This window comes from Schistocerca americana, chromosome 2 (assembly GCF_021461395.2).
Source record: "Schistocerca americana isolate TAMUIC-IGC-003095 chromosome 2, iqSchAmer2.1, whole genome shotgun sequence".
In the NCBI taxonomy this organism is placed as follows: domain Eukaryota; kingdom Metazoa; phylum Arthropoda; class Insecta; order Orthoptera; family Acrididae; genus Schistocerca; species Schistocerca americana.
The window spans coordinates 228643599-228931956 of record NC_060120.1 but is presented as its reverse complement, the minus strand read 5'-3'; the positions used below and the strand labels follow the sequence as shown (position 1 = coordinate 228931956).

The following is a 288358-nucleotide window of genomic DNA, read 5'->3' as shown; positions in this document are numbered from 1 at the left end:
TAATTAATTGGAAACATAAATTCAAATGATACAAACTAGAAAGGTCGAATGTAAGCAGATTACGCTGACTGTGGCTGTGATTTTATATTTTTAGCTGATAACATAGGGGACATCATAACTAGTCACTGTTACTGGGCATTATAGATTACAACATGTTTTCGGAATTTACTGCCATTATCTGTTGCTAAATTATTTGTAGCCGCCTCCTGGAACGTACTGCAAGCAAGAAAGTTCTGAAATTAACCGAAACAGGAAAGTCTCTCTGCATAATTAACTGGATTTACGGAGAAATGTCCACTCGAAATGGCCCCCTTCCGACTCACGGAAGCAGGCGATGAGGTGGATACGGTGTTCCTTCCTTTTTGAGAGGTGTTCAAAAATGCATCATATTGTAAAAAAAGTTGCATATCACACCAAGTATGTAATTCTGATACTTCTTATTCGTCTGACTCCAGTGCGTTATCAAGGACAAACAGGGTCGAGATATACAAATGTACTGCCTGGAGCTAGGGGAAACGTTAGATGACAAGTGAAATTTTTGAATAAATGTAGTCAATTACACACAACGATAAACATTTTTAGATTATTTGCTAGTTGTTCTGCTTATGAAGTAGTATTGTAGTTGGGCCTTGTACGTAAATATTGAATGATACAGTCACACTTTCACTTAGTTAAACTGTCACGCCCGACGACATGGTCAGGTACAGTAGATAAAATCTCTTAGTAGGGCGGTTCTTGAATGTATCTTGACGTAGTCACGTAACTGAATTAATGCAGTCAACAGTATGAGTAACATGGTACGAACACATAAATTTAATTAGAAGGATGACGATTTAAACACATTCAATGCAAAAGTATTGGGAACATATCGCGGGTGTAAGAAATTCGAACGGCCTGACCTGCAGTACTGTTCTAGGGAATATTATCATAGACACACCGCCGCGAAAGTAATAGAGGAGACTCAGAGTAATGTAAGTTTAAGCAATACCAAAGCATTTAGGAACTTAAAAGCATACGTTTTCAGAAAAAAATACTTTATAGAAAAGGCAACAAGGTCGATGGTTACACACAGACTATGTTACACATTCACTGTACAATGGTTTTACGCATATCAAAAAAAGTTTTTCATCACCCCGATTCCCAGAACTCCTGAGGATAGACGTTGACTGTGGATATTCTATCATAGCCTCAGTCCATTTGACTGTTCAGAGATGTCACTAAACCCGCCCACAGATGTAAACAACCATGCATAAGCAGCGCCTATTAGACGGAGGAGATCCGACAGCCGATCAGTACCAGTCATTCCGCCAGGAAGGAGGTACATGGATCGTGTTGCCTGTAGTTCAACAACGTCTAGACGGTCAATAGCGCGGTTCGATCGCGTCCGCATTGTTACTTCGTGCCAGGACGGGCCAGGGTGTGTCCAGGCGTCTCGGAGTGAACCAAAGCGATGTTGTTCTGTCGCGGAGGAGATACAGAGAAACAGGAACTGTCAATGACATGACTCACTTGGGCCACCCAAGGGCTACTACTGCAGTGGATGACTGCTACCTACGGATTATGACTCCGAGGAACCCTGACAGCAACGCCACCATGTTGAATAGTGCTATTCGTAAAGCCACACGACGTCTTGTTACAGCTCAAACTGTGCGCAATCGGCTGCATGATGCGCAACTTCACTCACGGCATCCATGGCGAGGTCCATCTTTGCAGGCATGACACTATGCAGCGCGGTAAAGATGGGTCCAACAACATGTGGAATGGACCGCTTAGGATTGGCATCACGTTCTCTTCGCCGAGGAGAGTCGCATATGCCTTCAACCAAACAATCGTCGGAGACGTGTTTGGAGGCAACCCTGTCAGGCTGAAAGTCTTAGACACTCTGTCCAGCGAGTGCAGCAAGGTGGAGGTTCCCTGGTGTTTTGGTGTGGCATTATGTGGGACCGATGTGCGCTGCTGATGGTCATGGAATGCGCCGTAACGGCTGTGCGATACTTGGATGCCATCCTTCGACCGATAGTGCAACCATATCGGGAGCATATTGGCGAGGCATTCGTCTTCATGGATGACAATTCGCGCCCCCATCGTGCACATCTTGTGAATGATTCCTTCAGGATAACGACATCGCTCGACTTGAGTGGCCAGCATGTTTTCCAGACATGAATCCTGTCAGACACGCGTGGGATAGATTGAAAGGGGCTGTTTATGGACGACGTGACCCACCAACCACTCTGAGGGATCTACGCCGAATCGCCGTTGAGGAGTGGGACAATCAGGACCAGCAGTGCCTTGATAAACTTGTGAATATTATGCCACGACGAATACAGGCATGCATCAATGCAAGAGGACGTGCTACTGGGTATTAGGAGTACCAGTGTGTACAGTAATCTGGACCACTACCTCTGTAGGTGTCGCTGTATGGTGTACAACATGCAATGCATGATTTTCATGAGCAATAAAAAGGGGAAGAACTGATGTTAATGTTGACTCTGTTCAAATTTTCTGTACAGGTTCCGGAACTCTCGGAAGCGGTGTGATGTAAAACTTTTTTTCATTGTGTATTTCCCTAACCACATATCTTACATAACGACAAGACTAGAGTGTAGGGAAACACACGTAAATGTCTACAAAACCGACTAAAAGAGATATAAATTATCCTTCGCCGACTACTGTACTATTTTGTTTCTTTTTTTGCGGAGAGTAAGTTGCTCTCTGGAACGTCATTTTAGTACGTAGAGAAAATCACATAAAATTGACTCGATTTGTCTCGGAAAGATGTAGATATGGTTATCCATTGTCATTACTAATCTGCAGTTGCGTTCTCCGATTTAGTAAGCACTTTGAGTGTTCCTCTTCAATTAAATATAGTGGGTTAATAAGTTCTTGTTCTGTTCAGTATTTCGTCTTCTCCTCCGCTGAGCAAAAAAGTACGCCTTCCAACCTAGACGATCTTTTAATAAGATGACGGAACCGGAGAACCCCAGCACGTTTCAAAAATTACTGAGCATTTACATTGATCACGAAAGAGAAAATTCGGCACCTAGAACTGTCTTTGCAAAATCGATATTGGAGCTTTCACACGAGGAAATCGTTTTACGAAAACCGCATTTAGAAGCTACATGTAAATATAGTAAATGCTAATGTTCCGACATGTTTCTGCTCCATAGTGGTGCCCTCCTTCAGGAATCTTTGAGGTTTGTGATGTTATAAAGAGTGAGTATGTTGTAGATTATCTTCCTGTGTATCACAACGAAGTAACGAATAAGAATTCCAAGTCTACTAACTGCTAAACAACCAGGCGGAAGCAAAAAACAAATATTAATAAGCAAACAGACTTTTCCGGCAGAAACCGTTAACTGGACCGTTCATATTGCCTTCAGTGGGAAGGAAAAATAATACCATATTAATAACAGATGGTCGCCAGACCAATCTAAATCACTAAACGGATAAACAGGTCCATTGCTCCCAGTGCTTCCAGGGGCCAAGAAAATTACATTTTTAGTATAATTACTTCCCGAATTTTAAAATTTGCAGTTCTTATGTTTTGAGAGCGTAAGTTGAGTGTTAAGAACTGTGTATACTTCTTGAGTCATACGTAGCTCATGGCGCTCAAATTACTCAAACCATATTCACTCAGTATTTGAGAATGTGAGTAAATAGCGACTCGTAATTTCAAATCCTTTCGAAACAGGTTATCGCTGACACCCTCCAAAAAATAATGAAAAGAATAAAGTTTATCGCTTACTAAATTTTTGTGTTCATGAAGTAAAACTTCCACATCAGGCTACGCGTTTAATTTTATTACTTAGTTACTACTAACTCCATACGTAACATATTTGTCACAAAGTATCTGCGTACACCACTGAATGCATTGTCAAAATTATATCATTGTGCGACACATAGTTCCGTAGATATGTCATAAACATTGAGATGCGTGAAAGACTAGCTTTTCTTAAAGTGGAGTGCAAAATTACCCTGGCCTTTCTCATCTAGTGTTTGATACTGTAAACACTTACCGACTTCCGATAAACTCTAAACTTTTTCTCGCTTACAGCTAACCGATAAATGATTACCAAACGTTCGTTGTTAATGGAGTTAAATATCCGCATCAAGTATGAAGTTTTAATTATATTGTTTATATACTATTAACTCTATCTGCTACCCGTTATGCAGAAATTATCCTCCCAAACCGCCTAAGATAGCTACAAAATTATATCATTATACAACACACAGTTTAGGACACTACACTGAAACTCACCTGTAAAGTAATCAGACGTCTGAAAATATTTTATACATGTGAGTTCGTTTCTTTGAAAAATCGATGTGAGGGGATTACTGGTTATGTCATAAGCTAATAGCGCGGAATTCTCTCTCTTTGTAAGAGCACGACTCAAATTAGCGCCAGAACCGTAATGAGAAATTTAATTTGAGGCAGATAGTAATATTACAGATATACAAACACACTAAAGCCATTTACACGGCACTCCCACCCTTCTGATTTGCCAACAGGTAGTGGAGGATATTCCAGAGACGCCTTCCACGTCCCTACGGGACCGAGCACGAACCGCAAATATAAATTCATGGGCGACCTTTGGCAGCGGAGAACCAAACGAGGAATTTAATTCCGCTCCAAGAGTTCCGGGGCGCTTCCATTCCATTTGGCGGACGTAATGGCATTTCACACGGTCCCGTGCGGACGAATCTGGAGTGGCCTGCCGCACGGAGTGGGACTGTTTTGAACACAATGAGCATGAAACACCGATTACTGTGTAATGCGCCGAGCGCGGAGTGAGCCCAGTCCTGCCAACCTGCTGGCGCCGCACAGCTCTCCATTGGTGGCAACAGAGGGCGTTCTGCAGCTCAGTGGCCATCCCAGTGGTGTGAGTCACTGCTTTAGTAAACCGTTACCAATATGGGTAACTGTACCGGTACGATTAAAACAATTATATCTTGTCCGTTCTGAAATGTAGTGGGTTACCATTTGTTTTCTTTTCCTTTTGGCATCACCTGTTTCGCCTCTTTAATGGCGCTTTTCGTGCGTTGTTTCAACGCTATTATAAAATTAGCTTGCAGCAAAAAGAAGGTATTACGGAGGTATTTGACATTATTGTCGCCTGTAGTACCAGGTATATAAGAAAATATTGACTTTTCACTATAGCGAAACAAATAAATTTCGATGTAGGTGCCTAATTAATTTAGTTTTCTTCTCAGTACCACGTTAATCTAGTTATTTGTTCATTACACTTCTTTCAGTCCACGATTTTTTGTGGCTTTTTTGGTTTATCCAGAGTCCATCATTCACGATCATAGCTTAAAATCCTCCAGATAAAAGTCTTGATGAAGTTCTCACTCGTTCCTTTTTTCTTTCTACGTTGTTTGCTAATAAATTACTCCTATATCTGAACGCATGCGTAGGGATTGCAGTTCTTTTGTTGTCCATATCCGCATCCAGTGGCGCCTATGCGCTGAGGATTACGTGGCGGTCATAAATTATTGTACTCCCAAAGTAGCAAAATTCATTTACTTGCTTTGTGATTTAATTTCCTGTTCAAAGATATTTGGCTTGCAGCTGGTCGTCGTAAACTTCATTACACGATATTTCTGTTGGACAACTGCCAGCCATCTTCAGGTGAGCCGAACGAGGATTGACGAATACGTTCTCCACTCCGTCTTCGTGCAGTCCTCGTTCGGCTCACCTGAGGATGGCTGGCAGTTGTCCAGCCGAATTATCCTGTAATGAAGTTTACGACGACCTGCTACAAACCCGAAATCTCTTTGAACAGTTGATTCGCCGGGAAAATTTTAAATTTTGCATTGAATTTCCTGTCTAAATGCTTGCTCTTACTTGGCTGTTCGATATATCTGTCACCATTACGTTAGTCTTCTAAATTCTGTCAGAACAGGCCTCGGCAGGCATAACTGAACCGTCCGACTGCCATGTCTTCCTCAGACAATAGGCGTCACTGGATGCAGATATGGATGGGAATGTGGTCAGCACACTGCTCTCCCGGCTGTTGGCAGTCTTCGAGACCGAAGCCGCTGCCTCTCAGACAAGTAGCTTGTAAAGTGGACTCACAAGGGCTGAGTGCATCATGTTTGCCAACAGCGCTCGGCAGCCCAGACGTTGACCCATCCAAGAGCTAGCCAAACCCCTCCCACGCTTAGCTACGGCGATGTGATGAGAACCGGTGTTACCACTGGGGCAAGGCTGTTGGCATTACGTTAGCCTTATCTATGTGTATTTTCAATCTGTGGTTGTCCAAAGCTTCAGGAAAATTTTTTGAGACAGTTCATGTTCTATTCAGAATTTGCTGAGACTTTTACACATTATCTCGTCAACAGTATCCGGACAAATATTAGACATAATATGAGGTATGTCCTCCCTTGAACTGATGTTGGAACCTGGGATCTGGAACGAAGTCGACGTTCTAGCTCGTCCTTCAGTTGTTCCAGTAGGTTCTAGCTCGTCCTTCAGTTGTTCAGTTCGGTTCAGGTCGGGATGCTGGGCAGGTCATTCCGTTTCTGGGATGTTATTGTCCACAACCCAATGCCCCAGAGATGGCTGCCTTAAGGTAGGCTGCATTGTCATGCTGATACAGTCAAGGTCTCCGAACTATTCCTCTACTGTACACTCTGTACACAGTGCTATAAAAAGCATTCATAACCTTTAGAGTTTAGCATTTTCTAAAGCATGGTAAGGGGACCATGTTCTAACCACACCCCCATACAGCAACACCTGCTGCTCCGTACTTCACTGCAGCACTAGACATGATAAAGGTAATGTTCTCCAGCCATTCGGAATATCTGAATCCTTCCATCGGAATGGTACAGTGTACATCGTGATTCATCACTCCAGATCACTCATTTCCAGCCATCCACAGTCCAGTAGCATCGCTCTTTACTCGACCTCTACGTCGTTTAGCGTTAACTACAGAAATTCTGGACGATTGTACCCCATTCCTTGTAACTCCCACCGCACATTGTGATGGCTGTAATGGTAGTAACTCACTAGTTGTTCTTTCCGATGCTGTTATGTTATTTTTACACCCATTTTTCGCAGTGGTCGACACCCCTTGTCCGTCAGTACATGAGGTCTGCTTAGCCATGGTTTAACAGTGGTTGTCATTTGTGTTTCCACTTCACAATCATATGGGCAGCATTAGAAGGATTAAAACGTCCCTGATGGATGTGTTATCTCAGGTGGCAAACAATAACTAATCCACGTTCGAAGTCAATGAGCCGGCCACAGTGGCCGAGCGGTTCTAGGCGCTTCAGTCCAGAATCACGCGGCTGCTACGGTCACAGGTTCGAATCCTGTCTCGGGCATGGATGTGTGTGATATCCTTAGGTTTGTTGGGTTTAAGTAGTTCTAAGTCTAGGGGACTGATAACATCAGATGTTAAGTCCGACAGTGCTTAGAGCCATTTGAACCATTTTTTAAGTCAATGAATGATCTCTCCTGACCGTCTCAATCTGCTATTACTGCTTCTCTACTGACAGCACAATACTATCCGCCTTCTTTCATACTGGCGGGTGCTACTGTAGTCAGTTGCGCATTAGAAAGGGCTGTTGGATTCTTTTGATGAGATAATAAATAAATGTCGTGTGACTAGGGCCTCCCGTCGGGTAGACCGTTCGCCTGGTGAATTTCGAGTTGACGCCACCTCTGCGACTTGCGCTCGATGGGGATGAAGTGATGATGATTAAGACAACACAACACCCAGTCCCTGAGCGGAGAAAATCTCCGACCCAGCCGAGAATCTAACCAGGGCCATTAGGATTGACATTCCGTCGTCCTGACCACTCATCTACCCGGGGCGGACTTTTGATCATCATCAAATAGAACGCGATCCAATTGTTTATCAATAATTCTGCCCTTCATTTTGCCTCTTTTCATGTTTTGCATTGTCACTTTCTATAAATAAATTGAATAAATGTGGAGAGAGAACAGCCTTGACGGACACCTCTTCTTGCCGTAGCCTTCCTTAATGCCGTTAATGTTTTTTATTCTGGTTTCTCGACAGATTGAGACTTATTCTTTTATCGCTCCAGTCCTATGTGTCCTGGCTACAGAGCTTAGGTTACAGTTTTTTAGTGCAGTGGTTTCTGCTTCCCACTCACATTATTTTGCCGTTGATCTCCACTGAAATTCATCCGCCTTTGGGGTAAATTTTTCTACCCACAGGAAAAGAGATCGCGGCAACTTCCTCACGGCGGTCTTCAGGAAAGAGACCGTTTATACTAGCAGTCATACGTCCACCGCTTACGTTGACCGCCTATGGCGTTCATGGCTTCACAACAATGAGACTGCATCACTTGACTGAAAACAGGACCTAGTGGCACTTCCGATTTCCTCCTTTCACTCAAACAACTGAAAAAAAAACTTGCAGTGTCCCTGTCTGTAGCGCGTGTCATCACTGAGGGATGAGCTAAGCCGACTGTGGTGAAGTGGTATTGCAACGGTAAAAGAGTTTCTGGTCTCAATTTTCTTTGCCCGATAAAATGTACCTTGCACCTCCCCTGGGTTCCCCGTTTATCCGACAGTGATTAGATGTTGACCTGATCCATCTCTAATTATAACATCGCTGGCGAAGTGATGTGCCAAGAGCGTCCGACCCCAGCGTTACATCTCTCGCAGCTGCATCGCAAAATATTTTGTGCGAGATAGAAAAAAAACACGATAAAAGTACTCTGCCGGTGACGTAAATTAATTTCTCTCGGCATTATCGGATAAAGCCCCGGAGAAGAGCGCCGATGAAGCGGACTTGCATCCTCCTCCTGCCGCTATTTTGTGAATCGCGAAATCCGATTAACTTGGCTATTCCTGTGGATATCTCACGTTAGCGCTGCGAGTTATTTTTCGCAAATTTCTGGCCAGAAACTGGAAATTTTATTTTACAGCTTTCTAGATTTGTCTCGTACATAGTGAGCGATGCAAAAAGCACTTTCAGAGATGACGGAGAAAGGCAAACGTATCAATATGAGAAGTGGATCGATGGTCTCCAACGACAGAGTACCATTATAAAGCGAGCACCATAACAAAAAGCGAAACGTAAGACGCACAAGCAAAAGAGTCCAGTACACACTGGCCGGATGTTCAGAACGAAATTTCAGAAACATATGATCACTGAGAAAGGCGCAATTAAAAATAATTCTTCGTTCGCTGAGCATTTAAAATTTAGCAGACACGCAGAACCTCTAATAGAATCGCTCCAAATTTTACATCTTGCACCCAAGAGCAAAAAAATGACTTTGCTGAAAGAATTGGAAATTGTGGAACATTCTCATGTGGCTAAAGCCGTAAGTCTTGTTGACCTACTGGTCACCCAGGATCAGACATTTTATGATTCAATGAAGACAACTTTTCGGAGACTATAGCTGAACACTGGCATAGCTCTCCTCCTAAAGATGTTAATTCATTTCTGTGTCCCATATTATTGACTTACGGGAATTTTATTTATATATTTCACGTCTGCTTTGTAAAGGAACTGTAATGCCCATGTATTTCTTAATGACTTCCTGTCTTTAGATTGACGCCAACACAATGTTTATTCTAAAATTCTTTTATTTTTGTATTCTAGATGTACAGCATAAGTATTGGCTACTTATGATTAATGCGTTAAGCGCAGTTCCGAGGCGTAAGTCTTCCTTCACTCTGCTGTTTTTGTAGTACCTTAAAAAAGTTTTTACCACCTTCACATGCTGGACAGGACCATACGCCTAATCGGTTTTTATATACTTTTCCTATGTAGATATTCTGAAAAGGCCTGGAAAACGAGAACGCGTAAATAAAGTCATTGCAGTCTAACCTGTTTGTTTTGTTTTTCCTGCTGAAAATATATCGCTGTTGCTGTACCATGGTCATAGAGTGGGAAGATTTATACAGCAAACGCTGGTTCGCAATCGCATGTGTGTTTACAAGCCGCCTTTGAGTTCAGTATGAAATGCTGTCCGATATAATAAAAATGTATTTGAAATGTAACCTTTTCGACTGAGTCTCCGTTTAATTGGGCTCAAATTTCACCCATAGCCATTGTTCAGGAATACGGTATTCCTATTAATATGGTATACCTGTACCTCGGGTTCAAAGTTCTATCGATCACAATTTTCTGACGGCTTACCTAAAAACTGATTAAACCAGTTAGTTGAAAAACTGCAGTAGCGAGTAGCAGAATGTTGCCAAAATTAACAAGTTGATCCAGCGGTGTTTGAAAGAATTCGTAACTCGCTGCTGTGACTAGTAAAGTACTGCTTCCAAATATGACACGTGACATATTTCCTCTAATTTTAAGTTGTAACGAGCTGAAATAGTATGTCAACTTACAGACATGACATGGCCGAAATTTCTTATCTTTTCTGAAATCTAGATATGGAATCTACTTTTGTCCTTCATCCATAGTTTAAGAAGGATAAATCACCCGAGCCGGCTGGTGTGGCCGAGCGGTTCTGGGCGCTACAGTCTGGAACCACGCGATCGCTCCGGTCGCAGGTTCGAATCCTGCCTCGGGCATGGATGTGTGTGATGTCCTTAGGTTAGTTAGGTTTAAGTAGTTCTATGTTCTAGGGGACTGATGACCTCAGCAGTTAAGTCCCATAATGCTCAGAGCCATTTGAACCATTTTGAACCGCATACATGGATCTCAGAAAACATCATTTCCTAAGTCGCAACGCGGACGAGAGTGAGTCGAAAAATAAGAGGACGACAGCTACAAAAGTCTGTGCCGAACAGAACACTGCACTAGCAAACCCAGTCAGCACCAAGACAACACGAAAGAGGCTCTTTACGAAGTGAATTCTAAAACTCCTCGTTACTGATGTAAAACGATATGTCGGAACAGTGACATCAAGACTACAGAGAAACGGAAGAATGTTATTTGGTCAGATGAGTTATTTCGTACTGTTACCAAATTTTGACTGAAGTCCCATAGTGCTCAGAGCCATTTGAACCATTTGAAATCACCCGACCGCAGAATTACAGACCAATATCCTTAACACTGATTTGCTCCAGAATTCTAGAACTTACTGTGAGTCAAATAAAATAATTTTCCTAGAGACCGAAAAGTTTATATCCACGAATCAACACTGTTTTAGAAAGCGTCGCTCGTGTGAAAATCAGCTTGTTCTTTTCTCACATGATGCACTGCGAACTGTGGTTGAAGGGCAACCGGCAGCTTCCATACTTCAAGATTTCCGAAAAGCATTTGACACGGTGCCCCAATGCAGACTGTTAACGAAGGTACGAGCATATCGAATAGGTTCCCCGATCTGTAAGTGGCTCGAAGAGCTCTTAAATAATAAAAAATGGTTCAAATGGCTCTAAACACTGCGGGACTTAACATCTGAGGTCATCAGTCCCCTAGACTTAGAACTACTTAAACCTAACTAACCGAAGGGCATCACACACCGCCATGCCCGAGGCAGTATTCGAATCTGCAACCGTAGCAGCACTGCGGTTCCAGACTGAAGCGCCTAGAACCGCTCGGTTACAGCGGTCGGCTTCTTAAGTAATAGAACCCCGTATGTTGTACTCGACGGGGTCTGTTCACTAGAGACTAGGATATTGTGAGAAGTGTCCCAGTACGATAGTACCGCTGTTATTTCCTATATACAGAAATGATCTATCGGACAGGCGGCAGCAATCTAAGGTTGTTTGCTGATCATAGTGTGGTGTACTGTAAGGTGTCGAAGTTGAGTGACAGTAGGAGGACACTTAGACAAAATTTTTACGTAGTGTGATAACTGGCAGCTATCTATAAATGTGGGAAAATGTAAGTTATTATGGATGAGCAGAAAAAACAAACCCGTAATGTACGGTTCAGCACTAGTAGCATCCTGCATGACACAGTGACACCGTTTTAATATTTAGTCGTCACTCTGCAAAGTGATATGAAGCGGAACGAGCGTGCGAGGATTGTGGTAGGGAAGGCGAATGGTCGATTTCGATTTATTGGGAGAATTTTGGGGAAGTGTGGTTCATCTGTAAAGGAAACCTCGTATAGGACGCTAGTGCGACCTATTTGTGAGTACTGCTCTAATGTGGGGATCCGCACCAGGTCAGGTTAAAGGAAGACATCGAAGCAATCCTGAGGTGGGCTACTAGACTTGTAATCTACAGGCTCGATCATCACACAAGTATTACGGAGATGCTTCCGGAACTCAAATGGGAATCTCTGGAAGGAAGGGACTACCGAGAAAATTTAGAAAACCGGGATTTGAAGCTTCTGCGGAAGATTCTGCTGCCGCCAACATAACTTTTGTGTAAGAACCACGAAGATATGAGAAATCAGGGCCCATACGGCGGCATATAGACAGTCAATTTTCCCTCGCTCTGTTTGCGAGTGGAACAGGAAAGGATATGACTAACAGTGGTACAGGGTACCCTCCGTCACACACGGTATGGTGGCTTGAAGATTATCTATGTAGATACAGATAAAGAGATTTGAACTAAATTACGAGGGTTGCCCAGAAAGTAATGCATCACATTTTTTTTCTTTAAGAATTCTTTACTGAACATAATGAGAATTACACAGACGAAAGAATGGTGTTTCATCTACACATTCTACTTTTCCACGTTATCTCCATCGCGTTCTATGGGCTCCCTCCAGCGCGAAACAAGCATATATGCCCTGTCTGTACTAATCCTTGTCCTGGTGGCGGAGCCAGTGCTTCACTGTGTGAATCACCTCCTCATCGTCCTCAAAATGTCTTCCACGAATGGCATCCTTTAATGGCCCAAACAAGTGAAAGTCCGAAGAGGCTAGGACAGGTGTCTCAGGTGTGACAACCGTGGATGGTCTCGCCGGCCGCTGCAAATCGTGGAGCTTCGCCGAACCGCCTTCTAAAGACCCCACCCTCCGTGCCAAGGGAGCTAACTTTACTTCTGTGGACAGCAGATGCTCCATAGACTTTGCACAAGCGTTTATGATTATTCCCAACAGATTCTTTCTCTGCAGTGAGAAATTTAATGATGGCACATTGCGTGTAACGTACGTCACCTACAGGCGCCATTTTGAAACTGTTCTGCAGCTACGCTGTCTGTCGGAAGTGACGGAAACTTGGCGGGCTCATTCAGGAGATTTCAAATACAACACACGTAACGTTTCGCATTCGTAGCATTTTCGTCTGAGAAAAAAAAAATTTGGTGCATTACTTTCAGGGCAACCCTCGTAGACATGGAACTGATTGATAAGTATATATTTACATTACACTGAAAATCTACAGCTCATGGTACAGCAGCCTCTTGAAATGTTCATAGATGGGTAGAGCGTCATCAGACATCTGCGGGAAAAACAAGTTCCCTCAGTACAAATTTATGAGCCAGGAATCAGATATACAGCTACATTGTCAGTTAAATAAAAAACCGGGAAACCATGATCCGAGTTGTGAAAAGAGCGTAACCAGAGACAAACGCAACGGTTGAAAACACTCGAGCCGGCCGAAGTGGCCGTGCGGTTACAGGCACTGTAGTCTGGAACCGCAAGACCGCTACGGTCGCCGGTTCGAATCCTGCCTCGGGCATGGATGTTTGTGATGTCCTTAGGTTAGTTAGGTTTAACTAGTTCTAAGTTCTAGGGGACTCATGACCCCAGCAGTTGAGTCCCATAGTGCTCAGAGCCATTTGAACTATTTTTGAAAACACTCGAGGACCACTGGCAGGTATACAGAAAGTCTCACAATCACTAAAAATGGCATGTCGTCCAATAAAATTTGCAGGACGCATCCACCGGGTAAAAACATTCGAGGACCACTGGCAAAACTACAGAACGTCCCGCAATCACCAAAAATGACACGTCATCCAATAGAATATACAGGACACGCCAATCTCCGAAAATAAATTAAGAATAAGTTTCAAGGCGAAGAGCGGTAATTCGAAGAAACATAAGGAACCATATATATATAAGAATGGAGATGAAGGAACAAATATTGAGGGCCAAGAGACGTTGGCTCACAGGACATGTGAGTAATGTAAGGAAACAAATCGTAGGAGAGTCACACGTTACCTGTGTTTACGTGTACTCTCTCGTGACACAACGCAGGGCATCTTTACAACACAGGCCGGTTGTTTAAAGCGTCCCTATGGCATACCTTTACAGCTCCTACTACTGAGCTACGTATCAAAGTGACCGATACCGCAATAGATGGCGCCGCCAGACGCAAAAACAGCCTAATAATAAGCATAGATAGCTTACATAAGACAAAAACAATGAAGCACAGCTAAACTATATCAATGTATAAACCAAAGTTACGTGTACAAGACATTTATTTAAAAAGTAACATCATAGCCTCGAAGTAATCCTGGTTAAGAAAGGTCAGTTGTTCGTTGAGCTGGCCTGCGCTCTTAAGAGGAGCTGGAACGCCCTATCCCGACAATGTTAAATTTAGTGACTTGACTTCCCTGTATTTCAGGAACCACTGAAGCCATTGACATTAAACTTTTACAGGATATTAAACTGTATGTTCTGAGTCTACTGAACTAAAATAATTGCATTTCAGCCACTGCTTTTGGAAATACAGTATTTTAATTATACAGTTAAAATTTTGTGGACTTTTTTATACGTTATCCTAAATAATTTTAATCATACATAACATTATGTTCTTCTTTTAGTTCAGTAGACTCAGGATATGTATGTTATTACTCTCTGAAATTTTAAACTCTACTTGAAGTGGTTTCTGAGATTTAGGGAAAAATGCAACAGAAAATGTAAATTTTTGGGAACGGATTCTAAAATCACTCAGAAACACCCTGAACCATACTGTATATCATCCTCTTGATTTTTTTCGAATTTTTCTCCTTTTCTTCTTTCTGGTCTCCTTAGTGGCGGACTGCGCTGCATGCTCTGGTTTATCAATGCGAACCTTGTCCTTCCGTTCAAGTTCTCCGAAGCAGTTTGCTCCAGCATTAATTCCCGTATGCTGTAGCATTTTCATCTACCAATGTCGCCATCATTAAAAGCAATAACAGCATCACTGACACCCTCACTTTAATGCCTTCATTCCAATAAAAGCATTTTTTGTAAGCGAGTCCATATCTGATTATTGAACGACTCATTGGGGTTTTGAGTCTGACTATGCAGACCCTTCTTCAGTAATTCAGAATTTGCCAGGTCTCTGTAAATAGGTTTTATGATATCCATGACTGCTGCTGGAATGGAATGTTTATGGCTGCATGAACTGTCTGAGTACTGGGCATTGAAGTAATTGCAGCGTGAATCAGGTCCAGGAGCGCAAAGGTGGTGTACTGGTTTTTCAGTGGAAGAAGGTAGCTCATACTGCCTCGTTCATTTTCAACAAATTCTCAGTATTATTTCTAATGGCCATCCCATAATACTGCTGTAGTTCATCAATCATTTTGTCTGTCAGCCTGTCTCTTATGGTTTTACCATCATCAGAAAGTTTCTTGTCTCTCAAACTTTTTTTCAATTTCCTCAACCTGGTGCCCATTCTCTTCTGGACATGACCTTTATAACACAGCAATCCACAGCCTTCTATACAAAAAAATTACCAAAAACTTTCAATGTGAATTTTTAAGTGATATATCTTCTTTATCTCCAGCTAGTAACACTATTGTGAGAAAATGAAAAGCCTACAGCAGTCATTATTTTATTTATTTTTTGTAGGCAGTTTCAGAGTTTCAATGGGCGATCTTCAGGTTGTAGTTGATGCGGAAGCGGTTAACACGATCCCTATATACACTACGTGATCAAAAGTATCCGCCCCCCCCCCACCCCAAAATACGTTTTTGACATTAGGTGCATTGTGTTGCCACCTACTGTCAGGTACTCCGTATCAGCGACCTCAGTAGTCACTGGACATCGTGAGAGAGCAGAATGGGGCGCTTCGCGGAACTCATGGACTTCGAACGTGGGCAGGTGATTGGGTGTCACTTGTGTCGTACGTCTGTACGCGAGATTTCCACACTCCTAAACATCCCTACTTCCACTGTTTCCGATGTGGTAGTAAAGTGGAAAGCTGAAGAGACACGTGCAGCACAAAAGCGTACAGGCCGTACTCATCTGTTGACTGACATAGACCGCCGACAGTTGAAGAGGGTCGTTACGTGTAATAGGCAGACATATATACAGACCACCACAGAGGAATTCCAGACTCCTTCAGTATTCACTGCAAGTACTACGACAGGCGGGAGGTGAGAAAGCTTGGATTTAATGATCGAGCGGCTGCTCATAAAATGTTCAAATGTGTGTGAAGTCTTATGGGACTTAACTGCTAAGGTCATCAGTCCCTAAGCTTACACACTACTTAACCTAAATTATCCTAAGGACAAACACACACACACCCATGCCCGGGGGAGGACTCGAACCTCCGCGGGGACCAGCCGCACCGTCGATGACTGCAGCGCCTAAGACCGCTCGGCTAATCCCGCGCGGCGGCTGCTCATAACGAATCCGGGAAAACATCAAATCTGTGACATCGCTGCGGCCGGAAAAAGATCCTGCAAGAATTGGACCAACGACGACTGAAGAGAGTCGTTCAGCGTGACAGAAGTGCAAACCTTCCGCAAATAGCTGCAGATTTCAATGCTGGGCCATCAACAAGTGTTAGCGTGCGAACCATTCTACGAAATATCATCGATATGGGCTTTCGGACCCGAAGGCCCACTCGTGTACCCTTTTATGACTGCGCGACACAAAGCTTGCGCCCCACCTGGGTCTGTCAGCACCGACATAGGACTGCTCATGACTCGAAACATGTTGCCTGGTCGTATGAGTCTCGTTTCAAATTGCATGGAGCTGAGGGACGTGTACGGGTATGGAGACAACCTCATGAATCTATGGACCCTGCATGTCAGCAGGGGACTGTTCAAGCCGATGGAGGCTCTGTAGATGTTATGGAGCGTGTGCAGTTCGAGTGATATGGGACCCTGATACGTCTAGATACGACTCTGACAGGTGACACGTAAGAATCCTGTTTGATCAACTGCATTCATTCATGTCCATTGTGCATTCCGACGGACTTGGGCAATTCGAGAAGGACAATGCAACACCCGACCCATCCAGAATTGCTACAGAGTGGCTCCAGGAACACTCTTATCAGTTTTAAACAATTCTGGTGGTCATCAAATTCGCAGACATGAACATTATTGAGGATGTCTGGGTTGCCTTGCGATGTGATGTTCAGAAGAGGTCTCCAACCCCTCGAACTCTTACAAATTTATGGACAGCCCTGTGTCATTTCACTCCAGAACTACTTCAGACATTAATCGAGTCGAAACCACGTCGTATTGCGGCACTTCTGCGTGCTCGCGGAGGTGGGGGTCCTACGCGATATTAGGCAGTTGTACCAGTTTCTTTGACTGTGCAGTGTATAACAGCGCCTCTTTCAGGCTTGACTAACACCTGAATTTATATTCAAGCAAGCATTTTCTGATGTTTTTTCATATTCTTGTCCAAAACGCTTATGATACACTGAATGCAGCCGTAAAATTATATCATTGTATGATGCATATTTCAGGAGATATGACGTCATAAATGTTGAGTTGCGTGGAAAACTACATTTTCTTAAAACGAATTTCTCTGCCTGGGGACTGGGTGTTTGTATTGTCCTCATCATTTCATCATCATCATCATCATCATCATCACCATCATTCGCGACAGTAGCTAGATTGGACTGAGTAAAAAATTGAGCTGTGTAAAAATTGGAACTTTCTACGGGCGCTGATGACCGCGCAGTCGAGCACCCTACAAACCGAACATCATCATCATCATCATCTTAAAACGAAGAGAAAATATTTAACACATGAACTCATCTGCAAAGTAATCTGACATTTGAGGCTGCTTGATACATGGGCGTTAGGTTCCTTAAAGGTCCTGGTTTGGGAGCGGAGTTGCTGACAAACTACTCTTTAGCGTCTTGTATGCCGTTCTTTTCACAGACGCAGTGCACTATCTCAGAACCCGTCCAACAAATCGAAGTTATTCCTTAGGCTTCCATAATACTGATTATAAATGGTAATAATATTTCAAGGAGCTTCTAAATTTATACGATGTGACGTGCTTAAGGCGTTCGCAAATAATCTTACATTCGGATGCCATACGGTTCTTTGGCGGGGCTCGCTAATGATACGCCATCAGTCATCCGGGACCTATCAGCTTTTTGCTTTTATTGTTTTATGTTTTGCATCCGGATCGCATCACAATCGTCAGTGACATCTTTGTCTTGTCAGTACATTTTCACTGTTTGCGTAGTTTCTAAGCCATGCATAAGGAACTTTTTTGGTGTTTTCCTGGTCTAGTATGTCAAAACCAGACAAACGGTTTTTAATCCGACGCATAGATTAGATCTGGGTGTGGCTGTAGCTCTGTGACATCTAAACGACAGATGGGATATCCAGCGACGTATTATGCCTTGCAGCTGTGTGAATCTGTGCGAGCAAGTCAATTTTTCTGTATAATTTCCAATGAAAATTCTAATTCTCTTTCTATAACCATGTACGTGTCAGTTTGTTTAAGTTAGTAGGCTGTTGTAGCCACGATCTGACAGCCTTAAGCCGTAATTTTAATAAAAATAAACTTTAATTATTTTAATTGAAATACTTAAATATTAGTCATAAAAAAGGAATGAAGTATAATTATAAAAGAGTAAAGTAGTAAGAATACTCCACGGTAGAACTCGTTTGCCGGCCGCTGTAGCCGAGTGGTTCTAGGCGCTTCACTCTGGAACTGCGCAACCGCTACGGTTGCAAGTTCGAATCCTGCCTCGGGCTTGGATGTGTGTGATGTCCTTAGGTTAGTTAGATTTAAGTAGTTCTAAGTTCTAGGGTACTGATGACCTCAGATGTTAAGTGCCATAGTGGTCAGAGCTATTTGAACCATATTAAAATTCGTTTGTTTGTATTAATCTACAAGTAATAGAGGCAATTTTATCTCGCTTTGTTCAGATCATTATCTTAGCTCATTTTGGTTCGAACACATTGTTTCCTTATCGAGTGTTAATTTTTGGTTCGATGTTACCTCGTGTGAGCGAAATGTATCTTGAGTTGTGAAAATATCTGAGCTCAAAGGGATAGACAAACTTTAATTTCTGAAAAATATAATAGAAATGTTATGAAGACATAATAAGAGGGAAAGCTAACAAAGAAAGAATTTCAGTTTTATTTAAAGTGCAATCCATGACCAGTTTTGTGAAAAATCACTTTGGTTAACCGTGAATAATAACAGTATTGAGAAAAGGTAACTGTTAAATCGGTTCGTAGTGTAGCGCAGCGATAGTCCATTGTTCAATAATCGGGTAATATGAATTATCAGCCTAACATTCTGTTTGCTGTAGAAAGAAAGAAGTAAAATCATTTTTGTTGCGAAAAATTAGTTTTAAAACGTAGCCAAACCACTTTTCAGTTTCCCACGACCAAGACTATACTACCAGATAATAAAAGACATTTTTTTTATTTTTGATTAATTTATATCACAGAAGCCAATCAACGACGTATAGTTCACGATAAAAATAAACTGTATTTAACCTGGATCCTGGATAGTTTTTGTCCTAATTCACGTCCATGAAATAAATCGATGTGTGCTTCATGATAAAATGTTCTGCTAGAACTTAACGAGAAGGAATCCACGTAAGCACATAGAAATTTTAATACTACTATCAATAAAAAATAGCCAGGAGAACACCAGGTTAAAGACATTTCTCAGTATTAGTCCCAACGACAGCACCGCCTTATCTCAGCACTTTTCGTTTACAAAGACTGTCAAAGAGCGTTGTCATCCATATAGCAACGGAATACTTACTCAACTACAGTTTTGTTTCAAAACGACTGAAGAAAGTGTCTCATCTACTCCAGTTTCTTTAGTTTTCTACTGAAATGCAGCAAATGGGTTTAGCGGGGAAAATGATTTCGTTAATACAAGACAGACAATTCCTTTTTCAACAGCAGGTACCATTTTGCTGGGTACCAAGGCGCGTGGCAATCTGGGGTAGCGAACAAGCAGACGAGGCACCCAAAGAACACACATGCACTGCGGGCTGTTGGGACAGAGAGCCATACAACAATGGGAGGAAGAGTGGCTGATCGTGAGGGATAGTGTTTACAGCGCGGAATCGCTGTAACAAATACGAGTGTTCATGACAATGCCGCTCACAGATCGCGGTTGTGGGAGTTTTGGTGCTCCGTTTCGGCAGTGACTTAACAAATGTCACTGGATAATGGGGCGCAGGTGACGCAGGTGTGCTATGTGCGCACCACACTCCCTCGGGACAGCTGCTGTTGAATAGGGGGAGAAGTGTCTGTGCAAGTGATTTGTGTAACATGCAACGTCGTCGTGAACTGATTCTGTTCGAACAGGGTATGGTGGTCGGTTTCCGACGGATGGGAATTACGATTTCGGCAGTGGTGCAGCAGTTTCGCTTCACACGCCCAAATGTTACGAGGGCGTGTCGTGGATGATTGAACGAGGGTGTCACAATCGACAACGGCGAACTACCGGCCGTCCAGCTCCAATACCTTGACCGGCGACATCTGAGACGGATCGTCAACAGTGGCAGAAGGGCACTATTGAAACAAGTCAAGGCTCAGTTCAACACAGGACGTGCTTAACAACGTCTGCCAGTGGACAATGCGTAGGAACATGGGGTACGTGAGGTATGGGGCCCAGCGCAGCATACGGGTGTCAAGGCTTGCTCTTGACGCCGATCAACAGGGATGGACGCTGGGACAATGGCGTAACGTAATATGATCGGACGAATCATGAACTGCTCAATGCCGATGGGAGGCATCGTGTGCGGCGCAGACCAAACGAAACGATGGATCCCTCCTGCAAAGAAGGTGATGATGCCTCTGTTATGGTCTGGAGCGCGTTTTCCTGGTGTAGAAAGAGCCCCCTAGTTATTCTGGTAGAGGCTTTGAATGCTGTGTGGTATGTTGAACTGCTCGGGACCATCTCCACCCATTTTTGGCCTTCCAAAACCCTGACGGTTCTGCGGTGTTTCAAGATAACTCGCCGCCACATTGCTCCCGGGAACGGTTCCAGGAACGTGAAGGCAGGTCCAAAGAATGAGATGGCCACATAACACCAAAGATTTCAAATCCATCGGACATATCTGGGATGTAATGGAACGCAGGCTCCGAGTCATAGATCCTGCAACCACGGACAGACCAGAACTGGCTGCAGCTCTGCAAACGAAAAGGTGTCAGCTGCTTCCAGATGAGTACCAGGGACTTGTAGACTCTATACCACGGCGTCCACAGGGCCAGAGGAGGCGGCACGCGATAGTATGTGCGTATCCTTTGACATTTGCAAAGTACTTGTATTTGAACTAGGAACATGGAGTAAAAAGTTTTTGGTTTAGTGTGGACCAGCGACCATTTATATAGCCACACGAAAATTTGTCTTACTGTAACTATATTACAGTATGTTAAGCAAGGTTTGCAAGACGAACCGGAGCTGGCACCCAAGCAAATTGTACGAATCCATTAAGTCCTTTTGCAGAAGATAATAATTGGGCTGAAATTAATGCTCAGCTAATAGCACCATTTCTATATGCAAAAATAGCCACCCGTACACAACTCCGGATTGGAAAGAGACTGATTGTTCAAATTTGGTCCACTGGACCTAGGTCTAAGATAAATTTTAATTGTTTGAAAAAATCTTGCTTCGTTTGAACTTTACGGAAAAAAAAACGTTTTTCTGGTTAGTCTTGAGGCGCGACGCTTCTGTACTATAAGCTTCCACGAACTGGTTCAAACTTTGCTCGAAAGTAGAGGAATGGATAAAGTCATATCGATTTTTTTATCCAGCAATCTTCAGCCATTGTCGAGATACGATGGTTTAAAGTCGAGCTAAATGTAGTATTTAAAATTCTTTCTTACTTGAAGTAACTACACGGGAATGGTGTAAAGTGAATCAAATAAATAAAAAATGCATTCTTACGATAAAATTGAAAACTCGCTTTCAAAAATCTAGTTTCATTTGGATTTTACGTGCAAAAATACACGTCTTATATGAGATTTTTACTCACAGCACCTCTATATTTCAGACTTGTGCACATTTTTCAAATTTTGTAAGAAGATAGATAAATACATGTAATTAATAGCCGCCCTGTTGTTTTGCTAAAGTTTTATCCATTGCCACGACACAAGCGACATGGTTCGAAAGACAATTAGGAAACCTATAAAGGATCTACATCGGTCACCAAGGTATGGCGCTCTTATGTCAAAACTACAGTACAATAAGAGTTGAGAGCCAGAATGAAAAATGCTCCTATAGTGGCACAAAAAAGCAGAATATATCCTTTGCAGAGCTAGGAATGTAAAAGAAGGGAACTAGTTTTTCGACTTATTTGGCAGCTTCAAAGACATTTAAATAAAAAAATCTAGTCGTATTTGCTCATTTTTACGAGTTACTCCCACTTCCCCATCGCAGTGAGCTCTCTTAGCTACAAGGTGTTGGCACACCTGCATCTTGCAATTTAGAGTGGTGATCCCTCCTAAACATTAATGACACTCTCTGTAATATTGCACGACATGACAAATGCCATGTTGGATGACATGTCTCACGTTAAACGACATGACATAATATATCATCTAATTTCAGTGGACACGATGCATTATTAGTATTAGTATTAGTATTAGTATACCTATCATGTAATAACATGATAGGTATACTAATACTAATATCTAGAAGACGGACTATTTTTTATGCAGCATTTTACCTAAACTTGACTTATCGTACAATCATACAAGCTCTGCTTTAAGATCTACCTTACCTTTCCAGCGCGGACGTAGCATTCACACATATAATTTGATTTATCTTTGACATCCATTTGATTTACCACTTAATGCTTATTCTAGTTTTTCTGTATCGGGGTGACGTTCTCTACGCTCTACTTTATCTTATATTGGGCTACCGAACTCTTTATGGTGAAACAGTTTCATCACAATGTGACAAAGAACGTTGAGTCATCATATACTGCGTATTGTTTGGAATAAATTATAAATGCATCTAATTTTTCTTATAGAGTTTCGGGTACAGTACAAATACAGATTAACCGGAACATGATCTTCATTCGTATTTACTCCTGTTTTCTTACAGCCGTGTGTCTGAAGATGTGGCTCTAGCGCCGCGAAACTATTGGATCAGAAATAAAAATTTATCATACAGCTGAAGCGGTATTATTCATCACGGTTCAGTTCCACAACTGTGGGTGACCACAATACAAAATTTGCTGATTTTTTGAAGCTGATAGTTTGACTCCAATCGTAAGTAGGGCAACGCGTAGCACCGTTCTGTATTGATATAGCGCGTATCGATTGCACGGTACCTCTCTCGGCGCATTCCTTCCGACGGCAGGTTATTAACAAAGTTTGAATTCGGTTTTGATTAACATCAGGAACGGCTCGAGGCCCCTACGGAGTAGCCGCCCCTCCACCCGCCCCCCTCCCAAAAGACGAGTTTTCCTGCATAACTGTTCACTGCCGCTGCAAGCAGAAGTCTTTCCGCGGTCAAAATTGTCTGATATGTAAACAGAACAGGGGGAATAGGAGAAACGATTTCTGCCTCGGCAAGCGAAATCTTCTCCATCCAGCTACGTTTCTCTGGAAATCTCAGACCGTGTAAGAGAAACGATTGGGCGAGCAGATCTCTACATAAGGAACAAAAGCCTGAACCATTAAAATCTGTATCACTAAGCGGCGTAAACGGGGACACGCGTGGACAAATCAGGTTGCCGGTTGCCTCTCTAAAGGTTTAGTACACTACGTCACGTGTTAAAATTAGATACAATGCGTATGTCTTTATGCAACGTAAATCAGAGCGATCTACGTATTTACCTAGTATGCATTCAGTATTGAGAATCAGAGCAATTAGTGACTTCCCCCAAACTTTACACATAATTTCAATCTTTTCCGGAACTTTTTCTCGGTGACCCCCCCTCGTCGTCCCCCCCCCCCCCCCCCCACCCATTAAGTAATGAAAGAAAAATTATTCACGTTTTAATTTACGCTTCTTTAATACTAACTCTACTAAAAAAATTATTGGCATACAGTATCCCCGAGCGGTTCTAGGCGCTACAGTCTGGAACCATGCGACCGCTACGGTCACAGGTTCGAATCCTGCCTCGGGCATGGATGTGTGTGATGTCCTTAGGTTAGTTAGGTTTAAGTAGTTCTAAGTTCTAGGGGACTTATGGCCTCAGAAGTTGAGTCCCATAGTGGTCAGAGCCATTTGAACCATACAGTATCCACTTACATCACTGAATGTACCAGTAAAATTATATTGTTATATGGCAAGAAATTCATGAGATATAACGTCGTCATAAACATTGAGATACATGGAAAACTAGCTTCTTTCAATGACATTGCCTTTACAACTTGCTTTTACTATGATCACACTTACAATAAAGGATCTGACACTTCGCACTCTTTGCCAAGAAAGGTTTTACTTTAATATATAACGGAATTAATACTTTTTTGGTTTACTAATATTGGTATTGACTTGAACGGGTGAATAATCCGAAATTAATAAAACGAACATAATTCGGTTCTTGCGTTTTCAACTATAAAGGTTTTTTACGTGCTTAACGTGAAGTATTTAATACATCAATTCATTGTAAAGTAGACGTCTGAAACTTTATGTACACGACAGTTCGCTTGCTTAGAGAATTAGAAAAGGTGCGTTACGGTTATTTTACTTACGCAGCTACAGCAAGGACCGAAATATTGTAAATGACCGTTCAAGATCCGTGTTCTTGTAATGAACAGATGATTGAAGAAATGTTGTTAAGTTTTAATAGCCTAATTTTTAGTGAGAGTTGTAATATTGAAACAATAGTGAATGTTTGGCACTGAAACGTACAGCTAGTTAGCTTTAGTTGCGATATAAAATCCCGTAAAAAGGTTGCCGACCATTATGTGGATACTGAGGACTATTTTTCACACCCTTTTGACCGCTAATAATAGTTAACACATCTAATTTATTCTCACGTTTCGGGTTTACGCTATCATCAAAACGTCAGATAAAGAAAATTAACACAAAGTAATCGTATCACATGATTTCAGTCTTAACGTTGGTGTTCAACTACTCTACGTGCTCAGCAGTTAGTCCAATGTTCCATAGATCGTATTCACAACAAAGGTTATAGTACGGAGTTTGTCAGGTAAACAAAATAGTCTACTAAAAACATTGAAAAATGTGCTTGTCATTAGCACGTTTGTAAAACACTGTCCAAAGTTATTGCAGAACTCCTCTACTGTATTGAAGGACCAGTCAGGCACAAATAACTTTAAACTTGACGCTGAATATGACAAAAGATTTGACTACCAACTATCTACAAGTAAGAACTATCTACATTTCAGAACAAAGAATGATCATTCAAAAGACAAACGATTTTGTTAAGTTTTAAGAATGGTTAGGGACTGTTGTAATGTTGAAACAGTTGCAACTCTTTGCAGTTCAGATGTGACGTTAAATAGTTCTATGGTCCTTACGTAATGTTCACCACATATGTTGTGACGTGGAACATTGTTGTTGTTGTTGTGGTCTTCAGTCCTGAGACTGGTTTGATGCAGCTCTCCATGCTACCCTATCCTGTGCAAGTTGCTTCATCTCCCAGTACCTACTGCAACCTACATCCTTCTGAATCTGCTTGGTGTATTCATCTCTTGGTCTCCCTTTACGATTTTTACCCTCCACGCTGCCCTCCAATGCTAAATTTGTGATCCCTTGATGCCTCAGAATATGTCCTACCAACCGGTTCCTTCTTCTCGTCAAGTTCTGCCACAAACTCCTCCCCAATTCTATTCAGTACCTCCTCATTAGTTATGTGATCTACCCATCTAATCTTCAGCATTCTTCTGTAGCACCACATTTCGAAAGCTTCTATTCTCGACGTGGAACATGTCAATTAACAAAAAATTAAAATTTTAAAATCAGACTGCAGTCACCTCAAGATAGGTAACCTGTAGTAACAGATGATAACATAAAATTGTTTCGACAATGAAAATGTGTTGTCATGGCTACCTGCTGATCATTAATAACTGCCGGCTGCGGTGGCCGAGCGGTTCTAGGCGCAACAGTCTGGAACCGCGCGACCGCTACGGTCGTAGGTTCGAATCCTGCCTCGGGCATGGATTTGTGTGATGTCCTTAGGTTAGTTAGGTTTAAGTAGTTCTAAGTTCTAGGGGACTGATGACCTCAGAAGTGCTCAGAGCCATCACTAATAACTTTGCAAATTAATAACCTATTTCTAACCTGTTCCATTACGATATGGAAGGAGTTGCTACGGAGAAACAGCTTTAAATTTTAAAACACTTTCGCCGTCAATCAGAAATTTTACTTCCAAGTACCGATCGGCAAAGAGTTTTACGCCTGTGTATTTCACCACTTTGTTTACCAAACTTAAATTTATATAGAGATGTGCAGTTTATTTTCCTACTTTTTGCGGTAACAAGTTAGCGACGTGTAACAACAATCTCCAGTGTAAAGCTCACTTCAAGGAATATCGTCTGGATGGTTGTCATGCGTGTAGTGTAAGGCATGCTGAATATTTGTAGAAGGTGAATGAATACTTCCTACACTTCACTGTAGAAAGTATCCTTTGCTTTTACGTGCGGGTAAAAGATATGGTACTGCAAAATCGGATGATTCTTTTGAGAATAGAAACATTGTATTCCTATGCGTAAGTAAAAATTTCTCGCAAGTCTGTATTTTCATTCCTGTAGAAGACACAGTACTTTGAAACAGCTTGAATCTTTCTGGAACACCCTGTGTCGTCATCATTCCCATCCACCCGCCCCTTCGCCTCTTCCCCTTCTCCCTTATTCCATTCGAAAATATTTCGTGAGAAGATCGACTGTGAATACGTTTGTGTGTAACTCGACTCTCTCGAATAACGCTATCACATTCCATGTGTGACGTACATGCAGGACGGAGTAATATCTTGTTTCACTCTTCTTCGAACATGTGCTTTGAAACCTTTCCGCACTGCGGAACGCTGCTCTCGTTGCGTTATTATTGCGTTATTACCGAAAATTTACACGCAATGCGCAAGATTTCTTTTCCCTGCAAATCAGTTGGCAGCCCCTGATCCAAGATTCGATGCTCTGTTTAATATTCATCAGTAGAGAGATTGATTACATAGTATCCGTTCACTTCGTGCGCTCTTACATGCTTCTGATAACAGTCAAAGCATTTTCTGACGCCAGCTATTGTCTTAAAGTGCAAATCTTACTGAATACATACTAATATCTTTTCTAGAATCCCTTCTTCGTCTGTTCTAACGATTCTTCACTTGACGTTTATTATGAAAATAATTTTGTGTACGTACCTTGCCTGCCTTTGCATCTGATGATCGAGTTAATACCCAGAGAGCACTCGGAGTGAAACTATGGTTCTTATCTGGAAACAAAGACGAATACATTCGATGATAATCGCATTTGCTCCATAGTAGTCTTCGATGTACCCTTCAAAACATTAATTACATGAAGAGAATCAGAGTGCCGTGCAATCCTTAGAGATGCTAGCCTGTTACATTTGCCGCAATAATTCAGACGCACTAAACTTCAGAAGTTGGGTAATAGTTTGCTTGACTTAGACGTCAAGGCCGTACGGAGGCCACAGTTAACAAATACATGCTGCGATCCGTCGTGGCACTTTCATGATCCCTAGGATACATCTTCGCCGAGGATTCCAAGAACACGTCGTTACCATCTATAAACATACCGCGCAAGAACTATGACAATAAATTTGAAGGAGATCTTACGACATGCTCAGAAACGTCCAGGCATCAGTTCTTTTGCCTAACCATCCACGACTGGTTCCACGAAGCTGCCATTTAACTGCATTACTGGTTATACTCCCATGTACAAACGTGGCTTGCGAAGTTTAAATATATTTGTAGATGGATGAAACTTGAACACTGTTCGATGAAGTTTTAATGGAAAAGCTTATATTTAAATAACATTTGTACCAACTAGGGCAATATTTCATACTTAAGTCGGTTACGGCGCAGATATACACATTCCCAGTTATCTCGCAAACTGTTCATATTTACTGGAACACTTCCGCTTTTCTTATCGTGTTTTTTCACCCGAGACAGTTACAACCGTTTTTATAGAAGACTCCATAAACTGACAGATATTACGACGGAGATAACTGCGGGAATGCACGTCGCCTACGTTGCATCTGAACGCGATTGTCCAGGAGCTCGGTGAAAGCACCGCGAATGTACCGCCGCACGGAGATGTCAGAATTTTCACACATTTACTGAAACGAAATGTTGTGTGGCTAGTGCCTCCTGTAAACCACGATCATTTGAGCAATACCTTCACACTGATGACACACTGGGCCATTGTTGGCAAACACACCTACCTCTGTGGAAGACGTCACGCTACACTTAAGAAAAGGACAGAGGCCAGTGCAGGAGCAACTGCAGCTGAATTCGGTGCACTACCGAATGTGTTGGGTGAACAGCAGCTTCATGTTTTTCGTCTTACCAGTGTGCTCGGCTAGATCATTATCCTCCTCGGCTGGAGTTAGTACACTGTTTTCTGTAAAAGGTTAACGAAGACGCTCAGAGATCCTGGAAGTCATATTGTTTACGGATGAGAATGGATTTCCTTGGCAAGGAATGTGCAGTTGTTCATAAATAACATGTATGGGGGGGGGGGGGGATGAGAACTCATTTACAACAGTTACACGAAGATTTCAGAGACAGTTTGCAGTAAAGACGCGGGCCACTGTCGTGGGCCCTACACGTTGCCTCCTCGATTCAGGTGACCAATACAAAGACTGTTGTTGCAAGAGCCTCCCCTGCAGACGTTCTTGAATGTGTCCCCCTTCGTAGCAGAGGGAGATCGTTTTGAAAATTTATTTTAATACTGATCAGCACAGTAAAGGACAGAAACATATTTAATATTGTTGCCTCAACCACACCCACCGACTCCCGAGATACTCCGTACTCATTTAATATGCATTTCCAACACCTGCTGTTTAGCGAAATACAGGCTAAAGAAGAGTATCTGTGACAAACAAATGATAATACATTCAGAAAAATAGGCTGATTTATTAAAAAGAGATTTTCGCAAATTGAGCAATCAATAATCCTTTGGCCCATCTCTGGGGCTTATGCAAGCATTTATTCGGTAGATCGTCAAAATTCCTAGCTGGTTGGAAGGCCCAACCAAATGTTCTCAGTTGGGGTAGGGATCCGGAAATCTTGCTGGCCAAGGTAGGGTCTAACGAGCACAGAGACCAGCATCCGAAACGTTCGCCATATGCGGGTGGTCACTATCTTAATCTTGCTGAAATGTGAGTCCAGAATCGCTTGCCATGAATGGCAAAAAAGGGGGCGCAGAATTTCGTCCAAACGCTGCCGTGCTGTAAGGGTACCGCGGATGACAATAAAAAGGGTCCACACTCTTCGGGGCTTCTCCAAAAACGTCTTCGCTTTGTCCTCGGATGGAAGCGGGGCTCATCACTGAAGACACTTTTACTATAGTCAGTGAGATTCCAGACCGAATGTTGCTGGCACCACTGCAGACGAACTTGTTGGTGGACGGAGGTCAATGGTAGTCGGCTCATGGGTCGACGAGAGCTCTATCCCCTTTCTGTGAACCACCTATTAATGGTCCTTGCGGTCATTGAAACACCAGCTGCACGTCGAATCGTCGATAATGATGAATTTGGAACTCCGAAAGCCTCTCTGATGATTTTTCGGTCCTCTCGTCCCTTTTTGACCCTGTGTTTTCACCCATTCATGTCGACATCATCGAATAGTGGCATCGCTCCTATTCAGATGTCGAGTGATTCGCCAATTACTCCAACAGCCCTTTTGAGCCGAGCTACAAGTCATCTCTCAAGGGTCGACATCTGCGTATATTGTTCACAAGCCTGTCTGCGAGGCATAGTTACTGTCCTATCGAGTATATGGAATGTAATTCGCAATGACTTTATGCTGGTATAGACATGTCCATTGTTTACTATACTCGCCAGCTGCGAGTTGAAATTGCTCTGCAGCGTTACACATTTATCTGTCGGCCCCCGAAGTTTAAATTCTGCATTTTACGTCGATACCTTTGTGAATGCCAATTTGCCACAGGTTTGCATTACTCCTTTGTGGTGGGACGTTTTTTTTTCTTAGTGTATATTTGTTGTTGTCCCCGTTATCTATTAGTTCGCGCATTGCATTTCTGAACACCCAGTAATATTAAAAAAATCTTCACGGTGTACTGACGCAATGCCGTATAGGACTGTCGTGCTTTTAGAAACTCGTTCCAAATTCACCTGCAGATCACTGTTTTTTCCTCTTGTGACTGTGATTATACTATGACTGCCAGATCTAATGTAACACGCTTACTGAAAGAAAATATTGTAGTATTGGCTAATACCTAAGTATCAAGAATGTGTGAGAGTGAAATTTTACGGCAGAAAACTAGAGTTTTCAAAGCCAAGGGTCCAACTTGTCAGGAGCAGAACATATTGCTCCGCGAGTAATGAAGAGATTGCAACCGTCCAGTTACATACATTGTTTTTACTCTCAACAAAACTTTTAATTTCAAACTTAAAGTAAGGATTATCACTATCCAACTGTTACTGAGTGATGAGAGGAGGGTAGTAAGTGGGAAAATAATTTTATTAACAGTTTTTAAAAACGTTTATGTTCACTCTTATGAATGTCCGAGCCACAAACTAGTTTCGCGTCCTGTTGATTGCAGTACTCGAGAGACACGTCAGTGTGGTGAATGTGAACAACAATGAAGTAAGACGCATGGATCCACGACTGGCGGTTTTTCGCAAAAAGCAAATTTGACTTCTTAATAGTCACTGTACTGTGTTCATTGTGGAATGACCGGTATTTAACTGCGCCACGGGTATTGCAGGCATCATCGATATTTTTCAGAGACTATTACGAAATTATTTCTACGAGGCGCAGTGCATGAAACAGTATGCGAAGAATATATGGTGTTTTTAATTCAGTGAACAATGGTTTAATTTACAGAGTGAATTTAAAAAAAAGCGTGCCCATTTATTTTTAGTAGTTTTGCGTAGTGTGCAGTTTTCCGCTCTGTGAAGCTGAGACAAATATTTACTTTTTGCATTAATATTTTCTGTTAATTTTTTTATGACAAGCACCCGTATCGGTGAAACTACTTTTAATTGTGTCTGACTCAAAACCAGGGCCCGATACGACTTTTGTACTGGTAACAAATTTTTCAGTTTTTTTTTAATTTTTGAGCCCTCATCGCAATGAGAACTAAATTATTACCGAAGTGAATAGGATTTAATAATATTTAATTACATTCAAAGCCATGTTAGTTGGAAAGGGATCCGCCATAATACACAACTGATATTGAGAACTATTTGTATTTTTCTGGGATAGCTGCTTTTACTCCCACACTGTGCATCTCCCAGTGATATAATTTTGTACATATCTTCAGTGGTATGGAGCTAGACGCATGGGACATGCCATTTAGGAAATCGTTAGGGAATTAAGTTATTCAGATATGCACAGTGTCAAGAGTGCGCCGAGACTGAGTTAAGTGACTTTATTCATGAGATCGCCTGCAGCGCCTCTCCTGGGCTCTTGTCCATATCGGTTGGCCCCTAGATGATTGGTAAACCATAGAGTGGTGAGATGAATCCCGATTTCGGTTGATTAGAGGCGATAGTAGGATTCGATTGTGGCGCAGACGGCACAATAGATCCATGCTGTCAATAAGGCTCTGTGCAACTTGTTGGTGGCTCCATAATGGTGTGATCTGTGTTTACATGGAATGGACTGTGTCGTCTGGTCCAACGGTGTGGCCGAGCGGTTCTAGGCGCTACAATCTGGAACCGCGCGACCGCTACGGTCGCAGGTTCGAATCCTGCCTCGGGCATGGATATGTGTGATGTCCTTAGGTTAGTTAGGTTTAAGTAGTTCTAAGTTCTAGGGGACTGATGACCTTAGAACTTAAGTCCCATAGAGCTCAGAGCCAATTGAACCATTTTTTTTCCAACTCAACCGATAGTTCACTGGAAATGGCTGTGGTCGGATACTTGGAGACCATTTGCAGCCATTCATGGACTTCACGTTCGCAAACAACAACGAAATTTTTATCAATGACAATGCGCCATATCACTGGACAACAACTGTTCGCTAATGGCTGGAAAAACATTCTGGACAATTCGAGCGCGCGACGTGAATACCATCGAACATTTATAAAACACAATCGAAAGCTCATTTATGCACGAAATCTTGCACCTGCAACACTTTCGCAATTATGTACGGCTTTAGTGGCAGTAGGTCTCAGTGTTTCTGCAGGGGATATCCAACGACTTGTTGAGCCCATGCCACGTCGAATTGCTGTGCTATACCGGCCAAAAGGAGGTCCGGCACTATAGAAGGAAATATCTTCTCTCACCTCAGTTTATATTGTCTCGACTGACATACATATAACATCGTTTGAAAATGTATTTTGAATATTTAAAGGACATCATGTTTATTTCAGTAGGGCAATTTCAGTTTGTGAGCCGTCAAGTGGTACTGCAAAAGATTTTGGTTTTTTAAGCACTGTCCGAGAACATCAATTTTTAACGAATTATGTGAAAGATGTTAACAATTTTGACCGTAGTTATGCACATGCGAAAGTTTGCGCCAAAGCGGTTCCGAAAAATCTCACAACTGAAAAGAATGTGTTTATCTATTTGAAAGGACTGCCAGTGGACACGAATGGTTCCAGTCATATGATCACAGGTGATGAATCTTGGATTTTTTAGTACGATCCAAAGACAAAGTAGCTGAAACAAGTGGAGACGGACATTGAGGACAAACGAAAGCTGCATCATGACAACGGCCTATGTCACACGACCAATTCCACCACGGAATTATTTACCTCAAGAGGCATTCCAGGTGTTCCACAGCCCCCCTGTTCACCTGAGTCCTTGCGGCATTTTTATCCCGAAATTGAAAAAAATGTCTTAAAAGGACGTCATTTGAGATTGTGGAGAACATTCTAAAGAATGTGACAAACATGTTAAAGGCCTTACTGGCTGAAACATTTCAGCTCTGCTACCGAGACCGGGAACAACAATTCCGTCGGTGTATAGCTGCTGACGGGAACAGTATGTTCTCTAAGAAATAAAAACCTTGGTAGTAAAAAGTAAGACTCATTACTGCTCTTACACACCTCGTATTATTTGATGGCTCGTATATCTGTGGTTGCTGTAAGTTTGTAGTAATTTGTATTTAAGGCCATCGTAGGCGCTATTAATAGAATGTGCCCAGTACCACAGCTGGAACGAAGTTGGTCGATTTGGTGATGTATCAACTCAGACCGTTGAACTTGTCTACAACGAAAGTGGTACCAAACACAGCCATGTAATGCGATTTAAGACCTTTACTCTTCAGAAGACCCAGCTGACGGGGTCTGATCATATTACGCCTTGCCAATGACAACCAGAAAGGCTGCTATTAGTTCCCGATTGAACATCGCTAAGAGAACTGCACACAATGGACAGTTCGACTAGGGTATATCGCAAAAAGACAGTGTTCATAATGGCACATGAAGCTCAAATAGGACACCAGGACACTAAGTGACTGGAGGCATGTAATGTGGTCAGACAATTTTGCCTTCTTTTAATTTATGTTAGGCGTAGAGTGTGCAAAGAATCGTATAACATGCAGTGTGTGGCAGGTGTGGGTCTGGTTGGACGTGGTTGTGTTATGGTTTGGAGGTGTTTTTCTTGCCGTGACTTGAGTCCACTCATTCAGGGTAAGGTGATCATGGGCCAACATGTTTAGGGCTGTAAAACTACCTTAAGCTACCGTACACTATCGTAAGTAAGACTACGGTGGTTTTTCTAGTAGCTTTGGAAATTAAGGTTGTCCCCATACGTTAGGCGTGTGGCTTACCTATCTGGCGTTACGTTATTTCGATCGCTTTGTTTGATTACGCAATTAGTGTCTTACTAGGTTCTCCTAGAAATCGCAAGTGGCGAACCGTCTGGAATCTGAGTGAGGAAACATATAGGGCCACGTAACCTACGGAATATTTTTGTTCTACACACATATTATCCAGTCCGATGCCCTCAAATAAACAGTATTCATAGCAAAATTGAGATTTTCATTGGTTAATTCAGGTTACTTTCGAAAATTGTTGATCTGTAACGTGAAACAGAGCGATACTGTAGTGAAATAGAAAAAATATATATATATTTATCATGTAGCGCTAGGAACTGCAATTTCCTCAGTAAAAAGTACAACTAAATAAAATTAAAAACAAAAAATATCAAACCTCGCTCCAATACCTCGTCCAGTTTACATAACGTATGTTTCTATTGTTGCTAAACAAATTGCTGTGATTACATAAGAGCATAGTAGGCACGCGAGCAGCTGAGTTTTTTATTTTGTTGGGATATAAAATACACATTGGACTAACACTGAACGGAGTGAGGTTCTAATTATGTGAAAAAGAAACAAAGAAACAAACAAACAAACAGAGAGAAGTCACCGGCTCCCTGTTCCTCCCTCACACAATTACTTATATTTGTTTCCCTAGGAATGCTATCAGAACAACCGGTTATCCTACCATTTACAATGTCATGTATGTACTGTAGCAAAACTACCGAACCGTAGTTTTGGTAGGGCACAATTCTAAAGATGTTCATTTCAGCATTCTCGGTGACGAAGTGCACTTTCCTTTTGATCATTTTCTTCTGCGTAGGCCCCAAAGCCTCAATAACTTTGAGAACGACATTTTTCCACCAGACCGCAAATATATATATATATATATATATATATATATATATATATATATATATATATATATATATATTATTTTTCACACTCTCGGTTTATGGGCACTGCCTATTCTCAAGTGTGTCGCTTGTAATGTATATGGCTACATTGTCGTCATTAATTTAAAAATCGTGTGACGTGCGCAGTTGTGTGTCATTGAGTAAATGTACACAGCGTGTTTCGTAGGAAATACAGCAACACAAGAGCGTTTGACGACTGTGATTTGCACCATTACCAACGACACGCGAGTTTTAAATTAATGACGACGATGTAGCCACATATTCTACTAGCGCCACATTTGAGAATGCGTAATGCCCGTAAACCAGCAGTGTGAGAAATCAGTCTGACGGAAAAAGTGTCGTTCTCGATATTTCTTCCGATCTTCGGGTTGACCATGCCGTGTATACTCCCGTGTTCCAAGATGGTAATAGTCGTATTAAAAGGGCTGCACGCCAAACGTTTCAGGTTTGACGAACACTCAGGTACCCTGTTACACTTTGAGTGGCACGCTAAATCACACGATATGAGCACCACAGAAAATGTCTGATGCTCTGTGGAACAGTGGGCGAAACGTAGCAAGCAACATACGATTGGCTTCAGCCAGAAACTTCTAGAAACTTGTTGACAGTTCCTCGCTGAACTAAGAGCATTGTCTAGTCTAGGTACGGCGTTACACAGTATAAGCGTGATGAACTTTGTGGGTACATATCCGTCCTCACACATCATACTGTGGATCATATATGAGGTGATTCCGTGATGATGTTGCAAACTATGAGGGATGATGAAGGGTAATAGTGCGAAATGAGGTAAAGAATCCTTGTCCGGAAACGATCTGGTCGAAAGTTGAAAATCATTCACACACCTCCGACAGGTTCTGTTGCTGCTAGGACTGAAGGGTAGACAAGTATCAGAAGTGGTAGTACAGACAGAAAGAAGAAAGGAATTGCCTAGTAAACATGGGCTCTAAAGTGCATACTTTAAGAGGTATGGTCATCTTCGGTACTGTGAAACACATCTCTTCTAATACTCCCGCCAGATTAAAACTGTGTGCCGGACCAGAAATCGAAGCTGGGACCATTGCCATTTGCTGGCACATTCACTGCCGATTTTGTTTTCATTTTGATCGTTATTGTTTTCGGGATTTTAGCTCGGTGGTCGTCACATGACACCTGTTCAAGTTGATCGTTGAATGCTTCACTCCGTTTATTATTATTATTATTATTATTATTATTAAAGAGGGCAGCCAGTCCTCTGACCGAACAAGCTGAGCTACCGAGTCTACTCCGACTGAGGCTTTAGAACGACTCCCTCATCACAGCATTACTTCCACCTGTATTTCATCTCCTAAACCGCAAACTTCGCCGTAGTTATCCTGCGTTACTTGCAAGACTAGCATTCCTGGAAGAAAGGACTCTGGTAAGACATGGCTTAGCCACAGCCTTGGGGCTGTTTACAGGACGAATTTTCACTCTACCGCGGAGTGTGCACTGATATGAAACTTCTTGTCCGATTAAACTTGTGTGCCAGACCAGGATTCGTACATGGGATCTTTCCCTGCGCTGCCAAGTATCTGCCGACTCAGCTACCCAATAAGACTCACGACTCGTCGTCAAAGCCTTATTTACGTCAGTACCTCATCTCATTTCTTCTAGGAGTGTTAGTCTTGCGAGTTTGGAAAGTTGGACTTGAGGTAATGGCGGAAGTAATACCAGGAGGACGGGTCATGAGTCGTGCTCGGGCAGATCAGTGGGTAGAGAAATTCACCGTGTAAGGCAAACTACAGGCTCGAATCCTGCTCCGTCACACAGATTTAATCCGCCAGGAAGTTTCATATCATCTACTACAAGTTCTTTGGCTTCCATACTTTCGGAGCAAGTAGTATGGACCAAAACAAGAAAAAAATGGGCTCTAAAATGCACAGCTTAAAATCTACACCTGCTCAGCAGAACGGATGATTCACAGACGTGAAGATGAACAAATACTCATAGCTCTTAAGGTACGACTTTTACAGCCCATGTTAACTAGATACTTTTTCACGTTTTGGCCCATACTGCCATCCCTTAAAGTTGCCTACATATCAGTATTAGCAACAGCAGTGGCAGTACATACCGGGTGATCAAAAAGTAAGTATAAATTTGAAAACTGGATAAATCACGGAATAATGTAGACAGAGAGGTACAAATTGACACACATGCTTGGAATGACATGGGGTTTTATTAGAACCAAAGAAATACAAAAGTTCAAAAAATGCCCGACAGATGGCGCTTCATCTGATGGAATAGCAATAATTAGCATAACAAAGTAAGACAAAGCAAAGATGATGTTCTTTACAGGAAATGCTCAATATGTCCACCATCATTCCTCAACAATAGCTGTAGTTGAGGAATAATGTTGTGAACAGCACTGCAAAGCATGTCCGGAGTTATGGTGAGGAATTGGCGTCGGATGTTGTCTTTCAGCATCCCTAGCGATGTCGGTCGATCACGACACAATTGCGACTTCAGGTAACCCCAAAGCCAATAATCGCACGGACTGAGGTCTTGGGACCTGGGAGGCCAAGCATGACGAAAGTGGCGGCTGAGCACACGATCATCACCAAACGACGCGCGCAAGAAATTTTTCACGCGTCTAGCAATATGCGGTGGAGCGCCATCCTGCATAAACATCGTACGTCCCAGCAGGTGTTTATCACCCCGGCTGGGGATGATGCGATTCTGTAACATATCGGCGTACCTCTCACCCGTCACGGTAGCAGTTACGAAACCAGAATCACGCATTTTCTCGAAGAAAAAAGGCTCGATAACGGTAGATTTGGTAAATCCAACCCATACCGTGACATTCTCGTCGTGCAATGGAGTTTCCACGACAGTTCTAGGATTTTCTGTAGCGCAAATTCTGCAATTGTGGGCGGTGACAGACCCTCGGAGCGTGAAATGAGCTTCGTCGGTCCACAACACGTTACTCAACCAATCGTCATCTTCCGCCATCTTTTGAAACGCCCACACCACAAATGCCCTCCGCTTCACTAAATCGCCAGGTAACAGTTCATGATGCCGATGGATTTTGTACGGATAGCATCGGAGGGTACGCCTCAGTGCCAACCAAACAGTAGTGTATGGAATGCCGGTGCGACGTGCGACTGCACGAGCGCTGACTTACCCGTGCATAGACGAACCCGCAACAGTCTCCATTTCTTCCTGAACTGTCTCAGCAGCATTACGCCTTGTGCTCGGTCGGCCACTACGGGGTCTATCGTCTAAACAACCCGTGGCTTCGAACTTCTAAATCATTCTCGCCACAGCTGCATTTGTCAACGGACCTTTACCCGTTCGAATCCCCCTTCCTATGGCGATAGGATCGTAACGCTGAACTAGCACATTCCCCATTCTGATAATACAGCTTCACTAAAAGCGCCTTTTCAGGTAACGTCAACATGCTGCGACTGCTGGCGCATCTGATTCTCCCTCTCATTACAGCTCCTTTTATACACGATTGTCATGCGCAGTCACTGACGTTTTGCTGTCCAGCGCCATCTGTCGGAAGTTTTGTGAACTTTGTTTTTTTTGTTCTAATAAAACCCCATGTCATTCCCAGCATGTGTGTCAATTTTTACCTCGCTATCTACATTATTCCGTGGTTTATTAAGTTTTCAAATTTATACTGACTTTTTGATCACCTGGCATATCCCGTGGTCAGAGGTATCAGAGTGACTTCCGCTTGTAACTTTCAACACGGTCGTTTCCAGGTCTGGTTCACTTGCTTCAAATTGATACATTTATCCTTGTCCACCATTCCTGAAAGTTTTTAGTATCGTCACAGTATCCCCCTATAGATAATCTCTTTCTTTCGATCACGGTAACGATTAGCAAATCTATGTGAAAAAGTGCCCTTTCTTACGAACAAATGTTAGCTTGTAGTATACCGGTATATGTAACGGATAATTCCGTTCTCCGTGAATAGTGCGAAATCACGACTGGGTCTGCGATATATGTACATCGATCTGCGAAGTAGTTTTCATGAAGACCCGCTTGAAAGTGGAATATAACATCCCCAGCATGCATACGCCCAATGTCATGAGTAATGGTCAGTACTGTGACGTCAGCATAACTGACAACAAGTCGGAGCCAACGAAAAAGAAAATTAGAAAAGCAACGGGGTCGATGCCGCCCATCGCGTCAGACTTGTTATTCCAAGTCGTAAACAGCGCGACCTGAGGTAATAAAGAACTTTAGACGAGACCGCTGGAGGCTAACATGGTTACAGAATAAATTTTGCACGGTGTCAGAAGGAAGTTATAAACAGAATGGCTCTCAGAAAATAACAGGGTAAATTTTGAAGGATAGAGACGTTGTAATTAACGAATATTAAAATGTTATGTTAACGAACAATGTAATACAGTGCGTAGCAAAAATATCTAAAGGTTTTAATTAGTAATACCTCGTTTATTACAAAATATTTTAACAAGTTCATTAATACAGTATACTGATGTAAGAGTCTATAAAACAGACTTAGCATATGCAAATGATTCGTCATAAAATCGTCCATTTTTCGCTATGCACTCTTCAACTCTCCCGCCTAAGTTTAAAACTTATTTTGGTGTAGCCGAGATTTCCTAGCGATTGCTTTGCCCTGCAGTGTGTGTCATTTTAACCTCACTGTTAGAGAAGCCCACATATTTTAGAATCCCTGTAATGTGTATTGCATTTTAAATATTCAACAACCTTGTCAGTATATTGTTTAATGAAAGTGGTAGCCCGTATTTGGACCATATCTTCCACATGTACAGTATCAGTTTATATAAGTGGAAAGGGCTGCGTACGAATGAAAATGTACAGGGCTGGCCAAAAGTCACGAAGGGGATATAACTTTGAATAACTTTTTTATTTATTCTTTTCGCCTTTCTCTTCATTAAGACTGGCCAATCCTGCATATGTATATCAGGCCACTGATGATGCTTTAATAAACTGAGACCAAACGTCTCTGGTAAAGCAAATATTGCCTTTAAACAGTTGCATACGGACAGTCCTAACCGAAAAATCATTAATGTAATATTTATAGCAACAGAGCATTGACAGATCAACAACATTAAAGAGTATTTGATCATTTTTATCAGTGATGTTGTACGATGTTTGTGGTGATGCAATGAATAATGAGATATATACCGCTGGAAATCCTTTCCAGTCACCTTTAGCTGATTGACTTGATCAAATATGAGAGTCCGGTTTTTAACCCCCTGTAGCCTAACCGCCATTTCTTTCCTCACATTCTCGCCCACAGTTCGTTACTCTGTTCCCATGAAATGTTTAGGTTTGATGTAGGGATACGTTCTGTGAAATGTAAAAACTCAGAGATGATAACATAAGAAACAAAACCAGATAGCCCAGTTGTTATAGGGGTTTCCAGGGGTCCACTGTCAAGCCCCATATCGAGCACGTTTTTTAATTGGTCTGGAAATTTCACAAGAGCTCGCATTCCGCTGCCAAGCAAAAGATTCGTCCTGATTCTTCCGATAATATTCAGCTGGCTCCAAATACGTTGCAGAATCTTTGATAATTCGGTAAAGCATTTTTTTTGCTAATGCGTGGCCTGGTCAACGTATCCTGCTCGTTAATTCTGGGAATTGGTGTGTAAGTATATATGAGTGTTGGGAGGAGAGGATGAACAAGGGACATGTTGGGTGGAGGGTGGGGGAAGTGAGATCGCCTACAAGTATTTTAATGTTCATCACTGGTACTACTGTCACACTCCAATATTCTGCAAAGCGATTTGAAAAAGAAAAAAAAATGAAAGAGCATTTTAACTTTTAAATTTTCGCACTTGTCAGCGGTTTCATTTCGTTTTGTAATTGCTCCGCGCGCATCACCGATAATGGTCGGTCCGCTTTTGTATCTGCATCGTTCTGTAAAAAATTGCACTGTATTTTCCTCGCCTGCTTCCCGTACGTCAATTTATATGGTACGAGGGGACGATTTCGGTCTGTGGCCCATATTCAGACAATACGTGAAATTTCTCCGCATTTTATTATCCCGTGAATGACTCACAACGATCGTCCATGGCTATCCTGGAACGTCATATCGACGAATGAAACCCAGTACGGGTAAAGTAGATCTCGTCTACTTATTAAGAACACATGGAGGCGGGCAAACGATTTTCTTGATGTCTGAGAACTCATCAAAATGGATATAGCTATCAAACTTAGAAAAACAAAACAAGAAAAGAAAAGAAAACCAATGCGACACGATCTTGAAACGGAAATGTCGTTACGTTGAAACATCCACTTTAAATAATACATATCCACTGAAACATTCGAAAAGACACAGCAGCAGTGTTAGGTCCAAAGCACAATAAGGAAACCACACTCCTAAAAATAATAAGGAAATTCAATAGTCTACACCATTTATTCGAATATGTAGAAGAAATGTTCTACGAGTATTTTAAAAGAGTGGAACGTATCATAAAAAGGAGACAAGTTGTGGAATTCTACAAAACACTCAGTAGAGCTAAAACTGGGACAGTTAAATGGATTGCAGGATAAAGTAGGAGTAAAGACTTGAAAGAGCAGGTGTAACACAATAGCCAATACATGTCTTAGGCAGAAAACGTACGACTCGAAAGTGGCTGGAAAATACCCCACCATCTCACTTGCATCTCTCTTCTGACCTGGTGGTAAGACAAAGCGACTCATCTCCGTTAGCGTGCCGTATTTGTGATTTTACTAAATCCACATGTTCATGAGTCTATGTGGTTCGAAAATTTTTAATTAAGAATTACTCCATTTTTTGTTATTCGGTTATACTGAAATTTTGTGTGCCTGTCGGAAATAAGTGATTGTGGACATCACATTCACCTACAACACAAACTGATGACAGTGCTTTCAAAATGATGGACAAACTCTAACAAGAAACGTACTCGCAGTTGCGAATATGAACAACCACCAGCTGTATAATGGAATGACGACATTGAAAATTTGTGCCGGACCGGGACTCGAAGCCGGATTTCCTGCTTATCGCGAGCGGTCGCCTTACCTTTAGGCAATCCGAGCACAAATGTGGAGCATTTCAACCTTCTCTTCGTTGGTGCACATAGGGCACATATTGTAAGCTGAAACATTAGGACTTTCCGGTATTTAAATAAGCGTTTCTCAGCCCGAATTAAGCCGTGGTTGTACATTTTGCTCACACAAATCGAATAACTGAGAGGATTTCTTCGCGAGATCAATTTAGAAAACGAGTTTGTGTGTGCCTACAACTAGCGCTGTATGTCACGGATATCTGAAATTCAGCACAGTTGCCGTCCGCATGTATCAGCATTACCGCACATTACCACTTTCTCTGTAATAGACGACACTCACGGAATATCGACTTTTAATCTGTTTCTTATCACCCCGTCACATACCTGATTTAGGGTTCACGAGAATAAGAAAAGTTAGGGAACATACAGTTGGGGAAATAGAATAGGAAAGAAAATCAGTAATATTTCGTGTGGGAGATGCTCAACAGCTTCTGAGAAGGTTAAAAAATATATTGCAGAATACACAGCGTTACGACTTTTTTTATTGAAGAGAATCGATTTCTGTTCAAAAGCAGTTAAATGGATTGCAGGATTGGGTCTCACAGCCAACTCAGCTATGCACTCTCACAGTAGAAGTACCAATTAAAAGTTACAGTTGGTATCGAAACAGCGAGCATGCACAGCCAAGGCGCTATTGAGACCCAGAGATGGTCTGACGTTGGACCTAAATCGATTGTCTCCAATTAAAAATAGTGGCAAAGTTGTGTATTTTGTAACGTAATTTTTAAAAACCGATAATACTAGTATAAAGCACCTCCGCCATACACTGTAAACAGGCTCAGGGAGATGTATGTGGGTGTGTTCTCAGCTCGTCTTGAATTAGGATTTATACAAAATACTTATTCAGTAAACAGCCACTTTGAGGCAATGTTAAGGAAGGAGATAAGACAGAGGTTTTCAAACTATCTGGGTCTACGTCTCCCTTATCAACAGAAAGATCTGCGGCTCCTTTCGGACATGCCACCCAAGTCGAGGTGTGAGGTAAGTAAACTTAAATTTCGAAAAAAAGAGTGAGATTATTTATTTCTTTGTTAACTCTTGGTAGATAACATTTCAACCAATTTTTAATGTTATTGTATCCTACACTCTCAATGAAATCGATGGGAAAAATGAGGTTGCTTCTTTATCATCGATTTCTCAAATCTCGGCACAAAATTGGAAATTGCGACTAGCACTCCTTTCCCGAAATTCATTTGCAATCTGTATTTCGTGTCGACGACTGCCAATGCAGGAAAATCTTGCCCACATAAGTAGCATGTTGCGGAAGGTATCAAAACTTGCAGCCAGTTAACGATTTGCGGATACTTCATCGAGATCCAAAACTCAAGCGGTGATGAAAAGAACTTCGATTTCAATGGAGAGTATGAAGAAATATCAAGAAATTGCTGTTAATGTTCAGTGGTAAGTTTTGACGGAAGTTTTGTACTGACAGGATCTTTGATCCAGTTGTGGTAAATGGCAGTAGAATATTATCACGTCAGTCACTTTTTTTGTCAATTACCGTTTTAAGGTTACATTTGTCGAATTCAGACCTCTTTTAGTTGTTATTTGTCTTCGGTGGTTTGTGTTCCTCTGCCAACGGACAAATTTCTAAATTTAATACGAAACGTGATATTTCAAATGTATCTTTCAGTTATAAAGACGTGAATAGATGAAAATACACGAACTGCTTTCACTGAGGAATGTCTTGAACAGAGTGGGTGAATTCAGGAACGAACTTCACTCTTACCTTGTTTAAGAGAAGCATTTGAGTTCCGAGAATTTCGAAAACTGTGACTCTGTTTTGAAGCTTGAGTTACCTTTGTGACATCTTTGATAGACCCAGTTTGTTGAATGTGTCCCTTCAAAGCAATAAGACCAACATTGTGCAACTTTAAGACAGAATTTCACTGTGGAGAAAGAAACTGCTATTTTGGAAGAAAGTACTGGTTGATGAAGATATATGAGGTGTGATTGGAAAGTTTTAAGAATGGGCCTGTAATTGTACAATAGTGGTACTTACATTCTGCTGTGATGCATTCAAAATAGTCCCCTTCTGACTGAACACACCGACTCTAACGGTGTTTCCACATTTGGAAATATTCCTGAAAATGTTTTTCCTGAAGTGTGTTAAGGATGCTCTCCGTATTTGCCTGGATGTGTCCAATCGAGTTAAATCCCTTCCCTTTCAGTGAAAATTTAGGTTTAGGAAAAAGGGAGAAGTACGCAGGGGCCAAACCAGGGGAATATGGCGGTTGTGGAAGCACAGGAATTTTCAATTTGGTCAAAAATTCAACGATGGAGAAGGCACGAGAAGTGGGAGCATTGTCATGGTGTAGCACCCAACTCCCGTCTTTCCACACTGCAGGCCTTTTCTTCCGCACCTTTTTGTGCAAACGATCAAGGACACATTTTTAATATTCCTGGTTAATTGTCTGTCCTCTAGGGGCAAAGTCATGATGCACAAGCCCGGTAGAATCGAAAAAAGTCACCAACATTGTCTTCACCTTTGACCGATTTTGCTGTGCTTTTATCGGTCGTGGTGAACCTGGAGTCTTCCACTGCGAAGACTGCACCTTGGTTTCAGGATCATATCCATATACTCTCGATTCGTCACTTGTAATTACCCTATTTAACAAATCTTGGTCATTTTTAGTCCGGGTAATCAGTTCTTGGCACACTTCGAGTCGTATTGTCTCTGGTCACTTGACAACACTTTTGTTCAGATCTTCAGCTGAAATTGACTGAACTGCATAGAAACTTAAATTAAGTTCATCAATACTCTCCCCAATCGTAAGTCTACGATCAGACCGCACTAAGTCGCGAACTTTCACATTTTCATTCGTTTTTGAGGTGGAAGGACGGCCGGGCCACGGTTCATCTTCAAATGATTAGCGGCCATTTTTAAATCTGTTCAACCAGACAAAGACATTTGACTGGCTCATACAATTATCCCCAAAAGGTGTTTTTAATAGTTTGTAAGTCTCAGGGGTTGATTTCCTGGTTTTAAAATAAAATTTCACGCAAACTCGTTGCTCTGTTTTTACGTCCGTTATCACGCAGACAGAATCCGGCAACAAGCCGGAACAGACTCAAACTCAACCAGCAGCCACAACGAACTGAATAAAGGAAACGCAGTTTCCTGTCAGATGGCGTTCAAGAACTAGGCAATGACTCACTCCCCACCCTCCGTGTACCTGCCCGCCAAGCCACTAAGCAGTAGCGGATCCATTCTTAAAACTTTCCAATAACACCTCGTAAATTCCGTTTTCCCTGCTCCTCGCGTAATTTTACAAGACAATTACTTTCAGCTCAATGAAGAAGCGAAGTCTGTTTCTGGATCAGTTAACTGAACTGTGTGATTAGTTGGTGAAGTTCAAAAGTGTTCAAATGTGTGTCAAATTTTATGGGACTTAACTGCTAAGGTGGTCAGTTCCTAAGCTTACACACTACTTAACCTAAATTATCCTAAGGACAAACACACACACCCATGCCCGAGGGAGGATTCGAACCTCCGCCGGGACCAGCCGCACAGTCCACGGCTGCAGCGCCTTAGACCGCTCGGCTAATACCGCGCGGCTGCTGGAGTTAATTCCAGAAGATGCTGATCAATACAATCACTACTAGTGCGTACATTGTTTCTTTACTCGGAAAGGAAGCAAATTAAATAATTAAAAAAGAAAAAACTACTGTAAGGCCGTGACGCTCCTGCTGGCCGCGATGCACAATGTGAAAACCCTGTGCGAGATAAAAAAAAGAGAAGCATACTCAAATTGTGGGAAGAGCGAGTGGCATTTTACGCTTTCCTGACGCTGAAGTGCTGCTACACTTTCGCCACCAGGCGGTGCGTTTTACAGCTTGAGTTGAACAACAAGCACGCAGCGAAGTGGCACCTGTTGAGCTCTTCACAGTAAAGCAGCCACATTCCTTAGCTCAGCTGTTCGCCTTAAAAGCGCGACGCAGGTGTCAGGTGTCCGCAAAGTTGCAGACGACGCAGGCTTGCGACACTGAACAATCTTTTTGTCGCTCCTTTCGAGACACTCCTCGCCAGACTGAGTGAGTTTGAGTGTCTGAAGAACTGACGCTAAACTTAAAGGAACTTTCGTCTTCTCTGACCCACTAGCCGACTAAGACGCTGCAAGGCCACGAATTCTCACCTCACACCAATAAAGCTTTTCATTTCGAAACCGTACCCGAATTCTAATCCCTTCCATAAAGTATGTCTCAACAGACGATAACTGTAGCACTATCGAATATGCATCCGTCCCAATTATACAAGGCCGACCCGAGTGGCCGAGCGATTCTAGGCACTACAGACTGGAACTGCGCGACCGCACGGTCGCAGATTCGAATCCTGCTTCGGGCATGGATGTGTGTGATGTCCTTAGGTTAGTTAGGTTTAAGTAGTTCTAAGTTCTAGGGGACTGATGACCTCAGCAGTTAAGTCCCATAGTGCTCAGAGCCATTTGAACCATTTGAACCAATTATACAAAATTTGCGCTGCCTGGTTCGACTTGAATCTAGCTCTTAATCTAAAGAAATGTAAAGATGTACAGACAATTTACGGGACTGTGTTCGGATTACATCTGCGACAACCACTGATATATTTGTAAAATCAGATGTGCTCTCTCTCTCTCTTGCCCTCTCTTCAGTGACGTTCCTACTGTTCGTAACCGTAAACTGAGGTTTGGTTTAGCGTTGAATTTACTAACCTATTTTCACATGTGTCGACTTTCATTTACTTTTCATTGAATGATCAGTTCTATAAACATAGAATAGAACATACACTGGTGTCCAAAATTAAAGCAACAAACCGCAGTTTCCTCGTCCTGTGTCTAATTCGCGATATAATCATATAAACTGTCAACAGATGTCAGTAATATTGTGTTCTGCACGGATAATGGCATTTCGGTCAACGGAAAACCACGCCAACGATGACGTCAGGGCACCTGTCAAACGGAGTGGTGTTTGCCGTGTAGTCTCACATCCGCAATCGCTGTGTACAATGGCACAGAGAAGACGCCTACCAGTCTCTCTGCGGTGGAGGGTCATAGAAAGAACGGCTGCTGGATAGTCGCAAAGTTATGTGGCCCGGTAGCTTAATGTGAATCGTTCTGTTGCTCCTCGGATGTGGCGACAGTTTGTAGAGACCGGAATTGTTTCTCGGAGACCAGGACAGGGCCGACCAGAAAGAGGGGACCGTCATTTGGCTGTAAGGGCACGATTACCCCGTCTTAGTACTGCACAGCAACTGGCATCTGACCTCGCAGCATGCTCTGGCCGAGTTGTATCGAGGTAAACGGTGTAGAGAAGGCTTCGACAGAGTGGCCTTTATTGTTGGAGACCTGCTATATGTGTGCATCTGACGCGTCTAGACAGAAGGGAACGTCTAGAATGGACAGTCGAACGGTGGGCCAATGTTCTTTTCACAGATGAGTCCCGATTTTGTCTGGAGAGTGATTTTTGACGGATTCACATCTGACGGGAATGCGGAACACAATTTCGAGACCCGAACATTCTGGATCTGAGGTCATCAGTCCCCTAGAACTTAGAACTACTTAAACCTAACTAACCTAAGGACATCACACACATCCATGCCCGAGGCAGGATTCGAACCTCCGACCGTAGCGGTCGCGCGGTTCCAGACTGTAGCGCCTTTAACCGCTCGGCCACTCCGACCGGCGAAAGAGATAAATATCAAGGAGGATCGCTATAGGAGGATCGCCAATGGTTTGGGCAGGGATTACGTTGACCACTTGAAAGCCTCTTCACGAAACTGTACGAGTGAATCGGAAACGTTTAACTGCTGTCAGGTATCATGACGATGAACTTTGTTGCGAAGTGCTGTGCGCCCAGACTTCGTATTGGTGGACGATTATGCTCGAACTCATAGACCACGAGTGGTTAATGTTTTCTTGGAAACGGAAGATACCGCGCGCGTAGAGTGATCTGATTGCTCCCGATTTGAATCCCACAGAGCATGTGTGGGATGCACTAGGGAGACGCGTTACATCACGTCAGCATCCACCACCCACTCTCCAAGACTTGCGAGCAGCTCCGCTGGAAGAATGAGGGTTATTGCTTCAACATGACAATGATGACGTTGTTTACAGCATGCTCCGTCGTTGTCAGGCCTGTATTGCTGCCAGAGGTGGTCACACCCGATAGTGAACACATTAACCAGTTGCCGGAATGTGTGTGCAAATCTGTTAAGTCGAAAAAAAACAAAGGACATACACTACTGGCCATTAAAATTGCTACACCACGAAGATGACGTGCTACAGACGCGAAATTTAACCGACAGGACGAAGATGCTGTGACATGCAGATGACTAGCTTTTCAGAGCATTCACACAAGGTTGTCGCCGGTGTCGACACCTATAACGTGCTGACATGAGGAAAGTTTCCAACCGATTTCTCATACACAAACAGGAGTTGAACGGCATTTCCTGGTGAAACGTTGTTGTGATGCCTCGTGTAAGGAGTAGAAATGCGTACCATAACGTTTCCGACTTTGATAAATGTCAGATTGTAGCATATCGCGATTGCGGTTTACCGTATCGTGACATTGCTGCTCGCATTGGTCGAGATTCAATGACTGTTAGATCCCAACGGCCTCGTATCACTAGCAGTCGAGATGACAGGCATCTTATCCGCAAGGCTGTAACGGATCGTGCAGCCACGTCTCGATTCCTGAGTCAACAGGTGAGGACGTTTACAAAACAGCAACCATCTGCACGAACAGTTCGACGACGTTTGCAGCAGCATGGTCTATCAGCTGGGAGACCATGGCTGCGTTTACCCTTGACGCTGCATCACAGACAGGAGCGCCTGCGATGGTGTACTCAACGACGAACGTGGGTGAACGAATGTCAAAACGTCATTTTTTCGGACGAATCCAGGTTCTGTTTACAGCATCATGATGGTCGCATCCGTGTTTGGCGACATCGCGGTGAACGCACATTGGAAGCGTGTATTCGTCATCGCCATACTGGCGTATCACCCAGCGTGATGGTATGGGGTGCCATTGGTTACACGTCTCGGTCACCTCTTGTTCACACTGACGGCACTTTGAACAGTGGACGTTACATTTCAGATGTGTTACGACCAGTGGCTCTACCCTCAATTCGATCCCTGCGAAACCCTACATTTCAGCAGGATAATGGACGATCGCATGTTGCAGGACCTGTACGGGCCTCTCTGGATACAGAAAATGTTCGACTGCTGCCCTGGCCCGCACATTCTCCAGATATCTCACCAATTGAGAACGTTTAGTCAATGGTGGCCGAGCAACTGGCTCGTCACAATACGCCAGTCACTACTCTTGATGAACTGTGGTATCGTGTTGAAGCTGCATGGGCAGCTGTACCTGTACACGCCATCCAAGCTCTGTTTGACTCAATGTCCAGGCGTATCAAGGAAGTTATTACGGCCAGAGGTGGTTGTTCTGGGTACTGATTTCTCAGGATCTATGCACTCAAATTGCGTGAAAATGTAATCACATGTTAGTTCTAGTACAATAAATTTATCCAATGAATACCCGTTTATCATCTACATTTCTACTTGGTATAGCAATTTTAATGGCCAGTAGTGTATTTGTCTACTGTTGTGCATGTTGCAGCTGTTTAGTTTCTATGTTCTTTACATTGTTTCTACTTTGCTATCACCTGTTTATACCGTTTTCTGGCAAAATAAAAGCAACCTTGCAAAATTTCCGTTTCTTGCTTTAGTTTTGGACACTAGTGCATAAATGAAGCTGCCGTGGGAAGCTCTTTGTCACCTATTATTGCCAGTTTCTTTATGGAAGATCTCGAGGAACGCTGCCTGGGCTCGGCCGCACTAAGACCAGCAAGCTTTTTAGGTATGTAGACGGTATTTTTGTTGTTTGGCCTCATGGCAGTGAGAACTTTAGCAGCCTTTTAGAACACCCATATTCAGTCCATCGGAATATTCGCTTTACTACGGAGGTAGAAAGAAATGGCCACCTCTCTCTTCCTTGGTATGTTAGTCAGGAGGAAGTTTGATGTTACGTTGCGAATTACTGATTATAGGAAGCCAACACGCACCAACTTGGAATATCAGGTCTACAGATGTAACCATCTGGCTCAGCATCTAGGGGTTGTTTGTAGCTTCTTTGAAAGAGCCCAGTTTGTTAGGTGAGTTAGCTCACCTCGAAGTCACTTCTCGCCAGAATGGTTGTGGTGAAAAACAGGTTAGACACGAGAGCGCTGTCGAGCAACCGTGCACCAGGTGAGTGATGATAATACCGAGGTGGCAGAAAAAGCTATGGCCTTTCTGCCGTATGCAAGTAACATTTGCAGCAGAAGTGGTCGTATTCTGCGGAAACACGATGTGTGATGTGATTCTGGACGACCACTCAAGTTTATAACCCATTTAAAGTCTATAAACGATGATCTTGGTTTTCGTGTGGAGTGTGTCTGCCATATTTCTTGTAGGTGTGGCATGTCGTATATTGGTCAGACATTCAGTACAGTGGAGGACCAGTGTACGGACCCCAAGTACGACATACGCTTTTGGCAGCTGAGCAGGTCTGCTATTGCAGCACAGTCCGTTGGTACCTGATTTCCTAAGGAATACGACAACACAGAGGATCTGGTTTGCATATCGAGCTGTTGGGATAATGTTATTAAGGAATCAGTTGACAATGAACCAGCAAATGACCTCGTAAATAATAAAATTGGCCAGGCGCCAATAGGGCTCGTGGACTGAGGATTTTGTACAAACTTAACAATGTATACAGACAGTTCATCCAGTCCGTCAGTCGAGAATCTTGACCATTTTTACCTGTTATAGACATTGTTACTAGTATGATATCGGTCCCAGGGATTCCCAAATTTTTTAAAATGTTTTAATTTCAAGCCTGAAGTCGGGTAACAAATTACAAAAGAAGTATTTTTTCGTGCGGTATAATTACAAATTAACGATCTTCTATTTTTTTCACTTTACTTGTAGTGTGAGTTTGCAAGTGCGAGTTTGCAAGTAGACGTAAATGGCCGTGTCATTAGACTGCACTAACTTAGAAGCTAACGTTTGTTACGCAGTTCTATGTTTGCGATAGTTGTTTAAGGTGTTTGTGTCGTCTTTCTGTACATGACGTATTATCGTTCTTGATCAGCGTAGACCCTCCTATCGAAGGTTTAAATTTTTCTGCATGGCGATCTCTCGACGCATTTGCGAGCTGCATATGACTGGGAGTGTGCTTGTCGAAATAACGGAGGTTGTCGAAGACGACACCCGGCTGCTTCTCCGTAAGTTGATTGAGCATTTTATAAGCCGAGAGAAACTAAAGCTTCACAAATGCAAATATATTCTCTTCGCAAAAAATGATTTTTGTACCGTTCGATGAATGAGTTAATGAGCCACAACAAAAGTACCAGTCTTCTGACTGGTTTGACGCGGCCCGCCACGAATTTATCTTGTTTGCCAACCTCTTCGCCTCAGAGTAGCACTTGCACTCAACGTGCTCAGACATTTGTCGGATGTATTCCAAACTTGTTCGTTGTAGATGTACGAATGCATGCTTTCGCGGCGATGTCCGTTAATAAAACATTCTCGCGTTTCAAGCCACGTCAAGTGGTTCGCTGCCCACGAGCTTTCGGCAGAGATCGCCTCTGCCATTGTCAAGTAGATGACTGTCGTGTGGTTGTCATTGCCGTGCTTACATAGCCGCGCCGTCACTCGTGATTTCACTGGTGCTCGGTCCCGCACCATATATGGTAATGATTTGGCCGCGCGACCGACGGGCCCGCCTCAACTCCCTCAACACCGGATCCCATGCTCTACTAAGCTGCAATCCACCGTCTCTATTGAAGGTAATAAATTATAATCTCTATGGCCTCGTTTATCACGCTATCCCAGAAGCCATTAGTCCGCTTAATAATAGGCATCTCATCGAATGCAATTCGGTGTCCATTTTCCTGAGCATGTTCTGCTACAGCTGACTTTTCAGGATAGCGCAGACGGTAACACCTTTCATGTTCTATGCGGCGCTGTTCAATAGTGCGAATAGTCTGGCCGACATAGAACTGCCCACATCCACACGGTATCTTGTAAATTACTGGCGTCCTGAGGCCTACATCGTCTTTCACAGATTTCATTAGTTGCCGGATCTTTGCGGAGGCCTGAGGGTTTTGTCTATTTTATGCCTCTTCAGGAGCCGACTAATCTTCCGTGTTGTCGAACCATGAAACGGTAAGAATGCAACCTGCTTGGTGTCTTCTTCATAGGTCTTCTACCTTTGAGGCTTGGATGACACTGCTTGTGAGATCTGTTGTTGTAACCGTTTTCCTTTAAAACTTTGCGTAAGTGGCTCAATTCTCCCGGCAAGTTTTCAGCGTCTGAGACGGTTTCAGCTCGATGTACTAAGGTCCTCAGAGCTGACTGTTTCTGTGCTGGGTGATGGAAGCTGTTGGCGTGCAGATACCGATCCGTGTGGGTGGGCTTGCGGTAAACGCTACGACCTAGAGACCCATGGGGTTTACGGCGGACAAGCACGTCCAAGAACGGCAGGGGACCCATAGTGAAGCTAATGTGGTCGTGGATGCTGTTGAGGTGCTCCAGGAACTCTTCTAACTTTTCTTGTCCATGTGGCCAAGTGACGAAGGTATCGTCGACGTGGCTGTAAAAACAGCTCGGCTTTGCAGGAGCCGTGTCCAAGGCGATGTCTTCGAAATGCTCCATAAAGAAGTTGGCTACTACTGGAGCTAATAGACTTCCCATCGCCACGCCGTCGGTTTGGTTAAAACGTTCTCCATCATGTAAGAAATATAATGACGTCAGAGTGGGCTTGGAGTTTTTACCCTCTGTGACTCCCGCTAGTACTATGGAAGTTATTCCCCGATGTCCTAACATATGTCCTATCGTCCTGTCCCTTTTGCTTGGCAGTGTTTTCCATATTTTCCTTTTTTCGCCGATTCTGCGGAGAACTTTCTTATTCCTTGCGTTATCAGTCTACCTAATTTGCAACATTCTTCTGTAGCATAACATGTCAAACGCTTCGATTCTCCTCTGTTCAGTTTTTCCTACAGTCCGTGATTCATTACCATACAGTGTTGTGCTCCAAACATACTTTCTCAGAAATTTCTTCGACAAATTAAGATCGGTGTTAGATATTACTAGTAAACGTTTGTTTACCAATCTCCTTTTAGTGTTCTCCTTGATTCGCCCGTCATCTGTTACTTCGTCTCCAAAGAAATTTCTTACACTGTTATAACCAGAAATAACACAATAACCTCGTCAGGCTGGTTTATTAAATCATAAATCACTTTTTAACAATTATGTTAGCCAAGCGTCAACCCAGGCTCACACTCAGAAGTAATGCATAATTAAAGTTTGGTTATACCAATGTCCAAATGTGCATAGTGGGGTGCACGTCCCGTAATTATTCCCAAGTCCAGTGTTCAGTCTATCCAAGCGAAGTCGCTAGATTTCCGCCGAGCAGCCAGGTAACCTCGAGTGGTGCGGCGAGTCATCCACAAGCAGATGGAACACGGCGTACTGCACTTCCCGATGAAAACTGTCGTTTGCGGCGGCGGCAGGGTTGCTAGTTAATGGAGTCGTCGGCTGGGGTCGCTGTTTTCCAGGGAAAACCAATCGCAATGTTTCCTGGCGTAGCCAATTGCTGTGTGCTGACAAACGCGCGCGCGCGAAGGCGGCCAACGATGGTAGCCGCGAGCCGCCCGGAGAAGTGCGGCCAGCGATGTATTTCTCGGCCGCGTACTGGAGCGCGTTGTTCGGTGTTTGTTAGAAGTGGTGTATACCACATACACTTCATCTACTTCGTAGTCCCTCATTTTGGTATTAAGTTTAGCACCAGACTCAATTCTACTACTCCCCATTACTTTCGCCTTTCTTCCATAGTGTGTGTTCATCTGCTCAGTCCATTCAGCAGATCCTGTAATTCATCTTCTCTTCCACTGTGGATAGCAATGTCATCAGCGAATCTTATCACCGTTATTCTTTGACCCTGAATTTTAATCACACTCTTGAACCTTTCTTTTATTTCCCTCACTGCTTCTTGAATAGCAGGAGCGAAAGACTACATCCCTCTTTCACACCCTTTCTAATCCTAGTGCTTCGTTCGTAGTCCTCTACATTTTTTACCCTTGGTTCTTGTAGGTATTATAGTTTAGGGCCCCCGTGAGCACGTAGAAGTGCCGCAACACGACGTGGCACGGACTCGATTAATGTATGAATACAATGTCTGTTGGTCCATCATGGACAGAGCACATCGGCGGATTAGGTAATTGTCAATGCCAATGAAATTCACCAACAACCATGTAACTTAAGATGTTACTTTATTTTATTTTGAAGGCTACCAGTTTCAGCATTTAATTATGCCGTCCTCAGGCCCCATATGCACGTCTCAATACAAACGAAAATGACATATAGAGCCATAAATCTCTGGATGTCGTGAATTCAGTCGTGACACTAGCGCTTCATTCGAAGGCCTGCTATCAACTCCAGTTGCTTGTATTTCACTGTAAACGGTTCACTTCCGTTTCACTGACTGCTGCCCCTATACCAGGCTTTGGTCTTAAAGAGACTTATCACGACAAAAAGACGCAAAGGTAGGTATGATTTGTAAAAATAAGACGTCATGGATGGATGACATGGTGAAAAGTTTGCCTACATCTGAAAACGCAAGGGGGTTGGGGAGTGTTTGATATTTGCACACAGGGTGGCAAAGTCCCTGGAACCCGCCCTATGTATAGCATTTACCATGTGTTTAACGAAAGAGAGAGAAAACTGAAAGTATGGTTGTTTTATGCAAATTATTATTAAGAACAAACAGACTGACGAGAGTGCCAGCACTATCAAGGGAATAAAGAGTTCAGAGATTTTGGCAACACACATACACACACACACACACACACACACACACACACACACACACACACACAGAGCCGCCTCGCAACAATACGGAGTGGACATTTGTGGCTAGAGACCGGAAAAATGATTACTTGAAGGAGACATTTATCTTGAGAATAAAGGTACAGACATTCTTCACGAAGAAACAAACAAGCAGTTTGTTTAAAGTCACAGAAGCCTGGAAGTAACTGGTAACAATGTCCCTGTAAAGAACTTAGGAAATATTGTGTTACGTGTCGCGTCGTATTTTAGATGGGAACGACATTCCCTGAAATGGACTGATTTTTCTGAGAGGACATGTTTTAGTTTATTTGTTTGTCAAAGATTTGTGATCTCTCTCTCAAGTGTTAGGGAGTAAAACAAAAAAATGACTCTCAGTTCATTACAAATTTTTATCTTATAGTAATTGAACTTTTCCCAGGTTACCTACGTACATTGAAGTGACGTTGTTAAATTTTAATCACGGAAACAGAATGCCAACTCTAATAAAGAGAAAGAATGAAACGTGCAGTCAGCTCAGTCAAAGGTTTTGCACCACACACTGTATGTTAAACTGTGTAGCATGCAGAGCTAACAACTGTACTTAACGCACTGAAATTAAAGTCTGGAGGGTTTCTAGAATTAACAACTGATGAACTTTAGAACTCAATTTTTGCTAAGTGTCATGCTAAACAGGATGCTGAATACAAATCACACTCTTGTCACTTGATGTTCTAGCTGCAAAACAATTACAAATTATTAACGTGGTACAGTCACAGAATCAACTTAGAGGTGGTTAAAGGAAAACAGTTAATGAATTCTCTATTTTATTCTGTATATGAATCGTTCAACTATTTCACTAATTAGACAAGTTCCCTTGCTTTCTCATTATAGTGTTAGATGTCTGTGATGTCAAAGGAACTGTTAATTAGAAAGACTGAAACCCATGTCCTGTAATGTACCTTTGATGGTGTGTAGTGGTAAATGTTGCATAGTATCAGTTGTTTTCCAGCAAAAGTAGATGATTATATTTTGCCTTCGAGACAGACTTGTGAAAGGAACTTATTAGGTCCAACATTACTGTTGAATGCGTAAGCTTAGTTAATATTTTCTATTGCTATTGTTCAATGGATGAATGTAACCCTCATACTAGTCACAATAGATCTACATACATAGTCCGCAAGCGACCGTATGGTACGTGGTGTAGTGTGCCTTGTACCATCACTAGCCATATCCTTCTCTGTTCCAGTCACAAAGAGAACGAAGGAAAAACGACTATCTATATGCCACCGTATGTCCTAATTTCTCGTGTCTTATACCGGTGGTCCTTCCGCGCGATGTACGTTACAGGCAACAGAAGCGTTCTGCAGTCAGTTTCAAATGCCGGTTCTATAAATTTTCTCAGTAGAGATCCTCGTAAATTATGTTGCCTTCCCATCTTCATTGATTCCCATTTGAGTTCCCGAAGCATCTCCGTAATACATGCGTGTTGTCCGAACGTTCTGGTAACAAATCTAGCAGCCTGCCTCAGAAATGCTTCGATGTCTTCCTTAAATCCGACCTGGTGCGGATCCCAAACACTCCAACAGCACTACAGGATGGGTTTCACTAGTGTCCTGTATGCGGTTTTCTTTGAAGATGAACCACACTCTGCTAAAATTCTCCCCATACACGGAAGTCGACCATTCACCTTCCCTGTTAGAATCCTTACATGATAGTTCAATCTCATACCGCTGTGGAACGTTACAGATAGATATTTAATCGACGTGACTGCGTCAGGCAGCACACTGCTAATACTGTATGCAAATATTATGGGTTTGTTTTTCCTGCTCATTCGCATTAAATTACATTTTTCTACATTTGGAGCTTGCTGCCATTCATCACACCAACTGGAAATCTTGTCACTCAACGACGTCACTCCTACAGTCACTCAACGATGTCAACTTCCCGTACGCCACAGTATCTTCAGCAAACAGTCGCAGATTGCAGCTTACCGTGCCCGCCAAACCATAGAAAATAACAGCGGTACCATCACACTTCCCCAGGGCACTCCTGACGATATACCTGTCTCTAGTGAACACTCTCCGTCTAGGACAACATGCTGCGTTCTGTTACTTAGGAAGTCTTCGAGCCACTCACATACCTGAGAACCTACTCCGTATGCTTGTACCTTCGTCAATATTCGGCAGAGTGGCGCCGTGTCAAACGCTTTACGGGAATCTAGAAATATGAAATCCGACAGTTGCCCTTTATCTATGGTTCACGTGATCTCATGCGAGAAAAGGGCAAGCTGAGTTTCGCACGAGCTACGGTGGAAGCGTTGCTGAATACAGAACACATTGTTTTCATTTGCTATTCTTACTGCAAACCGATTACTAATTCTTATTTTGTGATATAGTCATAGAATGTAGTTGGAATTGGTTAAAAGAGAATGCTTAATGAATTCCATGTTTTATTCAGTAAGTGAGTCGTTGAACTTTTCCACTAATTAGGCAAGTGTTTCGCTTTCTCACGATAGCGCTTAGATAGTTGTGATGTCAAAGGGCCTATAAGTTAGAAAGACTGAAACTTATAGCCTGTAATGTAACTTTGATGTTGTGTAGTGGTAAGTGTTGCTTACTACCAATTATATTGCCAATAAAAGTAGATAATTATATTTTGCTTTGGAGACACACTTGTCAGAGGAACTTCTTATGACCACGTATCACTGCTGAATGCTTAAGTTAGGTTAATATTTTCTGATGTTCTTGAAGTTAAGCAGATGAATATAGTTCTTATACCGCTCGCAATACTATAAGGTTTGCACGGTTCACCATTATTTCCAATTTTAAACGTTACTTCTAATCTGTAAACATCTGTGACATGTAAGAGGCCAAACTTTGCTTTGAATAAGCTAGATATGAGACCATATCAATCTGACTCTTTTTCATAGACATGGTATTTTTGTTGAACAAAGACTAAGTGGGGCATTACACGGTGTATCAGCCGACGATCGTTAATCCGCAGGACGTGCCCGATCTGGGTCTGGCTCACTCCTTGTCTCGTAATCTGGTGCTAGCGTACTTTCCCGATCCGGTGTAGAACGATATGCCGTGGGTGCCTACATTGCCCTCGAATAACACACAATAGAGAGTAGGTGCAGTTGCGTTGTCGGGGTACCAAGAGTGAGTCTGAGAACGATTTCCTGGTTTGGCATCTGCTGGCGAAGAAAGTTCTCCTCAATGAAAGACAGAAAAAATGATTGCACCCCCAGTTTAATGGGAACAGATTTGCAGATTTTTGAAATATACCAGTCTTTATGAAATTACTAAATAAATAAATTCAGTATGATTACATTCTTGGAGAACTGTGATGCCACCTACCGCAACCATTAACTGTCGAAGTAATTGTTGAAAATGATGCATCGAGGCGGAGGGCAAGAAGAGACCTATTATCTGCCTTCTGTACTAAGACTGCCAAGTGGCGTTTACAGGAAAGCGTGTAGGAATTGAAAGTGTCAAAGCAGAGAGAATAGTGAAATCTATCTATTTACTGTACAACTTAAATATTGACCGTGAAAGCGGCGTTTCTTCAGGTCCGCAAAATTACAAGATTCTTTAATCGAATCACCAACTTCAATGAAGAAGTTAAACTATAACGTTCGACACACTGTTACAGTAAGCTCTAATATTCAGAGGTTCTTTCATCTCATACACGAACGCCCTCACTAACAATAGTAATTATTGATGTTTAACAGTTAAATGCTAATTGTTACAATAATTTAATTGAATGCAGTTGTAATTTCTTGTAGTCTGTAATGATACAAAGTAATTTGAAATCCAGCATTAACGACATTGTAGTTTAAGTAATTATTTGTTCCCCAATGCAGAGAAAGTTCAGTGCCCCGGTATGGTAGTATTTGTTTCAGTGGTACTATAGGCGATGCTCATTCTCACAAGATCAATCAAAAATTTTTCATCAGTTTTCGCCGTCGTTACGTGCTGCCTGGTTGAAATACCGAACTGAAGACAAAGATGTTTGGTCCTTCAAAAATGTTCAGATGTGTGTGAAATCTTATGGGACTTAACTGCTAATGTCATCAGTCCCTAAGCTTACACATTATTTAACCTAAATTATCCTAAGAACAAACACACACACCCATGCCCGAGGGAGGACTCGAACCTCTGCCGGGATCAGTCGCACAGTCCATGACTGCAGCGCCGAAGAGCGCTCGGCTAATCCCGCTCGGCTTTGGTCCTTCATTTCGTCGGTCATTAATCGGGTGTCATCGGTTGTTGGCCTTCCACTCTTATCGTAGGTACTTAGAGATCCAATGTAGGTGTATCGTAGATCAAGCAATGGTCACCACCAATTCGAAGAAAGCGCGTTCCCCATTAGTTTCACATAATTGCTTCATAGCGCAGCACCCTGATTCCGGATAGCGAAGGTACTACGAGAGCTCGCTTCGTCGCGGTTCCGCTGTGGAGCCTGTTTCGACCGCCGCAGAGTCGGCATCCTCATGCGTATTCACGAGGACAGCAGAGCAGCGCGCGCTGTGTGCTGTGTCTGGAAACAGCCGCCGGCAAATGCAACAGTTGGCCGCTGCCGCTGCCGCCCCTTACCGCTTCTGACGCAGTGCCTCAGCCGATCACCATATTCGCGTCCCGATCCAGCGGAGTAATTCAGCACGACGAGCTGCTTTCCGAGAACGTGCAGCTCCGAGGAGCTGATGTGACATGGCGCTGGGCCGGTATGGAGGTGATATTCTGAGAAACTGGAGATTTAATCGTTTCGTAGTGTCTGTTGGATGTTGACAAGGTGTATCAGTTTCAAGCCTTCAAGCTAAGAATTTGTGTACCAAGGCCAATGTTTTGCAGTGGTTCAAAAAATGGTTCAAATGGCTCTGAGCATTATGGGACTACTTAAACCTAACTAACCTAAGGACATTACACACGTCCATGCCCGAGGCAGGATTCGAACCTGCGACCTTAGGGGTCGCGCTGTTCCAGACTGTAGCGCCTAGAACCTCTCGGCCACCTCGGCCGGCTCTTGCAGTGGAATCTTGCTTTTATTGGGCCGTATAAGTGCACTTCTGGCCATTAAAACGGCAACACCATGAAGATAGAGTGCAATTAACGTCAAACTGTTAAGAAGTGTATTACATAGCAGGGTACCAAGATGATCAGCAGTTCAGCGCAGCAGAGCAAAGCTGACAGGAGTAAGGCTTTCTACGTTCCGTATGTACGGAATGATCAGCACGATTTTCAGTCATAAATCGCATTTTACGGTGTTTCTGGGAAGATACTGTTAAGCGTTTTCTGAGGAGGGGAAACGAATACCTTCAGGTGGAACACTCGTAATCTGTCGAGGTAGTAATATATCGTTGCCGCGCGGAATTTGCCGAGCGATCTAAGGCGCTGCAGTCATGGACTGTGCGGCTGGTCCCGGCGGAGGTTCGAGTCCTCCCTCGGGCATGGGTGTGTGTGTTTGTCCTTAGGATAATTTAGGTTAAGTAGTGTGTAAGCTTAGGGACTGATGACCTTAGCAGTTAAGTCCCATAAGATTTCACACACATTTTTTGAACAATATATCGTTCCAAGGTACTGTCGCTCGCAATGGTCGTGATCCCAGAAATGTCAAGTGAATGAGAGCTCTCAAAACCATCAAATTTTGACAGTGTTTGACAAACACGTCGAACAATGCTGCGCGCTGCCGATTTATTTGACAAACTAGTGAAGTTTGACAAACAGTTTGATGATTTATAGAGGCCGTGACTACATGCAGGACCTCAGTGAACCAGCACGACTAGCACACGAATGGGTTAGACTTATTGTTCATTCGGACATGCATTTTCGTACCTCGTGTCAGGAAGTGGGATTGTTTACAGCACGGCAGGTAATCACACGAACAGAGGGACGATGTTTAGAGCACCACGGTCAGCTCGGTGACCATCGTTGCGGCGGCAATGCAGACAGCCAGCCTCTGTGGCCGAGCGGTTCTAGGAACTTCAGCCCGGAACCGCGCTGCTGCTACGGTTGCAGGTTCGAATCCTTCCTCGGGCATGGATGTGTGTGACGTCCTTAGGTTAGTTACGTTTAAGTAGTTCTAAGTCTAGGGGACAGATGACCACAGATGTTAAGTCCCATAGTGCTCAGAGCCATTTGAACCATTTCAGCAGTGGAGACAAAAATGGCACCACGGCAGTATTTCCGGTTGACTCCTGATTCTACGTACAGCATCAAATGAACGCATCCGTGTATGGAGTCTCCAAGGACAACGTAGCCACTCATTTGCATTCATCATCGTCATATGGGCCCACTACCGACCATAATGGTATCAGGTGCCATTAGGTACTCTACACGAACATCTCTCGCTCTCATTACTGGTAATTACAAAGGAGCTGTAACATGTACGATAAAAGACCAACTCATTATCTTCGACATCTTTCAACGAGTTACCGTACTTTACGGTCCATAAGACGCTACGGACTATATGGCGCACCTTAATTTTTAAGCATTTTAGAACAAATAACATTTTTACCATTTTATTATTAGATTGCAAAATCAAACTAAAAAAATTCTTAGTTTATCAAACCGAACTGACTTTGAAAATCTCTGAAAATCGTTATCTAAACTTTCTCCTTCTTCCTCTTAGTCGCCATTTTACCATTATGAAACTAGCTACTAACAAAAATATTGTGATGTTACCGATAACGCAAATCGGTTTCAAGTTCACTGACACCGTAGACTGCAGTGACGCTTCTTAGCTAGACAGTGTTCTAGGCTTGTGATAGCAGGGCGGTAGGGAGACAGTGTTAGCAAGCTTGTGAATCCCCGCAACTCAAAGTTTGTCGCATCGGTGGAGTACTGCTGCCAGTTGAATGTTGCCAGATAGAGACTGGTTTCCTTTGGCATCGAATATATGGCCATTTTTAAGACTTACGGGAACTTTAAATCAAACACTGGACATTTGTATATTAATATCGAATATAAGAAGTACCTGTATATTCTAGGCAATTTTTCGGTGGAAAATGTGCGTCTTATAGTTCGTATTCAATTTAATTGACGAAAGGAGAAAATATAAATATGCAGTAAATGAAGCAGGCAAAAAGGAATACAAACGTCTCAAAAATGAGATCGACAGGAAGTGCAAAATGGCTAAGGAGGCATGGCTAGAGGACAAATGTAAGGATGTAGAGGCTTATCTCACTAGGGGTAAGATAGATACTGCCTACAGGAAAATTAAAGAGACCTTTGGAGAAAAGAGAACCACTTGAATGAATATCAAGAGCTCAGATGGAAACCCAGTTCTAAGCAAAGAAGGGAAAGCAGAAAGGTGGAGGGAGTATATAGATGGTCTATACAAAGGCGACGTACTTGAGGACAATATCATGGAAATGGAAGAGGAAGTAGATGAAGATGAAATGGGAGATACGATACTGCGTGAAGAGTTTGACATAGCACTGAAAGACCTGAGTCGAAACAAGGCCCCGGGAGTGGACAACATTCCATTAGAACTACTGACGGCCTTCGGAGAGCCAGTCCCGACAAAACTCTACCATATGGTGAGCAAGATGTATAAGACAGACGAAATACCCTCAGACTTCAAGAAGAATATAGTAATTCCAATCCCAAAGAAAGCAGGTGCTGACAGATGTGAAAATTACCGAACAATCAGTTTAATAAGTCACGGATGCAAAATACTAATGCGAATTCTTTACAGACGAATGGAAAAACTGGTAGAAGCCGACCTCGGTGAAGATCAGTATGGTTTCCATAGAAATATCGGAACACGTGAGGCAATACTGACCCTACGACTTATCTTAGAAGCTAGATTAAGGAAAGGGAAACCTACGTTTCTAGCATTTGTAGACTTAGAGAAAGCTTTTGACAATGTTGACTGGAATACCCTCTTTCAAATTCTAAAGGTGGCAGGGGTAAAATACAATGAGCGAAAGGCTATTTACAATTTGTACAGAAACCAGATGGCAGTTCTAAGAGTTGAGGGACATGAAAGGTAAGCAGTGGTTGGGAAGGGAGTGAGACAGGGTTGTAGCCTATCCCCGATGTTATTCAATCTGTATATTGAGCAAGCAGTGAGGAAAACAAAAGAAAAATTCGGAGTTGGTATTAAAACCCATGGAGAAAAAATAAAAACTTAGAGGTTCGCCGTTGACATTGTAATTCTGTCAGCGACAGCAAAGGACTTGGAAGAGAATGGAGTGGACAGTGTATTGAAAGGAGGGTATAAGATGAACATCAACAAAAGCAAAACGAGCATAATGGAATGTACTCGAATTAAGTCGGGTGGTGTTGAGGGAATTAGATTAGGAAATAGGACACTTAAAGTAGTAAAGGAGTTTTGCTATTTGGGGAGCAAAATATCTGATGATGGTCGAAGTAGAGAGGATATAAAATGTAGACTGGCAATGGCAAGAAAAGCGTTTCTGAAGAAGAGAAATTTGTTAATATCGAGTATAGATTTAAGTGTCAGGAAGTCGTTTCTGAAAGTATTTGTATGGAGCGTAGCCATGTATGGAAGTGAAACATGGACGATAGTTTGGACAAGAAGAGAATAGAAGCTTTCGAAATGTGATGCTACAGAAGAATGCTGAAGATTAGATGGGTAGATCACATAACTAATGAGGAGGTATTGAATAGTATTGGGGAGAAGAGAAGTTCGTGGCACAACTTGACTAGAAGAAGGGATCAGTTGGTAGGACATGTTTTGAGGCATCAAGGGATCACAAATTTAGCATTGGAGGGCAGCGTGGAGGGTAAAAATCGTAGAGGGAGACCAAGAGGTGAATACACTAAGCAGATTCAGAAGGATGTAGGTTGCAGTAGGTACTGGGAGATGAAGAAGCTTGCACAGGATAGAGTAGCATGGAGAGCTGCATCAAACCAGTCTCAGGACTGAAGACCACAACAACAACGACATAGTTCGTAAAACACGTTGTCGGAAGGGCTTACGCTGCCCGTGCTGACCTGACGTACCTCGATCAAAGAGTGCCCGCCTGCCCTATTTTCCGGTCTTCTCAATACATAGATTGTTAATGCTTACATTACCGTTTCCTGGTTGGTTTTAGGTTTCCAAGTATTTTTTTAAAGCTCAACTTCGTTAAGTACAGAGAAATCAAGTGATACTGACATTATGCACGATTTTCAGATGACACCAAATAAAATAAATGGTAATGCAATGAACTAAGAGAAGATGCTAGTACGCTAAAGCTTACGAGGAGGAAGGGGGGTAAAACCTTAATGAACGGCGCTCACAGAGGCTTCTTTGAGGAATTCGCACGCGGTGGCATGAGGGATGCGCCACGGGCCCCCGGAGTGCACGTAACGCCCTTATGGGCCACGTACCACCGCCCTGATATGGGCAGGGCACGGCCCTCGGGGGCAGCTGACCCCAGCCGGCGACCGCAGCGCCGCGCCGCGGAGCGCTGCGAGATTAATTACCCGCACGCGGTGCTAGCTGCTGGCTCCCCCGGCGTTTAGCGATATTTCTCCGGTGTGGCGCCGCGGAACATTAGCGTCTCCAGGGACGTCGCTCCAGCACAGCTCCAGCTGACCTGGAGGGAGAGCGGGCGCCGCTCGTTTGCGCGTCCCCCAGGCATTCCGCAATTACCGAATGCTCTTTCCGCTGGCCCGCTCGTTCGTCACTCCCTCGGCGGCCGTTAGGTAGGCACCGCGTTCTGCGGTCGGACCTCCAGAATTCTCGACGTATGCTACTAGCATTTCCATCCACATCCACGTGCGTGCGGTGTAGCTTTGGTGTAGTTGTCCGGACCACAACTAGGTGGCTTGTGCGAACCGCATTTCGTGACGCTTCGGTCTACTATCCTCTCTCTCTCGTAACTGAGGTCATCCTTCATCCCTTCCTACAGAGCGATAATGCTTTCTATGAATACTAACAGGGGAACCTCCCCATCGCACCCCCCTCAGATTTAGTTAAAGTTGGCACAGTGGATAGACCTTGAAACAATGAACACAGATCAATCGAGAAAACAGGAAGACGTTGTGTGGAACTATGAAAAAAATAAGCAAAATATACAAACTGAGTAGTCCATAAGCAAGATAGGCAACATAAAGGACAATATGAGCTCCGGAGCGCCGTGGTCCCGTGCTTAGCATCAGCAGCTGCCGAGCTAGAGGTCCTTGGTTCGAGTCTTCCCTCGAGTGAAAAGTTTAATTTTTTTATTTTCAGACAATTATCAAAGTTTAGGCACTCACACATAATCAACTTCGGTCTCCAAAATTCCAGGACATGTTCAGATGTGCTTGGACATATGCAGGATTTGACGGTCTACACACGGAAAAATTTGAAAACGTTAATGTTTTGACAGAGCACAGGAAAACTGTGCGACTGTGAAACTGTTGCATTCATTTGTTGCAGTTTATGTGACAAACTCTTATGTTTTCATCACTTTTTTGGGAGTGATTATCACATCCACAAGAAAACCTAAATCTGGCAAGGTAGAAGAATCTTTTTACCCATTCGCCTAGTGTACAAGTTAGGTGGGTCGACAACATGTTCCTGTCATGTGAAGCACATGCCGTCACCAGTGTCGTATAGAATACATCAAACGTGTTTTCCTGTGGAGAAATCGGTTGACCTATGACCTTGCGATCAAATGTTTTCGGTTTCCATTGGAGAGGCACGTCCTTTCGTCTACTAATCGCACGGTTTTGCGGTGCGGTCGCAAAACACAGGCACTAAACTTATTACAGTGAACAGAGGCGTCAATGAACGAACGGACAGATCATAACTTTGCGAAAATAAAGAAAGTAAACTTTCCACTCGAGGGAAAACTTGAATTAAGGACCTCTCGTTCTGCAGCTGCTCACGCTAACCACAGGACCACGGCGCTCCTGAGCTCACACTGTCCTTGATGATGGGTATCTTGCGCATGGACTACTCAGTTTGCATATTTTGCTTATTTTTTTCATAGTTCCACACAATTTCTTCCTGTTTTCTCGATTGATCAGTGTTCAGGTTTTCAAGGCCTATCCACTGTGCCAACTAATAACTAACTCTGAGGGGGGTGCAATGGAGAGGTTCCCTTGTAAGTGAAGAAAGCTTCGCAAACCAAGATCGTTAAGAAAGCCTTTTACTGGATGACCGTTTCGAAAGAACTAGGTTGTCATAATGGGATCTTATGATTTGGAATTTTTACAATACATGAATTTATGAAAAATCAAAAGCATGGCGACAGCATAGCTGTGCCGAAACTGGTCATTCAATAAAATGTTTTTTTAGCTACCTTGGTTTGTGAAGTTTTCTTCAGTACACTGGAGATCGCCCTGTGCTTTCTGTGTCGTCTCGCTTCCACTGTTAAGTCGTGTACCATGGGAGGCAAGGAGAGGATGTTTTTGTTGGCCGGTATCCTCTTTGGTTCAAAAGGCTCTGAGCACTATGAGACCTAACATCTATGGTCATCAGTCCCCTAGAACTTAGAACTACTTAAACCTAACTAACCTAAGGACAGCACACGACACCCGCCGGGAAGGTATCTTCTTTCTATAACACAACTGCACACAAGTATTAACGGGGTTCTTTATTCATAAAAACAAGCAGCTACTTATGTTAAGCTAGTCGATGTGATGTGGTACAAGCTCTTTTGTAATACTCCATGTTATCCTCAATGCTGGTGAATTACAAGTCCCGCTATAAACTCTACTTTGGTCACTAGGTACTGATTGACTCTGAGCTAGAGACTTGGCTGACTGTCTGCGACTGACTGGGCTGCGACTGATGACTCGCCTCCTGATTGAATGTGACTGACTGGGCCTTCCGATCCGCGGCACCGATCTAAATACTGGCTTCCGAGAGGGCGTTGGCGGCACGTTTCTTTCGAGTCGGTCTTTGGCCTCCCTTCTGATAGGCGCGCTTGCTTTACCACCTACTATTGATCTCCTCGCAATCTCTCTGCCGACCGGTGTGCTGGCGACAGCTTACACCAGCACACTGGCCATGTCAAGAATACATAACTTTCGGTGAACTTTGATGAAGATATCGCCCACCTAAGAAACTCCACGCTAGCTCTGCATAAAATGGGGATTTACGGTAACCATTCAGAGTAGCGACTTTATGCAAAGTCTTCAGAAGTTACTTGGTAAACATATTCCCATCTTCATCGCCCTCTCCTTCTTCACCTTAGCGTTTCTCCAAATGAATCTCCATATCTGAGAAGGCCAATTTTTTCCGAGCTACTCTGTCTTCCAGATGGAGATAAAGGATAAACAATAGCATACAATTTATGATGATGTCATCCACGTGGTAGCTAGCCATTTACGAGAAAGCTGTAAGTCTCTCACCCCTGAATTTTCAAAGCATAACTCTCTTCTGACTCACGTTAATTAAAAAAAAATCGAAATCAGTTTTAAGGGAAGCTAGTTTCTTACGCATCTCCATGTTTATGACGTCTTATCTCCTGAACTAAGTGCCATACAATGATATAACTTTACAGGAACATACTGTTGTTGTTGTTGCGGTCTTCAGTCCAAACACTGGTTTTAGGCAGCTCTCAATGCTATTCTATCCTGTGGAATCCTCTTCATCTCAGAGTAACTACTGCAACTTCTGACCCTCTGAATGTGCTTACTGTATTCATCTCCTGGTCTCCCTCTGCAATTTTTACCCTCCACGCTTCCATCAATACTAAATTAGTGATACTTTGATGCCTCAGAATGTGTCCTGCCAACTGGTCCCTTCTTTTAGTCAGGTTGTACCACAAAGTTCTCTTCTCCCCAATTCCATCCAGTAACTTTTCATTAGTTACATGATCTGTCCTCCTGATCCTCAGCATTCTTCTGTAGAACGACATTTCAAAAGCTTCTATTCTCTTGTATGAACTACACTCCTGGAAATGGAAAAAAGAACACATTGACACCGGTGTGTCAGACCCACCATACTTGCTCCGGACACTGCGAGAGGGCTGTACAAGCAATGATCACACACACGGCACAGCGGACACAACAGGAACCGCGGTGTTGGCCGTCGAATGACGCTAGCTGCGCAGCACCGCCCCCGTCAGTGTCAGCCAGTTTGCCGTGGCATACGGAGCTCCATCGCAGTCTTTAACACTGGTAGCATGCCGCGACAGCGTGGACGTGAACCGTATGTGCAGTTGACGAACTTCGAGCGAGGGCGTATAGTGGGCATGCGGGAGGCCGGGTGAACGTGCCGCCGAATTGCTCAACACGTGGGGCGTGAGGTCTCCACAGTACATCGATGTTGTCGCCAGTGGTCGGCGGAAGGTGCACGTGCCCGTCGACCTGGGACCGGACCGCAGCGACGCACGGATGCACGCCAAGACCGTAGGATCCTACGCAGTGCCGTAGGGGACCGCACCGCCACTTCCCAGCAAATTGGGGACACTGTTGCTGCTGGGGTATCGGCGAGGACCATTCGCAACCGTCTCCATGAAGCTGGGCTACGGTCCCGCACACCGTTAGGCCGTCTTCCGCTCACGCCCCAACATCGTGCAGCCCGCCTCCAGTGGTGTCGCGACAGGCGTGAATGGAGGGACGAATGGAGACGTGTCGTCTTTAGCGATGAGAGTCGCTTCTGCCTTGGTGCCAATGATGGTCGTATGCGTGTTTGGCGCCGTGCAGGTGAGCGCCACAATCAGGATTGCATACGACCGAGGCACAGGGCCAACACCCGGCATCATGGTGTGGGGAGCGATCTCCTACACTGGCCGTACACCACTGGTGATCGTCGAGGGGACGCTGAATAGTGCACGGTACATCCAAACCGTCATCGAACCCATCGTTCTACCATTCCTAGACCGGCAAGGGAACTTGCTGTTCCAACAGGACAATGCACGTCCGCATGTATCCCGTGCCACCCAACGTGCTCTAGAAGGTGTAAGTCAACTACCCTGGCCAGCAAGATCTCCGGATCTGTCCCCCATTGAGCATGTTTGGGACTGGATGAAGCGTCGTCTCACGCGGTCTGCACGTCCAGCACGAACGCTGGTCCAACTGAGGCGCCAGGTGGAAATGGCATGGCAAGCCGTTCCACAGGACTACATCCAGCATCTCTACGATCGTCTCCATGGGAGAATAGCAGCCTGCATTGCTGCGAAAGGTGGATATACACTGTACTAGTGCCGACATTGTGCATGCTCTGTTGCCTGTGTCTATGTGCCTGTGGTTCTGTCAGTGTGATCATGTGATGTATCTGACCCCAGGAATGTGTCAATAAAGTTTCCCCTTCCTGGGACAATGAATTCACGGTGTTCTTATTTCAATTTCCAGGAGTGTATTTATCCTCCATCTTTCACTTCCTTACATGGCAACACTCTATACTCAGAAAGAATTTCCTAACACTTAAATCTATAATCTGTATTAAAAAATTACTCTTCTTCAGAAACGCTTTTCTTGCGATTGCCAGTCTACATGTTATATCCTCCCTACTTCGACCGTCATCAGTTATTTCTTCCCACATAGCAAAATTCATTTACTACTTTAAGTGTCTCATTTCCTAATGTAATTCCCTCAGCATCACCTGATTTAATTCGACTACATTCCATTCGTTTGCTTTCGTTTTTGCGGACAGAGTTAGTAATAAAGGCGTAATAAATGCGATCGTCGTCTCAATGCTGAAATTGTACTGCATGAACAGCAAAAATTTAGTAAACGATAAACTTAGTTAGTTTCGTGATTTTGTAGGGTTGGGGGTTGTGGAGGGGTGTCAGCGATAAAAAGTTTAGGAACGGTTTTTAATTACGTGCAGAGTTTGTTGGAAGCCGCTAAGTTTCCTCGTTCTCAAATACTGAATTAATATCGTGTGGGTAATTTGCGGACAGTGAGTGCTTCAAGACATTTACACAGCTCTTATGGTGTAAAAACCTTGGACGTAATGTAACATCTAATGACTGGACACTGACAGCATTTCTAAATTCTGTTAACAGTAATTGAATGAAGTCCTAAAAACCAAATTTTTGTTTCCCCTGGAGGCCATTTGGTTTGCAGACTTCAACGGGGGCTGGGTGACCATGTGTCTGTTTCGCCTGTACAACTATTGATATGGAAATTATACTGCTACAAATAGGTGGTTTGCATGGTATTTAACGAGAGGAGTGGAAATGGTGGTGCTGAACAATTTAAACGATACTGGAACGGAAGAAAGGTTTAGTGACCGGGGAGATATCACATACCGAGAGCTAAGGGTTCAATTTTACGTCTACTCCTATTCTTTATACATGTATATGACCATCCAATTAAGATAAGAGACAATCAAATGATAACTGAATACACGTCGCAGTGGGACTATGGAACGGCGCCATTCAAAAGTAATTACCATACACGTTAAGACATTCATCCCACTGGGAGACGAGGTGATCAGTTCCTGTTTCGTGGGACGCGGTCGGCCGCCGACAGACCTACTGTCGCAAACGCTCTTGTAATTCTTTGTCCGATTGAAACCGACTTCCACGCATGTCTTTCTTAAGGTCGCCAAGGGTGTTAATATCACAAGGTGAAAGATATGGGCTGCACTGAGGATACTGCAGTGTTTTCCAACCTTTGTCCGAATGGTCGACTGGGAGTGGGCGTTATCGCGCATCAGGATGATTCCGTCCGGCAGCTTTCTGATAGCCCGGGAGCGAACGACGAAGTCAGCAGCGTAAACGCCCCACATCTCCCCCACTAAAGTTTCACCCAAGTTTCGGTAAGGTCATGATGACCTTCTCCCAATGCAAGGGCCCTCTGTTCGTCGAGTTCCGCCGGCCGCTGTGGCCGAGCTGTTCTAGGCGCTTCAGTCTGGAACCGCGTGACCGCTACACGGTCGCAGGTTCCAATCTTGCCTCGGGCATGGATGTGTGTGATGTCCTTAGGTTAGTTAGGTTTAGGTAGTTCTAAGTCTAGGGGACTGATGACCTCAGATGTTAAGTCCCATAGTGCTCAGAGCCATTTTAACCATTTCGTCGAGTTCTTCGAGCGCAGAAGCACAGCCAGCGCCAATCGCTATGAAGACACTTTGTGGGAACGTTTGACGCGCCATAAAGTCAAAAAGTCCAGGAATGGTAGTGGACGTAATCATCCTGTTGTTCCCACATTACACAAAGGCTGCGCATCAGCGACTTGGTTGGGAAACACTGCAACATCCTTCATACAGCCCAGGTCGTTCACCGTGCGATTTTTACGTCCTTGGCGACCTGAAGAAAGATGTGTGCGGACGTCGGTTTCACTCGCACGAGGAAGTGCAAGAGTGGGTGCGGTTGCTGATCCGTCAGCAGCCAACCGTTTTCTGCGAAACAGAAATTGATCGTCTCGTCTTCCAGTGCGATAACGTATGTGGTGATTACTTTTGATTGTAACATTTCCAAGGTCCCTTGTGGCGGGTGTTCATTTGAGTGCCCCTAATCAATCAAGAAAACTTTATAGTTTCTGAAGACGTTACAAGAGCCAACAAGAGAAGAAACTGTTGCTAATATTCAAAGAGCGTACTCTCCATAAATTCAGTGAAACAGTATATGCAGTTATGTAAAACGAATGGAATAACGCAAATAATTAAGATAGCGCACGAATAGTAGCTATTGAGTAGCCTCTGAATTTTTCAGTGAACATAGTGATGAAAATTTTGAAGGAAAAAAATTTTATCAGGCTTAAGAAACAGTTGAGCTCAGCAACTTTTCATTCCTCTCTCAATAAGTGCGTTAGAAAAGAACCCACGAAAAATTATTGAAATGTTGGTAGTATGTGGAGGATAGTTGACAAAAAGAGATAGGCAGATATAGTCGTCTGACAGATCTTCAGTTTTCTCTCCCCTTCTTCTTTATATTATTCTTGTTGGCAACTTTGATGATGAGCTGTTGGGCAGATTGTGCGATAATTACCGTATTATCTGGAGTTTCTATGTTTGAAACTGCGTGAATGAAATTTTTTCTAAAGTCTGATGGAACGTCTCCAATCTCATAGATTTTACACAGAAACTTGAATAGTTGTTTCTTTCTAAATCACTCAGTCATTTGGGAAATTCAAATGGTTCAAATGACTCTGAGCACTATGGGACTCAACTGCTGAGGTCATTAGTCCCCTAGAACTTAGAACTAGTTGAACCTAACTAACCTAAGGACATCACAAACATCCATGCCCGAGGCAGGATTCGAACCTGCGACCGTAGCGGTCTTGCGGTTCCAGACTGCAGCGCCTTTAACCGCACGGCCACTTCGGCCGGCCAAGGGAAATTCCGAAGGACTGTTATCTATGTCTTCCGCCTTAATTGATCGCAACTCTTTCAAAGTTCTGTAAAAATCTGACCGTAATATCGGATTCCCTGTGTTTTCCATACAGACGTCCATTTCATCTTCTGTAATGTCGGACGGCAGTTCCCTTCCTTCGTAACGTCATTAAGTGTACTCTTCCCACTTATCCGCTTTCTCGTCTACGTTCGACAGCGGAATTCCTGCTGCACTCTCAATGTTGACACATTTGTTTTAATTTCGCCGAAAGTTGTTTTGACTTTCCTACAGGGTGTTATCAATTCATGTTACACACTTCCGGACGTTGTAGAGGCGACTTAGCAGAGCAAGCTTTACGCAGGAATCCATGTCCGGAAGCGTTATCCAACGATGTTAGAAAGCGTAAAAAGCGCCTGTCAATGCATGCAAATACAGGGTGATTCTGTGACAATATTGCAATCTTTCTTGGTTGATGGAGACAGATTAATGTATCAGTTCGAGGGAGGGTCCCTAGTTCGGAAACGAACGAGTCAGAAGTTACAAGCCAAAATCATTCTCGTACCTCTAAGATTGGAATACATCTACCGATACTGTGGTTGCTGAGAATGTAGGATATGAAACTTTTAGAGGTACTGAGACAATAAGAAACGTTCAAAAGTGTGATGAACATGGGCTCTAAAATGCATACCTGAGGGGCTCTGAGCACTAGTTCACCTTAGCTAGTGTTTTATACGCCTCCTATATTGAACAGGTGCTCATAGCTCTTAAGGTATGCATTTCAGAACCCATTTTTACGAGATATTTTTTCTTGTTTTGGTCCGTACTACCACCTCTGAAAAATACGTACCATAAATCTTAGTAACAACTGTACCGGTACATGTATTCCACTGTCAGAGCTATCAGAATTGTTTTCGATTATAACTTTCGCCTCGTTCGGTTCCAGTATGGGGACCCATACCTCAGACTGACACATTCACGCTTCTCTATCATCCGTGAAAGTTTGTAACATCATCACAGAATTACCCTGTACATGTACACACAAGTACAGGTGCAGGGGCCCGTAACTTTGACGCTCCATTGCGTCTTTGGATAACGTTTTCGGACATGGGCTCCTCTGTAAAACTTGATCAAATAAGTCCCCTCTGCAACTTTTAGAAGTGTGCATCATGAACTGTGAAACACCCATACAGGTTCCTTTTTATTTCTCATTTTTTCTGCAGCCGTTTTACCTTAACTCCTTTGCACTTTTGTTTCGTTCCAAAGTCACTGTCTTCTTCTGCGCACATTTCTACTTTCTTCTTTCGTTCATCAGTTGACGTATTTCTTTTGTTATTCCAGGTTACTTCGTACTTATCCACCTTGCACTTCCATTTGTTTGTCCAGCGTCTGTGATTGCCTTTTTACAGATCTCCACTCCTCTTAAACTATACTGCCTACTGTGGTATTCACTATCATAATACCTACAGAAAACTTCCAACACACATCATTCCTGAGTATTTTAGCATCCCACTTCTTATTAATGAGTTTCTTAAATTTCAGGTTACTCTCCGTTATTACTAAACTGTTGCTGCCATCTATAGCGATTCATGTGCACGTCATAGAGTCCAGTATTTGATTTCGGAATCTCTGTAGAGATAGTAAACTATCTCTTTCAAGTTGCGACACGCGTGGCTCGAGTAGCTAATGCGATTGCGAAAAAAATATGACTGACGTGAACAAGAGCGATGTGAAGATCATAAATAAGCACAACGTAAGTACCTCCGTCAAATTATTCTGACAGGTACAAGCGTTTGATTTTCCGATTATTACGGACACGCCTCACAGCAAGTCACAATAATCGCAGTTATTTCATGAAACGCGTTATCAGAAGCTGATCCATAATAGAACTGCGGACAGTGTTCGTCCAAAGGTTGCGCGATTAAAGCTGTCAGAATGATATCTTCTAAAAGCACTGTATGTGTAGGTCAGAGCAACAATGAAGCAGAAACACTTTTTCCATGAGAAATAGATGTCAGTGGAGAGGTACCATGTTCCGTAACTTCCGAAGAATATTCAATACAGTTTCTCACTGATTCGAGTGTATGGGGTATAGGACTTCAAGATAGGGTTCAGAACTGTCAGGCGGGTAAAACTCAACATGTCATTCTGAATAGGACACAATCGTCTCACGTTGAAATAACTTTGGGAATACCCCAAAGATTGACACATGGAAATTACTGCTGCCGGCTGGTGTGGCCGAGCTGTTCTAGGCGCTTCAGTCTGGAACCGCGCGACCGCTACGATCGCAGGGTCGAATCCTGCCTCGGGCATGGATGTGTGTGATGTCCTTAGGTTAGTTAGGTTTAAGTAGTTCTAAGTTCTAGGGAGCTGATGACCTCAGATGATAAGTCCCATAGTGCTCAGAGCCATTTGAATCATTTGAACATTACTGCTCATATTAAATGTAAACGATCTACTACTTCGGAAGCTCTAAATGAACATATATGCTCTCAACCCTACGATGTGCATGGCTGAGGTTACTTTCCATTGTTTGAAGTATTACCGTTTCTTCCCATTCCATTCGCGTAAGAATCGTGGAGAAAATGATTACTTACAAATCTGCATGAGCGCTATAATTAATCTATTTCGTCTTCGCAGTAGGAGCTTGTTGCATAATCCTATATATAATATTTATGCTTTTTTTTTTTTGGAACTTTATACATACGCTTTCGCGAGACAGTTCACCTCTCTCTTCAAGAGTCTAGGTTTCAAGTTTTTCAACGTGCCATTTGTCAAACAAACTTCCCACAGAACGTGCTGCCCTTCCTTTTATTCTTTCAGTATCCCCTGTTAATCCACACAATTGAGAAATAAACTGAGCTGACAAAAGTCGTAGGATAGCTCCTAATAACGTGTCAGGCCTTCTATTGTTCAGCGAGGTGCATGGACAACAAGTCGTTGGAAGACAGTGCACAAACATTAAACCATGTTGTCTCTACTGCCGTCGATAGTTGCGAAAGTGATGTCGGTGCAGGATTTTGTGCACGAACTGACCTCTCGAATATGTTCCATGAATGTTCGATGGGATTCGTGTCAGACGGTTTGGGTGGCCACATCACTCCCTCTAAATGTCCAGAATATTCTTCAAACCAATCACGAACAGTGGTGGCCCGGTGACTTGGCGCATTGTCATCCATAAAAATTCCATCGTCGTTTGGGAACATGAAGTCAATGAATGGCTGCAAATGGTCTCCAGGTAACCGAACGTAACCATTTCCAGTCAATGATGAGCTCAATTGGACCAGAAACCCAGTCCATTCCGTTTAGACAAGGCCCACACAATTATGCAGCCACCATCAGCTTACACAGTGCCTTGTTGACAACTTGGGTCCATGATCTCGTGGGGTCTGTGCTACATTCTAACCATAACATCAGCTCTTACCAACTGAAATCGGGACTCGTCTGACCAGGCAAGAGTTTCCCAGTCATTTAGGGTCCAACCGATATGGTCACGAGCCTAGGAGAGGCGATGTCGTGTTCTTAGCAAAGGCACTCGCTTCGGTCGTCTGCTGCCATAGCCCATTAACGTGCTGTCCTAATGGATACGTTCATCGTACGTCTCGCATTGATTTCGGAGGCAGTGTTGCTTGTCTGTTAGCACTGACAACTGTACGCAGACAACGCTGCTCTTGGACGTTAAGTAAAGGCCGCCGGCCACTGCGTGGTCCGTCCTGAGAGGTAATGCCTGAAATATGGTGTTCCCTGCATCCTCTTGACACTACGGAACTTGGAATATTGAATTCCCCAGGTATACTCGAAATGAAATATCGCATCGTGTACCTCCAGTTACGCGTCCAGAGTTTGTTAATTCCCGCCGTACAGCCACAATCACGATGAAAACTTTTTCACGTGAACCACTTGAGTGCAACTGATAGCTCCGTCATTGGACTGCCCTTTCATATCATGTATACCTGATACCAACGCCATCTATATGTGTGCATGTCCCTATTCCACGAACTTTGCCACCTCAGTGTAGTGTATTTCTGCCAGTGTGTACCAATATTTTGGGATGTGTGGAGCCAGTGTTCTGTACGCAATGTCCCAATGTCCCATGTAGAGCATAAAATGTTCTCGGTATCCTACCAATAAACAGAAGTCTGCCACCTGCTTTAGCTGCGATTGGGACTACCTGATCATTTCACTTCATACCCCTGAAAACTGTTAAATCCATATGTTTGTACGAGCTGACTGTTGCATTAGTGACTCATTGACGTTATGGGCATGGAAACGACGTATCTGACTCTTGCGAATAGCACAAATTTATATTTTTGAACATTTAAACAAAGTTACCAGCGTTTGTACGACTTTATAATCTTATAGAGATGTGTGCTATTATTTGTGCGCTACAGTATGGAACCGCGCGACCGCTACGGTCGCAGGTTCGAATCCTGCCTCGTGCATGGATGTGTGTGATGTCCTTAGGTTAGTTAGGTTTAAGTAGTTCTAAGTTCTAGCGGACTGATGACCTCAGAAGTTAAGCTCCATAGTGCTCAGAGCCATTTGAACATTTCCATACACGTTGCTTTATTATGCAGGGTGTAAACACTTACTGCTTACAACATTGCACAATTAATACTGATGAAGCCGAAACGAACAATTTGGTACGGAACAATTGTGACGTATCATATCAGGAAACTACCACATACTGCCCTACAGAAACCTCCGAAGTTACTGCGCAAACGCGTCGTGCGACATTTTAAATATCCACTCGCTCTCGTCGCGCAAACTGTTCATCCTAGAGTGAAAATGAACAGAACCTTTTTTGTAAGAAAAGTTTGTAGTTCAATTTGGCACTGCGATACGTTTTCGCCAGGGCCGCGGCTTTTTAGTTATTCAAGAAAAACATACAGACGCTAGCTTCAAACGTAATTCCAACCCAAAGTCACCCCCACTGGTCAGGATTTTTAGTATCCTCTTCGTAGTACTTCCTCCTACCGATTTACAAAAATTTGCGTCTACACGAATCAGTTGCCATATTCGGCCTTTCTGGTCTTCCTTGTGAATTGTTTGGACTGCAATCGGTGTGGATAATTGAGTTGCTGCGCCAGTTTGAACTTCCTCTGCCACAGCAGGACTGGAAGCTAACGCTAATTGAAACTTTATGGAAGGCCTCGGCAGAAAGGGGAATCCGTGACAGGGAAATGGATAGAGATACATCATACTGTTATCGGGTTAAGCAATTTCCTGCAATTGTCTGGTCATTAACGTATTACACGGCCTAATTGAAAATGGTGTAACACGACTCTGATCTTGTTTACTACGTTTTGCGGTCGGGCTCAAATGCAACCTGTCCTTTGTTAAGCAGTCGTAGCGCCGCACGGGCGCCAAATGCGTTTCACGCAGACAGCGCTAATTGCCATTAGCAAGATGTGTGGGAGTGTTACAAGAACAATGCCGATCGGAATGGAGTAGCGTTCTCGGCGTCCAATTACCAAAATGCATCTGCGTCACCTGTCGATACGCTGATCGACTTTGTGCGCCTGCGATGGCTGCCTCTGTCCGCCTTGCTCCTGCGCGAGTTCCAGCGGCAGAGTATTCAGTACTGGGCGGAGCTGACGACGTGATTGAGGCTAGATACGCACCGCGTTCGGACATCTGGTATCGATCCAGTGTTTCCTCTCTCGTCAAGTGCTGATGTTCCGGCGTAACAGGCCGAGGACTTCCAAATGCAAGTTCCGACCGCGGACCATCTATTCCGTTTAACCATTTATCACTATTCTAAGAATAACAGATTACGAACATCGTCACGCTCTTTGTCTCCTAGTTTTCTCCTCGCATTCGACGGACGTCGGTCCAAATCCTCCACCTGCCAGCTTGATTTATCTAAATCGCTCCATACTTATCAATCATACACAACTGCTCGCTCCACAAAAGATCTTTAACTAAGGATTGAAAAGTTGCACAGGCTACACTAACAATCAGGGAACAGGAGTAGTCTGATGAACCACTTGGCTATATCACTGACGCCGATTTGTGGTATGACTGTAGAACATGAACTCCGTTTGAACTTTATGAATTACCAGAATGAATTTCTACTTTACAGGGGAGAATGCGCTGATGTGAAACTTCCCAGCGGATCGAAACTGTGTGCCAGACCGAGACTCGATCTCGGGACCTTAGCCTTTGCAGGCATGTGCTCTGTCCGGCACAAAGTTCCGATTTGCCAGCAAGTTTCATAACAGTGCACACTCCGCTGCAGAGTGACCAATTCAGTCTGGAAACATCCCCCAGACTCTGGCTATCTCCGCAATATCCTTCCTTCTAGGAGTTCTAGTCGTTTAAGTTTCGCAAGAGAACATCTGTGAAGTTTGGAAACTAGAGGATGAGGTACTGGAGGATGAAAATCTGTGAGGACGAGTCGTGAGTCGTACATGGGTAGTTCACTTGGTCGTGAAAGCCAAAGGCCTCGAATTTGGGTATCGGTTCGGCACTTAGTTTTGATCTATCTACACTACTGGCCATTAAAATTGCTACACCAAGAAGAAATGAAGATGATAAACGGCTATTCATTGGACAAATATGTTATACTAGAACTGACATGTGATTATATTTTCGCGCAATTTGGGTGCATAGACGCTGAAAAAGCAGTACACAGAACAACCACCTCTGGCCGTAATAACGGCCTTGATACGCCTGGGCATTGAGTCAAACAGAGCTTGGATGGCGTGTACAGGTACAGCTGCCCATGAAGCTTCAACACGATACCACAATTCATCAAGAGTAGTGACTGGCGTATTGTGACGAGCCAGTTGCTCGGTCACCATTGACCAGACGTTTTCAGTTGGTGAGAGATCTGGAGAATGTGCTGACCAGGACAACAGTCGAACATTTTCTGTATCCAGAAAGGCCCGTACGGAACATGCAACATGCGCTCGTGCATTATCCTGCTAAATGTAGGGTTTCGCAGGTATCGAATGAAGGGTAGAGCCACGGGTCGTAACACATCTGAAATGTAACGTCCACTGTTCAAAGTGCCGTCAGTGTGAACAAGAGGTGACCGAGACGTGTAACCAATGGCACCCCATACCATCACGCCAGGTGATACCTCAGTATGGCGATGACGAATACCCACTCCCAATGTGCGTTCACCGCGATGTCGCCAAACACGGATGCCACCATCATGATGCTGTAAACAGAACCTGGATTCATCCGAAAAATGACGTTTTGCCATTCGTACACCCAGGTTCGTCGTTGAGTACACCATTGCAGGCGCTCCTGTCTGTGATGCAGTGTGAAGGGTAACGGCAGCCATGGTCTCCGAGCTGATAGTGCATGCTCCTGCAAACGTCGTCAAACTGTTCGTGCAGATGATTGTTGTCTTGCAAACGTCCCCATCTGTTGACTCAGGGATCGAGGCGTGTCTGCACGATCCGTTACAGCCATGCGGATAAGATGCCTGTCATCTCGACTGCTAGTGATACGAGGCCGTTGGGATCCAGCACGGCGTTCCGTATTACCCTCCTGAACCCACCGATTCCATTTTCTGCTAACAGTCATTGGATCTTGACCAACGCGAGCAGCAATGTCGCTCTACGATAAATCGCAATCGCGATAGGCTACAATCCGACCTTTATCAAAGTCGGAAACTGATGGTACGCATTTCTCCTCTTTACACGAGGCATCAAAACAAGGTTTCACCAGGCAAAGCCAGTCAACTGCTGTTTATATATGAGAAATCGGTTGGACTTTCCACATGTCAGCACGTTGTAGGTGTCGCCACCGGCTCCAACCTTGTGTGAATTCTCTGAAAAGCTAATCATTTGCATATCACAGCATCTTTTCACTGTCGGTTAAATTTCGCGTCTGTAGCTCGTCATCTTCGTGGTGTAGCAATTTTAATGGCCAGCAGTGTATACGGTGCGAGAAGTGGCAGTTGACTGTAAATAACGGAAAGTATGAGGTCATCCGTGTTATTATTAAAAGGAATCCATAAGTTTCCATTAAACGATAAATCGCACAGATCTAAAAGCTGTGAATTCGACTGAATATCTAGTGATTGTAATTCCAAGCAACTTAAGTTGAAGTGACCAGATGAGATAATGTTGTGGAAAAGGCGAATCAAAGACTGCGTTTTATTGGCAGAACGCTTAGAAGGCGCAAAATGTCTACTAAATGAACAGCCTACACTACGCCTGTGGCTACTCTTCTGGACTACTGCTGTGCGGTGGGATCCGCACGAAACGGGACTGACGGAGGACATCGTATAAATTCAGAGAAGGGGTGTTCTTTCTGTATTATCGTGAAATAGGAGAGAAAGTGTCACGGATATGATACACGAATTGGTAAGCAAATAATTGAAACAGACGTTTTAAGCCATGGTGTAATTACCTGTATTCTTTGTAACTTTTTATTCTGATGAAGTCTGCCCTAGTCCAACCGAAACTATGGTCAACTGACAGAATTCTGTGCAACCGAAGTGGTTGTATGTACGTTCTGTAATTAAATAGCGTACAGTTGCTGGATCACAGGCAATAAAATGTTTAAAAGTTCAAACAAAGGTGTTTTACGTTGCGGCTGGGTCTTTTCACAAAATTTCAATCACCAACTTATTCCTTCGAATTCTAAAATATAAGGCACGGTCAAAAAGTTTCCGTTCGAAGGCCACTCTGACCCCTTTCCTACGTGTCGGAGATTATATACCCACATCAGTGTCTTGCTGGGTTGCATATACGCTGCAGCAACCCACTCAAAAAAAATGGTTCAAATGGCTCTAAGCACTATGGAACTTAAAAACCGTGGTCATCAGCCCCCTAGAACTTAGAACTACTTAAACCTAACTAACCTAAGGAGATCACACACGTCCATGCCCGAGGCAGGATTCGAACCTGCGACCGTAGCGGTCACGCGGTTCCAGACTGAAGCGCCTAGAACCGCACGGCCACGCCGGCCGGCAACCCACTCAAAATAGTAGCTTTTTGGTCGTCCCTTTTGTACTATTGACGCCAACCTACACAGGGAGAAATAATAATTGTAATAAAATAAGAAAAATCAGAAACTCGAAGTGTGCGTTTTTCCAACGCGCTTTCCGAAATTAGAATGGTAGAGAAAAAGTCTCACGGTGTTCGATGAATACTCTGGCATCCACATAAGTGCAGTATGAAGGGTGTTTCCGAAAGAGCGTGGAAAAATGTAACAGGACATAAAGAATGCTCCACTGAACAATTTGAGGTAGGGTACCTGGATCGGAGAAGCCAGTTTAAGGAGATATGGAAGTAAACTTGTCTACCGCTTTGTCTAGCATCACTGTTTTCCAGCTTATTTACAACTAACACTCGTACAAGTTTACACGTTCCGTGCTGTTTATTTACATGTACGTTCTTTATTTCCTGTAAGGAGACAAGCCTGATTACCAGGAAGTTATGATGCAAGTTTTGTTTACTTTACTTCTCCATAAGATGGCTTTGTTATATCGTGTTTATATTGTCCCATGACAGAACGTCTTATGAATCAACGACAGACCTATTCATTACTCAGTGCAGCAGAATAAGATGGAGCAGTACCGGTACAGTATTTCCTTGTCACTGGATTGGAAGGGGGGGTTCTGTTCCACAGCCTGCGAAGTGACGTGGCCGAAATCCCCTTCATTATTTCCCATGGGGATATGTGAAGTCACTAGTGTATAAGACGCCACTGGCCATTGGAGTTAGTCGCCAAAATGTGGTTTGGAACACACCAAAGATATTTGTCAGGGTGCGTCAGAATCTTGTTCGTTTGCATTGAAGTTGATAGCCTTCAGTTTCAGCACATTTTGTAAGATTCGGTACAAATGGTACGTTCACAGCGTCAGTGATGGTATTTGAAGTTAACTGTAACTAATGTAAATCAAAACCTGTACAGTAATGTGATATTATTAGTATTATTATTATTATATTCTTAAGCTGGCTTCTCCAACCCCTTCCTCAAACTGTTCAGTCTAGCATCTTCTACGTCCTGTTAAATTTTTATACGCTCTTACGGAAACATCCTGTATGTATGCAGACTGAAACGAAGAATGAAAAATTTTACCAAATGGGTTCAAATCCCGGCCTTGAAATAAATTTTCATTGTTCGCATCAGTCTGCTTATACGCACCCCAGAGGTTTGAGACTTGGAAAGTCTCTGGAACAATATACACTCCTGGAAATGGAAAAAAGAACACATTGACACCGGTGTGTCAGACCCACCATACTTGCTCCGGACACTGCGAGAGGGCTGTACAAGCAATGATCACACGCACGGCACAGCGGACACACCAGGAACCGCGGTGTTAGCCGTCGAATGGCGCTAGCTGCGCTGCATTTGTGCACCGCCGCCGTCAGTGTCAGCCAGTTTGCCGTGGCATACGGAGCTCCATCGCAGTCTTTAACACTGGTAGCATGCCGCGACAGCGTGGACGTGAACCGTATCTGCAGTTGACGGACTTTGAGCGAGGGCGTATAGTGGGCATGCGGGAGGCCGGGTGGACGTACCGCCGAATTGCTCAACACGTGGGGCGTGAGGTCTCCACAATACATCGATGTTGTCGCCAGTGGTCGGCGGAAGGTGCACGTGCCCGTCGACCTGGGACCGGACCGCAGCTACGCACGGATGCACGCCAAGACCGTAGGATCCTACGCAGTGCCGTAGGGGACCGCACCGCCACTTCCCAGCAAATTAGGGACACTGTTGCTCCTGGGGTATCGGCGAGGACCATTCGCAACCGTCTCCATGAAGCTGGGCTACGGTCCCGCACACCGTTAGGCCGTCTTCCGCTCACGCCCCAACATCGTGCAGCCCGCCTCCAGTGGTGTCGCGACAGGCGTGAATGGAGGGACGAATGGAGACGTGTCGTCTTCAGCGATGAGAGTCGCTTCTGCCTTGGTGCCAATGATGGTCGTATGCGTGTTTGGCGCCGTGCAGGTGAGCGCCACAATCAGGACTGCATACGACCGAGGCACACAGGGCCAACACCCGGCATCATGGTGTGGGGAGCGATCTCCTACACTGGCCGTACACCACTGGTGATCGGCGAGGGGACACTGAATAGCGCACGGTACATCCAAACCGTCATCGAACCCATCGTTCTACCATTCCTAGACCGGCAAGGGAACTTGCTGTTCCAACAGGACAATGCACGTCCGCATGTATCCCGTGCCACCCAACGTGCTCTAGAAGGTGTAAGTCAACTACCCTGGCCAGCAAGATCTCCGGATCTGTCCCCCATTGAGCATGTTTGGGACAGGATGAAGCGTCGTCTCACGCGGTCTGCACGTCCAGCACGAACGCTGGTCCAACTGAGGCGCCAGGTGGAAATGGCATGGCAAGCCGTTCCACAGGACTACATCCAGCATCTCTACGATCGTCTCCATGGGAGAATAGCAGCCTGCATTGCTGCGAAAGGTGGATATACACTGTACTAGTGCCGACATTGTGCATGCTCTGTTGCCTGTGTCTATGTGCCTGTGGTTCAGTCAGTGTGATCATGTGATGTATCTGACCCCAGGAATGTGTCAATAAAGTTTCCCCTTCCTGGAACAATGAATTCACGGTGTTCTTATTTCAATTTCCAGGAGTGTAGTTTCGTTTGACTTAAGTGTGAACTGCAGAGCTCTGAAATGCTGAGTCACCAATGATGTGTCACTGTATAATGATGGAAATATGGTACGGGTAAGAGTGCTGATACCTGCCAACGTCACCCCTGCTGTCATTCTGTAATGCGGCTGCAACTTTTAGACAAATTAAGGGTTTCCAACTCACAGAGTGCAGCTGAGAATCTGCATCAAAGAAGCAAAGAAGAGAGGGACAGAAGCAAGAGGAACCTGACTGTGCTGTTGGGTGCTTCCGAGCTACCATTTAATAGTATAAGTGAGTTTTTATCTTTCTCAGGTTTAAACTCTATTTTCTCAAAGCGACAGTTAATGTTCCTATAGCTGAAAAAATACTTATATCAGCCACATGAAACTTCGTGAGTTGCTTTATTACAGCTTCCTGCATCTACTAAAGCACAGGTAAGGCACTGGTTTGAATTGGTATGAAGACAGATGTTTGCATGTACAAATATTTAATGTAAGAAATTGAATATTTTAATATCTTTGATTCTTTTGCGTTTCATTTATTAATTCTACGTCATTTATTTGTAGAAAATGCAGTATTTTCTTCATTGATTAAAAAGATAAAGCTACAAGAACTTGGTTTCTTTAACAGCATAGGCATTTATCTTGATGCAAATTCCGCGATTGTTCCATTGCAAGAGCACGGTCGATCACTTCCCCATCTTCCCAGTCCGAACTTGATCCCTGTCTCTAAGGACCTCGTCGTCGACAGCATATTAAACCAGGAATATCCTCCCGTCCTTCCTTCCTTTCCTGTATACTCGCCGCTCCATCCGCCACAGTACGAATATCTTGCTGAATCTAAAGGCAATTTGGAGCTCGTTCCATATTTTGTCCAAACAAAAATAGGAATCACAGTGTAGAAGGATTTTCAAAGTTCTTCAGTACTACTCGCGAACCCTATAAATTTGCTGGAAAGTGTGTCGCGCAATAGTACTTCAGGCGTGATAAATCGCTACCGGATGTGTGCATGCAGTATCACTCGAATGAACTAAAGTTTCCATCAAGGTAATTTAAAAGTTCAGTACCATTGCTGACAACCGCCATCTTGTCCTCCTTTGAAACAGGAGGAAAGTTAGTTCAAGCCAATAACGGTATGACATTCGTCAAGTGACGGATGTCGGGATACCGCACGCTCAAACGAAACCTCGAGTCGTCATGAATCGATAAAGGGCATAGTATTCCAAAGACTAACTCAGTCGGTGTGAACTGAGTGGTGTTTTAAAGACAGATCAGTAACACACAAGAGAGGTTAGCCAGTGAATTTGAAAATATGACGATTTTCTTATAACGATGCGATATATGAGGACAAAGTACAAGCATAATTACAAGAATGTGAGATGAACGTATAGAGTACTAAGTTCTGAAGAGACAGATACCGACGACAGATATCGAACTCACAACCACCATGCAGTACTGCCGCGAATATACGTCAGTATCGGAAGGTTAAGGTTTAGCGTCGAATATGACAACATTATTGGAAAGGTGGAATGACTATTCCAATTGGTTCATAGAATCTAAAAGTCTGGAGACATACATCTTCCAGAAAAATATAATTTACACAGTGCCGAAGATAGCCAGGGCGAATTTGTGCGAGAACTATTGGACAATCAGCTTAACATGCCAAGAATGTAAGTTGTCAACAAAATTTGTACACAGAAGAACCGAAAAGGAAATTCAGGAGCCACTATATGACGAAGACTTTAGTTACAGGGAAGGTGAAGAAAGACACAAGAGAGACTGTTTGATGTTGTTCTTGATGGTGCAACCAAGACGTAAGAAGAATAAAGATACGCTCGTAGGATTAGTCGACTCAGAAAAAGCGTTCAATGACGTAAAATTGTTCAAGGTGGTCGAATTTTCAGTAAAATACGTGTAAGCTATAGAGAAAGACGTGTAACACACGATATGTACAAGGATCAAGGGTGAAAAGTTAGAATGGAAGACCAAGAAAGAACTGCCGGCATTAGGAAAGGGATGTGGTTTTCCACCCCAAATGTTCAATCTGTACATCGACAAAAAATGACGGAAATCACGTAATGGTTCAGTAGTGGGATTAAAATTCAGAATATCAATTATTATTAAAATTTCTCCTTTACACTAAGAACTGTGTTTCATACTAAGAAGACATCTTGGTAAAAGGGCATTTTCACTGTTAGCGGCTGTTGTCTTCATGCCGATGTTGGTAACAACTCTCGTAGTAAGCGATGTGAACTGATTACGTCAAATCATGATTCGGCTGACGGTAGCCACTCAAATTGCTCCTAATTTGCTATGGTTTGTTAAGAGCTGTGAAGCAATTTTCGGGAAAATCGGAAATTACAGATACATGTAGGTTATTACAATGACGAACGATAAGCGTCAGTCTGTAATGGAAGTCGTAATTTCATGTTGAGATTCGTTTGATTCACCAATTTGTAATCAAACTAATAATCTAACCTGCGCCTCGGGCTACGCTTCATGTCAAGTAGCCAACACATCGAAGTTTTCTCCCACATCTCTATACTGAAAACAAATATTGCTATTTCGTATCTTCCACTGGAAGATATCATTAAATTCAGCGATTCTCAGTGGCTAGCGTGTATGATTACCCGATTGGCTACGAGCAACGTCAACGAATTGCTACATTATTACGCAATGTAAGAGCCGCGGACAATGCAAGCATAATCAACAGACTTCTTTCAGCGGCGAATGCTCTCTCCATCCATAAGTGTGCTTGTTGTATTCCCTGGGGATCGTCCATCATGCAGTAATTTTCTCCCAAGAAACAGGAGAAAAGTAAAGCTGTCATCTGATCGAAGGTTGGTTTAAACACCACGGTGCTTTACTATGCATGGTCTTCTGGAAACAGGAAGCTGTTGTTTTCCTCCGAACTTTTGAACTGGTTTCATGAGCAAGTGAGACCTACAGTTTAACGTGATTTCCATACGACTTTGCAGTTACACATTTTTTTACATTAACAAAGAAAAAAAAAATAATTCCAACAGGTTCAAATCGGGGAGGTCATCGTATTGGTCAGCCAACATCTATCCACTTTATGTTGAAATGCTATTCACCATTACAGCGGAATGGTGACGAAAACAAACGAGAACAGCTTATCACTTAGTAATTTACGCCTCACTTGTGGTGTTTCGAAATAAACGTATGCTTTGTCGTGAACAGCTGTGACATGACTGTCAAATATCACTTTGCGATTCTGTATGAGCGATGGTTAATTTTGTGAGCTTTGTATATTTTGCTGGGAGTGGCAAGTATTCGATTTCTCACCAGAAGGATGTGAATCCGGAGGACCTGGAAGTCTGGTGAAGTCGGCAGAAGGCTTTTGACGGTGTCTCAAGAGCAAAGAAACAGTGACTTCTGGGTGGCAGCAGTTCGTAGCGCTAATCCGCTTGCCACGAGCATAGATGCCACCGGTCGCCACAGCATTCTGCTGAGCATGGTTCAGTTGGAAATTAGCCTTTCTGCCTGCACATCAAGTGGGAGGCCACCTGCCAGCGCTTTCCTGGCGTGACAAAGTTTGTTGCTTCCCTCCAAAAATTATGGACTGTTCAACTAAAGTAACGCCCCCGTCACCAAATGCGGTGTGGTCAGTGATGACAAATGACGAGAGACTGTTCGAAAACAACCTCATCAATCATAATGATGCCTTTTGTGAAGTACTAATGGTAATCGTCTGTTGATTTCTCTTGTTTTTAGGCATAACAGGAAAAATATTCGTTTCTCAGACTGGCAACTGCGTTAAACATCCCCTCCAAGTATAGCTTGGGAATTGTGGGATTTCTGGAAAGAACTCGGAAGACGGATTCGCTTCCAGGCTCACATCTGGTGATGATGGGCGGCCTCTCGCTGTGCTTGAAGAATGTAAGTATCGATCGGGCAGTAACGTAGTACAGATTCTAAGCAGTTCTCATTGATCACATTTACTTATGTATATCGAATGCTCAGCCATCTATACTAAATACAAGAGGTGTTCAAAAAGTAAAACAACAATTTTTTTTCTGGAAACAAGTTGGTGTTATTCAGGATCCCAATATACTATACATTATTCCCCACTCTTTTGGTTACAAACTCCTATTTTTCAACATAATCGCCGTTCAATGCAACGGCCGTACGTCACCTTACTGGGAGGGCCTGTATGCCTGCATGGTACCGCTCTAGTGGCCGACGTCAGAGGCGGCGTCTTGCTGCATCGATAACCCTATCAGAGTCCCAGGAGACCGTCGCCAGATCTTTACTGGCTGATGGTGCGGCTTTGAGCTTTTTCTTTCGCGGAGAGGTGGTATGGCGCACTCCATGCATTGCCGTTTTTTCCGTTTCGGAGAGTAGAACGCGTGATGGTAATTGACAGGAAACTGTCACCATCATTCCCGTAACGCGCAAAAAATACCGCACAGATGGTCCATTATTGCTCTTTATGATCTTCCTTTAGACGGCAAGGAACCCAGCGGTAATACACCTTTAGTTCCGCAACTAATGGACGACTGTGTCAACACTACCAACAGAGACGTTTAGTTTTGCAGCGAGGTGTTTATGATGCGTCGATCATCTCGAATGGAGTGGCTCTAAGCACTATGGGACAACATCTGAGGTCATCAGTCCCCTAGACTTAGAACTACTTAAACCTAACTAACCTAAGGAATTCACACACATCCATACCCGAGGCAGGATTCGAACCTGCGACCGTAGCAGTCGTGCGGTTCCGGACTGAAGCGCCTAGAACCGCTCGGCCACCACGGCCGACTTCGAATGGAGTGTCCACATGTTCCAACAATGCATGAGTCACAGCTGTTTGTGGCCGGCCCGTACGTGGGAGGTCGGACGGGTTTGCGCGACCTTGTTGCGTTGATGACAGAGGCCTCACTCAACTACTCATCGAGCTTTTGTTCACTGCCAGGCCTCCATAGATATTCTACAAACGACTAGGAATGTCTGTGATGTTTTGAGTTTCCGCCAAAAGAAATGCATTGACAGCTCCGTGCCTAGAAGCCAACTCCGTTACAGACGACATTTTGAAAGCTAGCCATAGCGCCGCCACCCATCGGACATTCATTAAATAACAGGGGCTGAAGTCAGAATATTCCACGATCCACCACGACAAATTCGGTATTCTTTCGACAGAAACTGGCCGAGAAAAAAAGTGTTGCATTACTTATTGAACACCCCTCGTATTTGTCTCATTTATCTTTATTTTGAGAGCTGCCCGCATACGGAACGCTTATTCATTTTGCTTACTGAAGTCTTCCAATAAAATTGCGATCTCAAAGAGCTCAGTTATTTAATTTAGTTTTTTCAGGACATTTATTTGGACTCTACCTCCGCAGTTATTAACTTGATTAGATTAAATAAAAGTTTTGTATTCTCTACCAGAATTACATTTTAACATCCTCTGTGTCCTACAATTTCCCTGTTGTTAGGCAACCCTCGCAAAATGAATGTAATAAGCTGTATTTCTAGGAGATTTGCTTCATTGTGATGAGTTTTCGTTGTGTGCAACTGTCAAACACCATTTTTGAAGATATAAGAGAAGCAGAGGTGGTAACGAGTGTCAAACGCTCACAAGTTTTTCTAGCGGCAATAATTGGTGCACAAGGTATTGAGGCTTATTTTTCGGATCTGTTAATTGTGTCACTGTTTATGATAACTGCATGGTGCATCCCGTTTTTGCGTGCTTTGCATCTAATTTCCATAGGCATTAAATCAGCTAATTACACATACTCTTTATAACGAGGCGGCAGCTAATTTTCACAGTGTTGTAAAATTGGCGTAACTGTGCTTGCGCATACGTCGTGTCGAGAAAAACACTGGTTTCTTACCGCATATATATATATATATATATATATATATATATATATATATAATTATTTTCTTGTTTCATTCTCCTCTACTCGCCCCTTTCGTTTGTACATTTTGAGTGTAATGGGTGTAAATGCAGATATCGTTATTGATGACTGAGATCAGTGCACTGAACAACATTACATCAATATTTACTTCATTTGCAGATTCATAATTGAAGGTATTAGGAGTAGTAGGCTTTTAGGTTGGACAGAACCTCCAAATACATATGGCAAAAGCAGGCCATTAATAATTACCAAGTGTAGAATTATGAAATCGGAATTTCCCTGTAGATGGTTCTAGCCGTCAGTGTAGAGCCCGTGAGACCGCGTCTGCACCGCCATCTGCTACCTGTAACGGTTGACGACGGATGTCAACACACGGTAACCCAAGTTCCATACATCAGTATCTGTTTCAAACACGTAAACATGTCGTTTTGTGCCTACGAACTACGATTTGCGGACAGCATTAGTTTTCTGTTATCATTGGCAGAAAACTGCTGCAGAATCGCATCGAACGCTTATCGAAGCTTTCGGCGAACATGCTCTTGGGAGAACACAGTGTTTCCAGTGGTTCAAAAAATTCTAAAGTGGTGCTTTTGACGTGAGAAACGACGAGCGTGGAAAACCACCGAAGAAGTTATAAGACAACGAATTGCAGGCTTTATTGGATGAAGATGGTACTCAGACACAACAGGAACTCGCGGAATAATTGAATGTGTTTCTCTTAGATTGAAAGCTATGGGAAAGGTGCAGAAAATGTGAAAATTGGTTCCGCATGAACTGAATGAAAGGCAGCAAGCAAATCTAAAGACTACTTGTGAAATGCTGCTCGCCAGATGCAAAAGAAAGTCGTTTCTCCGTCGAATAGTGACAGATGATGAAAAATGGATTTATTTTGAGAATCTTAAGCGTCGTAAATCATGGGTGAATCCAGGCAAACCATCGACATCTACTGCAAGACCAAATCGCTTTGAAAAGACGACAATGCAATGTGCTTGATGGGATCAGAAGGATGTCTTCTATTATGTGCTGCTAAGACCTGGTGAAACCGTTAACGCTGAGCGCTACCAACAGTAAATGATCGACTTATATCGAGCATTACGTGAAAACACTCGGAATATGGAAAATGGCAACACTAAGTCATATTTCTCCATGACAACGCCTCATCACACACAGAAAATCGGTCAGGCCAACGATAGAGGCTTTCAGTTGGGAAGGAATTGCGGCTTATTCTCCAGTCTTGGCTCGTCCGATTATCATCTGTTTGCATCATTGGGACACGCTGTCGCTGAACAACGCTTCAATTCACATGAAAATGTAAGAAAATGGCTCGCTGACTGGTTCGCTTCAAAAGAAGACCAGTTCTTTGGCGTGGCATTCATAGGCTGCTGGATAGGTGGAAGAAATGCATAAATAGCAATGGAGATTATTTTGAATAAAGTATTGTTCATCAGTTTCTAACAACTGACATCTAATTATTGCAACCAAATTCCGATTTCTTAGTTCTACACCTGCTATTTTTCCCTGAGCAGGAAGTACTGAAGTGTGGACACGTGAGCTCAAAACGGTTAGCGTATGCTGACAGATGTAGCTCAGTTAGTAATGTAGTTACGACAGTGCAGAAAACGTTAGGTAGTAAATTATGTGATATGTTTGTTAGAAGCCGGCCGACGTGGCCGTGCGGTTCTAGGCGCTGCAGTCTGGAACCGCGAGACCGCTACGGTCGCAGGTTCGAATCCTGCCTCGGGCATGGATGTGTGTGTTGTCCTTAGGTTAGTTAGGTTTAACTAGTTCTAGGGGACTAATGACCTCAGAAGTTGAGTCCCATAGTGCTCAGAGCCATTTTTGTTTGTTAGAAGACTGTTCGACATCGAGAAGAAATAACCAACACATTGATGTATGTATAAATTAAGATACTACATACAGAAATATCTGCACTTGTACCTGTTGTATATATATATATATAACGGTCAGACTTTCTGAAGAGGCCGAAAGCTTGCTTCGCTGTAACAACAAGTAGACTTTTATAGTGTGTAGCCCCGGCCGCGGAAGCCAGTGACGTACAAGAGATCACGCCCTGTTCTGATCGCGCATTTTGTGAAACGTCCGACGCTTTAGCCGAGGTGGACCAAAGCCTGGCGTGCACTCGCTATACATTTGCATGGCCGCGTCGTTATGCGGCTGCAGCGGTCACGAGAGGGGCCTAATTTACGCCGCCGTGGCTGCACGTCGTCGCGATCCGCGGGCAGACCAAGCCACGCCAGGAAGGAGGGGCGGATCTCAGCACCCTAATTAATTGCGTCAAATTACCACGCCGCCTTCCGGCATGTTTGCATTTCTGGCCGCACCGGCTGCTCGCACTGAAATATAGCGGGGCTGAATTATGAATACTGTGAAAATAAAACACTCCTCCATAGCGGCTACCTATAATTAACGCTGTCTTTTACTGCATCCACCACCTGGGCGTTAGTGTTCAACCGTAAGTGGTTAGTCATTCGTTCGATTATTCCTGGGAATATATATAGAGGGGTTCTGAAAAATGTAGACGCTCTTTGCTAGTTAATATCTTTGAAACACAATGACATATTGTTGCAATTTTGGGCGGTAGTGTAGTCCATTGTTTCTCAACAGATCTTGGCGGGCGTTTTCCAGCGGATGACAGTGCAGCAATGAAATAAGATTGTTCGAGCATCGCAAGGCCGTATTGAAGTGGTATTGGAAGTACGAGAACATGATGGAGATACAGCGGCACTGGCGTAATGTGTACGGAACTCAGTCACCAACTCAGTCGTATTCGGGATAAAGTTGAAGCCGACGGTACTAATCAGGATGTGCATAGGGAAAGATCTGGCCCACAAAAAACATCAACAACTCCAGCGCTGTTGTGCTGCAACAGTTTACTATGTCACCTCAAAATTCTGTGGAGCAGGGTGCTCATGAAAGCGGGGTAAGCCTATCAAGCATACGACGAATTCTGAACGCTGCAAAGTGGAGAGTGTGCATTCCGAGATCGCTGCACGCTATGGACGAGGACGACCCGTATCGAAGGGTGGAGTACTGTGAGGATGAACGGTTTGCGGGGATGGTTTTTTAGTCTGACGAGGCGCAATTCAATCTAAACGCTACTGTAAACAGCCACAACTGCGTGTACTCGGATCCTGAAAATCCTGACGTTCACATGGGCAAACATGTTAATCAATTGGGTGTTAATGAATGGCGAGGTCTGTCATCGCGGGATTTGGTTGGCCCATTCGCCTTTGAAGATACCATAACTGGTGAGGTGTATCTTCATATGGTGCAAACCCCTATTTTACTCATCATCTGAGAGGAAATGAGAGATTTTACCTAAAACAAGATGGCGCTCCACCTCACCACCACAGATATGTCAGAACCCGCTTGGATAAAAATCTACCTGGACCATGGATACCAAAGAGGAGCTGTTAAGTACTCACCACTGTCTCCGACCTTACAACTCTTGACTTCTACCTATGGGGGACCTTGAAAAATGAAGCTCTATCAACAGAAGCGAGCTACACTGAACAACATACGAGAAACCATTGAGGCGTCCTTTGCGGCTATCACACCGGCGACACTGACAGCCGTAGTTCGGTCCACATTTCAACCACATCGACGTGGTTTGGCTGCTAGTGGGGGCCAGTTCGAACACTTAAGGGGCTCCGGAAAGGCTCAAAATCATGAAAAGTTCCATTTTTACTTTTTTGTGTTTTCTGAATCTGCAGACTATTACCTTTTAATAGATATATAATTTATTCAATTCCGAAGACTACAACTATTTTTAAATTTTTTTTGAAATGTGTTCTACATGGGCGTGACCCACTGTGGCGCTGTTAAACTGCTGTCAAATGGTGTTATTATTAACGTCCGTGTTCATTAGGTACATTTTAGTGATGTGAGATAATGTATGTGTTGTGGCTAACCTGTGATGGTTCAATATATATCGCTGGTGTGATTGTCGATTGTTTCATGTTTATTTACTCTGTCGTTATCTCGAAAATATTCGTAATTAATTCTGTTTCTTGAGTCTCTGTTTTGTTGAAGTATAATAATGAGTAAAAGTAAAGTTATCAGAAATCCTCTGAAGGCTTTTCAGAAAAGGAGAAATGTTGGAAAGCCAAAGGTATGTGTTATTACTGTAAACAACAAAGACGATAACCAAATGAGTGAACCTAACCTCTCAAGTACACCTGCCCATAGCAGTCAAAGTGGGAAAGAAAATACTTCTCAGAAGAAGCTTGGTTCAATGAGTGAAAACTATGAATGTTTTATGGGCGAATCGGATGTGAATGAAATATTTGATATGTCGGTTCTCAAAGGAACTTTTAAAACTGTGTAAAATGTATTCATTGTAGTGATGTTGGTCTGGAACTCTCCATAATAAAGCACGTAGGACTTGCTAGTGAAATACAACTGAAATGTGATAAGTGTTCATACATGACCACCTTTTGGAACAGTGTTGCAGTAACTGCAACTGAAGAAAATGGTAGCAAAATCTACGAACACAACAACGAGCTATGCTTGCTTTAGACAAGGAACGCCTTCGGGCTGCAGACAGGGCTGTAAAGAGTCTAGAAATACAAGCAAGAGTAAACAGGAGGAGGAACAAGAGGAAGCTGGAGGAGGAGTTTGCAGAGGATGTAGATAATCCATCCTATGGACCTGGAATGCACTAAAAAGTTAATCCAATCTTTGTCGCTCGATTCCCAAAACTTTTATTTTCTCATACTAATTACATGTTTTCTAAGGATCTTCCAAACATATTTGTTTCAAACTTTAAGTAAATGTTACACAGTACCTTCTGCATAATTTAACACAGCCTTTTTCCAAAAAACTGTATATTTTTGAATATATAAATAAAAAATTGCAAAAAAATGTTGTGAATTTTCATTACAATTGAAAAAAAATCATCTTTAATAACTGAACTAAAATTTTGTAAAATCCCTGTGTTATGTTGTAGCCCATATTCCAATAAATAATCTGTAAAAAGTTCAACTTCCTACCTCAAATACTTTGTGAGGAAAGATGTAATTTATAAGCGTTATTTTAACATTGCAAGTATAGGGCGTTCCGGAGCCCCTTAAAAAAAGCCCTTCCCCGCCGTGCAAGAATTGTAGAGGTATATCATTTTGTCCCATTAATATTTACTGTCAAAGAGTGCCTACAATTTTTGGACACCTCTGTATTTCCGCTTATGGAAACTGAACCCCTACCCTCTCCCCTATCCCGTTAGGGCATCCCACACCCAGGGTAGAAACGTGTGCCTATCATCATTCTTTGAGGTAACTCATGAATTCAAGCTATAGTTTTCCTGGAGAGTATAATGTGGATTATTTGTGGTGCCAACTCAAGAACGTCCCACAAAGAGCTGTTCATGGAATTAGGGTTACTAACTACTGCTTTCCCATATCATTCTCATTATATCCGTCACTATCACACATTTTTCTTTCAAACCAAAGGGTCAATTCATGTACTAAATCTAAATACTAGAAATGAAAATAATGTTCATAAATATTTAAAGTCACTTACTTTGGTCCGCAATGATGATCATTTTTCAGGGAGACACATTTTCAGAAATTTCCCAGCAGCCATGAAAAGTTTAATGATCAATACAGTTTATGAAGACTTGAAGATTTATAAGTGGCCAACTCATCCACTGGTGAGGTTTTTAAAGGAACCGATTGATTTGGATACATTGTCAACAATATCAAATGATATGTGTGTCACATCATCTGACTTTAGCACATATTCAGTGCGATAAATGTAAATACGGGTCGTAAATTGACTTTCTGTTTGATGATGTAGCTACAATAATTACAATAGCCCAATAATTATCATATGTAGATCACTGCATGTTATGAGTCAATTTTGTTTTTGTGATATCACATACCACCCTACCCCCGTGGAATTCCTAATTGCAAGTTTCCTTTGAATGCCGTTAGCGGTAGCGCAGGATCTGGTGGACTCAATGGTGCATGCCTGCTGAGCCACTCCTCGAGCATCTCTGGACTACAAGTGTCCCCTGCCACTCAGAGCCTCTTTGCTACGACACCATCATCTGTGCTTAATACAGAGACCCTCATCCTTGTTGACACTGTGACAGCTGAAATCTGTTTCTTCCTGCATTATTTGTAATGAGTCTTCGTTCACCTGCAGGAATATAAGTTAAGTAAACCTTCTGTTTACTGTGTTATCTTGTTTGCTAATCATTTCCGCTCCTATACAGCTTTCCTACGACGACAGTTGCCACACCATTCTATAGCTCACACATCTCCTTGCTGCTGAGTACGAAGTCGTCCAGAACAATTATTATCTCTTAAATAAGGAGCATTTCACTTAGGCTCTGTGGAAGGGAAATTAGCACAAGTCTTTTTAGTTGTTGTGAACATCTATTGTGTATTATAGTTTTCTTCAAAAATGGTTCAAATGGCTCTGAGCACTATGGGACGCAACTTCTGAAGTCATCAGTCCCCTAGAACTTAGAACTACTTATACCTAACCAACCTAAGGACATCACACACATCCATGCCCGAGGCAGGATTCGAACCTGCGACCGTGGCGGTCGCGCGGTTCCAGACTGTAGTGCCTAGAACCCCTCGGCTACCCCGGCCGGCAGTTTTCTTAATCCTTGAGAATCAACTCACTGAGTCGTGCTTCGGTAGCTCAGATGGTAGAGCACTTGCCCGCGAAAGGCAAAGGTCCCGAGTTCGAGTCTCGGTCGGGCACACAGTTTTAATCTGCCAGGAAGTTTCACATCAGCGCACACTCCGCTGCAGAGTGAAAATCTCATTCTGGAAACATCCCCCAGGCTGTGGCTAAGCCATGTCTCCGCAGTATCCTTTCTTTCAGGAGTGCTAGTTCTGCAAGGTTCGCAGAAGAGCTTCTGTAAAGTTTGGAAGGTAGGAGACGAGGTACTGGCAGAAGTGAAGCTGTGAGTACCGGGCGTGAGTCGTGCTTCGGTAGCTCAGATGGTAGAGCACTTGCCCGCGAAAGACAAAGGTCCCGAGTTCGAGTCTCGGTCGGGCACACAGTTTTAATCTGCCAGGAAGTTTCACATCAGCGCACACTCCGCTGCAGAGTGAAAATCTCATTCTGGAAACATCCCCCAGGCTGTGGCTAAGCCATGTCTCCGCAGTATCCTTTCTTTCAGGAGTGCTAGTTCTGCAAGGTTCGCAGAAGAGCTTCTGTAAAGTTTGGAAGGTAGGAGACGAGGTACTGGCAGAAGTGAAGCTGTGAGTACCGGGCGTGAGTCGTGCTTCGGTAGCTCAGATGGTAGAGCATTTGATTTAAGTAATTCTAAGTCTAGGGGACTAATGACCTCAGATGTTAAGTCCCATAGTGCTTAGAACCATTTGAACCTACACAACCCCGCAAGTTCCCAGTCATGCAGTTTTACATTCATTTGTGGATAAGACACTGCAAATACACTGATTTTTCATTTAATTCCTTTAGCTGTGAAGGTTTAAACGTTTGATAGGCAGTCACTGCTGATTACGTCTGATGTGAACCAGACAGGTATCGAATAGGTATCGATCTTGACCGAGGATTTCTTGGTAAGATGGAGGCAAAGTGTTATCTTAGATACGGAATCGTTGGAAGTAATTTCAGGTGTGCCCCAGAGAAGTCAGTTGGGACCCTTGTTATTCATGTTGTACATTAATAAGCTGGAAAACAGTATTAACAGCAGCCTTTGACTTTTAGCAGATGATGCAGTTACATATAATGAAACACGTCCTGAAAAGACCTGCACAAATATTCAATCCCCTCTCGATAAGGTTTCAAAGTAGCGCAATGACAGGCAACTTGCTTAGAATGTTCAGAAGTGTAAAACTCTGTACTTCGCAAAACGAAAAAGACCACAGTATTCTATGACTACAATATTAATTAGTCACAATTGGTATCAGCCGACTTATACAAATAACAGAATGCTTCAATATTAGTGATAGGAAACTGATCATATAGGCTCAGTCGCAAATAACAGAATGCATCAATATTAGAGATACGAAACTGATCACATAGGCTCAGTCGCATGTAAAACTGGCGCTAGAATTCGGTTAATTTGTAGGATAGTTTGACAATGCAATCAGTCTACACAGAAGATCACTAACAAAACATTCGTGTCACCGATCATAGAAAAATACTCGTGTGAGATCCCTACCAAACAGGACTAACACGGAATATTGAACGTTCACAATGAATGGCAGCATGAATGGCCACAGGTTTGTTTTATGCACGGGAGAGAGTCATGAAGATGCTGAATAAACTGAACCAGCAAACAGTTTGAACATAGAGGCAAACTATCCTGTGAATGTTTACTTACGAAATTTCAAGTGTCAAATGGTTCAAATGGCTCTGAGCACTATGGGACTTAACATCTGAGGCCATCAGTCCCCAAGAACTTAGAACTGCTTAAACCTAACTAACCTAAGGACATCACACACGTCCATGCCCGAGGCAGGATTCGAACCTGCGACCGTAGCACTCGCTCGGTTCCGGACTGAAGCGCCTAGAACCGCTCGGCCACACTGGCCAGCTTTCAATTATCGGTTTAGCTGAAGAATCGAATGTTCTACGACTCCTACTTATCGCCCCGGTAGCGATCACGAGGTAAGGTTAGACGGAATTGGACAGTGTCTACGGGGGCATTGTGCAATCATTTTTCCGCACTGCATGTGCAAATGGAACAGTATGAAGCCCTAATAACTACAAGGAGAAGAGCCCTGTGTCAGGTACTTTACAGTGTTTTGTAAATATGTATAAGATGCAATGTTTCGTTCACGTGCCTCTGACTGAGTTCAGTCTATCGTACACCAACAATTTTGATTTCGCCTCTCACATTTCTTGTTACCTGTCATTTTCATTACAAAGAACTTCTATGTCTATGTCGCTGCATTTCTCACCAACCTCAAAGAGAAATCGACGCAGCTCGAGACTCCTGTCCGTCGACAGTTAACCTCTTTACGTTAGCGCAACAACTGCATCTTCTACTATCGTATATATCCATATACAGAATGGAGAAAATAAAACGGGCACGGAAAATATTTAATGTGTGGTGTCACCGCCAGACACCACACATGCTAGGTGGTAGCCTTTAAATCGGCCGCGGTCCATTAGTATACGTCGTACCCGCGTGTCGCCACTATTAGTGATTGCAGACCGAGCGCCGCCACACAGCAGGTCTAGAGAGACACCCTAGACCTCGCCCCAGTTGTACAGCCGACTTTGCTAGCGATGGTTCACTGACTACTTACGCTCTCATTTGCAGAGACGACGGTTTAGCATAGCCTTCAGCTACGCCATTTGCTACGACCTAGCAAGGCGCCATATTCTTCAAGAATGTATTCTGAACGGATAATATTGTGAATCATGTACCGTCAATAGCGACGTTCATCATTAATGGATTAAAGTTAAGTATCAAACTAATTACGTCCGCTTTCTGAATTCTAAGTCCTTGCCATGTTCCACACCTCACGTCAGTATAGTTCTTCCCTCCTCACGCCAGCCTGCGTGAGCTAAAACGCGTGCATTTCGGCCTCCATTTGTTGCACCTTAAGATATGCAATCCACGTTACATCATCTGTTGCTGGGGCAGATGGTGTAAGTTTGGTTGCCTACCTTAAGGTGCATTAAGTAGTCTCTATGCCAGTTTTATTTCCTCCAATCTGTAGACCCTATAGGCCCACCCCTTTCTTCCACCATTCCTTCATCTCCAGTGTTCAGTAATGTCTCAGGTTGTAATATGTGCCTAATTATTCCCTCTCTTCTTTTCTCACTTTGGTTTCACGGCTTTTCACTTCTTACATAGTCAGTTCACTGACTAAAACGTTACAACGCTCCCTTGCGCCAGTTTGCACCCACACGAACGAAACACCCATACAGCAAGACTTCCACCATGTGTCGCCAGATGGCCAATACTCTTTATACCTGACCAACGGAGCACGGCATGAGACAGAACGATATGCAGCAACCGCAGAAAACCCTGGAAATTGAATGAGAGATGCGTGACAGTTCTCGATCAAAGTGTACAAGTGGTTGGGGTATACGATACCGCTAGAATTTGAAACAGCGTTCTGGAAAATTTATCGTTGCACTGAAAGCAACAAAACGGAATTTAGAAGGAAGGCTAAAGCAGGTGAACTACCATGGGATAAATCATTGTGGTGACAGACTGAAATTGACACTATCTTCTTTGACTGGAAATATCTCATTGTACCAATTTCCATCCCTAACTGGCGTCCCACTGGAGGCACAAGTGAATGATGTAGCCATTTTGATTACGTCTGTGGTTACTAGAAGGGCCAAAGGTCTTTACGCAAAGAGATTTTATCAGCTGTCACAGGGTCACAACGAATAGTACAGCGATTCAGTTTTTCCGAAAGCAGAGAATTACAACAGTATTCGATTATAATGTTTTTTTTAATACTTTAGTGAACGTGGCACTGCTTCGCAATGGCGAAAGAGTTACGGGAGTGGTTCACATTACCTGATCTCCTTTTCCTACATCTACCCATCTCCCCACCCCCCTCTCTCTCCCCATGTCCTCCCCTCTTTGTCTATCTGTCTCCTCATTCTCCCTGTCTTTGTCCATTTCCTCTCCCCCTGTGCGTCTACTACTCTCCCCCCCCCCCCCCCACTCTCTGACCATGAACTTTGCTTATTGTTATTACAAAAGAAACATTGATTTGGAATTGGGGTCGCTTAAAAGGAATGGTTAAATCGACTGGGGTCAATGGTATACGCGTATGAGGGAGACCTGTCCAGCTGCTGGATCTCTGAGGACAGAGGCTTCAGTGTCAGTAATTTGCAAACTTTTAATCTGCAAACGGGCGGGATTACTAAGTTTAGAACGTTTCAGATTCCGTAGCAGTATTCCAGTCATAAACTCATAAGCTATAAATACTGTTTTCCTGTTTCTGTTAAAACCAATTTTCTGAAAGCGAGAAAGGAAACGAAATAGCACATTACATTTTCACTACATAGAATTTTTTTTGGCACAGCCAGTTTTAACAAAAACCTGTAAATTTCTATCGAAACAATAACAGCCGATGTTCGTCCGAATGTTCAATAGAGAATCGTGTAAAATATCTGAAGTAAATCGTTCAAGAATGTTTCAGGATTTTTGGAAACAACGTTAAATAACTTTTCTTCTTTAAATACCTGTATCAGCTATGATCATGCTCAAATCGGTATGTATTAATAAAATTATACACTTCTGACATTGTCAGCGTGGGGGGGGGGGGGGGGGCGGTCTGTAGTATTATGAATCCGATACTCTGGAAACAATACTGATTTTCCGATACACTTTTTTACAGTTAAAACGTCACACAGAGAAGATGAAACCTGGTCGTATGGCACAAAAGCTTACGGACAACGTTTCGGGACTGAAAATTGAATATTGATTTGAGATGAGATACGTCAGTTGGAAAATTAGTTATTCTTCTAAACCAGATAGACAGGACACACAGCGCTGAGAAAATTACTGCCCTGATAACTTTACATAAATCGCAGGTATTAATATCACTGACTGTCCGCAGCTCGTGGTCATGCGGTAGCGTTCTCGCTTCCCACGCCCGGGTTCCCGGGTTCGATTCCCGGCGGGGTCAGGGATTTTCTCTGCCTCGTGATGACTGGGTGTTGTGTGCTGTTCTTAGGTTAGTTAGGATTAAGCAGTTCTAGGGGACTGATCACCATAGATGTTAAGTCCCATAGTGCTCAGAGCCATTTGAACCATTTTTTTTAATGTCACTGACTAAGCTTAAACACAGGGCTGAAAAAAAAAGACTGAATGAAAGACTCATTATTCCAGCTCCGCGGAAGCTGAACGTCTGTACCAAAAGCTGCCCCATTGCCGTTGTAATTATGTCATCCCCCCGTACGAGTTACCACAAAAAAAAAAAAAAAAAAAAAAAAAAAAAAAAAAAAAAAAAAAAAAAAAAGGAAAGTAAAATTGTTGGCACGGCGGAGCACTCTTCGCCATTTGTTATGCAAATGAAGAGGGCACCCGCAAAGGCAAACAGTGGGAAACGCCGGTCCAGCCGCACTACGTCAGCGGAACGCTGGGCACAGCACGGCGCAGACCCACAGGGCACAGTTGTAAGCCCATCCAAACTCGCGCAGGCGTTTCATCCGCCCAGCCACCTGTCCCTGGGTCCGCGCGGTCGTTGCTGAAGCGCCTGTAAAGCGTTTTGCATTTCCCAGCTGCCCAATTTTGCCTCTGCCGCAACTAACGTTTACATCCAGGTGCGTGACGCGTCCAATAATCCCTCTTCCACTTACATAGTACTATCTACATCTACACCTTTTTCACTACTTTCCAATTCACAATTAAGTGCATGGAAGAGGGTTCATCGAATCAACTTCAAGCTATTTCTCTACCCTTCCACTTTCTAAAAACAGCGCGCAGAAAAAACGAACGCTCAATTCTTTCAGTGCTAGCTCTCATTCCTATTATTTTATTACAATGATCATTTCTCCCTATGGAAGTGGGTGACAACAAAATAATTTCGATTTGGAGGAGAAAGATGGTGTTTGACATTTCGTGAGAACACCCTGCCGCCATGAAAAACATTTTTGTTTTAGTGCTTGCCATCCCAACTCGCGTATCATATGCGTGACACTCTCATCCCTGTTTCGCGATTAATTTTTCCCAAGTCCTCCGTCATATATGTCCGATGCGGATCCCACACCGCGCAGCAGTACATCAGAGGAAGGTCAAGCGTAGTGTTTGCAGCCTATTGAGTAGAACTGTTGCATCTTCTAACTGTTCTGCCAATAAAGCGCTGCCTTTTGTTAGCTTTCCCTGCAATATAAATTATGTGATCGTTCCGAATTAAGTTACTCGTAACTGTAATCCCTAAGTATTTAGCTGAATTCACAGATTTTAGGTTTGCGTGACTTACCGAGTAACCGAAATGAAGCGTATTCCTTTTAGTACTCAAGTGGATGAGTTCGCTCTTTTCATTATTTAGAATCGATTGCTACTTTTCGCACCACACGGATATCTTATCTAAACCATTTTTCAAATGGTTCAAATGGCTCTGAGCACTATGGGACTTAACTTCTGAGGTCATCAGTCCCATAGAACTTATAACTTCTTAAACCTAACTAACCTAAGAACATCACACACACCCATGCCCGCGGCAGGATTCGAACTTGCGACCGTAGTGGTCGCGCGGTTCCAGACTTTAGCGCCTAGAATCGCTCGGCCACCAAGGTCGGCTAAACCATTTTTCAATTGGTTTTATAAGCTACTGACTTTACCAAACGATAAATATGCAAAATATCTGAGATGGGCTGCCGAGATTGTCTCCTAAATCGGTTATATAGATTAGGAAGATCAGAAGGCCTAAAACACCTCCTTGACGAATGCCAAATAACACTACCTTTCTGACAAGAAATCAAGAATACAGTCGAACAGCTAAGGTACACCGTAAACACTCAATTTTATTAGACGTCGCTTGTGAGGAACGATCTCAAAAGCCTTCCAGAAATCTAGTAATATGGAATTAATTTGTGATCCCCTGTCTATAACAGCTAGTTGTGTTTCATAAGAACGATATTTTCTGAATCAGTTCTGACTATATCTCAATAAACTGTTTTCTTCGAGCCAAGTCATTACGTCCGAACGCAGTATACAGGGTGGTCCATTGATAGTGACCGGCCAAATATCTCACGAAATAAGCATCAAACGAAAAATCTACAAAGAACGAAACTTGTCTAGCTTGAAGGGGGAAACCAAATGGCGCTATGGTTGGCCCGCTAGATGGCGCTGCCATAGGTCAAACGGATATCAACTACGTTTTATTAAAGAGGAACACCCATTTTTATTACATATTCGTATAGTACGTAAAGAAATATGAATGTTTTAGTTGGACTACAATTTCCGCTTTGTGATGGATGGCGCTGTAATATTCACAAACGTATAACTACATTGTATCACGTAACACCAGCCAGTGCGGACGGTATTTGCTTCGTGATACATACCTGTGTTAAAATGGACCAATTGCGGAAAATGTCGATATCGTGTTGATGCATGGCTATTGTGATGAGAATGCCCAACGGGCGTGTGCTATGTTTGCTGCTCGGTATCCTGGACGATATAATCCAAGTGTCCGGGGGTGTTGGGGGGGGGGGGGGGATGTTGTTTGGGGAAGAAGACCAGACAGCGAGGTCATCGGTCTCGTCGAATTAGGGATGGACGGGGAAGGAAGTCGGCTGTGCCCTTTGAAAGGAACCATCCCGGCATTTTCCTGGAGCTATTTAGGGAAATCACGGAAAACCGAAATCAGGATGGCCGGGCGCGGGATTGAACCGTCGTCCTCCCGAATACGAGTCCAGTGTCTAACCACCAAGTGTCCAGACCGTTCGCCGGATAGTTACGTTATTTAAAGAAACAGGAAGTGTTCAGCCACATGTGAAACGTCGATCACGACCTGCAACAAATGAGGATGCCCAAGTAGGTGTCTTAGCTGCAGCCGCGGCTAATCCGCACATCAGTAGCACACAAATTGCGCGGAAATCCGGAATCTCAAAAACGTCGGTGTTGAGAATGCTACATCAACATCGATTGCACCCGTACCATATTTCTATGCACCAGGAACTGCATGGCTACGACTCTGAACGTCGTGTACAGTTCTGCCACTGGGCACAATAGAAATTACGGGACGATGACAGATTTTTTGCACTCGTTCTATTTAGCGACGAAGCGTCATTCACCAACAGCGGTAACGTAAACCGGCATAATATGCACTATTGGGCAACGGAAAATCCACGATGGCTGCGACAAGTGGAACATCAGCGACCTTGGCGGGTTAATGTATGGTGCGGCTTTATGGGAGGAAGGATAATTGGCCCCTATTTTATCGATGGCAATCCAAATGGTGCAATATATACTGATTTCCAACGTAATGTTCTACCGATGTTACTACAAGATGTTTCACTGCATAACAGAATGGCGAGGTACTTCCAACATGACGGATGTCCAGCACATAGCTCGCGTGCGGTTGAAGCGGTATTGAACAGCATATTTAATGACAGGTGGATTGGTCGTCGAAGCACCATACCATGGCCCGCACGTTCACCGGATCTGACGTCCCCGGATTTTATTCTGTGGGGAAGGTTGAAGGATATTTGCTATCCACCGACAACGCCTGTCTACATGCGTCAGCGCATCGTCAACGCATGTGCGGACATTAAGGAAGGCGATCTATTCGCTGTTGAGAGGAATGTCGCTCCACGTATTGCCGAATGCATTAATGTGGTATTTACAGGTAATCACGCTGTAACAGCATGCGTTCTCAGAAATGATGAGTTTACAAAGGTACAGTATCACATTGGAACAACCGAAATAAAATGTTCAATCGTACCTACGTTCTGTATTTTAATTTTTTTTAAAAACCTACCTTTTACCAACTGTTCGTGTAAAATTTTGAGCCATGTGTTTGTGACTATTACAGCGCCATCTATCACAAAGCGAAAAATGTGGTCCAACTAAAACAATTATATTTCTTTACGTACTACACGAATACGTAATAGAAAATGGGGGTTCCTATTTAAAAAAACGCAGTTGATATCCGTTTGACCTATGGCAGCGCCATCTAGCGGGTCACCATAGCGCCATCTGGTTTCCCCCTTCAAGCTAGACAAGTTTCGTCTTTGTAGTTTTTTCGTTTGATGCTTATTTCGTGAGATATTTGGCCCGGTCACGATCAATGACCCACCCTGTATATTCCGCACACCAAGTGGAATAATTCTTGTCATGGCTGGCCTTCGAAAGGACTCCAGTTATTGTGACGGAATGTCAATTCCTGCATGGATCTTGTTTCGCCTTAGGTCTTTCAATGTTCTGTCAAATTCTTCTCTTGCCTTGCTATGATATTGCCTTCGTGTCCCTTATAATAGCTGCATTATAGCTGTGTAGTGAACATTCCGCTTGATGGGTGGAGAAAGATACCCTTCTGATAGTGAATAACTATGGCAGTCATTTGAGAGCTCCAGCACAACAGCGATCAAGAAAAACTCACAACGGACTACGTCGTTAAAAAAATTGGTCATGCATGTCTTAGGAGACCGTCGTTACGAGTTCGACCGTGGAAGTCTCCGCCAGTCTTGTGATTAAGGGTTTGAAATGGACGTCGAAGTTTCTCAGAAGTGCTGGCTGGCTGCGAGACAGAGACGCAACAATAGCGGCACATAACAGCAGCGCAAGCAAATATTAAGAGTGTCCTACTCAAACAGTTTACAGTAGTCTGTACACAGGCGGATGTTTGTGCCACCTAAGGCGGCGGCTGAGCGCGTTGAGAGAGGACTCCAGGGAACGGATACTCGGGGCAGAACAAAGGACGGCGCACAGTGTGCCAATGACCAGAGGAAGCTGAACTCTGACCATTGGGAAACGTTAGGGGCAGAATATTTACAGAATATAAGAAAATTTCCGAGATACAAAATGGAAACACAGGAAATGTGTGATAGGGGCACGTGTGGAAATCCCGCATTGCTGTCCTGGGCAGAGGACTTATGACGCGGTTTGCCGTTGTATTTCTCCGTTCTGTTATGACGTGCATACGGGGACACACGGTGAAACACTGGAGGCACTTAAGTTTAGTCACATTCAGATATAAGAAAGTTGAAAGAAAATGAATCATGTTAAAAAAAAGCATAAGGTAAATTTCTGAAGATACTGTACAAAGGAAGATGGTATAAGGTATCATCACACCAGTATATAAGGAACAGGAGTGGAACCTAAACTGAGCCCTGTGGGTGTCTCTTCGTGATTTCGGCCCAGTCACAAAAATTTTCTCTCTTTCCAACATTGTTTGAATTATTCAGCACACGTCTTGTATTTTCTTTGTTAAGTATGATTCAAACCAATCGTTTCTAAGGTCACCAGTTCCAAAAATCGTTTTTTTCTAAGGGAATAGCATGAGCTACGCAATCAAACCCTTTAGAAAGATAGCAGAAATTGCCAACTGGACTCAGGACAAATACCTGGACGTCATACAGAGCTTGTTGTCACTAGCCCGTGAAGCAGGCTTGCGCCGTGGCAGATGATTCCACTGTACCGCCATCGTTACGCACGGCTTCATCATTGTGTTGACGCCGGCAGTTATTGCTGAATAGAGGACTCAGCGACTGCAAGTGGCGTACAATAAGCTGCGGTAGGTTGAAGTGGCGTCCTGACGGCAAGATACTCCACGCTCCCACGCTATCGACTTTTAAGACATGCGTGGCCTTCAGTACAACAGTTGTATGTGACAGCAGTCGATGAAATCCGCGTTTGAGAAGAACCGAGCTAGGTTTGAGCACAGTTTCAGGAAACTCTACTCTGGTTTGGAAGTGGTGGGGCTCAGTTCGTTGCCCGGAAATCCTGTCTTAGGTTTACCTTTGTTTCTGTAAACTGGTTACAGCGATTGCCATGATAGTTCTTTTGAAAACGGCGCGCCTAAATTCCACCATCATTTCCTTATCAGAACTTGTGCTTCGTCCTTAACTGTCTCCTTGTTAATAACGCGTTAAACCTCAGTCTTCCTTCTTTTTCTTTTGACAATAGAGCACACCCACTTAGTTTTGCTAGTGTCGATTTGTGCATGTCAATTCTGCCTCCTAGATTGACAGTGTGAACTTAGCAGCTACACTCTGACGTGGCATATAACTAAGAGAAAACCTTTCAATTGCATTCGGGGATCTGGTGCGGCAAGACGGTTTTCAGTCCACAAAATAGATAGTGCTGAAAAGTTTTTTTATAAACATATGCGAACTGATATTTATATTTACAATAATTTGTTCATTTTCCAGTTTTGTTGTGTAAACTATGGCTTACGTTCTTAATGTATCTCTTGCGAGCCACTGTAGAGATACATTAAGAACGTAAGCCATAGTTTACACAACAAAACTGGAAAATGAAGAAATTATTGTAAATATATATACATTGAATGGGCCAAAACGAGCCGCCCCATAACAGCGTAATTGCCTGCTAACTTCGAAAGAAGTTAGATGCGGTCCCTAGCGCAACTTGTAACATCGTCGAAAATCAGTGCGGACGGGACAGCTTTGGTACACCCTGTTAAACAAACGGAAAAATGGAGGCGGTACAATTGGAGGGCGATCCGCCTTCACCAACATGCATAAGCCCTCCAATTGTACCGCCTCCATTTTTCCGTTTGTTTAACAGGGTGTACCAAAGCTGTCCCGTCCGCACTGATTTTCGACGATGTTACAAGTTGCGCTAGGGACCGCATCTAACTTCTTTCGAAGTTAGCAGGCAATTACGCTGTTATGGGGCGGCTCGTTTTGGCCCATTCAACATCTGTCCTTCAAGTGTAACGAGCGAGTAACGGAGTTTATATTTCATACCTGCCACAGCAAGTTTGTGTTCGTGGGGTCTCTATTCTAATTCGAACGTTTGACTTACGCTATACGTATTCGTTTCTACGTCTTCCGTTAACTATACGTGGTTAACATTATGAAGACAATTAATAACATTTGTGAAATACAACTTTGTTTGCGGAAAACATAATCATGTTCGAAGTCGCCAGTTTTTCCACGACAATCGACTTTCAACAACTTATTATATGCATAATTGTTGCAACTGATTGCCGGGAATTATATATATATATACAAAAAACAAATACTAAAAAAAAAGTTGCATGGCGCGAGATTCGATCCGGCGACCTTCGGATTACGAACACGAGCGCTTACCGCTGTAGAAAATTACTAATCGTAGAGAGTATTTCACCGCAACGGTTTCTTTTAACTGTCGATTTTCTCGACAACGGCTGAGAAGTGCATCTTGGTGCTTTGCCACATTACACCTCTGGCCATGAGCTTTTATTATGCGCAGTATGAATCGAATCTGAATTTCACAATTGGCGGCCTCCCCTTGTAAGTGAAGGCGACCTGGAGGCTGTGGGGTGGCAACTTCGTACGCCGCTTTGTCGTGCAAAAGAAGAACACCGGAGAAATGCTCCTATCGGATCCCAAAAAATGCGAATATGTTTTGTACATTTAGAAGACTCTGACTGGAAAGTAGGTACCATCTGCTTCTTTCTACCTTCCGCAGCATCTTTAAAAATTTTCCCAAAAATTTTGGCATGCGTACATATTCGCGTTTTTTTCTTTTTTAATGTGCAACTCATTTTAAACTCGTCCAAGGTCGCGTAACTGTAAGTCTCTCATGCACACTGGAGTATCGCTCTATGTCGCTCACACCCATCCACTCTCTGCTGCCCTTCCTTACTCACTCATTCAGACCAGCTCATTCTCATTACAGCTTCGTGTCTATCACTGTCTCCTGTCTCACACCCACAGTCAGCTTTGTTCTGTCCTATTACTGAAGTCTCCTCTCAGTGTCACTGTCTCTCTCCTGCTCTGTCTTATTGCTAATACCTAATTCCTTCCTTCCTACTGCTACTGTCTGTGTTCAGTGTCACTATCTCTCTCTTCCTCGATGTCAGTGTCATATACTCTGTCTCTCAGTATCACTGGCTCTCATCCACTTACACTTACTCTTTCTCTTTCTTCCTCCCCCATTGGCACTGTCTCCTTCACTCTTTTCCTAGCACTGTTCTGTCATTGTCAACTGTGATCCACACCGCTGTGTCTTCCTTTCACAGTGCCATTGTCTCCTTCACCCTTCCTGTAACACAACCATGTCTACTATCTTCCAGTATATATTACTTTTCCGTCTCTTTCCCACTGCCACTTTCTTCTTCTCTCTCAGCGTAAAAAGGCATAAAGATATTTGCATACTGCAAGTTTTGACATTTTTAAAAGTGCTGAGAAAGATAGATTAGGCAGCTGGTATCCAACTTCTCAGTGAGAGTCTTTTAACTAAACAGGGACAGCTTTGCATTTTTTGTGCTCCTATAGTATCATTTTTCCGCTGGTCCCCTCCTTTTCCCTGCGGCAACAGGGCATGTAGCTCATATGAAAAGAAAGTTACTGGTCAGTAACATTTATATAATTTATTTACGTGATTCTGAAATAATGCATAACTAATTTTACACATCAGACCGGATTTTACGTAGGGGGAAAACAAGGTTGTGCTCCAGTACTACAACTTAGGATTCCCGGAACCCCTCTGACGATAACGAAGACACTTTACAGAATATTTCTTCGGGCGACGTCACTTTATAAAACACGTTTTCGCCTCGCACCGCATTTTACGCACGTTCTTTTACATGTACAAGTAGGGTAACTTAGACCGTCTGTATCTCAGAAACGCTCAGAAGCGGACAATGATTTGAAGAAAATTTTCAAGGCTATTTGAGATCGGGATCTTAGGAACACATTGTAAAAATTTCAGCTATTTGCTAGGCACAGCCTTCTTGGAACCCTCGGCTTGGTTTTTATCGGCTGTTGATGGAGAAAATGTGATAAACACTTTTTTGGTGGTTCCACAGGTCGCAGCGGATCCATCGTGGACCACGTCAAATGCAAAAAGAATAAACCGATTTGCTCCATTTGCCTAAGCAGGAGGAATTGTGTAGTACTCATAATTTGACCCTGTAGGATAATGACACTAAGACGATCGTTCTGTTGCGTATGCAGATAATCTTTAGCCTAAGGGCTATCCAAACCACATGATCCTACTTTTTAGAACCAGCAGAACTCGAGGTATGAGCATCATAAATTTTCTTTCTTATGTGCGGTGTTATAAAACGTATGCATACCGGTTACTAGTGTGTTAAACCAGAAGATTCTACAGAGGTTACGCTCATACTACCCGTACCCGGATACAAAGTCCCTAAATAGCAGATACCAAAGCAGAACGCTTGGTTTACATTGCGGCTTTTTTTCCCCATTACTCCTTCTGAATGGACGCTACACTTTTGTAACAGATGAACATCTTGCATATTCCGTCACACAAAAATTCTGGTCTTGTTTTGTCGCCTTTCTGCCAAGTCACTCCACTAGTAACGCTAACTGGAGGACACAAAGCAAACTTGGCGATTTTACAGCTCTATGCGTGTGTGAACGATACTTGTAATACTTTGGAAACCATAGAACTTTGAAAAGGAATGAATTATTGGATTTCCAGCGTGAGGTTTTCAGGCTATTAGAGAAAATAGTGTTTTATCTGTGTGGTATAAACTAATCAACCAAAACATTATGACTACTGCCCACCGAGACGTCGGATGCCGCCTGGTGGCCTGTTGGCTTTGCGGACATGTGACTTGTTAACAAAAGTATGTAAGCTTAGCAGAGACGGATGGGGGATCATCCTAGCGAAGATATGGGCTGAAAATGGGGAAATACATTGGCATAAGCGACTTTGACAAAGGGCAGATTATTCTTACGCAGAGCCTGTGAAAGAGTATCTCGAGAACGCCGAAGTTGGTCGAATGTTCACGTGCTACTCTCGTGAGCGTCTACGGAAAGAGATAGAACAGTGTAACTACCACTAGGCGCTAAGTGGTTGGACGTCCACGACTCTTCAGAGAACATGGGGTTCAGAGGCTAGTCTGTACTGTAAAATGAGGTAGATGTCACAGTTTTGGTGCACACCATTCATGGTACGTTGTTGAACAAGGAGTTTCACAGCAGATCACCCCTACGTGTTCACGTTTTGATCCAACGGCATCGTCAGATACTATTGCAGTGGCATGAGACCATCGAGATTGGACCGTCAACCAGTGGAAACGTGCAGGCTCTTCGGGTGAATCACAGTTTTGCTACACTGGATCGACGGTTGTCTCCATAACGCCATCATCGACGTGAACGGACATTCCAGACGCTCACGGATGCAGGCTGGTGGGGCGAATATTATGCTGTGGGAGACATTCTTCTGCGCTTGATTGGAACCTATGGCAGTAATCGAAGTCACGTTAACAGCTGCGAACCACCTACATCCATTCATGCTTGATAGCTTCCCCAATAGCTACGTCAGCATTCAGCGGTATCATTGTCCTTGTCTCAGAGTCCTGCTACTGTGGTTTGAGGGCCATTATAGCGAAGTTGATGTGTCGGCGACGGGATTCGACTGATGTAAATCCTACGAAACCGATTTCGGTCGCTGTCGGACGCCACCTCCGCGTACGCAGATCATCAGCGTGCTATTTACGCGAATGGCATGGCGTGTGCGTGTACATCTAAGATTAGATTAGATTCGATTCGATTTACATTCATTCCAATTGATCCGTAGCTAGGGGATCCTTCAGGATGTAGAAGAGTCAGAAGAACAATAATACATGACGCCGGCCGATGTGGCCGAGCGGTTCTAGGCGCTTCAGTCTGGAACCGCGCGACCGCTACGGTCGCAGGTTCGAATCCTGCCTGGGGCATGGATGTGTGTGGTGTCCTTAGGTTAGTTAGGTTTAAGTAGTTCTAAGTTCGAGGGGACTGATGACCTGAGATGTTAAGTCCCATAGTGCTCAGAGCCATTTGAACCAATAACACATGACAAATATTTACAACTAAAACAAATAAGCTAATGTACGTTCCACAGGCCCCAAGTGGAATGATCTAATGCTACATATCTCCCCAAACCTATCACATCTAATGCCAGAAACCTATCAACAAATTGTCGGATTCCTGATACGTAGAATGAGTGATGTATTTCGTCCCACAGACGGACAATCTAATGCTTTGTCTCGTCAGTGTTTATATCGTGGTACAATACGCTCTGTATCCTGTAATGTGCTCTAACTTTTTAACAGTTTGTAGTTTTAATTTTCCTTGTCTCAGGGTGGTTTGAAAATGGGTTCAGGTAACCCAAAAGATAGACATAAATAAAATAAAAAACTGATTCTAGCAACTTTGGCTGTTTCCACATCAAACTGAATGAATTATCTGCCTGTCTGTCGAGGAATTCGTAAGGAGTTTTGGGCACGGTACTCACCTGTCGGGGAAGTCGACCAGCTCGGCCATGGTGGGGTTGCGGCGCGCGCCGAACAGCTCCGCGGCGGCGGCGGAGAGGCGCGCCGCCGACGACTCGACGACGCCGACATCGCCGTTGTTGGCGACGTAGTCGACGAGGTCGCTGAACTCGTCGTGCGGGCCTTCGGTGGGGGCGCGGCCGACGCCGACGGCGACGGCGGCGGTGCGCGCGGCCGCCTCGGAGCTGTTGGAGGCCTCTCGCTCGGAGCCGTTGGCGGGCGCGCGCTGCAGCACGCGGTGCCGGAAGGTGTTGGCGTGCGGCGCGAGGCGGTGGCGGCCGTGGCTGGGCAGCAGGTGGCGGCCGGACACGCCCAGCTCCAGCTGCAGGTCCACCACGAGCAGCAGCGTCGCCAGCACCGTGGCCGCGCTCACGCCCAGCAGCACGCGTTCCTTCAGCTTCATGCCCGACCAGCGCGCCCGCCAGCTGCCATGCGCATGCTGCTGATGACCGCGCCGCTGCGTCAGCGTCTGCTGCTGCTGTAGATGCTGCGCGCTAGGGCTCGCTTTGCTCTGGTGCTGCAACATTGAAACCAAGGAACGCTCTCAGGTGGGGACAGTTTGCACCGAAACTGCAATTTTTCGTCATGTCAGTAGTCTTCTCAATTACACTATGGCCATCGTACGTTAGTGACGTTCTAAGTAGCCTGTTTGTATGTTGGCAAAACGGTTCAAATGGCTCTGAGCACTATGGGACTTAACATCCGAGGTCATCAGTCCCCTAGAACTTAGAACTACTTAAAGGCCGGCCAGAGTGGCCGTGCGGTTCTAGGCGCTACAGTCTGGAACCGCGCGACCGCTACGGTCGCAGGTTCGAATCCTGCCTCGGGCATGGGTGTGTGTGATGTCCTTAGGTTAGTTAGGTTTAAGTAGTTCTACGTTCTAGGGGACTTATGACCTCAGTAGTTGAGACCCATAGTACTCAGAGCCATTTGAACTACTTAAAGCTAACTAACCTAAGGACATCACTCACATCCATGCCCGAGGCAGGATTCGAACCTGCGACCGTAGCAAGCGCGCGGTTCCGGACTGAAGCGCCCAGAACCGCTCGGCCACATGTTGGCAGCGCTATAGACTGTGATAATATGGCATACAGCGTCTGCTCCGTCGCCAAGAGATTCTGTGGTGCAACGGAATAGCAGTTAGCGAGTGGATAGGGAAGTCTGGCTCAAATGGCTCTGAGCACTATGCGACTTAACTTCTGAGGTCATCAGTCGCCTAGAACTTAGAACTAATTAAACCTAACCAACCTAAGTACATCACACACATCCATGCCCGAGGCAGGATTCGAACCCGCGACCGTAGCGGTCGCTCGGTTACAGACTGTAGCGCCTAGAACCGCACGGTCATTCGGGCCGGCTAGGGAAGTCTATGAACATGATTTTCTTAGTGAAGATTCTGTGTTGGTAGGACATGCATGTGCTGAAATTATGTGTTTATAAGAGAATATGCATGGAAATGTATCAGGATGGATGTGTGGTTGATAAAGTTTGGGTAGTGGAATTTTTGAACTGGATGTCACATGAATAAGGTACAGTTTTCTAAATACATTGTTTGCTCTTCGACAAACTCTTTCTTTTCACTAAGCATATGCTTCCTAGTAGTTACAGTGTCTAGTAGTTAGAATCTTTTTATTTAGCTGCCGTTGTTTTTACTTGCTGTAGTTCGTGTTATGAAGATTTTCTGTGAGGTAAGTGACTTATAGAAAAGAATGGGGCTTGCACTATGGGGAATCGTGACTGAAATGAGTCTACGCAATTAACAGAATTATGGTTAGTTTCATTATTTTTTTGATTTCATATGTTTTGGATTTGTATTATTGTTGGGATCTCTCGCAATTCTGGGTCATTCTTTTGTGTTGATGATTGGAAGTCATGTTGTCAATGTATAGCAGTCAGATTCCGTTGCGCTTGCATATTGTTGGTAATAAATGAATAGGTTAAGTTTGAGTTGTCTTTGTCAGGGAAAATTCTGTTAGTCAGTGTTTAATGATTAAAAAAAAATTAAAGACTTAGTTTCAACGTGTAAGAATGGAATTGCTGAAAGAAGCATCGTTCGTATTAAATGAGGTACTATTTGATACTGTTACCCTATTTCCGCTCCCCCGTCATCAGGCAAAAACTAGCTTACCTGAAGACGATCTGCTCCTGACTGTCCGAAGCGTTGGAGAAGAAACCTACAGCAAGGGTTTCAGTAATATGACGTATGAGCTTGCCTGGGAGTGCGAATGAACAGGTAAGTCCGACTTCCTGTGGAAATCTCTAAGTAGCGAACAGGACTACTCGTATAATGGACAAGGGTAGGTGGTGCTCGGTGGGAGTGTGGGTCGGTCGTGAGGCTTACCGAGATAGTCGGTGCAGTTGCGTAACGCTGTGTCCCGGATGGCGCAGTAATTACCGCACCTGCCAAGTAAGCGGGAGATCCCGGTTTCGAATCCCAGTCCGGTACACATTCACAATCGTCGCCGCTGATTCCATTTAATGTGCCGCTGCAGCTGAGAGCAGTCATCTCCCTTTAGTTTACTTACTTCGTGAGTGCGACGGCTCACATTTATTAATTACAACTGTTAATTTGAAAGTTATTGATACAGTTTGATGAGCACCAGGCGCGCATTTCTCAAAAACTGCAGATATTATTCAAATTGTTTCGAAAAGATAAATTGTTACTGACAGATGGCTTAGTAAGCCTAGGTGTATATTTTCTTAAATCTAAAATTTCTTGAAATTCTTACGAGTATCTGTTTTAGGGAGTATTGTGATGTATTTTTCTTAACTACAAAATGTTTACTGTGTAATCAGCATTTCATTCGAGTACTGCATACACGAAGAAATTTGTTTAGTTTTGTCCATGCACTTACTGGTTAAACTTGTAAAAATAAATTGGCATAATGTAAACTGTGAATGATGTTGCTGTTGATGGCTAACCCTGCCACTACACAGCCTTGTGTGCTGATCCTTATGATCTGTACCTATGACCGTCATTTCACTCAACTGAAGCTGTCAACACCATCGAGTAGTACTAAAGAGCTATTGAAGTCTCAGGTAAAAATGTACTTTTGTAAATGTTGAACATTGTATTTCAAGAGAACAGTTTGTTAATTAGTGCATCAAGTGATGCTTTGATAGTCAATGACAGTTGTAAATTATCAAGCACTCCTGTGGCAAGCGATTGTATTTAGTTATGTAAATCTTTTTACCATTCATGTGATAAAGTGAATCATCGTTTTCATTCTATCGTAAATGACGCTATGGGGCTCTGTAAAACGTTGAGAGCCTTCTCTCTTTTTGCCAGTCACCATGTTATATGTTTTAATCGTGTATCTCTTACAGGTTCTTACACTTTTTTTTAAATATATCTCTCTTCCACAGATGCAGTTTTATACTTAATATGATAGTTACGCCGTCTTTCGGGACTGATTGTCTCATTTCGACCAAACATGTCTAGTTTCATTCAAAGTAATTAGTTTTTTGGTTACTACGTTAGCTATATTTTTATGAAAATATAGCTGTCTCCCAAGGATGTAAATAATTCTGAAGGATACCCAATTTTTTAAAAATTTTTGTGGTAAAAGCTCGTTTATTCTGCAATCAAGGTACGGCACGTTCCGTGATAATGAATCGTACCTTCCGATTAAATTTGGCTAGATAACGTTAATTCACAAAGCCAATACGGTCTCCAGACGTTCTATAAGGAACATATCCTTGGATCATCAAATGCAATGGGTGTTGAAAGATCCACCAACAATATTAGATAATTACTGGTCATCACTTTACAGACTTCCTTACTTGTACCCATGTGTGTGCTCCTGATAGTACTCGGAAAAACAGCTATCTTTCCTGCGATGAAGAAATGGTAACATAGTGTGCAGACGCAGCTAGTAAGTCATAGCAGAAACTGCATATATGAAGCTGCGGTTGCTCACGTAGCAAACTTATAAATTCCGAGGGAATGTCGTCTATTCTAAGGGCCTTATTTCCACTTCCGTCTTGTAGTGCTCTGTCAAATTCTTCACGCTGCATCATACATCCCATCTCATCTTCACCTGCTTGCTCTTCTCTGCCAGGATGATGGTCTACATCAACATCTACATCAACATCTACATCTACATCTAAGGGAGTACTCTGCAATTCACAATTAAGAGACTGGCAGAGGGTTTATCGAACCACGTCTAAACTACTTCCCTACAGTTCCTTCGCCGCGCGGGATTAGCCGAGCGGTCTACGGGCGCTGCAGTCTTGGACTGTGCGGCTGATCCCGGCGGAGGTTCGAGTCCTCCCTTGGGCATGGGTGTGTGTGTTTGCCTTAGGATACTTTAGGTTAAGTGGTGTGTAAGATTAGGCACTGATGACCTTAGCAGTTAAGTCCCATAAGATTTCACACATATTTGAACATTTTTTTTTACAGTTCCTTCCTCAAACTGCCCGCGGGAAAAACGAACACTTAAATCTTTCCGTGCGAGGTCTCATTTCTCTTATTTTAATACAATGGTCATTTCTCCCTATGTAGGTGGGCGCCAACAACAAACATTTTCATACTCCGAGGAGAAAATTTGTGACCGAAATTTCATGAGAAGGTCCTGCTACAGCGAAGAACGCCTTTGTTTTAATGACTGTCACCGCATTTCGTCTATCGTATCCGTGGCGCTCTCTCCCCTGTTTCGTCATAATACAGGCAGCCATTCTTTGAGCTTCTTCGATACCCGTCAATCCTCACTGATGCGAATCCCACACCACACAGCAGTACTCCAGAAGAGGTGAACAAGCGTAGTTGAGCGGTCTTTTTACTGGATCTGTTACATTTAGAAGTGTTCCGTCGACAAATCACTGTCTTTGGTTTAATTTTCCCATACTATTATCTATGTGATCGTTCCGATTTAAGATATTAATTATTGTAATCCCTAAGTATTTAGTTGACTTTACAGCCTTGCGTGATTTATCGTGTAACTGAAAGTTATCGAATTCCTTTTAGTGCTCATGTGGATGACTTCACATTTTTCATTATTTAGAATCAACTGCCACTTTCTGCACCATACAGGCATGTCTAAATCATTTTACAATTCCTTTTTGATCAGCTGATTACATTACATCACGGTACATGACAGCATCGTCTGCAAAAAGTCTAACAAGACTGCTCAGATTGTCTCATTATAAATCGTTTATGTAGATCAGGAACAACAGATGGCTGTGATACTTCCTTGCGGAATGCCAGATATTACTTCTGTTTTACTCGATCACTTTCCGTCATTTATTACGAACTGTGATCTTCCTGACAGGAAATCACGAATTCAGTCACCCAGCTGAGGCGATACTCCATAGACATGCAATTTAATTAGAAATCGCTTGTGAGGAACGGTGTCGAAAGCCTTCTGGAAACCTGAAAATATGGGTCAGTTTGGCGTTTCCTGTCGATATCACTCATTACTTTGTGAGAGTAAAGAGCTAGTTGTGTTTCACAAGAACGATATTTTCTGAATATATGCTATTTATTTGTCAAGAAATCGTAATCTTCTAGGTGATTCATAATGGTTGACCACAGTTCATGTTTCGAAATCTTACTACAAATCGACATTAATGACATAGGTCTGCAATTCAGCGGATGACTCCTATTTCCTTTCGTGGATGTAGGTGTGACTTGTGCAACTTTCTAGTCTCTAGGTACGAATCTTTCTACGAGCGAGCAGTTGTGTATGACTGCTACGTATGGAGCTATTGTATCAACATACTCTGGAAGGAACCTGCCTGGTATATGTTCTGGACCGGAAGGCTTGCCTTTACTAAGTGTTTCAAGATGCTTCGCTACACCAGGGATACGTACTTCTGTTACTCACGTTGCCAATTGTTCTTGATTCGAATTCTGGAATACTTTCTTCGTATTCTTTTATGAAGGAATTTCGGTAAACCGTGTATAGTAACTCTGCTTTAGTGGCGCTGGTATCAATAATATCACTATTGTTATTTCGCATAAAAGATATTGATTACGTCTTTCCGCTGGTGTACTTCACATAAGGCCATAACCTCTTTGGGATTTCTGCCAGATTTAGAGACAGATTTTCGTTGTGGAAAGTATTAAAGGCATCTCGTATTGAAGTTCGCGCTAAATTTCGAACTTCTGTAGAACTTTCTCAATCTTGAGGATTTTGCGTTCTAAAATTTTGCATGCTTTTGTTGTTGCGTGTGCAACACTGTTCTAACCTGTTTTGTATAGCATGGGGATCAATGCCATCTCTTATTAACGTATTTTATGTGCGACGGGGCCGTCCGGAGCCCTGTCTTCTTGCAACCGTACGTTCTCGCTACCGTCACTGCCAGCAATCATGTACAGTGGCTACATTCCTGTCAAGTCTTTCTGCAATATCGCTGAAGGAACAACCGCTTCTCGTAGCCCAACTACACGACTCCATTCAAACTCAGTGAGGTGTTGATAACGGCGTCTTTGTCGCCTTAAAGGCACTCTTGGCTAACATCAACTCACCGCATCCAGTCTCAAAGGTAACTAACGCTCGCAACTGTTACAGCGTGTATTTAAAGCAAACATAATTTGCATCCTTACAGCGGCGCTACTAGCGCCACTCTTATGCAACTGGCGCGAAATATATATTATATATATATACGAGTATATATATATATATATATTCTGTCAGGAACTTTCTGAGGCGTTTCATTCTTGTTTTTCGGAATGTTGTAATATTCCTACTTGGAATGACGAGCCTAATATTAACTAAAGAGAAGTTAAAGCTCCTGACAGAAATGCAGGTCTTCCTTGTAAATTTACGGTGTTCAAGGCCGTACCTAGCGACAATACTATTATCTAAAAGGCAAAAATTAATATCTTTTAAATCTGTAACTGGAGATGCAATGCCAAATTATTTGACATAATGACAAACAAGGAACACTATAATGTTTATCTCTACAGTTTTTTTCGCTTCTATCCAAATCATCCGTTATGATTTAGAGAATTATTTTTTGCAGCTATTTAAAACAAATCAAAAGTTGTCCAGTTCGGAATGGAGATACATTAGTGAAACTGTGAGTGGAGATTACAAAACCGACCTCACTCAATGGAATTAGAGCAAGACAGTAATTACGATATGAAGCCTAAAATGGGCGGACAAAATCTGTTGAACGGTGAATTAAAATCGAGTCGCTGTTTGTAATGTGATCATTGAGATGCGATTTTCTTTATACGTGACGAAGAAGACTGCTGAAGGGATGGGGTTGTGGCTGCAGAGTTACGGCTTGGATTTTAGAAAGAAGAGAAGGTGTCTGTAAATGTAAAGTCATAATTTGGTATTGACAAAACGGACTTCTTAGTTGAACCACTACTGGATATTTATGTGGTCGAGCAAATGGATTCTTAGTAATATTTTCACACTAGCGAGCCGCCATGGTTTCGCACAGGTAGCATCAACTGTCTACAGACGATCAATTTGTTTATCATAGTGGTAATACATTATCTTCACAAATCTTCCTGTAAGTGGAAATCGTATCAAAATCCCAACAATAGTTCCTGAGATTAGTCTTCACATACAGAGAGAAAAACACGACGGGGGCTTTGTAATATTTTGGGGAATTTACAATATTTTCCACATTGTGAAACTTGCAACTACCAACAGCTAGCTAGAAATAAGCGAGATACAAAGTTAAAGCAGGTAGCAGAAAATGGTCAAAAACGGCCTGCTACAATACACTTTTGATATTGCTATCACATTATGTGAGGCTAGTTTCCCCGTTTCGAATTTAGAGAAAGACCTTGCGTCGACAGGCGATGCAGCTCTTTCTTACAAGAGGAAACAGAAGGTGGAAGTAAGGCAATTGTATGTTAGTCGATAAGACAGTCTGAGTCATTAGCCAAAATTATGGACAATAAAGGAAAATGCAAGACATAAATGTTTACTACGTGGTCAAAAACCAGGCGTGAAAAGTAGAATGTTTACTTACGTTTGACAAAGCACTTTGCTTCATGACCATCAGTAATCACTAGCTGCAGTACCTGAACCGTGAACGAGATTAGATGAGATTAATTGTCTTGCTTTATCATCGTTATTGATAGAGACGTATTAATAAATATTTTCTGGAGAGGAAACATAGAGAAATACAAAACAAGATGAAATGGAAAGATCTGGTGGCATATTCGTCACGCCAAAACCGTGACTAGAATGGACTGATAGAAAAAAAAAATCAGAGAAAAGCTAAGATGATGGTCTTAAAACTTCAGGTGTCCTACGTAGTCTCAATCCGCTAGAGTACATCGCAGAGAACGTTCATACAACCATGCGAAACTGTAAGAATAGTTCTTCGTTCGGATGTTGTTCAACTCGAGCGTCACACTGGTTTGAATGTCGGTTATGTCGTTAAACGTTAATCCTTCTCGTCAATTTCTGCACTTCGTCGTTTTGTGATAGCGTGGTATTGGCAACATCAAGTCTCGTCACATGTGATGACTTTTTTCCAGAATAGGATCGTCTGTGTTTGACGTTTCATTCAACCCGCTGAAGGCGTCTACGCGTCGTTGTTTTTGTTCGTGAGTGAGGGTGTACGGGATAAACTTTGCACACACTTTTCTCTTCTTAAGAACGTTTTTGAGAACATCTTGAACACTTTACAGTTGCTGCTACATTGCGAATTGTAACACAACAGCGTCCACACACTACGTACGGTTGCATGTCTACCACTTAATTTTACGAATTTACTTTGTCTACAGTTCTTCGTTCAAGTTGCCAACGTAGTTACTGCGCTGACGTCGCTTATAAACCAGGAATAAAATCAGTCTCGGAACTTTTTGGACGGACAGCGTCTACAGAGTGTTCCAGGACGTAAGGTTAAATTTCAGGGACATGACCGGAACAATCGTTCGAAGCAAAACAGTCTAGCACACATGGGCTCTAAAATGCATACCTTAAAATGTATGGGCACTTCTTCATTTTCGATATTTCGAAACCACTCTCTTCTAGTGCAAATTCTTTGCTTTCCCTGTTGTAACAGAGTAAATAAATAGGGAGGGAAATGAGATCAGAATTTTTTCGTATATATTGATCTAAATTACTTTTGTTATCATTAGTCACAGTAAGGTTGCTTCAACTCTAATACAATGGCGTAGATAACGGTACACGTGTATGTGCGCCTCTAAACGATAACGTAGATCGCTTTGGAGAGAACATGTGCAAAAACACCTCCAATTTTCTTTTAGATCGTAGTTCTACCGTCGGTTTTCTTCTTACCGGCAGGATAGCATATTTGCTTGAATGCTACGTGTATTTCTTGACATAAAAATATAGTTCCGAGCTAATACAAAGTGTACTGAGTTTATTCATCCATTGACTCACTACAGCCCGCCGGAGAAGAAGTCACGAACATGGTCTGGAATATAAATACGACAAATAATACAAAGCATCCGGGCGCCTGCCACTGCATCATCAATCGTGGCGCAAAGCGTTAAAAAATAAATCTGTTTTATAAAAGGCCTGCTCTGCATAGGAAGTGTAGGTATTTGTTACTTTAGTAAAATGTTAATCAAACTGTATATTTATTTTCTTCTCTTTATTATAATCATCATAGGAATAGCCACAGCCGTGCCCTGTAGCGTAATTTAACGAATGGAAAAGGAATAATACAGTCCATATACGTGACAAAATATAAGTTTCGTTCAAGCAAAGACTTTCTCCAATAAAGTTACCACATTGTTTTTAAAAATTTCACTACAATGTTTTGGGAATAGGAACTATGAACCAAAACAAGAAATCTTTGTCTGAAAACATGGGCTTTAAAATGTCTACTGAAAGAACTATGACCACTTGTTCACTAGAAAAAATGGTTCAAATCCGAGGTTATCAGTCTCCTAGACTTAGAACTACTTAAACCTAACTAACATAAGGACATCACACACATCCATGTCCGAGGCAGGATTCGAACATGTGACGGTAGCAGTCGCGTGGTTCCGGTCTGAAGCACCCAGAACCGCTCGGCCACAGCGGCAGGCTGTTCACCAGAAGAAATGTATTTCACCGTAATGAAGATGAACAAGTGCAAATTTCTCTCAAGTTACACATTTTAGAGCACGTGTATACTAGACTGTTTTCCTTTCAATGATTGTTCCGGTCATGACCCTGAATATTGACGTGACTTTTTTGCTTCGAATGATCTTTAGGGTCATATTCCTGAATGTTGACCATTCTTCTGAGACACCCTGCGTAACTTTTCATTCTGTTTGACAACTGACGTACTGTCTGTAGTGGGTTTTATAATTTCGTAACGACGTACATAAAAATAGACTTTTGTGTTTAGCGGTGGAAATAAATACTTCAGAATCAAGATTTAAAATCTTAAATTTCTAATGTGAAAAAAACATTAATAACACAAGTCCACCCAGTGATGTATAATCCTCCAAAAATCGTAGCGAAGAAATATTGGATGTGACTGATGACTGTAATTTTTTGATGTTAAAAACAATCACAGTCGATCCTGACCTAAAATGTTCCCAGAAGAGAGTAGCGTCGATATGTAGTTCATCGGATTTTCTTTCCGTGACTGACTGCAACAGCAGCAACAGCACAATTCTCACAGTTACTCGTGGATGGCCAGACGTCAATTTGCTGGTGCGTGCGTAGCATCTCTTCCGATTGGTCTGACGTGACCCGACATGCTTTACTATCTTGTGCCAATTTCCACACATCAGAGTGGTACCAGAGAGGCATTTCTGATTTTACGACTGACAAAGGGAGCATGACTTAAGAAAATTCTAGACACATTCACAGACTTTGTCAACCTACAAAAATCGCTCCGTAGCATAAAGTGGTGCAACCGTCACAAAAATATGTATACGCTATAGTGAAGTAATATACAGTTGTACAAGCAACAGACGGGAACGATAGGAAAGGAAAATCAAGGGAGAAGTGCTAATAAAAAGAGCATAAGACGAGGATGCACTTTTGCCCTTTACCGCTCAGGAAGTAATGGAGCAAAAAAAGAAACATTCAGAAATGGAATTAAAAAATTGTGATAAAAGGATTTTAGTGTTAACATTTGCTGACGTAAGTTCCGTTCTCTATTCAATTGGGAGAACAGGTTACTGAGCACAGACTATCTACTGAAGGCATGTTAAAAAAATTAGAAGTATTAAGAGGCAGTGGAATTGGGATTTTTTACAAACTTAGTATCGAAACTGGGAACCAGGTAGTAGATGAAATACAGGTATTTTGCTACCGTCGATACAAAAATATTACATGCCAGACAAAAAAAGGAGCATATAAGAGGCAGACTACAATCAGAAAACATATAATTCCTCGCTAAAAGACATCTTTTAGTACCAAATATCGGCTGTGACGCGATAGGTAAATTTCTTTCACACCGGAAGGAGCTGTAGATCTAATAAATTGTAAGCGGAAAACAGAGATTACATTATATAACATAACGTTGATTGTGGTGCCATTCTGAAATGAAAAGATTGTCGTAAGAGAGGAAATCATGGCCTGCCACATCAAACCACTCGGCGAGTGACATCTTTAAAGCAGAAGTACTACTTAAGATGTATCATGTTCAGGTGACACCACTTCGGTCAAAGACCACGAGAGGCTTCAACCTGTCTACAGAAATATAGAGTTCGTTGCACAAAGTGAGATGAGGCTGTGGAATGAACGCTTGTTCCTGTTCTTCCGCAGCTCGTGGTCGTGTGGTAGCGTTCTCGCTTCCCACGCCCGGGTTCGATTCCCGGCGGGGTCAGGGATTTTCTCTGCCTCGTGATGACTGGGTGTTGTGTGATGTCCTTAGGTTAGTTAGGTTTAAGTAGTTCTCAGTTCTAGGGGACTGATGACCATAGATGTTGAGTCACATAGTGCTCAGAGCCATTTGAACCATTTGTTCCTGTTCAAATGGAAAATGGAAGTTTTGATCTCTGAATATGGTGTTCGCAGAAAAATAGGCCACCATACTCTGAGCGAGGGTAGTCCGAGAATAGACCACAATGAGTGGATGTTAATCAAGGTAACCAGGTACTAGGAACCAACACACGTCTCCATTTATGGCGTAGTTTCAGCACTCCATATGCACCTCACACCTGATGGTATTATTACTGCAAGATAAACAAATAGTGACATTGTTCCAAAGAAAAAGCCTTGGTTAAGCATCTCGAGTAAAAAGATACTGATTCGACGATTCAACGTAATTGACAGTCAAGATTAGATAAGACAGACATTAAGTGAAACTTCCTGGCAGATTAAAACTGTATGCCGGACCGAATCTCGAACTCGGGACTTGTTTTCTAAACCGGCTAGGCTGCGCCTTACGCGTTGCACCGTGACCAGTACAACTTAAGTGGGTCTACAGCTACGGAAGGCTGTTAAATTTGAGCAGTACTGTAGCTGTTGCATATATACTACCGTTAAGAATTTTTTTCTGGTTTAAAACTCTAGCTTGTAAATAATGGCTTTGGTGTTGAAACTTTTCAAAGATTTCAAACCCTTTCGGACCCGCAGGGCTTGTCAATCCTCTTTAAAATTACTTTGTCTAAAGTATTTGCATTGAACAAGTAGAACATCTGTAAAATCTTTTCTTAAAACTCCTTTTTAAAAAAAGAAAACTGTATTATGCGACTAAGTTTCTCAAAAGCTAAAGCATAAATTCCAAGTTTCCAAAAAAAAACTCTTTTACGGAAGGAAATTACTGCTATTTATTTTAAATAAAAGTACTTATTATTAAACGCTTGTTGATTTGCAAGTTTTCTGCGTTTTTTGCTTTATGTATTATTTCAACACACAGTGACTTGTAATATTATTGTGCCTGTGTGCTATTACCAGTGTTCATTATTTCTACGCCTGGTAAATAAAGTTTGTTATTGAGAATCCTCTGTGGACTTGGTCCTTCCACTATCCGCGTCCTTGAGGCCTGCCAGCAACATACCAAGAACATTCTACATTTGCTCTCCCTGTCTCAATGAGTAGGGGATCCTCCTCCGTTCATAGGACCATAAACCATGTGGCACGGGATCAGAGAAACTGACATCACTGTCTGTTAAAAAACAAGTGTATTGATCTGACTGTGAGGGGCATCTCTATCATGAGACGGCATGTTAGATAAAAAAGATCGAAACACGAACAAACGACTAGGAAACTAATTTTTATATTCTGAGTAACTCGTGGACGTGGGAATACGGTAGCTTCGGGAATCTGACGTGCTCTTTATCCTTTTGGGTTTCGGTTGTTAAAGAGGCGGTGAAAACTACGTCAGGCAAAGAATGCAATAAATTAGGGACTCTTGTTCTTTGCGTGGACGAATCTCAAGTTCCGTAGGAGGAGTGGGACATGAAGTTACCTTTCGGCAGTGCATTCTTTTACATACAAATACACCCATTCGGAAAATATAACATCCACAGGCTGCTTCAATTTTGAAATTTTGCTGTTAAACATGTTTTACGATTACAGTAAATTAAAGAATGTGTCCATATTAAATCCACATGACGGCAAACTATTCGTTAGTACAGGAAATTCTGACACAGATGAAAAACGTAGCTTTACCGCCACAACTAAGTAAATAATACGTTTACGTTATTTATATTCTCTATAAGCACATGGCAGAAAACTTAACGTTCTGCAAAATTTTTTATCTTATCAGTGGGCCTTTTCGGCTCTTTAGGCAAATCTAATCATCTCACGCGCAAACAGGAAAAAGTAGGCAGTATTTTGTTTTTGGGATTATAGGCAGAGAACACCCTCAAATGAAAGACCCAGCCCGTGTCATTAATGAACCATTAGTTCATCAACATTTTCAGAAAGCATGAACACTGCCCTAAGTTATTTAAAACTGAAGAAACTAGTTTCTTCCGGAAATTTCCACTCAATAATTTATTTGTGAAATCATTCACTAGGGATAACACATGAAGGGGTGAGAATGACATAGTCCAAAGCCACGCTTTTCTTAAAATACGCTTTTGTGTTAGTTCAATTTCTATTCAACAGAGGAAGCTACTGCGAAAATATTTTAACTTTCACTCACCAGGTGGCGCAGCAGTTAACACTTGTTCTCATACAGTGAGGAAGTAGTCTTTTTTTGTGTGTGAATCAACCCAAAGTCATAGTAAAATGGCGCTTGCAAAGAAGAGGTTATTTCCAGGCGTAACAGGAGGAGGAGGAGATTAATGTTTAACGTCCCGTGGACAACGAGGTCATTAGAGACGGAGCGCAAGCTCGGATGAGGGAAGGATGGGGAAGGAAATCGGCCGTGCCCTTTCATAGGAACCATCCCGGCATTCGGCTGAAGCGATTTAGGGAAATCACGGAAAACCTAAATCAGGATGGCCGGAGACGGGATGGAACCGTCGTCCTCCCGAATGCGAGTCCATTCCAGGCATAACAGAAAAAGAAGATTCCGAGAGAGAAATGGCCGGTTCTGAAGAAAATCATTCGTCCAGAGGAAGCAGTTATTGCCTCTTTCATGAATATTCATCCGAAAATGACATGAAAAGTCAAAACTACTTACTTTTGTAAACATTCAACACGCTTAGGCTTAGGACTGTATTAGAGTAAAATATTATTGTGTAATTATAACTATTATATACTCTCTAATTAAAATACGTATGAGTTAATCATGAGCAAATTATACTTCTCTTATTAATTACTGCATTATTGTTAATAATTTTAATATTAATTGCATAATATATTAAGGTATGTTATATGTGTTAAAGTGGCTTTGGTATTTCTCATTATGAACACTTTGTTTGGCTTAGGATGTTGATGAATGTGAAAGGTCTCCCGAAGTATCACCTGCTAAAGAACCTGCAGGCAGGAAAAAAGAAGAAATATGTGTAACTGGAAAAGGAAAAATTTAAACGTCGCAGAAATTCTGGCAGAGAGTAAATACCTGATACAACAGGACAAAATGTTGGTGCTAAAATTCGTGGTCCTGGATGAAAGTATTTCTAGTGTTGGAGCAAAATTCATGAATGTGTAGAGCAGATATTCCATTCTTTTTGGAATATGGGTGATTTAAATTGTGAAACTTTCTGGGCAATATTAAGATGAAACAAGGGCAAAGGAGGTAACTATGACTAATGAAAATCTGAAATCAATTTGTTATATCAAGTACTTTTTATGAATAAAATATTATTATTTTGATTAATGTACTTAAGTATATTTTAATATATTTTACTTTTTTAGGTTGCCACAGAATAGGAAAAGCACAGTTTCATGGCTAATGGTAACTTTTTTGTACCAGGTTAGGGTTAATTGTTGTAATATTTTGTTATGCAGAGAAGCATTTTTAAGTGTGCATGGCCTTCAGAACAATGAAGGACGTCTTAAGAACTGAAAAAAAACACTTGCGTGTTCGACATTCCACTTCCCCAAAAGACAGAAGAGGTATTTAAAGATTAGTGTTGCTTGCCACAAAAACCATAATTTTGTTCTATTCTGCCAGTGTTTTTCTCTAAGTATCATATTCAAACATAAATTCACTAAATTTCTCTGAGCTGGGCATTTACCTTTAAAATACATTTTTATTCATTTTCTTTGTTTCGAGGAAAAAAGGAGAATGCATCAGGAAAATCTTCACCAGAAGCATTTCAGACTGTTCACAACTTCATAAATAATATACCTAAATATGCCAGTCATTACAGCAGCTCACAAAACGCTAATAAAGTGTGTGACATGTCGATTTCTTCATTATATCAAGAACATTATTTGAAATGTTGTGAAGAAAATAAAGCACCACAAGTGAAATTTTCGAAATTTCGAGATATTTTTAACCACGGTTTTAATATTGGTATTAAATTGCCTCGTTCAGACACATGTCATGTATGTGATGAATTTCAAATTCAAATAAAAAACGCACAGTTGACCAACTCTGAATACATGATTAGAATATCAAAAATTGAAAGGGACTTACTGTGGTGTCACCGCCAGACACCACACTTGCTAGGTGGTAGCTTTTAAATCGGCCGCGGTCCGCTAGTATACGACGGACCCGCGTGTCGCCACTATCAGTGAAAACAGACCGAGCGCCGCCACACGGCAGGTCTATAGAGACGTACTGGCACTCGCCCCAGTCGTACAGCCGACGTTGCTAGCCATGGTTCACTGAGAAATACGCTCTCCTTTGCCGAGACGATAGTTAGCATGGCCTTCATCTAAGTCAATTGCTACGACCTAGCAAGGCGCCATTTATCCTTTGCTATGTATCTAATGAAGCATGTACAGTAACAACACCAATGTTCACCAATTGTGGATTAAAGTTAAGTATTCCAGCAGCTACGTACTTTTCTTTATAGCATTCATGACGTATCCTGTTTCAGACCTCACGCCAGCCTGCGTGAGTTTAAGCGCGTGCCTTTCGGTTACCCGTCACTGCGGACTGGCTTTCTTGTCAGTCCACAACACTTACATCATACCAAAATATCTGCTGGACAAAATGTCATTACACAGCTTTCCAAGTTAGCTACGGAAAATCATGAGGAACATCTTACAATAACCTTTGATCCAACACCAAGGCTGACGTTTGGCCCTGCATTCTATAAGAGGAAGTTGTGGACGTATATTTTTGATATTCATGATTGTGGGTCTGAGAAGGGACGTACGATCGTGTGGAGTGAAGATGAAGCAAAGTGTGCATCTGATGAGACAGGAAGCTGTCTGATAAAATTCCTAGAAATAGAAAAGTCTCAAAGTAACATTATTCTTCACATTATTAGTGATAATTGCAGAGGCCAAGGCAAAAACAGGGCCATTGTTGCACTAGAGATCACTAGTGGGTTAAGGGAGACTTAAAGCTGTTGAACGTTGGTTTCCACAACTTGGGCACACACGATTGGCCTGTGACCGAGATTTCTGTCGAATTTAGAAGCACGTTAAGAACAGAAACCCCACTGTGTACGCCGCTGATGACTGGATTACAGTCATTAGAGAATCGTGCAAGAAGTCGTTAATATGAAGCAGTCGTTAAAATGAAGCAAGCAGACTTTATAAATCTGACATCTTTGCAGATAAATATTGCGAAGAAGGACAAAAATGGCGACGATCTTAGTTCCGATTTTCTGAAGCGACAGCTTTTCGTTTTGATGAAGGAATGCCATCACATTTAAAAGTGAAGTATCAGTACACTGATTTTGAAGAATTCAACACTGTAAATATTAATAGAAAAGGGCGAGCACATCAGGAGCTTAATCCGTTCCGGCTGTCAAGGAATTACTTAAAACCCATTCCAATTTGCGACAAAAAAACTCAAAGGTGTTATGTCATTAATGCCAAATATACCAGATGTTTCGAAGGGTACCTCAAGAGTCTGAGTCAAACAAAGGGAAAAAGTGATGAAAATGACACAGAGGTGATATATATTTGCTATATTGTTTGAAATATTGTAGTCACTATCATTGTAAGTAACGCTGTACGTTGATTTTCCTATTTTTGTAAACCTTGTATTCATTTAGTGCGAGACAGGTCAAATCGCAATGTTATGTCACCCAGGGATAAAATATTTTTTATTAATAATGTTTAACTTTGTTCACAATATAATTCTGCACACATGTATCTTAATACATTGGATAAGTAAATTACTTTTGTCGGATACCCAGAAAGACTGCAATAGGATTTATGGATTTATTCAAAGTTTTAAAACGCTCTCCTGAAAAATTTACATTATGTGGCTTTGGATTGTATCATTGTCAGCCCTTCATATTTAGAACAGAGAAACGTGTTATAAAAATTGCATCCGATGTTAGTTCTTGAGAATGCTGAGCAGACGACTTCAAAAAAAGTTGGGACTTTTACAAGAGTTTTGCAACACACACATTCATGAATCTCCTTTGTTGTTACTATTGCGAGGGGCGTTCAATATGTAATGCAATAGGTTGATTTTATTCGGGTTTCCAATACAACATACTTTTGCACGCTCTGTTGGCTACAAAGCACCGTTTTTCAAAATAATCTCCGTTCAATGCAGCAGTATTACGACACTTTCCTAGGAGGGCCTGTATGCCTGCATGTAATCACTCTGCAGCTCGACGTCAGAACCAATGTCTTGCTGCATCAATAGCCTCCCCTTTATCCACGTACAGCTCCCTCAGAGTGCATCCTTCACTGAGCCAAATAGATGGAAGTCGATGTTGCGAGATACGGGCTGTAGGGTGGATGGTGAAGAATGAAGGAATGAAGTTTTGTGAGCGCCTCTCGGGTACGTAGACTTCTGTGAGGCCTCGTGTTCTTATGTAGGAGGAGAAATTCTTTTGCATTTTTGTAGCGACGAACACGCTAAATTTGTGATAGTGTCCGCACCTTCCAGCATTGCAGGAGTTATAGCTGTGTGCGGTCGGCCGGCAGGTGGGAGAACGGACAGGATTGCCCGATTTTGTTGCGATAGACGGCCAGAATGGCCGAGCGGTTCTAGGCGCTACAGTCTGGAACCGCGCGACCGCTACGGTCGCAGGTTTGAATCCTGCCTCGGGCATGGATGTGTGTGATGTCCTTAGATTAGTTAGGTTTAAGTAGTTCTAAGTTCAAGGGACTGATGACCTCAGCAGTTAAGTCCCATAGTGCTCAGAGCCATTTGAACCATTTTGTTGCGATAGTGATAGATGCCTCACACTGCGACTCACCTTGCTTTTGGATAATTTCGGGTATTGGGCAGCGTCGCTGTAACTACTAAGGATAGCAGCAAGTCAGCCGAAACATCCGCAGTTTAGCCGTTTTAGTACTTACAATGACGCGGCCCGATACAAAAAATTATTTTATCCACAATGACATCGGCCGCGGATGTCTACGAACTTATATCAACGTGCTTTTTTTCATTGTCAGGTCCCCGTAAATATCCTGCAAGGGCATATGAATAAACTATGTGATTAAAAGTATCCGAACACCTGGCTGAAAATGATTTACAAGTTCGTGGCGCCCTCCATCGGTAATGCTGGAATTCAATGTGGTGTTGACCCACCCCTAGCTTTGGTGACAGATTCCACTCTCATAGGCATACCTTCAATCAGGTGCTGGAAGGTTTCTTGGGGAATGGCAGCCCATTCTTCATGGAGTGCTGCGCTGAGGACAGGTATCGATGTCGGTCGGTGAACCTGGCACGAATTCGGCGTTCTAAGACATCTCAGAGGTGTTCTACAGGACTTAGGGCAGGGCTCTGTGCAGGCCAGTTTCTGTTGTGTAGCCAATCGGCCACAGGCCGTGCTTTGTGAACAGGTGCTCGATCGTGTTGAAAGATGCAATCGCCATCCCTGAATTGCTCTTCAACAGTTGGAAGCAAGTAGGTGATAAGAGCATCAATATAGGCCTGTGCTATGATAGTGCAAAGCAAAACAACAAGGGCTGCAAGCCCCCTCCATGGCAAACACGACCACACCATAACACCAACGCCTCCGAATTTTACTGTTGGCACTACATACGCCGGCAGATGACGTTCACTGAGCATTCGTCATACCCACACCCTGCCATCGGATCGCCACATTGTGTACCGTGATTCGTTACTCCACAGAATCGTCCAATGTTTACGCTCCTTACACCAAGCTCGGCGTCGTTTGGCATTTACAGGCGTGATGTGTGGCTTATGAGCAGCAGCTCGACCATGAAATCCAAGTTTTATCAGCTGCCGCCTAACTGTCGTAGTACTTGTAGTGGAACCTAATGCAGTTTGGAATTTCTGTGTGATGGTCTGGACAGAAGTCTGCCTGTTAAACATTACGACCCTCTTCAACTGTCCGCGGTCTTTGTCAGTCAACAGACGAGGTCGGCCTGTACTCTTTTGTGCTGTACGTGTCCCTTCAAGTTTCCACTTCACTATTACATCGGAAACAGTGGACCTAGGGCTGTTGAGAAATATGGAAACCTCGCGTACAGACGTAAGACGCAAGTGACTCCTGCATTGTGGCCGAGCTGTTCCAGGCGCTTTCGCCTGGAACCTCGCGACCGCTACGGTCGCAGGTTCGAATTCTGCCTCGGGCATGGATGTGTGTGATGTCGTTAGGTTAGTTAGGTGTAAGTGGTTCTAAGTTGTAGCGGACTGATGACCTCAGATGTTAAGTCTCATAGTGCTCAGAGGCATTTGAACCATTTTTGAACACAAGTGACACACAATCACCTGACCACGTTTGAAGTCCGTGAGTTCGCGGAGCGCCCCATTCTGCTCTCTCACGATGTCTAGAGACTATTGAGGTCGCTGATATGGAGCACCTGGCAGTAGATGGCAGCACAATGTCCGGATACTTTTGACCACATGGTGTAGGTGCGTGGCTATGGATCTCGGACAAATAAAATTCAATGACAGCTCGCTGCTTGCAACACACATCCTTTACAAACACCATTTAGAAAACTACGTATAGCATAACGGAACTATCGTCGCTAGAATGTTCCACTCTGTTCCGCAACAAACCTGGCATTTTTTCACCCGTAACTGGCCGAGAAGAAAAAGGTGCATTAATTATTGAACGCCTCTCGTATTTCTCTTTTCTGAGAATATAGTGTAATGTATGAATTCAGTACATACAGCCTCTACAAAAACTTCAATAGCGGGAAGGAATTAGATGCATATCTGTTCAACAACCTCGGCGATCATGTTAATGTCTTGTTGATGATGGAGTTGGTTTTAAGACTGAATTAATTGGAAATGTTAAGTTTTTAAATTTCTAACGGTTTGGCAAATCTGGTTTGGGCAAAGAGAAGAATATCGGCTCAACAGACTTTTCAAAACGACCGAACGGGTGTTTGAATGCCATTTTTGCACACTAGTAGTCACTTGTCTGAACCTCCATTTAATGCGGAATGGAATGATGACAACGAAAATTTCCTCCGGACGTGGATTCGAGCCCGGATTTCCAGCTTGTCGGTACGACTATCCCAACGTGCTTCTCAGCCAAACTTTCATATGTCATCGTCCATGTGTCTACAACATGCAATCGTACAGCCATTACGTATATTACTGTACAAGGGAGACATATTAACTGGAGTCACGTGTCCGGTATAGGCGGATAAATACGATAATGCAGTGGATAAATGATTGAAGGAACAGGCTTTGGCAGTGGCTACAGCTGTTCTGAAATAAGTGAAATGTATTCGCAGTTGCGAATATGTCTCCCCTGTACGGGAATATACATAACGGATGTACCAGTTCAAGATGTAGACACATTGACGACGATGTATGAAGTTTAGGTCTGATCGTGAAGAGTGCTGGGGCAGCCGAAATGGTTAAGGAGACGACTCGCGACAAGTGGAAAATCCGGGTTTTCAATGACGTCATTCCATTATACACTGCATGTTGTCAATATTCGCAAGGGCGAAAACATTTCTTGTAGTTCATGATAGCTGTGGTCGCCGCAGCGCCTGTTCCTTCGGACATGCGCGCCCTGCAATAACGCTTCATTTAGTGGTTGTATGTTCACCACTATTCTACTGGGCAAGCATTTTTCTATATGATAATTTATTACGACTAACCTGAGAACAGTGATGCCTTTAGGTGTCTTCAACAAGTTCTCCAGAAAAACCGTTTGCTTAACTCCGCACTTCCTACTTTGCTCTATACTGACAAGAAGGCAACTGTGGCTTCGCTAAGTGAAACGAAAATCTGAATGATAATCTGCTGTTCGCTGGCTTATCAGGCGAGTGTTTCTTGTCTCGCTGTCTTATCTTACATTCGAGAACGAAAACACACGCACTGGTGATTGTCACCTTGTAACTACATGGCTCGAACTTCTCGCTGCGTTGTATGAACAGATTCTCTTGGAACACAATGCAAATTTCTTTCATTGTCTCCAAGGCCACAGAAAATTTAGATGAACCAAACTGTAATGATGATGTGGTCGTAAAGCCAGATCGACAGAATGAGTAAGGAACGATATTGGTTCCTAGTTACATGTCCTCACAGGAAAGTAGACACATCAATTCCAAAATTTGATTTGCCCTCACTGTTACTACTTGATGTATGGCTAACTTTCTCGCTGAATCTACATGCAGTAAGAATCCTTAACATCTACCTAAATCTCAGATCAATCAAAAAATATTTTGAAATCTCTGACTTTTTAACGACTAATGATAAATGATATTTAGTTTACATTCAAACAAATGAAATTGTGTTTTCCAGCTAAGAAACAATCAAACGAGTGAGACTAATTATTTATAGTAACGTGTTTTAATTAATTTTTTGTAGTAGTTTTCTTTCCGGCACTGTCAAACACTTATATAAATAAAAATTCAACTTGCGTACGTTTGGGCTCGCAAACATCGGCAAATAGTCGGTCAATTGGCTTGAAATTTCAACAAAACCTTGAACTGCAATACTAGCGTGTTTTACATACCTATTTTTAATGTACGTACAATATATAACCTCCTCCCCCATGAACCATGGACCTTGCCGTTGGTGGGGAGGCTTGCGTGCCACAGCGATACAGATGGCCGTACCGTAGGTGCAACCACAACGGAGGGGTATCTGTTGAGAGGCCAGACAAACATGTGGTTCCTGAAGAGGGGCAGCAGCTTTTTCAGTAGTTGCAGGGGCAACAGTCTGCATGATTGACTGATCTGGCCTTGTAACATTAACCAAAACGGCCTTGCTGTGCTGGTACTGCGAACGGCTGAAAGCAAGGGGAAACTACAGCCGTAATTTTTCCCGAGGACATGCAGCTTTACTGTATGATTAAATGATGATGGCGTCCTCTTGGGTAAAATATTCCGGAGGTAAAATAGTCCCCCATTCGGATCTCCGGGCGGGGACTACTCAAGAGGACGTCGTTACCAGGAGAAAGAAAACTGGCATTCTACGGATCGGAGCGTGGAATGTCAGATCCCTTAATCGGGCAGGTAGGTTAGAAAATTTAAAAAGGGAAATGGATAGGTTAAAGTTAGATATAGTGGGAATTAGTGAAGTTCGGTGGCAGGAGGAACAAGACTTTTGGTCAGGTGATTACAGGGTTATAAATACAAAATCAAATAGGGGTAATGCAGGAGTAGGTTTAATAATGAATAAAAAAATAGGAGTGCGGGTTAGCTACTACAAACAGCATAGTGAACGCATTATTGTGGCCAAGATAGACACAAAGCCCATGCCTACTACAGTAGTACAAGTTTATATGGCAACTAGCTCTGCAGATGATGAAGAAATTGATGAAATGTATGACGAGATAAAAGAAATTATTCAGGTAGTGTAGGGAGACGAAAATTTAATAGTCATGGGTGACTAGAATTCGTCAGGAGGAAAAGGGAGAGAAGGAAACATAGTAGATGAATATGGATTGGGGGGAAGAAATGAAAGAGGAAGCCGCCTTGTAGAATTTTGCACAGAGCATAACTTAATCATAGCTAACACTTGGTTCAAGAATCATAAAAGAAGGTTGTATACCTGGAAGAATCCTGGAGATACTAAAAGGTATCAGATAGATTATATAATGGTAAGACAGAGATTTAGGAACCAGGTTTAAATTGTAAGACATTTCCAGTGGCAGATGTGGATTCTGACCACAATCTATTGGTTATGAACTGCAGATTGAAACTGAAGAAACTGCAAAAAGGTGGGAATTTAAGGAGATGGGACCTGGATAAACTGAAAGAACCAGAGGTTGTACAGAGTTTCAGGGAGAGCATAAGGGAACAATTGACAGGAATGGGGGAAAGAAATACAGTAGAAGAAGAATGGGTAGCTCTGAGGGATGAAGTAGTGACGGCAGCAGAGGATCAAGTAGGTAAAAAGACGAGGGCTAATAGAAATCCTTGGGTAACATAAGAAATATTGAATTTAATTGATGAAAGGAGAAAATATAAAAATGCAGTAAATGAAGCAGGCAAAAAGGAATACAAACGTCTCAAAAATGAGATCGACAGGAAGTGCAAAATGGCTAAGCAGGGAGGGCTAGAGGACAAATGTAAGGATGTAGAGGCTTGTCTCACTAGGCGTAAGATAGATACTGCCTACAGGAAAATTAAAGAGACCTTTGGAGAGAAGAGAACCACTTGTATGAATATCAAGAGCTCAGATGGCAACCCAGTTCTAAGCAAAGAAGGGAAGGCAGAACGGTGGAAGGAGTATATAGAGGGTTTATACAAGGGCGATGTACTTAAGGACAATATTATGGAAATGGAAGAGGATGTAGACGAAGATGAAATGAGAGATAAGATACAGCGTGAAGAGTTTGACAGAGCACTGAAAGACCTGAGTCGAAACAAGGCCCCGGGAGTAGACAACATTCCATTAGAACTACTGATGGCTTTGGGAGAACCAGTCATGACAAATCTCTACCATCTGGTGAGCAAGATGTATGAGACAGGCTAAATACCCACAGACTTCAAGAAGAATATAATAATTCCAATCCCAAAGAAAGCAGGTGTTGATAGATGTGAAAATTACCGAACTATCAGTTTAATAAGTCACAGCTGCAAAATACTAACGGGAATTCTTTACAGACGAATGGAAACCTGGTAGAAGCGGACCTAGGGGAAGATCAGTTTGGATTCCGTAGAAATGTTGGAACACGTGAGGCAATACTAACCTTACGACGTATCTTAGAAGAAAGATTAAGAAAAGGCAAACCTACGTTTCTAGCATTTGTAGACTTAGAGAAAGCTTTTGACAACGTTAACTGGAATACTCTCTTTCAAATTCTGAAGGTGGCAGGGGTAAAATACCAGGAGCTAAAGGCTATTTACAATTTTTACAGAAACCAGATGGCAGTTGTAAGAGTCGAGGGGCATGAAAGGGAAGCAGTGGTTGGGAAGGGAGTGAGACAGGGTTGTAGCCTCTCCCCGATGTTATTCAATCTGTATATTGAACAAGCAGTAAAGGAAACAAAAGAAAAATTCGGAGTACGTATTAAAATTCATGGAGAAGAAGTAAAAACTTTGAGGTTCACCGATGACATTGTAATTCTGTCAGAGACAGCAAAGGACTTGGAAGAGCAGTTGAACGGAATGGACAGTGTCTTGAAAGGAGGATATAAGATGAACATCAACAAAAGCAAAACGAGGATAATGGAATGTAGTCTAATTAAATCGGGTGATGCTGAGGGGATTAGATTAGGAAATGAGACACTTAAAGTAGTAAAGGAGTTTTGCTATTTGGGGAGCAAAATAACTGAGGATGGTCGAAGTAGAGAGGATATAAAATGTAGACTGGCAATGGCAAGGAAATCGTTTCTGAAGAAGAGAAATTTGTTAACATCGAGTATAGATTTAAGTGTCAGGAAGTCGTTTCTGAAAGTATTTGTATGGAGTGTAGCCATGTATGGAAGTGAAACATGGACGATAACCAGTTTGGACAAGAAGAGAATAGAAGCTTTCGAAACGTGGTGCTACAGAAGAATGCTGAAGATAAGGTGGGTAGATCACGTAACTAATGAGGAGGTATTGAATAGGATTGGGGAGAAGAGAAGTTTGTGGCACAACTTGACTAGAAGAAGGGATCGGTTGGTAGGACATGTTTTGAGGCATCAAGGGATCACAAATTTAGCATTGGAGGGCAGCGTGGAGGGTAAAAATCGTAGAGGGAGACCAAGAGATCAATACACTAAGTAGATTCAGAAGGATATAGGTTGCAGTAGGTACTGGGAGATGAAGAAGCTTGCACAGGATAGAGTAGCATGGAGAGCTGCATCAAACCAGTCTCAGGACTGAAGACCACAACAACAACAACAACAACAACAATATATAAATAAATATGGAGTATATGATGGGGACAATCTATAACCAGCAATCTCAAGACGTGCTTGACCGATTTACTTCAAACTTTTACTCGATACTCCAATGAACATTCGGACGGACATGGTCTATACACTTTTCATCTATACAATACACTGAAGCGCGAAAGAAACTGGCTTAGACATGCATGTTCAAATACAGAGATATGTAAACAGGCAGTCTTGTGCAGTTGTTAGATCAGCTACCGTTGCCGGCCGCGGTGGCTGTGCGGTTCTAGGCGCTTCAGTCCGGAACCGCGAGACTGCTACGGTCACAGGTTCGAATCCTGCCTCGGTCATGGATGTGTGTGATGTCCTTAGGTTAGTTAGGTTTAAGTAGTTCTAAGTTCTAGGGGACTGATGACCTCAGAAGTTAAGTCCCATAGTGCACAGAGCCATCTGAATCATTTTTCACTTACCGCTGCTAGAATAGAAGGTTATCAAGATGTGAGTTTGAACGTGGTGTTATATTCGGCGCACGAGCGATGGGACATAGCATCTCCGAGGTAGAGATGAAGTGGGGTTTTTTGTACGACCATTTCACGAGAGTACCGTGAATGTCAGGAATCCGGTAACACATCAAATCTCCGACATCGCTGCGGCCGGAAAAAGATCCTGCAAGAACGGGACCAACGTCGACTGTAGAGAATCGTTCAAGTGACAAAGTGCAACCCTTCCGCAAATTGCTGCAGATTTCCATGCTGGGTCATCAACAAGTCCCAGCGTGCGAACCATTCAACGAAACATCATCGAAATGGGCTTTCGGAGCTGAAGACCCACTCGTGTACTCTTGATGACTGCACGACACAAAGCTTTACACTTCGCCTGGGCCCGTCAACACTTGACTGTTGATATCTGGAAACTTGTTGCCTGGTCGGACGAGTCTCGTTTGGAATGGTATCGAGCGGATGGACGTGTACGGGTATGGAGACAACCGCATGAATCCATTGGCCCTGCATGGAACAGGGGACTGTCCAAGCTGGTGGAGGCACTGCAGTCGTGTGGTGCGTCTGCAGTTGGACCCCTGATACGCCTAGATACTATTCTGATGGGCGGCATATACTTAAGAATCCTGTCTGATCATCTGCATCCATTCGTGTCCATTGCGCATTCCGACGGACTTGGGCAATTTCAGCAGTACAATGCGACACCCCACACATCCAGCATTGCTACAGAGTGGCTCCAGGAACACTCTCAAATGGTTCAAATGGCTCTGAGCACTATGGGACTTAACTACTGTGGTCATCAGTCCCCTAGAACTTAGAACTACTTAAACCTAACTAACCTAAGGACATCACACACATCCATGCCCGAGGCAGGATTCGAACCTGCGACCGTAGCGGTCACGCGGTTCCAGACTGTAGCGCCTATAACCGCACGGCCACTCCGGCCGGCCCAGGAACACTCTCATGAGTTTAACCACTTCCGCTGGCCACCAGACTCCCCAGGCATGAACATTACTTATCATATCTGGGATACCTTGCAACGTGCTGTTCAGAAGAGATCTTCAGCCCCTCGTACTCTTACGGATTTATGGGCAGCCCTGCAAGATTTATGGTGTCAAATCCCTCCAGCGCACGTTCAGACAATAGTCGAGTCCATGCCACGCCGTGTGCGGCACTTTGCTGGCTCGTACCAGTTTCTTTGGCTCTATAGTGTGTATAAACACATGTGTAATATGAAAAAGGGAAACATTGTTAACAAAAATGACAAAAAATACTTCACCGAGTTACTTCATATTTTCACACGTTACTCTAACTAAACGTTCAGTCAAATAGTAGAAGGTTTTAACAAAAATCTCGAAAAGTTCTTGGCCGATTTACTTAAAATTTTAAACGATGCTCTATTAAACATTCAGACAGACACAGATTACTATTTTTGAAACAACAATGTCCAGGTTTTCTGTTAAAACTGACTACTAGAAAGAAATGATCTGATTAGATAAATTGTTTCTCCCATACACTGTACAGTCTTTCTCTTATATGGGGTACACAATAATATACTGTTCGTTTTTTTCCCCACACAGACGGTTTTGACAGAAAACAAGACTGTTGTGTTTATCGGCAACTGGCTTATAATTGGAAAACTTCTATAGAATCCGAATTTGCAGTAACAAGAAACAAGGCTCAAGGTTAAAGGCGGGGAGGAGGAGGGGAAGGGCAGAGGGATGAAATGGACGTAGAGACGGCAGAGAAGGAGATGGACAGAAATATGGGGCAGAAGGACGTGGAAAGAGAGAGAGAGAGAGAGAGAGAGAGAGAGAGAGAGGGAGAGAGAGAGGGAGGGAGGGAAGGGGAATTTAGGGAAGCAGCATTTGAACTGGCTGCCGAACGATTCTACTGCCGCTAGTGTACAGTACATTGCGCCGAAGGGCCACGAAGATAAGTTACGAGAAATTAGGACTCATAGGAGGCATATAGACAGTCGTTTTTCCCTCTCTCTATTTGCGAGTGGAACAGGAAAGGCAGTGGCTAGTAGTGGAACGGGGTACACTCTGCCACGCTCCATAGGGAGTCTGGCGTATTATCTACGTAGATGTAGGTGTATAGAAGATGTGAGGAGACAGTGATGGACAGAGAGGGAACGATGAGGAGTTGAGGAGTTGGACATAGAGATGGAGAGGGGGGTGGGGTGGGATGGGCAAGGGCAGTGGGGAGAAGGAGATTAGGACTATATCCTAGCCCTATATGTACTAGAAAGGTGAGTGCAGCTAGTAGCTGTAATAGTAAACTACCGTTTTCAGACGGATGCAGATATTCGCTCCAACCGTTGAGCAAATCACATGGACAAAGACTGTCAACCGGTCACATATAGGAAAACGATTTTTTTCCACGCTTCGCGGATGTAGCAGTGATGTTCGTGACTTTCATTCTACTGAATATGTTGTAAGTCAAAGTGTAGAGAGCTACTCTTTCCGATTGCTCTCAGTTCCTTCACGCGAATGCAGGCGTCACCCGTGAGAGGTCGCGCAGCATCGTTCCCCCTCCAACAATCGATCGCTTACTGTCCTGCAGCCAAGTCGGCTCTGATTGCACTTCCGGTCGACGTTCGCTCACTCGTAGCGACACCGATGGTTCTTCTGTCCACGCTCCCATCTTAGCTGCCAGGTCACACATACTTCTTATTTGGAAGTGCCTCGTTCGTGATCCTATGGAATCCCGATGGAACAAGTGTGGATCAATAATTTCACCTGTCTGCCGAATATACAGCTGAGATCTCATCCAACAAGTAAGGGTATACTCTATAAGGTAGTGATTTGTGCTGCAGGTAAATTCGTCTTCACCACCGAAAAAAACAACGGGCTACGATCAAAGCAAGAAGAAATAAAAAGCAACGATCGCTTCAATCATTTATTAGATGACCGGTTTCAGCACTCTGAAGGTGGCATCATCAGATCTGAAACGTGGATTAATCTAATGATGACATCTTCAGAGTGCTGAAACCGGTCATCTAAAAACGATTGAAGCGATCGTGGCTTTTCAATTATTTAAAAAACAGAGTGATCGCCCCATGACACACCATGTGTTCACTTTAACAAGAAATAGATGTTCCTGCTGCACATCTATATTTATTGCTACAAAGTTGGATGGAAGTGATGGAGGTCTCAGACTATTCTTAAACTACACACATCAAAAAAAGTTTTGCATGACCTCGATTCCGAGAGTTCCGGAACCTGTACCAAAAATGGGATTAGAGATCAACATAAACATCACTTCCACCCTTTTTATTGCTAATGAAAACCACACATTACACGTTGTACCACCATAAAGCGAGACCTTCAGATGTGGTGGTCCAGATTGCTGTACACACTAGCACCTCTAGTACCCAGTAGCACCTCCTCTTGCACTGATGCTTGCCTGTATTCGTCGTGGCATACTGTCCACAAGTTCATCAAGGCACTGTCGGTCAACACTGCTCCACTCCTCAACAGCAATTCTGCGTAGATCCCTCAGTGGTTGGTGGGTCACGTCGTCAATAAACAGCCATTTTAAATCCATCCTATGCATGTTAGATAGGTTTCAGGTCTGGAGAACATGCTGGCCAGACTAGTCGAGCGATGTCGTTATCCTGAAGGAAGTCATTCACAAGATGTACACGATGGAAGTGCGAATTGTCGTCCATGAAGACGAATGCCTCGCCAATATGCTCCCGATACCGTCGCACTATAGGTCGGACGATGGCATTCACGTATCGCATAGGCGTTACCGCACCTTCCATGACCACCAGCGGCGTAAGCCGGCTCCGACAAAATGCCACCCCAAAACAGCAGGGAACCTCCACCTTGGTGCACTCGCTGGACAGTGTGTTTAAGGCGTTCAGCCTGATCGGGTTGCCTCCAAACACGTCTCCAAAGATTTTCTGGTTGAAGGCATATGCGACACACAGCGGTGAAGAGACCGTGATGACAATCCTGAGAGGTCCATTCGACACGTTGGGCCCATCTGAACCGCGCTGCATAGTGTCGTGGTTGCAAAGATGGACCTCGCCATGGATGTCGAGAGTGAAGTTGCGCATCATGCAGCCTATTGCGCACAGTTTGAGTCGTAACACGACGTCCAGTGGCTGCACAAAAAGCACTATTCAACATGGTGGCATTGCTGTCAAGGTTTCTCTGAGCCATAATCCCTAGGTAGCGGTCATCGGTCATCTGCTGCCGTAGTAGCCCTTGGGCGGCCTGAGCGAGGCATGTCATCGACAGTTCCCGTCTCTCTGTATATCTTCCATGTCCGAACAACATCGCTTTTGGTTCACTCCGAGACGCCTGGACACTTCTCTTGTTGAGAACCCTTCCTGGCACAAAGTAACAATGCGGAAGCGATCGAAACGCGGTATTGACCGTCTAGGCATGTTTGAACTACAAACAACACGAGCCGTTCACCTCCTTCCTGGTGGAATGACTGGAACTGATCGGCTGCCGGACCAGCTCCGTCTAACAGGCGCTGCTCATGCATGGTTGTTTACATCTTTGGGCGGTTAAGTGACATCTCTGAACAGTCAAAGGGCCTGTGTCTGTGATACAATATCCACAGTCAACGTGTCTTCAGGAGTTCTGGGAAGCGTGGTGACGCAAAACGTCTTTTGATGTGTGTAGTATAGTATTTGCAGTGTCTGTGTTATACGATGTACTATGCTATGTCCTTCAGACATGCATGCACGTCTGAAGGAAAAGACACTGCTATAAGCTATATTAAGTATGTTCGCTGCAGTGTGTCTTCCAGTATACGCCCATGAATGTCTGAAAGACATTGCATAATACACCGTATAATACAGACACTGCAAATACTATTTCATTCCTAGGCAAGTCAGCGACAATAATGATGAAAGTCTCTCCCTGTGCGGCAATCACAGCAACTGAGCAAGTACAGGGCGTAGACAAGCGGTGACATAGTAGCTTTGGGTCGGCCCTGGAGGGTAGCCTAAGTGATTAAAGGCTACCCCTCGCGATCTACACCTCCATCTACATCTAAATACATACTCTGCAAAATAACGTACAGTGCGTGGGGGAGGGTTACTACTAATCGTTTCCACTCGCAAATACAGCGACGGAAAAACGATTATCTATATGCCCCCAACGAGCCCTAATTTCTCTTATCTTTGTGGTCCATAGGCGAAATGTGTGTTGGCGACAATGGAATCGTTCTGCAGTCAGCCTCAAATGCCAGCTCTCTGAATAAGTGTACCTCGAAAGAAACGTCACGCTCCCTCCAGGGATTCCCATTTGTATTGCCGAAGGATCTCGGTAACGCTTTGCTTTCTTCCTTTAATCTGGCCTGGTACGGATCCCAAACACTCGAGCAGTACTCAAGAATGGGTCGCACTAGCGTCCTATATGCTGCTAATGAACCACACTTTCCCAAAATTCTCCCAATAAACCGATGTCGACCATCCGCTTTCCCTACTTCAATGCTTACATGCTCAGTCCATTTCATGTCCCTTCGCAACATTACGCTCAGATGTTTAAACAACGTGAGTGCATCAAGCAGGAAACTAGTAATGCTTTATGCGAAAGTTACAGGGCTGTTTTCTCTACTCATCAGCATTAATTTACATTTTTCTGCATCTAGAGAAAGCTGCCATTAATGGTACCAACACGAAATTTTATCTACGTCATCTCGTATCCTGCTACAGTCACTCATCTTCGACACCATCCCGTATACAACAGCACCATCAGCGGATAACCGCCGATTGTTGCCCACCCTGTCCGACAGATCATTTATGTATACAGAAAATAGCAACGATTCTGTCACACTTCCCTGGGGTGAGAATGTGTGTCTCGCGGGAGGCGTGAGCGAGATAGTCCTTGCAGTCGCATTATCCTCTGTGCCATCGGTGGCTCAGATGGATAGAGCGTGTGCCATGTAAGCAGGAGATCCCGGGTTCGAGTCCTGGTCGGGGCACACATTTCCGCCTGTCCCCGTTGATGTATATCAACGCCCGTCAGCAGCTGAAGGTATTGATATACAGGGTGATTCAAAAAGAATACCACAACTTTAAAAATGTGTATTTAATGAAAGAAACATAATATAACCTTCTGTTATACATCATTACAAAGAGTATTTAAAAAGGTTTTTTTCACTCAAAAACAATTTCAGAGATGTTCAATATGGCCCCCTCCAGACACTCGAGCAATATCAACCCGATACTCCAACTCGTTCCACACTCTCTGTAGCATATCAGGCGTAACAGTTTGGATAGCTGCTGTTATTTCTCGTTTCAAATCATCAATGGTGGCTGGGAGAGGTGGCCGAAACACCATATCCTTAACATACCCCCATAAGAAAAAATCGCAGGGGGTAAGATCAGGGCTTCTTGGAGGCCAGTGATGAGGTGCTCTGTCACGGGCTGCCTGGCGGCCGATCCATCGCCTCGGGTAGTTGACGTTCAGGTAGTTACGGGCAGATAAGTGCCAATGTGGTGGCGCTCCATCCCGCTGAAATATGAATTGTTGTGCTTCTTGTTCGAGCTGAGGGAACAGCCAATGCTCTAACATCTCCAGATACTGTAGTCCAGTTACAGTAGCACCTTCGAAGAAAAAGGGACCAAAAACTTTATTGGCTGAAATGGCACAGAAAACATTCTCTGTAAACTGTTTATACCAACGTTTAATACACCACCTATCAGGAGGTTTAACACCATACTTCGTTCGAAATGCACGCTGAACAACTGTCGTCAATTCACTTCTGCCGTACTCAATAACACAAAAAGCTTTCTGTTGAGCGGTCGCCATCTTAGCATCAACTGACGCTGACGCCTAGTCAACAGCGCCTCAAGCGAACAAATGCACAACTAAATGAAACTTTATAGCTCCCTTAATTCGCCGACAGATAGTGCTTAGCTCTGCCTTTTGTCGTTGCAGAGTTTTAAATTCCTAAAGTTGTGGTATTCTTTTTGAATCACCCTGTATAATTCTAATTACATTCAATATGTTCTTATCTTATTAGTGTATTTCTATTTATCATGCACCTGATATACAACCAATACAACCACCTTACCCAATGAAAAAAAGAACTCTCTCAGGTGATGTAATAGCTATGGGGACATAATGATCCACGCGTCTTAAAGCGCTACCCACAATACTGTATCTCCGTCGTTGGATTCAACGGGGATACAGGGGTATTGGTAGTTTACCGTAAATGCGTGATTGGATTAGGCGCGTTATCTGGGGTAAGGGTGGGGCCCAAGTAATGGTGAGAATTCTCAAGAATCCTCGTCAAGCCACCTACGGATAAACTGCGGCGGACAATGGCGCAATGTGCTGCTGAAACATGGGATCTCTGTTAACGAACTCTAATGCTAGACAAGAATGCAGACGGTCTGCAAGGATGTCTACATAACGTGTACCTGCAGTTTGTCACTGCACCAGTATAATTGCGAACAGGTGCACTCTGCGGCACCTTAAAACCAATTTGAGCGAATTAACTACTGACGCAATTGGCAAGTTTCCTGGCCAGTTTACTACAAGATAATGGCAGCTTTTTTCCTCTCACGTAACGTAGCTCACTGAAGAAGAAATTGTCTCCACGCATCACCGCTCGGCCACGCTAGGTGTTAAGGAAGTATTCCTCCAAGAGACTCTTTAGAAGTATTTAACAGAGATGCAGTGACGGGCGATTGATGTATCTGAGTATGCTTTATATTCTTCTCGTTTTTTTTCTTTTTTTCTTGTTTTTTTTTTCTTTTTGGGTCTGTTTAAATGGCTGGCTTCTATCGAGCTACAGGTACAATATTTCGGAATCAGCCTCACGATTAGGTGTACACCGGCGGAAAAAATCGTAATACAAGAAGGAGTTGTACTACATGAACGAAAGTTGGTAGGCGTGTTACTACATCTTAAAAAACTTTGAAAAACTCGGTTCTGTAGCATTATAAGATAGATTAGACTGGTGATCGTGTTTCCATAAAAAGAAGAAAGGTGCACACTTCTATGTTAGCGATATGGAACAAATCGTATTCACTTTTTACGAATCTCTTTCAGTTACAATTGCAGTGTGGATATTTTGCATTCCACAAGTGCAGACTGATGACCCTGCATTTTAGTCTCTTTACTTCCCAAACCAAACAATCAACCATCCACAAGTGCAGAGATCGTGTCTGTTAACTTCTCCATTTAACTGAAACGTTGTCTCGTGGTTAAAAGTGTATCCCAGTGCATTTTGAAAACTTGAGATACTTTCAAATGGAGAAAACAAGCGGCAAAGCACGGACACTGTGTACAGCACTGACAGGTTCCTCTTCGTTCCTCTTCAACGATGACTGGTTTCAAAATGTTCTGTGAACGGAACAGGTGGTTATTGGGAGAATACGTAGTAAGAAGACCCCAAGGCAAGAAATAATGCTGCACGTATTTTCGTGAATCTCGAATATCCCTTGACTTGGACTTGAGCGCAGCTATTTCTAAAACAGTATCGGAAATACAGAAGGCAGCTGTACCTGTTACGGTTACTTGTCAGTGCCGCCGCAGAGTTCTTTAGCAGCTTACAGCCCCACCTCTAAGTTTGTACAGAATGGAGGTAGCCTTGTGTACACGCTAACAGAGCTCTCTCGCAGTGATGCTACGTCGCATGCGAGGAAAGTTACGTTACGTCGACTGTGTTTGCGATGTCGCGTTCAAGGACAAGCCCTTGCGTGCTGAATCTCCAGAGAGAACGCTCTGTAACAACACGGCGTTCCGAGTAAATTACCAGCACTAAGCAGATCTTCGGCTGCTCACTGCGCTCTAGACATTCCACGTGCGATATCTTTCCTAGTCTTAAATCGAGTCGTAGGCCACTGTGAAATCACGGAGGCGTGTGCTTGTCACAATTAATACACTTTCCTATTCCATTTTCGAATGGTTTGAATGTTCAGAACCAGATATATTTGGATCTCACAATATTATCCTTTCTTCTTCGATTTGCGGTGTGAAATGACATAGCGTTTTAATAGAAATTTTGACTCTTACGTCATGAAAAACGTGAAGTCATTCATATCAGCACTAAATTTCAGTTGCACGCTAAATTACACAGTACTCCAGTAGGGGCCAGACAACCGTAGTGTAAGCAGTGTCTGCTATAAATCGGAGTTTTTGGTTTGTTTTCCCCCACCACATTATCTATGTGATCGTTGCAATTTAAGTTATTTGAAATTGTAATCCTTAGGTATTTAGTTAAGTGTGAAAATATTTTGTTGGCACCCACCTAAATACCGAGAAATATTCATCATAATAAAATACGGGAAATCAGAGCCCTCACGCAAAAGATTTAAACGTTCGTCTTTTCCCGCCCGCTGTTCGAGAATGGAACGATAGAGAAGTACACCATGTGATAAAAAGTACCGGACACCCCAAAAACATACGTTTTCCATATTAGATGCATTGTGCTGCCATCTACTGCCAGGTACTCTGTATCAGCGACCTCACTAGTCATTATACGTCGTGAGAGAGCAGAATGGGGCGCTCCACGGAACTCACGGACTTCGAACTTGGTCAAGTGATTGGGTGTCTCTTGTGTCATACGTCTGTAAGCGAGATTTCCTCACTCCTAAACTGCCCTAGGTCCACTGTTTTGGATGTGATAGTGAAATGGAAACGTGAAGGGACTCGTACAACACAAAAGAATGCATATAAAGAGGCCAACTGTTCTTTCGGACATGTCCGAGAGAACAGATTGTCATTGGTGAACGTGCAGCTCTCTAGAATGAAGATACAATTAAATAAATATTATTAGCTGCTGACAGGCGTTGATATACATCAACGGGGACAGCGGAAAATGTGTGCCCCGACCGGGACTCGAACACGGGATCCGCTGCTTGCCTGTCAGACGCTCTATCCACCTGAGACAAAGAGGGCACAGAGGATAGTGCCACTGCAGGGACTTATCATCGGCACGCTGCCCATGAGACCCACATTCTCAACTTACAGTACACACACTACATTCGTAGTGCCTCCGCCGTTATACCCATTACTCACGGCAGACAATCCACCGAGTCCCGTAAGAGTTCAGGCAATTCGTGTGCATCCGCACTGAAGAAGGTCATCAGCCGGTTAGCCTTAATGATATGAAGATGGCATCTCTTCTTCCGGACATGTCCGAAAGAACAGATGCCGACGATAAGTCCCTGCAGTCGCACTATCCTCTGTGCCCTCTGTGGCTCAGATTGATAGAACGTCTACCACGCAAGCAGGAGAGCCCAGTTTCGAGTCCCGGTCGGGGCACACACTTACCGCTGCCCTCATTGATGTATAACAACGCCTGTCAGCAGCTAATGGTATTGATTTAATTGTAATTTCAAAAGAATACAGGCCGACCTCGTCTGACAGAGACAGCCGACAGTTGAAGAGGGTCATAATGTGTAATTGGAAGACATCTATCCAGACCATCACACAGGAATTCCAAACGGCATCAGGATCCACTGCAAATACTATGACAGTTAGGTGGGAGGTGAGAAAACTTGGATTTCATGGTCGAGCGGCTGCTCACAGGCCACACATAACGCCAGTAAATGCCAAAAGACGCCTCGCTTGCTGTAAGGAGCGTAAACATTGGACGACTGAACTTTGGAATAACGTTGTGTGGAGTGACGAATCACGGTAAACAATGTGGCGATCCGATGGCAGGATGTGGGTATGGGGAATTCCCGGTGAACGTCATTTGCCAGCCTGTGTAGAGCCAAAATTAAAATTCGGAGGCGGTGTGATGTTAAGATGCGATCGTGTTTTTCATGCAGTAGGGGTGCACTTCTTGCTTCCCACTGTTGAAGAGAATTTCGGGGATGGCGATTGCATCTTTCAAAAGGATCGAGCACCTGTTCATAATGCACGGCCTGTAGCGGAGTGGTTACACGACAGTAATATCCCTGTAATGTACTGGGTTGCATAGAGTCCTGACTTGAATCCTATAGAAAACGCATGGAATGTTTTGGAACATCGACTTTGTGCCAGGCCTCACCGACCAACATCGATTCCTCACCACAGTGCAGCACTCCGTGAAGAGCGGGCTGCCATTCCTCCAGAAACCTTCCAGCACCTGACTGAACGTATGTCTGCGAGAGTGGAAGCTGTCATTAAGGCTAAGGATGGACCAACATCATATTGAATTTCAGCATTACCGATGGAGGGCACCACGAACTTGTAAGTAATTTTCAGACAGGGGTCCGGATACTTTGAATCACATGGTGTAGACCTGCAGGCCATTTAATTCTTATTGCTTAGTAACCATGTAGATGTAGATGTAGAGGTCGTGGGCTGTCAACGATTGTAACTTCTGGATTACAGATTCTTAAATAATAATTACTTAGTGTAACAATTAACAATTTTATATGAGGATGGTATCTGTTCTTTTGGCCATGACCATCTTCATATACAGAGTGTTACAAAAAGGTACAACCAAACTTTCAGGAAACATTCCTCACACACAGAGAAAGAAAGTATGTTATGTGGACATGTGTCCGGAAACGCTTACTTTCCATGTTAGAGCTCATTTTATTACTTCTCTTCAAATCACATTAATCATGGAATGGAAACACCCAGCAACAGAACGTACCAGCGTGACTTCAAACACTTTGTTACAGGAAATGTTCAAAATGTCCTCCGTTAGCGAGGATACATGCATCCACCCTCCGTCGCATGGAATCCCTGATGCGCTGATGCAGCCCTGGAGAATGGCGTATTGTATCACAGCCGTCCACAATACGAGCACGAAGAGTCTTTACATTTGGTACCGGGGTTGCGTAGACAAGAGCTTTCAAATGCCCCCATAAATGAAAGTCAAGAGGGTAGAGGTCAGCAGAGCGTGGAGGCCATGGAATTGGTCCGCCTTTACCAATCCATCGGTCACCGAATCTGTTGTTGAGAAGCGTACGAACACTTCGACTGAAATGTGCAGGAGCTCCATCGTGCATGAACCACATGTTGTGTCGTACTTGTAAAGGCACATGTTCTAGCAGCATAGGTAGAGTATCCCGTATGAAATCATGATAACGTGCGTAGGTGGAAGAACATGGGGCCCAATCAAGACATCACCAACAATGCCTGCCCAAACGTTCACAGAAAATCTGTGTTGATGACATGATTGCACAATTGCGTGCGGATTCTCGTCAGCCCACACATGTTGATTGTGACAATTTACAATTTGATCACGTTGGAATGAAGCCTCATCCGTAAAGAGAACATTTGCACTGAAATGAGGATTGACACATTGTTGGATGAACCATTCGCAGAAGTGTACCCGTGGAGGCCAATCACCTGCTGATAGTGCCTGCACACGCTGTACATGGTACGGAAAGAACTGGTTCTCCCGTAGCACTCTGCATACAGTGAGGTGGTCAACGTTACCTTGTACAGCAGCAACTTCTCTGACGCTGACATTAGGGTTATCGTCAACTGCACGAAGAATTGCCTCGTCCATTGCAGGTTTCCTCGTCGTTCTAGGTCTTCCCCAGTCGCGAGTCATAGGCTGGAATGTTCCGCGCTCCCTAAGACGCCGATCAATTGCTTCGAACGTCTTCCTGTCAGGACACCTTCGTTCTGGTAATCTGTCTCGATACAAACGTACCGCGCCACGGCTATTGCCCCGTGATAATCTATACATCAAATGGGCATCTGCCAACTCCGCATTTGTAAACATTGCACTGACTGCAAAACCACGTTCGTGATGAACACTAACCTGTTGATGCTACGTACTGATGTGCTTGATGCTAGTACTGTAGAGCAATGAGTCGCATGTCAACACAAGCACCGAAGTCAACGTTACCTTCCTTCAATTGGGCCAACTGGCGGTGAATCGAGGAAGTACAGTACATACTGACGAAACTAAAATGAGCTCTAACATGGAAATTAAGCGTTTCCGGACACATGTCCACATAACATCTTTTCTTTATTTGCGTGTGAGGAATGTTTCCTGAAAGTTTGGCCGTACCTTTTTGTAACACCCTGTAGATAAGGCTTACCGCCCAATGATCTTCTTCAGTGCGGAATTCTTAGGGGGATCGGTAGATTGACTGCCGCGAGTAATAAGCATAGTGGGCAGGGGCACTACAAATGTGCGTTGACAGTATGTTGAAAGTGTGGGTCTCACGGGGAGCGTGCCTGAGATAAGTCGCTGCAGTCGCATTATCCTCTGTGTCCTCGGTGGCTCAAAGGGACAGTCTTCTATCGGCAGTGACACAGTGCGGACCTTGTTGCCCTCCGGCCGCGATGCGGTGCGCGCGCCTGTTTGTTTGCGCCGGAGCAGCTTCGCGTTTGCGGTGTTTTGAGTCTAGAACGAGATGGCACAATCGTACAGAAAAACATCTTTGAAGTTCAGTTTTGTGAACGACTATACACGGCCAAAGGCACACGAGAATGAAAGTTTTTTAAAAGAAGATGTTAAAATCGATCCATGGGAAATGGTGGGAATCCATTTATCGATCGTTTCAAGCGTCGTTTATGTCAAGCTTATTGACGAGGCGGCTTGTGAAAGACTTCTCCAACGATCACCGAACGGATATCGTTTCTGTCGTGCCGACGGGAATGTTGGTGCGGTTACAGTCGACCATGCGAGGATGGGGATACGAACCATACGGGTCTTCCAGCTTCCGTTTGAGGTCCCGTCTGAACTTGTGATCGACGCCTTTCGACCATACGGTACAGTTCTATCCCATGTGGCCGAAAAAATGGCAAGTTTTACCACATACCCGTCCTAAATGGGGTGAGACAAATACGGATAGAACTGAGAAAGCACGTACCCTCTTATTGGTATATAGGGGACTGTCGAACGATTATATGATGGAAAACCTCGCACTTGCTCAGGGTGCGGGAAAGAACGCCACATCCGCTCGGAATGCCTCCAGCGTCGTTAAGAGTATACGCCGCGGATGACGTTCAGGCGCCACAACAGATGACCGTATTGGTTCAAATGGCTCTGAGCACTATGGGACTTAACTGCTGAGGTCATCAGTCCCCTAGAACTTAGAACTACTTAAACCTAACTAATATAAGGACATCACACATATCCATGCCCGAAGCAGGATTCGAACCTGCGACCGTAGCGGTCACGCGGTTCCAGACTGCAGCGCCTAGAACCGCTCGGTCATCCCGGCCGGCGATGACTGAATTGCCGTTGACCTTTGTGGAGGACCTGAGAGAAGAAGTGCGGGAGATATCCGATGGGCGACAGCAGCTGCACACTATAGAGAATATGGACACCAAAGGATTGGGACTCCGACCACCGGTTCCACCGCAGCAGACACAAGACCCCATACAAGAGATGCAGCTGAAGCTCGCTCCAGGCTCAATCGTGGTGGCTAACAGTGCTTCCACCGAGAGCGTGATAGACCAGGCCCAAGATGGAGGATACGCCATCCAAAAAGCCGACGTGGAAGCGAGACAATGAAAACAGCGTTCGCCGAAGAGAAGAAAAAAGCGACGACTGACTTCTGCTGACATTTGCCATAGTCCCGAGGGGACAGTGGACGACAACGATAGCATCGACCTGCGACCAGTGGATTCAACAGATACCGAGATGACGGTGCGGGAGTTGCACAGTGACGATAACTTGAATTCTCCTTCTGGTGAGCGGAAGGCATAAGTGGAGATGACGAACGTCCAACATCAGAGAGGTGACACCACTGTCTGTCATCCTTCGGCCAGCTCTAGAAATATGCTGTGGGGACTGGGCGCAGGAAATGGACCAACAGGAGCTGGATGAAGATATGGCCGCGGCGATTGAGGATAGTACTGGTCATGCGCCGGTAGGGGAATGTTGAACAACTTGGTGTGGTGAGGAGCGATGGGGGCGCCGATAACCGACAGCAGTTCGGTTTCAACACCATCGCTTGATGACACCCGCCTCCAACTGATGAACACACGCCAGGCGTACCGCATTGCGACGATCAACATTAATGGCATTCGGACACCACTTAAAATTCAAATGCTGAAAGAGATGTTACGCGCCGCAGACGTGGGTATTGTACTCCTACAAGACGTGCGTTTCACATCGCCGCCGGAGTTCCACGGCTACGACGCACATTATTCAGTGCACGATGAGAATGGATGCGGTATGGCGATTCTCACCAGGGAAGGCGTAGTAGTGGAGGAAGTCATGTCCCTCCCTTCGGCACGTGGAATAGCGATCACTGTTCGACGGCGTTCGTTTCATCAATGCATACGCGCCGTCTGGCTCCACAAAAAGAAGAGAGAGGGTGACCTTTTACACCGAAGAGATCGCCGACCTATATGACAATTATGTAGTGAGCGGCGACTTTAATTGAGTCGTCGCTCCAAAGGACCAAGTATCTCATTATGTGCCATACATGGAATTGCGAACTTTGAATACCGAAATGGCGCCTATGGATGCCTGGGAACTGCAGCATGGCGATAGAACGGGTTACACGTATGTAACGCGGCACTCGACGAGTGGTTCAAAAATGGTTCAAATGGCTCTGAGCACTATGGGGCTCAACTTCTGAGATCATTAGTGCCCTAGAACCTAGAACTAGTTAAATCTAACTAACCTAAGGACATCACACACATCCATGCCCGAGGCAGGATTTAATCACGCGACCGTAGCGGTCTCGCGGTTCCAGACTGCAGCGCCTAGAACCGCACGGCCACTTCGGCCGGCTCTCGACGAGTGGGCTTGATACAGTGTATGTGACGCACTCTCTACGGACGGCGATACTGGATGTCGAAATCCGGCCAGCGGCTTGTACGGATCATATGGCGTACGTCTGTACGATTTCACTAACGCGTCAGAAGATATGGCGGAGTAAGGGTCACTGGAAAATGAATAGTGCACTTTTACGTGACGCTGCCTGTCGCCGCTCGATAGAGGCGGTCTGGGAGACCTGCGTTCGCCACCAACGAGCATACACCTCGGTTCGGATCAAATGCGCAAAACCAACTTTACGGAGAACGCTGATACGATACGTGCAGGACAAATTGCAGTGGAACCGCACGACGGCGGATTTTTATTTTACAGCCCTGAGGGAGCTGATGACCCAACAACCATCGCCGGAAAAGCACACGGCCATGCGCAGGATAAAAGCCAAGTTATTTCAGCTGACGAGACTAAGAATGGAAGGGATAATGGTCCATGCGAAATTGGCGGACGCAGTTGCTGCCGAAGCCCCCTCCATGCACCACGTAGTACGTGAACGCCAACGACGACGAAGGACATTGATCAGGGAACTTATCTCTGAAACTGGCCAGCAAGTTGTGAACGAGCGTGATATTGCGCATGTGTTTACTGACTATCTCCGCCAGTTATATGGACCTGTACAAGTGAACCACGAGACACTACATGATGTCATCTCGGAAATGCCAGATAGAGGACCACCACTGGATGCAGAGACTTTCATCACAGTGATAACGGAGAACGAGCTAACAGACGCAATTGCCAGCGGAGCTCCGAACAAGTTCCCAGGACAGGACGGCTTCCCAATGGAATTTTACCGCGCTTTTGCACTCCTCATGGGATGGACCTGAATTCAGATGTACAACGAACTCCTGTTACCGCAGACTGAGATACCTGTCGAATTCACGGAGGGTATCATCATCCCAATACCAAAACCACGCGGTAGGACAAAGCCAGGAGATTATAGGCCACTCACTCTCTTGAACTGCGACTATAAGATTTTCGCGCGTATCCTTGGGGCTCGCCCGCGGTCTTCAATTTCTGATAGATTCCTCATAGTTCAAACATGCCTCGGCGATAAGAGTAACGTACATACGGCGTACGGTGACTACCGAGATATCATCGCATTGGCAGCGGCATACCGAGTGGTAGGGCACCAGTCGCGATTGACTTCGATCATGCGTTCGACAGAGTGGATCATATCTTTTTGCACGCAGTGATGGGCAGATTGGGAATCCCACAGGCCTTCATTCTAGTGATCATGCGACTATTACACGGTGCGCGATCAAAGGTCTCGGTGAATGGGCGGGGCACTGACTACATTGTTATTTCAAGGTCAGTTCGTCAAGGTTGCCCTTTTCGATATTTTTGCATGCAATGGCTTTGGAACCCTGTCTATATGGTCTCCGAAGACGGTTGGAGGGAGTGCCGTTGCCACAACTGACCTTTCATTGCCGCGCTTATGCTGACGATGTGATGCTGGTGGCAAGGACAGGCGACGAAGTACGTACGGCGTTGGCGTGGATACAGCGATACGGAATGGCGGCAGGAAGCGTGCGTAATCTAAAGAAGTAGCGCTGCATGGATGTCGGCCGAGGATTACGACAGGGGAAGGAAGGCCCGCTCATGTTAGTTAACACTATAAAATGTTTAGGTGTCACGTTCCACTCATATGTGCAGCGGACAAATGGCTCTGAGCACTATGGGACTTAACAGCTGAGGTCATCAGGCCCCTAGAATTTAGAACTACTTAAACCTAACTAACCTAAGGACGTCACACACATTCATGCCCGAGGCAGGATTCGAACCTGCGACCGTAGCGGTCGCGCGGTTCCAGACTGTAGCGCCTAGAACCGCTCGGCCACTCCGGCCGGCTGCAGCGGACAGCAGCGGATAACTACCGACCCATATTGAAGCTGATGCGGACAAAGGTGTTGTTACAGAAATTAAGAGGGTTGGATATGATTCAGAGGGTGGCCTATGTTAACGTGTACCTAGTACCGAGACTCACTCACGTAGCGCATGTCCTGCTTTTAACGCGGATACAAGCAACTTTCGGAACTTACGTCAGTGTGGGACAACTGTTTAAGATCCAATACACAACGCTTACGCTACCACCTGGAGAGGGTGGACTTGGTCTAGTGAACGTATATGAAAAGGCACGGGCGTTATTCGTCAGTACGATCTTACTACAGTGGCGCGGTCAATTTCGCAGTATCTCGGGTGCCTTGGCCGATGCACTGGCGCCCACTTCAAATGGTGCCCTCAGTCAATGTGGGCCGTATTTCACCGAAGATGTCACATGTAAAGTCTTTATTTTTGGAGCTTAGCTATGTCAGAGAAGCCTTTGCAACAACACGACTACCGACGACGCGAGAGGTGTACCAAATATTACTGCGCCGGTGGCCCAGAAATACCCCGGAAAAGAAGTGCCCAGGCAAGAACTGGCGACAGATATGGCGCATTATACGGAACATTTACCTCCCAACGTCGGTGCGCTCAACATGGTATGTGGTGGTAAATATCACACTCCTTTTCCCCCAAGAATCTTATTTTCTGGCCTGTAAAACAAATGCAGTGACATGGATACGGGGAATAGTTGTGGGCTACGTCTACAACGAATAGGAAAAGGACTAAATGGATTTTTGGCTGTTTGTTCTGGATGGACACGCGAAGATGCAACAGCATAAGAATTATAGGCAAGACTTCGCTAATTGTCTGCGACGGACATTTACCGACCCGCCAGCCAGATGGAGTGTGACGGGTGAGAGATGAGATAGACGAAGTAAGCCAAGACAGACATCGATCACACTTAACGTAACCTTAGTTATCTTCGAGAAGATGACCCATTCTTACGCCAACGTCTGGAGAACGGGTCGACAGATGGCTCTATTGCTCTACCGATCTTCTGGTGGTGATCAGGTGTCGCCCCCGACTTGAATTTCATTTCATTGCTAGAGGACCATATTTCTTTTGCCTTCATACTATCAGTGATGTCGTCCTGTCATTTTCATTTGGACATTTTCAGTTTTATTCATTAAAAAAAAAAAGAAAAAATAAAGAAGTCGGTAGAGCACTTGCCCGTGAAGGCAAAGGTCCCGAGTTCGAGTCTCGGTCCGGCGCAAAGCTTTAAAATAAAAATAAAACGGATAGAGCGTCTGCCATATAAGCACGAGATCCCGGGTTCGAGTCCCGGTCAGGGCACACATTTTCAATTGTCCCCGTTGATATTTATCAACGCCTGTAAGCAGCTAAAGGTCTGGATTTCACTGTAATTTCATTAACAACTTTAGTTATACATGGTTACATATTGAACAAGAATTTGACATTTTTATTTACATAAAGAATGATTTAATGATCATTGTGGTTTGCTGCCTCTACTGCTAAGTATGTAATTAATACATTAATACTCATTGTGATGGCATAACTTCAACATTTCAGTTATGAAATTGCCCAAACGTAACGGTGAGTATGTCCTGGGGGTTTGCTTTTAGTTGGAGGAGGGGGCTGGACAAAGGGAGGGAGGGAAGGACGGAGGGAGGGAGGGAGGGAGGGAGGGAGGGAGGGAGGGAGGGTGGGAGGGAGGGAGGGAGGGAGGGAGGGAGAGAGGGAGAGAGAGAGAGAGAGAGAGAGAGAGAGACCAAGGTAGCTGGGATCAGATGGATATGATAGGGCATTTTTATTTTGGAGACAGGGATAAGGAAATTCATTGCTTCTACTGAGACTGTTGTATTAAGAGAGAGTCGTTAATGAATACAGAAATTAATCTGTTGTATCTACTACCTGTCTCTTCTTTCAACATGTCAGTGGTATTTCAGGTACCTATGGCATACTGAGTTTTGTGCCTGGAGGCTACCTATGACCCATTGGGAGACTTTCAGTGATGGCTAGAGTGTTGTGTTTTCTGTCATAAAGATGAGCTGCCACTGCAGATGTACGATGTACGTTTAACAGAAGAGCTGACATGTGCGACAGTGAGGTTGTTCTGGACGCCATACGGGCGGACAGCCAGAAGTGACGGTAGTAGTAACCCTTTGATTTTCATCCGTGGCACCCTTACAGCACAGAAGTACATCAACGGCTTTCTACGTCCCGTTTTGTTGCTCTTCATGGCAAGCCATCCTAGGCTTACATTTCAACAAGATAAGGCCCGTCCAATATAGAGACAGTTCCTACTGCTTGTGTTTGTGCTTGCCACACCGTACCTCTGTCTAGGAAGGTCGTTGGATCTTTCACCAACTGAGAACATTAGGAGCGTTATGGGAAGGTCCCTCTAACCAGCTCGGTATTTTGACGATATAACGCTCCAATTGGACAGAATTTTACACGATATCCATCAGGGGGACATACAACAACTCAGTCAGTCAATGCCAAGCCGAATAACCGATTGCATAGGAGCCAGAGATGGGCCAACGCATTATTGACTTGCTCTATTCCTGAAGCTCTTCCTGTTAAATACATCATCCAGTTTCTCTGAAATCGATATCATTTGTTTGTCTGTAAACGTACATCACATATCCGACCCATTCGGATAATTCCTTCGTAGTGCGTCCTGCTTTTTCTTCTTAGAATGTGTACACGCCAATTTTCTATGATGATTACAAGTGGCTACCTGTTGGTGGTGCAAGTATTTGTGTAAATGTTTCTATTTCATCTGTGGAAGGTTGTAATTTTGTTTCTTATTATTTTTATGATATATTTTCTTAAGGTTATAAAAAATAAGCAGACAGTAGAGTGTGTAGTATAAAATAAAATATATGTGTAAATATTTTTCTGAAAGTTTCAAAGAGAACAAGGGTGGGTAGCCCAAAGACGTTATTTGTTGCTAAAGAGTCGAACAGTAACAGCCTGTGGCTGGCAGTGAGTGAGGCAGTACGGCAATGTGTTCTTTGAGTACAGATGTTTACATTTGTGGTGCTCGAGGGAAAGCATAAGGCTTAATGCTTAATTGGAGATTGAATAACATTTTGTAAAGTGGTTTCAGCGAAACTATCTTTCGCGTTAAGTCTCTTTACAACCTATCCTCATAAAAAGTTATTTGACACTAAACGTTATTTGGCTTCACGAAATGTTTCTGGCTGTATTTCTAAAAATTATTACAGTCACGTAGCAGAGTTTTATTACCTGCAAGTCATAAATCTATATTAACAACAGTGTTTGTTAGTGCAACCTAAGTCTTCAGTTATTTTCAGGTCGTATTGCAGTCCTTCTCTTCCTCCACAGTTTTTATCCTCTACATATCCCTGTAAGCCATTTCCTGTTGTCTTAACAGATTCCTCCCAACCTGTCGCTACCTCTTGTCAGTGCTTCCCATCTATTGCTTTCTTCATCGGTTCCGAGGAAAACCTCATCCCTTACCAGTCCACCTAATTTTCAACACTCTTCTGTAGCACCACATCTCAAATACCTCTATCCTGTTCCGATTTTCCCATAGCCCTTGTCTCACTGCCATACAGTGCTGTGCTCCATACGTACATTTTCAGAGAATTCTTCCTTAAATTAAGGCCTATGTTTGACACTAGTACACTTCTCTTGGCTAAGAATGCACTATTCGCCATAACTGGTCTGCCTTTGAAGTCCTTCTTGCTCCGTCCGTCACGGGTTACTTTTCTGCTTAGTAAACTGAATTCCTTAACGACACCTACTTCGTGATCACCAAATCTGATATTAAGTCTGTTTTGCTGTTCTCATTGCTGCTACTTCTCATTGCTTTCGCTTTACTCTCATTCCATATTTTGTTCTCATTACATCAATCCAGTCAACAGAGCCTGTAATTCTTCTTCACTTTCACTTAGAACAGCAATGTCATCAGTGAAACTTAACATCGATATCCTTTCACTCAGAATTTTTATTCCACTCCTGAACCTTTATTTCCATCATGGTTTCTTCGTTGTATAGATTGAAAAGTACGGGCGAAAGACTACATCATCGTTTTACACCATTTTCAATCCGAGCATTTCGTTCTTTGTCTTTCAATCTTTGTTCCCCCTCGGCTCTTGCACATATATACAGGGTGTCCCATTTATCTTGATCACCCTAAATTGTCCAGATGAAAATTTCAAAATTTTTCAAGCAAATGTTCTTTAGCCGTCAGTGGGACACCAATCAGCATGATTGCCTTCGTTGTAGCTTAATTTTTTGCAAAGATATGAAGAGCGGAATGACTTTTTTAAATGAATTTTTTATTCATTTCCTCTCCTAAAGACCTATTCAGAAATGTATCTGATTGTACCATTCATTGAAGCACAACGTTATTAACTACATAACACAACACTGACATTGAGCCCGGGATGACAAACTCGTCCATTTGCTGCAGTTGTCAGAAAACAAATGAAAACCAAATAAAAACATAGCACAAAATTGACTTTGACTCTCCTGTACCATTGCTCAGGAGTAGAACATTCAAAGGTGCTCAGAGTGGCTAGGCGCTCAGTCCGGAACCGCGCGACTGCTACGGTCGCAGGTTCGAATCCTGCCTCGGGCATGGATGTATGTGATGTACTTAGGTTAGTTAGGTTTAACTAGTTCTAAGTTATAGGGGACTAATGACCTCAGAAGTTGAGTCCCATAGTGCTCAGAGCCATTTGAACCATTTTTTTTGCTCAGAGTGGCGACCCTAGACACTGGTACACTGGTGCACTTGTTGAATGAAAGAATTATTTACTGCTTCCAGTGTTGCCTGCTGAAGAGAATTACAAGCAAGCACGACGCGTTCCTGCAAGTCGTCTGGAGTTTTTGGAATATCGCGATAGACAACGTCTTTAATGCATCCCTAAAGAAAAATGTCCAGAGGATTAAAATCAGGAGACCTAGCAAGCCAAGTAACTGTTCCTCCTCGACCAATCCGTCTCGTAGGATACCTTCGGTTCAGAACACGACGTGCTCGCAAGGCATTATGTGCTGGACATCCATCGTGTTGATACCACATAAGCATTGTGGTTCTTAGCGGCACTTCATCCAAAAGGGGAAGTTGGCACACGCTGTGCCGCTGAGACTAGCATTGATGAAATAAGGGCCAATAATCGTAGTACCAAGCATCCTACACCAGACGTTAACTCTCCACTGACGCTGATGTTCCACCTGTCTAAGTCATCATGGGTTGTCGCCCGACCAATAATGCATGCTCCTTGTATTTACCTGTCCTTTGTTTGAGAAGGAACATTCATCGGTAAATAGAACATTGGAGTTCGGGTTAGCGAGATTTGCTGCTGTACCTACTGACAGAACTGTACACGATTCTGGAAATCATTCCCATGCAATTCTTGACGTAGGTGTACATGGTAAAAATGGAAACGGTGACGTGTAAGAATACAATGTACACCGGTTTTAGGAACCAATCTCGTGTTCAGGTTGTCGTGTGCTCACATGTGGATTCACAGCTACGGAAGCGAGAACAGTAACTTCGGCAGCTTCGTCTGTGCGAATGCTACGACGATTGCGTTGTCGTGGGTTCTTGTCGGGATATCACTCTCTGTACAGTTCCGCTGCCTGCGTAGCATTTTTCCTACCTTCAACAACAACAATAAAATGAACGTTACTTCGTTGTAGTTTGGAGGAAGGACAGCCTTTACTGTATGCCTACTCTACACAACAGTGTTTAAAAGGAGTAAACTACTGTACTAAATGTACCTGTACATAAGAAAACAGTATTGCAATTACTGTTCTGCTAACTTACAAAAAATGGTTCAAATGGCACTGAGCACTATGGGACTTAACTTCTGAGGTCATCAGTCCCCTAGAACCTAGAACTACTTAAACCTAACTAACCTAAGGACATCACACACATCCATGCCCGAGGCAGGATTAGAACCTGCGACCGTAGCGGTCGCGCGGCTCCAGACTGCAGCGCCTAGAACCGCTCGGCCACTCCAGCCGGCATAACTAACATTCCCCATAGATGAGTATCATTTCTACCTTCACTTCGTTAGTGTACATTCTACTCACAGAACTCTTCAACTGATGATGGTTGACGGGATGACGGATGAGCATTCTACTTATGTTTACAATTGTCCTCTGTCAACGTCAGCACGTGGATGTGTTCCATTACTCCGAGTACCTGCAGTAAACTCTGGGAGCGTCAATCTTGTGTTATGTAATTACTAACGTGGTGTTTCAGTGAATGGTATACTGTGATACATTTTTGAATAAGTCTTTAGGACAGGAAATGAATGACCGAATAAAAAATATAGGGTTCCATTTAACAAAAGTCATACCGTGAAACGTCCCCTTAGAAAAATTAGTGAATTACTGTGCTGGTAAACCCGTTACGTTATTTGATTTTCAAACAGCTGAGAAAAACTGAACGTACTCAGATATTTCTTTCTTTACTTATTCTGATCATCACTAAACTGACACAATATTTTTAGCGTAACGCAATCTGACTCAATAATCCCTACAAAAGAATGGCCCTGAGTAACAATAACCTATACCTTTCATGAATCACTTACCTCACAAAAATCTTCGTTACTCGAACTACTGCAATACAGCGAGCGCCAATACTGCCAGCTAAATAAAGGATTCTAACTACTGAAGGCACTAACTACTGATAGGCATACTTAGCAAATGAGAGATTTTGATAGAGATCGAATACTGTATTTACCTTAATAGTGTTCAAAAGTCATATATATATATATATATATCAGTTCATGACATCCAGTCTTACAAATTTACTCTCTCTGATGGACACACGTCCAGATCATCCGCTCTCGAAACTCCGCCATCTCTCTCTCCCCACATCCACCACTGCTGGCGGCTCACCTGCAACTGCGCAACGCTACGCGCTGTTAACAGCCAAATGCCCAACACCACAATAGCAAATTCCAACAATGCAAACCAGCCACAGACTGCACACAGCACAGTCAGTGATTTACATACAGAGCGCTACGTGACGTTGCCAACATACAAACCTAAACAGCCTACTTACAACCGCTGTTCATATCTTTGTAAGAAAGATTGAAGTACCCCTGACGGCTAAAGAACATCTGCTTGAAACATTTTGTAATCTGCATCTGGACAAACAGTTATTTAGGCTGGTCAAGATAAATGGGACACCCCGTATACTTCCCGTCTGTCTCTGTGGTTTACCCCCGTTTTTCTCGGAACTTTGAATATTGTCGGACGCTTTTTCCAGGTAGACAAATCCTATGAAAGTATCTTGATTTTCCTTTAGTGTTTCTTTCATTATCAACCGCAATGTCAGTACTGCCTCTCTGGTACTTATACCATTCCTAAAGCCAAACTGATCGTCGTGTAACACATCGTCAATTTTCTTTTCCATTATTCTGTACGTTATTCTTGTCAGCAACTTCTATGCATGATCTGTCAGCACTTGCAATCTTAGGAATTGTGTGAATGATGTTTTTCCGAAAATCAGATGGTATGTCGCCAATCTCAAGCATTCAGAACACCAACATGAACTCTCGTATTGTTGCTACTTCCTCCAAAGATTTCAGAAATTCTGCTGGAATGTTATCGATCCCTTCTGCCTTATTTGTTCTTAAATGTTCCAAAGCCCTTTCAAATTATGGTTCTAGTACTGAATCCCCCATCTCCTTTATATCGACACCTGTTTTTTCTTCTATCTCGTCGTCAGACAAGTCTTTCACCTCATAGAGGCCTTCAATGTATTCTTTCCACCTATCCGCCCTCTCCTCTACATTGGGCAATGGAATTCAAATGGTTCAAATGGCTCAGAGCACTATGGGACTTAACTTCTGAGGTCATCAGTCACCTAGAACTTAGAACTACTTAAACCGAACTAACCTAAGGCCATCACACGCATCCATGCCCGAAGCAGGATTCGAACCTGCGACCGTAGCGGTCGCGCGGTTCCAGACTGTAGCGCCTAGAACCGCTCGGCCACTCAGGCCGGCAATGGAATTCCCAGTACAATATTAATGCTACCACCCCTTCTTTTAATTTCACCGAAGGTTGTTTTGACTTTTTCCATATGCTGGTTCAGTCCTTCCGACAAGCGTTTGATACGCAGTCTGGAACCGCGCAACCGCTACGGTCGCAGGTTCGAATCCTAGGTCGGGCATGGATGTGTCTGATATCCTTAGGTTACTTAGGTTTAAGCAGTTCTAAGTTCTAGGGGTCTGATGACCTCAGATGTTAAGTCCCATAGTGCTCAGAGCCATTTGAACCATCTGAACCGACAAACATTTTTTCTTCGATCTCTTCAAATTTCTCTTGCAGCCATTTCACCATTGCTTTCCTTCACATCCTTTCTATTTAATTCGTAAGTGAATTGTATTTCTGTATGTGCTTATAAAGCTTTATTGTAACACGGTGTTAACGAGTCCGATTTGACCGCGGTCATTACTTCTTATTAGGAAAGGGATTTAAGTGATAAACCCCGACTGCAGCAATACATCCGCCACAGTCACTATGTGAAGTTTTCTCGTTCCCATATTAGACTGTATCCGTGTCTAATCAGCGGCTCAGTCTGACAGATCTGTTACGCCACGAGCCAGCTCACCTCTTTCTCTTTCTTTCTCTCTCTCTCTCTCTCTCTCTCTCACACACACACACACACACACGCACACAGGCATTAACACAAGGCACAGATCGCACTGCCGCAAACATCACCGGCGGAAGGCTGCAGAAACAGCACACAGATGCTGATTAAGTACGTCATTTCCCGCCCACGCACGTATGGCCTCAAGCGCAGTACGGGCTCGCAAGTTAAGCGCTGACTGCGCGCGGCGGAATAACTGGCGACCGCGCCAGGACCTGACGGCCAGCTAAGCCGCGACGCGCGGCGACAATGCCGGCCGTGTGTCGCAACCGCCGGGTGGCGGCTGCCGCTGTGTTTGCAGGCGCGGTAAGCACCCGCCACGGCGCGTGACACTGTTGTGCCAACACGACAGCCGAGCCCGTAAGCCGAGCGCCGCCTCTAAGCCAGCACGCCTCGCAGTTTGTCGCCCCATTTCATACTACTGCCTTTCGCGTTCCTACGCGGTTTATCGCTAACGCCTGCTGTTAGACGTGCCGACAGGTGCCTAACACATGGCAGTCCTCTGCAGCGTAACTGACTAGCGAAGCATCCATCCAATATATCACCGACTGTGCGCAAATCTTTCGTACTTGATCTCGTGTTTCTACACATGATTAATTGTGGATGTTAAGCTGAGTTCTCCATTTTATACGCACTATTTCTTCTTTGATTTGTCTCAGGCGTTTCACTGTGTTGATCACCTGATATTATTGCTGCACTTCAAGACGAGACAAATAAAAGCGTCCTGGACGAATAAATACGGTTGAACGTGAATTCATGCATATAACCACACCCCCAACAGTATGGAGCAATTGCCCATGCAGGCGGTCGAACCTTGGAGCACATTTACACTATCTTCACGCCCGATAGAGTTGTACGCAGAGGCCAGTCTGATCGCGGCCTTCGCTGGCCACCAGGGCCTCCTCATCTGTCAGCGTGCGATTACTTTATCTGGAGAGCCCTAAGGTCTAAGGTGTATCGCAACAATCCTCACAGTTTTCAAAAATGGCAGTTGAACTTTTCGGATGAGACTGCAGCAGTCCAGCTTCGATCCACCTTCAGCAACTTGCTAACCAGGTCCCAAAAGTGCCAAGAGATGAATGATGGTCACTTTCAACATCTGCTACAGTTACGTTAGTACTGTATTTCATTTACCCTGCTGTGTTTCTCTGCACCCTGGAATTCTGTTCTCTGACCCACTTATTTGTCCCACACTGCAGTACTATTATGGAATAAGAGAGTAGCTCAAAGTTGGATGTTGTCATACCTGAAGAACAAACAGAAAAATGTCATTCTCCAGGCTAATGAGAACGGCTTTGAGGTGGGGTCCGATGGGGCACGGTTAAATAGAATGTAACTCAGTGGTCATTACGGGGACAACCACAGCTTCAGAATGTTGGAGAAAGAGAACCACTATTCACACTGACGTCAAATTTTTAACAGAAAATTATTGTCGCAGGGGGAAAAAAACAAATAATTAAATGCATAAAACCGACAATTTAACCAATACATGGCGCTGTAAGTGTTAGAAAATGCACACTAATAGGCGCATGGCACACGGCTGTTCCTTAGTTTGCGTCCGAGTCGCTCAACATGACTGCCTCCATGAAGAATGGCTCTTTTACAAGAGTGTGCGCAAGTATCCCTCCAGAAGTTCCGAACACTCAGCGGTAGGAAAAAAAGTCATTGGTCCGATGGCTCATAAGGGTCTGGAGAAAACGGAAACAAAATTCGAAAAGACATGGTTCTTTTGAAGTGCAGCGTGGCAGAGCGAGGAAAGTAGTTGATCTGACGTCTGTCGAAGATGTGGCCAAAACACGACAGGACGGGTCGAGCGTTGGTGTGCAAATATGCATCGCACGGGGAATCGCGCGAACATTGGACATGTGGCGAGCATGGCGTATAAATTCTTACGGAACATTCTGCACTGGTATCCATACAAAATCACACATGCTCATGAGTTGCAACCTGCTGACCTGGCAGCAAGACAAACGTTCACTCTGGAATTTCTTGCTCGCTTGAAAGTGGATAACGAACGGCCATGGGACATTCTATGGACACACGACGCCCATTTTCATCTCCAAGGACACGTTGATACGCAAAATTGCAGAATGTGGGCATCGGAGAACCAATTCATTCTGCAAAGGTGATTGTGTGGTGCAGGTTGATGGCACCGTAGGCTCGAGGAGATGGGTCCTGCGAGTCCTGTTACCTATACCGTCACTGGTAAACGCAATGAGAGTTTTTTGCGCACCAGTGTCGTTCCAGCCCTTCGGTAATGTAGTGTGTGGATAGAATAATTTTCATCCTAGATGGTGCTACTCCGCATATTGCAGAGCCAGTGAACCGGCTGCTGCGAAGGCACTTCGGAAACACTAGAATAATCAGCCGTCATTTGCCTACAGACTGGCCGTCCAGATCATCTGAACGTTTGCCACTGCTGGCGGTACCCATTGTCTTCGTGATAATTGTGGCCTATGTCTTCTTCGGACTGAATGCTAGCACCCATTGCATTATACGTGCATTAAGGCTCGTGGTGCACAAGACTGTCTTGGCAGTATGTACGCGCGCCGTTGTTTATAGCCGAGTTCGACTCCCAACACCTAGTATGCGAAAATCTTTACTTTTCAGGATGGATGAAATGAAATAAAATTTTGTATTTGTCCCATATTATTATTATTATTCACATACACTGAGGTGACAAAAGTCGTGGGATACCCCCTGCTATCGTGTCGGATCACCTTTTGTCCGGTGTTCAGTAGCAATTCGACGTGTCATGGACTCAACAAGTCGCCGTAAGTCCCATGTAGAAAGTTTTGCCGCTGCAGGACTTTTTGCATGAACTGGCCTCTCGATTATGTCCCATGAATGTTCGATGGGATTCATGTCGGGCGATCTGTGTCGCCAAATCATACGCTCAAAACTGTCCAGAATGTTCTTCAAACCAATGGCGAGCGACTATGGCCTGGTGTCAGGACGCACTACTATTCCATCGGTGTTTGGGAACATAAAGTCCATGAATCGTTGCAAATGGTCTCCAAGTAGCCGATCATAATCGTTTTCAGGCAATGACAGGTTCAGTTGGACTAGAGGACCCAGTTTATTCCGCATAAACACAGCCTACACCATTACTGAGCCACCACCAGCTTCCATAGTGACTAGTTCGCAGTTTGGATTCATGGTTTCGTGGGATCCGCGCGACACTCGAACCCTAAAATCAGCTCTTACCAACTGAAATCGGAACTCATCGTACTATGCAACGGTTTTCCAGTCGTCTGGTTTCCAACCGACATGGTCACGAGCACAGGAGAGGCGCTGCAGGCAGTGTCGTGCTGTTACCGTCTGCTGCCATACCCATTAACGCCAGATTTTGCCGCAATGTGCTAACGGATACGTTCGTCGTACGTCCCACATTGATTTCTGTAGTTATTTCATGCAGTGTTACTTGTCTTCTAGTACTGACTACCCAAGCCGGCCGGTGTGGCCGAGCTGTTCTAGGCGCTTCAGTCTGGAACCGCGCGACCGCTACGGTCGCAGATTCGAATCCTGCCTCGGGCATGGATGTTTGTGACGTCCTTAGGTTAGTTAGGTTTAAGTAGTTCTAAGTTCTAGGGGAATGATGACCTCAGCTGTTAAGTCCCATAGTGCTCACAGCCATTTGAACTCTACCCAAATGCCGCTGCTCTTGGTCGTTAAGTGAAGACCGTCGACCTCTGCATTGTTCATGGTGAGAGGTAATGCTTGAAATTTGGCATTCTCGGCACACTATTGACACTGTGGATCTCGGTATACTGAATTCCCCAACGATTTTCGAAACGAAATGGAATGTCCCATGGGCCTAGCTACAACTACCATTTCAGATTCAAAATCTGTTAATTACCATCGTGCGGCTATAAATGTAAATGTCGTGTGACTAGGGCCTCCCGTCGGGTAGGCCGTTCGCCGGGTGCAAGTCTTTCTCTTTGACGCCACTTTGGCTACCTGCGCGTCGATGAGGATGATTGCTGATTAGTACAACACAACACCCAGTCTCTGCGAGGGGAAAAAACATCTCCGACCCAGCCGGGAATCGAACCCGTGCCCTGAGGATTGACATTCCGTCGCGCTGACCAATATTTTTTTTTTTTTTAATTTTTGTTCGGTGTTGATCGTTGTGTTTGGTCGTTGCGGACGTCACATGACATCCGTTCAAGTTCGTTGTCGATCCTTTTACTCAGTTTTTTATTACAGAAGCCAACCAGCTCTCTGACCGAACACGCTGAGCTACGGTGCCGGTGCCACTCAGCTACTGGGGGCGGACGTGCAGCCCTAATCACATCGGAAACCTTTTCATATGAATCACCTGGATAGAAGTGACAGCTTCGCAGAAGAACTGCCATTTTATGTCTTATACGCGATACTACCGCCATCTGTGTGTGTGCAATTCGCTATCCCAGGACTTTGTCATCGCTGTGTAGGTAGTGAAATTCAGAGCCTCAACTTGTTGATAGCTGCCTGACGATATTTCTAGCTACGCTTAAAACGCATAAAACTACATGTTTAAGTCGCGTATCAGAACACATATATAATGAAATTCCTACATTCACTGCCTCTCTGTCGTACTATTTATAAATGAAGTGCTAATGAATCGATTTGTCTTCCACACTTCACTAGGTGGTCGTAATATATTTTAGCGGCGCTACTGTACTGTTTCTGCACGGAGCAAAATGAATATCGAATACATATCCAGAGTGTTGCGGATTATCCACAGAAATTGCTACTAGATCAAGCCGTAGTAGCCTAAGAATAACATAAAAATAATTACCTGAATGTCTCATGATGCATCTGAGCTACACGAATGAAATAGTGTAGTGTCGTCTTATAAGATTACTTTAACCTATTTTCCTGTCCTTTGAAATAGGATCGACAAATTCAGAACCTCTTTATTGTGTTATGGAACTTTATTTTAATCAATCGAAATGTTTACATTGAATTTTGATGCTTTTTTCTGATGATCAGAAACTATATAGGGTGTTTGTTTTAACTTGGGACAGTTAAATGTCAGGAAAACGACGCATCGTGCGAAAAAAAGTTCTATGTGAAAACTTAGTATTAGTATAGGGGCCATATGTCTGTGTTCAATTGGCCGAATCCTAACCACCCCTCCTGCGTTGGCGAGGTCAGCTTTATATTTTCAAGTGGAAATCCCCATTTTTATTTCATATTCTGATCCTACGCCAAGAAATACGTACGGTTTACCAACCCACTGTTCCCCATTCGTGGTAGATGGCACTGTAATCGACAAATATCAAGTGGGCCTGGTTTTACAATTAAGAACCGACGCATTTATTCTACATTTCATTTACTATATAAATGTAAACCTTTGTATTCTTATGGCCGATACTTATAGATGAAATTTACTTTACTATTGCAAATTTGATTGCGCAGTACACTGTTTTTAGTCATTTCCGTGCCTAATTAGAAACTACATTTAGCGTGATCCTTGAACGACGACGTCGATGCTTGATTTTGGTGAATGCCGTTGTCTCTCCTCATTGGGATGCTTGATTTTGGTGAGTATCTACTATAGGTGTGCCTGTCACTATCACTTCATAGATAATTTACTTTACGACAGTGGTTGTGGTTTGTATTCCGTCGGTAGCTGCGTACAAGCTAGCGCAAGAGTGAAGGCCGTTGCATGGAAACACACAGCCAAGTCAGTTACCCTGATGACGGACTTCGAGGGTGGTCACCGAAATCAAGCATTCCGATGGTTAGGAGACTCGCCACAATCAAGTCCATAGGAAGACGAAACGATATTACCGTACAAGGAGCTGATTTGGCAGAAATGACAGTGTCTAGCTATATTATTTGCACTATACATTCACAGTTGCAACACATACAGCGTTTGAACATCAGTATCAACCCGTTACAACACAAAGCTTTACATTTATGTCGTAAATGAAATGTAGAATCAAATGCGTAGGTTCTTAACTGCAAAAGCAGGCGGACTTGATACATTTCGATTACAGCGCCATTTATCAGCAACTGGGAAAATGGTTTGGTAAACCGTACTTTTTCCTTGGCGTAGAATCAGAATAAGCAATAAAAATGGGGGGGGGGGGGGGGGGCGGGTCTACATTTGAAAATACAAAACTCATCCCATCCACGCAGGAGGGTGGTCAGGAGGTGGCCATTTTTAGCAGAGACAAATGTCCCCTTTACTAATGTTAATGTTTCACCTAGAACTTTTTTTTTTCGTGCGATGCGACGTTTTCGAGGTATTTAGTTGTCTCAAGTTAAAACAAACACCTTACATATCTCCTAGACCAGAAGGAGAATTACATTCTTGTAATTCAGTGGAGAACTTTGAGAAGCAGGTGTTCAGTTCTTACAGGGACACTAGAAGGCTGAAGTATTCATTTGTTACATGCAACGAATTTTATGTGATTTAAGGAATAACACTTGCTCAATGAAATCTATTGGAGTAATGTGTATTCAAAATGAACAAAATCCAGAAAACATCGTGTTGAAAAGGAAGTTACATATTTAACAAGGCTGTATTTAAAATAAGTGTAGAAAAGTTGCTAGAACCAGTCAACACACAGGTTTATGTGTCTTGTTATCTCTTTTCCGAGGTAAAATTGCTTCCTGGGAGGAAAACAACTAATTAGAGAGTATGAATCGGATTTGTCGACAGAAGCATTGCTTGTGAAGGCAGCTAATAGTCTTTTCTGTAATTATAGGCTGGCATAAAAATGTGGGACTCGAAAGAAACAAAAATTTGTAATGTTCTTACTGAAGGATTCAAGGACGATGCTTAGCAGACTGATGGCGAGAATAAACATACTGCCGCCTCGAAAAAGTGTGCAAGAGGCTGCCACGTGTTCGGTCCGAGCTGGTTGATCTGACCTCTGGTGACAGAGAACTGCTTATTACGCCGATAATCCCATTATCTTCTGCTTGGGATAGCACGCTGCTATTTTTATTCTCCACCGGAGAGCTGACAGCGAAATATATTGGCTCTTTCTACAACATGCTCGGTAATATTAGTAGAGAAGACTTGGAGACTTGGCATACGATCATTTTGAAGAAGGAGTGAAGGAGGAAGAAGGGTTAGACTTTTGCCTGCTGCCTACGCCGCGGTCAAGATAAGATACGCTGCTTCATACATCCATTACACATAAACTGGATAGTAAAACTCATAATGACCAGGGAGTCAGGTGAGGAGACCCGATACGTACAAAACTGTTTTCATCAGCACCGGAGAAGGTTTGCTGATTCTTAAACTGGGTAAACGAAAAGTAATAGCCCGCATCTCGTGGTCGTGCGGTAGCTTTCTCGCTTCCCACGCCCGGGTTCCGGGTTCGATTCCCGGCGGGGTCAGGGATTTTCTCTGCCTCGTGATGGCTGGGTGTTGTGTGCTGTCCTTAGGTTAGTTAGGTTTAAGTATTTCTAAGTTCTAGGGGACTGATGACCATAGATGTTAAGTCCCATAGTGCTCAGAGCCATTTGAACCATTTTGAAAAGTAATACTTGTCAATAAAACATATCTGAACTACTTTACTGTTGTAGAGTTACTTACCTGAAACTAATTTTTTAGAGGCTAATATTTATTTACTAGTACAACTTCGTCTACAGAATAAAAGTTGTAGCTTACAATAAAATATTTTAGATTAGATTTAAAACTTGCTTTACTAGTTTATGTATCAAACAATCAAAATTTTTATTGGTATACATTGAACTCCTGACAACTTTAATAACGGGTAATAATGATCGCTTTTCTGCTGGTGTTGTCGGTATCGACATTGCTATTCTTCTCAAAAAAAAAAAAAAAAATAGTAAATTTCGGCTCTAAAATATCTACCGTAGGAGTTATGAGCACTTCAATTTGCATGCTGTAAAAGAACTCTCTTCTAATTCAAGCTCTCCGCTTCCTACATTTTTGGAGAAGGTAGTATGTGCTCATAGCTCTTAAGGTATGCATTTTAGAGCCTGTGATCATTTGAGTGTTTTGCTTCGAATGATTTTTCCTTTCATATCCCTGAATGCTGAACACTCCTTATGGGACACCCTGTATATTTTGAAGGTGCAGTTAAACTGTCCAGCGCCTTGATTAGACACCTACAAGATCATTGCAGGTGAAGGCCACATAATATTCATACTTTTCTCTTTTGCGCACTCAGCATTTCCTTTCCAAGTGAACAGTTACCCCTGAAAATTATTCCATAAGATGTTGTTGAGGGGAAATATGAGAACTATGTTAGGAGATTAACTCATTTGTTTCCATGACCAGCAGTTATAGAACAGGACAAGCAGTCGAACCTAATTGTTTGAACGGCTCAGTAATATGTTACTTCCAGTTCAAGCTTAATCAGTATGTACACTCACAAAATTGGGACATTCTACGCTGCTTACTGATTCCTTTTCGTAAGCTGCATCAGGTTTTGGTATGACTGTATTTGTGGTACAGTAATGAATATAATGTGTTTTCTCAAAATTAAGGGAGAGCCGATTTTCAGAGAACCACTCATTACTTCTACGAGAAACATCAACAACAATTTCTTTCTCTGCTTTTTCTCTAACAAAGTTTATTACGATTTTGAATTACCGCTTCAGTTTGATGAATTTTAAGCAGGAGGTCAGTGCATAACGAATTGAAGTGGATGGAACACTGAAACCTATGGGATTCCATTCGAGTTCCTGACCGACAGACGTCGCAGCAATGCCTTGGATAAAATTTCAAATTTCTCCACATGTCTCATGACGCGAGGGAATCTGACACTTTTGGTGATTATTTGTCAGCCGGATGGAGCTGTTAAACCTGATGGTCTCGTGGTGCTATTCAATAAGAGTAGGCTGAGAACTGGCATAGGGTTCACTCTCTCCTTTCTTTCGTCATAGTACAACACAAAAATGACCCCAGTAAACACACGCATCCATTAGGGCCACCTACACTCACCTCGGAGTATGGAACATCATCATAATCATCATCACCATCATCATCATCATCATCATCACACTCAACAGATACACTAAGCACACTTCCCACATAATACCTTCCGATTACGAGACTGAACGATTGCTTGGGTCTGCCAGCTAAGAACTCCATACGATTCTTACTTTCATTTCTTTTTGTAAGATATCCATTTTAAAATAAAACAGTGCTAAAATATCACAAACTGGTTTGTCAATTCATTTGTTTTGACCTAATAACGTCAACTTCTGATGTGTTCTTGAGTCAGTTTACACAAATTTAATCCAACTCAAATCACGGGCACGCGAAACGACACTCCGTGATGATGTGGCCTTAGATCATTAAACGATTTAAGAATATTTTGAACATAGCTGCTAAGGTTCAGTGACCGTGTCAGAATTATGTTGTAACAAATAAGCCCTCGGTCACAAATATTACGTCAAAATTGACCTGGTTTCGACGCTTCTATGAGCGTTGTCTTCAGAATTAGACTAACTGTACTAAAACATTAGGTATATAGTATATTAATAAAATTAAAGTTTGTACTGACTCGAAAAGACGCAGTACTTACAAGTCACATATTAAAAAAGATCTAAGCCGGAAAGGCGACGTCATGAACACTTGTGAGATGGCGAGCCGCTAAGGGCTGCTCATACTGTGGACAAGGGTTGCGTCAGTCTTGTTGCAACCCTTGTCCACAGTATGAGCAGCCCTTAGCGGCTCGCCATCTCACAAGTGTTCATGACGTCGCCTTTCCGGCTTAGATATTTTTTAATATGTGACTTGTAAGTACTGCATCTTTTCGAGTCAGTACAAACTTTAATTTTATTAATGTACTATATACCTAATGTTTTACTATAGTTAGTCTAATTCTGAAGACGACGCTCATAGTAGCGTCGAAACCAGGTCAATTTTGACTTAATATTTGTGACCGAAGGCTTATTTGTTACAATATGATTTAAGAATACTATACTACTAGTTACAGTGTGATGTAAATATAAGAGAGCAGACAATTTTCTAGCGTAAAAATTTTGGAGATGCGTACCCTGAAATGAGGTATTGTTGCGTCAAACACCATTCAACATCGCAACAACGGGATATATTGTATGGAACGTTAGTAAAAGAGAAAACTGATGATTTTGTACGTCTGTGAATTTACTGGCATAGTGTAGATTGGACATAAAGGTGTCTGTGAAATTTGTATTTATTGCACATGACATTATGGATGTAAGACACAGGTAGTGATACAGTAGAGGGTACATGCAATCGAAATATCTATAATAAGCTGCTAAGGAAGAATGCTAAAAGTTGAATGTTTCCTATGAATTGAAGGCTCGGAGAGCCATGAAGGAAAATAAGTGAACGAAAAATTCCTGCAGGCAGACATATATTTGAATCCTGTGCTAGAGCGTAGACGATCATTCAATTTGGCTATCGGTCGAAAACTCTCATAATGGGACTTGTGAATGCTATCCAGATCAAACGCCCATACCTTGCACTCTTCTCTCACGACAGTATGTCCTTCTGATTGTTAGAACCTTGCTTAGCATGCCTATCGCTTCCACCACATTCGTTGGATTTGCCTCCATAGGCCTTTGATGGACGAAGACCCATATCAAATGATTGAGTTAACGTTGAGAGAGAGGCCTATTTCGCAGTATTGGGTGTTAAGAAGTTGGAAAGCTATTGGTCTAAAGGTATTGCTCTATACAGTGACAACGATGAAATATTCGTATTCCTTTCTTTGTCATAACGAGAGCTTTTTGGTTGGCCTTCGTACATTTAAAATGTGCGATAGGGCCTCATTGGCTTATGCTAGAAAATTACCGCTGCTAGCTAGTAAGTTTTACCTTGCGGCCTGCTTGGAATTCTCAGTTGTCTGAGGTAGACTGAGGACAACTGAAGGTGGCTGGTACGGTTCCGCACGATGCCTATATTCTAATGTACAGGACACACAAATAACTTGTGAAACAGCATTGGCGCATGCGCGTGGCAGAACACATACCGGGCGCCAACTATTTTGGCTAGGCGCAAATTGAGACGCGTATAGCGCGTGTGGCGCGACGCAGCGCAGCGCGTGTTTTTGTAACACCACAGTTTCAAATGGGACCGCGCAAATTGCGACGCGACGCGACTGGGCCGCGACACGCGCCTGCGCCAGGTCGCGCGGCGTTGTGGTTGAGGCGCAGTTTCTCGCGCCGTGCGTCGCGCTTGCCTCGCTAGCACCGTGGGAAATTTGAGCCGCGGAGCGGAAAAGTAGCACGGCCATATGCTCACATCGGAACGGCGCATATGAGCAGAGGTAATATTGCCCATACGATAAATTTTGCCTTACTGTGTACTGAATTTTATTGCCTTTGGGTAGTATTTCGTTTTTCGCCACTTCAACGCTCAAGCTTTCTTCGTTAGCACGTTATACTTTTCTGTTACTTATACACTCCTGGAAATTGAAATAAGAACACCGTGAATTCATTGTCCCAGGAAGGGGAAACTTTATTGACACATTCCTGGGGTCAGATACATCACATGATCACACTGACAGAACCACAGGCACATAGACACAGGCAACAGAGCATGCACAATGTCGGCTCTAGTACAGTGTATATCCACCTTTCGCAGCAATGCAGGCTGCTATTCTCCCATGGAGACGATCGTAGAGATGCTGGATGTAGTCCTGTGGAACGGCTTGCCATGCCATTTCCACCTGGCGCCTCAGTTGGACCAGCGTTCGTGCTGGACGAGCAGACCGCGTGAGACGACGCTTCATCCAGTCCCAAACATGCTCAATGGGGGACAGATCCGGAGATCTTGCTGGCCAGGGTAGTTGACTTACACCTTCTAGAGCACGTTGGGTGGCACGGGATACATGCGGACGTGCATTGTCCTGTTGGAACAGTAAGTTCCTTTGCCGGTCTAGGAATGGTAGAACGATGGGTTCGATGACGGTTTGGATGTACCGTGCACTATTCAGTGTCCCCTCGACGATCACCAGTCGCGGCATGCTACCAGTGTTGAAGACTGCGATGGAGCTCCGTATGCCACGGCAAACTGGCTGACACTGACGGCGGCGGTGCACAAATGCTGCGCAGCTAGCGCCATTCGACGGCCAACACCGCGGTTCCTGGTGTGTCCGCTGTGCCGTGCGTGTGATCATTGCTTGTACAGCCCTCTCGCAGTGTCCGGAGCAAGTATGGTGGGTCTGACACACCGGTGTCAATGTGTTCTTTTTTCCATTTCCAGGAGTGTATGTGCATAGTTTTGTTTTGTTTTTCTTCTGTCAAGAAAAATGTATACTTCAGTAACTGATGAGCCATTGGCCACTGTAACTGCACCATATGCCTCCGCGATGTTTTCAGATCGCAAGAAGGGACAGAGGGTAGTGAATAAGGAAGCAAGGAATATTATAAAATCATGTGATTAAGAATCAAGGCAGGAAAGTAAAGCACGGTTATCTTCTCGCTGCCTAGTAAGCTAGCGTATCTGTACGATCTGATACAAAAATTTAGAAAGGGATAATCTCCACAGGTGTGATCCCTTTGTACATCTGGTAAAAAGCGTCCAAGATCTGAAGTATAGAAGTTTCACTGTGATTACTCTGATATGGATGTAATAATGTAATACGACACACTGTACTACATGCATGTGAACAACATATTTCCACTGCAAGCTAGAAACAGTCGAAAAGCAGTCAAAAATAACAATGTTTTAATAGGTTCGCCGTGACGAGAAAAAGCATTTCAATTGTTGCTAGGACATTATCAGCATTAATAAACTAATCATACAATAACAGGCTAGACAAATGAAGAAAATGGTCGGTATTATTACGAAAGTAGGAGTATCCTAAAAGAGTGTTATGATTAGATATATTTAATTTGTTGAAATCTGCTGCCGACAAAGGCAGATCTACTTCCATGACAATGTTTTTCGAACTCCATCTCACAAGGCACACATGGCTAGCTTGTGCATTCCTGTCGCGCGCATTATCCTCCGCTGCTGACAATACACTCACCATTGTGTTGTGCGACAGATCAATTGTTTATTTTTCTCAATAACAACTATTTTATTCGCGATCACGCATTGTCAGTTTGGCAAGCCCTAGGTGAGTAAACAGTATCTGGCATGTGCTTATCATTCCGCTGGAAGGAACGCTCGTCATTATTTTAATACTGCTCAGATCAAGAGAAGGAATAAAATCCTTTGGTAAGTTTCCGTTCCAGTCGCTCAGTGCTAAAAATACGATGGGTTACGGGGATTCCACCAAAATTCCAACAGAATTGCCAATCTGTTTTTGTGTGAGTTGTTAACCTTTTCTCATTCGAAGAAGCATCACCATTTATGAGTAAAGGCCACATTTCTCTTGGTGACTGGTTTAATTGTACTTCCTTTGTCACAATGTAATTTGCCAAACTCATCTCACATCAGCTATTCAGACAGAATTCCGAAACGGAGTGCCTCATTAAACAAGTAATTGGCAATCACAGAGCTCAATAGCTTACGAAAAACCTCGTAGTATCGGTTTGCAGTAACATAAAAGAAGAAATTTCATGTTTATTTTCATACTAGGAAGCTCTTGTTTCGCTAGCTGTCGATAACTAATAAAAAATTACAGTCACTGGAGTGAAATAAATAAAAAAGAAGTACAATTAGTTATATACCGCCATAGATAAGAAAGTTCCGTGTGTTTAATAATTGGCAAAACACTCTCCTCCTTGTGTGCTATCATTCGCCAAACTTTCGTTTCGATGTCTCGAGCGGTTTAGGAGATACGAGAGATGTTGCGAGTATTTCATTCTCGCGGGCGTGAGATAGGAAGTGAGCGCGCTACATGGGATCCATTTTCTCGAGATCGGAGGCAGATAGAGATCTCCTCCCAAGTCTAAACAAAAATTCAGCATGTTAGCTGAATTTCATACGCAGCAACATATGGTGTAACACGCCCCAAACGAAAAATCATAGCGACCCCTAATTTTCGTTGCAAACTTTTTGAGTTTTGCGTAGTGTCTCACTAAAATGTGTACATCACAATAAGAATGGTCATTAGCGAGGTGATGGGCGCTTCGTCACGAAGCTGACATATAAACGCTACAAGTAAGGCAAAAATCATATATTTTCAGAGAATAGTTTCTGTAAAATCATTTGAGAAAGATAAGAGGTTGCGCGCGCTTCGGTTCAGTCAGCGCAGAGCGTCGCCAGTCGGCGCGTGCGAAGTATGGTGTACGCGTCGCAATATGCGCTGCACCCGGGCGACCCGTGCGGCACGTGCGTGTCGCGCTGTAGTCTAGTGTCACGTCACACGTGCTATACGCTTCTCAATTTGCGCCTAGCCTAGCTCATAGCGGGGGAACCTTGAAGAATTAGCGTGCAGCACTTGACGCCTCTGACGTGCACTTCTCTTCGCTTGTGTTTCGCTGGAGTTGGCTATGAAACAGTCCCGTAACACAAAGAGAACCGCGAGAGCTGCTCAGTCGAGGCGCATAATGTGAGGGAGTACAGAAGTGCAGGTACTGAACTAACCGTGTTTTGCTGAAGCTACACTGACTGTATCAACGAAGGGGTAATATTCAGGGATCAGCGTGTATTCTGCCATATTAAAACATATCTAACAACACTTATGATTCCTCGCAGTACGTCCGGTGGGTGTGTTTTGATGACAGGCGTGAAGAGGCAGATGGATTTGGCTGTTATGAACGAAGATTCGGACTACCGGGTTGTGCTCCTCAGGGAGCGATGCTAGACGCTACAGTCGGTTAACGGAAAGTATATTACCGCAAGAAATATCAGTGTCTCGTCATTGGAAGGATCTGACGTTACAGGGGGAAGCAATTATTAGTAAAATAATATATGAAGAGGATAAAGTATAGACAAATGTTGTACTTCAGCGGCACTTACCAAAACTTTAAGCGAGACCTCTGCTTATATGGCGGATGGAGAACCACCTCATTCCAGACCTTATCAATCCAACTAACTTTCACCACTCTTCTGTGGCACCACGCCTTAAATGCTTCGATTCTCTCCTGTTCCGGTTTTCCCACAGTCCATGTTTCACTACCACACAATGCTGTGGTCCAAAGGTACATTCTCTGAAACTCTTTCCTAAAAATAAGGCCTATGTTTGATATTAGTAGACTTCTCTTGGCCAGAAAAGCTATTTTTGCCAGTGCTAGTGTGCTTTTGATGTCCTCCTTGCTCTGTCCGTCGTTGGTTATTTTGCTGACTAGGTAGCAGCATTCCCTAACTTCATCTACTTAGTGATGCTAAGTTTCTTGCTATTCTCACTTCCGCTACTTCTCAATACATTAGTCTTTCTTCGATTTACTCTCAATCCATATTCTATACTCATTAGACTTTTCATTCCATTCAGCAGATCTTAAAATTCTTCTTCACTTTCACGACGGATAGCAATGTCATCAACGAATCTTGTCACTGATATCCTTTCACGTTAAATTTTAATCCACTCCTCAACCTTTTCCTTTTATTTCTATAATTGTTTCTAAAGTGTGTAGATTGGACAGCAGGGGTGAAAGACTACATCCCTGTCTTACACCCTTTTAATCCGAGCATTTCGCTCTTTGTCTTCCACTCTTATTGTTCCCTCTTGCGTCCTGTACATTATATTACCCATATTTCTCTATAGCTTACACCTATTTTTCTCAGAACCCTGAACATCTTGCAGCAATTTACATTCTCGAACGCTTTTTCCAGGTCGACAAATCCTATGAAAATGTATCGATTTTTCTTTAGTGTTGCTTCTATTATCAACTGCAACGCCAGAACTGCGTCTCTCGTGCCTTTACCAACTGCAATGTCAGAATTGCATCTCTCATGCCTTTAACCTTCCTAAAACCAGACTGATCGTCACCTAACACATCCTCAGCTTTCTTTCCATTCTTCTGTGTACTGTTCTTGTCAGCAACTTGGATACATGACCTGTTAAGCTGACTGTGCGATAATTCTCGCACTTGTCGGCTCTTGCAGTCTTAGGAATTGTGTGGATGACGTTTCTCCGAAAGTCAGATGTTATGTCGCCAATCTCATACATTCTCTACAGCAATGTAAACTGTTTTGTTGCCAGTCGCCCCACTGATTTTAGAAACTCCGATGGAGTGCCTTATTCTGTCTTAACCCGTAACTGGTACACCTGGGTCCCAGGGACCCGAGCGAAATTTCTTTTTTCCAGCTCCGTGATGTGTGTGGTAGCACTGACTTCCCTCTCCCTGTACTCTCCTAACAATCAACTGGCTACCAGCCCACAACATTGTTGCAGGCGTTTCTTTGTTAGTTTTGTTTCTATAAAGGTGATCGGGTCCCGTGGACCCAGGTGTACCGTTAGTGAAAGTTTTCTTTTCGTGGCATTATTTCCGGTATCTTGGATTTACGGTGTAGTGCTTCAGAAAAATGAGCGAGGAAGATACTACAGATAATCTGAACGAACCATTGGACAGTGATGTTGAAGACATAAGTGGAAGCGACAGTGACTATGAAATTAGTGAACATGAAACTGGAAGTGATGAAAGTGATGATGGAGACAGTAACAACGAACAATCTGGAACTAATTATATCTATGGAAGAAACAGATTCAAGTGGTCAACAACACCCAGCATACGTGGAAGAACCTCTCAAACCAACATCATTGCTCCAATTCACTTTCCTGGCATACGTAATGCAGCTAGACAGGTAACAGAAAAGACCCCTCTAGCATTTTGGGAACTACTTTTCAGCAAAGAAATGATTGCAGAGGTAGTACTCAGAACCAATGAAAAGATTATGTCATTGCCACCTGAGTCAAAAAAGAATTCTTTTTCAAATCTAACAGACAGTACTGAAATAAAAGCTGTCATAGGTCTTTGTTATTTGTGGGGAGCCTTCAAGTCAAACAACGAAGATCTGAATGGTTTATATGCTACAAACGGCACTGGTAGACCAATTTTTAGGGCAACTATGCCCTTGAAACGTTTGCTGTTTTTATTACGTTGCCTTCGTTTTGATGATGCAGCAACCCGTGACGCAAGGAAACTCACAGATAAACTGTACCACATCTCTTGGCTCTTCAATTCATTGATAGAAGCTTGTCAAGAAAACTATTCAGTCGGAGAGTACGTCACTGTTGACGAAATGCTTGTAGGATTCCGTGGTAGATGTCCATTTAGGATGTACATTCCATCCAAGCCACGGAAATACGGTATAAAAATATTTATTCTAGCTGATGCCAAAATGCACTACTGTTTGAATGCAGAGATATATTCGGGAAAATCAGCTGTAGCCATCCCGCGCCGTGTCCTCTTACCAACAGCTGTTGTCATGCGGTTGGTTGAACCAATCAAGGGAAGTAACAGAAATGTGACAGGGGACAACTGGTTCTCAAGTGTGGAGTTGGTCAATGAGTTGTCGAACTGTAATTTGACTTATATTGGCACCATGAGAAAGAACAAGGCTGAGCTACCACCAAGCTTTTCAACAGCAAAGGGCAGAAATGTGTCTTCTTCAATCTACGGATACTCTGGTTCTGTAACAATACTTTCACACGTCCCCAAAAAGAACAAGGTTGTCAACCTGATATCGACAATGCACCATGGAGAATGTATGGTGGAAAATAAGCCTGAAATAATCCATGACTACAATAAAACAAAAGGTGGAGTTGACGCACTTGACGAAAAGACGCATAATTACACGACTTCTAGAAGAACAAGGCGGTGGCCTATGGCAGTCTTCTACACTATGCTAGATATAGCAGGTGTAAATGCTTTTGTTTTGTACCATGGGAAAGAAGATACTGATGATGTGACACGCAGAGAATTCCTCATTGAACTAGGTACACAACTCATAAGTGATTGTATGAAAAGAAGATTGGATTCTCCATTTTTGAGAAAAGATATCCGAAATTCCATTTGTGATATTCTAGGCATGACCCCCTCCAAGGCATCAGGAACATCCCAGGTTCACAGTGAAGCTGGTGCTACTAAATCGAAGAGGAAAAGATGCTCAGTGTGCCCATCTAAAAAAGACAGGAAAGCATCCCGGGCGTGTGCCAGATGTCGAACACCATTATGTTTGGAATGTTCCACTGCTTTATGTCCAAACTGTTTCGGTAGTCTGGATGAATGAAATAACTGAAATGGACTGGTGAAGATGCTGTATAATTGAAACCTAATATTTTGTCATAATTTCTGCTATTTTCAAAGATCACATAGTCATTTAGCTGAGAAATGTACTAAAATTTATCCAAAAGTTGTGCCTGCAGAAATTTTTATATTGATTTTGAACTTTTCTTCTGGCTTACTGTTGTGAAGCATAGTACATTTTGTGTTTAAACGTGAAGTTTCAGTTGTCTATCTTACTATTTGTAACTGATGTGCAGGACTTTCCAAAAGTATATTTTTCACATTTCGTATTTTATGCAGTTTATTGTCCTTTTTTGTAACATCTTTAAGGTATGACCATAAATGAGGAATGTGGTTTTAAAACATTAGTAACAAAACATTAATAAAAGTTTCATATTTAAATTTCATTTAAATGTGTTTTTTTTACCAAAATATACTCAAAACTTGGGTGGGTCCCGAGGACCCAGATGTACCTTATGTGTTACAATTTATAGGTGTACCAGTTACGGGTTAATTCGTCCAAAGATCTGCTAAAATCTCATTCTAATAGCGGACCCCTATCTCTTCTACACCGACTCCTGCTTCTTCTTCTATCAACATTAGACAATCCTTCCCATCATAGGGGATTTCAATGTACTCTTTCTACCTATTAGCTCTCTCATCTGCATTTATCAGTGGAATTCCCATTGAACTATTAATGTTTTCCATATGTTACGTCAGTCAGACCATTTCATTTTCGATTTCATCACATTTTTCGTGTAGCTATTTCTCCATAGATTCCCTGCACTTCCGATTTATTTCATTCATAAGTGACTTGTGTTCCTGTATTAGTGAATTCCCCTGAACATCTTTTTGCTACCTTCTCTCATCCATCAGTTGAAATATTCCGCCTGATACGCATGGTTTATTCGCAGTTACCTTGTTTGTATCTACACTCCTGGAAATGGAAAAAAGAACACATTGACACCGGTGTGTCAGACCCACCATACTTGCTCCGGACACTGCGAGAGGGCTGAACAAGCAATGATCACACGCACGGCACAGCGGACACACCAGGAACCGCGGCGTTGGCCGTCGAATGGCGCTAGCTGCGCAGCATTTGTGCACCGCTGCCGTCAGTGTCAGCCAGTTTGCCGTGGCATACGGAGCTCCATCGCAGTCTTTAACACTGGTAGCATGCCGCGACACTTTGGACGTGAACCGTATGTGCAGTTGACGGACTTTGAGCGAGGGCGTATAGTGGGCATGCGGGAGGCCGGGTGGACGTACCGCCGAATTGCTCAACACGTGGAGCGTGAGGTCTCCACAGTACATCGATGTTGTCGCCAGTGGTCGGCGGAAGTTGCACGTGCCCGTCTACCTGGGACCGGACCGCAGCGACGCACGGATGCACGCCAAGACCGTAGGATCCTACGCAGTGCCGTAGGGGACCGCACCGCCACTTCCCAGCAAATTAGGGACATTGTTGCTCCTGGGGTATCGGCGAGGACCATTCGCAACCGTCTCCATGAAGCTCGGCTACGGTCCCGCACACCGTTAGGCCGTCTTCCGCTCACGCCCCAACATCGTGCAGCCCGCCTCCAGTGGTGTCGCGACAGGCGTGAATGGAGGGACGAATGGAGACGTGTCGTCTTCAGCGATGAGAGTCGCTTCTGCCTTGGTGCCAATGATGGTCGTATGCGTGTTTGGCGCCGTGCAGGTGAGCGCCACAATCAGGACTGCATACGACTGAGGCACACAGGGCCAACACCCAGCATCATGGTGTGGGGAGCGATCTCCTACACTGGCCGTACACCACTGGTGATCGTCGAGGGGACACTGAATAGTGCACGGTACATCCAAACCGTCATCGAACCCATCGTTCTACCATTCCTAGACCGGCAAGGGAACTTGCTGTTCCAACAGGACAATGCACGTCCGCATGTATCCCGTGCCACCCAACGTGCTCTAGAAGGTGTAAGTCAACTACCCTGGCCAGCAAGATCTCCGGATCTGTCCCCCATTGAGCATGTTTGGGACTGGATGAAGCGTCGTCTCACGCGGTCTGCACGTCCAGCACGAACGCTGGTCCAACTGCGGCGCCAGGTGGAAATGGCATGGCAAGCCGTTCCACAGGACTACATCCAGCATCTCTACGATCGTCTCCATGGGAGAATAGCAGCCTGCATTGCTGCGAAAGGTGGATATACACTGTACTAGTGCCGACATTGTGCATGCTCTGTTGCCTGTGTCTATGTGCCTGTGGTTCTGTCAGTGTGATCATGTGATGTATCTGACCCCAGGAATGTGTCAATAAAGTTTCCCCTTCCTGGGACAATGAATTCACGGTGTTCTTATTTCAATTTCCAGGAGTGTATGTTTTTCTTTCCAACTTCTGTGATTATGTACGTAAAAACATTTTATACTCATAGTACAATGTTAATATGAAATTAAATACTAAAAATAAAATAGGTGCGGAATACCGCCGCAGTAAGACTTAGATTACCAACTTGTGAAAGGCCAAGGCTTTGCAGCATCTAGAAAAATCTCTTTCCGGTTGTTGTGCACCTTAAATAACAGGCAAGCATGTTGGTGGCAGTGTGAAAACAAGTTAACGCAAACACAGTTTTAGTAGTGTGTTCTTTTATCTTTCATTTCGTTGAAAAGCTGGCTCAATTACAGTCTCTGTGTCGGGTCTTTCTCTTACCACTGAATCTGAGAAGTAACGGTACGCTTTTATAAAAACTAAAGCAACGCTGAGAGCTGCTCAATGAACATAAAGTTGGTTATCTGCAAGAACTGTGGTACAATGAGTACATGGTGCACGCAGAGGAAATGTGGCGGAGGTAAAAGTAAAGAGATGGGAGAAAGACTAGGAAACAGAGGAGATGAGGAGAGAAAGGAGGGGTGTGCGTACGTGTGTGTGTGTGTGTGTGTGTGTGTGTGTGTGTGTGTGTGTGTGTGTAAGAGAGAGAAATGGATTCATGGGAGAGATGTAATGGAAATTCCACGTATACGCCATCTGTGAGCAGAGGAAAGCGATTATTACCTTAATAACTGCTTTCATGCACATATGCGCTCTGTTTCTCATACGAAAAAGAAAACTTGCCTTCTTCGTACCTATATCTCAACACAAAACTGAAGAATAGGAAATAATGTAGGGACTGAACTTGATATTAGCAAGGAGCACTATTATAGAGCTTTTCAAAACGGAGGCAAGCATGCATTAGGGAAAATATTAGAAAAAAAATGGCTGATCGTATTTGTTCGTTGTTTTTGTTTCTATCGACCACACTTCGTCTCAGACTTTCGTCAGGGTGAAGGAAGTTGCAGACGGGAAATAAACTGACGATTAATTTTACTAGAGGCACTAAGTTGGAAATTTTTCTGTTGTGTTACGTCAGTAAGATTGCAGAGAAGGGTGACTTAAGACATTTAATCGATGCAACTGTTCAAGCAGGATTTATGTGCGGGATTGATTTTCCTACTTCTCTGCATTAACTTACGTTTTCCTACTTATAGAACGAGCTGCCGCTCGCCACACCCACTAGAAATTCTAAGCATTTTATCCTTCTACAGCCACTCAACGGCGATAGCATCATCAACAAGCAGCCACAGGCAGTTTCTCACCATGTCCGTCAGATCATTTATCTACATAGAGAATAGTATCGGTCCCACAGCATTCCCCTGGGACACCCCTGTCGACACCCTTGTCTCTCATGAACACTCGCCGTTCTATTACTTAAGAAGTCTTCGAGTCACTCGCATGTCTGAGAACCTATTCCGCGTGCCCGTGCCTTCATTAACAGTCTGCAGCGGGGAATCATGTCAGATGCTTGCTGGAAATCTAGGAATATGATATCTGCCTATTACCTTTCATCCATGGTTTGCAGAATGTCATGCGAAAGAAGGGCAAGCTTTTCCATGAGCGATGCTTCCTACTCTGTGCTGATTTGTGGACAGAAGCTTGTCTGTCTCAAGGAAATTTATTATATTCGAGTATGTTCAAGAATTCAGCAGAAAACTGATATTAAGGATGTTGGATTGTAATAATGCAGGAAGCAGATTCGCTTTTTTCCAGTTGCTTTGGGCTTCGCACTGGGCGGAATATTCGCGATAAATGCAAGCTTGGTAATCGGTCGATGCGCAGCGCACTCTCTGTAAAACCGAAATGGTATTCCATCCGCACATGGCGTCCCCATATGTTGTCATACAATGCAGTTCGACGAAATATATGACTGTATGAAGTTAGCAGAACACGTCGTGTGGACGTATGGACAAACTTATTATCAAAAATAATTAATTTCGTAAAACTTATTAACATACTGAATCACAGACAATACGCATCGTATAGACATACTGTTGTGTCTAGACAAGACAGCCTAGACACAATGAGATGAAGCCGAAAGGCACGCGCTACGCTCACGCAGATGGGCGTGAGGTCTGAAACAGGATACGTAATGAATGCTATAAAGAAAAGTACGTAGCTTCAGGAATACTTAACTTTAATTCATCCTTTTGGTACATCTGGAGATTGTGGCGATACAAGTGAGACTCTTTAGATACATGCAATGTTACTAATGGCGCCTTGCTAGGTCGTAGCCATTGACGTAGCTGAAGGCTATTCTAACTATTGGCTCGGCTAATGAGCAATGCTTCGTCCATGTAGTCGCTAGCAAAGTCGTCCGTACAACTGGAGCGAGTGCTATTCTGTATCTCGAGACCTCCCTTGTGGTGGCGCTCGGTCTGCGATCACACAGTGGCGACACGCGGGTCCGACATGTACTAATGGACCGCGGCCGATTTAAAGCTACCACCTAGCAAGTGTGGTGTCTGGCGGTGACACCACACACACTATGGTAATTATATTAATGCGAATTATTATCTTTGAGTCTTCTCTTGTTCATCATCCATCGTGTTCTCTCGTTCTCTTGTTCTTGAAGATGTGATAACAGCTTACGTAGCCGTACCAGGACTGTAGCCGTATATAGGATGAATTAAATGTTGAAATAGATAACTGTTTAAAACTGGTCATTTCATGCCCTTATCCTGTAGTTTTGCGTGCCCTGCGTCAAAAAGATACATTATTACATGCCAACGACAAAACAATCTGCCTGGTCGGGCAGATAGCGAAATTAAGCGGCAAAATAGAATTTAAACTTTTTCTTTCCAGCAGGGCTCATACCAGCGCAACAAATACTAACACTTTCGTTCACAGCATTCTGGCAGAGCCAATATCTTACTTTTTTTTCGAAGTACGTAGACTTTAAATACTATTTTGTGTTGCTGGCTTGACTGCTTGTAACGGAGAGCCGTTACAATTGTTGTCTCAGTTAAACAGTTTGAGAGCAACTAAATGAGAAATTAAGTTAATCCAAACTGTTTGTTATTTAATTTCGATGAGAGATTGCACATAGAATTTTGTGTTATAATGTCTGTCTACGACGTAGTGTGTTAGGACTGGCCGCAGATGGGTGTTATCCCCTCATTTTAAAATCATGCTCTTATGCTACCTAACGCAGAAAGTATTATTAATTTGCAATAATTCATTACAAGACCCAGTGAAATCATGCTGTGGCAAGTTAGTAAACGTTACATTAAGTATATAGGCTCGAACCCAAAGAAAATACGTCAGCCGCGTAATTTCTGTTAATGAAGTTTAACTATGGTAAACTTAAAAAGCTAAATAATAATCAAAAGTAATAATCAATAATCATTAAAACATTTTCTCATTAACAAGAACATTTTAGAGATGTTATACAGACATGGCGACTTCTTTGCTTTCAACTATTTCATTTGCTTCTCTGCGTCATGGGATGTCTATTTTAATGTCCTCCGTACGCGAGTCTACACGACGATCATGTTTGTACAAAAGTCCCACGTGAATGATTTTTTGAACGCGAAATTCAAAATTTCAGCTTTCGGAATTTTAAACATTCGATTGGCTGTGATCCAGCAACTTTACGTTATTTAATTACAGGACATATACACAGCCTCTTCGGTTGCACAAAACTTTTGCCCGTAGACTACGGTTTCGATTGCACTTGGGCAATATTCATCAGAATAAAGAGTTACATGGAATACATGTCATCACACAGCGGATTGTTCAGACGTTTTAAACCATGGTGTGATTACATGTATTCCATGTAACTTTTTATTCTTATGAAGATTGCAATCGGAACCGTGGTCAACTGACAAAAATTTTGTGCAACTAAAGTGGCTGTACATACGTTCTGCAACTCCAACTTTCGTTTTCCTACCTTCTACTACCACAGCAGTTCCGTTCCCGAGAGACTGGATAGAGACCTTCCACACGCTTCGCGACTTTGCGCAGGACCAGAATTTTCTCCTTTCGACAATATCACTGTGGTGCTACGATTGTATTTTCTTCAATTGAAATTAACATTCGCAACGTTTCGCTCATTTTCCTTCTATTACAAATGCTGCCCTCGAGCTGTTTCGAAAGCTGTAGAAGACAGCAGGTCACATTTGCGGAAGCGGAAAAGTACCCTCGACTGACCTCCTATGCAGAGAATATGCTGTACCAACGTACCTTTTGCAACGGACAAGAATATGCCTGGAACATCGACTTTAAAAAGAATGCGGAGAACAGCAAGATAAACATGCACGGACAGGCGTATCATTGTCTCCTAAGAACAACAAATGCACAAATGCTACGTCAGAGGAAAACCTTTTGCTGACGTATAACCTGGAGCTGTGGTCACAAAATAGCTTGGCATTTCATGCACTAATGTAACATCACGAGTTAACCCGTTCTCACTCGTGTGTGTGTGTGTGTGTGTGTGTGTGTGTGTGTGTGTGTGTGTGAGTGCGTGTACGCACAAGGGATCAGTAGCCTAGACAAAGTTTCGAGGCTTCGTTTGTAATGGAAATGAAATGCTAAGAACTTGTTTGTGATAAACTATCGTGTCATACCAAAGAGATCACAGCCGCATTAACAAAACGTCTGCAGCGTGATTCTGAGTGACAGTTCGGATATTAATCTAATGAAAAGACTGCCACCGAGTCCTATTGATTTTAAAAATTACAAACGTATGAAAAATGTCCCGCTTTCGTCATCCAGAGATAGAGTAGTTTTTTTTTTCTTCATTTCTCCGAAAATTTCTAGGCACCCTGATTCGATTAGTGTAGGAAATACCTGTTGCAAACTAGATGAACCAATAAGTAGGTGTGTTGTTGTTGTGGTCTTCAGTCCTCAGACTGGTTTGATGCAGCTCTCCATGCCACTCTATCCTGTGCAAGCTTCTTCATCTCCCAGTACTTACTGCAACCTACATCCTTCTGAATCTGCTTAGTGTATTCATCTCTTGGTCTCCCTCTACGATTTTTACCCTCCACGCTGCCCTCCAATACTAAATTGGTGATCCCTTGATGCCTCAGAACATGTCCTACCAACAGATCCCTTCTTCTGGTCAAGTTGTGGCACAAACTTCTCTTCTCCCCAATCCTATTCAATACATCCTCATTAGATATGTGATCTACCCATCTAATCTTCAGCATTCTTCTGTAGCACCACATTTCGAAAGCTTCTATTCTCTTTTTGTCCAAACTATTTATCGTCCATGTTTCACTTCCATACATGGCTGCACTCTATACAAATACTTTCAGAAATGACTTCCTGACACTTAAATCTATACTCGATGTTAACAAATTTTTCTTCTTCAGAAACGCTTTCCTTGCCGTTGCAAGTCTACATTTCATATTCTCTCTACTTCGACCATCATCAGCTATTTTGCTCCCTAAATAGCAAAACTCCTTTACTACTTTAAGTGTCTCATTTCCTAATCTGATTCCCTCAGCATCACCCGACTTAATTCGACTACATTCCATTATCCTCGTTTTGCTTTTGTTGATGTTCATCTTATATCCTCCTTTCAAGACGCTATCCATTCCGTTCAACTGCTCTTCCAAGTCCTTTGCTGTCTCTGACAGAATTACAATGTCATCGGCGAACCTCAAAGTTTTTATTTCTTCTCCATGGATTTTAATACCTACTCCGAATTTTTTTTTGTTTCCTTTACTGCTTGCTCAATATACAGATTGAATAACATCGGGGAGAGGCTACAACCCTGTCTTACTCCCTTCCCAATAACTGCTTCCCTTTCATGTCCCTCGACTCTTACAACTGCCATCTGGTTTCTGTACAAATTGTAAATAGCCTTTCGCCCCCTGTATTTTACCCCTGCCACCTTCAGAATTTGAAACAGTATATTCCAGTCAACATTGTCAAAAGCTTTCTCTAAGTCTACAAATGCTAGAAACGTAGGTTTGCCTTTCCTTAATCTTTCTTCTAAGATAAGTCGTAAGGTCAGTATTGCTTCACGTGTTCCAGTATTTCTACGGAATCCAAACTGATCTTCCCCGAGGTCGGGTTCTACTAGTTTTTCCATTCGTCTGTAAAGAATTCGTGTTAGTATTTTGCAGCTGTGGCTTATTAAACTGACTGTACGGTAATTTTCACATCTGTCAACACCTGCTTTCTTTGGGATTGGAATTATTATATTCTTCTTGAAGTCTGAGGGTATTTCGCCTGTTTCATACATCTTGCTCACCAGATGGTAGATTTTTGTCAGGACTGGCTCTCCCAAGGCCGTCAGTAGTTCCAATGGAATGTTGTCTACTCCGGGGGCCTTGTTTCGACTCAGCTCTTTCAGTGCTCTGTCAAACTCTTCACGCAGTATCGTATCTCCCATTTCGTCTTCATCTACATCCTCTTCCATTTCCATAATATTGTCGTCAAGTACATCGCCCTTGTATAGGCCCTCTATATACTCCTTCCACCTTTCTGCTTTCCCTTCTTTGCTTAGAACTGGGTTTCCATCTGAGTTCTTGATGTTCATACAAGTCGTTCTCTTATCTCCAAAGGTCTCTTTAATTTTTCTGTAGGCAGTATCTATCTTACCCCTAGTGAGATAAGCCTCTACATCCTTACATTTGTCCTCTAGCCATCCCTGCTTAGCCATTTTGCACTTCCTGTCAATCTCATTTTTGAGACGTTTGTATTCCCTTTTGCCTGCTTCATTTACTGCATTTTTATATTTTCTCCTTTCGTCAATTACATTCAATATTTCTTCTGTTACCCAAGGATTTCTACTAGCCCTCGTCTTTTTACCTACTTGATCCTCTGCTGCCTTCACTACTTCATCCCTCAAAGCTATCCATTCTTCTTCTACTGTATTTTTTTTCCCCATTCCTGTCAATTGTTCCCTTATGCTCTCCCTGAAACTCTGTACAACCTCTGGTTCTTTCAATTGATCCAGGTCCCATCTCCTTAAGTTCCCACCTTTTTGCAGTTTCTACAGTTTTAATCTACAGGTCATAACCAATAGATTGTGGTCAGAGTCCACATCTGCCCCTGGAAATGTCTTACAATTTAAATCCTGGTTCCTAAATCTCTGTCTTACCATTATATAATGTATCTGATATCTTCTAGTATCTCCAGGGTTCTTCCATGTATACAACCTTCTTTCATGTGATGTCATTAACAAAAGTCGAAGGAAGTGAAAGGGAAGCAGTGTCCGTGAGAGATTGAGAGAGGATTGTAGCCCATCAACGACGTTATATTTGAGGAAACAGCATTTTCTGCAAGAAATGCCCGCCATTTTAGCTTTATAGTTTTTCGTATAATTATCTTCAGAAAACAATAGGATGCAAAGTTTCGTCGCAAACAGACAACACTAACTCAGCAGAATCTTTGACAGAGCCAGCCGTGACGCATACCTTCCACATGATGTACAAGTTATAGGTGACAGGCGAAACCGTGATGACTGGGTGTTGTGTGATGTCCTTAGGTTAGTTAGGTTTAAGTAGTTCTAAGTTCTAGGGGACTGATGACCATAGATGTTAAGTCACATAGTGCTCAGAGCCATTTGACAGGCGAAACATCCCCAGACTTCTAGAAGAATGTAATAATTCCAAATCGAAAAAGTACAAGTAGTGACAGGTGTGAATATAACCAATTTTAAAATTAATAAGTCATTATTGTAAAAGAGTTACATGAATTGTTTACGGAAGAATGGGAAACCTGGTAGAAGCCGAAGATAAGCTTGAGTTTCAGAGAACTGTAGGAACATACGAGACAATAGTTACCGTAGACTTATCTTAGATGATAGAAAGACAAAAAGCAAATATAAGTTTGTGACACTTGCAGACGTTGACAAATCTTTAGACGATGTTGACTGGAACACACTCTTTGAAATTCTCACCGCATTCTGAACGCATTAACAAAAGTCGAAGGACGTGAATGGGAAGCAGTGTCCGTGAGAGATTGAGAGAGGATTGTAGCCCATCAACGACGTTATATTTGAGGAAGCAGTAAAACAAAGTGAGAAGACATCTGGGAAGGGAATTTAAGTTCAGACAGAGGAAATAAAAGCTCTGAAGTTTGCAAACGACATAGCGATTCTCTCAGAGACGACAAATGACTTGGAGGAAAAGTAAAACGGAATGGTAGTGTTTCGAAAAGCGGTTATAAGAATAACGTCAAAAGAAGTTAAACAAGGTCAATGGGATGTGATCGAATTAAAAGAGGATATGCTGAGGACATTAGATTAGAAAATGAGTTAAAAAGTATTCGATGGATTTTGTTACTTCTCTAGTAAAACAACTGATGATAGCCGAACCACAGAGGATATTAATTTTTCCCTGGCAACAACGAGAAAAATGTTTCTGAAAAAGAGGGATTTGTTAACATAAAATGCAACACAAATTTAAATGGCAGGAAGTTTTTTCTGAAGGTATTCGCCTGGAGGTTAGGATTGTACAAAAGCGAAATGCGGTCAATAAAGCGTTCATACAATAGGAGAATAGATATTTTTGAAATGTGGTGCTACGGTAGTATACTAAAGATTATGTGGGTAGATGAAATAACTGACGAGCAGGTACTGAATAGAAAATTGGAGAAAAAATAAATTTTAGCGCAACTCGATTAAAGTATTGGTTGATAGGACACGCCCCGCGGCATTAAGAGATTGACAGTTTGATAGCGATGGAAATGTGAGGGGGAATATCGTAGAAGGAGACCAAGGTGGTAAGCATGTGGCGCAAATTTAGGTTGTAGTGAATACGCAGAGATAAAGAGGCTTGCAAAAAATGGCCTAGGGTGTAGAATTGCAGTCTTTGGACAGAGAACCACAACAACATGAACTCAGCAGACTATTTTATGCGTAAGCGATTTCAATAGATAATTAAAGCAGCTTGAAGAATTTACTACTGATAATGTAACCAGATAAGGTTTGCACAAATTACACTTGTAGTGATCTTTATAGGTTAATTGAATGCTTCTTAAAAAATATCGACCGGGTCGTGATGTTATCCATTTTTTATTACCTTATATAAATTACCGATCCGCTTAGTTAATGACAATATTTATGACGAATTCCATTAACGAATTATACACTGACGGAGAAAAACCACAACACCAACAAGGAGTTGTGCGATATAAGCTAAACTGGTAGGCGTGTTTCTACACCTGAAGGATTATGCCTGTTCAAATTTCGAGCCAATCGCACGAGTATCGCAAGTAGCGTCACTATGAGCATGCATATCAGGATGGCCTTAAAAACACGCTGTAACGGTCGTGGGCGGTAGTTGTCTTTCAGATTGGACGTGGTACGTAGATGTTAGTCAAGAATATCTTTAGGGCGACAACGACGCCATAATCGACAGCTTATTGAGTTTGAACGAGGTCGTGTAATAGGTCTCCGAGAGGCTGGATGTTTCTTCTGCGATACTGCAGAAAGACTTGTCAGGAATGTAGCCACTGTACATGGTTGCTGGCAGCGATGATCACGAGAAAGTACGGTCGCAAGAAGACCGGGCTCCGGATGGCCTCGTAGCACTTTCGAGAAGGAAGACCATCGTGTTCGGCGTATGGCTCTGGCGCATCGTACTGGACCTGCAGCGGTAATCTGATCAGCTTTTAGCACGACAGTGACACAAGGAAGTGTTATCAATCGGTTACTTCAATGACAGCTCCGAGACAGGAGCGTGCATTCCACTCATTGCAAATCACGTCAATTTGGGACTACAGTGGTGTCAAGCGAGAGCTAACTGAAGGTCACGGTGGAGGTCTGTTGTGTTTTCTAATGAATGCTGGTTCTGCCTTGCTGCCAGTGATGGCTGTGTGTTGGTGAGGAGGGGGCCAGTTGCAACTAACCTGTTCGCGTGATGGGCACTTTGGACCTACACCTGGAGCTACGGTCTGGGTGCGCTTTTGTATGACAGCAGGAACACTCTCGTAGTCATTCCACGCGGACCGTAAATTTTTACGTTAATCTGGTGATTCGAACTGTTGTGCTGCCATTCATGAACAGCATCCCAGGAGGTGTTTTCCTACAGGATAACGCTCGCCTACATACCGCTAATGTAACCCAACAAGATCTACGTAATATCGACATGTTTCCTTGGCCTGTTCAATCACCAGATCTATCTCCACTCGAACTCATATGGGAAAACAACAACGTCATCCACAAACAGCATTAACCGTCCCTGTATTGACCGACCAAGTGCAGCAGGCAAGAAACTCCATCCTGGAAAACTGTACAACAAAATGCATAGAACATTCAGGCGGTTACACTTGTTATTAATGTACCAACATTTCACATTTGCAACGGCTTATCTCGTGCATATATTACTTGTGATCTTGCAATGTTAATCACTTAAATAGAAGGTATTCCGAAAATTTCATTATGTACTTTAATTACGTTTTGGTGTTTCTATTTTTTTCCTGTCAACGTTTATAGTGAAAGGAGTTTGAATGCCTACTCTTTGAACTGTGTGAACATCACATTCTATTCTCAAGGCTCTCTTTAGTGTTACCAATTCTGTATACCTATGTGACTCCTTAATCAGTTTCTGTTTGGACTATTAGATGAGCCTCGACCACCATCTACTCAGTTTAAATGAGTTACTAAATGCATACATTGGCGGTTTCCATAACCATGTATAATGCTGCATGATGACCTCCTTATTTAATATGTTTAAAAAAGAAAACAGTCACGCCTACTGCTATGTAAAATGAAATTAAATGGCAGGGCAAAGAATAAACGCGAACTGTGAACGTCTGTAAAAGCACCGAGGAGATGACTTGATGTCGCGTGACGTTCAAATGCTCTGAAACAAGGTTCGATTCCCCGCTATGTCTGTTGTTTACGTTATTTGTTTTCTGTCATTATATTTCTGGTAAGATCCTGAAGTGCTTTTTGAAAAATATTTTTAAAGGCACAAGACAGTCAATCGTTTTTGGCTTCTTAAAGCTCTACGGATGTGTTACCAGTTACCTGAGGATCAATAAGATACAATCCCCTCAGAACAATAGCACTTAGAGTATTAGTTGCCTATAACATAATGTAGTCTTTGTGTGTGACAGTCATAAGTTACACAAAGGCAATAGGTAATCCGCAAATCCGCCCTTTGATTCATAATTCACTGCATGGTCTCATACACGATAATTAATTTGCGGTCCTACGCAATTGTCGAAGCAGAATGAACATAATGCACAGTTACATTTGCTCTAATATTTTGTCAGTATTACTACAGTTGTCTGACACCAACTGTAGTTTCAACAAGTCGCACTGCGACGGAAATTGAGGAAAGGTTACAATATGAGACACTGATTACGTTTTTCCGCATCCACACAATGGCCAACATCTTCTTGATTACCCCTTTTAATGAAATTATCATTGTAAACGTCCACTCCATTTATGGGTTTTTACGGAGCCCAGCCATCAGAAGTCTTAAAGAAATTTCTTCAGCAGGTTCTAGCCACTCATTCATGTGCGTCTGAGTTGTTATCCAGAGATCGATTAAGGTCCGCAAGCACATGTGTGTTTTCCAAACAGCTCCTCCTTCATAGAAATAGTGACCGTCAGTAAGTGTATTCAAGCAAGTAATGCTCATTGTCTTTCAGGCAAAGCAGCATAGACATTTCTTCTAATGTCCGGTGGAGCAAATTCCCGTTGCAAGGCTACGTTTTACAGGGGGGGGGGGGGGGAGGTGAGTTTCTGACAGCCAGTGATAATTGTGCAAGAGTTTTACTGTAGAGTCAGCCTGAAACACCCCGATAGACTATAATTGTGCACCGGACGGTGATTCGAATCCGGGGAGGAGGGAGGGAGAGCGAGTGAGAGAGAGAGAGAGAGAGAGAGAGAGAGAGAAGTTGAAGGTGTGTGGGTGGGTTGTAAGTCATGCTCAATTGGTAGGACCTTTCACCTTTCCCCACGAAAGGCAACACAACAAGCTTTCTCCTCGTATCAAACTTCTTTTCATCGGCTGAGCGAGTCGACATGGAGTCGGCACATTCGACTATAGAGTAGTACAGGCCATGTGCTGAAGTATTCATTGCTGTGCAAATTAGTCCCCATGAGAAACTAACAGCTTTGTGAGCGCGCAGCTCGGTGTTGTGTTAAATTAAGCGTGGCAATTTCTGAATTTCTGCAAAGCATATTTACTACTTACAATGATGGGCAAGGTAGTAACTATCCCGGAATACAGGAGATAAAAAATAGCTGTTGTTAAGGAATTATTAATGTGTATTACTACTACTAGTGACTAATCCAATACCGGTAACACGTTTTAAAATGATGTTTTAAAGAAATTATTAATGCCAGTGAAAGTAAAGTAATAATTATTTCTCGGATTTTATAAAGTATGTTGTACCTGACATGAAATAAAGCCAAAATGCTGTTGCCTTGACCGACGGTGAAACCTCAGTAACGTGCTCCCCTGCGGAGTCTCCATCTTTCTGCTCTTACTTTTACATCCCTTAATCGTAGAACCATGATCAGGCTTTAGCGAAAGGTTTTGTAATCGTTTTTTTTAAATTCATGATACGCAGATGTTGTCTTTTATTATAACTATAGTTGTGACTGTATTTCCTTGATGGGAAACACCACTTTATGTGGAAGAATACCTATTTTTGCAGATGTTTAGCGGTGCGGACGGGGAAGTAATTAAATGGATTGCCACACTGATATATTCTATGACAAGTGATTTCTATTTTATCTTTATCGTGATGATCTCGTAAAACGAAACCGGCAGTTATAATAAAAGACAATTAAAGAGCTGCGTGTCGTGCATTTTAGAAGATGCGCAAGAGCTGATGACAATCGCCTTCAGAATACTTTCGTTTTGTAATTAGTCGGTTATGTGAGCCACGCCAATAAGGAGTAACTTATTTCCCAAGGAACCAAAATGGTTTGAGAATGTGGTAGCAACGACTATGTGACTCGCACAGGCACAAGGAGAGGTCAAATTTTCACAAATTTTCAACGGGCTACTGCTAGACTACATTCGGAAAATCCTGTAGCCGTTAATTATCTTTTGTCCCACTAACATTGCTAGGTTTCGAATTGACGCAACTCTCCTATTTCCAGTTATACACATTGTATGTAGCTGATGGACAATACACAGCAGAGATTATTTAGTACTAAGATTTTCTCTCCGATACAAATGTGAAGAGTTAGAAGAATGGCTGTTTTATTTTCCACTGGGTGACATTTGATGGTCTAATTTTACCTTTCCAGTCTCTACGGCAGCGAAATATAAGGAGCTGAATTTCACTAGTAGCTTTTGGCCTGGAAATCGGCCCAGGAATTTCCGAGTAGATTTCAGACAGGCATTGGGAGTCTTTGAGGCAAGTCTGACAGCTGACACCTATTAGTATTTTCGCTACATTCTCACGTAATAAATAAAAACTTATGAATATATGCGCTTGCCATCTTCACGTAAGCTCAGTATGCCCAACTAGACAACGCTCCAACATTCTTGCTCCCAGTACACACTGTACCAGCATTTTATAATGTTTCAACGGCAGACAAAGTTCAGCATTCTTTATCTTGTTAATGAATCCCTTACTTTGCCCACTACATCTACATCTAACCACGCTACGGCGAGTGGCGCCGATTATTTCAAGTACTACTAGGCTCCACGTTTTATTTCCTGTCCTGGTTAACTGCCGGTAGGCCCTCCTCATGAACTCGGATTTCATAGTCAGAAATTAATACGTACTTGTTTCATAGTAGGACTTATGACAGTAAACTATCCAGTGATGCACATCTCTCTTACAACCTCCTGTGTCGGAGCTGGATGAACATCTTTCACTTCTGTACTAATCGTTAAACCAAAAGTAATTGGATGAATAACTCCGTAACGCTTCTGAGATTTGTGAACGAACTACTTGTGAAATGTGCTGCTCTTCTTTGAATATCTATTTCCTCTATTAATCCTACCTGTCAGGAAGTCCAGAATGACGAACAATAGTGAAGAATAGGTCGAACGAAGTTTATGTAAGATACTTTCTTCGTAAGTAATTTACATTTCGGTAGAATTCTCCCAGTGAATCCCAGTTCGGTATCTAATATACCTGACCATAATTTTAAGTATCCTTCCCATTTTACACGCCTCCGAAAACACACCCCTAGACATTTGACAGTTCTGTTTCCAGTAATTGGAGGCCAATTGTGTAATCAAACTCTAGTAAGTGCTACCGTCTATTTATGCGCAGTAAATTATGTAACATCGTCATCCGTGAAAAGTTTAAAGGATCTCCTGATGTTTTCATCCAAGTAATTTATATATCCGATGTTTTCTCCCGATATTCCATTTATGCGACAGTTCCAATTTATATTCTAATACATTGGTAATAAAATGCCATATGTGACATTAAAATCCCAGCTGTTAGTTTAACGCAGAAGCTTTTAATCAGTTGCACAGTTCCATATTTTTTTGCGTTGTGGTTCAGTAGCCGATATTATCACGTGATTAGACCCTGTTAATATCTGATTCGTGCACTAATAACAGAAATTGTGTGTGTGTATTGCCAATAATATTCGATTCGAAACTTTTTCAGAGCTAACAGATGTGATAAAAAACCTGCAAATCTACAGTCACTTAAGTAATTTCCTGATGTCTAACGTGCGCTCTTTTAGAAATGTCGCTCTTATGTTTCTATACATTGACGAGACATCTGCGTGTAAATTATCGTACTCAAAAGAATCTTGAGTTTCTCCAGATTGTTTGATTTGGGGGTACTTCGTAGATCAGACGACACCTATTCCTCCCCCATTCCCATCCTCAAACTCTCATGCCCATACAAACACACATTCGGGAACGTACATACGCAGAAGAAATCTTTAGCCATTGTCTCGGAGTTCGAGGTGTTAAAACACTGGCCTATCCACTCCAATCCAAATATTGTGGGAAATGTCACTGAGGTGTTGCCTAACCCAAAGGTTTGAGCATATACAGACTTCGCAATTTTTGAAACACAGTCTTTCGTAATCCACAAGCGAGACTTTTTTTATTTTGCACTTGGTATATTGAGCAGAACATGAGGTCGAAAGAGATACTCGTGTTCAACGCCAGCACAAACATTTGTTGCAAAATCTGTGCTGTTGTTGTCGCCTTAAAATCGTTGTGTGGAGATTTTCAAACACCCACACACGGCTGTCGAGAAACACCTGCATTGTGAAATTCAGAATCGATGAAGTGGTACTATTTCAGACCTCTGCCGGAAAATGGGACTGTAAACTTGTAATCGAACTACCTGCATACCCTACATGACGTGAACATTAACAGTCCAACAATGCGTTTCTTGCAACTATTCCTGCATTTTCGTGACACCATCACCGATATCGGGCCGCGTTCCGGCTTTCACGAAGACCGTCGGAAGTACAGTTAGATACCTCCTACTACTAACGAGGAAGTACTGAACAGAACTGGGTAGAAGAGAAATTTGTGATAGAACCAAAGAGAAGAGATCAGTCGGTAAGACACATTCTGTGGAATCAAGGGATCACCAATTTAGTACTGGAGGGAAGCGTGGGGGATAAGAATCGTAGAGGAAGACCAAGAGATTCAGAAGGATGTAGGTTGCAGTAAGTACTGGGAGATGAAGAAGCTTGCACAGGATAGAGTAGCATGGAGAGCTGCATCAAACCAGTCTTTGGACTGACGACCACAACAACACTCTACTACAATTGTACGGACTTTAGTCGCTGTCGGTACAGTACTCTATATGGTTTTCGAAGCTGAAGAGAGCTATGCAGCTAATTTAGACGAGCTACTGTATGTGCAGAAAGATTTGAACGTAAACGGTGAACAGTTACGACTTACTGTCCTGGTCTGTGTAAGCCACTGTCGCCTAATCATCAGCTGGTAGTACGTGCACGAAAATTATTTCCTTAATCAGGCTTACGTCTTCGCTAGAACTGCTAAAATGTCCTTGATACCAGCAGGTAGTGCCAACTTTAATAGGCTTCATGATACGATTTATGAGAGCCTTCGAATAATCTTGGCTTGTGTTTTATAGACTCCACATAGCTTTTCCAGTCGACAAACCTGCTGAATTCCACCAGACTGCTACAAATGTAGCTTACACTATGATATGCACGTGACTGACGATATGTTACTGTAAATACCAATACCTGATGATCAGCATGTAATGGCTTGAAATATAGGTCAAAGGAGAATATATCCAGACCACAAGTTTCCGTATCACGATCGCAGCAAAGTACAATAACGTCCAGAACTGACAAGAAAATGTATGTCGTTTCTTACATGCGAAAGAAGATGGAGGAAGTCGTCTTGGATTCTCGACTGAGTAATAGTTTCATGCAAATGCGAAGTTTCAGCGAATACCAATTGCACATTCTCAGATCTCGTATTCTCGTTGTGACGTTACGCAAGTACAAACCTAATACCTGAGAAAAATTCGGTTTGAAATATCCAGACAAATCTCATTCGCACATAACAAGTGAAATACCCATCTACTCTAGTTTTGCGAACCGACGTCATTTCAATAGAAGCTGACGTGTAGGAAACTCGTAGAAACTGTTAAGGTGCAGAGATTACGTCAGTGGAATCTGCAGAAAAAGCACGTTTTCCTGGGCAATACGTGAATCTAATCATGAGAACGTTCGGAAACCAGCGTTACTTTTTGCGGGAGATGAAGCGTTTTATTAAGGCGAAAATGTTGTTATAGTCACATACAAGACGTAAGTAAACAGTATTTTGCAAACTTACGGTTCAGCTTCATTTTCGACAAAAGAAGATAAGTTGGAATGTCTAATGGTGTCATCAGTATTCGAGTTATCAGCCAGTGAACGTCATGTGACCTTATGACGAGTTACCTGTTTGGACCTACTGTACCATCTTGCTGTCACCATAAGTATCTTGTATCTTATGGCCATGGAGTAACCTGTAATATTATGGATGGATATAGAGTAACCTGTAATATTATGGATTTATGGTGTTCAATAGGATCGTTGGCGTGTGATGGATAAGCAGTAACAGTTTTGTCATAAACAAAGCATGTAAGAAATAGTCTTTCCGACTATTAATTCCTGATCACAAAATCTCGAGTTTATGATCTTCCACTATGCTTAGTATTGACCCTACATATTAGGACTGAGGAAGGTAGCTCTGTGGTAGGGCGGTAGTTCAGTGTCCTGGCCGGCCATACAGATTGAAGTTCCTTGTGCTTTCCCTACAGCACTTCAGGCCAATGCCGCAATATTTGCACTGAAAAGCCATGGCCAATTTCCTTCCATAGCTTTCAATGATTCGAGTTTGTGCTGCGTCTCACGTGGTCCCAGCACTCGTGGGACGCTAAATAGTACGACTTACGTTTTTAAAGTTTTGGAACACACTGTATACTATGAAAGTTATTCAGTATGAAAACTTTAATACGGATATTTTGGGGTTGTTTTAACCTGAGGATTGAGGGAACGAAATGCTACGAATCATCACACCAGGAAGATACCACAGCTGTGAAGTGACTAATGTAATGGTCTGCAGTTGTTTTCATCTAGAGATGTAGTGTACGAAATTCGTCGGAACTTGACAGTGAGAGACCATTTCTATACAAACTGACACATTTGTTTGAGCAAGATGTGATGTACACGGAATGTGAAATGAGTATTTGAATGGTCTGGAATCGTATTCACCTGAAGAGTAAGAAATTGTCCGAAACATCACACATAGTTGTTAGCAGCAAGTATGCATGTATTTGCGCTGTGCAGTAACTTACAGTTCGGGATCGTTTCCACCTGAACGTTGGACCTGGTGGTCTAGTGGTAAACCGCGTGCCTGGAAACAGGACGGTCGCGGGATCGAATCCCAGCGGGACTAGGAAACATTTGTCTGCTTTAATCTAGCATTTATCGCTCAATGACGTGAAGATTCACCAGAGACGATTCGTGGTTCGGATTCCAGGTTAAACTGTAAGTCTTATTTCTTCAGTAGGATTGTTTTAGTATGTTAGAGACAAATAAGACACTGAAGTGGTGTCTAATTAAAATACTTGCAGCGGACCGTCTACCCACACTCAAATATATTATTGCTGTTCACGTGAATATGGAGGGAAATAAACTCACCGAAATATCACTCGATGAAGGACATTTAGTTAGTGCTTGACAGATTTGTTACCTACATTTTAGATAGCTTTCAATAATTCTACATCCACACGGATTCTCTGCAAATCACACTTAAGTGCCTAGTAGAGAGTACATCGAACCACCTTAACAATAATTCTCTACTATTCCAATCTCGAACAGTACCCTGAAAAAACGAACACCTATCTCTTTCCGTGGAAGCTCTCAATTACCTTATTTTATTATGATGATCGTGTCTCCCTATGTAAGTCGACGTCAACAAAATATTTCGCATTCAGAGCAGGCAGTTTGTGATTGAAATTTCGTGAGGAGATTCCGTCGCAACGAAAAACGCCGTAGTTTTAATGATGTCCACCCCAAATCATGCGTCATGTCAGTGACACTCTCTCTCCTATTCCTCGATAATACAAACCGTTCTGCTCTTTCTAGAACTTTCTCGATGTACTCCATCAATCCTATCTGGTAAGGATCCCACAGCGCAGAGCTGTACTCCAAAAGAGGGCGGACAAGCGTAGTGTGGGTAGTCTCTTCAGTAGATATGTTACAATTTCTAAATATTTTGCCAATAAAACACAGTGTTTGGTTTGCATTCCTCACAACATTTTCTGTGTGTTCTTTCCGATTTAAGTTGTTCGTAATTATAGTTGTTAGGTATTTAGTTGAATTTATGGCCTTTACATTTGACTGATTTATTATGTAACCGAAGTTTAACGGATTCCTTTTAGCACTCATGTGGATGACCTCACACTTTATATTATTTAGGGCCAACTGCACCACACAGATATCTTTCCTAAATCGTTTTGCCGTTTGTTTTGATCTTCTGATGACTTTGCTAGAAGATAAACGACAGCATCACCTGGAAACAACCTAAGACGGCTGCTCAAGTTGTCTCCTAAATAGTTTATACAGATAAGGAGCGGCAGAGGAACTGTAACAATACCTTTGAGAACGCTTGAAATCACTTCTGTTTACTGAATGACTTACCGTCAATTACTAACCGTCCGAACTTGTTTTCACTTGAAGACAGAGGATAAGAAATTCGTAGAAACATTACACGAGGAATGTGTTTTCGTTAGTGATTGACACTTTTGCTTCTAACAGGTATCGAGATAACTACACTGTGCAGTGACTACTTTGATAGTCTGGATCGTTGTCACCTGATACTGAGGGTATGAATACGTAACACAAGAAAGAACAATTCACTAGTGATAGTCAAATTTGTTCGTAGCAAGGACGGTCGTATCGGTGCTGTGTAGTGACTTTTAGTTCTGGATTATTTCCAATTGAACGTCGGGATTGGTGAGCAAATGGGAAAGTCCGGGTCTGGAAACAGAAAGGTCACGGAATCGAATTCCAGTTTGGCCACGGATTATATATGTGCCTTTAATGTCCCCTTCACCTCTGAGGGTTGTGAATACTCATCAGGAACGACACGTTCAAATGGTTCAAATGGCTCTGAGCACTATGGGACGTAACATCTATGGTCATCAGTCCCCTAGAACTTAGAACTACTTAAACCTAACTAACCTAAGGACCTCACACAACACCCAGTCATCACGAGGCAGAGAAAATCCCTGACCCCGCCGGGGATCGAACCCGGGAACCCGGGCGTGGGAAGCGAGGACGCTACCGCACGACCAACGACACGTTAATCTGTAAGCTATTGGGGTGGGTTAGGGAGAGACAAGTTGCCGAAGTGTCATCCAAGTAAAAGTCTTGCATCAGGCCATTGAATCATGCGAAATTAAATTGTTGTTATTCACCTCTACATTAAGAGAAATCAATTCGTCGAAACGTCACTCCACGAATGTAATTTCATTAGTGAGTAACACATTTGTTTCTAGCAGCGATTAAGATACTTGCACTGTGTAGTGATTACTTTAGTAGTCTGGGATCGTTATCATGAAGATCGAGGTAAAGCAATTCTTCGGAACGTCACACCACGAAGAACATTTCGTTGGTAATCGGCGCGCACTTGTTGGTGGTAATAAGGAAGGCGCCTGCGCTGTGAATTGACTACTTTAATAGTCTGGTAATATTTTCACCTGAAGATGAAGAAATTCTCCGAAACCTCTCAGAGGAAGAATACTACTTCACTGACTGTCACACATGTTGGTATTATGAAGGGAGGTACCTACGCTGTGGACTGATGGTTGGATTAGTAGTTAGCTGAAGATAAACAGGCAGAAATATGTCTAAACTTTACACCATTTGACATTCCTTTGTACCGGGATGTGAGAATTTGAATGATTAATTCATTTTCACCTGAAGATGGAGATTAAGAAATTCCCGAAACGTCACACCAGCGAGAACGTAGCGTTAGTAGGCGACACACTTGTTAGCAGCAGGACGCCGGTACCTGCGCTGTGGAGTGTCGCGGAGAGGCGGAGGGCGGCGGCTGCGGGGGCGGCGAGTACTTGTCCTTGCGGCGGCAGTGGTGCGCGCTGGCGGCGGCGGCGGCAGGTGGTTGTCGCGGCGGGCAGTCGGCGGCGGCGCTGTGGCTGCGGCTGCTGCTGCTGCTTCTCCGGGCGACGGCGGCCGCGAGACTCGCTGCAGGCGCCCACACCAGGCACTGCCGGCGCGCCGACGTGGCCGGCGGAGGCGCTGGCGCTGCCGCGGCCGGGGGCGCTGGACGCGGCCGCTGACGCTGCAGCTGCGGGCGATAACAGCCGACGCTATCACCGGCCCTGACCTCGCGGCCGCCGAAGCACCGCGCAGCGCCCGGGGGACCGCCGGGTTCAACAAGTGGACCGACACACGCTCCGGCAGGTCGTACAGTAGTGACGCGAAGCGATCCGTAGCCGCGAAAATGCAGACTCCTGTTCCCAGTAGCTACCTTATGTATTCCTTTCTTCGGGTTTCCTAAATGTACTGTATGTCCAAATTTAATCTTTTCAGAAGAATATCTCGAGATACATACAGGGTGAAAAGTATTTAAACCGACAAACTCTGGGAGATTATAGGGGACATTAAAACAAATATTTTTCCCTAATGTCATTTTTTCCCATGAGGAGTATTTGAACCGGTAGAGGAAGATTTCTCTGGCGGAAAATTAACTAAACCAACAAACACTTTTCCAATTTTTTATGACCGAGAGACATCACATTAACACGACCCAATTTCAATCACAGTAGATTTTCAAAAATGCCTCCATTGACACGTGAACAAAGGTTACACCGTCGGATCATGTTCTGTCTGACACGGGCAAAAACCCCAGGAGTATCCTGAATTGTTCCTGCTACTGCTACTATCCGAGCAACCAGATCTTCTTCTGATGCAACAGGAGTTGCGTAAACAAGGTTGCGTATCTCTCAAAAAAATGGTTCAAATGGCTCCGAGCACTATGGGACTTAACATCTATGGTCATCAGTCCCCTAGAACTTAGAACTACTTTAACCTAACTAACCTAAGGACATCACACAACACCCAGTCATCACGAGGCAGAGGAGCGTATATCTCCCCACACAAAAAAATCCAGAGGGGACATATCTGGGGATCGAGCAGGCCATGGTACACGACCAACCTCTGCCAATCCACGTTTCTGGGAACCGTCGGTCCAGCAGTCGACGCAGACGACGACTGAAATGTGTCGGCGCCCGTCGTGTTGGAACCACATGCGTTGTCTTGTAGGGAGCGAGACGTCTTCCAGCAATTCTGGCAATGCTCTGGCGAGAAAATTGTAATAGTGCCTGCCATTTAATGGCCTAAGTAGCACGTGACGACTGGGTATTGTGTGATGTCCTTAGGTTAGTTAGGTTTAAGTAGTTCTAAGTTCTAGGGGACTGATGACCACAGCTGTTAAGTCAAATAGTGCTCAGAGCCATTTGAACCATTTTTTGCTCAGAACCATTTGAACCATTTTGAGCCTAAGTAGCAGATACTGCCCAATTAAACAGTCCCCAACAACACCGACCCACACATGAACGAAGAACCGCACTTGATGAGCGCGTAGTAGCTGTGGCATGGGGGTTATCCTCACTGCAAACATGCGAATTGTGCTTGTTGAAGACTCCATCACGTCCGAACGTTGCTTCATCAGTAAGCAACACAGAGGATGGAAATGTAGGATGTATTTCACACTGTTCCAGGTACCTCTGCGAAATCTGTGCTCTGGGTGGATGGATAATCAACTCGTTCCAGGTTGTGGACACGCTGTAAGTGAAATGGACGTAACAATTGCTCTCGAAGGACTGTTCTTATATTCGTCTGATTAGGCCCCATGTTACGAGCAATTGCACGAGTGCTGATGGAAGGATCCCGCTCCACATGCTGCAAGACAGCTTCCTCAAATTACAGCGTTCTTACAGTGCGACGGCGTCCCTGTCCAGGTAATTTGCTAAATGACCCGGTCTCACGCAGACGTTGGTACACAGTAGGAAAGGTCGTGTGATGCGGGATACGGTGATTAGGATACTGTTGTTGATAGCCGGCCGAAGTGGCCGTGCGGTTAAAGGCGCTGCAGTCTGGAACCGCAAGACCGCTACGGCCGCAGGTTCGAATCCTGCCTCGGGCATGGATGTTTGTGATGTCCTTAGGTTAGTTAGATTTAACTAGTTCTCAGTTCTAGGGGACTAATGACCTCAGCAGTTGAGTCCCATAGTGCTCAGAGCCATTTGAACCATTTTGTTGTTGTTGATAAACCTGCTATGCAGCTCGTCCGTTGTGGTGCGCTACGTAGTACGCACCAACCATATCAGTGTACTCACTCCAGGTGTATCGCTCCATTAGTAAGCAGAGACATTGCACTACTACACTGGTGGACAGCAGTTGCCTACAAATGAAGAGCGCAGTACGGCTTCCACCGGTTTAAATAATCCTCATAGGAAAAAATGACATTAGGGAAAAATATTTGTTTTTATGTCCCCTACAACCTCCCAGAGTTTGCCGGTTTAAATACTTTTCACCCTATATATCAGTATCTAGAGTACATAATGGTTGGAAATGTGCTCTGCAAACCAGTGGTAGTACGACAATCAGTGATCAAAATGCGAAACTTCTCAAGTAATCAGCCGAGACGTGGTGCCGTAGTGACGTTTCGACGAATTTTCTACACGTCATCTTCCGGGGCATCAGCGGAGCAGTGAATAAACTATGTGAAGTGCGCCTCTAAAGATGACGAACAGAAAACGCCACGACTCGGTTGATACCTCGGTAAGATTTCATCAACTTAGTTTCTCGTCAAATTATGGTAAGCTTACCTAATCACTCCACCTAATTTTCAACATTCGGCTGTAGCACCACATCTCAAATGTTTCGATTCTCTCCTGTTCCGGTTTTACCACAGTCCACGTTTCACCACCATACAATGCTGCACTGCAGACGTACTTTCTCACAATTTCTTCCTCAAATTAAGGCCTATGTTTGATACTAGCACACTTCTCTAGGCCAGAAATTCCCTTTCTACCATTGCCAGTCTGCTTTTGATGTCCTCCTTACTCCGTCTGTTATTGGTAGCAAAATTCCTTAACTTCGTGTACTCCATTCATGATGTTAAATTCCTCGCAGTTCTCATTTCTGTTACTTCTCATTATTTTCCTCTTTCTTCGATTTTCTGTCAGTCCATATTCTGGACTCACTAGAATGTTCATTCCATTCAGCAGACCACGTATTCTTCTTCACTTTCACTCAGGATAGCAATTCATCAGCGAATCATATCATTGAAATCCCTCCACCTTGAATTTTAATTCCACTCCTAAATCTTTCTTTTTTTCCATCACTGCTTCTTCGATGTACAGATTGAACAGTAGGGGTGAAAGAATACATCCGTGTCTTATACCCGTTTTAATCAGAGCACATCGTTCTTGGTCGTCCACTCTCATTATTCCCTCTTGGCTCTTGTACATATTGTTTGTTACCCGTCTCTCCCTACAACTTACCCCTATTTTTCTCAGAATTTCGAACATCTTGCTCCATTTTACATTGTCGAACGGTTTTTCCAGGTCGACAACTACTCTTAACGCGTCTTGATATTTCTTCCATATTGTTTCCATTATCAACCGCAACGTTAGAATGGCCTCTCTAGTGCCTTTACCTTTTCTAAAGCCAAACTGATCGTCATCTAGCACATCCTCAATTTTCTTTTCCAGTCCTCTGTGTATTATTATTGTCAGAAACTTGGTTGCATGAGCTGTTATACTGATTGTGCGCTGATTCTCGCACTTGTAAGCTGTTTAAGTCTTTGGAATTATGTGGATGATATTTTACCGGAAGTCAGACGGTATGTATCAGACTCTTACGGTCCACACACAACGTGAATTGTCGTTTTGTTGCCACTTCCCCATCTTAGAGATATCAAAGAGGCATCACAGAAGGTGTGAGATGTGGGTAAGAGGAGCTGTGGTGACCTTGTCATCACGTGTCACGTCCACGGTTGCGTTGAGCAGAGTTCTGGTGAAATTTGGTGCCAATGTGACATCATCATCCACTTTACAGCCCACGGGAACTTACGAGCCGTGGCCTTTTCCTAGAAGGGTCGACACCTCGCTGTTTAAATCGTCGCCGAGCCCGGGGGTGATGTCGCTGGGAGCCACTCTTTTGCACCAATAAAAGAGAAGGTTGTAGGCACCTTTGAGCCAAATTTCAAACTTACACATCACAATTGGAGGCAGCTATGGGGGGTTTCGAAAAAGTTATACTTTAATTCTATTGTGCAGTGTATTTTTGTATGAATACTCTGTTCCTACGTTTAAAAATAAAATAGTGTAATATATTAAATAAACAACTCTATCAATATCTTTGGATGTTAAGGTTATCACTGGCAAGTACGTCATACACTAAATTAATACGCTGATTAAAACTGTCATATAATTAGATCATTATATGACTGTAATTGTCGGATGTCTTTGGTATATTCTGAGAAACCAGCAGATAAACGACATTATATGAGGAAGTAGTCGTGACATTGAGCAATAAGAAACAGTGTACACTAGAGAGAAAGATATTATATCTTCTGTAATGCAGGCGCCCCTGATGGTGAGTGTGTGCCAGATACTAATAAATAATACAATAAATACAAATCAGTAAATACAAGGAAATAAAAGTAACGTCTGTTATCTAGCTTATTTCAATATACGTGGTGTTTCAAAGTCTTTACATCAAACGTCTAGAGGTGACAGATCACGTCATGATGAACAAATTCCGTTAGTGACAAAATGTTTGCTGACGCTTGCGAGCAACACGTTGCGTCCTTTTGTGTTGGTTGTGTCCCTGAGAGTTGGAACGGCAATGACACTCTGTGACGTGCGTATGCACTGTGTGTTGTTTGTAATCCAGTCATCTGGTCTGCATTGACTGGGGGAGGCCGAGCGATTCGCTTTTAAAATATCATTACCCGCTTAGAGACACGCATGGTAATCTATCTGTTTACAGGGATATGTAGTATCCAGCCCATCGGTTTAGCAGACCCTGCTAGTTCGTTGCAACCTCGTCGTCTTAGGGCTGGAAAATACTATGTGGGAAGCTTGCTGTCGCCGGGAAGCGTCAGAGAATAATTTATCTGAAGCAGAAGTTGTTCCCCAAGACACGATCTATCACCCAAAGATGTTCCATGCAAAAACATTTAACCACAGGCAGAGACTGTGGGCACTACACGCATGGCATAGCCATTTATTAACCACGTACACAGAGTGTTTTAGGTGCCACAGTTCAAAGGACGCGCTGTGACTACGGCCATGTGGGGGACGCACGTGCCGCTGCCGTAGTGAACTGTCGAGGACAGTACTACGTTAGGGGTCGTCCAGAGTTAATCCCGAGCATAGACAATATGAAAGTGTCCACCTGCCTTTATTTGCTCGCTGATCTGAACTTGTACATATCCGGAATTCCCCGATTTGTATCAAGTGCCGTCTATCTAAATCACTTCAACACATATAAAGCAGATGTTAGTGTGTTCAGCAAGAATTTGGATCAAAACTTTTACATTGCGTATGTTAAGCGGCAAGCAGACAAGTGGAAGCACACGTGTGAGCAAGAAGTTAATAGTTTGTGAAAGGAAGCTAAGCTGAAGTTACCGACAAGAATTTCTTAGTGATAATATGAACCAAGGCTCAAAGAAAGGTGCAGACAGTGTTGTCTTTCATCTGTAAAGCAAGAAAGGGTTGATTTACGTTTAATGTATATGACATACAAATAACGGTCATTTTTTTCGAGATAAAAATGCTTCATACGTTTTGGTGAAGCCTTTTTAGCCGTCTCTCTGTCTGTCTGTCCGTCTGAATCCTACTCAGGGTTGGCACGTTTAGAATAAAGTGTTTTTAATCACGTGTTAAAAATCCAGTTTAACGTTCTGTGTAGATAAAACATCGTTTTATTAAAGTGTTTTAATCAATGCTTAAAACAAATTTAGGAAACTCATTTTTACGTTCTTTTTTACGCGACTACCGGGTAGAGGATTGGTGGGCGGGGAGTGGCACACTATATCTCGCCTGGTTTTTGGGGCGAGGGGAGGTCGTCAGCGATGTTGACAGAAGTGGTCCGACGAATGTTGAGGATTACGACAGCGGGCAGATGGACCACAGTGAAGTAAATCACTTGAGAAATCATTACTGGACAGAAACAGTCGATAAGCAGTCATCTATCAGAGGCTACCTCCTCCCTATGAGGTACCCTCTGGTCAACATTTACTCCAGGCGGAGATTTTGCAGTGTTTTCGTGAGAAATTTGGTCCTAGAAGCGTTTGATATTTCTCTCATTGATGAATGATAAAGGACCTCACTACTTAATCATGTCCGTGCACATTTTCACTTACAACACCCCGTAAGTAGCCTTTAACGTTGACAGGACAATGCACCATCCCGTTCTTTCTGAACTGTGCCAGATTAATTTGAAAAAAAAAACATGAACATGGTAGTGTTCTGAACCCGAAGGAACTGATCTTGGGCGCTGGCCGGCGCCAGCTCTACGTCCGAAAACCACAGGCCTGCAATGTACGGGAAATGCTTAACCATTACTAAGATATCTGATGCTCCACACCTCCGAAAACATACCAAAATCTTGTATAATCAATGCAACGGGGAACAGCTGATGCTAAAGTGAATCAATGTATAGTAAGCAAACGGCCATAATAGTTTGGCTCATGACAACAAGTCAGAAGTAGTAATAGACACCGTAAGTAACTGGTAAACTTATGTTATTCTTCAAAAAATCTATTTGTAAGTGGTGAGTAATCGAAAGTTAAAAACATTGACATGTCGGCTGGTCTCGGCGGAGGTTCGAGTCCTCCCTCAGGTATGGGAGTGTGTGTCTGTCCTTAGGATAATTTAGGTTAAGTAGTGTGTAAGCTTAGGAACTGATGACCTTAGCAGTTAAGTCCCATAAGATTTCACACACATTTGAACATTGACATGTATTCATGAAGTTTAGGCTATCACCACCTAGGGCTCTTCCGTAACAGAAGTGAAACGCATCTGGCACAAAAGTGGCTGAAAAGGCAGTATGCTTAAGAGGGAAAGAATCTAAGTAATAATAATTATGATCCACATATTTTCTGTTTACTCTAAACTGTAATGCAGTCAATCTCTTGATATCCAGGTAAGGTATCACTATCAAAACTGTAGTGGCGTAACAAGACAGCTACGCCACACTGAAGTAGCCGAAAGGCACGCGTAATCTCACTTAGGCTAGTGAGAGGTCTGAAACAAGATACGTAATGAATGGTAGCAAGAAAAGTACGTAGCTGCTATAATACTTATCTTTTAATCATCCTTGTTGTATACATCGTTCTTGATGAGACATTTCATACGATAACTATCAAACTATGTAAGGCTAATGGCGCCTTGCTAGGTCGTAGCCATTGACTTAGCTGAAGGCTATTCTAACTGTCTCTCGGCAAATGAGAGAAAGGCTTCGTCAGTGTAGTCGATAGCAATGTCGTCCGTACAACTGGGGCGAGTGCTATTCCGTATCTCGAGACCTGCCTTGTGGTGGCGCTCGGTCTGCGATCACACAGTGGCGACACGCGGGTCCGACATGTACTAAATGGACCGCGGCCGATTTAAGCTACCACCTAGCAAGTGTATTTTTGTATGAATACTCTGTTCCTACGTTTAAAAATAAAATGGTATAATCTATTAAATAAACAACTCTATCAATATCTTTGGATGTTAAGGTTATCACTGGCAAGTACGTCATACACTAAATTAATACGCTGATTAAAACTGTCATATAATTAGATCATTATATGACTGTCATTGTCGGATGTCTTTGGCATATTCTGAGAAACCAGCAGATAAACGACATTGTATGAGGAAGTAGTCGTGACATTGAGCAATAAGAAACAGTGTACACTAGAGATAAAGATATTATATCTTCTGTAATGCAGGCGCCCCTGATGGTGAGTGTGTGCCCGATACTAATAAATAATACAATAAATACAAAGCAGTAAATACAAGGAAATAAAAGTAACGTCTGTTATCTAGCTTATTTCAATATACGTGGTGTTTCAAAGTCTTTACATCAAACGTCTAGAGGTGACAGATCACGTCATGATGAACAAATTCCGTTAGTGACAAAATGTTTGCTGACGCTTGCGAGCAACACGTTGCGTCCTTTTGTGTTGGTTGTGTCCCTGAGAGTTGGAACGGCAATGACACTCTGTGACGTGCGTATGCACTGTGTGTTGTTTGTAATCCAGTCATCTGGTCTGCATTGACTGGGGGAGGCCGAGCGATTCGCTTTTAAAATATCATTACCCGCTTAGAGACACGCATGGTAATCTATCTGTTTACAGGGATATGTAGTATCCAGCCCATCGGTTTAGCAGACCCTGCTAGTTCGTTGCAACCTCGTCGTCTTAGGGCTGGAAAATACTATGTGGGCGGTGACACCACAAAAACGTCTTCAACGCTCGGAAATCTTATAAAGAAAGATGATTAGAATTTAAAGCCCCTCGACAGCAAGTTATTAGAGTCAGAGAACATGCTCTGGGGAATGAAATCTGCCGGGCCCTTTGAAAGGAAGCATCCCAGCATTTGACCGGAACGATTAAGGGAAATCACGGAAAATCTACATCTGGAAGGCCGGTCACGGATTGGAACCGTTGTTCTTCCGAATGCAAGTTCGGTGAACTAACCACTCTGGCAACTAGATCGGTATAACATCTTGGAGGCTAATTTCGTCTACGCTCACTGTATCTCTGTTAAAATATTTGGAGTAGTCTCTCAAAGACATTAATTTTACCTTAGCAAATAAAATACACGTATTTTTGATCTCACGAGTGATTTGTAAGCTATCTGTTTTCGAAATTGATCGCTTTTGCCCAGTATTCTACCAATAAGCCTAAGTCCGCCACTGGCTTTACCTAGAACTGAGCCTATGTGATCATCGCATTCATATCCCCAAAAAGTATTTCACTAAGATATTTGCATCAGCTCACCGACTCCAAATGTGACTCACTGATACTGAAGTCATAGGTTACATAGTAGTTTTCGTGTTTTGTGACGTGTACAATTTTACACTTATTAAGATTTAAAGCAAGTTTCCAATCCTTGAACCACTTTGAAATTTTATCAAGATCTGTCTCAATATTTGTTCAGAATTTTTCTGCAGTACTTCATTATACACTACTGGCCATTAAAATTGCTACACCACAAAGATGACGTGCTACAGACGCGAAATTTAACCGACAGGAAGAAGATGCTTTGATATGCAAATGATTAGCTTTTCAGAGCATTCACATAAAGTTGGCGCCGGTGGCGACACCTACAACGTGCTGACACGAGGAAAGTTTCCAACCGATTCCTCATACAGAAACAGCAGTTGAAAGGCGTTGCCTGGTGAAACGTTGTTGTGATGGCTCGTGTAAGGAGGAGAAATGCTTACCATCACGTTTCCGACTTTGATAAAGGTCGGATTGTAGCCTATCGCGATAGCGGTTTATCGTATCGCGACGTTGCTGCTCGCGTTGGTCGAGATTCAATGACTGATAGCAGAATATGGAATCGGTGGGTTCAGGAGGGTAATACGGAACGCCGTGCTGGATCCCAACGGCCTCGTATCGCTAGCAGTCGAGATGACAGGCATCTTATCCTCATGGCTGTAACGGATCGTGCAGCCACGTCTCGATCCCTGAGTCAACAGATGGGGACGTTTGCAAGACAACAACCATCTGCACGAACAGTTCGACGACGTTTGCAGCAGCATGGACTATCAGCTCGAAGACCATGGCTGCGGTTACCCTTGACGCTGCATCACAGACAAGAGCGCCTGCGATGGTAAGCTCAACGACGAACCTGGGTGCACGAATGGCAAAACGTAATTTTTCGGATGAATCCAGGTTCTGTTTACTGCATCATGATGGTCGCATCCTTGTATGGCGACATCGCGGTGAACGCACATTGGAAGCGTGTATTCGTTATCGCCATACTGGCTTATCACCCGGCGTGATGGTATGGGGTGCCATTGGTTTCACGTCTCGGTCTCCTCTTGTTCGTATTGACGGCACTTTGAACAGTGGACGTTACATTTCAGATGTGTTACGACCCGTGGCTCTACCCTTCATTCGATCCCTGCGAAACCCTACAGTTCAGCAGGATAATGCACGACCTCATGTTGCAGGTCCTGTGCGGGCCTTTCTGGATACAGAAAATGCTCTAATGCGGCCCTGGCCAGCACATTCTCCAGATCTCTCACCAATTGAAAACGTCTGGTCAATGGTGGCCGAGCAACTGACTCGTCACAATACGCCAGTAACTACTATTGATGAACTGTTGTATCGTGTTGAAGCTGCATGGGCAGCTGTACCTGTACACTCCATCCAAGCTCTGTTTGGCTCAATGCCCAGGCGTATCAAGGCCGTTATTACGGCCAGAGGTGGTAGTTCTGGGTACTGATTTCTCAGGATCTATGCACCCAAATAGCGTGAAAATGTAATCACATGTCAGTACTAGTATAATATGAATACACGTTTATCATCTGCATTTCTTCTTAGTTTAGATTACTGTATCATTTGCGAAAATCTGAGGTAACTATTAGTAGCCGGCCGGAGTGGCCGTGCGGTTCTAGGCGCTACAGTCTGGAACCGAGCGACCGCTACGGTCGCAGGTTCGAATCCTACCTCAGGCATGGATGTGTGTGATGTCCTTAGGTTCGTTAGAATTCTACGTTCTAGGCGACTGATGACCTCAGAAGTTAAGTCGCATAGTGCTCAGAGTCATTTGAACCATTTTTTGAACTATTAATACTGTATACCGTGCTATAAATATATAACATAAACAGCAAGGGTGCCAACACACTGCCGAATCACTTCTGCGTGTGTCGATGAGTCTGCATTGGAATCTCCTTCAATTACGACAGTTTCATTCCGCGTAAAGGGTGATCTTTGCTCAGCTATCGAACGAGGAAGCTAGGTGGCACTCGGCCGAAGCGAGGTGTGCTGGGTCGCGGAGAGAATGGTTGTCGGCAGTCGGTGGAGTGAGTCAAGTTTTCACAAGGCAGATCGGGAAACCAAGTGCTTTGCCGTTCAGTGCGGCGACTGCAGCCGTGTTTCGCTGTTGGAATGGGTACTGTCTTCATCTTGCTGCCGGGGATTTGTCGCAAGCTTTGCCGTACCTGCAACTGCCTAGCTTCTTCCCGCCTTTCCGGATGGTTTGAACAGACTTGTAGATTTCTTCCTTATGGAAATTGGAGTATTATACGTTGATGTTCTTTTACTCCATGCTTTATGGTCCCTTCTGCCTGAATGGTGACTTGGTGGTTGTGTGAGAAAAAAATGACCTTCGTATTGTTATGAGGGGTTTGAACCCCGATATAATTATAAATATATATTTTGTGTGTTACTGGTTATTAAGGCTTGTACGTGAACAGCTCGAGTGACTTCTAAAAGGACTTTTGCTTTATATAAAGAACAGCTCCTTGCGATACTGAATGTCAATACCATATTCTGACTCGCCTAATGTTGTACTACTGTGTTTTAGTGTTGCCTATGGAGCTCCGCTAGGACTGAGGGCTGCGTTATCGTATTGTTGTGCCGGTTGATGTTCTGGGCGTGTGATTTTGCCTTTGTGTGCTGGTGGGAGCGAGACGGCCTGTAAGTTAGAGACACATTTGCTAATCCTTCGAGTATTTAAGCCTTACTGAATTTCTGTTTGTAATATACACCCGCTCAGAGCACTGAGCTGTTTGTAATTTTAAGGTTTCATGAAGTTACTTTTAATTCCTAATTACTAGAAAAGGTACTTATTTGGAATTGGTATTCATACTTTGCTGTGACCTACATCTACATCTACATGTTTACTCTGCAATTCACACTTAAGTGCCTGGCAGAGGGTTCATCGAACTATTTTCATAATACTTCCCTACTATTCCACTCTCGAATGGCGCGTGGGAAAAGGAACACCTAAATCTTTCCGTTCGATCTCTGGTTTCTCTTATTTTATTATGATCATTTCTCCCTACGTAGGTGGTTGTCAACAAAATATTTTCGCATTCGGAAGAGAAAGTTGGTGATTGAAATTTCGTAAACAGATCCCGCCGCAAAGAAAACCTCCTTTGTTTCAGTGACTGCCACCTCAACTCGCGCATCATATCAGTGACACTCACACACCTATTGCGCGATAACACGAAACGAGCTGCCCTTCTTTGCACTTTTTCGATGTCCTCCGTCAATCCTAACTGGTAAGGATCCCATACCGAGCATCAATATTCCAGCAGAGGACGGACAAGTGTAATGTAGGCTGCTCTTTAGTGGGTTTGTCGCATCTTTTAAGCGTTCTGTCAACAAAGCGCAGTCTTTGTTTCGCCTTCGCCACAATATTATCTATGTGGTCTTTCCAATTTAAGTTACCCGTAACTGTAATTCCTAGGTATTCAGTCGAATTGACAGTCCTTAAATATGTGTGATTTAGGGTATACCCAAAATTTATCGGATTTATTTTAGTACCCATGTGGATGACCTCGCACTTTTCTTTGTTTAGTGCTAATTGACGCTTTTGGCACCATAAATAAATTCTTTCTAGATCATTTTGTAATTGTAATTTATCGTCTGATGATTTTACTAGACGGTAAATTAGAGCGCCATCTGCAAACAATCTAAGGGGGCTACTCAGATTATTACCTACATTATTTATATAAATCAGGAACAGCAGAGGGCCTATGACACTACCTTGCGGATCGCCAGATATCACTTCTTTTCTACTCGATGATTTACTATCTATCACTACGAACTGTAACCTCGCAGAGAGGAAATCACGAATCCCGTCACACAACTGAGACGATACTCTATATGCACGCAATTTGATTAATAGTTGCCTGTGAGGAACGGTATCAAAAGCCTTCTGGAAATCTAGGAATATGGAATCAATCTGAGATCCCTTGTCGACAGCACTCATTACTGCATAGGAATAAAGCGCTAGCTGTGTTGCACAAGAACGATATTTTCTGAATTCGTGTTGGTTATGTATCAATAAGTCATTTTCTTCAAGGTGATTCATAATGTTCGAGTACAGTATATGCTCCAAAATCCTACTGCAAATTGAGGTCAGTAATATGGGTCTGTAATTCAATGGGTTACTTCTATTTCCTTTCTTGAATATTGGTGTGACCTGTGCTACTTTCCAGTCTTTAGGATCAGACCTTTCGTCAAGTGAGCGGTTGTATACGATTGCTAAGAAAGGCGCTATTGTGTCTGCATACTCTGAAAGGAACCTGGTTGGTATACTATCTGGACTGGAAGACTTGCCTTTCTTAATTGATTTGAGTTGTTTCGCAACACCTAAGATATCTACTTTTATGTCACTCATACCAACAGCTGTTCTGGTTACGAATTCTAGAATATTTATTTCGTCCTCTTTCGTGACGGAATTACAAAAAACTGTATTTAGTAACTCCGCTTTAGTGGCACCGTCATTGGTAACATTTCCATCGCTATCGCAAAGTGACAGTATTGACTGTTTTTTGCCACTGGCGTACTTTACGTACGACCAGAATTTCTTTGGGTTTTCTACCATATTTTGAGACAATATTTCATTGTGGAAACTATTAAAAGCATCTTGCATTGACATCCGCACTTAATTTCGAGCTTCCGTGAAACAGAGATGTGATTTTTCTAGTGTTAGGGGCAGACTTCTTTTACTAATCCTGTGCTTAATTCCAATGAATTCATGCTTCTGTCTTCAGCTTAAAGGAGGGCCGGTATTTTGCTCAGAATGTTTAGATGTTTTTGAAAATTTCTTTAGTGCCAAGTTTGGCCCAGATAACTGTTATTAGGGCCCTTATATGTTATTCCAGTTACTTAACCTGCCATAGCTATTTACGGAATTTGTTTGTTGGTGTGACAAATCTGTATTTGTGAGCCGTGGCGGCTCGCTTTGCTGGCCTAACTACGTCTGGCACCGGTATCGACAGTCACCTCCCTTGTGACTTATCTTCGGTTTTCCTGGTTGAGGTGTGGAGGCTCGGCAGCGGCAGGGGGTTGTGAACGACGCGTGACGGAAGGAGGAGGGCTGGAGCAGCAGTGCCTTGCGGAGGGGGTTTGGTTGGCCAGATTTGGTATGGACAACGCATATACCCAACCGGATAGCCGAGAGAATTGTCGAATGTTGGGCAGCTGCTAAAGAAACTGACGAAGGTCGTGCTCTGGTGACGGGGGCCTCCTTCTGTTATTTCAAGAGGAGTTAAAAGGATAATTCACGGTGCAGAGAGTGCACCGTAACATACTGCCATAACATACTGCCTATGGATATTGTAGCCCTGTAGTATTATTGTTTACAGGAAAATTGTCGCAATATTATTGTGTCTTGTTCAGTGAATAATGTGGATTTGTTTGTTCTGCAGTGTGCCTTGACTTGAGAGTGGTCAATGGTTGTTAGTGCATCTTCTTGGAAGCCACATGATTCTGGTAATTGGTAAACCGCTTGTGTGCAACAGCTTGGGGTGCTATGTTATGGCCGCCCGTTGTGGCCGAGCGGTTCTAGGCGCTTCATACTGCAACCGCGAGACCGCAACGGTCGCAAGTTCGAATCCTGCCCCGGGCGTCGCTGTGTGTGAAGTCTTTAGGTTAGTTAGGTTTAAGTAGTTCTAAGTTCTAGGGGACTGATGACCTCAGATGTTAAGTCCCATAGTGCTTAGAGCCATTTGAACCACTTCATAAGACGTTTTAGCAATACTTATTCACGCCTTAGGGGGTTCAACTGCGACAGGTCTGTTTGTACCTGCACCTTGTCAGTTACATGTACTTGCTTACCATTTTAGCTAGACAGAGGCGTATGTATTTATTGTATACGACAAAATCTCTCTCTCTCTCTCTCTCACTCCTCCGCTGTTCGATCGTGTGTATCGGAGAGCACCGAATTACGTAGGGATCCAAAGGGAACGGTGATGGACCTTAGGTACAGAAGAGACTGGAACAGCACATTACGTCCATATGCTAACACCTTTTTATTCGTCTTTTTCACTGACGCACATGTACATTACCATGAGGGGTGAGGTAAACGTACACACGTGGTTTCCGTTTTCAATTACGGAGTGGAATAGAGTGTGTCCCACTGGAAACGCGTCGACGTATGTGGTATCAGCATGATGGTGCACCTGCACATTCCGCAATTAACACTAGGCTGACCCTTGACAGGATGTTCGACGGGCGTTTCATAGGACGTGGAGGACGCATAAATTGGCCAGCCCGTTCTCCTGATCTTACACCTCTGGACTTCTTTCTGTGGGGCACGTTAAAGGAGGATGTGTACCGTGATGTGCCTGCAATCCCAGAGGATATGAAACAACGTATTGTGGCAGCCTGCGGCGACATTACACCAGATGTACTGCGGCGTGTACGACATTCAGTACGCCAGAGATTGCAATTGTGTGCAGCAAATTATGGCCACCCCATTGAACATCTATTGGCCTGACATGTCGTGAGACACTCTATTCCACTCGTCTAAACATTCTGCGTGGTGTCTGTTTGTTCTATATCGTGTCTCCCTACCACTTTCGCGCAACGACGCTCTGAGCGTGTTTTTTAGGGAATTGACTAGTTTGAACCTGGGACCTGTTGCTGGTAAGGAGACGTCAGACCACACATGACATGTAGAATTCAGAAGAGTTCAGTGAGATTAGCGATGATATAACCAAATACTTAATGATTGCAGCGTCAGCTCCACTGCACTCCCTGTAAAGGAATCTTAATACTAACTAAATTTAGTGGAAGGGGTTCAAGGCTTTCCTATTTTTAGTTAGCTGGTAAAATAGCGTCGAAAAAGCAGTGAAGTGTACCATTGGAAACTTTATTCTACTCACAAAACATCATTTATAAATTGCAATATTGATAAAAGGAAATGTTTTAACACAGGATGGTAAAAACCAACTGCGTTCAACAAAAATGTGAACGAATATTCCCTGAATGGGTTTCCAAGTTCTACAATGAATCGAAGGATGACCTGTGCCATATCACATCTATAATCTAGGTTTAAATTAAGTTTCACAAAAGAGAAAACTATCAAAATGGTCTACAGTGACCATCAATTATCTTTAATTACTTATCTTACTTGTCGTAAATTACAGTGGCTGATGTGGCTTCTCAATAACTATATAACAGAAAAATCATCGCGTTTCAGATTTTTACTTCAAGTGGCAAATGTGAACATCATGAGCTTTAATTGACGATCGACACTAGTATTACGCAAAAAGGGGGTGTAACAGATGAGACTTCTGCAGTTCTGAGCGAAGCTTTTTGGTCTGTTATGCGGCATCGCGTGCGTTCATTACCTTGTCGGTGTTCGTCAGGGGGCGGCGGACAGCACAGCTCCGCTCACCTCGCTGTCTCGGAAGCAACTCTCTCCCCTCACTTCTCCTTACTACAATTTACCGAAGTTGGTTTAAAAAACTATCTGGCTGTGTTTTCATCTGACCAATCAGGGTCTCAATATTAACCTTAAGCTCTGCCTACAAAAATTCTATCCAATGAGAAATGTTATACTTTTCGTGGTGGGGCAATGTTTTTTAAAGTTTGCAACGTAACAGAGACGCGAAAAAGTCTCACGCTGAAACTTGCAGCTGGTGTGGTCCTTTTAGTGTTATCGTAAGATCTATACTGTTCTTTTGGAGGGCTCTATCTTTTAACATGGGCTGGGGGGTGGTCCTAACGCAACAGAGACACGAAAAAGTCTCACGATAAAAGTTGCGGGTGGTGTAGCCCTTTTTGTGTTATCGTAAGATCTATACTGTTCTTCTGGAGGGCTCTAGCTTTTTACATGGGCTGGGGGGTGGTCCTAACGTAACAGAGACACGAAAAAGTCTCACGATAAAAGTTGCGGGTGGTGTAGCCCTTTTTGTGTTATCGTAAGATCTATACTGTTCTTCTGGAGGGCTCTATCTTTTAACATGGGCTGGAGGGGTGGTCCTAACGTAACAGAGACACGAAAAAGTCTCACGATAAAAGTTGCGGGTGGTGTAGCCCTTTTTGTGTTATCGTAAGATCTATACTGTTCTTCTGGAGGGCTCTAGCTTTTAACATGGGCTGGGGGGTGGTCCTAACGTAACAGAGTCACGAAAAAGTCTCACGATAAAAGTTGCGGGTGGTGTAGCCCTTTTTGTGTTATCGTAAGATCTATACTGTTCTTCTGGAGGGCTCTAGCTTTTAACATGGGCTGGGGGGTGGTCCTAATGTAACAGAGACACGAAAAAGTCTCACGATAAAAGTTGCGGGTGGTGTAGCCCTTTTTGTGTTATCGTAAGATCTATACTGTTCTTCTGGAGGGCTCTAGCTTTTAACATGGGCTGGGGGGTGGTCCTAACGTAACAGAGACACGAAAAAGTCTCACGATAAAAGTTGCGGGTGGTGTAGCCCTTTTTGTGTTATCGTAAGATCTATACTGTTCTTCTGGAGGGCTCTAGCTTTTAACATGGGCTGGGGGGTGGTCCTAACGTAACAGAGACACGAAAAAGTCTCACGATAAACGTTGCGGGTGGTGTAGCCCTTTTTGTGTTATCGTAAGATCTATACTGTTCTTCTGGAGGGCTCTAGCTTTTAACATGGGCTGGGGGGTGGTCCTAATGTAACAGAGACACGAAAAAGTCTCACGATAAAAGTTGCGGGTGGTGTAGCCCTTTTTGTGTTATCGTAAGATCTATACTGTTCTTCTGGAGGGCTCTAGCTTTTAACATGGGCTGGGGGGTGGTCCTAACGTAACAGAGACACGAAAAAGTCTCACGATAAAAGTTGCGGGTGGTGTAGCCCTTTTTGTGTTATCGTAAGATCTATACTGTTCTTCTGGAGGACTCTAGCTTTTAACATGGGCTGGGGGGTGGTCCTAACGTAACAGAGACACGAAAAAGTCTCACGATAAAAGTTGCGGGTGGTGTAGCCCTTTTTGTGTTATCGTAAGATCTATACTGTTCTTCTGGAGGGCTCTAGCTTTTAACATGGGCTGGGGGGTGGTCCTAATGTAACAGAGACACGAAAAAGTCTCACGATAAAAGTTGCGGGTGGTGTAGCCCTTTTTGTGTTATCGTAAGATCTATACTGTTCTTCTGGAGGGCTCTAGCTTTTAACATGGGCTGGGGGGTGGTCCTAACGTAACAGAGACACGAAAAAGTCTCACGATAAAAGTTGCGGGTGGTGTAGCCCTTTTTGTGTTATCGTAAGATCTATACTGTTCTTCTGGAGGGCTCTATCTTTTAACATGGGCTGGGGGGTGGTCCTAACGTAACAGAGACACGAAAAAGTCTCACGATAAAAGTTGCGGGTGGTGTAGCCCTTTTTGTGTTATCGTAAGATCTATACTGTTCTTCTGGAGGGCTCTATCTTTTAACATGGGCTGGGGGGTGGTCCTAACGTAACAGAGACACGAAAAAGTCTCACGATAAAAGTTGCGGGTGGTGTAGCCCTTTTTGTGTTATCGTAAGATCTATACTGTTCTTCTGGAGGGCTCTAGCTTTTAACATGGGCTGGGGGGTGGTCCTAATGTAACAGAGACGCGAAAAAGTCTCACGATAAAACTTGCGGGTGGTGTCGTCGTAGCGGTTAGCTGGCGACGTGGGTGTCCGTCTCTTATCGTAGGGCCTTCTCGCTTAACACGGTTCTGCTCTCGGCGTCTGCTCTCGTTTCTCCCCTCGGAACTGCGTCTGTCTCACGGTGGGAAGGTATGACATGCATTTAGCCATTCTTGTGTTAGTCTGTGGCATTCCATTTGTTCACTCGTTACTCGTATTACTTTGGTTAATTTAATGCCACGATTTATTCGGAGCTATGTGACATACTACTGGATTTGCTTATCATGTCAGAGTTTTCATGGAAGGTGTTGGATTTGCCTGACGCCTTACACACTCCGTAATTGAAAACGGAAACCACGTGTGTACGTGTGCCTCACCCCTCATGGTAACGTACATGTGCGTCAGTGAAAAAGACGAATAAAAAAGTGTTAACGTGTGGACGTAATGTGCTGTTCCAGTCTCTTCTGTACCTAAGGTCCGTCACCGTTCCCTTTGGATCCCTACGTAATTCGGTGCTCTCCGATACACACGATCGAACAGCGAAGGAGTGGTACTCAAGCGTCAACTTTAGGTTACAATATCTCCGGATGTAATTAACATTTTACAATGCAACAAACGGAACTGATTACGTATTTGCTTATATGTTCAGATGTGCTAACAAAACTAACGGGGTTTGTGTTAAAAAACATACTTCCGTGCATTTTTTTATGGTTTGTATTAACCAATTTCACTAGCCCCTCTCCTCACGTTCGGTCTGTGGAATCGATTCGTCAGTATTTGATGTGGTTTACGAAATAAATCCAGCGGTAATGTTAGGTGACTCACCCTGTATATATATATATATATATATATATATATATATATATATATATATATATATATATATATATAAGTTTGGATTTAACTATTTGTTTTATGTAAGATTAAGAGTTGTATTTATCTTGCTAAAGCGAGTCTCATCATTTGTTAGTGTATATTCTGTTATTGTTTGATGAGGGTGGTGCCTCGCGTGTGTTTTATGTTCACGGTTGATTGCGAAACATACGAGTCTACCTTGGTGTTTGCAGCCGTGATTTCTGGGCCGCTACCTCGGCGGAATCCTGCCCAACGCCCGAGGTCCAAGTTATTGCGGCGGGAGCGCTTTGCCGTGTCGTCTGTCATACCTGGCAAAAGTTGAGTAGTCGTCTTGTTCCTTGGAGCTATACCTGGGTTGAGCGACTGCCGCCAGGGTTGTAGGCTGTGGAGTTTAGCGGGATTAACTCATGAATTCTTATAAATTAACTGTTCATAAACTCAGATGCTTCGTGTTTATTGAATACTGTTCCTTTGCTTATATTGGTAAATTTCAGTAGTTTGTCACTTTATATGTCACTGTAATTCTGACGGTTTTCGTGTTGATATTAATCTTGCATTTCATTGATCAGTATGTTTTTCTTAAATAAATGTTAATATGCTGAAAACGACTAACTGTCTTGTGGGTCTCCCTTCCGCGTGTTGATGTTTGATCCTTTCCTATCCTGAACCTGTTATCTGGGTTTCAATTTGTATTTTTGGTAAAAAGGTGAATGTTGTTAAAAGAAAAGCCCTGGGGTCCACTCCTCCCAATTGGGTCATTTCCCTGAGTTCTTTTGGGTGTAGATTTCTCGTTCCACTAATGAACTTAGGTGAGTCTGTTAGTGTGTGGAAGGATCTGGCTATATGTTTACGGCCACCCTTGATATGTGCAGAGGAAGGAAACCCTTTCCGGCTGAGCAATCTTTCGGACTCTCCCTGCTCGCCAATGCCGTAAGACTGTTTCTTTCTTGTGTCACAAAGTTTTCTCAGCTACGGTTAGTGCTTCAACCAAACACCCACAGTTATCTCTTCGCGTGAGGCAGAAGGGCCACACGTGTTGCTATGCACACTGCAATCTTTCTGCTGACCAGGGGGGGGGGGGGGGGATGATAGCGACCGCAGCAGCACGATGAGCGGTTTTTTATCGCAGCAGGAGAATGGTACCAACTGTCAATATTTACGATATATTTTGGCATACCGTGAGGCAGCAGCGCCACACGTGCTGCTATGCACCATGTAATCTTCTGCTGGCCAGGGGGAGAATGGCATCGACCGACCACGACAGGTGCCCGCAGCAGCACGGTACGCAGTTTCTTTTCACAGCAAGTAGGGCGTGCGGCTGCCAAGTCCTTTTTGAGGAGAGAGAGCTTCACACAAGTTTTCCACTCACCGAAAAAATGACGGACAGCGTTACTGTGTTTACCCAATCGCTATCGTTACTAAAGAGACGTTTGATATCGCTCTGCACTATGACGGCACGAACTGTACACTACGGGGGTGGGCACCAACCAAGAAGACGCGAAAAACAGGTCCGTGAAATTGTGTTATACCAGCAGCTGATTGTACGAGACTGGTGAGGGACCGACAGGAATGTAAGAGTCTTAAAACGGCGGATATGAAGTGCCAAAACTGGACGGGATTCAACAGCTGGGACGACCTTGTAAATTACCGACCTGTTGGGTATGCCTCAGTGTCAACAAATTTCTTCTTTTACATTCTTCTTGTGATTATTAGGTGGGGCGAACTGTTACTAAATAAAGTGCAAAATACTGTAGATTTTATTTTTCATTTCCATTCTCATTTATTAGTACCGAGCACAATTCTATGATTAGCTTTTTCGAATGCATGGTCACTGGTGTCTTAACACAGATCCGTGAACTAATTAATTAGAAGGAGTTTCAAATAGTTAATAAATGGAAATTATCAACAAAGTAACTATTCATAACCACACCTTCATGAGGACTGAAGGCTACTCCGTGAGTGAAGAAAAATTACTAATAGAAAAGTAAGTGTTGAAACATGATTGAAAGCTATTCCACAACTAGGTAAAAATTACAATGTTGAAACACATATTCTGAGTTTATTGGCTGGTCCTGACTGACACATAAAAACTATATACATTAACTATTAAACAACAAATAGCAATGGCTTTATGGAAGACGACTACTCACAAACGCGCGTATTACAGAAATTACAAAATCGTAACGTACTGGACTATTACATTTTGGATGTTAATGCAAAACAAAGAAAAAAGTTAAAGCTACTTAAAGCTACTAAGATACGATAGGCAGTGAAGCAAATTTGTTTACCAAAATGACGAAATAATAGATACTCTTTTATGAAAGGGAAGATCTAATCTGCACGGGGATTTCCAAAGTTCGCCAAGAACTTTCGAGGAAGTGCAATTTTTTAATTTAAATAGATGACGAATTATCAAGTATTTAAGTAACAGTGTAGAGTTCTGGAAACAGAAGAATCTGTACTACAAAGCAATGGCGCTGAAAATTTTGGAAATTTGTTCCTACGGCACCAAACTGCTGAGGTCATCGGTCCCTAGGCTTACGCACTACTTGATATAACTTAAACTAACTTACGCTATGGACAACAAACACACTAATACCCGCGGGAGGACTCGAACCTCCGACGGGTGGAGCCGCGCGAACCGTGGCAAGGCGCCCGAGACCGCGCAGCAACCCCGAAAGGCTATGCCACTGAATTTCGAGAGAATATCACTTATACATTGTAATATTATCTAAGAATAAAATGCTCAATATTTATACTCTTTGAAGCCATAAATTTTCAGAAAAAGTAAAACGTTTGCTTGAAAGAGAAGTACACGAGCTTTCAAATAAACTATGTCACTCTCGAAACAGACAATTTTTAGCGGGCGGAGTTTTGATGTCACATGGTTTACATGTATAGTAAACTGTGAATATTTACGTATGAACTATCTACATTGTTGTTCCATAAAAACACGGGAGAACGGCCGGATGTCAGTAACGTCCTGCCACGATATTTCAGCGCAGAGTCTTCTGGCCATCTTCAGGTGAGTACCACTGTAGTAGTACTACTACGTTACTGACATCCGGCAGTTCTCCCGTGTTTTTATGGAACAATCAGTACGCCGGGAAAGCTTTAAACATCGTATCTACACTGTTGTCATTAGTAGATTGTAACGTATACTGTGAATAAGATAACTTAGTGAAATACTGCGTGAATACGAAATTGGGAATTTCGTGTAGATGTAGAAGATGTGTATGCACTGATCTGCCAGAAAATTATGACCACCGACGTGCTATCGATATAAACCTGTCCAGGTGACAGTAGCATCACCTGAAGAGAAATGACAGCTAGTAAGGCACACAAATGGCGCATCTACACTCCTGGAAATGGAAAAAAGAACACATTGACACCGGTGTGTCAGACCCACCATACTTGCTCCGGACACTGCGAAAGGGCTGTACAAGCAATGATCACACGCACGGCACAGCGGAAACACCAGGAACCGCGGTGTTGGCCGTCGAATGGCGCTAGCTGCGCAGCATTTGTGCACCGCCGCCGTCAGTGTCAGCCAGTTTGCCGTGGCATACGGAGCTCCATCGCAGTCTTTAACACTGGTAGCATGCCGCGACAGCGTGGACGTGAACCGTATGTGCAGTTGACGGACTTTGAGCGAGGGCGTATAGTGGGCATGCGGGAGGCCGGGTGGACGTACCGCCGAATTGCTCAACACGTGGGGCGTGAGGTCTCCACAGTACATCAATGTTGTCGCCAGTGGTCGGCGGAAGGTGCACGTGCCCGTCGACCTGGGACCGGACCGCAGCAACGCACGGATGCACTCCAAGACCGTAGGATCCTACGCAGTGCCGTAGGGGACAGCACCGCCACTTCCCAGCAAATTAGGGACACTGTTGCTCCTGGGGTATCGGCGAGGACCATTCGCAACCGTCTCCATGAAGCTGGGCTACGGTCCCGCACACCGTTAGGCCGTCTTCCGTTCACGCCCCAACATCGTGCAGCCCGCCTCCAGTGGTGTCGCGACAGGCGTGAATGGAGGGACGAATGGAGACGTGTCGTCTTCAGCGATGAGAGTCGCTTCTGCCTTGGTGCCAATGATGGTCGTATGCGTGTTTGGCGCCGTGCAGGTGAGCGCCACAATCAGGACTGCATACGACCGAGGCACACAGGGCCAACATCCGGCATCATGGTGTGGGGAGCGATCTCCTACACTCGCCGTACACCACTGGTGATCGTCGAGGGGACACTGAATAGTGCACGGTACATCCAAACCGTCATCGAACCCATCGTTCTACCATTCCTAGACCGGCAAGGGAACTTGCTGTTCCAACAGGACAATGCACGTCCGCATGTATCCCGTGCCACCCAACGTGCTCTAGAAGGTGTAAGTCAACTACCCTGGCCAGCAAGATCTCCGGATCTGTCCCCCATTGAGCATGTTTGGGACTGGATGAAGCGTCGTCTCACGCGGTCTGCACGTCCAGCACGAACGCTGGTCCAACTGAGGCGCCAGGTGGAAATGGCATGGCAAGCCGTTCCACAGGACTACATCCAGCATCTCTACGATCGTCTCCATGGGAGAATAGCAGCCTGCATTGCTGCGAAAGGTGGATATACACTGTACTAGTGCCGACATTGTGCATGCTCTGTTGCCTGTGTCTATGTGCCTGTGGTTCTGTCAGTGTGATCATGTGATGTATCTGACCCCAGGAATATGTCAATAAAGTTTCCCCTTCCTGGGACAATGAATTCACGGTGTTCTTATTTCAATTTCCAGGAGTGTAGTATCAGTGAGCGTGCTGTCCGTGTGCAGAATGGGGAAGAAGCGCGATGCGACTGAGTTCGACGGAGGGCACGAGCATTTCGGAAACTGCACGACTTTTCGGGTGGTCGAGGAGGTCTTCAACACGTGGTGAAACTACGTTCAGACGTCATGGGGTTGGGCTTCCACCCCTCATTGCACATGACAGACGTAGTAGGCTGTGCAGACTGGTAAAAGAGGACAGGTGGTGGCGAACTGCGGCGGAACTAACATCAGACTTTAATGCTGGAGGAAAACAAGTATGTCCGAACACAGTTCACTGAACACTCCTAAGGACTGTCCTCTGCAGCCGACAACTCATGCAGGTGCCAAGGTTAACACCACGGCGCCAGCAACAACTTGTCCAGAGGAGCTCGTGCAAGGCACCATGACGCCGAAGAAGTATCTTACTCTAGTTGCAGACCACATACACCTCTTCATGACAATCAAGTTTCCCGACAGCAGTGGTAGTTTTCAACAAGATAATGCACCGTGTCAGAAAGACAGGAGTGTGATGGAGTGGTTCGAGGAAACAGTGGCCAGTTCCAGTTGATGTATTCGGTCTTCATCTCACCAGATCTGAACCTACTCGAACACATCTAGGATGTGACTGAAAGTGGCGTCAGAGAGAATTTACGATAACTAGGTGGCTTGTGCGCGCAGATGTGGTGCCAACTGCCTCCAGTTTCCTACCAAGGCCTCATTACTTTCAGGCCACGGCGCGTCGCTGCTGTTATCCGTGCCGAAAGTGGACATAACAGCTATTAGGTACGTGGTATGTTCTGGCTGATCGGTATCGTCCTACGAAGGTTACCAGTCGTCTGCATTGCAGTAGAGCAGAACAAGAAGTCTGAATTAAACCATATCAATCTCGAAATTCCTATAGCGTTCCATTCATGTTGAATCACATTGTACTGCTGGGAAATAGAGACGTGATGTACTCTTCTGCCAGGAAGAAATACCGTCTATTCCATTGAACACATCTCCTTATGTTCCGAAAAATCTCCCAACAGCCGCAGAACGTCATTTCTAAGCACTACAGCCTATAAAAGATCTCTTTGGAAAAAAATGCAGTGGCGTACTTGCTCAATGGTGGCACTCCAGACGAGGACACTGCGACATCATACTGATCCCTTTGCACAAACGGGAATTCCTAAGTGGGTGGTGGATAAATATATGTAAGAGTGACTTTCCTGGGTAAACAGCAAGTCACCCCCGTTCACAGGACACTATACAGCTACTGCCGGACCATGTTCAGTGGTACGATGCTGGTCTCATATTATGGTTCCCGTCAAAACGTTTACGTTTCTCCTTGCTAAACTGCTTAACGCGAGTCATAGTTACGACGACCGCCGAAACGTCTAGGAGAACAGAAACGACAGGCGAACTCGCAGTTACTGGTAGCAGTCTCGGAGAGTATCCAGCCCGTAGACTCAGAGCCTGATTCGGTAATCCATCTTACGTCCTCGGACTATTTCCCTGCTGGATCCGAAAATCGCTCCCAGATCCCAGGGGATCTCCTCACTGACGCCATCTACTTACATTTTGAAAGGTGCCTGTTTGTTCACCACCAGTTTTACCTGTTTCAAAATCCACGAGGGGCGTTCAGTACGTAATACAAGTAATACAATTTCTTTCTCGGCAAGTTTGGGTTAAAAAATTGCGGAATTCGTTGTGAGGAAGCGTGAAATATTCCCGCTTCAGCCCCCATACTCTCACGAATTTCCGACGGGTTCCAGAGATATACATAAAGTCCAGACTAGCGTCTGTTATTTAGTTTGCTCGGGTGGATAACCAGAGCATCGCAGATACTCATAGGCGCTTACAGAACGTCTGTGGAGATGTGGCAGTGAGGAAAAGCACGGCAAGTCATTGGGCGAGACGTCTGTCATCATAGCAACAAGATCGCGCAAACCTATCCTATCTCTCACGGGTCGACCTGCCGCACAAAGCTGTTCCTCCTGCACTGCTGGAACGTGTGGACACATTCATTCGCTGCTCAACTGGACGTCTCTGTTGACAGTGCTGATACACTCCCCCACCAGCGAAGTGTGTGCCCGTTGGGTTCCTCGCCACCTAACTGAAGACCCATAAAGACGAACGAAGGATAATCTGTCCGGAATTGCTTGCGCATTATGAGGCTGACCGTGATAATTTTTTGTCGAACGTCGTTTCAGGCGATAACACATGGCTTCATCACTTCGAACCGGAAACAAAACAGCAATCCATGGAGTGGTGCCACACCACCTCTCCTCCGAAGGAAAAATTGAAAGCCGTACCCATAGTCGATAAAGTCGTGGGGACGGTCGTCTCGGAGTCTGAAGGGGTTATTCTGTTTTGTATCTTCCCTCATGGGGTCGCGATCAACTATGAACTGTGTTGTGCAATCCTGAGGAAACTGAAGAAACGTCTTCAGCGTATTAGTCGCCACAAAAATGCAAAAGATCTTCTCCCTCTCCATGACAACTCAAGGCTTCACATAAGTCTGTGCACCCATGAGGAACTCACAAAACTTCGGTGGACTGTGTTTCCTCATCCACCCTACAGCCAGGATCTCGTACTTTCCGACCTCCATCTGTTTGGGCTAATGAAGGATGCATTCCGCGGGAAGCAGTACGTGGATGATGGAGAGGTTATTGATGCAGCAAGATGTTGGCTCCGGCGTTGACCTGTAGAGCGGTATCATGCTGGCATACAGGCTCTCGCAGTAATGTAGCGTAACGCCATCGCACTGAACAGAGATTATATTGAAAAATAGGGTTTTGTAGTCAAAAGATTGGGAAACATAATTGTGTATTGGAATCCTGAATAAAACAAACCTGCATTGTATTACTTATTGAAAGCCCCTCGCATAATATTAATTTCACAACTACCTCTGAGAAACTGAGTTAATCGGCTTCAGTACATATCAATTCAGATACTTTCGTAAATTCTTTGCTCAATAACTTCATCGAAATTTAGTTTTCAGTTAGTCGGTTGTCCATTAGCGAATAGCATGGTTTGGCGGTGGAGAATTACATGTGCTTCTTGTCCAAAGCAAGTCGGTCGTTATATTCGCCGTCCGCTTCTCGAAATGTGCCTGGATCCAGAAGTATAGTCTGAACAGTTTATTGTTCCGATGAAATTACCTTTGTCTGATGGAGAGCCACGATTGAGAACAGCTGCACGACATGGAAGATGACCGGTAAGAACATTTCAATTTATATTCGGTGCTGGAATACGTTCTATAGTATGAGGTTAGTTAAGTGGTCCATTTACATCAGCTGTTGTTCCCTGACCTATAAGGATATTTTTACACATTTATGTGGCTGTTCCGAAACGTAACGAGAATCTTCTCGTCCGCAGCTCGTGGTCGTGCGGTAGCGTTCTCGCTTCCCACGCCCGGGTTGGGGGGTTCGACTCCCGGCGGGGTCAGGGATTTTCTCTGCCTCGTGATGACTGGGTGTTGTGTGACGTCCTTAGGTTAGTTAGGTTTAAGTCGTTCTAAGTTCTAGGGGACTGATGACCGTAGCTGTTAAGTCCCATAGTGCTCAGAGCCATTTGAACCATTTGAGAATCTTCGACAACAAATGTGTCAGTTGCGACTCGCCAAAACCATGGCTTCTGACGTCCGTCGACTGAAGCAGTTTAATTTTTTTGTGGCGAAATATTTAAAAGCCTTGTTGATACCATCGATGAATCCCGGGGACTCATTGTGGATCACTGTCACTGCATTCGGAACACGACTGGGATACATGAACAGGCATCGATGAAAAACGCGGAGAAACCATAGCTTCCGGACCTAGGTTTATTAGGATTATTTGCTTCTTTCATTGACCTCTACTCACCGCTTTCGTTTGCACCTGTATAGTCAATAGTCTGTATATATGTGCCATATTAGCATCAAGAAAGTAGCGGAGGACTTTTGTTATTAACCTCGGTACGTCTCAACCGGTGCAGGGGCATTAGACGCCTATACAAACGTTTCCAGCGTAAAAACTGAAGCGCGTCAAGTGTGAGTACGCTTTTAGAGAGACGGAAGAAGACTGCGTACGAGGGATGGTAACACGTGTCGGTGTTGCAGCAGAATCGACGATTTCCTCTCCTGCGTTTATACGCGGGGCCGGAGAAGCGCGACCGCTGACCTGTCCTAAGACAACAGACACTTTGCAAATCAACCCTTCTTCTCTCTTTACTACGTCCGCAGACACCGACATCGCTCTTTTCTCGCTCAGCGCCGCCACGTGACCAGTCCTCTCCCATTCCTATTGGAAGCCGTGGACGGAAGCTCAATTAATCCTTTTCATGTAAGCAGTTTTAAAGCGTCTCTGGCAGAGTGCGGGATCCCAAGAATGTGCCACGGCGCGCGGACCGGCTCAGCAAAGTCCCTGCTAAGCCGACCGCAGACCAAAAGCATTTTTCATGAAGCGCGTGTCTGGAGCATGGTTTTTTTTTCCTCTACCCCTCTTCCCTCTCTCAGTTTAAAACCAAGTGCTGCTTTTCAGCGGCATTTAAGCCTCTTTCTGGCCCCTCCCTCTCTCGCTCTCAGTGCATTTTTGTGTCTGTAATACCTCGTCTCGTCTTCTGCCCTCTCTCCTTTTTTTCTCAGCGGCTCGCGGGCAACCGCAACTGGTGTGCGAACCGGCACGCGCGCATCCACCCACCCACCCACCCACACACACACACAGACACACACACACACACACACATGGATGTGGCAGTTGTTGGGAAGCACCGGCCTGTAGGACTCTGAGGTCAGAGTATTTGCCTGCAGTGGAGCGACGCTTTGTGGTCACGCCCCCGCGGTGGCACGAACTTAACAACGCGTGCTCAGGCTGTAGAAGCCTGTACTCACGAAGCGCATGCGTTTGCTGGCGGTCTTAAGCTTAGAAACGTACTTACGCTTGGCACGTACAAGGTGTTTCAAATGGGTTGTTTTCCCCTGTAACTTCTAAAATAACTAGTGAAAGGAATATTTATGTGTGTAGGTATAAAGAAACGTGTCTCTTACTGCAGAGATAGAAACATGGTTTATTTTTCCTACATTTTATTTTAGACATTTGAGTCTCGTCTTCATCTGCGATAATGATGGAAGCTGACGAACGGAATTAAAATTTGTTCCATAGTTGGAACTTGAAAGCAGGCCTCCATGCTTATTAGGCAGGAATGCTAGTCATTTCACCACCAATTCGGTGCTATTGCAATGCAGGAGTGCCTCGGCAACAGTTACTATGTGACAGTGGAAAAAATAATCTGAAGGTGTGAAGTGGGATTTGTGTTGGTGAGGACACCGGAATCGGGTAGTTCGCGCAGCAGTCTTAGCTATAGCACTCTGGGTCAGTACGAACTAGCATACTTGACAAGTCGGCAGTGTCAAAATTTTTAATCGATTTCTTCAGCTTCCATAATTATCGTAGATAAAGATGAGACTCAAGTGTCTCGAGGAATGTTTAATTATAAGACATAATATCACCTGAGGCAGAGAATTTCCCCATTACGACCAATAATGGGGTGCTATTCCAATGCCACAGAGCCTTGCCAGTAGTGATAATCTAAGAAAGGGAAAATAAGCTGAAGATGTGAATTAGGGTTTACGTTGGGGAGGGCACTGGATTTAAGCAAACCGTGCAGCAGTGTTGGGTACAGTGTTGTGGTGGTGTAGTGGCTAGCATTCCTGCCTGTAGTGGAAAAGACCCGGGTTCAAGTCTTGGCTATGACACAAATTTTAATTCATTTCTTCACCTTTCATCGTTATCATAGTTTATTTTGTTATTTTACAGGGAGCCACAGCATCGAGTTATAATTTTTTCAAATGGAAAAATTTTTCCCATAGTTTAGCTGACGCGATTTCATGAAGCATATCTTGTTGTACACTATTAATTGCACTTCAGAAGCACATCTTTGCCAGGCCAGTATTTTGGGCATTCGGGCCTTCAGTGATATGCAATAAATAGGATAAATAAACAAATGAGTGCATATTGATCTCGAAAGCAGAAGTCCATTTTGTGAACACTAAAGAAGAAATAGAAGACTACTTACATATTAATACTATTAAAACCTACAGATTTTTCTCTTTGCTGTAAAGGAAATTAATAATCGCCTCACAAAGGCAACTGTTCTTAGAAGCCAAAAAGAAAAAGCTGCCCGGGGGAGGTGGTATCCCATACTCACCAATGGTCTCACAAATTTCAAACTTTGACAGTCGAACTTTGGACATGAAAACAAGACATGGTTTACAACAGCTTATAATTCAGAATCACACTTACATGCAGGAGAAACGTAAATGTTCATACTGTGTAGATGTGGAGGACAGGAGGCTTGGTTAAAGCGGAGTCGAATGATGGCCAAAATCGTTGATCTGTCCAAATGTGTCCTCAAAAATCGTGGTCTTGTGGGAATTTGGCGTTGTAACGCCGCATAATATCCAAACGACGTTCTCAAGCATAAAATCTTTTATGATGGCTGAAAATAATGTACATCTCAGGAGCTCAACGATCTTCGTCTGTACACGACTGTGGATCGTTAAATGGCCACATTTCATGGTAGTATTGACACTTCTGTCACGGCTGCAGATGCGACCAGAACTCATACGAGAAGCATTAGGCCATATTATGTAATTGGGACAGTACTGCACGAGTGCTGACTGCGTCACTTCGTAAAAAGTCATGAGCTGGTGAATGAATAACTTTGATATTAGGCGTTTTTTTAAGTAATCCATCGTCAGATACCAGATAAATCGAGTTGTACAGATAAACTGATGTTGAGCCGTGGCGAGGTGGCGCCAGTCTTCTTTTGTTCATGTATCGTTGAGATCGATTGTGGCTGAGCTAAGCTAACTTTGCTTTTCGCGTGTCTTATTTTCCGGGTTGGTGGGCGAAGGGATTGGGTTGTTAGCCTTCGACGGGTAACCCTCGAGATCTCGTGACATTCGCTGTGAGACGAGTGTCAACGGTTGCCGAACGAGAGTGATGACCGTTATATGTTGTGGTGTGAAGTTGGCCGGGCGTTTTGGCGACATGGGCAGCTAGGAGATACAAATTCTGTGACTAAGCTGGGAACAAAATTTGAAGTGAAGCGGTGAAGCTGTGGAACCCACTCCTTCGTCTGCTACGGTCGCAGGTTCGAATCCTGCCTCGGGCATGGATGTGTGTGATGTCCTTAGGTTAGTTAGGTTTAAGTAGTTCTAAGTTCTAGGGGACAAATGACCACAGCAGTTGAGTCCCATAGTGCTCAGAGCCATTTGAACCATTGAACCACTCCTTCGTATTGTGTACGTGATATGAAGTAAGTGGTCGTAATTGTGTTTTGTTGACCGACGCACTCAGAGGCATTTAAATTTTATTATTATGGTGAGACTTTCATAGTCGAACTTTAAGATGGCGGGAGAGTTCAGTTGGCCTAGTTAATGGCTCTGAGCACTATGGGACTTAACATCTGAGGTCATCAGTCCCCTAGAGCTTAGAGCTACTTAAACCTAACTAACCTAAGGACATCACACACATCCATGCCCGAGGCAGGATTCGAACCTGCGACCGTTGCCGTCACGCAGTTCCAGACTGAAGCACCTAGAACCACTCGGCCACATCGGCCGGCGGCCTAGCTAAATGGTGGCCGTTATTTGAAAGTTTTCTCAGAAGTTTTACTAGTGTTCTCTGTTTCTTGTAATCAATTGATTTTATGTTGGAGTTTTCAAAGGCTGCACTCTATTAACACAGTTGTCCATGTGTAAAATGCTTAAGGTCGAAGTTGTGAATTTGTCAGTAGTGTAACGTGTTGCTTTATACCCTTACCCATGTATCGAGTCATAGGTCCTGCCTGGTGTTTCTATGTTTCAGAGTTATTGGAATGTCTTTGTGATTAGTGCAAAAACCTTTGATTGTGCCGGCGCCTTGGGGGGGGGGGGGGGGGGGGTGAAATGTCATCCGAGGTCTAAATCTGGCAGTGTTCAAGGACCTGGCCACTACCGGGAGTTGTTCACATACCGCCTACGAAAGTTTAGTATTTATCTTCCTTCCGCCAAGGCGGGTTAAGCTGGTAGATATATAAACATATGCTGTCTGTAACCTGTACTTATAAGAACCTGTTTCCTTAAATATTAGCGACTGGCAACTGGCTAAGCTTGAAATTGCATAGCATCTGCTGAGTTCCTTGCGCAGTTCTTTCTAGTAGTCTTTTATTAACACGTCTAGGCACGTGAACATTCATTTTTGAAGATCAGTGTTACTGCTGTAGTTTTTATGTAAGTGGTTCTATCCTGTTATGTAATTGGATCTTGGCTTGGCATTAGTTTAGAAGTGTCATTAAGTCACCCATTATTCGCAACTGTTTTAATTATATGTAGTTTGAGGGAAATTCTATATGAGAATTTGAATTTCTGAAGTTTGTCAGTAATTCTGTTTTCTTAATAAGGGAAAATAAAGCGAGGGGTATTAATGCCCGGCAAAGTTAAGTTTGTAATTGCCCTTTTAGCAAGTGCTTCTTGAACGTATTTAAATAGTAAGTTTATAAGGGTATTTTAGTGAAGAATGTTAAGTGTGGCCCTCTTAATGTAATAACCGTTTTAAGGAGTTTGATGAAGTGACTATGTGAAGTACTTGATAATTGCTATTCTTAAAGTTTCTATAAATGCCTGCCACATTAAGTTCTTATAACTTTTTCTTAAGGGACTGTTTATTTGTGTATTGAGTACGTTGGGTTTCTAACTGTATTTATAAAGCTTTATCTAGTGGCTCGTCCATAATTTGTAATTGTCAAATTCCTTAAATGTCGATAAACTTAATTATTAATAGTGACTACCAACCATGATTCCATCCAGCTTCCTCTTTTATGGTATCTACGATATGGTGGGTAAGTGTGGTACGAAAAGGGGACCAAGTACCAGATGTTATAGGTTTAATCAACAATAGTCGGAGGCAGACTCACTGTCGACTTTCCCAGTAAGAAAACATGGAAGTGGTGTTGAGGACAAAGAGTTTCATAGTTCAGGTCTCTTGTTATCTGTGAGGCTATATCTATATAGATCTGTGGCATGTGCTCACTGTGACCGTTAAAGGAAGCGTTTGAACAAATATATATACTGGTAGAAAATATATCGAGATAAAAGACGATGCCACCTGTTATGCCACTCTGAGAAAGATGGACGTAAATGTCATAAAATCTATATCTATAATGTAACGAGGTTGCCCACGCGGAGACGGATCTAAGAACGTACTAACATATCTTGCATTTCTACTTTAGTGTATACAAAATGTTATTTTGTTACCGTCATGGATATACATACTGTTCCGGCTTAACGACAAGGGCCGGCACGAAGATTAAGAACGTAACCGCAGAGAAGGCTGTGAGACGATGCTAACACCGCACCACGACAGGAGCGGCCTCTATCCGAAGAGAATATAAGCGCCGCTCCTACCAGCCTCGGCCGGACAGCAAACTAGCAGAGGCACTAGCAGGCCCTCTATACAGGGTGAAAACTATTTAAACCGACAAGCTCTGGGAAGTTGTAGGGGACATCAAAACAAATATTTTTCCCTAATGTCATTTTTTCCTATGAGGAGTATTTAAACCGGCAGAGGAAGATTTCTCTGGCGACAAATTGATTAAACCAACTGCCACTTTTCCATTTTTTTATGACCAAGAGACAACACATTAACACAACCCAATTTCAATTACAGTAGATTTTTAAAAATGCCTCCATTGACACGTAAATAAAGGTTACACCGTCGGATCATGTTCTGTCTGACACGGGCGAAAACCCCAGGAGTATCCTGAATTGTTCCTGCTATTGCTACTATCCGAGCAACCAGATCCTCTTCTGATGCAACAGGAGTTGCGTTACCAAGTTTGCGCATCTCTCTCCACACAAATAAGTCCAGAAGGGATAGATCTGGGGATCGAGCAGGCCATGGTACAGGACGACCTCTGCCAATCCACGTTTCTGGGAACCGTCGGTCCAAGGATCGACGCACACGACGACTGAAATGTGTCGACGCCCCGTCATGTTGGGACCACATGCGTTGTCTTGTAGGGAGCAGGACGTCTTCCAGCAATTCTGGCATTGCTCTGGCGACAAAATTGAAATAGTGCCTGCCATTTAATGGCCTAGGTAGCAGATACTGCCCAATTAAACAGTCCCCAACAACACTGACCCACACATTAACGAAGAACCGCACTTGATGAGCGCTAGTAACTGTGGCATGTGGGTTATCCTCAATCCAAACATGCGAATTGTGCATTTTGAAGACTCCATCACACCGGAACGTTGCTTCATCGGTAAACAACACAGAGGATGAAAATGTAGGATGAATTTCACACTGTTCCAGGTACCACTGCGAAAACTGTGCTCTGGGTGGATAATCAACAGGTTCCAGGTTGCGGACACGCTGTAAGTGAAATGGACGTAACAATTGCTCTCGAAAGACAGTGCTTACATTCGTCTGATTAGTCCCCATGTTACGTGCAATTGCACGAGTGCTGATTCAAGGATCCCGCTCCATATGCTGCAAGACAGCTTCCTCAAATTGCAGCGTTCTTACAGTGCGACGGTGTCCCTGTCCAGGTAATCTGCTAAATGACCCGGTCTCACGCAGACGTTGGTACACAGGAGGAAAGGTCTTATGATGCGGGATACGGCGATTAGGATATTGTTGTTGATAAACCCGCTGTGCAGCTCTTCCGTTGTGGTGCGCTACGTAGTACGCACCAACCATATCAGTGTACTCACTCCAGGTGTATCGCCCCATTAGTAAACAGAGACAATGCACTGCTACACTGGTGGACAGTAGTTGCCTACAACTGAAGAGCGTAATACGTCCTCTAACAACTGAAGATCGTAACACGGCCTCTAACAACTGAAGAGCGTAATACGGCCTCCACCGGTTTAGATAATACTCATAGGAAAAAATGACATTAGGGAAAAATATTTGTTTTAATGTCCCCTACAACCTCCCAGAGTTTGTCGGTTTAAATACTTTTCACCCTGTAGAAACCACTCACTTGAAGAGAGGCACTAGAAGGGCCGTAGCTTGTGATCCAAATGAACTTGTGTGAACCACTTGTATGGACTTTGTACATAGCGAAGGACATTGATTATTCGCATCTCGTAAATTGCTTGCGACCCAAAGTTAAGTATTGTCAATCTACTTTATTGCAATAAAAACCATTAATATGATTTGCTTGAGTTGTTGTTCAGTTATCCGAGAGAGCAGCATCCTTTAGGCACCCTATAAGAGAGAGTGGGCAGCTTTATGAAATGCCACTGATGATGTGTTATAAGCCCGATTGCCGGTCTGCCGAATAATTAGTTTGGAAATGCAGCTCATGATGTGCAACAACATTTTATTTACCAAATACATACAAGCCACTGAGCACCCAACTTATTATCTATGTATAAGGCTCGCCGGCCGCGGTGGTCTAGCGGTTCCAGGCGCGCAGTCCGGAACCGCGCAACTGGTACGGTCGCGGGTTCGAATCCTGCCTCGGGCATGGATGTGTGTGACGTCCTTAGGTTAGTTAGGTTTAAGTAGTTCTAAGTTCTAGAGGACTGATGACCACAGTAGCTAAGTCCCATAGTGCTCAGAGCCATTATTATAAGGCTCACCGGCCATTTGACCGTCTTCTTCTGTGCAGATGCACAAACAATGCCCGAACTCTTGCGGGAATCGACAGTAAAGCCGCGAGTAATGAGTATAATGGGCAGGTGCACTATTAATATAGTTGCGAATGTGGGCCTCACGGGAGGCGTGCCAGAGATTAAGTCCCTGCAGTCGCACTATCCTCTGCGTCCTCGGTGGCTCAAATGGACATGTAAAAATAATTAAACGAATAGGTAAAGTAAAAAAGGTGAGGGAATAGTTAGGGGCAACGCCTGAAATGGGTTAGTTCATTTCTTTTTTTGCGGCAGAGCTAAAGTGGCTGTGCCAAGTAGGAGTTGATTTGATTTCGTTTCTTTTACTCTTTGGAGATTAAACTTGTCTAAATGAGAAGATAGGCCCACAAAAAAAAAATAATAAAGTAAAAAAAAAAGATGGATAGAGCGTTTGCCATGTAATCAGGAGATCTCGGGATCGAGTCCCGGTCGGGCACACGTTTTCATCTGTTCCAGTTGACTTATATGAACGCCTGTATGCAACTAAAGGTATTCATTTCATTGTAATTTCATATAAGATTTTCATTTTTAACTGACATATTTTAGCTAGGAAGCTAGAAACATTCAAAAACTTAGGATGAGTGCGACGTGCTGTACATAACTGGCTGTGTTCAATGAAATGTTGGAAGAATATTCATTTAAGAGATATATTCAAAGAGTGCTCTTTTTTCCTGGTGAATGCAGCATGCTGTACACAAATGGCGGTGTTCAATGAACGGGTGAAGGAATATTCATTTAAGAGATATAATTCAAAGGAGTGCTCTTTTTCCTAAGTGTACAATTCAATGCGCCTTCTAAATGACCGACGGACGACTTGTAAAGATAGACAAGCTTCCTCGACACACTGAATTCAATTTAGGGGAGATTGTAGAATTTATCCTTTGATTGTCGTGTACAAGGCAGGTCGGAAGGCACAAAAAACCCGAACCCACAACCGACGATGACTTCAAACAGCAAGTCGAGGAAGCTTTTTCTTCGGGACCACCATACTTACAATCGGCCGCAGGTCGTTTAGAAAGGGGGAGTAGGGAATTGAGTTTTACACTCTTTTTTACGTCTGATTTAAATGAACATTCCGCTAGGGGAACATCCACATAGAGAAATAAGTACATCGTTTTGCGTCCACCCTAAAGATTCGAATATTTCTTAATCAGTACATAGAATTGGTAGAAAATTGATTTAAATTGAGCTCTGTTGTGTGCTCGAAAATTCAAAACTGAGTGGATGCGCATTTATTAGCTTTTTTAAATCACTTCTCCTTTCCAAGATTTCATTTCTTGTTACTTCAAATAAAGCTGTTTTCTGGGAAACGTATCCATTCCTGAGTGTCTGCCAGTTGTTTCCAGGCAGACACTCAAACGCACCGCTCATGAGCAGCTGAGTTCGAGGGAGGTACTGTGTTGAGACAGCGTTCCTGTCGCCGTGGAAAATGGTACAGTTTGGTATTTCTCGCGACTGATGTCATCAGACCATGTGTTGCCCGTAGGAATTGTCATCTTCCTATTTTACGTGGCTTGCTAACAAGGCTTGGCGTTACTCAGCTACGTGCTGCTCTGGATGTTCGCTCTGAGCTGTTTTAGTGTCACATTTAATACACAAGGATCGCAGAGAGCAATTCTCGGCTCAGTTCACAAAAAAAGGGATGCCAGAGACTGTAGTAGCTACTGGGAAATAAGCTTATTCGAAACTACAGCTCCACAAGGCGAAAATTACCAACATTTTATGAACAGTCAGAGGGAGACTCACTGTCGACTATCCCAGTAAGAAAACATGGAAGTGGTGGTAAGGGCAAAGAGTTTCATAGTTCAGTTCTCTTGTTATCTGCGAGGCTATATCTAAACAGATCTGTGGCATGTGCTCATTGTGACCGTTAAAGGCACCGTCTGGACAAATAGTATATACTGGAAGAGAGAAGAGCAGAAAGGATTCCGGAAGATCACGCACAAAGCTACTCCAAACTGAAGAGGTAAACTTAAAAAAAAAAAAAAAAAAAAACATATATATATATATATATATATATATATATATATATATATATATATATATATAATGGCCAGGTGCGACTAGGCCTCACGCACTGGGGGTTCCGTACAAACGTAACCATATATGTAGACAGTTCACACATTCTGGGAATCGAGAATCTTGATAATTTTTGCCTGATATCGACATTGATGCTGGTAAGATAGCGACCCAGGGATTCCAAGATTGTCGACAATATTTTAATTTGAATAACGTAATTGAGCCATAAAGCCTTGCAGGAGGCAGGCGACAATTGCTTTGGTAATCAGTAGTTCTCCATTCACGCTGACTCGGTCGCAATAGTAAAAGTCAAACATCAGACCCAGGATGACAAATGACAAAATAAATATTTTTTTCGTGTGATATACACACATCAAGAGAAGATTTGCATAACCTCGGTTCCGACAGTTCCGGAACCTGTGCAGAACATCAACATGAACAACATTTCCGCCCTATTTATTGCTCATGAAAACCACACATTGCAAGTTGTGCCACCACACAGCGAGACCCACAGAGGTGGTGGTCCAGACTGCTGTAAACACCTGTACCTCTAGTACTCAGTAGCACGTCCTCTTGCACTGATGCATGCCTGTATTCGTCGTGGCATACTATCCTCAAGCTCATCAGTGCGCTGTTGGTCCGCCGGCCGTAGTGGCCGAGCGGTTATAGGCGCTTCAGTCTGGAACGTGCGACCGCTACGGTCGCAGGTTCAAATCCTGCCTCGGGCATGGATGTGTGTGATGTCCTTAGGTTAGTTAGGTATAAGAAGTTCTAAATTCTAGGGTCTGATGACCTCGGATCTCAAGTCCCATAGCGCTCAGAGCCATTTGAACCATATGAACTGTTGGTCCAGATTGTCGCACACCGGCGTAGCTCCATGAGAGTGGTTGGTGGGTCAAGTTGTCAATAAACAGCCCTTTTCAACCTATCCCAGGCATTTTCGATGGTGTTCGTGTCTGGAGAACATGCTGGCCACTCTAGTCGAGCGACGTCTTTATCTTGAAGAAAGTCATCCACAAGACGTGCACGATGGGCGTGCGAATTGTCGTCCATGAATACGAATGCCTCGCCAATATGCTGCCGATATGGTTGTCCTATCGGTCATAGGATGGCATTCACGTACCGTACGGCCGTTACGGCGCCTTCCATGACCACCAGCGGCGTACGTCGGCAACGCATAATGCCACCCCAAAACATTAGGGACCTCCAACTTGCTGCACTCACTGGACAGTGTGTCTAAGGCGTTCAACCCGAGCAGGTTGCCTCCAAACACGTCTCCAATGATTGTCTAAAAGATGGTTCAAATGGCTCTGAGCACTGTGGGACTTAACATCTGAGATCATCAGCCCCCTAGAACTTAGAACTACTTAAATATAACTAACCTAAGGACATCACACACATCCTTGCTCGAGGAAGGATTCGAACCTGCGACCGTGGCAGTCGCGCGGTTTCGGACTGAAGGGCCAACGATTGTCTGGTTGAAGGAACGTGCGACATCGGTGTAGAGAACGTGATGCCAATCCTGAGCGGTCCATTCGGCATGTCGCTCGACCAATCTGTACCACGCTGTATGGTGTCGTGGTTGCAAAGACGGAACTCGCCACGGATGTCGTGAGTGAAGTTGCGTATCATGCAGCCTATTGCACACAGTTTGAGTCGTAACACGACGTCATGTGGCTTCGGTCATCCACTGCAGTAGTAACTCTTGGGCGGCCTGAGCGAGGCATGTCGTCTACAGTTCCTGTCTCTCTGTATCTCCTCCATGTCCGAACAACATCGTTTTGGTTCACTCCAAGACGCCTAGACACTTACCTTCTTGAGAGCCCTTCCTGGCACGAAGTAACAATGCGGACGCGATCGAAACGCCCTACTGACCGTCTAGACATGGTTGAACTACAGACAACAAGAGCTGAGTACCTCCTTCCAAGTGGAATGACTGTAACTGATTGGCTGTCGCACCCTCCAAGTCTAATAGGCGCTGCTCATGCATGGTTGTTTACGTCTTTGGGCGGCTTTAGTGACATCTCTGAACAGTTCAAGGGACTGCGACTGTGATACAGTGTCCACAGTCAACGTATCTCTTCAGGAGTTCTGGGGCAAGACTTTTTTTGACGTGTGTAATTACAAATTAACAGTTTCCGGAGTTTTTCGTTAATTTGTGCATTGAAACCTTACTGCTTGTGAATTTTTGTCATGGTAAAAGAACTGGAAATGTCCAATAGGTTTTGATGAATGAGCTTGCATCAAAATATGTGTCATTTGACTCCAGTGATAGACGCTAACGTTTATTATATCACTAAGGGACCATAGACCTCAGTGTGTTTCATAAATTTCAACCTGATACGTCCACCCGTTCCTGATAAAAAGGGTTCTTAACAGGCGAACGGACATATGGTCGGATAGCAAATGACGAATTTTTTTTAAGTGATAGCATTACAAATTTTCAGTTTCCTGCATTTTTTTTCTTTGGTTAGACTGTGAAACCTTGCTCCTTACCAAATTTCATGATTCTGTGCCAAAGGAAAGTACACTGTAGGTTTCTATAAATTATACTGTGGAACCTTGCGTCTTGCCAACTTTTATGCTTCTACGCGATGGGGAAGTACCCTATAGGTTTTGATGAGTGAGTTTGCCAGTTTCAAATTGTGCAACCTAAATGGCTGGCTGCTTTGCCTTAGAAGCTTGCATTTGTAACCTCAGTATGCGACATAAATTTCAGCTTGATTCGTCAACCCGTTCCGAAATAATGGTTATTATCAGACGGACAGACAAACTGACAACAAAGCGATCCTGTAAGAATTCCGTTTTTACCGACTCAGGCACGGAACCCTGAAGCGAAAGAATGCAGTCTGGAAGCGCATCTGGCATTTACACTACTGGTCATTAAAATTGCTACACCAAGAAGAAATGCAGACGATAAACGGGTATTCATTGGACACAAATATATTATACTAGAACTGACATGTGATTACATTTTCACGCAATTTGGGTGCATAGATCCTGAGAAATCAGGATACGCCTGGGCACTGAGTCAAACAGAGCTTGGATGGCGTGTACACGTACAGCTGCCCATGCAGCTTCAACACGATACCACAGTTCATCGAGAGTAGTGACTGGCGTATTGTGACGCGCCAGTTGCTCGGCCACCATTGATCAGACGTTTTCAATTGGTGAATGATCTGGAGAATGCGCTGGCCAGGGCAGCATTAGAACATTTTCTGTACCCGGAAAGGCCCGTACAGCACCTGAAACATGCGGTCGTGCATTATCCTGCTGAACTGTAGGGTTTCGCAGGGATTGAATGAAGGGTAGAGCCACGGGTCGTAACACATCTGAAAAGTAACGTCCACTGTTCAAAATGCCGTCAACGAGAACAAGAGGTGACCGAGACGTGTAACCAATGGCACCCCATGCCATCACGCCGGGTGATACGCCAGTATGGCTATAACGAATACACGCTTCCAATGTGCGTTCACCGCGATGTCGCCAAACATGGATGCGACCATCGTGATGCTGTAAACAGAACCTGGATTCATCCGAAAATGACATTTTGCCATTCGTGCACCCAGGTTCGTCGTTGAGTATACCATCGCAGTCGCTCTTGTCTGTGATGCAGCGTCAAGGGTAACGGCAGCTATGGTCTCTGAGCTGATAGTCCATGCTGGTGCAAACGTCGTCGAACTGTTCGTACAGATGGTTGTTGTCTTGCAAACGTCACCATCTGTTGACTCAGGGATCGAGACGTGGCTGCACGATCCGTTACGGCCGTGCTGATAAGATGCCTGTCATCTCGATTGCTAGCGATACGAGGCCGTTGGGATCCAGCACGGCGTTCCGTGTTACCCTCCTGAACCCACCGATTCTATATTCTGCTAACAGTCATTGGATCTCGACCAACGCGAGCAGCAGTTTCGCAATACGGTAAACCGCAATCGCGATAGGCTACAATCCGACCTTTATCAAAATCGGAAATGTGATGGTACGCATTTCTCCTCCTTACACGAGGCATCACAACAACAATTCACCAGGCAACGCCGGTCAACTGCTGTTTGTGTATGAGAAATCGGTTGGAAACTTTCCTCATGTCAGCACGTTGTAGGTGTCGCCACCGGTGCCAACCTTTTGTGAATGCTCTGAAAAGCTAATCATTTGCATATTACAGCATCTTCTTCCTGTCGGTTAATTTTCGCGTCTGTAGCACGTCATCTTCGTGGTGTAGCAATTTTAATGGCCAGTAGTGTATTTATATCGCAGAAGATTTCGGTTCGGTTGACAGAAGAAAAATTTGGGACATCCTACCAGAAAGGAACCCCCATCACCAATCACAAAAGAAATTCAGAGTATACACATCGAAACTGCCAGTGCACTAAGAACCGGACACCAGCTGTCGGAATGGAAACATATTTATCATGAAGTTGCCTCTCAACGCTTTCATTTAAGTCGTATATAAATGAAATCATCAGTGAATTGAGACAAAATACTCGTTACAAAATCAGTATAGACAGACAAAGAACCTACACACACTACTGTTTACAGCTGATCAGGTGCTTTTTCCGAAATCAGAGGGTGATGGGTGTCTAACCTGCACACAACAGGAAAAGGGTATGACACTGATATCTCCGTCAATAAAACGATAATTTATGTGTTTATACGTATGCTGTATGTTTTTGGGACATATCTATGTTTCTATTAAAGGCTTCAAAAACCTTAAAAGTACCATAAATAACTAAATCACGGTCACTGAAACTTTCACGTTCGCCAGATTCACTAATACTACCACACCGTACAAAGGCGGCCGTCAATCAAATTCAGTACCGCTCCTATGAAAACACACGGTCCATCCACTTCAGTGAAAGATCCAATACCTTCCAACTTCACTTTATGTTTCGTAAACGTGACTCCCGTCGTACATGCGCTACTGTATAAGAAGCTGTTGATAATGTAACCTTTACGAGGGGGACCATGGTTAAGATACATAAAATGAAGTTGGAAGGCACTGGATCTTTCGCTGCAGCGGATGGATCTCGTGTTTTCGTAAGAGCGCTGCTGAATTTTAGTATTAATAAAGCTGATACCAATGTCATGTTAACGGTTGGATGACTGTTACCATTTTACGGTGCGGGAGTAGTAGCGAAATGGGCGAACTTGAAATTTTCAATGACCGTGGTATAATTACTTATCGTACTTTTAATGTTTCTGAACTCTTTAACACAGAACAGACACCGCAAATACAATGAAGAGCCATAGAAACTGGTTCATCCGCCTAATATCGTGTAGGATGGCCGCGAGCACACAAAAGTGCCGTAACACGACGTGGCGTAGATTCGACTAATGTCTCGAGGGAATTGACACCATGCATCCTGCTGGGCTATCTATAAATCTGTAAGAGTACGAGAGGCTGGACATCTCTTCTGAACAGCACGTTACAAGGCACCCCATATATGCTCAATAATGTTCATGTCTGGGGAGTTTGGCACACAGCGGACGTGTTTAAACTAGAGGAGTGTTCCTGGAGCCACTCTGTAGCAATTCTGGACGTGTGGGGTATCGCATTGTCCTGCTGGAATTGCCAAAGTCCGCCAGAATGCACAATGGACATGAATGGAGGCAGGTGATCAGACAGGATGCTTACGTACGTGTCACCTGTCTGAGTTGTATCTAGACGTATCAGGGGTTCCGTATCACTCCAACTGCACAAGCCCCATATCATTACAGAGCCTCCACCAGATTGAACACACCCTTGCTGACACGCAGGGTCCATGCACTTACGAAGGGGTCTCCAGACCTGTACATGTCCATCGGCCCAATACAATTTGAAAGGAGACTCGTCCTACCAGGCAACATGTTTCCACTCATTAACAGTCCAACGTCAGTGTTTACGGGCCCAGGCGAGGCGTAAAGCTTTGTGTCGTGCAGGCATCAAGGGTACACGAGTGCGCCTTCGGCTCCGAAAGCCCAGATCTATTATGTTTCGTTGAATGGTTCACACGCTGACACTTGCTGATGGCGAGCACTGAAATCTGCAGCAATTTGCGCAAGGGTTGTAGTTCTTCCACGTTGAATGATTCTCTTCAGTCGTCATTGATCCCGTTCTTGCAGGATCTTTTCCCGGTCCCAGCGATGTCGGAGATTTCTTGCTTTATCGGATTCCTAATTTTCGCGCTACACACGTGAAACGTTCGTACGGGAATATTCCCACTTCATGGTTACCTCTGAGGTGCTGTGTTCCATCGCTCGTGCGCCAACTGTAGAACCACGTTCAAACTCACTTAAATCGTGATAACCTACCACTGTAGCAGCAGTAACCGCTTTAACAACTGCACCGGACACTTACTGTCTTATATAGGCGTTGCCGACCGCAGTGCCGTATTCTGCCTGTTTACGTAACTCTGTATTTCAATATGCATGCCTATACCAGTTTCTTTGGCGCTTCAGAGTATAAATGGAGGGCTTATATCAATAGTGGTATAAGTCCATTTTTGTTCATATTGAGATACAGAGTCCTAAAGTTAAATGAGCGCTGAAAAATGTGCAGTTGAGATACGAGAAATATTGCATGTGGCTTCTTGCTAGAGGTGAACCTTTCTTTCTGTTTGTTTGGCTCAGTAATTTCAGAAGCATTATAGACAGAAAAGTGGAGGTAATGGACTTGTAACACTATTGAAGTAACCACTTCAAATATGTGTAAGTTACATATGAGCCTTGACTGTGAAATGATAGTTCCGTGTGCATGCATTCGTTCGCACGAAGCCTTTGCGAGTCTCAGCTAAATAGCTGCGAGCAAAGAAAGGGCAATGGACGGAGGACACTGACTGTATCGCCGGTGCATTTAATGCAGTGCCTGTATGCAGCTGAGATCTGAACTCTTTCATTCGAGAGTTAATGACTATCTGGAAAGACCGTAAGAGAGCGAACTTACAATGGGTAACAGAACGCTCGAGCAGACATCAACATTGAAATAACAAAGGTAGAAGCACCCTTATATTCAATAAAACGATGTGCATCACAAAATCACTAGCTTCATAAACATCATATGACTAACAATAAATAGCATCTTCAGACCATCTGTTGTTAAGTAAATCACCAGAAAAACTATAAACATGCTGGTCAAAGCTACACTTTTATGTGGCGGCGAAGCTTGGACACTCTGTAGAGATGACAAACGAAGACTAATGAACACGTAGAGGCGGTTCACGAGAAGCTAGCTACATGCTATTGGACAGGAGATATCTGGTGTCATCCAGAAGGGGCTGCCGAGCGGAGGTGACCATGCAAAAAATATCCAATGACCAACGAAAGAATAACGCTCTATGAGTCAGGGTGGGGAACGTCAGAAGTTTGAGCATGATAGGGAAGCTAGAAAATCTGTAATGGGATATGCTGAGTTACAGTCTAGATACAGTGCGGGACAGTCCCGTGAAATGGAAAGACGACAAGGATTTCAGGTCAGATGAGTGTGAGGTAATATCAGCAGAAGCAGAAAACAGTAGAATGGGAGTAACATTCCTTATGAATAGGAAGATAGGGTAGAGAGGGAGCTATGTGAACAGTTCAGTGTCGACAGGAATCCAACACTAATAATCCATGTACACACGCCAGCGTTTCAAGCAGAAGATGAAGAAATAGAGAAAGTACAGCGAGGCTACTGACCAGGTATTTCTGCAAGGAAAGCGAGACGAAAATATGATAGTTATGGGGGATTGGGATACGATTGTAGGGGAAGGAGAAAGGGTTACGGAAGAATAAGAGCTTGATAATAAGAATGAGAGAGGAGAAAGACTAACTGAAATTTACAATTAATTTCGGCTAGTAATAGCGAATGCTCCCTTTAAGAACCAGAAGAGTAGGAGTTATACTTGGAAAAGGACGGCAGATAGGGGAATATTTCATTTAGATTACATCGTGGTCGGGCACAGATTCGGAAATCAGATACTGGATTCTAAAGCGTACCGAGGAGCAGATGTGGAATCAGATAACTATTTTGTGATGATGATGAGTAGGCTGAAGCTTGAGAGACTAGGAAGGAAGAAATAACGTGTAAAGAAGTGAGAAATGGAACAACAAAGGAATGATGAGCTATGCTTCAAATTCTTTGAGGCTATAGACACCGCGGTAACTAATAGTGCAGCAGGCAACGGACATCTCTAAAAAGGGCAATGATAAAAGCTGGAAAGAAAAACCGTCGTGCAAAGAAGATAACTGGGAGAAACCATGGGACATAGAAGAAATACTTCAGCTGATCGACGGAAGAAGGAAGTAAAAAAAAAGTACAGGGAAATCTGTCGACCAAGAAAAAGCTTTCGATAACTTAATCGCAGGGCGTTTGAAAATCTGAGAAAACTAGGGGTAACCGATAGGGAAAATATTTATAATATGTTCAACAACCAAGAAGGTATAATAAGAGTGGAAGACCAAGAACAAAGTGCACGAAACTTCCTGGCAGATTAAAACTGTGTGCCGGACCGAGACTAGAACTTGGGAACTTTGCCTTTCGCTGCAAGTGCACTTTCCCGCGAAAGAGAAAGATCTCGCGTTCGAGTCTCGGTCGGCAGACAGTTTTAATCTGCCAGGAAGTTTCATATCAGCTCACACTCTGCGGCAGAGTGAAAATTTATTTCTGGAAAAAAAGTGATCGCATTATAAAGGGTGTAAGTAAGGGATGTAGCCCCTACCCTCTACTGTTCAATCTCTACACCGAAGAAACAAGCACGGAAAGAAAAGAAAGATTCAAGGCGAGGATTAAAATTCGTAATGAAAGGATATTAATGATAATATTCGCTGATGACATTGATGCACTGAGTGAAACTGAAAAAGAATTACAGGATCTGTTGAATCGAAAGAACAGTCTACTGGGTACAGTATTTGGATTGAGAGGAAATCGCACAAAGAAGAAAGTAAGGAAAAGTAGCAGAAACGAAAACAGCGAGAAACTGAATATCAGAGTCAGGGATCACGAAGTGGATGATGTCAAGAAATTCTGGTATCTAGGCAGGAAAACAATACATGACGGACGGAGGAAGGAGGACGTACAGGCGGCCGGAGTGGCCGACCGGTTCTAGGCGCTAGAGTCTGGAACCGTGCGACCGCTACGGTCGCAGCTACGAATCCTGACTCGGGCATGGATGTGTATGATGTCCTTAGGTTAGTTAGGTTTAAGTAGTTCTAAGTTCTAGGGGACTGATGACCTCAGAAGTTAGGTCCCATAGCGCTCAGAGCCATTTTTAAGGACGTAAAAGTACACTAGCACTGGCGAAAACGGCATTCCTGGTCAAGCTGTGTCTTCCAGTATGAAACATAGGCCTTAATTTGAGGAAGAAATTTCTGAGAATGTACGTCTGGAGCGCAGCATTTTAAGGTAGTGAGACATGGACTGTGGGAAAACCAGAACAGAAGAGTAGCGAAGAATTTGAGATGTGGTACTACAATCCGCTGTTGAAAATGAGGTGGACTGATAAGGTGAGGAGTGACGAGGTTCTCCGCAGAACTGGCGAAGAAAGGAATATTTTGAAAATACTGACAAGAAGAAGGGACAGGACTACATATGTTAAGGCATCAGGGACTAACTTCTGTGGGACTAGAGCGAGATGCAGAGGGCAAAAACTGTAGAGGAAGACAGCAATTAATTCAGGACGTAGGGTGCAAGTGCTAGTCTCAGATGAAGAGGATGGCACAGGAGAGGGATTCGTGGCGGGCCGAGTCAAACCAGTTAGAAAACTGATGACTCAGAAATTAATCCTTAATGATCTCAAAGTAAAATCAATTCTCATCCCGAAGAACATGTACTACGAATGAAGACCGGCTGGATTTCCCAAAGAATCCTCAAATACTAAGCCACAGGTGGAAGTGATGTAGGAAGAACGACAATAAGATGGACTGATACCGTAATAGGCTTCTAAGTTTAATACTGGATAGGCAGAAGGAAGGAAGGAAAATTTGGGTTTAATGTCCTGTCGACATCAAGGTTGCTAGATAAAGAGCAAAAGCTTGGAATGATTCAAGAATGGGGACGCAAGTCAGCCGTATCCTTTCAAGGGAACCAAACTGGCATTTGCCTGGAGAGATTTTGGAAAATAACGGAAAATCTAACTCTGGATGGTGAGATGCAGAACTGAACCGTAGTCATCCCAAATGCTAGTCCACCGTGCTAATCAATGAGCCACATCGCTCGTGGGGACCAGGAGGAAGGAGATGACTTTATACATATAATTTTGTTTTTGTTTCTGCAGATAGTATTGCAGATAAACTGTTTCCTGTGTACACAGAATCAAATGGTACGCCGGAACATGAGAAAACGAGTCTGGCACAGACAGAAAACGTAATGGCGGGTGCAACGAGCGGGTAACGAGCGGGCACAGTGTAATACCAGAGGAAATGTCAGACACTGAAGAGTACAGAGCGATATGAAGGACGTTACGGGGCGGCTAGGCTGGCGCTAATGACAGGGAGCGCTGTGGGACAGGAAGCACGCTTCAGGGTAACCACATGATGGATGGATGTTTTGCTCGTGCTTCTACAATGACGGTCAAACGGTGACCTCGCCGCCATCGAACGAGCTACGATTACTCCTCCAGTGTGGACACTGGAAGAGCTAATAGTTACCGTCGCAGTGCATCGTATTGAGCCACTATCATGACTTCCGAAAACCTGTAAGACCGAAATACTGTACTGGCGGATGTGAAGCAGTGTGGGAGGGGCGTGGGCACAGCTCATTTGGCGAAAGAAAAGTCCAGTGAGCACCTGGCCGGGAAAGGCTCAGGTTCCAGGTTCGAGTCCTGATCCGGCATACAGTTTTAATCTGCCAGGAAGTTTCAAGTCAACGGACACTCCACTGCACTGTCAAAAATGATTATGTCAAAGAATATTGTTAACAAATCATTTAACAACTGGCTTAGCGCTCGCTCCTTTACTCCCGTAGATTATGTTTTTTTTTCTTTGTTAGAATTTTTATTTGTTCACAAATTGCAACACCTTCTGAACTCTTAATGCTAATTAAAGCCGTAAACACATAGTCTTTTCCGAATGTAATTCTGAACAAAAAGCGATTTTCGAAGCAATAGTCCAAGGTTTTTGTTAATCATACCTTTTTTGTTTTCTTTTTGTGATATTTCCACAGGAACTTTCATCTTCTAACTGATCTTTCTTTATAATTAATCGGTAAGTGAAATAACAATTTTCATAGATTTACCTTTAAAACGTTTTAATATGACGAAATATTTTCTGAAAAGTTTCATCCCCTCTATCATCCCCTTATGGTTTGAATTTCCAAAAAGAAAAACACATATTTTTTTTAGTTGTAGCCGAGAAGCCAAATATAATTTTTGACACATATAGTTTAGAAAATACTTTCGTAACGAAATAATTTCATAAAACTTTGCAGCCCCTATGTCATTCCGTTAAGAGTTGAATTTCCAAAAACGCTGAAACACGTTCTTTTTTTTTTAGTTCCAAGTGAGAAGCCGAATATCAGTTTTCATATACGTAGCTTTAAAAATGCTTTAGTAGTTATCAGTGATTTATTCACAAGAAAAGTTTCACCCACCTTTTTTTACCCCTTTGGTAGCTGAATTTCAGAAAATTCACAGACACGAATTTTTTACTTCCCACTGCGAAACCAAATAACAATTTTTGTAGTTCTAGCTTCAAAATTATTTTAATACCTACGTACTTTTAAACAGCCTCCCATTTCTTTTCTCACCCACTTAGTGGAATTTCGAACAATTACTTCTTAAACCACCACTACAGTATAAGATCAACACTCTCCCCAAATTTCACGTTTCTATCCATAGCAGTTTGGGCTGGGCGATGATGTGTAACTGAATCAGTCTGGTTCTATTTAACCCTGTAGAGTTAAATTCCGAAAAACAGTGAAAAACGTATTTTTTTGTTTCTAACCGAGAAGCTAAACTCAAATTTATATAGATTTAGCTTTAAGTTGCTGATATATGAAACATTTTCATAAGACATTTCATACTATATTTTATTCCCTGGCAAGTCGAATTTCCAAAAACACTGAAACAAGTATTGCTTTATTTGTAACGGAGAAGCCAAACACCAATTTTCATCGATGTAGCTTTAAAATACTTTAGTAGTTCTTTAATAACGATTTATTTTCTGAAAGAAATTTCACACACTATTTCACCCACAGAAAGTTTAAATTTCCAAGAATGCTGAGTCACGTATCTTTATTTCTGACCGAGATCCCAAATACCAATTTTGGTAGGTCTGGCTTCAAAATTGCTTTCATGGCGACAAATTTTTGGAAAATATTTCTCTCCTATTTGATACCCTTAGAAGTTTGGGCTGGGCCATGATGAGAAAGTCAATCAGTCGGGACACTGCCTTTCATATACGTAGTTTTTCTTTACGCAAGGTCCGCAGTTTATAAAAATTTGTTATAGGTCAGCAGACTGATTCCAGCACAGATGCTGAGATCCTGTTTCGTCTTCGTGCGTCAGCCTTCCTTATGCTATCACTTCCTATGTCTTCCATAACTTCTTTGTCGTGTGGCACACATTACACGGTACGTTGCGCTAATGGCGGCTCTGACATACAGTACTTCTCAAATGGTCCTCCCATTTAGGTCTGTATTCATCTATTATATCTACTTATTCAGCTTTTTATTATTTTTCTAGTATCTTCATTTTTAATTTTCTCAAATTTTGTACTGTCTTTCGCACCTTTTATTAACGCAATTTCAGGTCCCTGAGTCTTATCTCTTTGCCATTAGCTATCGTTTCAGGTATCAGTGTGGACAATAATAGGACCTGCGATACTTTCATAACATTTTTAGTATTTTTTGTCATCTTATTTATTAATGCTCCGTTTAAAATTTTATAATGTGCTGAAATTTTACCAGTATTGATCTTTTCGATATTTTGCTTATGAGATAGTTAAAAGGTTATCAGCTGTTGTGTTACCTTGTCATAAATAACGATTTTTGATCATATACTTTCGATCCTACTAAACAGCATTATTATTGCCTTTTCAGTACAGATCGTCGCAGTACATTCTTGACAAATTGAGAATATCCAAGTGTCTACGGTTTAAAAATATTACATGAAACGCAAAAAAACACTTGCTACTTTGCCGAGCATCCTTAATTTTTGTTAAAATAAAATTTAAGAACGAAAAGAAATGTTAAGATCCATTACAGGGTTGATTTAAAAACAAAAAATTGGCAAAAGATTTGTAGCCCCTATGGAATCTGATTTTAACCACTACAATTAGACAATCGAAATTAGATACTTCACTTCTGTTAGGTGCGTATGCCCTGACAACCAAGCATATTCTAATAAGGTTGGCGACGTTGGTGCCTAGTCAACCACAACGGCTTCCAGATTTTACATGCTGTTACTCTCTGAACCTATGTATGAGTCATTTGTTTGTATTCCAAACCAGTTGAGGTTTATTTTTCGCATATGCATTCAGATTTAAGTTTACAGTGGTTTCCTGAATTACTTAAGATGGATGGAGGTATGGTTACTTTGACAAGGCCAACGCTTATTTCTTCTGCTACACTTCCCTAAGCGTAGCTTTTGCACCACTTCCTTTCTCTGTTGTTAATCATGTGATATAACTCTTGCGTATTACAACTTGTCACACAGAACGTCCAAATCATCAGCAAAAAAATGGTAACCCCAATTGTACTTCTGTACACATGATTATCAAAACACTAGCGGGAGATTCATTACACCAAAATACAGTATCTGGACAAGTATTAGTAGACATTAAGATGGGGTGTGCCCACTATTCGTCCTTGTGACGGCTTGAGCTCAGCTGAGAACACTTTGAATGTGGTGTCTGAACGTCTGTGGAGGAATTACAACCCATTCTTAAAGGGCCGAAACTAGACGCTGGGGTCTACAACAAAGTTTTGACGTTCTAACTCATCCCAGAGGTGTTCCGTTGGTTTCAGGTCGGGGCTCCTGGCAGGTCAGTCCATTTTATTGGCAACAAACCATTGTCTCAGGGATGCTGCTTATGGGAGGGTGAAAAGTCATACTGATACATTCGACGCCTCCAAACTGTTCCTCCACTGTACGCAATGCAAAATGCTGTGAAACGTGTTCGTGTTCCCGCATTTATCGTTTCGGTAAGCACAATACAGGAACCACGCCCTATCCACGTAAATGCCACCGTACCGTAATACAACTCCCGCATACTTCACTGTTGGCGCTACATATGTTGCCAGGTAACGTTCTCCTGGTGTTTGCCCTTCTATAGGATTGCCAATGGGTATAGCGTCTTTCATCACTCATTTCCAGTGCTGATAGCACTATGGAACTCAGAAGTGATTCCTTCACTCGAGTTAATGCGACCTTTTACAACTCTCCACAGTGATCAACAGTCCCTACACGATGTCTGCTTGGTCTTTGTTTAGTTGTGGTTATTTCTCCGAGTTTCCACTTCACCACCACCACATTACCAACAGTCGACTTCGACAGCTTTGGAAAGGTTTATACACTGAAGCGCCAAAGAAGCTGGTATAGTCGTGCGTATTCACATACAGAGATAAGTAAACAGGAAGAATACGGGGCTGCGGTCGGCAAAGCCTACATATGCCAACAAGTGTCTGGCGCAGTTGTTAGATCTGTTACTGCTGGTTATCAAGATTTTAGTGAGTTTGAACATTGTGTTACAGTCGGCACACGAGTGATGGAACACAACCTCTTCGAGGTAGCGAGAAAGATAATCGTTCAATGTGACAGAACTGCAACATTTCCGTTAACTGCTGCAGATGTTAATGCTGGGCCATCAGCAAGTGTCAGCGTGCGAACCTTTTAACGAAACATCATAGATAGGAGCATTCGGAGCCGAAGGCCCACTCGTGTACCCTTTATGACTGCACGACACAGCTCTATGCCTCACCTGCGCTCGTCAGTAGTGACACTGGAAACATGTTGCCTGGTAGGACGAGTCTCGTTTCAAATTGTATCGAGCGGATGGTGGCGTACGGGTATGGAGACAACCTCAAGAATCCATGGAACCTGCATGTCAGCAGGGGACAGTTCAAACTGGTGGACGTTCTATAATTGTGTCTGGCGTGTGCAAGTGGAGTGATAGGGGACCCCTGATACGTCTAGATATGATTCTAACAGTTGACACGTAGGTAAGCATCCTGGTCTGACCACCTGCCTCCATTCATGTGCATTGTGCGTTCCGATGGACTTGGGCAATGCCGCCGGCCGGAGTGGCCGACCGGTTATAGGCGCTACAGTCTCGAACCGCGCGACCACTACGGTCGCAGGTTCGAATCCTGCCTCGGGCATGGATGTGTGTGATGTCCTTAGGTTAGTTAGTTTTAAGTAGTTCTAAGTTCTAGGGGACTGAGGACCTCAGCAGTTAAGTCCCATAGTGCTCAGAGCCATTTGAACCATTTGAACCATTTGGGCAATGCCAGCAGGACAATGCGACACCCCACACGTCCAGAATTGCTGCAGAGAGACTCCAGAAACACTCTTCTGAGTTTAAACACTTCCGCTGGCCACCAAACTCCCCAGGCATGAACATTATTAAGCGTATGTTGGATGCCTTGTAACATGCTGTTCAAAAGAGATCTGCAACCCCTCGTACTCTTACAGATTTATGGACAGCCCTGTAGGATTCATGGTGTCAATTTCCTCTAGCATTACTTTAGACATTAGTCGAGTTCATGCCACGTCGTGTTGCGGGACTTCTGCGTGCTCGCGGGAGCCCTACATGATATTAGGCAGCTGTACCAGCTTCTTTGGCTCTTGAGTGTATATTCTCCATAGAGCTGATAGATAACTTCCAATGATTACTTCAGGATCGAAGTTACTGAATACTCCTGACCTATCCAATCTGCTATTGCCCTTTCTTTGTTGACAATGCTGCCCGCCTCCTTTCTCACTGGCGGGTGCATCTCCCGTGACATCTAGTGGTCATTTCTGTACTATATATGTGTGTCGTGTAGAGTAAGAAAAAAGTCAGTTTAAATAGGCATTTCCAAATTTTCGAGTTAATGAAACAAGCCGTTACGATGGTCTCAAGTGAGAAGCTCATAACAAATATTGTAAATGTCATCTGCTTAGTTTATACTCACGCAGATATTTGTGTGCTGACGAAAATCTCTACGCTACAATTCAGGTTAGACAAACAATTAACATTTCAGATTTGCTACTTGACTCGTCCGTGGAAACAAGAGAAAAGATTAGGCTTATACAAGATGAGAATCCTGTGCATTCCACATAAAAGGTGAGCCGCCAGAAGAACATGTAGGGTACACGATCTCCTGAACATAGTGCTTTAGATTGTTATCTACGGGGTCGACTAAAACGATCGATATATATAGCATACATTTATGATGTACAGATGCTTGATCTGTTTGTCATGGAAGTCTGCGAAACCGTTCGACAGCATCTACATTTCTCCGAAAGGATGCGGTGCTGTAGGATCTTATGACTTCCTTGTGAATTTAATAGCACGCGAAGAAATTTTTGAGCTTTTGACGTAAAAACTTCGTAGTAAGTTCTTTCGTAAGTGACTCATAAATCAAGGATTTTTTGGACATCGGTTGATTTCTTTTCCCGGTTTTGATGTGTGAAACTGTTTAACAATACGTATTTTGTTATGTGCATAATTCCTTGGGGGCCTATTTAGGTTATCTTAGTACATTAAGTACGCTGCTCACAATTACGGGATTGTTATTTAGGAGCTACATTTATTCCACCCAATCTTCCCTTGTGCCCCCTAGCTCTTGTGTAAGCATTGGATGAACCCCCAGTAAATTCTGCAGGTACCAACTAGTCATTTTAATGGACATCAGCATGCATATATCGAGCTTAATGGTACGTCCAGTGAAATGCCTAATTAAGACGCACAGTTAACTGAAAACTTATATTCTGTTCGTCTATTAATTACGCGACAGCTAATGGGCACACGAAAAAAATAGGAGACAAAAATGTAAGTGCTAAAGCACAATTCTATAACTGTAAATAGCGTAAATAGTAACATAATTTAAGTGTGCTGGCAGGAAACACTACATACCTAAACAAATATGTTATTAAACAATTATGTTTTGCATAGGCCTCTGCTGACATCTAATACGAGTAGGTGAAACATGGATCGTTGAAAACAATAACAAATACTCAATTGCATGAGACGGATAAAATTTCTTTTTATCTAACCGTATTTATAGCGACTTAATTATTACTGGTTTCTCAGTCGTAAGCGTAGTGCAGTCAAAGATTGTATTCCACCAAACACGTTTTGCTCTTTTCTACAGAGCTTCTTTTGTGGCCATTACGGAAATAGTCTGATGTCCTTTATCTTTCTTGGTAGCAGAGACTAAGGTTGGAAACTGTGGCCAATGTACACTTATCCCAATTTTTCGAACCGCTTTTTTATTTCACCTCTCTTTTTTAAATTTCATAAAAGGAACAGTACTGTAGTTTCACATGTTCCACACTCAGCGCAGTGTCCATTTTTATTCATTTGTTTCATTTGTAGCTTTCCAGTGTTGCCAATCAGTGAATGTTCAGCAAAGTTCTTTTATACCTTAACCTCCGCTAACAACGAAGAAAAAGCCGGTAAAAAAGGGGCAATTAACGCAAATAAATTATAAGCCATTTTTATAAAGAAATACTGTTTTTAACCTCTAAATACTAAAATTTAGAGACATATTATGTACACATATCAAAATAAGTTTTGCATCACCTCGCTTCCGAGAGTTCTGGAACACCCACAGAAAACTGGAATAGAGTACAAAATAAACATCATTACCGCCCTTTTTATTGCTCTTGAAAACTACACATTGCTTTATTCGTCGTGGCATACTATCCACAAGTTCATCAAGGAACTGTTGGTCCAGATTGTCCCACTCCTCAACGAGGACTCGGCGTAGATCCCTCAGACTGGTTGGTGGGTCACGTCGTCCATAAACAGCCCTTTTCAATCTATCCCAGGCATGTTGACAGGCTTCATGTCTGGAGAACATGCTGGTCACTCTAGTCGAGCGATGTCGTTATCCCGAAGGAAGTCATTCACAAGATGTGCACGATGGTGGCGCGAACTGTCGTCCATGAAGAAAGCCTCACCAAAATGCACCCGATATGGTTGCACTATCGGTCGGAGGATGGCATTCACGTTTCGAACAGCCGTTACGGCTCCTTCCATGACCACCAGCGGCGTACGTCGGCTCCACATAATGCTACCTCAAAGCAGCAGCGAACCTCCACCTTGATGCACTCGCTGGACAGTGTTTCTATGGCGGTCAGCCTGACTGGGTTGCCTCCAGATACGTCCCGGACGATTGTCTGGTTTAAAGCATATGCGACATTCATCGGCGATGAAAACGTGATGTCAATCCTGAGCTGTCCATTCGACATGTTGTTGGGCCCATCTGTACCGCACTGCATGGTGTCATGGTTGCAAAGATGGACCTCGCCATGGACAGCGTGAGTGAAGTTGCGCATAATGCAGCCTATTGCGCACAGTTTGAGTTGTAACACGACATCCTGTGGCTGCATGAAAAGCATTATTCAACATGGTGGTGTTGCTGTCATAGTACCTCCGAGCCATAATCCGTAGGTAGCTATCATCCACTGCAGTAGTAACAATTGGGCGGCCTGAGTGAGGCATGTCATCTACATTTCCTGTCTCTCTGTGTCTCCTCCATGTCCGAACAACATCGCTTTGATTCACTTCAAGACTCCTGGACAGTTCCATTGTTGAGAGCCCTTCCTGGCACATAGTAACAATGCGGTATTGACCGTCTAGGCATGGTTGAACTACAGACAACACGAGCAGTGTGCCTTCTTCCTGGTGGAATCACTGGAACTGATCGGCTGTCGACCCCCTCCGTCTAATATGCGCTGCTCATGCATGGTTGTTTACATCTTTGGGCGGGTTTAGTGACACCACTGAACAGTCAAACGGACTGTGTCTGTGATACAATATCCACAGTCAACGTCTGTCTTCAAGAGTTCTGTGAACCGGGGTGATGCAAAACTTTTATTGATTTACGTGTATCATATTTCCAGAATGATCAATGAAGATGCTTTATAAACAAAGGTGGAACGCATCTGATGAGTAACACTTTTTAATTACCATTAGCTCAAGATGAAAAAAAGAAATTAATTCATAATAGCTAATGTTTAAGCTGGTCATGAACAGAAACATATAACTGCAGTGCTTTGATTGCTTCTTTTCCCTTTCCTAATGACATCGGACAGCACCCATCTTACAGTGAAGACGTCGCAGTGTCCACAATAACGTTGCGAGACTGTGATGATGGAGTAACAACATTTTGCAACACCATTCTTTACACGTTTTGTGCTCTTCAGCTCGGAGTAGTCTGCGAAGCCCCGATTTGTTAAATATTCTTCATACCTGTAGAATAACTTTATTTTTACTAAAAATCAGGACTTGTTAACTCCGATATTTAAGACTTTTGTTGCGCCTTTAAACGTCACACATACTAGATAAGTATCTTCTTACAGGAGACCTTCTGGAAAACGCATAACAAGAGTTTTTTTCAGTACATACATATATAAATTATCTATGTAAACTCCTGGTCATTGGTTTTCCTTGACTGGTTGGCTCACGCAGAAAACTTTCTGCCACCTTTGGCTACTTTGCCCGTCAAGGCTCCAAGTACGTCTTCGACACTCTTGTAACGGCACGGAGACCAGGCGGAATATCTCATGCAAATTGTAAAATGCACAAAACAGGATTCGTCCCCTAACAAATCTTCCCAGGCAGTAATTAAAACTTCATATTCTGAACGATTATTCGGGATAACAGGAAAATGCATATAGCATGCTTGTTCATTTATATCCAAAATTAGTAGGAGATTTCACTTCCACTTTGACTACAAAGTATCTGGAAAAAGTCGTATCCTCACAACATATATCGATTATTCCCTTGTAAGAGAGCGACTGAACTTGAGTAATCATGAGTTCTTTGTCTTCCTTCGTTCTTCCCAAATTCTCTTCATACGTTCGCTCTACACTCTCCTGCGGTCCTCCGACCATTTATTTCCTGTTCTTTTCTCCGTGTGTTTTCTTTTAAGTGTGTGTTTCTTTATGATGTTACCGAACTGTTCTCGATTGTTTATGCTGTCTTGTGTGATTCCCAGTTCCATAATGTCTTCTTCTGTCTCAGTGATCCAAAAATGTTCAAATGTGTGTGAATTCCTAAGGGAACAAACTGCATAGGTCATCGGTCCCTAGACTTACACATTACTTAAACTAAGTTATGATAAGAACAACAAAGACCCATGCCCGAGGGAGTACTCGAACCTCTGGGTGAAGTTCAGTGATCCACTTTGTCTTGTTTTGGCTAGTGTTTGCTATGCCAAAGATTTGCCTTGTGAGCCTGCTCTTGTTGATCCTACTGATACGACCCCAAAATTTCATCCTTCTCTTTCTAAACGTGTCCCTTATTGTTTCTATATCTTTGTAGCTCTCTCTTGTTGATCTCTTTATCCAAATTCCTTTACGAAACGCTGGTCCATATACTTTCTTCAGAATTTTTCTTTCTTGCTTCTCAGTTTCTCTGATTTTCATATGACCATGAATCACTGTAGTTTATGCAGCGTATAGTGCTTCTGGTAGAACCACTATGTTCTAATGCCTTACTTAGGCATCGACAGAAATAGATATTTATTGTAGTGATTGCAAGTGAGCTTATATGCTTTCTGTAACTAAGATAATTTTTTTGATTGGTTCTGGAGTTCAGTACTGATGGTTGGATTATTTGTCCTAGATATTTGAAGTGTGCAACTCACGCCACTTTCTCGTACTTAGTTGTAATGGAGAGATTGGTTGGTTGGTTGGTTGTTTTGGGGAAGGGGACCAGACAGCGAGGTCATCGGTCTCATCGAATTAGGGAAGGATGGGGAAGGAAGTCGGCCGTGCCCTTTCAGAGGAACCATCCCGGCATTTGCCTGGAGTGATTTAGGGAAATCACGGAAAACCTAAATCAGCATGGCCGGACGCGGGATTGAACCGTCGTCCTCCCGAATGCGAGTCCAGTGTCTAACCACTGCGCCACCTCGCTCGGTAATGGAGAGATTATCTGCAAGCTTGCTTTCCATGTATTTGGTCTCCTCGTAAGAGATTTGTAGGCCAGTTTTCCGTGAGATTTCGTGAAGGCTTCTCCAGTGCGAGTTTGACTTCTTCTCCACTGTTGGTTAGAATGGCAAGATCGTCTGCAAAAGTCAGGCACTTCACACTGATTCCTGTTCCACCCACTCACCCACAGACACACACACACACACACACACACACACATATATATATATATATATATATATATATATATATATATATATATCAGGTTACCCTCCATTCAGAGGCTGTTGTACGCAGCGACTGTTATTGACTTGTAAATAATAAATTCCAGCTATCAGTCGTCCTTTTGATCTTTTTTATTGGCAGATTTAGATTTCAGCTTGAAACTAGCCATTCTCAATGCACTATCATTTCTGATCAATGTGGATGAGGCCCGACCAACAGGCATTACCACGCATTACATGCGTTGATCAAAAATTATAGTGCATTGAGAATGGCTAGTTTCTAGCTGAAATCTAGATATCTAGATTTGCGAATAAAAAAGATCAAAAGCACGACTGGTAGCTGGAAAAAATGTATATAAATGTGTGTGTGGGGGGGGGGGGGGGGGGGGCGAGTGGGTGAATGGGTAGGTGTGGGTCGGTGGAAAAGGAAAGAGTTGGAGGGGGGGGGGGGGGAGCGATCGTGAGGGAGAGGGGAAAAGGGGGACTGCATCAGGTTTTAGTACGGTGTTATCACGCCGCTGCAGGAGGGCAATACGGCTCGGGAACAGGGTGCACTTCGCACGCCCGGTTTTTTATGTGCCTGAGATTCGCAAGGGCGGTAGGCAGACGTTTGGATCCCGCGACAGGCTGTCGTAAAATGACGGAAAAGGCGGTCGTGCTGTCAGTTTTATCTGCCGCCGAAGATAAATCGCCGCGTTTGTTTATGCAAATTCATTGCCTCGAGCATCATCCTGCGCTGCGCGACACTAATCCTGTTTACGAGCGGGCGCTAAATTGGTTCGCCGAAAGTGAAATTCGCGTTTCCGTCACGCGGCGGAATTTATACGAACAGGCAGGCCGGCGGTGAGCGACACCGCTGCGCTGACAATACGTACGACCGTTCAGCGTGCCGAAACGCAAATTCAATTGCAGCTGCGGGGGCAGTAGCTGCAGTCGCACCGGGCATAAGCTGGGTGACTTGGGCTTCCGTCCACGTCCCCCTCATCCTCTGGTAACATGATTTGCCCTCCTCATGAATCAGATTTACTGCCTGCAGTGCGCCGCAGATCTATGCTAGAATAATGGACCGGCCCGTCTGCGTCCTTCTGCAATATGTACCATGCCACATCAGCACAGGGCTTCATCCGTCCTCAGGAACAAGCACTGGTATACAACGCAATAAATCTCGTGATGGGATCTTCCGATTCGTGAAAACCGAAATGCTTACCCTGTGTAGTTTTCTCCCCCTTATGCGCAGAAATAGTATTCGTAATGTCATTTATACAGTGTGAAAATTATTTGCGCGGGACCCCGAAAACAATAATGTCATATTTTCCTGTGAGAATTTTTTAAACCGGCAGACGGAGTTTTCTCTGGATGAAAATTAATTACGCTGTCGAACTCTAAGAGGTTGCATGGGACAATGAAACCTTTTTCTAAGGTGTTGTCCTGTGAGGATAGAAAATAGCACAAACTAGTTTTAATTCTTCACACACAACACAGTTACTTCAGTTACAGGGGAGGTTCATAAATGCCTCTATTGACTTGTAAACATTGCTTACAGCGTCGCGTCGTGTTCTGTCTAACACGGTCAAAGGTTACAGAAGCGCCCTTATTTCTTACTGGCGCTGGTACTATCTGGGTAACCAGATCCTCTTCTAATTGAGCAGACGTTTTTCTGTAAACAACGTTGCACATCTCTCGTCACACAAAGGAGTCCAGAGGGGTGAAATCAGGGAATCCAGTAGTCGTGGTATATGACCACCTCTGCCAGTCCACTTTTCTGGAAACTGTCGCCTCAAGAATTGACGCACAGTATGACTGAAATGCGCCGGTGCCCAGTCATACTGGAACAACATGCGCTGTCTTGTAGCGAGTGGTACGTCACCCAGCAACCCTGGCAATGCTCTGGCGAGGAAACTGTAATAATGCTTGTTATTCAGTGGCCTTAGTAGCAGATACGGCCCAATTAAACAGTCAGCTACAACATTTGCCCACACATTCAGGTAGACCCGCAACTGACGAGCGCGAGGGAATGTGACATAAGGATTAACTTCACTCAAAACATACGGATGGTGGATGCTGAAAATCCCATCGCGTCCGAACGTTGCTTCATGTGCAAACAGCACAGAGGACAGAAATGTAGGATGCAGTTGACACTTTTCCACATATCACTACGAACACTGAGTGCTGAGTGGATAATTATCCGGTTCCAGGTTGTGAACACGCTGTAAGTCAGGGCTTAACAACTGGCCGGTTTTGAGCGCGAGTACACGCGTCTGCTCAGGCACGTGCTCGCAAGCAGGTGCAAGGTCGTGGAGTAGGGAGGGAGGGAGGGGAGGGAGGGGAAATGCGCGTGCACGTATGAATAGGACCGCAGCGTGCCTATTGAATTCGCGCCGACTGTGTAACGTTAAAAGTACTACGATCAGCTCTGACAGTCACTTCGCTGGTTAAGAATCATGTCAAGTCACCGTTGTGTAACCCCATCAGCTCTGACAGTCACTTCGCTGGTTAAGAATTATGTCAAGTTGCCGTTGTGTAACCCCAACCATGCTTTCGCAGTTCAACCCCCCATTGGGAGGAATTGTATCTGTTTACAGAAAAAGATGGTGTTGCAAAATGTTTAGTATGTCACAAAACGCTGAATTCTTTTAGGAAATTTAATTTGCAGCGACGTTATATGTCGTACCACGCGAAAGACTACGGAAGTGGAAAATGTGATGGACCAGATCGTGCACAGTAAGTTATTAAACTTAAAAGGAAGCTATCCGAAGAAGATCTGAATGACGAAGAAAAATCAACTGAGGCAGCTCTCAGAGTGAGCTACAAAATTGCTTTGTTTTTAGCAAAATCCCTGCGCCCCTTCACTGATGGCGATTTAATGAAAGATGTTTGGTAGTTGCAGCGGAACATTTGTGTCCATCTCAAGTTGAACGGTTTCGGATTGTGCCATTATCTGACATGACCATTATGCGTCGCATACAGGACATGGCAGACGACGTCCAGAGCCAGCTTGCAAATATCTATAAAGATTTTATGGCGTGTTCTCTAGCTCTGGACGAAAGTGTTGATATCACTGGAACAGCGCAGCTTTCCATATTTATTAGAGGTGTTAATAGAGATCTTCAGGTGAGGAAGGAGCTCCTCGATGTAGTAGCCATGAAGAACACTACAACCGGAGGTGATATTTTAAGTAGTGTTGAAGAAAGTGTTGAAAATATAGGATTGTCGTGGAATTCTTTAGTTTCAGTGTCTACAGAGGTGCACCAGCGATGATAGGGAAAAAATTAGGTTTCGTTGCGTTGTTGAAGGAGAAAATGCAAAAACTGACCGTGCCGAATGAAAAAAGAGGCGTTCACTGTGTGATCCACCAGGAAAACTTATGTGCAAAGAGTATCACTCTAAAAGTGTACACTGGACTCGCATTCGGAAGGACGACGGTTCAATCCCGCGTCCGGCCATCCTGATTTAGGTTTTCCGTGATTTCCCTAAATCACTCCAGGCAAATGCCGAGATGATTCCTCTGAAAGGGCACGGCCGATTTCCTTCCCCATCCTTCCCTAATCCGATGAGACCGATGACCACGCTGTCTGGTCTCCTTCCCTAAACCAACCAACCAACCATCTAAAAATGTGATGAGTGTTGTTGCTCATACAACCAATTATATAAGGAAGCATGGGCTACAACACAGACAATTTAAAAGATTTCTTGAGGATGTAGAAAGCCAGTATGGTAGCCTGCCTTATTACAGCGAGGTACGCTGGCTTAGTCGTGGCGAATTATTAAATCGAATTTTTGCCTGTTAGATGAGATAAATATGTTCATGGAAATAAATAACATGTGTGTTCCTGAATTGAAAGAGCCTTCATGAAAATGTGATCTCGCGTTCTTAGCAGATTTAACTAGCCATCTGAATGCTTTGAACATTTCGCTACAAGGTAAAGATCTGCTAATTACTCATTTCATAGATCGAATACGAGCTTTTAAAATGAAATTGACACTTTGGGTGAGTCAGCTGGAAACAGGAAATCTAGCTCTTCCTAAATTATCATCCATGCAAGATGTTCACAAAGACTGTGAACGATATTCACATAGTTTAGTTGCCCTTAAGGAAGAATTTGATCAACGCTTTCAAGAACTGACAGCACTAGACAGTGATTCCGATCTGTTCTCCTCTTCATATTCAGCGAATATTGAAGAGATTCGTCCTGAGCTGCAACTAGAAATTATTGACCTGCAGTGTGACAGAGAATACAGAGACAAATTTCAGAACAAGAAAAACATTTTGGAATTTTACAGACACTTCCCTCAGGATAGATTTCCTCATTTGCACAAACTGGCAGCTACAATAATATCAATGTTCGGTTCCATGTATGTTTGTGAATAACTGTTCTCTGCAATGAAATGTAACAAGACGCGCCTGAGAAACGCATTGTCTGATCGAAATTTAAACTGCACGCTGCGCCTACGATGCACAAGAACAATTACTCCGAACACAGAAGCAATTTTAAAGGGCAAAAAGTACAAGATAACAGAGAATCCCACACTTCAGTGACACCTTTTATTGTGTAACAGTTCATAAATCAATACGAATGTAGAGGCATACACTAAGCTAATAAAATTATGTGGCATGTGTACATTCTCCTTTATTTGTTTCATTTGTCACAGTAATAATTCGTAAGTGATATCCCTGTAGGTGGCCGCGGATTTACATTGACTGGCGGCAGCTGTTGTGTGCCCCACGTGACTCTCCCCACTCTCCACTCTGGTCTGGTAGTGGGGGTAGCGTGCTCGCGTGCTCGCGCTGCTCCGTGCTCGCGCCTTGCTGCTCACAGCTTGCTCCGCGAGCACGTATGTTGTGAAGCCCTGCTGTAAGTGAAATGGATTATCGATTGCTCATGAAGATCGTTACTTACCTTCAGCTGATTCGCCCCCATCTTATGCCCAACTGCACGAGTGCTGAGATCGATTACGCCCTCTATCGGATAAAACAATGCTCAGAAGTAATCATGACATTAAGGAGAAACGTTTGTTTTAGTGTCCCGTCCCAACTCACTGAGTTTATCGATTTAAATCATTTTGACCCTGTATATGACAAGTGACCCAGGATGGCTCTGGGAGTATCTATGGCTAAACGGTCTGTCTGGCATACTGATAATAAATTATATACATAAACTTACCCCGTGAACCAGTCAGTCTACTAGAGAAAGCCTTACAAAACCCCTACAGTAGTTACTGAGATTAATACCCGCCAGGGCAGAAGAGCTAATGCGCTGCTTCCTGGAGTCGGGTAGGCTCGTCGGTCCCGGATCGAATCTGCCCAGCGGATTACCGGCGGGGGCCCGTATGACGGCCATCCTGGATATGGTTTTTCGGCGGTTTTCCACACCCTGCTAGGTGAATACCTGGCTGATCCCCACGATCCGCCTCAGTTACACGACTCACAGACATTTGAAGACGTTCGCACTATTTCATGGCTTTCACTAGATGCAGGCAGTTGGACTACACTACTTACATCCCACCCTCTGCAAGTAACACTGCAAAATCTGTACTAACACAGTCGACCCCGCTCGAGGCGGGACAAAGCCCAAAGAAAGAAAGAAATTTAATTTTATCCATATCTTGCAGCTTCAAACGTGACTGTATTCAATACACTCGAGGTACGGATTAAAAAACGCCTTCAGTCACATTTTTTCGTGTTTTATTCAGTACACGATGCATTTCGGACCACCTGAAACTAGTAATCACCTGACAGTAATGTATTTTTTGTACTCCTTTCCTATTCCTCTTGCAAATGGTGTGAGCAGAAAAACGACTATCTATACGCCTCCGTAGGGTCCTAATTTCTCTTATGTTATCTTCGTGACCCTTACACGAAATGTACGCTGGCCGCATTACAATCGTTCTACACCTGCAAATACCTGTTCTCTAAACTTAAGAACGTTTCGCGGAAAGAACGTTGTCTTCAATCCATGGATTCCAAGTTGACTTCACGAAGCATCTCCTTAATACTCAACTGTTGATCTAAGCTACTGGTAACGAGTCTAGCAGCTTCGGGATGGCTTCGATGTCTTCCTTTAATCTGAGATGGTGAGGATCCCAGACAATCGCGCAGTACACAAGAATGGATCGCAGAGACGTTCTATACACGATCTTCTTCGTAGATGAGCATCACTTTCCTAAAACTTTCCGAATGAACCGAAGTGACCATTCGCTTTCCCTATGACTGTTCCTGAGAACCCATACCATTTCATATCGCTTTGAAACGGTACGTCTAGATATTTAATCGACGTGGCTGTGTCAAGCAGAACACCACTAATACCGTATCCGAATGTATCCCTGTTCACCAGCGTTAACTTACATATTTCCACTTTTGTAGTAAGCTACCATTCGTCAAAACAATTAGCAGCTCCGTCTAAGTCATCTTGTCTCCACCTACAACCACTCAACGATGACACTTCCCCGCAAACTGCAGCGACATCAGCTAACAGTCGCGGATTGCTGCCTAACCGATCTGTGAGATCGTTTATGTATACATATAGAGCAAGAGAGGCATCCTTATCTGATGAACTCTCGCTCTCGAGGGCAACGTGCTGGTTTCTATTGAGGATTGCCCAGAAAGTAATGCACTGCATTTTTTTTTCTCAGCCGAAAACAATGCTACGAATGCGAAACGTTACGTGTGTATTATCTGAAGTCTCCTGAGTGAGCGCGTCAAGTTTCCGTCACTTCTGACACATAGTTTAAATGGTTCAAATGGCTCTGAGCACTATGGGAGTTAACATCTGTGGTCATCAGTCCCCTAGAACTTAGAACTACTTAAACCTAACTAACCTAAGGACATCACACACATCCACGCCCGAGGCAGGATTCGAACCTGCGACCGTAGCAGTCGCGCGGTTCCGGACTGAGCGCCTAGAACCGACACATAGTTTATCTGCTGGACAGTTTCAAAATGGCGTCTATACATGATGCACGTTATAAGCAACGTGACGCCATAGAATTTCTCACTGCAGAGAAAGAAATTGCGGAGAATATTCACAACCGTTGTGCAAAGTCTATGGAGCATCTGCTGTCGACAGAAGTACAGTTAGTCTCTGGGCACGGAGAGTGAGGTCATCAGAAGGTTCGGCGGAGCTCCAGACTTGCAGCGGTCGGAGAGCCCTGACCTCTCCCCCTCGGACTTCCCCTCTTTGGGCCATAAAGGATGCCATTCGTGGAGGATATTTTGAGGACGACGAGGTGATTCACACAGTGAAGTACTGGCCCCGCCACCAGGACAATGATTGGTCCCGACAGGCCATAAACGCCCTTGTTTCGCGTTGGAGGAAGGCCACAGAGCGGGATGGAGATTACATGGAAAAATAGGGTGTGTAGATGAAACATCTTTCTGTCGTGTGTGTATTGTCATAACGTTCAATAAATAGAAAAAAAAATACGGTGCATTACTTTGTGGACAAGCCTCGTACTTCAGAAGCCTTCGAGCGACTCACGTATCAGGGAGCTCATCGCGTATGCTCGGATCATCCTTAACTACGAGGTGCATTCAAGTTCTAAGGCTTCCGATTTTTTTTCTCCAGACTGGAAAGACATAGGAACATGATCACTGTTAAAAAATGAGGCCGCATTCATTGTCAATACCTCCCAGAGATGGCAGCACCGTACGGCAGATGGAATTTTACCGCCAGCGGCGAGAATGACAACTGTTTTAAATACTTAAAATGGCGACGTTTTCCGTACTTGAACAGCGTGCAATCATTCGTTTTCTGAATTTGCGTGGTGTGAAACCAATTGAAAATCATCGACAGTTGAAGGAGACATGTGGTGATGGAGTTATGGATGTGTTGGAAGTGCGTTCGTGGGTACGACAGTTTAATGAAGGAAGAACATCGTGTGACAACAAACCGAAACAACCTCGGGCTGGCAGAAGCCGGTCTGACGACATGATCGAGAAAGTGGAGAGAATTGTTTTGGGGGATCGCCGAAGGACTGTTGAACAGATCGCCTCCAGAGTTGGCATTTCTGTGGGTTCTGTGCACACAATCCTGCGTGACGACCTGAAAATGCGAAAAGTGTCATCCAGGTGGGTGCCACAAATGCTGACGGACGACCACATGGCTGCCCGTGTGCTATATTGCCAGGCAATGTTGACGCGCAACGACAGCATCAATGGGACTTTCTTTTCGTCGGTAGTGACAATGGATGAGACGTGGATGCCATTTTTCAATCCAGAAACAAAGCGCCAGTCAGCTCAATGGAAGCACACAGATTCACAGCCACCAAATAATTTCGGGTAACCGCCAGTGCTGAAAAAATGATGGTGTCCATGTTCTGGGACAGCGAGGGCGTAATCCTTACCCATTGCGTTCCATAGGGCACTACGGTAACAGGTGCATCCTACGAAAATGTTTTGAAGAACAAATTCCTTCCTGCACTGCAACAAAAACGTCCGGGAAGGGCTGTGCGTGTGCTGTTTCACCAAGCCACACGCACCCGCACATCGCGCTAACGTTACGCAACATGTTCTTCGTGATAACAACTTTGAAGTGATTCCTCATGCTCCCTACTCACCTGACCTGGCTCCTAGTGACTTTAGGCTTTTTCCAACAATGAAAGACACTCTCCTTGGCCGCACATTCACCAGCCGTGCTGCTATTGCCTCAGCGATTTTCCAGTGGTCAAAACAGACTCCTAAAGAAGCCTTCGCCGCTGCCATGGAATCATGGCGTCAGCGTTGTGAAAAATGTGTGCGTCTGCAGGGCGATTACGTCGAGAAGTAACGCCAGTTTCATCGATTTCGGGTGAGTAGTTAATTAGAAAAAAAATCGGAGGCCTTAGTACTTGAATGCACCTCGTATCTGCAGTGGGCCACCGTTTCAAACGCTTTCCAAGAATTAAGGATTGTGGGATCTGCTTAATGCCCTTCATCCATGGTTCCCAGGATATCATGCGAGTAAGCGGAAAAATGAGTATCTCACTAGCGAGCATTTATCTTTCATAAGCACTTTTCAGAAACTCAAGCGTCGCTAATGCAGATCTTAGAGTTACGCAGCAGCAGAGATGGTGGCATCGTAAATTATTCCTTTATTGATAAAAGCTTTCCATTTTCAGGTTACTACGTGGTGTAGGCAATACGTGACAAAAACATTTTTCCCGCACAAATTCAACCTACAAAGCCCAATTTCAACACCTTCTGAGGCAGTACAGAATGAGGTTTTGCAGTTAATATTCTAGTTAAAAACTCCATTGTGTTACTTCATATTAAGCCGCCACGTTCCATTTGTCGCTCTTTTCTTAAGCTTTGGTATCTCCGATTGCGTTGCTAGTGGGTTATATCCAGCGTTTGAGGGTGTATTTCAAGGCAGAAATCGGGTTCATAAGCTTGTATCAAAACTAAGGTACAGTTTCAAAAGGAGTTACAGGGCTACATATTGACTAAAACAGTCAAAGTGTATACATACTGTCATTTTAGATTTGAATACAATACAATTGCATAACTGCGTAGGCTTCCGCCGACGGAGTCAGTTGACATAAACGTTTTCTCAGCACCGTGCCGCATCATAATGTAAAAAACTGTAGTGGAGAAACCAACGTTTCGGCCATGGTTACAGTAGACCCAGAAGAAGGCCACCGTAACCGAGGCCAAAACGTTGGTGTCTCCAAATCAGTGTTTTTCATTTCTTTTTTTTTTACATTATGACGCGGTAAGAGGCTCAGAAAACTTTTATGCAATAAAATTGTAAGTAATCAACATTATTTAGCGTATGGCTAATACAGACATATCACAAAATTAAATTACATATACATATGCACATATTGACACACAAGAGACTTAAGTTTGTCCTTACAACTGAATATCCAGTCCTTCAGTCCAGCGCACTGCATCTGGAGTTGCTAGCATGAAGTCCTCTTCAGCAGCGTGAAGGGCTCGAATCCTGCATTCACTGACAATGTGGCGAACAGTCTGGTATGGAGCCCCGCAGTCACAAGCTGGATTAGGCAGCTTCTTCCACTTAAAGAGAGCGTCTCTGCATCGACCATGGTCAGTACGGATTCTGCTAAGAGTAGTCCAGGTAGGTCGAATCCACGTGGAAGTTTAGCACCTGAGAAGATGTTATGCAGGATCTGTCACTGCTTCCCACCGACCTTTCCATTCTTCAAGAGGTTTTAAATCCTTAGCAACCATGTCAGCAGCATCGCACAGAGATGGTTGGCGTGACTTCAGTCTCTTACGATTTAAAAGTGGCAGGTCGCTATGCACGGGTAGGTTAGAATTTCCGGAGATCTTGTGGAATTCTCTCATAAGGGCAGTACATCTGCGTAGATCAGGAGGCATTATACCGGTTAACAGTGGAAGCCAATAAACTGGCCTAGATCTGATTGCGCCAGATATTACGAGCATTGTCTTATTCCACTGGGTGTCAACAAGCCTTGTATGACGACTGTTCATCCAAACAGGTGCACAATACTCAGAACTTGAGTACACCAAGTAATCAAAAATATGATTAAAGCACGATTATAGAAAGGCGGTAAAAGCTTGTGAGAATGAAAATAAATATTGTAAAAAGTTGCTACTGTGTTTGACTGCCTTTGCACCAACATTGTAATGTGTTGCTGTTCCGCAAACAGTGGCGAACTGTTGACACACAGAGTGAGGAGTCAGGAGTACGTGATGTGTGATGTGGAGAAAGATCACCAGTGGAAAAAGATATCCAGTATTCTGTATCATGAGTGTGGACATCAACAAGAACAAAAAAATAAATGCATCAATGTGAAAATACATTCGAAGGCAGCTAAATTTTATTTTCAACGTCCGCAATCATAAAACCATTGTTGCTATTCAGCACAATGGATCCTAGAGAAGGCCACTGGGATTTGGAAAATAAAGTTTACTTTCGACGCATGCACAACATAACTATCACTGATGTAATAATGTCTCACGGACGCGGATTCTGCGTGGTGTCTGTTCTTTCGGACATATCCAAAAAACCAGATACCACGCATTCATATCATATTACTGTTGTGCTTCCAAATATCTGTATAAACTTTTTTCACATAACACAGATAATATCCGTCAAAATTTGGGATTATGCATTATTTTTGCTAATTGAGCTGTGTGTTATAAATTCGCAATTTAAAACTTATACAGCAATTTTACAGACAAACGCACGACTATTTGGCGATCAAAACATCGACGCTAAACAGCATCTCTATCTGAGCGCTACCGATTTCGATTTAGCCGCAGCCGCGCGTAATTTACACATCGCTTTCTGTCTCAAAAAACACTCTTGCCTTGCCCGATCTAGACAACTGAATTTCACAAAAAATTAAAATTTTTAAATAATATTTTATTTAAAATTTTAACTAGTCTCACCCACTCTACGTAAACAGCTAAGCCATTTTGACACCTTCGATAATCTTGACATCATGTCATTTATTTGGTTCCTGTCTGATGCCAATATCGTGAGAAATAAACGTGAGTTACAAACCGTCCAAGTTGATATTGGGCTTCTGTCCAAGATCGAATGATTTCGTCGACATCTTGTTTCCGAGCTGTTTGAACGTAGATTGAAAAAAAAAAAAAAATGCTCTTGCGCGGCCCATGATTGTCGATGCCAACTTCCGTCAACTGTGATGGTGCAAGGCATCCGGTTTGTGTGGAGCTCCTTTCAAAACCCGCGCAACTGCACTAGGTGTAAGTCACTTGCTGATTCACAGACACTCACGATTTTAAGCTTACTGAAAGTAGCTAACCGCTCACTGGGATTAGCGTTGCGTTCCTAAACTGAAGCAAGCACTTGCAGGACAAAGCTGTTGATGTAGACCTAATACAGAAAACTAGTCAGCTGTGTTATTTAAGAAAGACTTCATTACTCAGTGAAGATTGTGAAGTAGACATCATTTTATTGTGTACGTTGGTCTCCTTTCGTTGTCTCTCATACCTTCCAGATCACTAGGCCAGTTTTCACATTCGTCCCTGCAAATGGCGGCTTCAGTTCAATAACTGTCGATTCACTTCTCCGCCTGGGCTTGGACACAATTTGTCTCTGGCCGTGAGAGGAATCATCTTTGCCAAATCAGTGAAGTGCAGGCATATCTTACTGCGCGACGAGGGCTTTGACTGTAGCTGGCCAATCAGAGTCGTAGGTGCGCATAGTTCTGTTGTTTCCATCATTCTGACTGAAACACAGCCGTGGTCAGCACGCTGCACTAGCCGTATTCAAACATCTTTAAGTATAATATCCAGGTTACAGCAGGCATTCCAGTCCATTCGTAAGACTGGGTATCATGAAAACACTGATGTTAGGGAACACTGTGTGCCGGCCGGAGTGGCCGAGCGGTTTAGGCGCTACAGTCTAGAACCGCGCGACTGCTACGGTCGCAGGTCCCGAATCCTGCCTCGGGCATGGATGTGTGTGATGTCCTTAGGTTAGTTAGGTTTCAGTTGTAGTAAGTTCTAGGGCCTCCCCCCATGAACCATGGACCTTGCCGTTGGTGGGGAGGCTTGCGTGCCTCAACGATACAGATAACCGTACCGTAGGTGCAACCACAACGGAGGGGTATCTGTTGAGAGGCCACACAAAAGTGTGGTTCCTGAAGAGGGGCAGCAGTCTTTTCAGTAGTTGCAGAGGCAGCAGTACAGATGATTGACTGATCTGGCCTTATAACACTAACCAAAATGGCCTTGCTGTTCTGATACTGCGAACGGCTTAAAGCAAGGGGAAACTACAGCCGTAATTATTCCCGAGGGCATGCAGCTTTACTGTATGATTAAATGATGATGGTGTCCTCTTGGGTAAAATATTCCGGAGGTAAAATAGTCCCCCATTCGGACCTCCGGGCGGAGACTACTCAAGACGACGTTGTTATCAGGAGAAAGAAAACTGGCGTTCTACGGATCGGAGCGTGGAATGTCAGATCCCTTAATAGAGCAGGTAGGTTAGAAAATTTAAAAAGGGAAATGGATAGGCTAAAGTTAGATATTGTAGGAATTAGTGAAGTTCGGTGGCAGGAGGAACAAGACTTTTGGTCAGGTGAATACAGGGTTATAAATACAAAATCAAATAGGGGTAATGCAGGATTAGGTTTAATAATGAATAAAAAAATAGGAGTACGGGTAAGCTACTACAAACAGCATAGTGAACGCATTATTGTGGCCAAAATAGACACGAAGCCCATGCCTACTTCAGTAGTACAAGTTTATATGCCAACTAGCTCTGCAGATGACGAAGAAAATGATGAAATGTATGATGAGATACAAGAAATTATTCAGGTAGTGAAGGGAGCCGAAAATTTAATAGCCATGGATGGCTGGAAGTCAAGAGTAGGAAAAGGGAGAGAAGGAAACATAGTAGGTGAATATGGATTGGGGCTAAGAAATGAAAGAGGAAGCCGCCTGGTAGAGCATAACTTAATCATAGCTAAAACTCGGTTTAAGAATCATGAAAGAAAGTTGTATACACGGAAGAACCCTGGAGATACTAAAAGGTATCAGATAGATTATATAATGGTAAGACAGAGATTTAGGAACCAGGTTTTAAATTGTAAGACATTTCCAGGGGCAGATGCGGACTCTGACCACAATCTATTGGATATGAACTGTAGATTAAAACTGAAGAAACTGCAAAAAGGTGGGAATTTAAGGAGATGGGACTTGGATAAACTGAAAGAACCAGAGGTTGTACAGAGTTTCAAGGAGAGCATAAGGGAACAATTGACAGGAATGAGGGAAAGAAATACAGTAGAAGAAGAATGGGTAGCTTTGAGGGATGAAATAGTGAAGGCAGCAGAGGATCAAATAGGTAAAAAGACATGGGCTAGTAGAAACCCTTGGGTAACAGAAGAAATATTGAATTTAATTGAGGAAAGGAGAAAATATAAAAATGCAGTAAATGAAGCAGGCAAAAAGAAATACAAACGTCTCAAAAATGATATCGACAGGAAGTGCAAAATGGCTAAGCAGGGATGGCTAGAGGACAAAAGTAAGGATGTAGAGGCTTATCTCACTAGGGGTAAGATAGATACTGCCTACAGGAAAATTAAAGAGACCTTTGGAGAAAGGAAAACCACTTGCATGAATATCAAGAGCTTCGATGGAAACACAGTTCTAAGCAAAGAAGGGAAAGCAGAAAGGCGGTAGGAGTATATAGAGGGTCTATACAAGGGCGATGTACGTGAAGACAATATTATGGAAATGGAAGAGGTTGTAGATGAAGATGAAATAGGAGATATAATACTGCGTGAAGAGTTTGACAGAGCACTGAAAGACCTGAGTCGAAACAAGGCCCCCGGAGTAGACAACATTCCATTAGAACTACTGGCAGCCTTGGGAGAGCCAGTCCTGACAAAACTCTACCATATGGTGAGCAAGATGTATGAGACAGGCGAAATACCCTCAGTCTTCAAGAAGAATTTAATAATTCCAATTCCAAAGAAAGCAGGTGTTGACAGATGTTAAAATTACCGAACTATCAGTTTAATAAGTCACAGCTGCAAAATACTAACGCGAATTCTTTACAGACGAATGGAAAAACTGATAGAAGCCGTCCTCGGGGAAGATCAGTTTGGATTCCACAGTAATGTTGGAACACGTGAGGCAATACAGACCCTACGACTTATCTTAGAAGAAAGATTAAGGAAAGGCAAACCTACGTTTCTAGCATTTGTAGACTTGGAGAAAGCTTTTGACAATGTTGATTGGAATATTCTCTTTCAAATTCTGAAGGTGGCAGGGGTAAAATAGAGGGAGCGAAAGGCTATTTACAAATTGTACAGAAAGCAGGTGGCAGTTATAAGAGTCGAGGGGTATGAAAGGGAAGCAGTGGTTGGGAAGGGAGTGAGACAGGGTTGTAGCCTATCCCAGATGTTATTCAATCTGTATATTGAGCAAGCAATAAAGGAAACAAAAGAAAAATTTGGAGTAGGTATTAAAATCCATGGAGAAGAAATAAAAACTTTGAGGTTAGCCGATGACATTGTAATTCTGTCAGAGACAGCAAAGGACTTGGAAGAGCAGTTGAACGGAATGGGCTGTGTCTTTAAAGGAGGGTGTAAGATGAACATCAACAAAAGCAAAACGAGGATAATGGAATGTAGTCGAATTAAGTCGGGTGATGTTAATGGTATTAGATTAGGAAATGAGACACTTAAAGTAGTAAGGAAGTTTTGCTATTTGGGGAGCAAAATAACTGATGAAGGTCGAAGTAGAGAGGATATAAAATGTAGACTGGCAATGGCAAGGAAAGCGTTTCTGAAGAAGAGAAATTTATTATCATCGAATATAGATTTAAATGTCAGTAATTCGTTTCTGAAAGTATTTGTATGGAGTGTAGCCATGTATGGAAGTGAAACGTGGACGATAAATAGTTTAGACAAGAAGAGAAGCTTTCAGAATGTGGTGCTACAGGAGAATGCTGAAGATTAGATGGATAGATCACATAACTAATGAGGAAGTATTGAATAGAATTGGGGAGAAGAGGAGCTTGTGGCACAACTTGACTATAAGAAGGGATCGGTTGGTAGGACATGTTCTGAGACATCGAGGGATCACCAATTTAGTATTGGCGGGCAGTGTGGAGGGAAAAAATCGTAGAGGGAGACCAAGAGATGAATACACTAAGCAGATTCAGAAGGATGTAGGCTGCAGTCGGTACTGGGAGACGAAGCAGCTTGCACAGGATAGAGTAGCGTGGAGAGCTGCATCAAACCAGTCTAAGGACTGAAGACAACAACAACAACAAGTTCAAGGGGACTGATGACCTCAGATGTTAAGTCCCATAGTGCTCAGAGCCATTTGAACCATTTATGACTGTGTCATTTTTGCTTTATATTTTCCACGTGGACTTGTCATGCGGAGTGGTGGGTTTTTGTTTTCATTTTGAATAGTTCAAGAATCCTCGCCGTGCCGGACAGCATCGACACAGGCCCAGAGAGTTTCCATAAGCGGTCGGCAACCAAATACACGTCGTCCGATGAGACGACCGAGCGAACGGCCAACGAAGGTCGTCCCCACTCGCGTTATGAGTGTCGGAAACGGTCAGGCGAGTCTTGGCTGTCCGGATCTCACTGCAGCTCCAACCCGACGCAACTCTATGTCCGTTCGGAACTCGGAGACACGGAGACCCGGGCACAGTGGCTCGTACCCACCCATGTAGAGATAACTCTTGCCCATCAGCGACGACATCTCTGCACTGGGATGGAACCGACCCACGTCCGGCAAGATGAACAACGGACGAGGCCCAGAAACGGTCAAAAGACCAAATACACGTCGCCCAATGAAACGACCAACTGAACGACCAACCGGCGGTCGTTTCGCTCCAGTGTCCTTCAGTCGGACAGTGCATGTGTGTCGCAAGCGGTCGGCGAGTACTGGCTGTTCGCGCCTCACTGGCGCTCCGTGCCCGACTGAACTCCGACACACGACTAGCCGGAAATACTAGCGGTCGCTTCAAAGAGAATACGACAGTGCTCTTATCGATACGCGCTGCTGCTGCTATTCACGGGAAGGCAAACCAGCAACTTAGTTACGGCAGTAAATCGAATAATAAAGTAGACGACAGTTCCGTAAAGACAAGCTGTCAAGCAAGAAACGGCATGATTTTTTTTGATTTTTTTTTATTCTGTGACGTAATGTTTGGACCGGATGTAAAATATTCTCATTTGACGTTTGTTCATAACCATAACACCTAATTTGTACATCTCATCTGGTTACCTATTACATTTTATTTTCATAGATTTCTACTTCGCGAATTCGTTATCTTAAATCTTTTCTTTGATTTTCCTATTATACCACATGTATTTTGCTCCCATGTTTCAATTGGTTTAATGCAAACTGTGTTCCACGTACTTATGTTGCACTTTGCTCAATGCTTACATTTCACATGTGTGCATGCTCAAAGTTACATTTCGTAAGAAATTTCTGCAGTAGAAGTATGTAGACGTCGATAAAGTTCTTTGAGATAGCCGGTGGCGGAGACGACGTTGTTGTAAAATACCGCTTTCACCACATATTTCATTTTAACGTATTAGTGTAGCGAGCATATAAGGCGCAGTTTTTCACTTTGAGGCCGCAGAGTACGACGACCGTAGTTCATGTTCAATTTCAATATTCGTCGAGTAAAACAGAAGTGATTTCTGGCGTTCTCCAAGGTAGTGTTATAGGCCTTCTGCTGTTTCTTATCTATATAAACGATTGTGGTCTTGTGTAAAGTACGCTAGTAGCAAGACGCAATCAATGCGTTCTCTGCCCCATAGCAATGGAAATACTATCGAAGACAGTGCTGCCAAAGCACAGCTACGAAACACAGCCTTCAGAAATTCCTGCAACAACGAAGAAGAAGCAGACATTCCAGAATTCGAATCAAGAATAGCTGGCAACATGAATAACTTAGAAGCAGATATCCCCGGAATAGCATCTTAAATCACCTTTAAAAAAAAAGCAAGTTTTACGGTCTATAATTTATACCAGTTAGGTTCCTTTCAGAGTATGTTGATGCAATAGCTCCATACTTAACCGTCATATACAACCTCTTCCTTGACGAAAGGTCCGTACCCAACGACTGGAAAGTTGCACAGGTCACACCAATATTCAAGAAATGTAATAGGAGTAACCCACTAGATTGTAGGCCATATCATTATCATCGCATATGCAGCGAACATATTTTGGAACATATACTGTTCGAAAACATTATGAATTATTTCGAAGAGAACGGTTATCGACAGACAGCACGGATTTAGAAAACATCATTCTTGTGAAACATAACTAGCTCTTTACTCACTATTGAGTGCTACTGACAAGGGATTTCAAATTGATTCATTATTTCTGGATTTCCAGAAGGCTTTTGACACGGTACCACACAAGTGGCTTGTAGTGAAACTGCGTGCTTATGGAATATTGTCTAAGTTATGTGACAGAATTAGTAACTTGCTGTCAGAGGGGAAACAGTTCGTAGTAACTGACGGACAGTGGTATAGTAAAACAGAAGTGATCTCTGGCGTTCCCCAGGGTAGCGTTATAGGCCCTCTGCTGTTTGTTATCCATATAAACGATTTGGGAGACAATCTGAGCAGCCGTCTTAGGTTGTTTGCAGATGATGCTGTCTTTTATCGTCTAGCAAAGTCATCTGAAGATCAAAATAAATCGCAAAATACTTTAGAAAAGGTATCGGTATGGTGCGAAAATTGGTAACTTGCCACAGGTAATGAAAAGTGTGTGGTCATCCTTTTGTGTGCTAAAAGGAATCCCTTAAACTTCGGTTACACGATAAATCACTCAAATCTAAAGCAGTAAAATCAACTATATACCTAGGAATTACAATTACGAACTACTTATATCGGAAAGAACACGTAGAAGATGCTGTGGAGAAGGCGAACCAAAGACTTCTGCCTGATATACAGGCAGAACTCTTTAGAAGATGCAACAGATCTACTGAGGAGACTGCCAAGACTAGCTCCGTTTTTGGAGTACTGCTGCCCGGTCTGGGATCCTTTCCAGATAGGATTAACTGAGTACATCGAGAAAGTTCAAAGAAGAGCAGCTGGTTTTGTATTATCATGAAACAGGGGAGGATGTGTTACGGACATGATATAAGATTTGGGATGGACATAATTAAAACTAGGTGGTTCCCCGTTTCTGCGGAAACTTCTCGGGAAATTTGAATCACCAACTTTCTCCTCTGAATGCGATAATATTTTGTTGACGCCGACCTACATAGAGAGAAAAGATCGTCATAATAAAATAAGAGAAATTAGAGCTCCCACGGAAAGATATAGGTTTTCGTTTTTTCCCCGTACTGTTCGAGAGTGAAAAAAAATAGAGAATTATCGTGAAGGTGATTGGATGAGCCCTTCGATAGGCACTTAAGCGTGATATGATGAGTATCCATGTAGAAGTTGATGCGGATGTAGATGAATTCTGCACTGCCGAGTAACCCACATCAACATCTACATCATACTCCGCAAGCCGCCTAATGGTGTGCGGCGGAAGGTACTTTCGGTACCACTATCTGATCCCTCCAACCCTGTTCCCCTCGCGAATAGTGCGTGGGAAGAACGATTGTCAGTAAGCCTCTGTCTTGGCTCTAACTTCTCGAATTTTCTCCTGGTGGTCAATACGCGAGATGTATGTGGGGGGGGGGGGGGGGAGGGGGGGAGGGGGGATGGGGGGGGGGAGGGAATATGTTGTTCAACTCCTTCTGAAATGTGCTGTCCCGAAATTTCAATAGTAAATCTTTCCGTGATGCACAACTCCTATCTTGTGACGTTTGCCAGTGGAGTTTGTTTAGCATATCCGTAACGTATTTTTCGCATTTATATGCGTGGCACGCACGCTCTTAGCTTCAATGATCCACTGATGCAACGTACCATTCGCTATGTGCCCGAAACAGCTATCTTTCGTCCATTCATTACTGCCTCACCGTACATTTCCTTTAGTGGGCAGTAGGTTACCGCACGGTTTCAACTGCCTAAAGTATTTGTATGGAGTGTAGCCATGTATAGAAGTGAATCATGGACGATAAATAGTTTGGACAAGAAGAGAATATAAGCTTTCGAAATGTGGTGCTACAGAAGAATGGTGAAGATTAAATGGGTAGATCACATACCTAATGAGGAGGTATTGAATAGGATTGGGGAGAAGAGAAGTTTGTGGCACAACTTGACTAGATGAAGGGATCGGTTGGTAGGACATGTTCTGAGGCATCAAGGGATCACAAATTTAGTATTGGAGGGCAGCGTGGAGGGTAAAAATCGTAGAGGGAGACCAAGAGATGAATACACTAAGCAGATTCAAAGGGATGTAGGTTGCAGTAGGTACTGGAAGATGAAAAAGCTTGCACAGGATAGAGTAGCATGGAGAGCTGCATCAAACCAGTCTCAGGACTGAAGACAACAACAACAACAAACAACATCCGTAACGTTCTCTCGCCAGCTAAACGACCCCGTGACGAAACGTGCCGCTCTTCGTTGGACCTTCTTATCTCCTCTATAAGCCACTTCTTTCGTGCATGAGTTACATTTCCTTAATATTCTTCTGATGAATCTGAGTCTTGTGTCTGCTTTTCCACTACCTGTTTTAGGTGGTTATCTCCTTGCGGTTTGCCTCAGCCTTGCCATCTCGTATTGCTATGCCAAAGCCACATCGCTTTATATATACATCACTCATGTTCACTGTCGTGGGGTATATCTCACATCACGAACAGTGTTCACAACTACGCACGGTCTTTGGAGTGCAGTTTCGAAAGGAATGGCAACTTAGAAAGTCGTTGGTGTTATCCGACCTTGAAATGGTAGGCAGTTGAAACCGCGCGGTAACCTACTGCCCACAAAAGGAAATGTACGGTGAGGCAGCAATGAATGGACGAAAGATAGCTGTTTCAGGCACATAGCTAATGGTACGTTGCGTCAGTGGATCATTGAAGCTAAAAGCGTGCGTGCCACCCGTATAAATGCGAAAAACAGCGTTACGGGCTACAGAATTAAAGTGCCCCGGACTACTAATTAAACGTCAATATACAACTCGGGAAACGATGTAGTTAAGCGAATTGCTAGTTTTGCGCGGGGGCGGCTGCAGCGAGAAAAAAAGGTGATAATGATGAATTTATGTATGCATTATGGTAGCTGAAGATGGGTGAAAGCCCGAAACGCGACTTAGCACAATTAAAGCTACACAAAAAGTAGGTGCATGATGTGTTCATTCAAGTTATTTAATCCACAGTCACGGACCTCAACCAAAATCATAATATGTAAATCAATGTCATGCCAGTTAGATGCCTGAAACTAACATTCGAAGGTGTCCCAGCCGACAATGTCACAAAGCTTTTCTTGATTATTTTACTACTTTTGTTTTATTTGGACTATGTTATCCCATTAAGTGTCATGAAAATTCAACCCTAAGATGGATGGCAATTGTCAGTATTTCGTACTACTTCGATGTCTCTGTCATCCACTTCATCAGTCCGCAGTCGCTTTCCACAATTTTATTAGTGATTCTACATGCAGGAGAAAAGCGACATGTGTGATATCCATTTCTCATATCATTTGCCTGGATGCAATAAGATGGTATCACTGAAGATCTCCGACCTGCCGCAGACAATACTAAGGTACAAAACTTAACGTACTAGATGCACTAGATGTACATAGGATACAGGTTTTTTGATCCACTAACATTCGGAATGAACAGACAGAAAATATGATAGACTACTCTCCACACTGAGTAATGACTCTCTCTTAGTACCTTAACGTCACAAGAATGACTAAAACCAATGCCCTTCTCCCTTACACAGACAGAAATAAACGCTCTCGTCTCCTCACTTCCACCCTTCCCTTCACCTTTATCTCGCTCTCATCCACCGTGTCATGTGGCACCTTATCTTATACCACACTATCTCTCACTTCTTCATAGTAGGCTATTACATTTCAATTCATTTATTTTTCATAAACTAAAAATAACAGGATAAAATTTCTGCGTAAGATATTCTAATGTGTGATTATCAACAGAAGTAGCAAAAATGTAATGGGCAATTTGAGTCACATAGTATAAACGTGCCTAATTATGTATAATGTAAGTACAAAAGTATAAAATTCTCCTTATTTGCGGTTACCTGAATATGTTTTTATTTCACGTGTTATGTAAACGATAGTCAGATGACCTTGGCTGCTTCAACCCTCTGAGTCACAAAAATACGAAAAAAATATTAATAAGCACCGAATACAAGAAGAATATGGCAAAAAATAAACACTCAATTGTTTTAACGAGGTGGTTGCACTTTGGAATACAATTGTGAAATTTTTCACGAAGTTAATCATTACGATCATAGTAAGCAACGAATATAAGATGAAACTGGAAAAAAATTAAACACTTAGTCGTTTTAAGGAGGTGGTTTCACTTCGGAACCACTGCAAAATATGGTTTTCAACCACCGCTAATGTCATGTGATATATTTGAAGGCAAATTCTCATTTTTCCTCGATAAAATCCTACATCTCTAAACTCGCATGAAGTCATTAAGCCTAAGCAAATCATGGTCCTAAATAACAAGCGAAAATCAGACTAAAATTTTATAAATTTTGTATCACAAGTATATTCAGTGCCAGAGATTTCATTTCTATAATACTCATAAAAGCGGTAGTACAAACTTAAATTTACCTTAAAATGACTCAGTTACACTTATTTTCAACATCAATGAACACCTCAATAAATATATATCACGTAGCACCATCTCCGCGCCGACTGTTGCTTTGAACGCTTTAAGTGACTCCTACAACGCACTACAATGGTAGAAGTACCTCAGTGTACCACCAGAAGTCTGTCTTGCAATAGCATCTGTTGTTTCATGCGAACGGCACAAGTACTTAAAAAACAAAAAATGAATAAAACGATGGTCTGGTTTTATGCAGAAAGCATTGGGACTCAGAGGGTTAATACATCGCAGAATCACGAATTACAGAAAGTAATTCGAACAATTTAGTACGATCATAGCCATGGTGTATTATTTGAAGTGTGAGATGAGTATCTCCAGTCCAAATTAAGGTCACAGTTAATAACATTTTATTTCACTATCACGATATATTCATCATGTGAGGATCAGGAACTGTATTGATGCTTCAGAGAATTATCATTTATTGTTACGTCTCACCTGCACATTTTTAAATGGAGAAAATGTTTCGATCACTGAGGATCATCTTCAGATTCAAGCAGTTGCGCCAGCAAAACCGTCTCATCTATTCAGAACCACATATCAGAGTACAGTGCTCTCTGAAACACGTAATTTGTTTGAAAATGTGCTACTGAGACGGAACAATAAATGATAGTTATTTTAAATATTTTATTTAGTTTACCTAGTGTGATATGTGTCACTGACAATTTTTTTGTTTTTCTTTTAAAAGTTCAAATGTGTGTGAAATCTTATGGGACTTAACTGCTAAGGCCATCAGTCCCTAAGCTTACACACTACTTAAACTAAATTATCCTAAGGACAAACACACATACACCCATTCCCGAGGGAGGACTCGAACCTCCACCGGGACCAGCCGCACAGTATTGTAACTGAAGAAATTATTTCTAACCTAGAAGTTTCAGTCACGCACAGCTTATGACGAAGTGTCTACTAGTACTGTACAAGGTGAATTGTTGGTTTGTGTTTGCTGCAGGATTACTTTTCTGTTCGTGTGTGTGTGTGTGTGTGTGTGTGTGTGTGTGTGTGTGTGTGTGTAGAGAAAGAGAGAGAATGCAGTAAACGCAAGGAAGGATAGGCAAGAGCGACAGAGAAAGAGAGGGAAGTAAGGGCGAATGAATGTTGGTCCACACCGTAGGTTGGTGTTCGGCAGTTCGCGCTTTATATGTTTGTTTTTCTGCCAGCCAGAAGTTGGGCGCTGCGGTCCCGTACCCCTACACGCTACAACTGTGCCGGACGCCAGAAATTTCCGCTTTATCTCACTCAACGGCACTCCAGTTCTTCGTTCCCCTTCTTCGAGCCAGTAACGTCTTATTTACCGCTACTGGGGAATAACTTTCTGTCTATCGAGCTCCATTCCATTCTGTAACTCGGATCGTGAGCAATCCATTCATTTTCTGCAACATATGGCTCGAGATTTCGTGCTAGCTTTCCTTCCCGCAAGCGTTTTCTTTTCTGCAGAGCAGCGTCTCGTTTCTACGTTTCCTGATTTAGTATTTCATTCCCTTTTTCTCACCCCGTCACTCACCAATATTTTCGATCTTGGCATTCTCTCACCCGTCGAGGTGGTGCAGTGCTTAAAACGCTGGACTTCCCTTTGGGATAACGTCGGTTCTTTTTTTTTTTTGCGAGTTCCCTTAAATCAATTAAGGCAAACAGCCGGGCTGAATCCAGCGTAACGACACGGCCTGCGCTCCTCCCAACGCTTTTCCGTACGAATTGACATGGATTCCGAAAAACGTGGATCTTGTGTAGTATAGCTCGCTCTGTTCGTCTAAGAGACTAAAAAGCCCGTACTGATGGGGTCCAAGTTGGTAATGTGTTCCTTGTCTTCCGCAAGATATCTGCCACGGTTTCGCACTGTCATCTAGTAACAAAAGTAGCGAGTGGAAGATCATCTCTGTGAATCTG

The 288358-nt window shown here is 43.4% G+C and overlaps 1 protein-coding gene across 1 annotated transcript; it reads right to left on the bottom strand.

Annotated features, from left to right (window-relative positions):
- Positions 1–112114: 112114 nt before the first annotated feature.
- LOC124593910 lies at positions 112115–233586 on the bottom strand. Its single transcript, XM_047132261.1, has 3 exons — positions 233515–233586; positions 205178–205471; positions 112115–112672 (listed from the first exon to the last, which is right to left on the bottom strand). Exons 1-3 carry the CDS (start codon positions 233584–233586, stop codon positions 112115–112117), a joined length of 924 nt encoding a protein of 307 aa, XP_046988217.1.
- Positions 233587–288358: the final 54772 nt, after the last annotated feature.

Excerpts from the sequence above, each read along its gene's own strand:
- LOC124593910 (XM_047132261.1), bottom strand. The coding sequence starts at position 233,586 with ATGTCGGTGTCTGCGGACGTAGTAAAGAGAGAAGAAGGGTTGATTTGC. Across the intron at positions 205,472-233,514 it reads TGTCTGTTGTCTTAGGACAG|CTGCAGCGTCAGCGGCCGCG; the intron begins GTCAGCGGTCGC and ends TATCGCCCGCAG. Across the intron at positions 112,673-205,177 it reads CGCGACACTCCACAGCGCAG|CACCAGAGCAAAGCGAGCCC; the intron begins GTACCGGCGTCC and ends TCAATGTTGCAG.